The 288,358-nt window shown below is 47.7% G+C and overlaps 1 protein-coding gene across 4 annotated transcripts; it reads right to left on the bottom strand.

Moving 5' to 3' along the window:
- Positions 1-74,371: 74,371 nt before the first annotated feature.
- Positions 74,372-214,253, bottom strand: LOC146813813 (beta-1,3-galactosyltransferase 2-like). 4 transcript variants are annotated; one of them, XM_085610268.1, is made up of 3 exons: positions 214,169-214,226; positions 164,491-164,554; positions 74,372-79,688 (listed from the first exon to the last, which is right to left on the bottom strand). In XM_085610268.1, the coding sequence occupies exons 2-3, from the start codon at positions 164,492-164,494 to the stop codon at positions 78,541-78,543; spliced, it is 1,152 nt and encodes a 383-aa protein (XP_085466394.1). In that variant the 5' UTR covers positions 164,495-164,554; positions 214,169-214,226; the 3' UTR covers positions 74,372-78,540. The 4 variants fall into 4 exon arrangements, 3 of the variants coding, with proteins under 3 accessions (XP_085466394.1, XP_085466396.1, XP_085466397.1); XM_085610270.1 differs by lacking the exon at positions 164,491-164,554 and having other exon boundaries at positions 214,169-214,253; XM_085610271.1 differs by lacking the exons at positions 164,491-164,554; positions 214,169-214,226 and adding an exon at positions 146,878-146,938.
- Between the last annotated feature and the right edge of the window lie 74,105 nt (positions 214,254-288,358).

The following is a 288,358-nucleotide window of genomic DNA, read 5'->3' on the forward strand; positions in this document are numbered from 1 at the left end:
AATCCACCTTTTCAAAAGATCATTGCATATTACAGTCAGGCTAGGTGCTCTGCCGGTGAAGCAGTACACCGGCTCATGGAAAAAGGGTGGAAGCAATCAATCTACTTGTGGATGTGATTTTGGAGGGGCAGAGTCTGTAGTTCACTTTATGTTGCTTTGTACTTTTAGTTAAAAGCCAGAAGAGCTTTTCTCTGCCCTCTTTTGAATACTTATGTGACGAGAAATTGCAAGGATGCCTTGACAGTGTGTATGTGCACTGACTCTGATCAAATGCTGAGGGGTCATTAGATTGACACAATCTATTTTGAATTAGTTTGAAAATATTTCTGTGATTCTTCAACCAGATGCCCTTTCGATCAGATGTAACTAGTCTATTTTTATAGCTATCAGCACTTTAGAGCGGGTTGATGGCTACGCACGAGCACTTTTTTTTACAGTGCCAGGGCCACTCAAAGATGCACTTTTATCCTTTGAGTGCTCATGACGGAGCGGTTCCGTCATGAGCCACGGTGGGTATGTGCTCATGATGGAACCGCTCCGTAATGGCACCCACCCATGGGGGAAGCACTGGCGCTCCCCCCATGGGCATCCCATCTAGCCCCCACAAAGGGGGATGGTAGCGGAAGAGTTCCCGCTGCCACCCCCGGAAGCCATGAGCTTCTAGGCGTCCAGGAGGCGCGAGGTAAGTTTTCTTGCTCCGGTGGGGCGGGGTGAAGGAGTAATTTGGGATATATTGAGGCATCGGGGGAGAGGAAAGAGTTCTTCCTCTCCCCTGATGTCTCAATGCTAGGCATTCCTGCTGCACGATAGATCACAGCGTCGCGATCCTGAAGCAGGAATGAGCCACTAGGCACCAGGGATTCTTTATTTAGTTAAAGGAAGCGACCCCTTGGGCAAGGGTAGCTTCCTTATGGGGCCAATAATTTTTAGGGCTTTTCTGACCCCCCCTCCCCGGGGACAGATTGCCTGTATGTTTTGCCGTTTCTGGCCCGGGGGTGGGGGGGGGGGCAGAAAAACCCACTAGAGCCAGGTATATTAAAAAAAATAAAATGGAAGCGACCCCTTGGACAAGGGTTGCTTCCAGTGGGCATATTTTTTTAATGTCCATTCTGCCCCCCCCCCCGGGGGCAGATTGGCCCATTTATATGGCCCTTCTGTCCCCAGCAGAAAACCTCACTAGACACTAGGGAGTTTTTATTTTTATTTAAATGGAAGCGACCCCTTGGGCACAAGGGATTTTGTTTTGTGTGTAATGGAAGCGGCATGGTTGCTTCCAAGGGGGTAAAATGGGGTTAATGTTTTGTATGCCCCTCCTGGGGACAGATCTGCCCCTTTTTTGGCCTTTCTGTCCTAGGCGGGAGGGGGAGGCAGAAAACCTTACTAGCCACCAGGGATTTATTTCTTTTGCAAAGGAGGGGCACATTTCTTTCTACTGTTTTCTGCCCCACCTGGGAGAGAGATCGGCCTGGCAGACAACCTCACCCGATCCCTTGGGCAAGAGCAACCCCCATTTTTCCTATTTGAAGGCCCATCTGACAGATTGACCATTTGGGTAGTGACATAGCATGTTATAATGTTAATTGTTTTATTTCTTGTGAATTGCAATTGTAATGCTTTATTTCTCCCTTTTTGTTCTAGTTCAAGGCTTTTGCTCTTTAGACTGTTCCAAGTTGCGGTTTCGTTACTGGTGGTTCTGCTGTTTGTGTAGTTGCATGTGTTTGGTAAGAGACTTTTTTTTGTACGATGTACATGAGTTTCATTTCTCTGCATGAATGCGTTTTTTGCAATATGGTGTAAGAATAGCAGTATGTTTGGCTTCTGTTATTTGAGTGTCAAAAACTTTTTGCATCTGTGCTCAATGTCTATTTTGTTGTCTTGTGAGTAATTGGTTTTGGTTTTTTCTTGCTAGTGGGATATCGATGGTTTTTGCCGTGTCTCTGCAGAGTAGGTGCTGGTGAGTGTAGCTTTCTCTTGCAAGTGAATCGTATAGTTTTTGAGTATATAGATCTTTGTGATAAAGGCACACATATTTTTAACTTACTTATTTTGCACAGTGTTGGTTGCTGTTGACTTGTTTGTGCAGTCTCCTTTCTTAGTAAGGATAATGGCTAGCCGCAGGATTACTGCTCAGCAGGATGTTGGTATGCTTTTTGAGTCTTCCTCTGACCATGGTTTAGTGGCTGACTCTGCATCTGAGGCGGAGGAGGGAGTGGAAGATTCAGGCAGTGAGTTTTCTCTCCACATGGAATCATCAGATGATGAAGCTACGCTCAGTGCGGGTGAAGCTACTCTTAGTGCGGATGAAGTGCCTGTTTTAGAGGAGGACATTGATGTGCCAATAGTGCAGCAAGAGTCATCTGGGCTACATCCTGGGGCTGCAAGGCTTCCTGTTGGAAGTGATGACCTCTGGGTTGCCCCAGGCATGGTGCAGCCGGCATTTCCAGACTTTACTAGTGTTCCAGGGTGTAGAGTGAATACTGAAAACGTTTTGCAGAGAATTTCTTTTCAGTTGTTTATGGACGATGTATTTTTGGCAGAGGTTGTTGAGCAGACTAATTTGTATACCAAACAGTTTTTGAGGGACAACAGTGCCAGCCTAAGGCCTCACTCTAGAGCTACCCGGTGGACTCCCCCAAATCTGGAAGAGATGAAGAAGTTCTTGGGTTTAACTTTTTTGATGGGCTTGCTAATGAATCATTGTCTTCATATTGGTCCACTAGTCCCTTCATGGCAACGGCTATATTTCTGGCAGTCATGAGTCCTGATAGGTATTTGCTTCTGCTTCGGATGCTGCATTTTGTCGATAATTGTTTAGCGTTGCCACAAGATCACCCTGATTGTGACTGTCTTTTTCAGATTCGGCCTGTCATTGATCACTTTGTAGATCGATTTTCTAAGATCTATGCTCCAGGGAAAGAAATAGCAGTGGATGAGTCTTTGGTCTTGTTCAAGGGCCGCTTGGTTTTTAGGCAATACATTCCTAGTAAGAGTGCACGCTATGGAATAAAGCTGTATATGCTGTGTGACAGTAAGACTGGATATGTCTCTAATTTCAGGGTGTACATCGGTAAGGAATCCAGGATTAGCTCCCTGGTTGTCCATCCACTTTTGGAGTGACTGAGAAAATTGTGTGGGAACTTAGCAGAGGGCTTTTTAACAAAGGTCACCATTTATATGTAGATAACTTCTACACTGGTGTGCGGTTGTTCAGGGAATTGGCTAAAGTGGACACTGTTGCTTGTGGCACAATCCGCTCTAACCGTAAAGGTTTCCCAAAAAAACTTGTTTGTCAAAAGCTTGTGTGGGGACAGTGCTGTGGGTTGCATTGCGAGGAACTTCTTGCTGTGAAGTTTTCAGAGAGAGAGATGTCTATATGCTCACTACCATCCATGAGGAAAGCACTTCACCTGTGACTGTTTGGGGTCAGGTTTCTGAAGCGTACAAACCTGTGTGCATTTTAGACTTTAATAGGCACATAGGTGGTGTTGAAAGGGTAGATCAGAGGTTGGAACCTTAAACTGCTCTTCGTTAGGCTTACATTTGGTATAAGAAATTGGCTATCCATCTTTTCCACTTGGCAACCTTTAATGCTTTTGTTGTAGTCAAGGATTGTTGTGCTGAGTCAAAGATGACTTTTGCTAAGTTTCAGGAGTCTGTATTAGGCAGCCTTGTTGTAGTGGACAAGGCAAGTGTTCCTACAGTTGGAGTGGTGAAGGATATGGCTAGATTGAAAGATCGCCACTTTCCTGATCACTCCCACGCCCTCCAAACACTTTCCCAGTAGGAGAAGTAGAGTCTGTTGGCGAAGAGGTACACAGAAGGAGACTCGTATGTACTGCCCCGAGTGTCCTTCTAACCCTGCGCTGTGTGTGCCTGCTTGTTTTAGAATGTACCACACGCAAAATCATTTTTGGGAGCATCCATGAGTGGTAAAGTGAACTGTCTGGTCTCTATTGTTTTATATTTTTTGTTCAGTTTCAAGGTTGGCTTTTGTGCAATGTATTAAGTTTCAGATTTTGTGTTAGTAGATTTTTATCTATTTGCAATTTGTTTGTGATTTCCTTTTTGTATAAAAAAATCCTAAATGTGATGGCGGTGTGTGTAGGCTGACGCTTGGGTGGTGGTGTGCGTGGACTGGTGCTTGGCAGGTGGTATGCATGGACTGGCGCTTGGCTGGCGGTGTGCGTGGACTGGCGCTTGGCTGGCGGTGTGCATGGACTGGCGCTTGGCTGACGATGTGCGTGGACTGGCGTTTGGCTGCCTGTGTATGTGGACTGGTGCTTGGCTGGTGGTGTGCCTGGACTGGCGCTTGGCTGGCGTTGTGCATGGACTGGCACTTGACTGGTGGTGTGTGTGGATTGGCGCTCAACTGGTGGTGTGCGTAGACTGGCGCTTGGCTGGCAGTGTGTGAGTAGTGACTTGCTGCTGGTCACTACACACACTGCTAACCAAACGCCACCCCACGCAATCCGTGAGCTGGTGTGGTTGCTGTGTCAGGAATGTGGGCGTGTGAAAGTGATGGGCCCTTGAATGGCGCTGTCTGCTGGTGTGATTGTTGTAATGTGCTGGGTCCGCGGCTGGCGGTGGGAATGGTTTTGTATGTGTCACACGTCTGAAAGGTATATGAATGGCCTGTAAAGAGGTTGGTGCCTTGCCGTAGCTTTACAGCTCACGAGCTGTGTGTCAATGATTCAGTTTCTCGTCCTTTCAATTATTAACAGTGCATTTCATTTTTGTGAAATCTCTGGTTAATACAACTGTATATACTGAACCATCACTCACCCTCGTGCCAAATCCAACCGGTATGTATTTGTGCTTGAGGAATAGGTGGTTGTGCAAAAATATTTGTCTTTTCTGTCTTTCTCAAGCAGGGTGTACCTTTTTGTGAATGTTGTAATGTGTTGGTTTCATGCCTGGTGGTGTGAATGGTCTTGTGTGTATCACGTATGAAAGGTGTGTTAATGGCCTGTAAAGCGGTTGTGGCCTGTAAAGCGGTTGGGGCCTTGACATGGCTTTACAGCTCATGAGCTGCGAGTCACTGGTTCAGTTATTTGTCCTTTCAATTATAGACAGTGCATTTCATTTTTGTGAAATCTCTTGTCAATCAAATTTTATATACTGAACCATCACTCGCCCTCGTGCCAAATCCAACCAGTATGTGTGTGTTTGAGGAATAGATGGCTGTGCAGTAATCTTTGACTTTTTTGTCTCTCTGCCAAGGTGTACAGTCTGTCACGGGTACTTGACCCACCCACGCAAGTGAGGTACCATTTTTCTCGGAAGACTTTGGGGAATGCGGGGTGGGTGGAATGTTGTGGATCCACGCAGATTCCAGCACCTTCCACCACAAAAATGTGAGGAAATGTGGTTTTTTGGACAAATGTTTCGGTTTGCAAGGGATTCTGGGTAACAGAACCTGGTAAGAGCCAGTCAAGTCACCCCATCATGGATTCCCCTGGATGTCTAGTTTTCAAAAATGTATAGGTTTGCTAAGTTTCCCTACGGTGCCGGCAGAGCTAGGGTTAAAAAACTACAGCTAGGCACTTTGCAAAAAAAGGGTCAGTTTTCACTGTAAAAATAAAGTGTTTCCATGTTGCGTTTTGAGACGTTTCCTGTCGTGGGGCACTAGGCTTACTCACACAAGTGAATTACCATTTTCATTGGGAGACTTAGGGTAACACAGACTTTTTGAGCAACTGTTATTACCGATTGACTTTCGATCCATTTCTACCTTCCAAATGAAAGACAATGTGTAACAAGCATTTGCAATGCATTAGGTCTCGCATTTACGCGAGTTTGAGCTATTGACATTGCAAATAACAATGCCTATTGGCATTGTCATTTACAATGCCAATAGCTTTAACTCGTGTAACTGCGAGACCTATTGCATTGCAAATGCTTGTTAGTGTAAGTAGCATGCATAGCTGGAGACCAGAGCTGGACTGAATCAATGAATGAAAAGCCTAAACCAACGCTGTAAGGTGTTGGAAAAATACCACTTTAGTACCATCAAAGGGACCTATGGCAGATGGAGGCCAGTGCTAGCACGAGTTACGCAAGAAGTTACTTTATCAACACGTTGCATCACTCCCTTAAAGGGTACTCGAAAAAGCAAGTGAAGATGCCTGTCAAACAAGACAAGCAGGAAGTGGGATAAGGGAGGGGGTGGCAAATGGCGTGTACATTTCGCGGGCGCTTTGATGTTCGCAGTGGCCGCTCGGCTCACTGAGAACATCAAAGCGCCCGCGAAATGTACACGCAGGCTGCCAAATGGTGTGCGCGCCCAGAGCACATGCACTGTGTGAAAGTGATCGTGATCAAACATCAAAGCGGCCGTGCGGCCCACGAAAGTGAAAGCAAACGAGTGCTTTCAGGCCTCCAAATGGTGCGCGCGCCCGACCGGCGCACATGCACTGTATTTGGAGGCCTGAAAGCACTCGTTTGCACTTCCAGACCCCCCATTTACAAAAGCTCTCGCGAGAGCAGCGCTAAAGCGCTGTCTCAGGCGAGACCTAAAAAGGAAGTAATTTCGAAAAATGACCTATAATTCTCATGCTGGTATGGGTACTCCCAATTTTGTAAATGTGCAAATATACACTGTTTCTAAACCCTATATTTTGTTCCAATTTCAGAAATACTTAGGTGTCTTTCATACCGATTTTGCCATTCATATATTTTCCCAAATGAATATATATACCCGGTACATAATGAAAAACCATTGCAAGACAATGCTCAGTTATTGGTTCTGGGTTCGTCGGGTTCTTGGTGAACCCACAAGTCCTATATATCCCCACAACCAGAACGGTCCAGCAGTTGTAACGGTATATAGGTTTCAAACAGCTGTTACAATTAGAAGAAGTTACAGGTGAAAACGTTGGCACAAATGGCTGTTTTTTTAAACTAATTTTCAATTTTTCCTATATTTAACTTTTAGTTTCTATAAAGAAACCTTGAAGGATCTACACAAATAACCCCTTGCTAAATTCAGAATTTTGTCTACTTTTCTAAAATGTATAGCTTTCCAGTATCCATTATTGCTTTCATACCCATTTCTAACATTAACTGGAAGAAGGTTGAAAGCACAAAAAATAGCAAAAATAGGTAATATCCCAGTAAAATGCCAAAACTGTGTAAAAAATGTTGGTTTTCTGACAAAAGTCTGTCAGTCACTAAAAGCCGGGATATGGTGATTGCAGCCCCATAAACCCTTTGTTGATACCGTTTGCAGGGGAAAAAAACAGAGGCTTTCATTTGCAGCACTTTTTTCCCATTTTTCACAAAAAAACTAAAATTTAGCTGTATTTTGGCTAATTTGTGGGTCCCCTCCAGGGCAATCCACAAATCCTGGGTACCTTTAGAATCCCGATAATGTTGAAAGAAAAGGACGCAAATTTGGCGTGGATATCTTATGTGATCAGAAAGTTACAGGGGCCTAAGCACAAACTACCCCAAATAGCCAAAAAAAGGCTTAGCACGGGGAGAACAAGGTCTAGCAGCGAAGGGGTTAATACTGAGCAAGTTTGTTTTGGTTGGTCCTGAAATCATCTATGCAGCCCAGCAACTGATGTCTTTCTGGCCAGCTGTAATAGTGTGTCCTTATAAGAACCAATGTTCCAGAGCTGGTCATTGGCCAGGCACTAGCACTTTTATAGACACGGGCCATCTCGAAAAGCACTTTATTAGCGATTTAACCGAATTTGGTGATTTGTAATTATTTATGCAGCTCCACAATTTTTTTCACTTTGATTAGATAATTAATTTGTTAAAGTATTAGTATTTTTAGAGCAGTCTGTCTGCTATACATCAGTACGTGTTATTGTAAATGCTATGTTTTAATTATTGAAGTATGTTATTAAATCTTAGAAGTGTGTATGTTTTCTATGCATAATATATAGCCTGTCTATGGCAGACTGGCACAATAAATGCTGCTTGGGTTTGACCTAGTCTTGAGTGACTGCTTGTATAATCCAGGCAGCTCTAGTCACTACTGCTAAGGGGAGGTATTGGGTTCTCTTTTTGGAACTCTCGTGATAGCCGGTCTGTGGCTTTCCTGCTTTATAAAAAACAATTTCAAGCAAGCAGAATTCCTTGATTTTATAAATCCCTCTTTTTTAAGATCGCTCTACTTGAAGTTTAGGTAGTTTAGGTATGGCATTCTTCCCGTAGCCATCTTTACGTTATCCGGGCCACTCCCTGCTATTAAGTCTTAAAATGTGCCCTGAATGTTGTTGCTCTAAATAATCCAATGGACAATTGTTATTTTTTTATACAGCATACTGAAAGCTAGAGCCAGATGAATCGTGCCCTTATGTCACTCCATGGGGTTATTAAAATATTCTCAGAACCTTAGATGAAGGAGACTCCTGGCTACTAATCCTACTAGACTTATCGGCAGCATTTGACACAGTAGATCATCCAGCTTTACTTGAGACCATTAAGAATTGCACTGCTATTAATGACACAGTCTTGATATGGTTCTCGCCCTATCTGAAACATTGCTCTCCACAAATAAAAATAAACAGTAGCCTCTCTAAGCCTGCACCAGTTTCACAAGATGTACCTCAAAGCTCAATCCTCTCTCCAGCCCTATTTAATCTTTGCAAGGAACTCCTATCAGTGATACTGAACCAAGCAGGGGTTAAATATCAGCTATATGCCAACGACACACAAATCTTCTACAAAAACTTCACCCAGAGACATCTGGCATCTGAACGCCACACTAACCAATATACAAACCTGGTTAGGCACCAACCACCTAAAGCTGAACCCCAACTAGACTGAACTACTACTAATTTCCCCTAAAAATAAACCTTTACCAATTCAAGAATGGTTCAAGAATTTGGACGCACTAAACTGTTCTCTTTCACTTTCCAGCTCCGGAAGTCACTGGGTATCAATCTGGACAAAAGCTTGTCAATGAAGGAGCACATCAACAACTCAGCCAAAGGAGCACTCTACACACCAAAATATCGCGAGAAAATCAAGCCGTTTATTACCCCGACGATCTTAAGATTGTAGTGCAATCCAAACTTGACTAAGGTAACACATATATCACTGGAACTCGGAAAAGTCACCTTTCGCCCCTAAGAGCAACTCGCAATGCTGCTGCCAGACTTCTCACAGTAATTAAATGATTTGATCACATCTCACCTGCCCTCAAGAGCCTCAATTGGCAGGAAGACAGGAAGAGGCCGGGCACTGAGAAGCTCCAACTCACTCCTTCTCATACCACAAAATCTGAAGAAGAAATCAACTAAGGCGTGCTCTTTCTCAGAAAATGCTCCTAGGACTGGGAACTCACTCCCTAAGGAACTCCGCTGTAACCCCTCCTTTTCGTGCCTCAAATAGGACCTCGAATCTCTAATACTTAACAACTACTTCAACACACTTATAGAATGATACACATCTCCCAAAGATCCAACCCTCATCAACAGGATCCTCCGATGCAGTCGCCTGACTTGTTCAATCTTTGGACTGTGGCTAACAAAATTACCTTAAATGCTGTATTGCTCTATGCTTTTTTTGACTGCTATGACTCACATGAATTTGCATTATTCTATATCTGAAAAGTGCTCTGATGCCTTGGGTCTAGCTAGTGCTTTATAAAACTCAAAAATAAATAAAGAAATAAATTGTGTAAATTCACTCAATCTCTAAAACTGAGACTAGCACCCTCGTTCTTACGTGAAGCTTGGCTCATAAGACTCACAATCTTAAGTATGAGTAATGAGTAATGAAGTGAATCAGACCCAGAGTGATTTATTGTGCACTGATGCTGTGCAATAGTTACACATTGAGGGCCTGATTCACAAAGATAACTTGCAGTTTTTAGTACGTTTAATACTTTTCAGTGTTACAAACTGCACTTTTGTAGTAACTTACACTTTTGTAGAGAGTCCAGCATTACACATAACCAACCACTGGTCCTGCAACACCCTCCCATAGAAAATAATGAGGGTAAGGACGTATTGTGAGCAGTGTATGAGTGGCCATCAGGCAGATATCACAATATGGGAGGGAAGGTCAAGTACGAGATTTCAACAGACAGGGTGGAAGCCAAGGAAGAGAGGCTAACAGGCCAGCAGCAGACTGCAAAGGCCCCAGTGGCATGAATGCCCAGAGAGTGGTCCTCTGCATCCTGCAAGTGAGAAAAGCAAAGACACACTCAAAGACAGCAAAGTCTCAAGGCAGCTACCCCCCTTAACACATAAGAAAAGCTGGTGCCGAGCGCGTACCACCAGTGGCTGTCTAACTCCACCTCAAAGCAAGGACATTGCGACTCAAGCGCCCGATGGTGAACAGCCACGCTAAAAGAAAGTAACTGACACCCTGGAAGAAGGAACAAGAGCGCAACCAAAGAGCGCAACGCATGCAATCAGAAGATTGTCAGCACGGGCAAACGCCCAGGAGAGAGGGACATCTCCACAGAAAAGAAGCACGGCTTAAGGCAGCAAGAAGAGCCTCCACATCTCCACTGCTCCAGCGAAGCCCCGCAGTGAGCCAAAGACAGCACAGTGTCCTCCCTCACACTGCCTCAAGACGGAGTCGTCCGTGAACCAAGACAGGCAAGAAGAGAGTCGCACACTCCACGTGGCAAGTTGTCACCGCAACATGTGCCCCAAGGACATACAGCACATGGCCGGATGCAGCATCACACTGGAAGCAAGGAGCACATCACTTGAAGTGACCAAGCATGCCTGAAAGGAGGCAGGACCAGGATTGCGCTGCCTCGAGGTGCAAGCATGACGCCCTTGAGCAAAGAAGGTAACGGCCACCCTGACACTGCAAAAATCCAGGAAGAAGAAGAGAGGAGGGCAACTGGAAGTCTTGCCCGCATAGCCCAGAGACTGTCAAAGTTAATAGGGCCAGTTGGCCTGATTGGAAGAAGGTGCATGCGACTGCACCAAGGAGGAAGAACCGAAAAGAACAGTGACAATCCTGTCGCCATGAAGAACTGGACGAACACAGGTGCGCTGGAGAGAACTAGAAGAGAAGCACAAGGACCCGGACCACCGCAAGCCAAGAACGCACCTAGAGACACCAGACAGCCACCAAGGCGGACCGACGTTCCTGGAGACAGCCCCATGGGAGAACCAAACGTAAGCCGCAGCAAGCGCAAACCGCGTCTCTCCCCAACGCTTCCCGGTTTGACTGTCCATCCCTGAGCGTCGGCAGTCTAAGTGAGACGGCATCCCTGCTCCTGACCACAGATGCCATGGGTGAAGGAACGCCTCAGCAAGACAAAGACACATGGCTGCAAAGTCCCTCCACAAACCTCCTCTCCTAGAAGATCGTCAGGTCCAATGGCAACCACATCATCATTGCCATGTGCATGCAACACACTCAGCAGGAAATGTGACCGGAGGGTCTAGACGAAGAATCGGACAACCGACCCAGTTCCGGAGGGGAAGTCATGAGTGGCCGGCTGGATGCTGAAGAGAACCCGAGCTGCTAAAGGAGTGCATCCCGACACACCAACAGCAAGTGAAGAGGGTGACAACCAGAGAATGAACTGGCGACCGCCCAGCGGGAGCCCAAGAGTAAGCCGCAAGCCTGCGCATACAGAGTCTCACATTTCTTAGCGTGTCTATCACGCCACTGTCACCAACGTCCTAGTAGCCCAAGAAGTCCAAGTGCACGCATGTAACTGCCTCCCCAAAGGAAATGGAGGCACCTGACCACCCCCGCTCCAGGTGATTGACTCAAGACAGAAGGAATGCAACCATCAAGGCAAGTCATCACCAACCGTTGTCCAGATTCACCACACAGCTGGCAATACTATCATGCCAGTCCTCGTCAAACACGTCAAGTACTACCATCTCCAGAGTACCGATCGGTTGGAGTCCCACACTGTTGCCAAACAAGCCAACACGAAGACCCAGCGACTACCTGCTAACCTGGCTTACACTTGAACTGCGGCAGTGAGAACATGTCTTGACCAAGACTCATCCACCCCTGAGTTTTGTGCGAGCGATTGGGTACTGGCTCCTCGGTGGTCTTGCAGCTGCCCCCCCCGTTGGCACACACGCAGACCCAGCGAAACTCACATGCAGTCCCGTGGCAAACCCAACAAAAGGCCTCCCCAGCGGGAGAGTTGGACGAGACATGGCCCCACCGCCAGGTTACTGGATACAGCAAAATAGTCTAACAGAGACTTCAGTCGATCCAGCAACACTTTTGTGAACTTTCACCATGGACTCCAACCATGCTCTTGACGCACCATGTTTAATGAACTGTACCCACCACATAAAAACAGAACTACGAGAGGGAGGGTCTAAGGGAATTTTTAAAGACCAAGCGTGGACCTATTCCCCATCTATAACGTACATAACACCATAAAGGATCCACGGGTCTACAAGGCCCAGGGAGCCTCACACACATTCAATGCCGAGTAGTAATAATCTCATAGACCAATAGTTAGGAAGGAACTTGGAAAGTGTAAAAATACAAGGGAAATCCTAAAAGGAGGACGGATTCCCATCACTCACCTAGGTGACATGCTTCATCATCTGGGATCTCCTCCTGGTTACCCACTAAGGTAACCAAGGACTGTGACCTTCTATCTAATAGAAGGGAGCTCACAGATGTTTTTGTTCACACTTTGATGTAGGGAGCTAAACAGCACCTATCCAGAATGAAGAGCTAGAGTGGTAGAGTGACGGGCGCAGTGCAAAAATTAACAGAAAGTGATAAGTGCAGATTAAAATTGAATATCAAAAGAGAAAATATTTTTTATGGGTATCTTCTGATATCCAAACTAAAAACAATGCAAAAACAGTTTTAACAGAATAACTGCTGGAATTATCAGGTCTACATGTTTCGGCCAGTCGGATGTTAGATAGTCCAAGGCCTTCCTCAGGACCACTGCATGTACTATAGCTACTGCGTATGTGAACTAAAGTGAAATGTCAGAAAAATGGCCTCCATCAAGAGCTCAGTACCGGCTCGAGGTACCAACGGACAGAGCGGGGCCTCTTGTCCTGAGCTGTTGCCAGGTGAGGTGAGGTCCGGTCCTCGTGAATCACGGGTGCCAACAGCATCCGGTGATTTGTCGAGGATATCTACGCCTATAAATTCAGGTTACCTGGTTGTATTCATTCCAACCTTGGTTGTATATTTAATTTTCATTTTTCTGATATTTCACTTTAGTTCGCATACGCAGTAGCAAGACCAACACAGCATGTCATAAAACAATCAGAGTTGCTTTGAATTTCCCTGGGGTCAATTTTATGTCCCAATCCAGCATAGGGGAATTTTCATGACTACCTGATGCTAGCTTGTGCACTCAGAATGATATGTGTTTTACTAGAACAAGCAGGAGGCTTTTGATAGTGGAGAGAAGGGTTTTAGCAGGTCAGAATGGCAATTCTAGACTAATGTAATGTTCTGAACTCAATAGCTTTAGATTTGCAAAGTTTTGCCACTAACACGACAGGGAGGTCTTTGCTATTAAAGACGCTGGAAAAGGTAGTGACCATTCAACTGCAGGACCTCATACACCACAATGAAGTCCTAGGGCCAACTTTCAGAATTTCATCCTTTTATGGCCACAGGAAGTATTCTATTCGACACTCAGACCACCATATTTAATGTCTTTAACAAACAAGATTTGGCACCTCTTACGCTTCTAGGGGCATCAGCGTCATTTTCACAGCCTTAAGTACTCCATACTCTTGTAAATGGTTGGGATGAAGTTACACTAACTCTGAGGAGCTTCAACAATTAACACCAAAATTGATCCTTGGCAAAGTACTGATGTGTCCGAAACAGCTTTCAGAGAGTGAGGGAAATTACCTAGCACAGTCATTGATCGACAATCTCTTCGGGATTGCCAAAACCTGGCAAGCAGAAGGAGATGGGCCTTTGAAGATCCTGAAGACCTTGGTGGAGAATAGATGTTAAGGAATTTCTGTAGACTGGAAGGACTAGAATTGTGTATTGCTCTGTGAATAATATTTGAGACCACTTGTACAAAGGGTTTTTGTGTTTGCAAACAGGCCAAATCGGATAATCGGCCCGTTTGTGAACGCAGAAGGGCTTTTTGAAATGTGCAGATCCCTATTTGTGATTCTGTAACCTATTACCGAATCGCAAAGCGGGTTTGCGATTTGGTATTAGGAAGGGGCGTGTTTAGGGCGTCCCTTCTTAATGTTGAATCGCAGTTGTAATGCAGTAGCAAATCATTTGCATTTTACAACCTACTTCAAGTAGGTGGTAGCCCATTCACAAATTGGAAGGGATCCCAAGGGGTCCCGCCCCCTGGTGAATATTTGTAACAACATTTTTTATGAGTAGGCAGTGATGACTTTTGCGATTCCCAATGGGTCGTAAACCGAGACCTACCTCATTATTATTCACGAGGCAGGTCAATTTGCAGCCCACTGGGAATCGCAAAATTTGTAAACTACACATTTGTGCATGGGTCTTTGCTTTTACCAAATAGCGAATCGCAAAAATTAACAATTTGGTAATCACATACACTTACCTTTCTGCATGTGACCCCTAGAGTCTTAAACTGAATTCGTCTAGTGATCAGCAGCCAATGGAGAAATAGCCTTTACAACGTTGAAATTAGCACGCAGTACCTTTACCATGCATTTTTTACCATGCACATTTTTACAACGCATTTGCCTTTACCACGCATGCCTTTACCACCACACATATTAGGCAAGTATAAATGTTTGTGTGTGATTATGTAGTCATACTTAGGACCTGGTTTCCACAGGAAAAGCATTTTGTGACTTGCTTACAACTTTAGCGCTGTTTGAAAAATTTTCACAAAATTTCCCAAAACAAGTGGCACGGTTTATCTAGTTCTGCATGTAAACTTTCAGAGTGATTGATGAAGCGGGACCGAGAAAAAAAGGGGGGGGGGGCAAAAAATGTGTTTCCTATGCAATCTCTCATATGGATTTCGAAACATGACTACAGCCCTAACTGCTGTAAGGAATTACAGCAAATTTGGTAGACAGGTAACTGTTGGTTCAGAAAGAGCCCTTTTTGTGATCTGATGTAAGTCTGTCCAGTAATTGTAGAGTTATTATTAGAAAAACAAAATTGTATATCTAGGGACACAGAGGCTGAGCATAACCTGACCAGGAGGTTGCAGCAACCACTTTAAGTATCAGGGAATAGTCCTGAGGTCTTAAACGTAATCTTCAAAATGATTAAATGGGTCAGGTTAGAGGTCAGGTTAGAGGAGTGTCAAAGGGATCTATATTGGGCACAAAACTGAGTTTTTTCCACTTTGGAAATCCACGGATCCCATGCATGGCTCAGCACAATCCGCAACAGATCCCTGAATCTTGACGCACTTTGAAAAAATACTTTCAGACCTACTCAGGCACCCAGACAGGTACTCTCACGCCCATTTACAGACCCGCACAGGCTGTCACACACCCACTCACAGACCTCAACAGACTTTCACACACCCACTCACAGAGCCATGCAGGAACTCTCAAGTCCACACTCAGACCCACAGAGGCACTCACACACTGACTCACAGACCTATGCTGGCATTAGCACACCCACTCACAGACCCATGCAGGCACTTACAGACCCATTAACATACCCATGTAGGCACTCACACACCCACTCACAGACCCACACAGACACTCAGACACCCACTCACATAGCCAATCACAGACCCACAAAGACAGTCACACACTCACTCACACCCACATAGACACTCAGACACCCACTCACAGACTCATACAGCCACTCACACACTCATTACTGACCCATACAGCCACTCATACACACACAAAATCACTCCCACCTACAGACCCATACTGCTACTCACACCCACTCACTGACCTATACAGTCACTCGCATACCCACTCTCAGAGGCTCCAATTAGGGGGAAAAAATTGAAATACTTTCGAAATGCACTGAAAAATCAAAGGTTACAGGGACAGTATGGTTAGGCTCAGATTTCACACGCACAAAACCGTAGCAGATCGGCATTTATAGTTACCTGAGCTGACTATAACTTACGCCCACTCAATGCGCTGCTTACGATCTCACATATTACATCACTCATGACATGGTCAGGTACTGTGGAGAGGGCCCAGCCATTCACCCTGGAGGAGAATGAGGCGTTGCTGGCCTGCCTCCTCCCACAGTACACCAAGCTGTATGGGAGACCAGGGGAGCAGGTGAGTGCTGACTCCACTACCTTTGCCTATGCACCTGTTGTGTGACTGTCAATATTGTGTCCAGGTGGGACAAACATGCAATGTTGTTTAGAGTGGGTCCCGGGGGGGGGCATGCTGATGTCTCTCATGCAGAGCATGATGTAGTTCCTGTGTGCACTCCTCACTTGCATTGTGCTTACTGTGACTTTCACTGCATAGTGCATGATACATTCAGCCTGGCAAATCCTTGGTGGCTTTTTTCCTATTGCCTGAGGTGATTCAGTGGTCCCCCCGATGTGACAGGTGACTGTACCCACAGATGTGTATGAGTTGAGTGGACCTGTGGTGAGAGTGTCCAAATGATGTGTACGACCTCATGGACATTGATATGTGTGAATGTTCCTTGTCATGTGGGTGAGTGTCTATGTGAAGAAGTGTTGCACCACAGCTGAATGGAGGAGGCAACAGATCTACCCATCTGATGTGACAAGTAAGCCGTACTGTGTGTCTGACTTGCAGAGCTAGCACGACTCCTGTGACACCCCACTGGCAAGTGGCACATGTGCAGAGTGAGGGTTGTATCCGCTGTTGTCAATGACAGGCGAGTGATCTGTGCCTGGGTGTGTCTGTCTAGTCTGCTGAGGGTGCGTCAGTGAAGTGGGACATGTGACTGCTTGACACGTGCTGGCCATCAGCCTGCTGTTGCATGTGCTGCACAGTGTGTGCCATGATCAGTGAGTGTGTCGCACCCCTCATGCCACCTGTTGACTTTCAATGCCATGTAGTGCATTGGGGCTTTCACACAGGCCAATTTCTTATTGTGAATGATGCAATTCCTGTCAGCATCCTATGCCCTGTTCAACATTTAAAAGATGTTCAAATGTGTGTCTCTGGGACATGGAGCAGGTGTATTGATTTTGTGTCACTTTGTCATCCTGACAGGTAACTGCCTACAAGAAGGGGGAGATCTGGCGGGACATCGTCAGGGCCGTGAGATCTGCGGCGGAGCGTAGTGTAAGCCTGCCACAGGTCCGCAAAAGGTGGCGGGACATCCGGTGCTGGACCCGGCGGATCGCCCGGGTCCAGCTGGGGATCGCCCCTCCTCGCCCCCACGGCGGGTGCCGACGCCTGACCCCCCACATGACCCGTGTCCTGGCGGTGGTATTCCCTGACCTCGATAGGCAGTTACAGGAGAGACTGCAGCAACAAGGGGGTAGGTACATGGCTGTTTGTTGTGTTATGTGTCACCAGCTTTTGGATGTGCTCTGTAGCCTGGATACACTCCCAGAGTTTATATGTGCAGTGCATTTTCTGTTCCCCAATGTCACCTGGTGCTCTTTTTCATCCCTTCCCCTCCTTGACATGTGTCCCCTGGTCTGTGTGTAATCACATTTGCACATGGTCATCTAGGGTTCCAGTAAATCTAAGTGCACATTGCTTTCTGCATCATGTGGGAGGGTGGTCTGTGACTTGTGTTGGTACCTTGCCTGTACCATGACCTGTTCACTATGCTTGGGGTCCATATTTGTTGGCACTGATGATGATTCTCAACATAGGAGTGTGAGGTTTCAACTGAACACCCTTGCAGCATGCATGACCAATGTTGTGGCCTCAGACATGATGTGCATGAGTGGGAGATATGCATAGTGCCATGACGGTTGCTCATGGTACAGTCAGCTCATTCCAGGAACACGGAGCAGTGTGCCCACTACAGTCCCCTGATACACCCTGGCCTCCTAATCATGTGAGTCATCCAACACTGTGCACATTCTCTGTGGGTTCAGCATAGGTCTGCCTCTGTGGCATTGTTCCCTGGCCTAGTTTGTATTTTTCTAATGTGTGCTACATGTGTCCAATGGACAGAGATACACCATTTTGCTTGTGCATACTCACACTGGGCAGTGCCTGTGTGGCTATTCACAACAATCTGTTGCTGGTTGTTTGTCACAAATATGTGCTGCCAGCCCCAGGAGGTGATGTTGTGTAAATCTAGCAATTTTTGCTGCACAGTTTTTGTTACCCTGAATAAGAGGTGTCACTTCTTGATCTGTATCAATCACATTGACACAGGTATGGGTGGTTGTGCGGGAGAGGCCTACATGGGCACCCCTGATTTTTCCTTGCCAGGTCTGACCTGTGTGTGAGAATTGGCTGTACACAGAATCACCGTGCAGTGCCCCTGTGATGCTGGCCAGTGCTTAATGTTCGTGCTTTGCAGCCTGTGTCATTTTTTCAAAAACATGATTCCTGCTCATACATTTTTGGCACCTGAGTGTGGTTCAGATGCAACACAGTTTGGACTTTGTGTGCTGACATCTGTGTGGACATTCTGGCTTGCCATGAGGGTGTCTCCACAGTACAGCTATGCTTTTTAACAACCCAATTGCAGGCCCAGTAGCTTATACATTGTCCTGGGTGTGGACATTGGTGCCACTCCAGATGACAGGCAGTAGGTCATATGTGTAGCCAACTGTGTAATCAGGTGACGAATGGCCATGTGACAACTGACATAATTCAAGTTGTTACTCTAAAAAAATTGTACCTTGGCACTCACAGCACTTGTCAACAGTTCTTCATGTTTTAAATGTGGTAATTTGATGCTTTGTGCTAAGAACACTGATGTGCCTGCATGAAAGATGTCTCCCAAGGAAGTGCACACCAAACGACATTTCCACTTTCATGGAACACGCTGGCACCTTTGCAAAGAAGCCACTGTTAGAATTAAATGGTGTTGCAGATTCTCCATATACATGTTCCCACAGTGGTCTTGATTTTGTGAGACTCCTTTGTTGTTGGTGATACAAACTAACAAGTCTCAAGACATCAAGACCTCCGTGGGCCCATGTATATGTACTTTCTGCAACACCATTCATTTCTAACAGTGCTTCTTAGAAAAGGTGCCAGCTTCTTCAATGACAGTGTAAATGTAGTGTTGTGTGCACTGCCTTGTGAGACATATTTCATGCAGGCACATGAGTGTTCTTTTCACGAAATGGCGAATTGGCACATTCAAAACATGTCGATTGTGTAAAGTATTGTGAGTCCCAAGGTACCAAATTATTTTAGTTTTGTGTTCCAAAGTACTTACGGGTCTCTGAGTGTGGTGACACCTTGAGTATTGAGGTGTGTCAGTTTACGTTGGGTGCACCAATACTGTTTCTTTCAGGGTAAACAAGAGGTGGCATGACTTCATTGTATTGCTGTGCTCACCGGTTCACAGACACTAGCTTCTCAGTGTATTTCTCATTCAAGTAGTGGCCTGGTGTGTTCTTTTTTTCCTTGTGTCCAAGTGGCATAGTGGGTCTACCAACTGGGCAGTACAGGGCTTACATATGTGCGGAGTAATCTAGCTGTTACTCATGATGCATTGCCTGATATGCACTGTGACCAATTGTTTTTGTGCTCATGTGTCAGATGTATACAGGTGACTGATGCATTTCGGTTTCTTCTCCTTGCCCACTGCATCATCATCCGCAACGGAGGGAGACACCTGCACGGACCTGGAGGAGGGACCCAGCGACAGTGCCACCAGTGCTGTAGAGTCAGGAGGAGCCAGTGGCACGGAGGGCGAGGGGAGTCAGTCAGAGGACCTGTCTGGACACGATACCAGCTACGACGCCGACGGGTCCGACGCTGACCTCCTCGAGGAGGCGGAGGCTGCAACACCACCTGGCAGCATCCCCACATTTGTCCCCGCCTCCTCCATTACCATCTCTGCCCTCCCAGTTGCTCCCGTCCCTTCTGTCCGTGCAGAGGCCCAACATGTCTCCTTCGGCCCAGGCACCGCACCCCCTGCCCCTGTCACCCCTGCTGCCCTCAGTGAAGAGTCTGTGGACATACTGCGGCAGTTGCAGGTTAGGCAGGCATCGGTGCTGAATGTCCTCCATGGACACACTAAACTGCTCACACAGATCGTGTCGTTCATGGAGGGCATGTCAGCAACGATGTCTGACCAACGCAGGATTCTGCAGTCCATGGACTCTTCCCTGACGGCAGCAGTTACTCTCCTGCAGCGCTCCGTCCCCCCCACCCCAGACCCATCCACACTTCCCTCTCCGATGCCTGTCCAACGCACACCCAGACAGTCACAGGCACGCACCCCACCAGACACAGCCAGCACACCCCCAAGTAAGGCAAAGCGCACACCTCCTGGCACGCACACTCAGAGGGATGTAGGCACACCCACAGGGTCTGGGGATAGACGACATACATGCAGCCACAGTCGCAGTCCGCAGTCCTCACAACCCTGTTCCTCCAAAACCACTCCCCTTGGCTCCCCTGCCAAACGCTCACCCAAGAAGATCTTTATGGGTGAGCTGGATCTCGCCCCCACTGAGCGACCACCCCACAAGCGGGCGAGGAAGACCCCAGGCACAGGAGTTGAGTCCCCCACCATGTCGACCACCTCCCCCAAGAGCGCTGCCCCATCCCTCACCCACCACACCCTCTGTTGACCCTGGGGAATCCTCTGGTGCAGGGGTTAGGCTGGACGTCCTAGAAGCAGTGTGCAGCGCCACGCTCACCTCCACCTTCGGCGCTGCCCCACTCCCTGTGGTGGAGACATCAAACCCCTGCACCCGCCACACCTACCTTTCCCCCTCCTGTCCCTGCGGTGCCTGGTACTGCCACAGATTATGCCCCCCCCGGTCGACTAACTTTGAGGTTCCTTTGTGCAGGCAAGCTAGGGGTAGACGCGGTCCCCTACGTCCCCCCTTGGACTTGAACTATGGACTGGCCATTGGTACACAGTCTATTTTTCGTTGGTTTTTTTTGGTGCTGAATAAAGCCTTTATTTTTACTTTCAACACTATTACATTTCAGGTACTTGATGTTGGTGATGAGGAACCTGGAGTTGGTGTTCTGGTAATGTGGTAGGGTTCTAAGAAATGTTTTTGTATGATGGTCATGAGGTGGACCATGGTATCTGTGTGCCATCACAATGTCTCTGCAAAGAATCATTGGTAGTGTGTGTTAATTTTGTTTTGAAACATTGTCCCAAGGAGTGTTCCTTCCTCTGTGGCACCTGACATCTTCCCTGCAAACAGTTGCACAATTGTTGTGCTGGCCTGTGTCAACATTTCCTCTGTTGGTGACGGATCCCTTCAACAGTGGCCATGCCTGCTCACCGATGTCTCCTGCTGAATCGTCTGTGCCATCTTTGCTAGTCACTGTACTTGTGTTTTGAGCATGTCGGAATGCCTTCAGGGACAAATTCCACCTTTTCAGCACTATGCATGTGTGTAATCACGGCCTACCACACAAATGGTACTTGTTATGCAGGGTATTTGGGCACCTGACTGACAATTGTGGGCATTGTATCTAGGGGAATTCCACCCTATTCCTTCCATGAGAGACAACATCTTGGTGGCTGGACCAGAACCTGGACATTCCTATCAGTCCTGGGATGTGCGTGACAGTGTGTGTTCCCTTTGGCTATCTTAGTTTTGTAGGCAGTTACATGACTATACAGTCTTGTGGCATATCAGGGTGTGTATTGTGCTGCATCTGCCATGGGTGGGTATGCATGTGTTATATGCCCTCACACCCACATGTGGTGTGTCATGCAGTGTGTGAAATACATCTATCCTCCTGGGAGTGGGACACTACTGTCAGTGATGTGTTGTTATAGCACTATCATCATAGTCCAAAGTTAGGCGTGCGTCGAGACCACCATGTAGGTGTGGTCATCTGATAATGATGTACACCCCCCATATCTCTGTCCACTGCTGGGAGTCCTCTGCACCCACCCCCATGTCTCTGTCCACTGCTTGGAGTCCTCTGCACCCACCCCCATGTCTCTGTCCACTGCTGGGAGGCCTGTGCACCTACCCTCATATGTCTGGACACTGCTGGTATTCATCTGCACACACACACACCTCATATTGCAGGCCACTGCTGGGAGTCCTCTGCACCCACCCCCATGTCTCTGTCCACTGCTGGGAGTCCTCTACACCCACCCCCATGTCTCTGTCCACTGCTGGGAGTCCTCTGCACCCACCCCCATGTCTCTGTCCACTGCTGGGAGTCCTGTGCACCCACCCCCATATGTCTGGACACTGCTGGTATTCATCTGCACCCACCCCTCATATTGCAGGCCACTGCTGGGAGTCCTCTGCACCCACCCCCATATCTCTGTCCACTGCTGGGAGTCCTCTGCACCCACCCCCATGTCTGTGACCACTGCTGGGAGTCCTGTGCACCCACCCCATATGTCTGGACACTGCTGGTATTCATCTGCACACACACCTCATATTGCAGGCCACTGCTGGGAGTCCTCTGCACCCACCCCCATGTCTCTGTCCACTGCTGGAAGTCCTCTACACCCACCCCCATGTCTCTGTCCACTGCTGGGAGTCCTCTGCACCCACCCCCATGCCTCTGTTCACTGGTGGGAGTCCTCTGCACCCACCCCCATTTCTCTGTCCCCTGCTGGGAGTCCTCTGCACCCACCCCCATGTCTCTGTCCACTGCTGGGAGTCCTCTGCACCCACCCCCATGTCTCTGTCCACTGCTGGGAGTCCTCTGCACCCACCCCCATGTCTCTGTCCACTGCTGGGAGTCCTCTGCGCACACACACCTCATATTGCAGGCCACTGCTGGGAGTCCTCTGCACCCACCCCTATATCTCTGTCCACTGCTGGGAGTCCTCTGCACCCACCCCCATGTCTCTGTCCACTGCTGGGAGTCCTCTACACCCACCCCCATGTCTCTGTCCACTGCTGGGAGTCCTCTACACCCACCCCCATGTCTCTGTCCACTGCTGGGAGTCCTGTGCACCTACCCCCATGTCTCTGTCCACTGCTGGGAGTCCTGTGCACCTACCCCCATATGTCTGGACACTGCTGGTATTCATCTGGACACACACACCTCATATTGCAGGCAACTGCTGGGAGTCCTCTGCATCCACCCCCATATGTCTGGACACTGCTGGTATTCATCTGCACCCACCCCTCATATTGGAGGCCACTGCTGGGAGTCCTCTGCACCCACCCCCATATCTCTGTCCACTGCTGGGCGTCCTCTGCACCCACCCCAATGTCTCTGTCCACTGCTAGGAGTCCTGTGCACCCACCCCATATGTCTGGACACTGCTGGTATTCATCTGCACACACACCTCATATTGCAGGCCACTACTGGGAGTCCTCTGCACCCACCCCCATGTCTCTGTCCACTGCTGGGAGTCCTCTGCACCCACCCCCATGTCTCTGTCCACTGCTGGGAGTCCTCTGCACCCCCGCCCATGTCTCTGTTCACTGCTGGGAGTCCTGTGCACCCACCCCCATATGTCTGAACACTGCTGGTATTCATCTGCACACACACCTCATAGTGCAGGCCACTGCTGGGAGTCCTCTGCACCCACCCCCATATATCTGTCCACTGCTGGGAGTCCTCTGCACCCACCCCCCATGTCTCTGTCCACTGCTGAGAGTCCTCTGCACCCACCCCCATGTCTCTGTCCACTGCTGGGAGTCCTGTGCACCCAACCCTATATGTCTGAACACTGCTGGTATGCATCTGCACACACACCTCATAGTGCAGGCCACTGCTGGGAGTCCTCTGCACCCACCCCCATATCTCTGTCCACTGCTGGGAGTCCTCTGCACCCACCCCCCATGTCTTTGTCCACTGCTGAGAGTCCTCTGCACCCACCCCCATGTCTCTGTCCACTGCTGGGAGTCCTCTGCACCCACCCCCATGTCTCTGTCCACTGCTGGGAGTCCTGTGCACCCACCCCCATATGTCTGGACACTACTGGTATTCATCTGCACACACACCTCATATTGCAGGCCACTGGTGGGAATCCTGTGCACCCACCCCCATATGTCTGGACACTGCTGGTATTCATCTGCACACACACCTCATATTGCAGGCCACTGCTGGGAGTCCTCTGCACCCACCCACATGTCTCAGTCCACTGCTGGTATTCATCTGCACCCACCCTTATATGTGTGGCCACTGCTGGTATTGATCTGCAGCCACCCCCATATGGCTGGCCACTGCTGGGAGTCCTCTGCACCCACCCCCATGTCTCTGTCCACTGCTGGTATTGATCTGCAATCACCCCTATATGTGTGGCCACTGCTGGTATTGATCTGCAGCCACCCCCATATGGCTGGCCACTGCTGGGAATCCTCTGCACCCACCCCCTTGGAGCAGTACACTGCTGGCCTGGACCTACACACACACCAATATGAAGGTAACATGCAGGGCCAGTCCGCCATGTCTCTGTCCACTGCTGGGAGTCCTCTGCGCACACACACCTCATATTGCAGGCCACTGCTGGGAGTCCTCTGCACCCACCCCCATATCTCTGTCCACTGCTGGGAGTCCTCTGCACCCACCCCCATGTCTCTGACCACTGCTGGGAGTCCTGTGCACCCACCCCATATGTCTGGTCACTGCTGGTATTCATCTGCGCACACACACCTCATATTACAGGCCACTGTTGGGAGTCCTCTGCACCCACCCCTATATCTCTGTCCACTGCTGGGAGTCCTCTGCACCCACTCCCATGTCTCTGTCCACTGCTGGGAGTCCTCTGCACCCACCCCCATGTCTCTGTCCACTGCTGGGAGTCCTGTGCACCCACCCCCATATGTCTGGACACTGCTGGTATTCATCTGCACACACACACCTCATATTGCAGGCAACTGCTGGGAGTCCTCTGCATCCACCCCCATATGTCTGGACACTGCTGGTATTCATCTGCACCCACCCCTCATATTGGAGGCCACTGCTGAGAGTCCTCTGCACCCACCCCCATATCTCTGTCCACTGCTGGGAGTCCTCTGCACCCACCCCAATGTCTCTGTCCACTGCTGGGAGTCCTGTGCACCCACCCCCATATGTCTGGGCACTGCTGGTATTCATCTGCACACACACCTCATATTGCAGGCCACTGCTGGGAGTCCTCTGCACCCACCCCCATATCTCTGTCCACTGCTGGGAGTCCTCTGCACCCACCCCCATGTCTGTGACCACTGCTGGGAGTCCTGTGCACCCACCCCATATGTCTGGACACTGCTGGTATTCATCTGCACACAAACCTCATATTGCAGGCCACTGCTGGGAGTCCTCTGCACCCACCCCCATGTCTCTGTCCACTGCTGGAAGTCCTCTACACCCACCCCAATGTCTCTGTCCACTGCTGGGAGTCCTCTGCACCCACCCCCATGCCTCTGTTCACTGGTGGGAGTCCTCTGCACCCACCCCCATTTCTCTGTCCACTGCTGGGAGTCCTCTGCACCCACCCCCATGTCTCTGTCCACTGCTGGGAGTCCTCTGCACCCACCCCCATGTCTCTGTCCACTGCTGGGAGTCCTCTGCACCCACCCCCATGTCTCTGTCCACTGCTGGGAGTCCTCTGCGCACACACACCTCATATTGCAGGCCACTGCTGGGAGTCCTCTGCACCCACCCCTATATCTCTGTCCACTGCTGGGAGTCCTCTGCACCCACCCCCATGTCTCTGTCCACTGCTGGGAGTCCTCTGCACCCACCCCCATGTCTCTGTCCACTGCTGGGAGTCCTCTGCACCCACCCCCATGTCTCTGTCCACTGCTGGGAGTCCTGTGCACCTACCCCCATATGTCTGGACACTGCTGGTATTCATCTGGACACACACACCTCATATTGCAGGCAACTGCTGGGAGTCCTCTGCATCCACCCCCATATGTCTGGACACTGCTGGTATTCATCTGCACCCACCCCTCATAGTGGAGGCCACTGCTGGGAGTCCTCTGCACCCACCCCCATATCTCTGTCCAGTGCTGGGAGTCCTCTGCACCCACCCCAATGTCTCTGTCCACTGCTGGGAGTCCTGTGCACCCACCCCCATATGTCTGGACACTGCTGGTATTCATCTTCACACACACCTCATATTGCAGGCCACTACTGGGAGTCCTCTGCACCCACCCCCATGTCTCTGTCCACTGCTGGGAGTCCTCTGCACCCACCCCCATGTCTCTGTCCACTGCTGGGAGTCCTCTGCACCCCCCCCCATGTCTCTGTTCACTGCTGGGAGTCCTGTGCACCCACCCCCATATGTCTGAACACTGCTGGTATTCATCTGCACACACACCTCATAGTGCAGGCCACTGCTGGGAGTCCTCTGCACCCACCCCCATATATCTGTCCACTGCTGGGAGTCCTCTGCACCCACCCCCCATGTCTCTGTCCACTGCTGAGAGTCCTCTGCACCCACCCCCATGTCTCTGTCCACTGCTGGGAGTCCTGTGCACCCAACCCTATATGTCTGAACACTGCTGGTATGCATCTGCACACACACCTCATAGTGCAGGCCACTGCTGGGAGTCCTCTGCACCCACCCCCATATCTCTGTCCACTGCTGGGAGTCCTCTGCACCCACCCCCCATGTCTTTGTCCACTGCTGAGAGTCCTCTTGACCCCCCCATGTCTCTGTCCACTGCTGGGAGTCCTCTGCACCCACCCCCATGTCTCTGTCCACTGCTGGGAGTCCTGTGCACCCACCCCCATATGTCTGGACACTACTGGTATTCATCTGCACACACACCTCATATTGCAGGCCACTGCTGGGAGTCCTGTGCACCCACCCCCATATGTCTGGACACTGCTGGTATTCATCTGCACACACACCTCATATTGCAGGCCACTGCTGGGAGTCCTCTGCACCCACCCACATGTCTCAGTCCACTGCTGGTATTCATCTGCACCCACCCTTATTTGTGTGGCCACTGCTGGTATTGATCTGCAGCCACCCCCATATGGCTGGCCACTGCTGGGAGTCCTCTGCACCCATCCCCATGTCTCTGTCCACTGCTGGTATTGATCTGCAACCACCCCTATATGTGTGGCCACTGCTGGTATTGATCTGCAGCCACCCCCATATGGCTGGCCACTGCTGGGAATCCTCTGCACCCACCCCCTTGGAGCAGTACACTGCTGGCCTGGACCTACACACACACCAATATGAAGGTAACATGCAGGGCCAGTCCGCCATGTCTCTGTCCACTGCTGGGAGTCCTCTGCGCACACACACCTCATATTGCAGGCCACTGCTGGGAGTCCTCTGCACCCACCCCCATATCTCTGTCCACTGCTGGGAGTCCTCTGCACCCACCCCCATGTCTCTGACCACTGCTGGGAGTCCTGTGCACCCACCCCATATGTCTGGTCACTGCTGGTATTCATCTGCGCACACACACCTCATATTACAGGCCACTGTTGGGAGTCCTCTGCACCCACCCCTATATCTCTGTCCACTGCTGGGAGTCCTCTGCACCCACTCCCATGTCTCTGTCCACTGCTGGGAGTACTCTGCACCCACCCCCATGTCTCTGTCCACTGCTGGGAGTCCTCTGCACCCACCCCCATATGTCTGGACACTGCTGGTATTCATCTGCACACACACACCTCATATTGCAGGCAACTGCTGGGAGTCCTCTGCATCCACCCCCATATGTCTGGACACTGCTGGTATTCATCTGCACCCACCCCTCATATTGGAGGCCACTGCTGGGAGTCCTCTGCACCCACCCCCATATCTCTGTCCCCTGCTGGGAGTCCTCTGCACCCACCCCAATGTCTCTGTCCACTGCTGGGAGTCCTGTGCACCCACCCCCATATGTCTGGGCACTGCTGGTATTCATCTGCACACACACCTCATATTGCAGGCCACTGCTGGGAGTCCTCTGCACCCACCCCCATGTCTCTGTCCACTGCTGGGAGTCCTCTGCACCCACCCCCATGTCTCTGTCCACTGCTGGGAGTCCTGTGCACCCACCCCCATATGTCTGAACACTGCTGGTATTCATCTGCACACACACCTCATAGTGCAGGCCACTGCTGGGAGTCCTCTGCACCCACCCCCATATCTCTGTCCACTGCTGGGAGTCCTCTGCACCCACCCCCATGTCTCTGTCAACTGCTGAGAGTCCTCTGCACCCACCCCCATGTCTCTGTCCACTGCTGGGAGTCCTCTGCACCCACCCCCATGTCTCTGTCCAGGGGAACAACCTTTACAACGCAACTTTTACAACGCACTACACTTACAACGCATTTTTTACAACGCACAATCCATTACAACGCATGACATTACAACGCATGACACTACAACGCATTTTTAAAAACTACCTTTACAACGCATTCCATTACAACGCATACTACCATTACAACGCATACCATTACAACGCATAATATTACACTACACTATCCAACACTTACCCTACTGTTGCACCCCCTGGAGTTAGAATAGTAATTTTTACCCCTATACTATCCAACACTTACCCTACTGTTGCACCCCCTGGAGTTAGAATAGTAATTTTTATCCCTATACTATCCAACACTTTCCCTACTGTTGCACCCCCTGGAGTTAGAATAGTAATTTTTACCCCTATACTATCCAACACTTACCCTACTGTTGCACCCCCTGGAGTTAGAATAGTAATTTTTACCCCCATATGTCTGGACACTACTGGTATTCATCTGCACACACACCTCATATTGCAGGCCACTGCTGGGAGTCCTGTGCACCCACCCCCATATGTCTGGACACTGCTGGTATTCATCTGCACACACACCTCATATTGCAGGCCACTGCTGGGAGTCCTCTGCACCCACCCACATGTCTCTGTCCACTGCTGGTATTCATCTGCACCCACCCTTATATGTGTGGCCACTGCTGGTATTGATCTGCAGCCACCCCCATATAGCTGGCCACTGCTGGGAGTCCTCTGCACCCACCCCCATGTCTCTGTCCACTGCTGGTATTGATCTGCAGCCACCCCCATATGGCTGGCCACTGCTGGGAATCCTCTGCACCCACCCCCTTGGAGCAGTACACTGCTGGCCTGGACCTACACACACACCAATATGAAAGTAACATGCAGGGCCAGTCCATAAACCCACATTCCTGGTGTGTGTACGCCTTGTATCCCAAATGTACTGGTGCCGCAGGAGTACGTGTGCAACACACCATAGCAACGCATTCATTGTGTGTGTACGGTCCGTATCACTGTTCTACTGGTGCCGTAGGAGTACGTGTGCAACGCACCATACCCACGCATTCATTACGTGTGTACGGTCCGTATCACTGTTCTACTGGTGCCGTAGGGGTACGTGTGCAACGCACCGTACCCACGCATTCATTGCGTGTGTACGGTCCGTATCATTATTGTACTTGTGCCGTAGGGGTACGTGTGCAATGCACAGTACACGTCCACTTCCGTTGTTGCGGTACGCAGGGGTTGCTGGCCACGCCCCCCCCCCAAGTGACCAGACCCTGGTGGTAATGTATGGGCTCCATATTATAGGTTTGGCTTTGGGTATGGGGTATGTTTCCTGCCCCTCAACCCCCCCTGGCCCCTGGGTGTTGTTCTCACCTTCTGCGGCGTGTGCGTCTGGTCCAGTGCACCAGGTTGTAGGCTAGGAGGACAGGGATGACACGTATGATGGGGTTCATGGCATGTACGTCGCGTACCGGGGCTCCGTTGCGTAGCGGTTCGTGTCGGACTCTGCTTTTCCGGCGGTGTTTGGCTCCCGTAAAAAAAGAGCCGTACGGAGTGAGGTAGGGACGAATCGTACTTGCTGGACCGGAAACCGCTGCTTGAATGCGTCCGGACGTCGCGTACAAGCTGTTCCGGATCAGAATCGTTGTTTTTTTTGACCCGTACGTTCTTTTGTACGAAACGTACGGAAATAGGCTTTCTGTACGAATCATACTTCATAGGTTGTACGGAAAGTTTACCGGGTACGAGTCGTACGGAGAAAACGCTCCGTACAACGATTCGTACAGCCTTTTTCCAGGATTGGAATCGGCCCCTAGATCTTGCAAAGATGGTAGGGGGGTTTGCTTACTCATCTTATGTGTGTGAATTCTGGTGGTGCTAGGCATCCAGCCCCCTATGAGTGGGGATGGTAATCGTGATGGGCATCCAGCCTCCTATGGGTGGGGGCACTGGTGGTGATGGGCATTGTGCCCCCTATGAGTAGGGGGTACTGGTGGTGATGGGCATACAGCCCCCTATGGTTAGGGTATGCTAGTAGTGATAGGCATCCACCCCCCTATGGGATGGACAATGCTGGGAGTGATAGGCATCCGCCCCCCCATGGTGGGGTTTCCTTTTGTGTCATTTTGGTGTGTGGTAGGTGTCTGACTTACCTTCTGCGTTGTGCGCGTTGGTAACGGTAGGTATACAGTATAGGGAAGACATGCGCGACTGGATAAATGGCTGGCCCGTCTCGTCCCCGTTGATTGTGTTCTGGCGCAAATCGGAGCTTCAATACGCCTCATCCGAATGCTGTGACGTGCTGGAAGCGGTGCCCTGTACGATGCGTAGTAAAGACGCATCATACTTGCGTGTCCGGAAACTGGTTGGGAAAAGCCTCCGTACGACTCGATTTCCGTGTTTCCTGAGCCTGTTCGGTCGTGAAATAGAGCACGAATCGGAGCGGACGATACGGTCGGAAATTTGCCTGTAATACGCACGTCCTTGCTCGTTTGTAGAAAAAAGCTCCGGATACGAGTTGGTCGTAAGGTAAGCCTACGAATAGCATTGGGAAGGCATTTTTAGCGACATCGGAATCGGGCCTAAATGTATTACTTACAATTGTAAAAAATGTACAAATAATTCTAAATATTTTTTTTTAAGTTAGATGTATTATTTAATTTATTTGACATTATTTTTTATACATATAAAAAAAACGAAATTTGGTATTTTGATATTTTTAACAACGATATTGTTTCTCTTCATATTTTAGTACTTACCATTATGAAGCTAGGAGGTAAATATTTTTGACATCGATATTTATGTCCTGATATTTTGGTAACACAATATTTTTGTACTCAATATTCTGTCAGCGATCCAACACTGGCATTCACATCAGTAGAAAAACATTATCTTGGCCCTTATGGAAGCCAGCAGGCATTCAAACCCCCAGATCAAATTTTTTATAACTGCAATTTTAAACCATTTACACAATTAAGAGAAAAATTTGATCTTCCAATGCATCAATCCTTGAAATATATTCAGTTTCAATAATGCTTGAAAAAGCAACTCGGTTCGTCCACTAGGGGACTTCAAAACTCACTAATAGTATCATATTTAAATACGTGGGACAAATGTAAAGGAGTAATATCTGGTCTTTATAAAACTCATACATTGCACCTTTATTCTCAACCTCTCTCCCAGAAACTCCACTCCAAATGGCAGACTTGGCTTTCAATATCCTAAACTAAAGGGGAATTGGAGGAGCGGTGGAAGAATTAGACAAGGGAACTTGAGAAGCTAGATTAAAATCCTGCCTGTTCAAAATCCTGCATGACGGGTATTGGTCTCCGTTGAACCTGCAGAAAGCCGGGTTACTTTCCCATGCTAATTGCTGGAGATGCTCTAATACCAGTTGTGACACAACCTTATATTGTATGTGAAGGTCCAATGATACAGTTTTTCTGGATTTATGTGGGTAAAGTCTTACACTCCACAATGCCTTTACGTCTTCCACTAACTTCTGCTAATATTCTCCTCCACGACTTACGACTTTCTCCAAAGATCTCTAAACCACAACAATGTCTTTTCCATACAGCACTGGCAAAGGCAAAAATATGCATATTGCGACACTGGAACTCTTCATCCCCTCCTTCACAAGAAGAATGGCTGACGACGATACACACAGCACCACATGAGGGAGTAATTTATAATCTTCAAAATCAGACTGACATGTTTCTTCAGGTTTGGTCACCTTTCTTGAACACGAATAGTAATTTTGATAATAATATTTCCACAACAAATACTCCCATCCCTTAGTCTGACATTTTTTTCTGTAGTATTATTTATTTATCCCCATCCTCCCCACCCCCTGGCTCTATTCCCTTTAACGCCGTTTCATTCCACCTCATTATACTTTATAGTATCTCACCCTTTTGTATTCTATTCTATCTTACTTTACTCTGCTATAATATATAAGCTGTTTTATTCAAATGTATTCATTCAATAATTCAGATTCACTTTATTTTATTTCTCACTACAATGTAATTATCCAAGAATTATAAAGTGACTTATCAGATTACTGTTTGATTATAGTAGTAATGGTTTAATTCATGTAATTTTATATCATATTGTGATTTGTTTTTCACCTTTTTGCACTTGTTCCTCCCTTTCCTTTCTTTCCTATTCTTCTCATCTATTTAACTACTCAAATACTTAATTATTCAACTTTTTATCTATTTATATCTTTTATTTATTAGCAAGTAGTACTTGTTGCATGCATTTCTACTTTCCTCTTAATGTACTCATTTATCTATTATGAAATATTAGAGGTCATTGCTATTATTGTCCTTGTGATGAAATTTTGCAAAATGTTAATAAAACATTACAACACACAAAAAAACATATACAGTAGGCGGCGGCCGGCTTATGATAAAACTAGCCAGATAACTGAGATCAAAGCATTGTAACAAAACAATGGATTGAACAATATTCATCACAAGACAAGAACCATAAAGTAATAGTTAACTGACTGAGGCAACAGCAAAGAAAGAGGGTGAAAGATGGTGTTAGCCTTATTTGAAAAGAGTATTGCCTCGTGATTGGAGATATTATGATGTCCCATTCTCATGTTGGTGGGAAAAGTAGTTCTGTTTTACTGTTCGCTTACTGGCTGCTGTTGATTTACAGTAAAGAAACGAGTAGCATAATCTAAAGTTCTGGTCCTGCAATAAAATCACCATCTGTTAGTCTCATGGTGACTGGCCATGGCCTGAAGTAGAGGTAAGTCAGCAAATTAATGGAGAGAACCAAGCACAGCACGAGCTGAACTATAGAAAAAGTAAATGATACAGCAAACATCATGTATAATCAGGGTAGATACTTTTTCAGACTATAATAGGAGATTTTTTGAACTCCTAAAATTAATTTGTAAAATACAAAGTGCCAATGCTCAAACCGCTGTCCAGTAGTCGAGCTGTCACTACTGAGGGGCCAATTCCGATAGCCGGTCGGACAGCTGTCCGTAGCCGTGCGACCGACACGTACCCGGAGCCGGTCCGTCGTGTAGAGTAAGTACGATGCGCATAACTGCCAAAAACCCGACCGACACGTAGGCTGTGATTGAAGCTCCATTCTCCATCCGTAACTCCTAACGCTGAACCGAGTCGCCGGGAAGCAGTATCCATAGCAGTTACCGGCATGACAAGTACGATGCGTACTTCCTACGCGCCGGACGGCTCGGCACGTACGGGACGTCACAGCTTCCGGAAAACAAGCATATCAGCTACGATTCGCACCACAACTCAATCCACGGCAACGAGACGGACCAGCTTGCAGCGGTACGAGACGGAGCAACAAGCAGCGTGTACGACACGAACACATCATGAATCCCATCGCGCAGGTCACACCAGTACTCTACATCTATGACCGGCTCAGGAACTGACGCCGATGGCGCAGGCCGTAAGTCAGACACCTACCACATAAACAAACGACACGTACCCGCAAAATGGCACACACACACACAGGGGAACCACATCCTGGCCACAAACAACAGGCCACCCCCAGCCATAGGGGACCTGTTGCCCATCACTACTGCCACCCCCAGCCATAGGGCTTATGTTGCCCATCACCCCTGCCACCCACACCCATAGGGGACCTGTTGCCCATCACTACTGCCACCCCCAACCATAGGGGGTATGTTGCCCATCACTATTGCCACCCCTACCCATAGGGGTATGTTGCCTATCACTACTGCCACCCCCAACCATAGGGCTTATGTTGCCATTCACCCCTGCCACCCCGGCCATAGGATGGGTGATGCGCAACACATCCAGCATACTCCAACATCAGGTACGTCAGCAAAATACATCCCCCCTAACATCATGTCTACAGTGTGTAGTCTGTGGCAAATGCCCATAACAGTGATTATGACTACGAACATACAATGTAAGTAACAGCACATGTGTGACCAACACATGAGTGTGACATATACAAGGCAAGCATTACCATAGCACTGTGGCAATGTACAAAGAACACCCCCTCACTGTGTAGAACAGAAGTTAAGTGGGGGCTTCCAAAATGCAGCAGATGTTGAGCATTGTGGTGATGGGGACTAACCCCCCTCATCACAGTGACCAAAAGGCAAGTGTCATGTTGGACAGGCCTCACAGACGGCTTGCTCCCTCCCCGCTCGACAGGGCCCGAACTCCGGCCCACCTGGCATATCCCCACGACAAGCACCTGTACCCCGTCTCCCGACGAACCCTCTGCCCTCGGACCCCTACTCATCACGGGGTCCAGCCCCACCGGCTTTCCCGGCCGGGTCAAGCCGTCATCTGGGGCTCTGCACCACGCGGCCGCATGGCCTCCCCTCGACCCTAACCCCGGGCCTGGCCGGCCCCGACATCCCGGCACCACCATCCCCCCAGGAGGTGAGCGGACCACTTGGCAAGTCAACGGGAGAACGAACTGTCAAGGGCTCTCCCCCGCCAGGTGCCGATCGCCCCCAGCTCCCCCAGGCACTGGCTCCACCCCCTGCTGGGTGTCTGGACACCTTCATCCCGGACCCTCCGACCTCCAAGTGCGAGGGTCCAGACATCAAAGGGCACCAGCCCTATAACTAAGGCAGCTCCGGAGCAGGAAGGCAGTTGTATCCTGGAGTCGAGAGACACCGAGTGAACTCAACCGTGACGGTCTACTGGCGCTGCCGTAGCCGCTCGTGTGAACCATCGTCCTGCCTGCTGGCGCTGCCGCGGCCTTCTGCAACAGTCATCTTCCTGGGACCTGCTGGCGCTGCCGCGGCCCGTGTAACGACCATCCTCACCGGGACCTGCTGGCGCTGCCGCGGCCTTCTGCAACAGTCATCTTCCTGGGACCTGCTGGCGCTGCCGCGGCCCGTTGTAACGACCATCCTCACCGGGACCTGCTGGCGCTGCCGCGGACCGTATATCTTCCGGGGACCTGCTGGCGCTGCCGCGGCCCGTTGTATCGACCATCCGCACCGGGACCTGCTGGCGCTGCCGCGGCCCGTACCACCTAACCACCAAGCTCGAGGATTGTGAGCTCATCATCCTCTCATCAGGACTACCTAATTGGTAAATAGACTGCCCCGCTACCCCCTTCCCTACCTTGCGAGACTATAATCGAGGGGACCCCTGAGTCCAGACCTCCTTGTACCATTCCACCGTACCTTAAATAAGTGCTTATAAAGAACACTGAACCTTATCCTTGTGTGGCATCTGTCTGTGGGGGGGAAGTTACTTATCTGTACGATCGCTGGAGACGGCTCTCCCCGGAGACCTCTCCTCCTGACCCCGGCCGACCCTCCCGGTCCGTCTACCTTTTCTAACATTGGTGGCCAGCGGCGCGATCCGAATCAACGCGTAATCGTACAGAGAGTAGCTCACCCCACGACAAAGCACGATGTCGAGCAAAGATAGCAGCCCCACCGAGAAGTTCCAAATGGAGAAATTAGAAGAATACAACCACCGCGAACTGAGACAATTTTGCATAGAACTTGGCATTGCTACCACCGGCCTGAGTACCAAGGATGATCTAAAGCGCGCTCTTGAGTCATGGACAGAAACTGGGGTCGCAGGACCCCCCGACCAAAACAGCGTCACACCAGACCAAAACAGCATCACACCAGAGGGGAACGCCACGGCTCCCGAGGAGCGGGGAACGGGCCTCTCGCAGGAGGAGATACGAGAAAGAGACAGAGTCAGATTACACGAATTAGAGATGGCACGACTCAAGATGGATGGGGAACTCAAGTTAGCGGAACAGAAACTCAACCTCGAGCATATGCGGCTTCGAGAGGAACGAGAGGAAAAGCAGAGACAGAGAGAGCTGGAAGAGAAAAAGATAACACTCGAGCACGAGCGCCAACTGGCGGAAATAGAACTGCGCAAACAGAATAAGGAACTGGGGGTGCCTGAGCGACCACACACCCCAGGGCCAATTGAGAAAAAAGTTCACATCCCCAAGGATGTGGTCCGCGAGTATGTCCGAGAAGACGACATACAACAGTGGTTTAAAGCCTATGAGATCGCAATGACCTCCCACCGGATCGACCGGAGCGATTGGGGAGCCGGACTTTGGGGGAGATTTATCAATGAGGGTCGCGATGCCCTGCTACAGCTCCCCGATCACCAAATGTCGTCCTACGACCACATGAAGGCTGCCCTCCTCACCCGCTACGGCCTCACGCCCGAGATGTACCGCCAGAGGTTCAGAGATTGCACCCGGATCCCAGGTACAACTTGGGTAGAGTACGTCAACTATTTCAGCCGGGCCTTCGAGGGTTGGATCAAGGGAAGTCAGGTCACCACCTACGAACAACTCTTCAATCTTATGGTATGGGAGCACCTATCAAACAACTGTTTCGTCGAGCTCAGGCAGCACCTACTCGACAGTAAGCTGACTGACCCCCGGCAGCTCGCCGCCGAAGCTGACCGATGGGAAAGCACCCGAGTGGGCCGGAGGGGGCCACACGAACAGACCAGAAACAACCAAGGCCAGCACCGTCCTCGGGGAGGAGGAGGGGGCCAGGGGCGAGGGAGAGACGCCTTGCCCGCAACACCCGTAGCCAGCACCCCGCCTCCGGCCGGCCGGGGCAACCCCCCGTTGCGGCCTGGGTACCGAGCCAACGTCACGTGCCACCGATGCCAGCGACTAGGCCACTACGCCAATGATCCGAACTGCCCGCTAAACCAAACACCCAAGCCCCGCCAGGTAGCTGCCGCTGCCCTAGGGGAAGAGCAATCATCGGAGGGACCCGAAGAGTATGAGCCGGCCCAGCAAGGGTGGGAACCGGCCGCCATGGTCCTGGCATGCTTAGGGGGAAGAGACATGGTTCCGCGGGCCCCCCTACCCGCCAACACCAGAAAATACGGTCAGTGGGTGACCATTAATGGACAGAGAGCCGAGGCCTTGCGTGACACCGGCGCCAGCGTGACGGCCGTCCGCTGTCACCTGGTGAAGCCCGAGCAGATCCTACCGAACATTCTCTGCCCCGTCCGCTCGGCGGACAACTCTGAGAGCATGTGTAAGATGGCCTGCGTCCCGTTTGAATGGGGAGGGGTCTCCGGCCTACTGAAGGTGACGGTCCGGGACGATGCCCCCGTGGACTGCCTCCTGGGGAATGACCTCGAGAGTTCCCCGTGGGCCACCGTCGAGAGAAGGGAGCACCTGGGAATGCTGGGCCTCCCGGACTGGGCCTGCGTAACCACCCGATCCATGGCCGCCCGTGCCGCCCCCCGATCAGAAGAAACCGAATGGCCGGCACCTCCGCCCCCGGTTGCCCCCGTAGAGGACAACGGCGAGTCCGACCTCCCGGACCCGACTACCGAAGAAGACGCGCAACACCAGGACCTTCCGGATCTGGCTCAGTGGCGGCAAGAAGGGGGGCCCACCCAAGAACAGTTCCGCCAGGAACAAAAGACCTGTCCCTCCCTCGAGGGACTCCGCCAACAAGCCAGCACCCAAAACGCCGGGGACACCACCGGAACCCACTGGGTCTACTGGGATAACGACCTGCTCTACAGCGAGCAAAGAATCGCCGAGCTGGGGGCCGGTCGAGTTCTGGTGGTACCGCTCCGCTTCCGAGACTTTCTGCTCAACCTGGCCCACGATGTCCCCCTGGCTGGACACCTGGGCCAGGACAAAACGTACAGTCGCCTGGTGACCCACTTTTTCTGGCCGAAAATGAGGAATGACGTCCTGAACCACTGCCGATCTTGCCCCACATGCCAAGCCAGCGGGAAGAGTGGTCGGAAGCTGAAAGCCCCTCTGCAACCCTTCCCTGTGGTCACCACCCCGTTCGAAAGGGTGGGGATAGACATTGTGGGACCTCTGGACCCCCGCACGGCGCAAGGACACAGGTTCATCTTGGTACTAGTGGACCATGCCACCCGCTACCCCGAGGCGGTGCCCCTACGGACGGTGACCGCTCCGGTGGTTGGCCGGGCCCTGATGGGGATCTTCTCCCGGGTAGGCTTCCCCCGAGAAGTCGTCAGCGACCGAGGTACGAATTTCATATCCAAATACATGAAGTCCCTCTGGCAACAATGCGGGGTCACCTACAGATTCACAACCCCCTATCACCCCCAAGGGAACGGACTAGTGGAACGTTTTAACCGCACTCTCAAAGGGATGATTGGGGGATTGGAAGAGCCTCTCCGTCGCCAGTGGGATGTACTGCTCCCGTGCCTCCTCTTCGCCTACCGGGAAGTTCCCCAGAAGTCCCTCGGTTTTAGCCCCTTTGAACTCCTCTACGGGCACCCTGTGCGAGGGCCCCTCAGCCTAGTCAAGGAAGGTTGGGAGATGGCCCCCCTCACGACCCCTCCAGACGTCTTCAAATACATCCTGGCCTTACGAAACCAGACCCGGCGCTTCAGGGAGATGGCCAAGGCGAACCTCGAGGCCAGCCAGGAGGACATGAAGAGGTGGTATGATCACAATGCCTCCTCCGTTGAATTCGAGCCTGGGCAGCAAGTATGGGTGATGTCCCCCACCGAACCATGTGCCCTGCAGGATAAGTGGACGGGGCCCTTCAAAGTGGTCGAGCGCAAAAGCCCCGTCACTTACCTCATCGACATGGGGTCCTCCCGAAACCCCCTTCGGGTCCTCCACACCAACCGGCTCAAACCACACTTTGTGCGATCCGAACTAAGCCTCTTGATGGCTACAGACAGTGGCACGGAAGAAGACTCCGAGCCCCTCCCGGATCTCCTGAAGACTCAGGAGAAGGACGGCTCCGTGGACGGGGTCCGGCTCTCTGACGCCCTCACTTCGGAGCAACGCCAGGACTGCCGGGACCTCCTGCTGCAGTTCGCTGCCCTGTTCTCCCTCACCCCCGGGGTCACCCCCTGGTGTCTGCACGACGTAGACACCGGGGACAGTCCCCCTGTCCGGCACCGGGCCTACCGCGTACCAGATCGGGTACGGGCCTGCATACAGGAGGAAGTGGCCAAGATGCTCACGATCGGGGTCATCGAGCCCTCGGACAGTCCCTGGGCCAGCCCGGTCGTATTAGTTCCCAAGGCCGCTGCCCCCGGCTCCGCCCCTGAACTGAGATTCTGCGTCGACTACCGGGGCTTGAACGCTGTCACCCGGACCGACGCTCATCCCATCCCCCGAGCAGACGAGCTGATCGACCGGCTGGGTGCCGCCCGCTACCTTAGTATCTTCAACCTAACGGCGGGCTACTGGCAGATCGGCCTCACACCCAGGGCTCAGGAACGGTCAGCCTTCTCTACCCCCGATGGCCACTATCAATTTAAGGTCATGCCCTTTGGCATGAAGAATGCCCCCGCCACGTTCCAACGCCTTGTGAACCAGGTCTTGGCGGGACTTGAAGAGTTCAGCGCTGCCTACCTGGACGATATCGCTGTATACAGCCGCCACTGGTCCGACCACCTCCGTCACCTCCAGGAGGTCCTACACGCCCTCCAGCGGGCCGGCCTCACCATTAAGGCCGGCAAGTGCCAGATTGGCCAAGGGTCTGTGACCTACCTTGGGCACCAAGTGGGGAGCGGGCTGGTGGCCCCACTACAACTTAAGATTGCTGCCATCCAGTCCTGGCAGCCCCCCGTCACCCAGACCGAAGTCCGAGCCTTCCTGGGGCTCACCGGCTACTACCGGCGGTTCGTGAAGGACTACGGCAGCATCGTGGGGCCCCTCACGGGTCTCACATCCAAGAACCAACCGAAGCGGGTCAACTGGACTCCTGATTGTCAAGCGGCCTTCGAGGAGCTGAAGGCCGCCCTGTGCACCGCCCCGGTGCTCCAGGCCCCCGATTAAAGTCGGGAATTTGTGGTGCAGACCGACGCCTCCGACCACGGCATCGGAGCCGTCCTCTCTCAGTTGAACCCCGAAGGTCATGACCAGCCGGTGGCCTTCATCAGTCGACGTCTCCTGGCCCGAGAACAGCGTTGGAGCACCATCGAGAGGGAGGCATTTGCAGTAGTGTGGGCCCTCAAAAAGCTCCGACCCTATCTCTTCGGTACCCACTTCCGGGTACAAACCGACCATCGACCCCTGCAATGGCTGATGCAGATGCGGGGGGAAAACCCAAAACTCTTGCGCTGGTCCATTTCCCTGCAGGGAATGGACTTCACCGTGGAGCACCGACCAGGCCAAGACCACGCCAACGCGGATGGCCTGTCCCGGTTTTTCCGCCTCGACGAAGAGAGTCCCCAAGGAGATGGGTGACTCTCCCCGCCTTCAGCTGGGGGGGACGCATGTTGGACAGGCCTCACAGACGGCTTGCTCCCTCCCCGCTCGACAGGGCCCGAACTCCGGCCCACCTGGCATATCCCCACGACAAGCACCTGTACCCCGTCTCCCGACGAACCCTCTGCCCTCGGACCCCTACTCATCACGGGGTCCAGCCCCACCGGCTTTCCCGGCCGGGTCAAGCCGTCATCTGGGGCTCTGCACCACGCGGCCGCATGGCCTCCCCTCGACCCTAACCCCGGGCCTGGCCGGCCCCGACATCCCGGCACCACCATCCCCCCAGGAGGTGAGCGGACCACTTGGCAAGTCAACGGGAGAACGAACTGTCAAGGGCTCTCCCCCGCCAGGTGCCGATCGCCCCCAGCTCCCCCAGGCACTGGCTCCACCCCCTGCTGGGTGTCTGGACACCTTCATCCCGGACCCTCCGACCTCCAAGTGCGAGGGTCCGGACATCAAAGGGCACCAGCCCTATAACTAAGGCAGCTCCGGAGCAGGAAGGCAGTTGTATCCTGGAGTCGAGAGACACCGAGTGAACTCAACCGTGACGGTCTACTGGCGCTGCCGTAGCCGCTCGTGTGAACCATCGTCCTGCCTGCTGGCGCTGCCGCGGCCTTCTGCAACAGTCATCTTCCTGGGACCTGCTGGCGCTGCCGCGGCCCGTGTAACGACCATCCTCACCGGGACCTGCTGGCGCTGCCGCGGCCTTCTGCAACAGTCATCTTCCTGGGACCTGCTGGCGCTGCCGCGGCCCGTTGTAACGACCATCCTCACCGGGACCTGCTGGCGCTGCCGCGGATCGTATATCTTCCGGGGACCTGCTGGCGCTGCCGCGGCCCGTTGTATCGACCATCCGCACCGGGACCTGCTGGCGCTGCCGCGGCCCGTACCACCTAACCACCAAGCTCGAGGATTGTGAGCTCATCATCCTCTCATCAGGACTACCTAATTGGTAAATAGACTGCCCCGCTACCCCCTTCCCTACCTTGCGAGACTATAATCGAGGGGACCCCTGAGTCCAGACCTCCTTGTACCATTCCACCGTACCTTAAATAAGTGCTTATAAAGAACACTGAACCTTATCCTTGTGTGGCATCTGTCTGTGGGGGGGAAGTTACTTATCTGTACGATCGCTGGAGACGGCTCTCCCCGGAGACCTCTCCTCCTGACCCCGGCCGACCCTCCCGGTCCGTCTACCTTTTCTAACATGTCATCATGATCAAAGCTGCAAATAACAAACAGCATGTATGATCCCTGCTCCCAACACATTAAACACTTCTGGGGCAAACTAATGGTTCTGTCCCATACACACAGAGATGTGGTGAGGCCAACAGTGCTGTGAAAACATAACACACTCTCGGCCATGTGCAGACAAGCACCACACATGGGGGCTGACAATGCATACAGCGTACAATAACACAAGAGCAGAAGTGACCATCACCAAGCATGCACACATCTCAAAAATAGACATACCAATCAAAACAACATGTGTAGACTGTAGGTGTCAGCTCACAAACTCACATTCCATCCCAGCAATGGCACCTAACAACCAGGATGAATGTGCACAATGATGTGATATGACTCACAGGGACAGCAGGCAAAATCACAGAAACAGCATCCAAAGGCCCACAACAGCAATACCAATGCACTGGTGCAGAGGCACAAACCCAAAAAGGCAAACTCACACTGCACATCTGACACAGCATGTGTGTGTGTGTGTCACAGTATCCCCAGGCAACTACACAACACATGAGGGGGGCAGAACCACAGTGACAGATGTGGACACAGTGCCATACAAAAGTAAACCATCATTGGGATACCATCAGTGGGCAATCAGGCATTGGGAGATGAGAGTGAGCACAACAGACACATGTGACACAAGCTGGAATGTAAACCAACTAACACAGCAAGAGACTGACACACAACAGCACTACCCCGAGGGACCAGACATTGAGGTGACACAAGCATGCATGACACCTCCACTGTGATGACAAAGGCAGATGTCGTGCAAACTGGGAAACCCATACATGTGTCCTGTGCCACAAACGTACATCACACCTACACAAACACAAATCACTCAGCATGGCCCCTCATCCATGGACAAACGGGAGCTAGGGGACCATCCATGCAAACATTCACATCAGTCCACCCTCAACACAACACACCCTGAACTGCAACAATGTGTATCTGTGAAGCCCACATGGACAGGTGACATTGCACATGCACCAATGACAAACACAGGAATGCTGGGAGGAACTAAGGTGCACAGACACATCACACAAGGACAGTTTACAACCCTGGGGAATGACAGACATACTGTACAGTATGCGGTACATGGCCATGACTTCAAAGCTCACGTAACCTTCAGAATCCCTGCCACAGTCCCAGGACAATGCAGAAGCCAAGGAGAACCACAAGGCACACATGCTAACACCTGCCAGCATAGCAGCCATGAACCCGACAAGTGGGAGCAGTCACACGCACATACAAATGTCTCAATCACTGAAAGTTACCATCTAGGGACAACTATATGATTTAGCAAATAAACAGGTGCCTTGAGGAACCCTGACTGTGTCCCATATATGTCTGACAACATCATCAATACTCAGAACTGACAAATCCCAATGATAATACACCAATTAACAGTAGTGTGTCATGCACCCACACATCTGGTAGCCCATTGGAAAAGTAGTGGGATGAACCCAGTACTACTCAACAAGCATCAACAACAGGAACATATCAAGGGATAGACAAGGCAACTTTTATTACTGTTAATGCTTTTCATTGGGCGCTCTCACCTCTTCAATGCTTATGCGCTATTCTCTTACAATCGAATGTTTTTAAAAGATAACTTTCCTGTTTTATAACATTTCTTTGTCATTTGTGTTAGCTTTACCCCTGGTTTTAACCCACGCTCGCATACCTGCACTTTAAAATCTTCATAATCACCGTGGTTTCAGTGGATCTCCCTTGCGCGTTGCACCGGCTATCGCACGCCATCTTGGGGGTAGGAAGGGACGCTTTGCGGGCGCCATTCTGTTTAGCGCTCTAGTTGTTCCGCTGACCCGCCAGATATGTATTTAAGGGGTGAGAAGGTGTAGGGTCAGCCTTAGACAAGGCAACTTTTATTACGCTTAGCGCTTTTCATTGGGCGCTCTCACCTCTTCAATGCTTATGCGCTATTCTCTTACAATCAAATGTTTTTAAAAGATAACTTTCCTGTTTTATAACATTTCTTTGTCATTTGTGTTAGCTTTACCCCTGGTTTTAGCCCACGCTCGCATACCTGCACTTTAAAATCTTCATAATCACCGCCGTTTCAGCGGATCTCCCTTGCGCGTTGCACCGGCTATCGCACGCCATCTTGGGGGTAGGAAGGGACGCTTTGCGGGCGCCATTCTGTTTAGCGCTCTAGTTGTCCCGCTGACGCGCTAGACCCCTATATTAACCCACTATGCATACGCGCAGCGGGAGCGCCGTCATTGCGCCAGAGTCACGCCAGAGTCCAGCCCGTCTGCGCCCGTCCGCGCTAAGGACGTGCTAGGACCTGCGCAAGGTAATATGTCTTTAGGAGATTGGGGTGAAAGAGATGGTAGTTATAGATACTTCCATCTTGAGTTAGCTGCCCTTAGACCCCCATGGTAATCGTGTTATTTCTCATGTTCCCCTGAGGCTATCTCTGATGCCCCTTGTTTTTGCTGCTGTTTTAAAAGCTGTTCGCCACAGACCGAGTGTGCTTCTAATGCCTGCCCCCCATAGACTCTGCCCCCCCCTCTACTTTGGCAAGTGAAATCGGCTTTCTTATTAACGCTAGATCACTGGTGAAGAATAACTTCGCCTTTAGGGAGTTCGTCGCTGTAAGAAAGCCTTCTTGGGTTTTCATTACAGAAACTTGGGCCTCTGAGTCCTCTGGGCCCGATTTGGTGGATGCTATCCCGGAGGGTTATGCGCTGGCCAGGTCGGACCGAGTGGGACGCAGGGGAGGAGGTCTGGGGATCCTTTATAACAATTCTCATACCTGCCGTATTTCTATTCTATCAGTCCCCTTAGACACTCATCAGGCCCTGCACTGCTTGATAACTTCCCCCTCCGCTGCTCCCTTTGCCGGCATATTGATCTATAGGCCACCAGGACCGAGAGTGGATTTCTGCCATTCTTTGTTTAAGCTCCTAGAGCCCCATTTTGGCTGCGCCCAACTTACTGTTCTGAGAGACTTAAATTTCCACCTTGAAAACCTAGACTCCAGGGAAACTCTTTCCCTTGTGGAGTCACTGTCCGCCTGTGGTTTTCAGCAGCTGGTCACCAGCGCCACCCACCGGGCAGGCCACACCTTGGATTGGGTGTTTTCTAATGATTCGAGGCTGACGACAGATGTCCCCATACCATTGGCCTGGTATGAACACCTAGCGGTTCCTTTGAAGCTTTTGGCCTCCCCGGTATATACGAAGTTGAGGGGTCCCAGCAAAAGAGAACCTAGGCGTAATTATGGGAATATCTCTAATGACACTCTTGTTCCCCTAATCTCCAACTCAACAACTACCACACAAAAGGACGTCATCATAGAGGCGCTTGAATTGACTACTTCTATTGCCCAGGCGGTGAATTTGCTGGCTCCGGTCTCTTTTCGTTACACTGCTAGGAAGAGTCCTTCGGCCCCCTGGTTCTCTGAGTCTCTGAGATCTCTAAGACAAGGCTGTAGGAGGCAGGAAAGGCTGTGGAGGGCGAGCTGGGACTATCAGGAAAGGGAAAAACAGAAACTCCTTCTTAAGGGATATAAAGCGGAGGTCATCAAAGTAAAGCAGGAGTACTTTTCCAATCTGACTACGTCCCTTACATCCCCTAGAGAACTCTTTAAAATTGCAGATTCTCTGTGCACTCTGCAAGTACCCGACCCTATCCCCAGCTCCCACGATCTCTGCGATAAGATCGCCCAATTTTTCCACTCAAAAATAGCTGATATTTACTCGGCCCTTGAATTGCAAAGGGCTGCGTTGCCTCCCCTCCCTCTGGCCATACCTGATGTGGGCGATGGAAAGCATGGCCCCCCCTGTATGTCTGTCCAGTTTTCCACTGCTCTCCTTGCAACAGCTTGATCTGCTCCTCAGCAAGACTAGGTCAGGGTCCCCTCTGGATCCCTGTCCTCTTAAAGTTTTTAAGGATTGTCGGAAGACTATTTTGCCCCGGTTCCTGAGTTTCATGAACCGGGCATTACAGGAGGGCACTTTTCCCTCTTTGTGGAAAAGTGCTGTGGTTAAGCCTCTCCTAAAGAAGCCAACTCTGGACCCTGAAATCCTGAAAAATTTTCGGCCGATTTCACTGCTTCCTGCTCCGGCAAAGATGCTCGAAACACATCTTAATGAGCATCTGACGGCTTTTTTGGACCTCTCGGGCTGTCTGGATCACTCCCAGCATGGGTTCCGGAGACATCATAGTACGGAGTCGGCCCTGACGGAAGTGTTTAATAACATCCGTAAGGAGGTCGATCAGGGCCATACCGCCCTTCTGGTCTTGTTGGACTTGACAGCCGCCTTCGATACCCTATCTCCCTCGGTTCTAATATCTCGCCTTAGGGAGGTAGGGGTGGAAGGTTCGGCTTTGAGCCTTCTGGCCTCCTTCCTTGACCAGAGGGAACAGAGGGTTAAACTGGGTGAATACCTATCTCCATCCCTTCCTGTCCAATGTGGGGTCCCCCAGGGGTCGGCTTTAAGTCCTACCCTTTTTAACATCTATGTGGCCCCACTTGCTAAGTTAATAAGATCTTATGGGATGGAGGTGGTATCATATGCCGACGACACCCAGGTTATGGTGTCCCTTTCCCACTCAGGCAGTCCCTCCGCCCTCAGCTTCAGGAACTGCATGGAGGCAGTTTCTCAATGGATGATCTACAATTCACTAAAGCGGAACGGAGAAAAAACCGAGGTTCTTATTCTTGGTGGAAATAGGGACATCTGGTCCTCTGAGTGGTGGCCCCCCTCTCTTGGAGCGTGCCCTGGGCCCACGGACCTGGCTCGTAATCTGGGGGTTCTGATCGATCCTGCCCTCTCCATGTCGCAGCAGGTTAGTAGGACCGTTGCTACTTGTTGGGGTATTATTAGAATCTTGAGGAAAATCAGACATTATTTGGCCCCGCATGCCCGCAAACAGATTGTTGTCGCACTGGTCGCCTCGCGGCTTTATTACTGCAATGCTCTCTATGCCGGCATAAATAAGGGCCTTGTGGCGCTTCTGCAAACAGCTCAGAATGCGGCAGCCAAATTTGTGCTTAATGCTCCCAGGACTTCCTCAGCTACCGGTGCCAGGAAGAGTCTGCATTGGCTCCCGATCCAAGACAGGATCATTTTTAAAATCCTCTGCATGACCTATGGTGCTCTATCCGGCGTGGGAGCTGAGGGGGTGAAGGACCTGCTGGTACCTTATGTCCCGGGCAGAAACCTCCGCTCCTCGAGAAAGAATTTGCTCTCAGTTCCCCGTTTTTGAAGAGTTAAGTGGGGAGGGAGGGCCTTTTCGTCTTTAGCCCCAAAATTGTGGAATACCTGCCCCTTTGAAATTAAAACTCAACACACGATCGCTACATTTAGGAAGGCATTAAAGACATGGCTCTTTGCCAAGGCCTACCCGTAGTTCTGGTTCCTGGTCTGTTTGATCCTTTTTATGTTAGGCGCCTTGATGCCTTTTTGGCTTAGTTGCGCATTATAAATTTTCCTTCATTCATTCATTCATTCATTCATTCAAGGGAACACTGTCTGTGTATGAACAGGGATGTGGACACACACACATGCTCATACAACACACACCATGAGCCCAGGAATGTCACTGGACAACACACTGTGCCAAACATATTCACCGCAAGTCTCACTCATGTCTGCAGAACACTTGGTCAGTCAGCCATCAGTTACCACACAATGAAGGCTCTGGTCACAACAGCCTGGGTACGTGAGTCTCCCCTAAGTCTTCTGCACATACCCAAAACATATGTCTAGCAAGTTGCACAGAGGACCCAGTTGCTCCTATACCAATGATGCCCACACCTGTAGGTCCAGTGTTGATGAGCACAAAGTCTGTGGAAGTGAACAATTGGACAATGGGAAGCACATCATATGTGCCCGGGTGCAAGCCAGAGATGTGACCATGCAAATGAAATGCTCACAGAGAGATGTCCACAAATAGTTGATCCTGACACACCCAGTTAGCTGCAAAGGATGACATGGATACCCACCAGAATAGGATACATATCTCATGGACCACAGGGAGTACCTCACAGCAACACATCAGTATTCAACAGTGGAAACAAAGCCTCACAGGTGCAAGGGCATGTTAAACATCATCAACATAATGTACAGCTAAATCTAGTTCACAGGGATAAAGACAAAAGCTTTATTCAGCATATTAAAAGTTAAACGTCTGTTCAAACAAAAGGCTAATGGCCAGTCCATGTCCAAATGCCAAGGAGTGAAGTAGAGTGACAACTGTCAAACCTTGCTTGCCTGCGCTGCTAAGGACCGGCGTTATCCCCTTGGAGAGGTATACATGGAGGCAGGCCAGGCACCGCAGGGACAGGATCAGGGCGCAGCAGAAGGAGGCAGTGAAGAGGTGGTGGATGCAGGCGAGACACTTGCAGCTGCAGTGGACCTGACTGAAGTGGTGGGTGCTGTCACAACTGTGGGGCACAAGTCAGATGGGGTGGGTGCCGGCACAACTCCAGTGGGCAGGTCAGATGGAGTGGATTGGCTCACCACTGCAGTGCCCAAGTCAGTCGTGGACTCCAATACAGTGCCTACATCCATGGGAGCGGAATGGGGGGCAGGTGAGGTCAGCAGGGCGGGGGGGACACGGTCCCCACATTAGTGGCACTAACCGTCTGACCAGGTGTGGAGGAGCACGTGCTAGGGTGGGATGGCCTTAGCATTTTGGGGATGGTGTATCTGTGGGTGGGGGAACCCAGGGCAGGGAGTGGCGGGGGAACCTCTGGAGTGGTGGCCTGGGGAATGGAGGACGAAGACTTTGCCTTGGAGCTGCGTGGTGGTGGGGGGTCTTGCTCTTTTGGCGCCGGGGGGACTTGCGGGTGGGGGTCTCTGTCTGACTGCGCCTGGGGGAGGGTGTCCGGGTGTGAGGGGCACTCCCCTCTGTGTGTGGGGACTTCCTCTTCCCCTTGTAATCAGGATCTGCTGGGTCGGTGGGGAAGAGGCCAAGGTCACAGAGGAAGAGCTTCTGGGGAGATTGGGTTGCAGGTGATGCAAGGGATGGTGGCTGGGAGGGAGAGGTCTCAGAGGACTGCGGAGTGGTTGTGGATGACTATGTGTGTGTCTGCAAACCAGCCTCTGTGAGTGTGGTGTCAGTCCCCTGCGCTTGCTTGTGTGCACGTCTAGACCTTGGTTTGGGTCTTTCTGTGCTTGGGACAGGTAGGGTGCTAGGAATCGTGGGTGGTGCAGGGGTAGGAGGGGTGCGGGACTGTTGGAGGAGGGACACTGCTGCCGTCAGGGAGGAGGCCACGGACTGATTGATCCTCTGTAGGGCAGGCATGCCCGAGGAAATGCCCTCCATGAATGACACCAGTTGTGTCAACAGACCTGTGTGTGCATGGAGGACCTTCAGCATCAACGTCTGCCTAGCCTAAGTAAGTCCGCAGACTCCTCACTCAGGGCAGCAGGGGACACAGGGGCAGGGGGTGCGGTGCCTGGCACAAAGGAGACATGCTCACGAACACGTGAGCGCACAGGGACCTCTGGGATGGGAGCCGATGGGAGGGTGGTGGTGGTGGTGGTGGCGGTGGCGGGGACAGCCTCACTAGCTGGGGTTTGGTGGCTGCTGACACCCACCTCCACAAGGGAGTCATCCTCAGAGCTGCTGTGGCCCTCAGCTGGGGGGGATGGTGCTGACGACTCCTCTGTGTGGCTCCACTCGCCCTCCGTGCCACTGGGTCCACCCAACTCCTCTCCTTCTGTCCCTGTAAGGTTCTGTGGCTCCTCCTGGTCCGTGGAGCTGTCCCCTCCTGTGGCCGTGGATGTATCTGGATAAGAATAGGAAGTAAGAGAACAACATCAGTCACCTGCACCGACTGCACACACCATAGTGAGTACATCACATCACAGTGAAAGCCCTGGCATCATCAGCTGAACACAGCTCAAAGTGCCAACACTGTTTAGAATAAGACAATTATCATTCTCAACATCAACCATGGCACACATATCCCTCCTTGACTTTCACACATATGTCTGTTGCATGTTGGATGCTAACACCCCAATGTGCCAACAAGCACCACCCACACATTAGTTGTACATGCAAGTGAACATGTAGGAGTATGTCACTATACACACAGCACATCTCTTGCTACTGACTCAGTACAGGTGTCCGGATGAAGGGATGGGTAGAGACTCATTTCACATGCTTGTGATGCATGCCAGCAACACACACTATGATGTACTCATGTCCTGATGGGCAATGCCACAATGCAGGATCACTCATACCAAGTTAAATGCCATGGCACTGGCATACATGGAAAGTCAGTCAACACTGTCTCCTGTCACAGGGGCAGGGCATCCAGACAACAACAATATGCACTGACTCACAATCCTAGCTCAGGGGTAAAGCTAACTCTGCAGATGACCGGCGCACTTGCCCATCCCATGCAAACAACATATCCAGGACCAAGAAGACCCCACATCATGCAAATCATACATATGAGTCTCTGCAAACACAAATCCCTGTACATTAACACATCACAGTCTGCCATGCATGTAACCCAGCTGCATGAAGGACACAGCTGCATACACCATTGTGCGCTGTCAGATGATCACACACCTATGTCACACAGGTCTTGTCTCTCACAGTCACATCTCAGATGTCATGCTGACCCTCTGAATCATGGACACCCCAGTTGTACGTAACAACAAGCCACACCCTAATGACACAGAGGCAGACACCTGAGGGCACATGTCACTAAGCACAACCTGCAATTTCATACACAGGAGTGGGATTACATGACTGGCCGGGTCTACGTGAAACAGTGTTTGGCCCTGGACAGTAGTCGGGTGGCTAAGCAAGTGTGACATACTTGATATACATACTCCTGAGGCTCATAAATTGGAGTCCCCTGCTGCATGGGTTTGTTTGGAATACCCCAGCCACATGTTGCGAGTCAGACCAGCAATTAGTACACATCTCAAGGGCACACACAGATCACATGTCAGATCTCAGGCATTGTGTAAACAATTGACCCACCCATGAAACACACAACAGAGTCACGGAAACAGATGCTGACCGGCAGCTGAAGCATAGCTGACTGCAGGGACACAGTACACTAGTGACACAAGCAACAGACTGTAGGGGCCACACCTGTGGAACAGATGAGGAGGGTGCATCACACAATTGAGGGACCTGAGTATTGGACTACAAGACCTACGTAATGTGGAAGTGTGACCAGGCCAAAAGACTGCTATTAGCATGTCAGACATAGTACACAGATCAGGCATGGACTTACCTCCTTCCTGCTGCTGTCTGGCCTTCAGCTGCCTATCCAGATCCGGGAAGACCACCGCCAGGATACGGAGCATGTGGGGAGTCAGGGTCCGGTGTCCGCCCCTCCTGCGTGGAGGTGACAGCTTCAGCTGGACTCTAGCTATCCTCCGGGTCCAGCCCCGAGGGTCCTGCCACCTCTTCTGGCAGTTGCAGATCCGGCACTTCTAGACCCCCACAGAACGAACAGCCCGGGAGATGGTCAGCCAGATCTCCTGCTTCTGGTGGGCATCAACCTGTGAGGAGGACAAAGTGAAAGTACATTAACACACATGCCCCCGATTTGTGCAGCACACATTTGGATATACATGTCATCATCACAAAGGGAAATGAATTACACAGGTAGTGCAACCATGGGGAAGGAAAAATCACCTGCATGTCTGACATGTTAACAATGTCTGGATAGTTTAAGCTTGTAATAATGCACTTTAGCAGCAGGAAACCTATTCATTACATGTACCTACAAACTTTGGGGGATGAAAGTAGTCAGTAAGAATGCTTGCAACTGGTGCACACACTGCTAGTACTGCTAGTCAGAAAACATGCATAATTAGGAAGGCAGTGAACTGCACACTCACCTGCTCCCCTGGTTTCCCATAGAGCTTGCTGTACTGTGGAAGGAGCCCGTCCAGCAGGGCCTGGTTCTCCTCCTCAGTGGAGGCTGGGGCCCTCTCCAGAGTACGTGCCATGGCAGGAGCCAGAGGATGCAGACACAGCAGCAGTGGTAGCAGGGATGTGGTCCAGTAGCATGTAGTGCAGGCAAGTGAGCTCCCTGGGGGCCAGCCAGCCTTATATCTGTGCTGCAGAGGCAGAATCTGTGCCATGTGTCCCAAGTGATAGGTCAAACACGGTTGCATTCTATGAATCTGGCCAATCCATTTAAAAGTACGACTCGTACACGTCTTCTGCATCGTTCAAATCTTCACCTTCATGGAACACGTGAAATTGCAACATTGTTGTAGGCATCCAACTGAATTTCCAGTGCACAACTCGTACAAGTTTTGAATCTGCATCCGTCTCCATGACAGTCTGGAGCCAATGGGTGCGCCCGGCTCGTTCAACTGACTGTACAACGTGTATTTCGAATATACACATGCACCTGTCTCCATACGATTCAATGGCCAAGGCGTACGCCTGTATCGGACCATGCCTGCCCGACGTGTATGCATGATAGTCACCCGCGTCGGACCTCATTGCATTCAATAACAAAGCGTACGCACGGCTCGGACATGACCCGTGCAATGCGTACGCATTGTCACCCGCGTTGGACCTCATTGCATTCAATGACAAAGCGTACGCAAGGCTCGGACATGACCCATGCAATGCGTACGCATTGTAACCCGCGTCGGACCTCATTGCATTCAATGACAAAGCATACGCACGATTTGGACATGACCCGTGCAATGCGTACGCAGTATCACCCGTGTCGGACCTCATTAGTGTGACTATTATACGGATGCAACACACATATACTGGCCAGGGACACCTGTGCACACCTATCACACTACAGCATTGGCCACACAGTGTCCCATGGAATGTAAGGCTGCATTCCCTGGGTATTTGGGGGGGCCACATCTGGTTTTTTAGCTGGCACTTTGTGCAGCCACTCCCAGGCTGTGCACGTGTACATGGGGGCAGAATCCTTTGTGTGTTGTGCACATTACCACTGTGATGTGCAATTGTACAGTAATGGGCATGAGTCACGGACACAGTGTCAGGTTGGATATGTTTAGGACAGGTCACATACACCCTGAGTCCTGGGGGGGATGGCATGTACGTCACAGTGAAACCTGTAGTCACAATACTGATGTGCACCCACAGTCTGTGTGCATGTTGTGTCTCAGATGTGTCTTATCAAATGTGTCCAATGGGTGATAGTCTCCACATCCATGTGGTATATGCATCACCCTTGATGGTGTGTGTGTGTCTAAGAGACGTACATGTAGGGCCGGCAGGAACAACAGTGGCCACTACCTTTGGGACTTACGCTTGCCTTGTGATGTGTACGTGCTACGCCATGTCCATTGCTGTGTTGATGTGGCAATACAGGGACCCTGGCTTTCTGCATGGCAAAGATCTGTGATGCCTGGGAGACATGAGGCCTCACTTTTCACTATGGTGTGTGTTTGGAACGTTGCAGCAGCACATAAGTTGGGTGACACAGCCAGATGATTGGCCATTGCACTACATGAGACTCATGTGGACATGTGGAATTGAGATGTGAGGTGGTGGTCTTGTGTGTCCATGCCCAACAGCACACACCTCAGTACATTGTGTAATGTCATGATCTAGCATGTGATATTGATCGTGGTCATGGCCACATGGGTGGATGAACTGATAATCTTCCTTTGTGCATCTCTGTACTGCAGGGCACCAGCTGTCCATTGGCCGTTCCCAGACCTTGCAACCATGCAGAAACGCGACTGCATCAGACGGTACCGCTTCACCAGGCCACTGATTGCGGAGTTGGCGGAGCAGTTGGCGCCACATCTGCTACCTGGCCGGACATTCCCAACAGCACTGACCCCAGAGGTGAAGGTGATGGCAGCCCTGCACTTCTTTGCTACTGGTACCTTCCAGTACACTGTGGCTACTGCTAGTGGGATGTCGCAAACGATGTTTAGTCGGGTGCTACGCGTTGTCTTGGAGGGGATGTTGCAATTCCTAGACCTGTATATCAAGTTCCCGAGTCCAGATGAACTCCCTGAAATAAAGGATGCCTTTTATACACTGGGGAGGATGCCAAACGTCATCGGATCTATTGATGGGACACATGTTGCCCTGATACCACCACAGGCACATGAGCAGGCATACCGTAACAGGAAGCACTACCTTTCGATCAATGCTCTGGTGGTCTGTCTTGCTGACATGTCGATCACACATGTGTGTGCATGGTTCCCTGGTTCTGCGCACGATGCCTACATTATGAGGAGTAGTCGCATTGCAACGCTGATGTCACAGATGCCAGCTCAGCATGCCTGGCTTTTCGGTGTGTACTGACTGTTTCTCATTGTGTGTGTTTGTCAATCTTGTATTCCGCACTCCTACAAAACTCAGCTACTTGTTCATTTTTATGTGTGTAGGTGACTCCGGATACCCCAACATGCCATGGTTGCTGACACCCCTCAGGAACCCTGTGAAACCAGCGAGCTGCGCTACAATGAGGCACATGGTCGGAGCAGGAGGGTGATTGAGCGGACATTCGGCCTCCTGAAAACCTGCTTTCGCTGCCTGGACAAGACCGGAGGTGCCCTCCCATATGAGCCTGCAAAGGTGTGCAAAATAATCCTTGTCTGCTGCTGTTAGACCCGGCCCTCGTAACATAGCCAGACCCGACCCCTGCACCTCACACCAGCCCCCGAGCCCACGGCCTAGCCGATCCTTCCCACCAGAACACACACACACCCGACCCGGACTTCCCCGTCCGTGGCCTTCCTCCTTTCGGCCACACCGGGCCCGCGTGCCCACTTCATGCACCAAGATGGCCGCCCGGCCCCAGCGCAACCCTGGCCTAGAGGCGCCACTCCGGCTGGAGGACATCGCGCTCCCCTTGGGATAAGAAAGGGAGGAGCAGTTTCCATCACACCTCTGCGCTTCCCTGGGAAGGTGGGTTTCGATCGACCCGCCGGCCTCCCCGAGGGCTGGCTCCACGCCTGCTGGGTGTCTGGGACTCCTCCCGACCCGGCCCTGAAAGGATCAAAGGACAATGGCAGGAAACCCCAACAAGCGACCCCCAGGTGACAAGACCCCTGCCTGCACAGACTCCGGACATCAAAGAGGAGTCGCCCTATAACAAGGGGTGCTCTGGGACTGTCCGGCAGATTCGCCTTGGAAACACCTGAGCCCTGCTGAGTGACTCGCGGCTCCCTGAAGATCGTAAGACCTCCGAACTTGTGCTTGAGCCCTGCTGAGTGACTCGCGGCTCCCTGAAGATCGTAAGACCTCCGAACTGGTGCTTGAGCCCTGCTGAGTGACTCGCGGTTCCCTGAAGATCGTAAGACCTCCGAACTTGTACCTGAGCCCTGCTGAGTGACTCACGGCTCCCACAGACTCTTGGTCCCGCCGGACCCCACGACGACAAACGTATCCCCCAGCTCGAGGATTGTGAGCTGTGCGCCGGGTACGCTCCTGCGTCTGATCCATATCCCCAAAGACTGTCCCGCTACCTCCTACCCCCCTCCAAGACTTTGTGAGCCCGCGCTCCACTTATACATATTTGCCTTGCCGATCATAAAGATCCTACAACTCCGATCTGATAAAGATTTATTCTTAAGAACTCTCGGTGTGGTGTCTCTTTGTCGTGTGGTGCCGAGTGTACGATCCTAGATACGAGATTTCTCCCCCTGAGGAGTCTCCCGCCAGTGCCCGGCTACGATACCTTGAGGGTGGGTCTCAGGACACCCAGGGCCCCCTCCGGGCCCCTCTGAGGTCGCCTTCTAACAGCTGCATGCTACACAACATGGCGGTGCGGATGGAGGTGCCTCTCATCCAGGATGACGATGACCAACCTCCGGCACCTGTGGAGGATCCCGGCTTGGGCCAAGATGCCAGTGATGATGAAGATGATGGTGACGTCCGCTCACAGCTCATCAACAACTTCTTCACCTGAATGTGAGTTTCCAGGGTTGTTATGTTAATGTATGGAGGTAGCCTGGAATGTGTTGTGCCAGCTCTGTTGCTGTCTGAGTGTGTCAGTGTGCCACTTGACTGGATGCGTGCTCTGATATGTCCATTCAGGTGGTGTGTACTCTACAATAGGGTAGTACTGGTACCTAGTGTTTGTGTAGGTGTCTTGGAACAGGTTTTGTGCATGTGTATTGCATTTCTCACCTGTTCTTCTGTGCTTTTGACTGTATCTTGTCTGTCCTTCCCAGGGTACTTTGCCTGCTGTGTGGTCAACACTGACCCCCAACACCCAGAAGTCAACACCAGTGTGGAAGTTGACAATTCCCATCAACTGATGCACCACACATCCCTGGACTTCCATTCTCCAACACAATGAGAGTGTGTGTCCACTGTTACGTAGAATTACCGTGCAACTATTGTGGAATAAACGTGTTGCTGATGTGTAATGAACCTGTGCTACGCTTTGTTATGTGCATTGTCTGTCTTCCCACATCTGAGTCACATCTGCTTACCTCACCTGTGGACTTGTTACCACTGACTGGGGTTGGTGTTGTGTCTGTGCATGCCAATGTGTTTCAGGTCAACATCATTGTGTGTAATGAGTAACATGGCCATGGTGAGTATGTTTTGTGTTGCCATAGTGGTGTGTCTCCCTCACATGTGTCACATCACCATGACTCACCTTACTTTGGTCACATTGTTGCAGTATTTGGCATGCACTGTGTTGTGTAGCACATCGACATCTCCCTGAACATGACAAGTTGAAATCACAACAGATGCAAGTATGGTGTACTGGTGAGTTTATTAATAAACATGTGTGTGGGGAGTGCACAGGATGGTGGGTGCTGTACACTGGTTTGAGAATCCAAAGTTCACATTGGAGTTGGAAGTGCTGGTAGATGAGATGTCCAGAGTAAAGTCCACAGTCATCTTCTACATTGGCCCAACATGAACCCTCCATGTCATGTGGGCGAGTTGTGTGCGATTGGACAAGGTGAACGGGTTGCACACAAAGAACATTGTTCAGAACAGGTTTAGAGGTCCTGGGGGATGTGCTGGGACATCTGCCTCTCACATGTCCTTCTTCGGAAGACCCCTCTTCTTCCGGGGGGGGGGGATCCTCAGGTGCAGGCCTCTGCGGTGCAGGGGACTCTACGCCAGAGTCCTCCTCCCTCCCTGTGGTGCTGGCAGATGGTGTTGCATGGTGGCTCACACCGGAGGGGCCAGGTTGGTCGTCGTCATCCGAAGAGAGAGTCAGACTAGAGAGCTCAGTGTCCGCCAGAGTCTGGGACGGGGTATCCTCATCATTTGGTGGTGGATGCCCAGCACCACCTGTGTTTGGAAGAGACACACAATGTGAGTTATGTTTCTACATGCATCGATGGTTAACAAACATGACTTTTTCTACTTTTCGAACATATGCCTGCCTGTACACTGCTTTTTCCCAGCTTGTCATGGACAGAGTTTGATGGCCATTTCCCAGCATAGCCTTGTGCTCCCCACAACAGAGCCCAGTGTCAGACATCTTGTCAGTCCCTTCCCACTCCCTGTGAGGCAAGTATGGTTCAGTTTGATCTTGCTGGGCCATGTGGGTGGGTGTAGATTGTCTGTGACTGCGAGTCCCATCATACTCTTGGCTACACCCCCCTTCCCAGCATGCACATACTTCCTCCCTCTTGACTCTGCTTCCCTGTGAGGGGGTGCGACAGCAATGGCAAGATGGCTGACTGTGAAGTCCTGATGTTTGTTGTTGGCCATTTCCCAGCATGGCCTTGTACTCCCCACAACAGAGCCCAGTGTCAGACATCTTGTCAGTCCCTTCCCACTCCCTGTGAGGCGAGTATGGTTCAGTTTGATCTTGCTGGGCCATGTGGGTGGGTGTAGATTGTGACTGCGAGTCCCATCATACTCTTGGCTACACCCCCCTTCCCAGCATGCACATACATCCTCCCTCTTGACTCTGCTTCCCTGTGAGGGGGTGTGACAGCAATGGCAAGATGGCTTACTGTGAAGTCCTGATGTTTGTTGTTGGCCATTTCCCAGCATGGCCTTGTGCTCCCCACAACAGAGCCCAGTGTCAGACATCTTGTCAGTCCCTTCCCACTCCCTGTGAGGCGAGTATGGTTCAGTTTGATCTTGCTGGGCCATGTGGGTGGGTGTAGATTGTCTGTGACTGCGAGTCCCATCATACTCTTGGCTACACCCACTTTCCAGCATGCCCATCCTTCCTCCCTCTTGACTCTGCTTCCCTGTGAGGGGGTGTGACAGCAGTGGCAAGATGGCTGACTGTGAAATCCTGGTGTTTGTTTGGCTACAAGTCCAAAGTAAGCCCCTGTGCTTCACACAGCAGCACCCAGTACGGGGTGTCTTTTGCTGATATTTCAATGAGGTGTGTGTCAATGCATTGTACCCGGTGATTTGTGTGGAGTTTGTGTTGAGGGGGGGGTGTCTCCCCATGCTGGTAAGTATGGTCAGGGCTGTCAGTCCTCCTTCCCATTATGAAACGTGCTTCCATTGTAGGGCGTGCAAGTTTTCTTTCAGGATGTCAGTCAGTGGTGTCCTGCTTCTGATTTGCACACAACCCCAAGCAGGGTCTTGTGTTTCCCACAGCAGGACCCAGTGTCAGCCATGTTGTCAGTCATTTTCCACTCCCTGTGATGTGGACATGTTTCAGAGAGGTCTTGAAGGGCCAATCAGGAGGGGGAGCATTATCTGTGACTACAGGCTCCATCATGCTTTTGGCTACACTCACTTCACCTTCATCCCCACTATTCCTTCCTGACAGTCAGCTGCACCGTGAGGTGGTGTGTTTGTGGTGGCAAACTGTCTGGCAGGGTCTATTTGGCTTTGTGCCACTGGCTTGCTCTATTTGTTTGTAGGTTGGTGCATGTCATGACACAGTTTCCAGTCACTATGAGATGGCAGGTATTGTTTTTGTCTGACTGACATATACATCTTGGGCTGATTATCTATTGGTTAGTGTAGCTTTGCTTGCGGTGCATGGTTTCACTGTCCCCTTGACACACAATCTTGGTTATGTTGTTTGTGTACTCACCAGGCTCTGGGATGTCTGTTAGGCCATGGACGCTCTCTGGTGGTAGGATGTCCCACACCTTCTCCTCCCAGGTCCTGAAGTAGAGTGGTTTGGCAGGAGGGCCACCGCCCGGTGCACTGACTCAGGGCGTGATCTTTTTTGATGAGTTTCTTGACCCTCCTGCGCACGTCATACCACCTGTTCTGGATATCGTCCTTTGTGCACCTTGCTGGTGCTTGGGCGTTCACCTTGTCCACAATCCTCGCCCACATCTTGGTTTTCTGTGAGATGAGGGTCCTTTGAACCAATGTACCAAACAAATGTGGCTCTACTCTGATGATCTCGTCTACCAGCACTTCTAACTCACTATCTGTGAACTTTCGATTCTTCTTTGGGGGCATGGTGATGGGTAGTGGTGGTGAGGGATGTGTGTGTGAGGGTGCAAGTGAGGGTGGTTTGGTGTTGGTTTTGCTGGGTGTATGTGTGTGTGCTTTTGTATGAGGTGCTGATGGTGTGCGAGTTGTGTGATGGGGGAGTTGTGAGTGTGTCTGTGGTTGCTGTGTACTGGTGTTTGCTGCTGGCTGTTTCTCCTGTTTGCAAGGGATGATGGTAGTGATTGTAGTCCTTTATATAGTTGGAGTTGTGGGTGTGTTCTTTGGCTTTGTCATTGCTTGTTTGGTCCTTTTTTTGTCTTTTTTCCTTTGGGTTTTGTAGGCAGGAAGGAGATGTTCATGTGATGGAAACGGACGCTGCTGTTGTCTCGTGCAAGCTTCTCCCCCTCATTCACGCTGCCTATCTTCTGTGTTTGGTACGCGTCGGTCGCGGCGGTCTCTATTGCTTGTGTGCCGGGTTGTCTGTGCATGTCGGTCGTGCGGCTTGGTCTCCGTGCGAGCCGGTCTGGTTTTACACGCATTGCATCGTACTGCGCGAATCGTACATCACGGGTACGGGTCGGTCGGGCTCATTCCAGGTTCGTGTCGGTCGGTGATAATCGCGTCGGTTTTCCAGACGGATCACTATTTTCCCTACGACTCGGTCGTACGGCTTGTATTCCGTACGTGTCGGTTGTAATTCACACGCGTTGCATCGTACTGCACGGGTCATACGGTGCTGGTCCGTGTCGGTCGGTATTCGGTCCGGGTCCGTGGCGGTCGGTTCATTTTGCGGCCGGGATTGGAATCGGCGCCTGAATGTCCTAATACTGAATACCAAGACTGCTAAGCCCTAAATCCACCTCCAGCGTCTTTAAAGCACTGCCAGACACTGCCTGCCCCTTCATCTCACCCTAGCAGGTTCATTCTCTCTCCCTTGGTTATGATTTTTCTGTGTGGTTTCCTCTCTCTTGTTTTCAGGAAATGTCTGATGAGGAAAAATAAGTGGCAGTCCCTAAAAAGGAGTGCTGGTGGGCCTTACCAGTAACCACCAATTCTTTTTCAAACTTTATTTCGGTCATTAACCATAAAAGTTACATTAAAATACATTTCTCCATTTAAAACAATCGGAACAAAATAAAAACAGATTCAGATAAGCAATTAATCCATTGTTTAAAAAGAGCCAAAGTTTTAAAACTTAAGACCTATTTTTTTCCGTGCAATTGCAACTGCTAACAACATAAGGCAGTGTTTCTTACTGCAAAACTCTCAAAGCTTCCTGCTGCTTTCTATATCCTAACTTCTGACAGGGAGGGCAAATCCACTTTTTCCTAAAGAACAAAATATGTGCAAAACGTTCTACATATGCTAAAGAGCATAACGTGCAGAGGGATTCAGTATTTAGCCCATTATCCGTATTCCATTTTACTGTATAGGTTTTAATTTGAAGGATACTGTAGTGAATCAGCCACTTTTGTGGTCTGACACCCTATGATGACCCTCAACCACCACCATTCTGTACTGACTTAAGTGTGTTATGTTACCTTAGCCTTAATGTAGGATGGGTTTGCATATGCCTGCTTTTCTTCTGTCTTTTAGTGGAATAGTCTTTCCAAGAATAGAAGGTATGGGATGTTGAGGTGCAGTGCTGTGGGTGGTGGTGCACACATGTGCTCAATGTTGTATACTGAGGGATTAAGTGTATAATGTTATTTAGGTTAGGTGAATTATGACTTTGACCTATTGGCTTTGACGTGGTCTAATGTCATTCTGCCTTCTGACTTTACCTTGCTTAAAACTTTTCTGTGTGCACAGTGGTGCTTGTAAGTTGTGTGGATGAGAATTATAGGTGCTCCTTGCTTTTTTAATTCCATCTTGCTTTGGGCCTTTGTGTGCATGGCTTAACTAACTCTGAAGCCATTTTCTGTGAAGAAGAGGGCATGTTTTGCTTTCCTGCTGTTTTTCGCATTTTACTGACTAGAGAGAACTAGTTCTTATCAGAGGAATGTACATGGTTTGACTTTTAGTCATAACAGGGGCCTGATCAACCCTTGGTCTGACCTTGAAGCAGGCTGGTACTGGCTCTCATGAGAACTAGGGGGCGTGGCTTGCTAGAAGCTTCGCTGTGTTTTGAATGTGTATTAAAAAGGGGAGTCTACACTGGCTCGGTGGAAGTTCATCTGTGGAGCAGACGTGCTGTCATGGAAGAGTAGAGGCTGGTGTCACCTCTGAGCTTTCACCCGGTTCAAGCAATGGACTCCCCTTGAACAAAGTGGGGTGAAATGATGGAGCATTATGTGAGGTGTCTCTGCTACTAACTGTCTCTGAATTCTTTCCTTTCCTTCTTATTTTCTGATTCTTACATATATATATATATATATTTCTAAATATATATTTGTCTTGATTGAGTTTCAATCATACTATTGATATGTTAGAGTCTGCTATGTTAGGTGCATTTGGCTTACTGTGTGGTGCTATTTACTAATAAATACATCACAGATATACCAATTCGTCTTTTCCTTGTAGCAGGAGGTGTGGACTCTTCTTGGCCAAGTATTCTGTTGTAGAAGGATGGGTGAATTCCCTTCTAGCAGGTAATTGTGTTATAGGAAGTTGGTGCTACTCCTCACAAGTGATGCGCAAATTATTGTTTTCTTGCCTTGCCTTTGGGGGAGTGTTGAAAGTTTGCCCACCTTAGGAAGTGCTGTGTATATGTTATATTCCATAAGTTTGGAACTGATATTCTCTCCCTGGGAAAGTGACGGTACATTCCTTTGTCCAGGGGAGATCTAAGGTTTGTCATTACAGATACCATAACAAAACTTCAAATATACTGTCCTTGGCAGGGGAGGATAAACAGCGTCCAACTACTCCTCGAACCCTGGAAAAGGCTTAAATTCCCAAAACTGCTTGGTAAATCTGCCTAATCTTGGGTTACTATGCAGAATGTTCAGCTGCTACTCCCAATATATCTGCTTCAACTTTTTCTTGGAGTTCTGGGACAGTGTCTGTGGCTGGTCCCATTAATCACTTAAACCAAGCTTAACTAACCATGCTTTCACATAACGCAGCCAGAGGAGAGTTAGCAGTTCAGCTAAGGTTATTATTTCTCTAAGGCCTTCTCTAAAGTGATCCAACTTTGTATCATCCACAACCTCACCCAGAAGAGCAGTGGTCTCAAGTTTGCAATATGCTCCATCCGTTTAACATTAAGGTCATGGAAAAAGGGCGTTAATGGTGTAGCCACTGGTAGGCCTTATAGCCTCCTCATTAATTTATTTTCCTCAATGGAAAGCTTCCTCGAATTTTCTATGCCCCATAGGTCAGCCCCATACAATGCTGCAGCCTGGGCTGTATACTTGTATATCTCTAGAGGAGGAGTAACAGCTTTTATTGTAGACTTATGATATTTACCATAGACCACCCGTGCACAATGTGTAAGAATCATTCTTGTGTGATTTATTTGTGTGTTCCACGACACCCTAGAGTCTATAGTAATACCCAGATAATTAAAATGTGAGTCCATTTCAAGATTTTCTTTACCAAGATGGGTGTTTTTCCTAAAGGACCTATGAGGTTTCAAGGACATACATTTGGTCTTGCTTATGTTTAATTCCAATCCCTTTCCAGTGCAGTATTAATTGAACCCAAGATCGTAATCAGGCCCTTAGTATTGTCAGTGACACTGTATGTGTGGCATGCGGCCTGCTACTGTCAATTGCATGCAAGGAAGAAGCATTTATGGCTGCCTTTTCTTTAGATGTTGGACAAGAATGCTCTGGGAAAGAGGTGGTGCTGCATCTCTCAGCCCTCTTACAGAGTCATAAGATGCTCATCAAAATCTCTAATGCAGCAAGTGCTTATCACCAATTCACAGATTGCCTTTCTTGAGTATTAACAACCAAATGCAGCATCAAAACTGCTTCTGCCTCGTTGCCACTACAGCTCAGACTCTACTTGTAGGGTCAGAAAGGCCTTCTCTGTCATTGCAATGGCCTCCTTCTAAGTGCTCACTCCCACCACCATCTCAAACCGACCAGAGTTTGGAAGTTATCCATGAGGCCAATATGCCTACATGTCACAAAATTACCCATTTTGCCACCTGGGCATTCTTCAATCAACATTGACTTAATTACTGTTGCCCCAAATGATTGTTGTACTTTCCTTGGTGTATTCCACAATTGACTATTACACTGAAAGTCACAGGCCCTTCCTACTATGACTACGACCAAACACTGAAGTGTGCAAATTTATGACCCGAAGCACACTGTTTACATTACCTCTAGACTGATTTCTCACAGGGCCCTTCACCCCATGCGTTATTGGTTGACCTTTGAGATCCAAAGGTTTTCAGGGTCACCTTTTCCACATACAAGGGGGCATATTTACAAGCCCCTTGCGCCACTTTTGCGTCACTTTTAACATGGGAAAAGTGACGCAAAAGTGGCGCAAGGAGCTTGTAAATCTGCCCCAAGGTTCCTTGCTCTGGGATAAACTCAGTTATCGTTTTCATTCATTATTGTAGTCATTCATCTTAGTCATAGCCTCTCCCTCCCCATACTCACTACCTAATTTGGAAAACAACAAGTGCTGGAGCCCAGACTTTCTTTCACAGTCCTCCAGCGGGAGCTGACGAATGTCAGGATTGCCGAACACCAAGGTGGTGTGGTCTTGATTCCACCTCATGGCTCTTTCATCAACCACCCCTCCCTGTCCCTTTATCTCACTCTTACAGGTTCCTCCTTTGTCCTAAAAAATGGGAGGTTACACCTGCTTTTGATACATTTACAATTGTACAACTTTGTTATCATAATGAATTGTATAAGTACTTCTCTTCTGGGATCTGCAACTCTTGCATATTGGCTTGTGTTCACAATTGTGTAAACACACGCTCGGAAATGTACACTGTGTGAATTTATACATTTAAGACATCAGTGTATTTGGTGTGAATGACATTTTTTATGCACTATAGAAAAATATTTTCCTCTGCTGAGAAACTCATTTCCCTCCACCAATTTTCAGAGTGATTCCTTCACTTTTCCACTCTGAAAATATTCTTGTCATTGAGTAGATCTTTGAGCGTTTTCATATTGAGAAAGTACCGGAAAAAGGGTTGTGAATACCATGTAGCTACAAGTTTGTTGTTGGTATGACAACCATTATCATATTTCACTGAAATTTGAGTACCATAACTCTTGGGATGAGGAGATTTACTCATGTTGGTGTTAATGTATGGGTGAGTAAATCTGGTTACTAATACAAATTCACTAAAGAAAATAAAAATAAATTGATAGGCTCTATAAAATATAGGGTTATTTTGTACTTTCTATTTAAATTACAGAGTGCAATGACATTTAAATAGTGAAAAAACTTTGTCGTCAAAACAATTTGTTTTCTCAAAATACCATCTAAATTACCTTCCCTTTCTCATTAAATATATAACTTTGGAATACAGCACTTTGGATTCCACAGAATGTAAACACAATGCGCCTAAGAACAAAAATAAGTTTGAAACATATACTAAAAAGACATGGCTCAATCTAATAGGTCCTGCATTGAAAAGTCTGATAACATGTAAACAATATTATTATCAATCATAAAAGTACAGAAAACAGGTAACAACTTCACATTAGTTGTAAAAACCAATCAATTAACCTAGTGTTCTACATGATAAATAGAGGTGCCGATTCCGATCGGGTAAAAAATTTACCCGTACGACTCGTATCCGTATATTTTTACGTACAAATCGTACAAGTCCCGTACAACCGGTGAAGTACGATTCGTACGTGAAAAATACATACGAATCGCTTCGGGAAAAGGTGTACAAGAGGGAGCCGGACAGTTTTACGTACAAATCGTAAAACTGAAGTCCGAGCGCGCAAGTACGATCCGTACCGCCCTTCCGAATACACAAGCGCATGGAAAACACCCTGTACGGAGCGAACGCCGTACCACTCGTATCCGGGTAAACTTGTGCCCGGGATATGAGTCGTACAGCCCCCCTTCCTCCGCATATGTCAGCACCGTACCCCCGTATGTCAGCACCGTACCCCCCCATGTCCGCACTGTACCCCAGCCCTTTACGTGTACGCGCCGTACCCCACCACCGTACCCCAACCCCGTACTTGTACGCACCGTACCCCAACACCGTTCCCCAGCCCCGTACTTGTACACACCGTACCCCACCAGCCCCGTACTTGTACGCACCATACCCCACCACCGTACCCCAGCCCCGTACTTGTACGCACCGTACCCCAACACCGTACCCCAGCCCCGTACTTGTACGCACCGTACCCCACCAGCCCCGCCCCAGCCCCGTACTTGTACGCACCGTACCCCACCACCGTACCCCAGCCCCTTACTTTGATGCGCCGTACCCAAGCCCCGTACCCCAGCCCCATACTTGGACGCACCGTCCCAACACTGTACCCCAGCCCCGTACATGTACGCACTGTACCCCACCACCGTCCCCCAGCATCGCGTATGTACGAACCTTACAACAACATTGCATATGTGAGCATTGTACAACATCGCGTATGTACGCACCGTACACACGCTCTGAGAGCGTGTGTAGGGTCCGTACCACGCGTACTCCTACGGCTCCACTACAATCGTGATACGCACCGTACCCACGCTATGGATGTGTGAGTACAGTGTGTATCACTATTGTACTGTTGCCGTGGGTGTACGCGTACACGTCCACTTCCGTTGTTGTGGTACGCAGGGATTGGTGGACACGCCCCCCGAAGTGACCAGACCCTGGAGGTAATGTATGTCCTCATTATTGTAGGTTTTAATTTGGGTAGGGGATATGTTTCCTGCCCCTCACCCCCCCTTGACCCCTGGGTGTTGTTCTCACCTTCTGCGGCGTGTGCGTCGGGTTCGGTGCACCAGGTCGTAAGCTAAGAGGGCCGGGAAGACACGTAGGATGGGGTCCATGTCTGTCCGTCGCGTACCGGGCTCCTTTTTCGCGTCGGACTCAGGTTTCCGTTTTTTTTAGCTGCTGTAAAAAAATAGCTGTGCGGAATGACGTAGGGACGAATCGTACTTGGTGGTCCGTAAAACGCTGCCTGACTCCGTACGGACGTCGCCTACGCGCTGTCCAGGATCAGAATAGTAGGGATTTTTTAGCCGTACGGTGTTTTTTACGAATCGTACGGAAATGGTATTTCTGTACGAATCGTACTTGCTGGTTTGTACGGTGGATTTCCCGGGTACGAGTCGTACGGAGAATACACTCCGTACGACCATTCATACCCGGGTTTTACAGGATTGGAATCGGCACCACAGTGTCATTATTTTCCACAATATGGGTGCTCAGCATTCACTAGTGAAACTTGACTTATTTCTTCTGAACTAACTGTTCTTCCATCCAATTTATTATACATTTTAAACTTAATAATAATTTCTTAATGGTTTATCATGAACCATACAAGCTTTCAAATACACAGCACTTCTTTTAACTTTTTAGAGAGGATTCATTTAAATACCATGTCTTTATCTTGGGAATGAAATGACTTCCACAACAGACAAATATATAATGCAGTAGTAAGGTGATGTACTCAGTGCTTAATTTGTGCCGGTGCTTTCCGGTGCTTAGCACCGGAACGTTTTTAACAGGGCTGGGTCTAGATCCCACAAAGTGCGTGACAAAAAAATAAACACTCTTCACAACAAGTTCAGCATTCTCCCGAGTCCCCAGTGAAGAGCTGAGCGCGTGAGCGTAAAGCCGATAATAAAACGACGCCTTCAGTCAGTGCCAGTGAGCCGGCAACTGATCAGGCTGGAATTGGTCATGTGCAGCTGCACAGCGTGCATGCGTGCGAAACCTTTTTCAAATTCCTTGCCGCAGGCCTGCCTTATCATCTTAAAAGGCACACACGCATGACGCAGTAACGGCAGTCCGGCACTATCATCTGAAGTAGGTGAGTGTCCTGTGCACTTAGTGTGCAGCAGCAGGCCTAATGTAGGCATTTCTTCCATGTCTAAAATACTACTGCCTTTTTGAAATGCAGATTTTGTATGTTTTTTTCATCGGTGAACATATATTTCCTTAAGGAGACGCCCTTTCTCCTACATCCCCTTCGACTTTTGGGGGTGTTCTCTTCCCCATTAACACCTGGAAATGAGTGAAGGGTCAACTTTTTTTGGGCATATGATGCACACTTTAACAGGGAACTGGTTATTGAGATTTGACATCGGGCTGATGCATAAATTCTATTTTGGTGGATCTGCCCCGCTCACAATGAAGGAAACGCCAAACCAGTGGTCGAAGTGGGCTGGATCGGCAGGGCACGGCGTGCCCCTACTTCTTCAATTCTAAGGATTCCGTTCCCCTACTTTTTTCTTTTGAAAATGCGTCCCAGGACTCAAGAAATCACCATCGCCTATAAATAAAGCTCGGCGTTCCTGGCGTTTGTTGGAGGACGGGCGGCAGAGAAGTAACCGGACTCTGTCTTTTCCTTCTTGCCCAGAGAAGAAAAATACAGTGTCCACTTCTGCTCTGTCACTTCAGCTCCCCCCCCCACTCTTTCCTTCTTCCCTCTCTTTCTGTCTAGCAGTTCTTCTCTTACTGAAAACATTGACTTCAAGACGGGGACCACACTTTATTTCCTCTCCTTTCTTTAATTTGCTCCCCTGTGAAATGGATCCAAAAAAGAAAAACATTTTTGCTGGAAATGTCGTATTTTAATTCCAAAGAGCAGCATTTGGAATAAAAGGTTAACAATATGAAAAATAACTAAATAAAGTAAGACAGGGTGTTAGCAAACTGGCCAGATTGATTTTATTCACACCCAAACACATTAGCGCCACTTTTACAGAGTCTGCCAGTGAAGTGCTACTTTTGTTTTCTTGTCTTTGTTTTCCCCGGGCTTGCAACTAGTGCACCAATCCTGGAGGTACTGCAAAGTGTGGATTGGAAAACAAAATGTGTACTGCGGCTCTGCATCCAGGGATGTGGTCTCTTTACCATACTGCTTACGTTTTGTAAGGATATAAGAAATGGCCATTGAAATGGGTCCATTCAGGGCCCTGTAGTCATGTCCTTAACTTTTCAGGCAAAAGCACTCACTGATTTCTGAATAGTGAGTGTAAAAGTTTTAAGGTAACGATGTTGTTCCTGCTTACATTTCACATGGTTTGCTAAATTTTGCATTCCCTATGTGTGTTTGCTTTTTCCAGGATGTTGTTACTGTTTTTTTGTAGGCCGCATATTGCTCGTCTAGTGCGTCATTTAAATTGAGCCGCATCCAGGTGTTTATAGCCGGCAGCAATTGGGTTGTAGTTGAAGGCAGTGTGAGTTTTTCTCAGTGGGGGAGAGGATGTGGCACTTTGGCCAGAGCTGCTGAATTTGGAAATGAGGAACCAGGTTCAGCCTTAATAACCAGTCCACCAGACCACTCTCATGAGAGAGCACAATCCCATGCTAGACCTTAAAAGGCTTCGCAAGAGCTTAGAAGCCCTGGTGTCTTAGCACCAGCAGGTGGACCCTAGCAGTGGCATGTGTGGGTTAACCTTCAAGGTTTGTCCACCACAATCCATACTGAAGGTCACCTCCAGTCTTGCGGGCAGGCCTATGAAGCAGCACAGCCTAGAACAACAGAGTCACTCTCGAGAAGGGCCAGCTCTAGGGCAGTGCAACCGGTGTGACCGCACCGGGTGCTGACTTTGGGTGGAGGCATTATGTTTGCAAGTATATTACGGTTTTAAAAGCGCTTGCTGCCTCATTCCTGGCCTCCAGCAATTTTCGGCAACAATAAAAATGTCATGATGACTCCAGTGTTTAATTTTCTTCCTAGAGAGAAATCATTTTGTCTCGTGGACGTTTTGATTCATGGAAAGGTAGCTCAGAGGGTTAATGTGCCTGCTGCAAAGAACATGTACCATGCAGTTCACAAAGTGCACATAATTTTCAGAAAAATAATATACTAAAAAAGACAGAAAAATTACAAAAAGATATAAAGAACTACTCTAGAGAACGGACCTATCCATTTCTGAAAAAAGATTTTTTCCAACAGAATCCTAATCAATCTAATTGGGTACCTAAACACACAACGTTCTCTGATACTGGTTCTTCCAGTTCAGATGAGAATAATAGCCGTGGAGGCACTCCTAACTATAGATACGGCAGAGGACAAAACCAGACCACTTCATCGTCGTCTTTTTTAGGAAGAGGTACACACCCACAAAGAGGCAGAACACGCAATACCAGGAGAGGGTGGTTCAGGAACCAATACACTCCGGGATTTCGACAGACCAGGAACACATACTACGAATGGTAGTACCAAGGGTAACAGATAGTCCAACTATAATGAACGGACATAACCACCAGAACTTAGAGGTAGTTCCCATATTTAATCTATCGAAACACGAACTAGGCAGTAAAGAGATCGAGTTGCTTAGTCATGGGCTATCGTATGTGCCTACCAATAGAAATGACATGTTTGTAACACAAATTGAACTGTATAAATTGTTCAGAACCATTCGCTTGAAGTATATGTTCAGCAAAACTCCTTTGGTTACACAGAACAGTGTTACAGGTCTACGCTGTCCCTCAACTTTCTATCCACCAACTAATTTGATTCCCAAAGAATTAGTCACGTTTGAGAACATAGTATTGATGGAAATTGACCAAATGTTCAAAGACAGACAATATGTAAGATATAATTTTACAAAAGACGAACATCTTACATTGAAAACCCTTGCATGCAGGGATGATATTATTATCAAACCTGCTGACAAGGGCGGTAGCATTATTATACAAGATAAAATTGATTATGATGCTGAAATTTTGAGTCAACTAAATAACATCACCCATTACGTGAAACTAACAAGAGACCCCACAGACAGGATCAGAAAAGAGATCCTTGATCTGACAAAAAGTGGACGTGACAACCTTTGGTTGAGTCCCAAGGAATTCGATTACCTGAATAAAAATGATTTTTCAATACCAGCGTTTTATACGCTGCCTAAAATACATAAAGATGACAAAAAACCCCCGGGAAGACCTATTGTGGCTGGCTGCCAATCCATTTTACAACCTCTAGCCGAATATACAGATTTCTTCATCAAACCTTTTGTAGTGTTGACAAAATCTTACACAAGAGATAGTACACAAGTAATTGTGGACGTGGAAGGACAAGCTTTTGATAAATATCACAATATCCTCGTGACGATGGATATTGAAAGCTTGTACACTAACATACCCCAATGCGAGGCTCTAGAGGTGATTAACAGTGTATTAGAACAGAGAGCCCGCCCACACCAGGTTCCATCAGATTTCATCGTCAAATGTGCAAGAATTGCCTTGGAACAGAATTATTTCATTTTCAATGGCGATTTTTATGTCCAAGTGAAGGGAGTAGCTATGGGCGCAATTTTTGCTCCTGATATAGCGAATTTATATGTAGCCGCATTTGAAGAAAATGTGATCTATAATAACAACCCCTTTGAGAAAGAGATAAAGAAATATCTCCGTTACATTGATGACGTATTCTTAATATGGGAGGGTTCCGTTGACAGATTACATGAATTCCTGTCCTGGCTCAACCAACAGAATAATCACCTCAAATTTACTATGGACTATGATGTACAGGCAGTCAATTTCCTGGATTTACGAATCTGGAATGATGACGGCAACTTGTCTACCAGTTTGTTCACTAAACCGACAGCAAGGAATACATTGCTTAAGTATTCCAGTCATCACCCACGGAACTTACGAGATAACCTCCCGTTTGGCCAGTTCCTTCGCATCAAACGGAACTGTACCAAACGGGAGGATTATTTCAGAGAGGCCAAAGTCTTACAGTATAAGTTGGGGATGAGAGGCTACCCATACAGACTTGTCAAACGTTCTCTCAAAAGAGCGTGGTACTATGATCGACAAGCACTATTGGAAACAAAGAACAAATTGGTATCCGCACAAGATGTTATTACCTGTGTCACAACCTTTGGAACTGAGTCCAATTCTATCAAGAAGATAGTTACCAAAAATTGGCATCTGATTCAAAAGGTAGAACCCCAGCTGGCAACACCTCGTTTTGCATTCAAAAGAGGAAAGAATCTAAAAGATTCTCTTGTCAAGGCATACAAAGAATCAGCTCCCACCACTCTGACCAATCTATGGGGACTTCCCCCCATAATGGGCCACCACCCCTGTGGACATTGCGCAGCTTGTCCGACAACATCAGTGGTAAAATCCTGTGTTTTAAATGGAAAACAGTGGACATTACGACAGCATACAAACTGTCTTACCAAGAACGTGATCTACTGTATAGAATGCCCCTGTGCCCTTTATTATATAGGCAAAACCACACAGGAAGTGAAAAAACGGATAATCCAACATCAATCTCGGATTAGGTGCAAGATTACAACAGCACCCATGGTGGAACACTACATAGAAAAGGGACACTCCCCTGTCGATATGAAGTGGTTTGTGTTAGAAAATGTAAAAAACACGAAACGTAGACAAAATGTAGATCGTCTCCTTACATTGAAGGAAAACAGGTGGATCTGGTCGGCCAAAACTGTTGAGCGGGGATTGAACTCTTTTATTGAATGGCAAACTTTAGCCACTTTATAACTTTTCTGTTTTGATCTGGATTGGGAGCCAGTATTTCGAATCTTGACTACTATGTGTTTATGTGGTATTTTCAAGTCAATTACTAGATCAGGATAGAGTCTGTCAGCTTATATATATATTTATATATATGTATACGACCATGGCTTAAAAACATTCTCGCTCTAAGATTGGTTCCTAATTGTGGCATCGAGATCAGTGAATTGTGCAATTTAGAACACTTCATGTGCTCGACGACAAGGTCATGCCTTTTCGGTAGACCCTATCTATTAATGGCCGATCGCTTACTCTTTGTATTAGATCGACTCCTATAACGTGTTGCGAGTATAGAGTATAGCATATACGTTTAAGATTGCTACATAGAATGACGCTTCAAAATATCCTCATTACAACCACCCCTTCCTTCTGATGACATTTAACAGTTCTGGCATTAAGTTTTGGATGCGACTGTCACTATTTGTGTATACAGTTGGTTTGTTGATCATACCAAAACAGAGGAGTGTATGAAGCTATATAGTAAACGACTCCGTTCTAAGATGGCCGCCACAAGTAACATCTAGCTGAGGTGGCTCACGATGGCTGCTTACGCTTAAATAGCTCTCACATGTGGAGATCGTGGCTTCTCGGATTTGTTGGGCGAGCGGTACGAAGAGAGCTGACTCTGTGGAGATTAAGTAAGCGCTTATCTTGGGAGGGCTTTACAACCTCCATAGAAGAGTAGATGTTGATTTTTATGTGACTCGTTTTTGTCTGACTCGATTTAATCTGTTTCAAAATACATAAGCGCAGACGAAGGTTGTCGCTATATGTGAGTACTGGCAGTTAGCATGTTTACTTAATTTCTTGTAGAAATAGGTCCTTTGAAGTGACTTAGGATTTCGTTTCTGTTTCCGTTGTAGATTGAGCACTCTCATATAGAATTGGATTACGTGAGCCTTTGGCTTCACATGAAAGTTTAAGTAAGTGTACTTAGCTCTGATAAAGGGAGACTTTGTTGTTTTTTGTTAGACATTTCAGTGGTTGAAACTATACACTTTATAGTTGATTTATGGCACTTGTTTGGTGGTACTCAGTTGGCGTTTTTGGGTCACTAGGTGTACTGACACGTTTATTTAAGTTTATTTGATTTCATTGCATCTTGATTGGGTGGTCACAATGGGAGACATCTGCTTTCCTTCAGTGTAGTGACAATAATAATTGACAAGCTCAGATGATTGAAAATGTTAGTAATTTATGTATATTTCTATGATAGATACGAAGTGCAACTAGAGTCCTGATGATGGTCTCAGAAATTGAAGGTTAAGAGACCGAAACGTCGACGCTGTGACACTTCTTCAACAAAAATAATTTTCATGTGTTGTGTTACATACATTATAAATGTGGAAATTGGTTTAATGTCATATGACCAACTGTGCTAGGTTCATATGTGTGTAAAAGTGTCAATGACCACTGCCTAAATTGTCAAAGAAGACAGTGGATTAGGTTGCCAATGATGAAATTGAATGAAGTTTCTATACCTGATTAATGAAAAGTGTTGAAACATTACAAAAAAAGATTTATTTTTGATATAAAAAGAACACAAAATAATGAATTGTGGTCTTGTCTGAGTTCTTCTAAATAATGCTCACTTCTGTGACGATTTAATTGATAAAAATAAGTGAAATAAATCCTCAAGGTTTATTCTTGTGTCTACATAATGTAAATAGGTCAGTGGGCTACTGCTTTTGTCAGAGAGCTCCTTTTGTTACTTGCAGTTTATAAGTTAAAATCCTAACATAGATAGTGAGCTATTAACTTTCATCTAAGAGCTGCATACAAACTGCAAGGCATAAATTAGAGCGTTATGCTTTTTCCCCCAGTCTTTGATTATCCTAATGTTACAAAAAGTGTTCTTTTGGGCAGAAATCAATTCTGATTATTAAAGAGAACCCCCAACCATGGTATTACGTTTTAAATTCTGAGTTAGTGTTTCTCCAGACCAATCACTATTAAACTATATAGCCTACTAGTATGGTTGTCATGTGACTCCTACACCTTGTAGTCCTTAGACTTATGTAACATTTTCTATACAGTGATTTACACACATATTGATTGTCTCTGAGTAATGTGTGTGATGTAAAGTGCTCTGACACCCTACACTGGTATGAGTGGTGCTGTAAATCAAATTAAATGTATCTGAGAGTGTGGTTATGGAGACTTGAGGGGCACTGTTAAAGGGTGGTAGTGTGGGAATCCATGGCAGAGGTGGTCATTGGGGGGCAAAACCAAACATTAATGCACAGGGCACCACCAGTGCTAAAGCCGGCCCTGCCCTTGAGGCCAGTCTGCCTCACCCATAGGTACCTCCATTGGCCTTGTTTCAGAAGTAGTAGCTGCAACTCCCCAGGGATTGGCAATGCAGAATTTGCACGCACACCAAACTAAGTTCACAAACTTCACAATCTCTCTGCTTCATTCACAAGCACTTTTACCATGTGCTGCTTGCTGTGGGGCCACTGGAATTAATTATGCAGCAAAGGAGGACAAAAGTAGGCCGCAGTGTTGACTAAATTATGCTTTAAAAAATGGCTGCAGTACGTCTATCTTTTATGCCAATGTGATATGTTTGTGTCTTGGTCTTGCCTTTGAAGATGTATTCCTAAATGGTGCTGTGTTCTTTGTTGCAACCAAAAATCAATAAAAAATGGTTATCAAAACAAAAAATGGCTGCAGCGTAACGCAGTATATTTTCTGATATTTTATTATTTTGACATGTGTATACATGCTAAGAGTCTCTGGAAAGATTTTGCCTTAGTACCAGTGTAACATACAAATGCAACAGTGAGAAAGGTGACCAGTCAACCTTTGCAATAAGTCATCCACTCCGCAGCAAAACAAGTCAAATTTTTTATTAACTTTTGATACATCTGAGCTATAAACAATTTATTAGTTTAAATGGTCAGATCATGCAGCAGATCTTGCATTATGAGGCAAATATGGCAGAGCCATAATTACATAGAAAACATTTGCAAACTAGGATATTTTGCCATTCATGTGTGAGCTGCTGTTGTGGAAAAAGGGAGAAGTGCTGATGACAAACTCCATGGCTCGGCAACAAATGGCTTGTGCTTCCACATTTCATCGTATTTGGGACATTCTGTGATTAGAAGCAAATCCCACTTTGTGAATGTGTTTTAATGTCAATAACTCATTATAACCTTAAATAATCATGTGTATCCATTGGTTGATTAAACTGGGTAGTGAAATGCCAAACAAATAAAGAAAATTGGGATGTTTGCGCATTCTGGCCACACCTGTGGCTTCGCCCACTGATCCAATCCTTGGGTTATTCCCGCCCTCTGATTCTCCGTCCACAGTTCCCCTACTTTTTCTCCCCCACTTCGACCACTGCGCCAAACATCGCATATTCTAGAGTGTCCCCAGGAATGGATTGTTATAAATTAGAAATAAACAATGAATACCAAATAATGGGTCGGTCTGTTACCATCTAATTTAGTGATTGATTACAAGTGTGGAATGTTTTCACGTTACAGATATTTTTTTGATTCCTGTGTATTCACTGTCATTTATCAAGGTATCATTTGATACATCACGAGGTAATTTTTGTGCATTTGTGGTCTTCGGAGGTTTTCTGTTTATAGAGAATAGCACATTGATTTGAAGCACTTTCCCAATTCTTGCATGAGACATTTCATGGTCAGTCACTAACGATAATGATATTATTTGACATGATGATTCAGGGCACGTCATAATCTGTATTGTTATGAACAATGATTATAAATAATATTTGTGCTTTAATGGCTATTTACTTCTGTTAATTCATTGATAATATTGTATTGAAAAATTCTTTTTTTCAAATAGATATAAGATTTTGAAATATCAATGGTTGTCTGCTGATTAATCCATTTATATATATAAAGTGATATTAGGCACATATAAATTTTTATACTTGTGCACGCCTTGTCCCAGCTATACCCATCAGCTAGACCTTCAGTTTAGTTTATATTACGTGTCAGGCAGACACAGGAGGGCGCAGCACACTAAGCTTCATTAGAATTTAATTAATCTTTTGTGTAAATCTTGAATGAAGAGGGGTGCTCTCCAACACATCTTGAATACATAAATCAAGTGACTCTTTGAGTGGGTGTGCATCAGTGCAAAATCCATGCCTACATTTTAATTTGTTCTATGCCGTGCGTTATGGAGCATGATTGGGATGGCTCCATCATGCAGTTGGTGTCAGTGTTTACTGAATGGTTGCATGTGTGATGTTCTGTGTAATTTTTGGGTGATGTTTTGGAGAGGCTAAAGTAGTAAGCAGTCTGTGGTTCTTTGCCGTAGTTTGTGGCAGCTCGGATTGGGAATGGCATGAAGTCAGAATCGAGTCTCTGCTGTTGGATGTCCATGGAGGGTTCTGTTGGCTGGAAGTTTGTGTGGCGCTCGTTTGTTGAGATGGGCAGTGCTGGGAGTACTGGCCTATTTGAGCTATGTTGTTTGTAACAAAGGTGTTTTTCTCTTTGTTGGGGAGAGAAAATGCAATTTATCTCCTGCCTTTGGTACAATCACTGCGCTGTCTGGACAGTCTGGCTTTTTATGAAATACCCGGTGAAAATGGACACAGTGATAATAATAATAACCAGCATTTGTGAAGAGCACAGCTACCTCAGGAGAGGTGTCCCAGTGCTGAGGGCCGTCAGGAAGATTAAGTGAGCTATTGCCCAGAGTCACATGGTGCTGGGCTAACCTGCCGCCGGTGATCGAACCGTGAGCCCCCGTGTTCCGGGGTAAGCCACCCTGGCCGCTGCAACACACCTCTTCCCTACTGCTGTGTGCAGAGTGACTCAGGAATTTACTTCACTACCGACCTTTCTTCACACGGATGTCTCCTGATGGGGGTAAAATGAAGTACAATATTTGTGTCTGGTGAGGGTGAAAACCCAAGTTACAATGTGTTAAAATGGCACTGAGCGATAGGCATGCGTTTAAGACTTGCAATGCCTCAATTATTTGCGATTGCATTGGAAAAAGGGTCGAGAAAAAGGATGTTTACGTCATCTTTCTATTTTTGCAAAGAAACATATCATTGCTTGCAGGGCGCTCATGTGGTGAGGTGCAAAGCCCTGAAAAGTCACTGGATGGCCTTGTCCCTTGTAAAAACATTCTGACAGAGAAGTAGTAGCACAGCTAGTGTGCCATGGGCCACAGTGTAAAGAAGGAAATGGGCCCATGGTTGCATTATGAATTATAAAATATTGCAATCAGGTCTCTGGGTCCAGTGGCCATTGCCTCTGCTGCACCTATGGAAGCTACAGCCTGGGCCCTGCAGAGGACACTGGCTGTGGAGAGCAGCTACCACTTTGTGAATAAACCTCTCAGGATAAGGTAAAGAAGAAACAAATCCCTGCGGGGAAGTTGAATTTATCAGACTTTCTGAATGAAAATTATATGTCTGTCTGTGTCTCTAAATTCAAGGTCATTTGCAAGGATTCCCTCATTAACACTGAGGATAAGGGATTTTTAAAGTCCTAGGGACCAGTCTCTTTGCACCCTGCTGAAGTAATACATCGAGTATAGCACAAAGAACCAGACCGGTCACACTGCAGTGCCACCACAATGCTGCCTGCTAATAATACATTTGGTGCCTATTTCTGAAGACTGGGAAGGCGCTGTGGGCTTGAAGGTGATAGTTGTGCCAGAGGGCATTACACACCATTGGCCCTGCCTAGCTGAATAGCCGCATCTCCTTTCAGAAACCATCCAGACACTTGGCTGGACTCCTATTTGCAAACATCCTATATAAAAGTTGTGACTTTGAACTCATGAACCACAGTTAGACTGCTAAAAAATGACAACATAAAGCATCTTTGCACATACCTCAGTATTGTCCTTTCCCCACATCGGCACATAGAACACTGGAATGTTTCACATGTCCCTTTTCAATGCTTTAGCCATTTTAGCTAATTTATTCCTAAATTGTGCTTTAAATGCACTTTTGATTTCATCTTTTTCAAAAATTTTGCAGGGCAGGGGAACCTCCTAGCAAAACCTTACTTCATGAAGGCTCTCATGATGAAATTCAGATGGGGTATAACATCTGGCATTCAGCTGCACCAGTTGAGGATGTAGGTAGAGCCAATAGAATAAGTGGTTGGAGCCAGTGGAGGAAGTGGGTGGAGCTGGGAAAAGTGGATGTGGCCTCCGACAAACATTTGAGCACCTGGACTTCATATTTTACAAATTAAGCACTGGATGTACTGTAAGAGCCCAATATGTGTACATGGTTTGCAGTTATGGGGTTGGGGACATATATAAGTGTCTGCCCTTTCATAAATATTTCTATGACCATCATAGACTTTTGAACCATGTTTTTGGAGTTATCTTTTGCCTTATTTGGACGTACATAATAACCACAAATGGCCTTGCTGAATTGCTACACATATAAAATTAGAATAAAGCACATTTCATTTTTATGATTCTTACTTATTCCAAGAAACTGATTTACAGATTGCCAATTTTATATCTAATAAACCTTTAGAGAAAACAAACTTTATCAGAATCTGAAGTTAAGGATAAGTGAACAATTTACGGTAAACTTCAACAAAACGAAGTCTAACAGTGCAGAACAGTAAACAAGTACACGAGTGAAAGATTAAAGCTTCATTTTGAAGTAGAAGCAGAGTCTTTGGAACATCAGCAATACTTTCCAGGAGCCTTGACAGTCTTCAAGATAAGTGACAAACGAGCACTGCATGAAAGTCCCATTTGCCGTATAAAGGTACAACAGAATGACTTTGGATATTATGTATTGAACTTGAGAGAACATTTCAGAAAATTAAAAAGTATACAGCTTGGAAATGGTCAATCATAGCTTAAGATAAACTAATGGTAGCTACAGGACCCCAATAGTAGGCATATTTAAGTCATGATTCCTCTTGTTATGGTGAATATTGAGGCTCACAGATTTATTTGGTATCACAGGATTGAGTAACCTCCTGTCCAGCTTCCTTCCCCGAAAAACATAATTTTTGCCTGGATACAGGACGATCTTGAGTATCATAGTATACACACCCTCAGATTAATATCAGCATAAACCCTTGGATGCACAGTGGTCACTAGGCCTGGCTCCAGTTAACCTTGTTTTGTTTGCTATACACTCTGAGTCATTCCTGGATTGGAAGTCTGGCCATATTTCCAGCAGTCGCTGAGGGCTGTAGTGATGCACGGTGATGAGAGAAGAGAACTGGCATCTGTTGTACTCTATTTTGTGCCCATTGAACACATTGCTGGGGGGCTCCGTGAGATTGATTTTCAGCTCATCCATGCATATTCCGATGAAACAGTCCTCCATGTTGATTAGTTGGATGGTTTGAGCCACATCATAGACCTTCTTGGCCACGTCTCCGGAAAAAACGTATCCTGGTCCAGCGCAATATGGAGGATACGAGTCCTTTGGATAGACTTCTTTCGGGACGTACCATTTGCTTGCTTTGCTCCGGAGTGGCCCTGTATTTGAAACAATATTGCCAGACATATAGTTTGTCCTTACTGGTAGCTCAGGCCTCAGAAGTTTGTGGACTAAAAAGTCCACATTCAAGAACATGTCGCTGTCTATTTTCAGGACATAGCTGGCTCGAGGACAGTATTTGGTCACCCACTCCATCCCCATCATGGTTTTTAGGGTCAGGTTATTGTAGGTGTCCAGGAAGTCCTGTTCAATAATGTCTTTGAAAGTCGCACTCTCTTCCTGGAGCAGGTTCTGGGTGTCATTGGTCATTGTGGGAGATATCCCAGTCAGGAAAATCCTTGCAATTGACACGCCAGGGATGCTGCTTTCGTTACCCCAGGTGCTTCGAATGGCGTGCCTAGCGGCAATATCTTTGCTATCTACAATGATCATAATAATCAGAAAAGGTGCTTCCCTCTTGCACTTGTCTGGTTGATTGAGTATGAACTTGTAATTATAGGGATATGGCGGTATGAGTGGGTGCCGCGTGGGAGATGACATCTGACTTGTAGAACGCGCCGTATATTCCAAGATGGGGCTGGCACTGGGAGTAGGATGATGCAACACAGTCCATGGCACACGTATGTTTGCATTCATAAACACAGACACTGTGAAGATGCCACACATGAGGAGCAGGGGATTGCAATGGATGTACCGAAGTCGCTTTAATGGACTTGCCTTCATGATGTCAGACCTAAAGAATCCAAGCCGAACCTTGGAATGACCTTAAATAACAAACACAAATAAATGCAGTGTTAGCAGGTGCTAAGGAAGTTATATAGGCAAATATGAGCGTGTTAATGACAATGAGGCACTGAAAAGAGGTTATTATTTGATTCAGTTTTTTACCCAGAAAAAACATGGAGCCTCCCTGCTTCTCATAGCAACCTGGATCCAACCCAAGAAAAAGCACCTTCTCCCGCCCTCCCTGCTCGATATACATGATTTTAAATCATCTCTTACACCCCTAAATGTACAGTGTTGTAATGGGCCCAAGTCAGACATTATTGCACTATACAAGTACCAACTGATACAATGCTCATTTACACTGTATATTCTGAAAGCATACATTTAGTTGTTGATCTCCCAAACTCACTCACAAAGATTTGGAAGCAATCACATGACAAGTCATACTATATGGAAAAAAAACAAAATTATGTTATATATTTATTTATTTGTTCAATTTGTAGGGCGCAACAGCTACCCAAAAAGGCTTTCCCGGCGCCTGGACGGAACTGGATGCAGAAAACAGTACAGGAAAAGGATTATTGATTAAATAACCAAGTTTTTAAGGAACGACTAAACTGGGTGTAGATGGTTTCCTTGCGAATAGCAAGAGGGGGGGAGTTCCAAAGGGTAGGACCGAGAAACAAAAAAGATTTGCCACCTATTCTGGCAAGTTTGAACCTAGGCACTGAAAATTTTTCAAGAGTGGCAGAGCGGAGATGGCGAGTAGGTACATAGGGGCAGACAAGAGTGTGCAAATATTCAGGTGCTGAGCCCCACTTAATCTTGAACATGTAGCTCAGTGCTTTAAATTTTATCCGTTTTTCAACTCTGAGCCAGTGTAGATCTCGAAGGTGGCCAGAGATGGGAGAAGACCTGGGGACTCTACAAAGGAGTCTTGCTGCTGAGTTCTGCACCAATTGCAATCTACGGGTCACAGCCTTGTTAGCACCCAGAAAAAGGACATTTCCGTAGTCCAGCTGTGAGGTGGACTACGGCAATGGACTACTGTTTTCTGGGTGGCATTAGGTAACATCCAAAGGATCTTCCTAAGCCATTTCAGAATAGTAAAACAAGTGGCTGTGACCTTGACTACTTGATGGTGCATCGTCAGGGAATCGTTGATATAAAAGCCCAGGTTACAGACATGATCTACTGGCCGCGGAAGAACACCCATCTCATCAGGTCAGTGGAGCGAGCCCCAAAGGTCTTTCTTTTCACCCAGGATTAGGACCTCGGTTTTATTGCCATTTAGCTTCAGATAATTCTGGCTCATCCATATTGCAATTTGACGAAGACCCATCTGAAGACCAGAGGAAGAACATGAATCAGAATTGGAAAGTGAAAAGATGATCTGAGAGTCATCTGCATATGTAAAGAGGGTCAGACCGACTTGATCGGCAATATCTGCTAAAGGTCTGACGTATAAATTAAAAAGCAAAGGACTTAGTACAGAGCCTTGGGGTACCCCAAAGGGCGACGAGTGGACATTAGAGCCGTCTGCAGCAGAGAAATCCTGAAAGATATGATCATCCAAGGAGACAAACCAATCCAGGGCTGAGCCACAGATACCGAAAGACCTCAACGTGTTGATTAATATAGGATGGGAAATAGTATCAAACGCCGCTCTCAAATCTAACAGTATGAACGCGACTGTGTCTCCGGCATCCAGGTGAAAGCGTAGTCTCTCAGTGACCCCTAGTAGAGTGGTCTCCGTTGAGAAACCCGCTCTAAACCCAGATTGAGAAGGATGGAGGATTTTCCTAGTCTCAATAAACTCGGAGAGATGGGAATGCATGTGTCTTTCAAGAATTTTGGAAAAAACAGACAGAAGAGAGATTGGCCGATAGTTAGCAAGGACCGTAGAGTCAGCAGTGGTTTTTTTTAACAAAGGGACAACCATTGCATGTTTCCAAAAAGGAGGGACTTTGGACTCAAGTAAGGAAGAATTCAAAGTTTTCAGGATAACATGCATGTGGGAAGGGTCAAGTTGTTTTAGAATGGAGATTGGTAATGGGTCATTAGGAGAACCAGATTTAACTTTGTCAAGAATAGTAGCAAGGGAACCCAAATTGAGAAGGGGCCAGAAATCTAACAGGGGAGGGGTAATACGACGTTCCGTAGAAGCAATAGCCAAATTAGAAGACGGCAACAAACAGGCCGTGGTAGTCGGTTGTTGCTGTGAGGGTCGGCTCAAAGGAGAGTTGGTAATTTCCAGGTGAATTTTCTCAATTTTACGCGTGAAGAATAGGGCAAGATCTTCACACTGATTTTTATTTAAAGGCAAAGGATTTACTATGGTTTCAGATCCTGCAAGGTTTTTTACTAGGCCGAAAAGTGTTTTAGGGCAATTAGTGGCGTCAGTGATGGTTTTGGAAACATAGGTGGCTCTGGCAGTATTACATAAATTATGGTAAACTTTTTGGGATTTTTTGTAGGCTTCTTTAAGATCTGGCGCATAGTCTCTTCGCCATTTGCTTTCCAGCGCTTTACATTTAGATTTTTCTATTTTTAGGGTCTCGTTAAACCAAGGAGCTGGGGGACGATGGAGAATCATTTTTTTCTTAGTCAAAGGAAGACACAAATCGACAGCATCAGAAAGCCAGGTATGAATGTTTTTGGACATTACGTCAATCTGCGAGTCAGAAGTAGGTACATTAAAGCTTAGAAGATTATTCAAAGCAATTGAGTCGATTTTTTTCCAATATCTTTTAGACGTCATAAACGAGGGGAGTAAGGACGTAAAGGTAATGTTAATTGTACAGTATCTATAATCTACAGCTGTGCTGATACTGACATTGTATTGATGATAACCTTGACTTATTTTTGTGCAACATAGAAGACTATCACGTGGGTTACAGCAGTACTAACCATTAAACTAAAACACACAAACCATCAACATAACACATTAAACAGAACAAACATCCAACGGAACCCAGTTATGGCACATAGTTGTCTTTCACCATGCTCACAACAGCATGTGTACTGTGATTGTGAGAAGTTGGCCTGATATATGCTGTCCACTAGCTATAGTGGGCACCTTGTATCAGTCCAAACAACCCCTTATGGTGATAGGTTAAAGACAACCATTATTGAAAACTATCCTAGTGGTAGCTATGGAGAGCAGCCTTCATGCTAAGTCTTGAAGGAATGTAAAGCAGCTTGTTTTACCAGTCTATAATCTCTTGAATGACCAAATAAAAGGACAACCACACCAGGTATATATTTGAAATATATGTATTTAAGATAAAACACACCCCTCGAGTCTCTTTATGAGACTGGAGTTCGAAGTACTTAAGTTACAAGTCAGTATTCAACAGTAAAAGCACAAATACACGTTTGGGCTCTAGGGGCGTACCAAACCATATACCAATAAAGTGGTATAAGAGCCACAACTGAACTAGACACAAGGCCTAGAGCCTGTAGAAGCGCTTGGACCACAAGGAACCACCCAAGGTAGTGACAGAGGGGACCCACGGAGGACGTGTGCAGTGTGAGAACACAGCTGCGAATCGCCGTTGACTTCTATGGGGAAAGTCGCGGTTGGAAATCTAGAGTTTAAGGACACTTAGAGGATGACTACGAGCGAACCCTTTTGGACTTAGAGGTGTCTAGGGCTATCACCCACAGGAGCACCGGAGTACTCGAGTTACCTCACCCAGGGAAGCCGGGTGCATAGGTGTCAAATGGTGTTGCGTCGCTGTTTTCAATGGAAGCTGCTCAGGAAGTGCTGCTGCCGTGAAGAGGAGAAGTGTCAGGAGAGATCCAAGCCCGGATCTAGGATGGAAGGAACCTGAAAGCAGAGGGAACAGAGTCTGGGTCTCTTACCAGTGACCAAGGGCACGATAGTCCAATGCCCACAGATGTCGGGTGCTTCAGGTGAGTTGACGGGTGTCTTGACTCTTCAGCCACAAGATCCAAGAGGCGCCGATGACGACCAGGAGCTGGATTCGAGCTGTCCCACAAATTCTGTTGAGTGCTGCGGTGTTGGTGACCAGATTGGACCCAACAAGCCTTGGCAACGGTAAGTCACTTGGAAACAGAGAAAGGACGTCGGTGCAGACCAGCAAGGTCTGGGGGACTCACCCAGTGAGGGTAAGTCGGGGCACATCTGGAGCAACCAGGAAAGCCCAATCAGGCTAGCGATCGCGAAGGAGACTTGGGCGGTCGCACTGAAAACTGGCCCACAGGTCACTCGTGGAGTGGAGGCCAGAAATCTTCGGTGCAGGAGGTGCTCAAGGCTGGGGCTACTCGGAGCCCAAAGCACAACTTCCAGGAAGACCAGGAAGATGATGGAGCAGCAAAAGATCACGGTGTCCAGGGGTCACGGTTCCACGTCACCCACGGGCCTCAGCTTTGCTGTGGACTCAGGGTAGCCTCGGGGAAGTCTGGAAATCCACCTCTGGGGATGCAGAGACTTCGGCGTCCAGCGGGAGCTTTGGAATTGCAGACCGGTCAGTTGCTTCTTTGGTGCCTGCCAAGCAGGGGTGTCACTCCTTGACCCCAATGTAGATTTCTTCAGTCTTCTAGTTAAAGTAGAACGTCGAAGGGTCAGGATATATGTTGCAGAGTTTCGTCCAGGGTAATCTAAAGTCGCAGGGACTGGGTTCCCATACTTATACAAAGTTTGGGGGTTGGACATACTCTAGGGACCCACCTATGGGAGGGTTTGGAAAGAGGGGTGGTTACACCCATTTCCTTTGTCCAGTTTCGTGCCAGAGCAGGGGCAGGTAGCCCCTGCAACCGGTTTGAACTAGACCATGCACAGGGACACCAAGTGTGCCCCCAGTGCAGGACTTCAAAGCACTAGAGAGTGCTCCCACCCAGCCCCAATACACATCTGCCTGTCTGGGGAGGTGGTTACACCTCCCTGGGACAGGAAACCTATTGTCCAGGCCTCCCCTGCTGGAGTTTCGGTCAGCAGCAGGAGACCAGACCTGTGTCTGTGGCAGTGGCATCCATTTTGTGATGCCAGGGCTATAGAAAGTCTTTACCGGGTTAGACCAGTGTGAACATGTCTCTCCCTCTAGAAGGGTGGAATGCGACACCCGCCGCCAGAACTGGCGGGGTGGGGAGTAGTATTCCAAAGCATTTGACACCGAGCACAACATGTTTCCGTGCAGCCAGTCCAAAGTTAGCATTTACCGCGAAGTTATAATGCACTTAAGAGTATATGGTCAGGCTGCACCACAAACAACATCAGAGGAGGTACTCTGAAAGCTGCAGAGGGGCTCTGCTCATGCAGGGGCACCCTCTCACATAAAAACCAAGCACTCTGCCTTCAGGATTGTTAAGGCCTGCCATAAGAGTGACTTATAGGTTTTATATGTGTGTGCAATGGTAGTGATATAGGTAGCCTATACCACTGTAAGGGGTGCAAGCACCACCTTACCCAGGCTGCAGTAGCAGACCTGTGGTGTCATTTTGGAGTGCTTCCCAGGGGTGGCATAATACATGCTTCAGCCCCTGGTAGGCCTCTGAGGTATCTATGCCCTAGGTACATAGTATACCATATACTAGGGGCTTATAAGGCACTCCAGAATCCAATTAGAAATGTACCTAATGAACATGGAAAACATTTTAGAGAGGAAGCAGCTAGGCTGGGGTCCTGATTAGCAGGGCCACAGCCAGACTAAGGTCGGAAAACAGTTAAACACCAGCAAAAAGTAGGGGTACCCATGTGAAGCAGAACCTACTCTCCTACCGTCATACACTGCTGCACTAGAGAGGTACCATTTTTCTCGGAAGACATTGAGGAACGCGGGGTGGGTGGAAATTTGTGGATCAACGCAGATTCCAGAACTTTCCACCACAGAAATGTGGGGAAAATGTGTTTTGTTTGACAATTTTTCAGGTTTGCAAGGGATTCTGGGTAACAGAACCTGGTGGGAGGCAGCTAAGTCACCACATCCTGGATTCCCCTGGGTGTCTAGTTTTCAAAAATGTATAGGTTTGCTACGTTTCCCAAGGTGCCGGCAGAGCTAGGTTTCAAAAACTACAGCTAAGCACTTTGCCAAAAAAGGGTCATTTTTCACTGCGAAATTGAGGTGTGACCACGTTGCGTTTTACTCTGTTTCCTGTCGCGGGCACTAGGCCGACCCGCACAAGGTACCATTTTTCTAGGAAGACTTTGGGGAACGCGGGGTGGGTGGAAATTTGTGGATCAACGCAGATTCCAGAACTTTCCACCACAGAAATGTGGGGAAAATGTGTTTTGTTTGACAATTTTTTAGGTTTGCAAGGGATTCTGGGTAACAGAACCTGGTGGGAGGCAGCTAAGTCACCACATCCTGGATTCCCCTGGGTGTCTAGTTTTTAAAAATGTATAGGTTTGCTACGTTTCCCAAGGTGCCGGCAGAGCTAGGGTTAAAAAACTACAGCTAAGCACTTTGCCAAAAAAGGGTCATTTTTCACTGCGAAATTGAGGTGTGACCACGTTGCGTTTTACTCTGTTTCCTGTCGCGGGCACTAGGCCGACCCGCACAAGGTACCATTTTTCTAGGAAGACTTTGGGGAACGCGGGGTGGGTGGAAATTTGTGGATCCACGCAGATTCCAGAACTTTCCACCACAGAAATGTGGGGAAAATGTGTTTTTTTTGGACAATTTTTTAGGTTTGCGAGGGATTCTGGGTAACAGACCCTTGTGGGAGGCAGTCAAGTCACCCCATCTTGGATTCCCCTGGGTGTCTAGTTTTCAAAAATGTATAGGTTTGCTAGGTTTCCCAAGGTGCCGGCAGAGCTAGGGTTCAAAAACTACAGCTAGGCACTTTGCCAAAAAAGGGTCATTTTTCACTGCGAAATTGAGGTGAGACCATGTTGCGTTTTGCGCCGTTTCCTGTCGCGGACACTAGGCCGGCCCGCACAAGTGAGGTGCCATTTTTCTTGTAAGACTTTGGGGAACGCGGGGTGGGTGGAAATTTGTGGATCCACGCAGATTCTAAAACTTTCCACCACAGAAATGTGGGGAAATTGTGTTTTTTTGGACAAATTTTTGGTTTGGGAGGGATTCTGGGTAACAGACCCTGGTGCGAGGCAGTCAAGTCACCCCATCCTGGATTCCCCTGGGCGTCTAGTTTTCAAAAATGTATAGGTTTGCTAGGTTTCCTTAGGTGCCGGGAGAGCTAGGGTTCAAAAACTACAGCTAGGCACTTTTCCAAAAAAGGGTCATTTTTCACTGCGAAATTGAGGTGTGACCACGTTTCGTATTAAGCCCTTTCCTGTCGCGGGCACTAGGCCGACCCACACAAGTGAGGTACCATTTTTCTCGGAAGACTTTGGGGAACACGGGGTGGGTGGAAAATTGTGGATCCACGCAGATTCCGGAACTTTCCAAAACAGAAATGTGGGTAAAATGTGTTTTTTTTGGACAATTTTTTAGGTTTGCAAGGGATTCTGGGTAACAAAACCTGGTGGGAGGCAGTCAAGTCTCCCTATCCTGGATTCCCCTGAGTGTCTAGTTTTCAAGAATGTATAGGTTTGCTAGGTTTCCCTAGGTGCCGGCAGGGCTAAGGTTAAAAAACTACAGCTAGGCACTTTGCCAAAAAAGGGTCATGTTTCCCTGCGAAATTGAGGTGTGACCACGTTACATTTTGCACCGTTTCCTGTCGTGGGAACTAAGCCGACCCACACAAGTGAGGTACCATTTTTATCGGGAGATTTAGGGTAATTCAGATTTGTAAAGCAACAGTTATTACCTATTGATTTTTGATGCATTTCTGCCTTCCAAATGAAAGACATTGTGTAAAAAAGAAGTCATTTTGAAAAATGACCGATAATTCTCATGGTACAATGTGTTTTTTTGACAATTTTTTAGGTTTGCAAGGGATTCTAGGTAACAAAACCTGGTGGGAGGCAGTCAAGTCTCCCCATCCAGGATTCCTCTGCGTGTCTAGTTTTCAAGAATGTATAAGTTTGCTAGGTTTCCCCAGGTGCCGGCAAAGCTAGTGTTAAAAAACTAAAGCTAGACACTTCGCACAAAAAGGGTACATTTTCATTGTGAAAATGTGGTGTGTTCACGTTGGGTTTTGAGCCATTTCCTGTTGTGGGCACTATGCCTACCCACACACGTGAGGTACCATTTTTATCGGGAGACTTAGGGTAATTCAGATTTGTAAAGCAACTGTTATCACCTATTGATTTTTGATGCATTTCTGCCTTCCAAATGAAAGACATTGTGTAAAAAAGAAGTCATTTAAAAAAATGAACGATAATTCTCATGCTAGTATGAGTATTCCCAATTTCGAAAATGTGCAAATATGTACTGTTTCTAAACTCTATAGTTTGTTCCCATTTCAGAAATACATAGGTGTCTTTCATACCGATTTTTCCATGTATACATTTTCCCACAATAATTGCTATATACCCGGAACATAATAAAAAACCATTGCAAATTGCTTCTCAGTTTTTGACTCTGGGTTCATCGGGTTCTTGGTGAACCTACAAGTCCTATATATCCCCACAACCAGGAAGGTCCAGCGGATGTAACAGTAGATTGCTTTCAAAGAGCTGTCATAATTAGAAGAAGTTACAGGTGAAAACGTTGACACAAAAGGCTGTTTTTTTCAACTAATTTTCAATTTTTCCAATATTTAACTGTTAGTTTCTATAAAGAAACCTTGATGGATCTACACAAATGACCCCTTGCTGAATTCAAAATTTTATCTACTTTTCTAAAATGTATAGCTTTCCAGGATCCATTATTGTTTTCACACCCATTTCTACCATTAATTGGAAGGAGGTTGAAAGCACAAAAAAATAGCAAAAATAGGCTATGTCCCAGAAAAATGCCAAAACTGTAAAAAATGTTAGTTTTCTGACAAAAGTCTGTCATTCCCTAAAAGCTGGGAAAGTGGTGATTTCAGCCCCACAAACCCTTTTTTGATACCATTTGCAGAGAATAACCCAGACACTTTCATTTGCAGCCCGTTTTTCCCATTATTCCCCCAAAAAACAAAGTTTGCTGTATTTTGGCTAATTTCTGGGACCCCTCCAGGGAAATCCACAAACCCTGGGTACCGTTACAATTCCCATGATGTTGGAAGAAAAGGACGCACATTTGGCGTGGATACCTTATGTGGTCAAAAAGTTACAGGGGCCTAAGCGCGCACTACCCCAAATAGCTAAAAAAAGGCTTAGCACAGGGGGGGGGAAAGGCCTAGCAGCGAAGGGGTTAGGACAGATGATATACATGGGATAAAGCGCAACCTGACATATATTAAAATCATTTTGCACATCAAAGAAGAGTTCTGTGACTTTAAAGAGAAATGAGGCCAAAGGCTGAGTTCCTTTATAAGGTTGTGGAACTCTCAGGAGACTTACAATATCCTTATAATGTATGGCAGGGGTAATTTTATTGCTTATAATTAGGCTTTCCTGGTTTCAGTTTCTATTTTTGGTGAATTCTGGTGGTGTTTTTTCAGTGTTTTCCAGTGATTTCAATACCTAAAAAAAACAGTGCTTTTCAGTGGTTACTCATTTACGTGCCATAAAAAACAACTGAAACGGTGTTTTACCGGTGTTTATGGAACACTTTGCTTTTATTATTGCTTGCTTTCTTCATTGATGCATGGTATATAGACAGTGTACATACAGTGTATATGCGGTCCAGATACATTTTTACAAGTCAAAGGTTTCAAGATGGTTGGTAGAGTAGACTTGCCCTGATTTAGATTTATTTAAATGCCGGCTCTACTTGCCACTCCTTAGAAATTTCTGAACTTTTGGTTGATCTGTATTTGGAAAATGGGATTACTGAGAGCTGAGTTTGGGCCATTTCTGTTCCGTGATTAGAGATGAAATTTCACCTAGCTACAAAAATAATTCATGTTGAATTTATCATGGACACAATATGTGGAGGCATAGAGTTAGGGCAGAATTGTCCTCAAGCATGGCTCAGTAGTGCGTAACGCCGGTCCTGATTTACAGCATATTTTGGTATATTTTCAAGTTTTTTTATACCACATGTGCTCTCTGAGGAGAAGTGAAATGGTATGAGAGCCAGGGTAAGCTCAGTGGTCTTGATGTACACACTAAATATAGACAGTGGGGTAGCTAGACCTACTGCCACCCAGGGCAGCCCCTAAGTTTAGGTGCAGGTAAGAGCGTGCAACAGACAGCTTGTTCTCGGGGTGCGGGAGGGGTGGCAGCCAACTGATGACTTGTTCACAGGGGTGGGGTGGTGGTGTTAGTTGACAGACACAACTTGCTCACATCCGCTGCCCCCAAAAAGAGTGCCGCCCCATTTCTGAGATGAACACCAAGCTACATTGTTGGCCATCCCTTAACATGGGCTATGGTCAAGCAAAAAACAGCTCCAAAGGGAAGCCAACAAAGACAGACAGTCACCAGGGACAGACTTAATGGCCACAAACTGGAGATCGAAACGTCAAGAAAAACTGAAGTGGAAACCAAGAGGAGCCAGGCTCTGCACTAGGATGACAATGGAGAACCATATCCACGCACATGGAAAAGTAGAACCTGAGTGACGTTGAGTCTTACACTGTCCATTTCACACTGTGATATAAAACACATCCTATCTCCTAGGATAAGATATCTCAATGTCAGTGTTCAGGGAAAAAAACATACCACCAAGATGCCAGCATGTGGATTCAGGGCTTATGCACAGTGCCGTATTCAATACACGTGTGAGCTCCAAGTGGTGTGCAAACTTCAACAAAATGCATGCCTACTGCGCTTCCACAAGTAGTTACCCAAGGAATGTCACTACAGCAAACCCCTCACCTATACTCCGATGGACAATCATCCAGTGAAGGTGCATCACTGAAGAATCCATGGATGAGGAAGTAATAAACAGGGTGAGTCGATCATACACATTGCTCTGCTAGGCTACAGTCTTATGTAATCATGGAGGAACACTAACGATGAAGAGCGCCAGTTGGTGAGAAACACCAAATGTTCCTTTCATCAACCCATGTCACAAACACTTCTTGGGGACTACCCTATATGGTCAAAGTGCTGAGGAGAATTCAGAGAAAAAAAATTATTCACAGTTAGCGATGACCAAGTTTATGTCATATACGAAATAAAAAAAAAATATATATATATATATATTCTTTTTGCTATTACCCAATTTGCATTGCCATAGATTGTTCACCATATTACCCTTGTGAACTTAATATGCCAAGATTACCCAACAATGTCTACAGGGGACCTAGCTTCATTAGTGTATAGGGGGCACTGGCACCAGGGCTGAGGCAAGCTGAAGGGGTCCTGCATAAAATGTATGCCTGGCTTTTACTAGCCACCAAGGTGGCCTATGCCAGGCGCGCAACGCCCATTGGACTCAAAGGGCTTCAGCCCCCCCTCCCGTCGTGTTTGGCTGCCCGGGATGAGACAGCTTCCCGGGCACACACAAAGCACCCGAGCACTTCACAGGTCTTTAAAAGACCATTTGCATGTTAATAAGGCTTTGATGGTTGTCACCCCTGCTTAGAGCCCCTGCAGCTCCAGTCTGCCTTTTGCTTGAAGAATCAGCCCCCCCCGAAATATTTTCTTAGCCCCCCCCCCCGAAATTTGACTCTAGTTGCGCCTCTGGCCTACGCACCCTTAGTGCTTGACTGCGATGGCACCCTTCTCACACTGTTTATGCGGTTAGAATTACAAAGCCTCTTTTATAACCGATATTTAAATTGACTAACCTGCCGTGTGCTGTGCATATTACGTGAGGGTAACTGTATGCCCACGATGGAGTGAAACAAAAAAAATAAAAATCCACTTGATTTCAAACATTTCCAGATTTCTAGCCTTTCCCTCCACACTGAAACGTAAGCATCGCAGCGCTTCACATCTCTTCATTTCAGGAGAGTTGACTCCGCAGCGGAGCGCCATTAGCCGTCCGGAAAAAGAGTCCCAGCTGGGCGTCTCACCAGCCAGCTAGTGTGGAAGAATGTCACAGGTGTGCCACGAAATAACTAATTATTCCGCTTAGCAAAGGAACACGGCAGCACCACCGCGAAAATCAGCATAAACAGCTGAGCTGCAGCTCACACAAGCAGCCGGCTCTGAAAGGAGACAACACACGGATGTGAACGTAGAGCGCTGCGCAGCGGAGCCGGCTCCCGCCTTTACCGAAGCACATCACAAAACACGACACGAACAGCTCTACTGTCTTTTTGTGGCCTGTGAAGTACTCGGGTGCGGCCGCAGTCAGACAGGTGGCAGACCACAACAGCTCCTCTTCCCCGTCAACTATGAAAATCAGTGACACTCGGTTTAAACCGGGTCAGCTGATTTTCATCCGCGTACTGTCGGTCAGAGTCGGTTTAAACCGAATTCCGGACAGCCTTCTTATAATTCATAGTCATACCATCACCCTTCTTACAAACTGCTTAAATCCTTTGTGTTTTACTCTTTCGTGTTCCTTGCAGACAAGGATACTGAAAGCAAAATTTGTACTGCAAAATTGAACACACCAAAGAACAGTTACTTTTTTAAAGAAAGGATATTAGAATCAGTTTAATGTAAGTCAGTGTAATGAATGCTGTAGATGAAAGTGTATAAAAACATGGATAGAGATTCAATCTTTTCTGCAGTGACCTGAAGCATGGATATAAACATGTTGCCATACATATCTCTCTTCTGCTAATCACTTTTTCTTTTTAGAAACAGATATCAGATATCAGAAAAAGGAAAAGCTAGTTCCCGCTCTCCTTGTTTAAACTGTGCATGACTCACCTTTAACCCTATCTGCTGGCGCTTTGCAGCAGGCATCGAGATCTCAGAAGTTGACTGTAAAAACTAATTACAGTTGGTCAGCTCTGTCATGTCTTTATTACAGTTGACCAGACACCTCACAAGTGGTCTGTAATAAGGAATTGGAGACATACTTTTATACTCTGAAGCAAGTCTTATCAGGTATCGCCCCCAAAATATGGAATGCCATCTCACCTGCTATCAAAGCAGGGAACTTTGTTGTTTTTTAATGACCTTCCCAAATTTTCACTTAATTTTCACTTTGTTAGGCTAAAATCACTTCACTGGGACTCACCTTTTCACCTTTCCACCATATTGTGCTTGTAGCGTAATAATGAAATATAACTGTGTTAAGATCTATAACTACAGTACAAATGATAATTAAGAAATAAATTATATTTACTTCGGCTGAAGTAAATAATCTTTCTCCTGGGATTTTTGTGTATTAAATTACAGTTATCATATATGGTAATAAATTCTTGCCGTGATCTGATAGATTTAAGGTCCTATTTAAAATTGTTTGAACGTGTTTTTGACTCAACTAGCTGCAAGTAATTTTTGCTTGACAAATTGATAATGTTGTATGAAATGAGTTCCTTGTGAACATTGTTCCCTGCTTTCTTGCAAATACCCAGTTCACAAGGACATATGGGTTGCTCTTGTTTTTTGAAATATCTCACCTGCTATCAGCACCAATCACTCCCATGATTCCGTCAAAAAATAACGAAATATCCTTCTCTTTCAACAACATCTCCCATCTTAAGAAATGTTGTTCCTCATAAATAAGTAACATATGTTGACTTGCTCTGTATTCTCCGAAAGTCAGGTATAAACATGTTTGAGCATGCTCGCTCCTGAGGTCTACTGTTTTGTGGCATCCCATTCTACTCGTTAATTCAATGTCACTGCTAAGGTTTTTATTACTGACCTATGTAAAGCACCCTGAAACCTTTAGGTCCAACTACATAGGATTTCAAAAAACAATTAAAATAAATAAAAAATAAGCTGATTGCTGGCTGCCACATATACGGGATAAAATACAACCTTCTGTACAATATAAGAAAACTGCAAGTCACTGGAGTTCTGTGACCATATAAATGTATGTAGGCTGAGTTCCTTAATATGGTCATGGAAATCCAAGGTGGCTTGCAATATCCATAAATGTACATCAGAGAGTAACTTATTCCTTATAATTCGTGGTCATGTCATCACCCTTCTTAAAAGCCACTTAAATCAAGCCACGTAGGGCCACCCATCATATCCCTGCATGGCTTGGTAAATCTGGTGTAATGCAAGGCAGCGAAAGTCACTGCCTTGCATTACACTGCGTGGTGGAGGCATTACATGGGTGGAGCATGGGTCTTCCCACGCATCCACCCATGTATTCTGACACATTGCCACGTAGACCTGGGAATGTATCAGAATTTTACACCTTATCAGAGGCACATTGAGGAGAAATATCTTTATTTCTCCTCATTGTTTCCTCTTTCTAAGTGTGCTGTATTCTGCAGCACACTTAAAAAGAAAAAAATTGCCCTAAGGATTGTTTTTATGCAGGTGTGTGCCTGTGGTCATCTAGTCATGCAGAACACATAGACAGGAGTGGGAGGTGCTATAGTCTTTAATGGTCAAATCAACAAAAGGATGTCCAGGAGAGATAAAAGGTAGGACAGGGTAGAGGTTATGAGCAAAACAAAAGACGGGAGGGTTTCTTTAGATTCAGTTCAGTCACTGTGTCTGGAGGGTCCTTGTCAGCTTCTGGGCTCTGGGACCAGTGGTACAGTCATTTTTCCCTTCCTCGTCTTCTTAGCCAGGACCGCTGGAGGGAGGGAGCTGGGGGTGTATGGCCCTCGGAGAAAGAAACAAATAACAAGGGTCAGTTCTGCATCTGTGGGGCAGATTTACCATCACCTACACCCAGGGAAGTGCTAGTGCAGTGTTTCTTACTGGCTAGGGGTGAAGGGTCTCAGTGTATAGCCCACATGCGTTGCAGCTAATACCCCAGTCTCCACCACCCCACAGTGAGATAGGAGATGAGTGGTACTTGCCTGGAGCCACGGCTCTCCTGGATCGTGGCAGGGGAAGTCTCACCGCCCTCCTCTTGTCCAGGTCGGCAAGACTCTAGCACGTTGCCTCTAGGCGGTTCCGGCAGTCGCGTTGGGTCTGCTCGTCCTCCGCAGGCTTCTCCTCGATTCCCGGAGACCTGTAGCAGTCTTCCTTGCTCTGGTTCCTCTTCCGAGACGACTAGCGTGTCCTCTCCCTCCTCGGCGTTCTTTTCTGCCTCTGCTTGCTCCTCCTCTCTACGGCTGAACGTTGTGCTTGGGGCGGTGTCTAGAATGCTCACTTCGCGTTCCTGGTGGTTTTGCATGGGCGCCATGTTTAAATCCCCGCTCAGGAGAAGCGCGGGATTACAGTGCCCCTTTCTGCACAAAAACAATCCTGCCTGCAATGCAGGCAGCCTTGCACCATGACAACGCTGCCTGCGTTGGCACTAGGCTGCACTGAGTGCGCTAGTGCAAGGAGAGGACAGTAATGCACTATGTAAATATGGTGTATTCCTGCCCTCCCCTATTATGCAGCTCAGCAATTGTCTTGCTGTGTTGTGTTACGTGAAAAAATGATAAATTGGGCACTAGCGTGAAGTAAAACACATAAAAAAGCAGTTAATAATTTGCTCCAAAAATGTAATTGAATCAGTTTAAGGTAAGTTGGGGTAAAAAAAAGTGCAGAGGCTCAGAATGTGTAGATAAGCATTTGCTTTGTCAGTAGTCTCACTTTTACATACATGCGAGATGAATGGGCATTACAAGTGCTTGTTTTTAGCTTGCTTCAATGCCTGTAAAGACCGATGCAGCATCCACAATATTGCTAGAGTTTTTCTTTTCAGTGCCACGAGATGGCGTTTAAACAGGGTACTGATTTCTTAGATGCAATGCTGCGTTCACATCAGGACGAAATGACAAATCTACTGACAGCAGAACCAACAAGTTTGGATTTGAAGATGGAGGTGCTGTTTTAGGCTTTTGGGGGACAGTAGTTACAGTTTCAAGGCAAAGGGCTGCTTTGAAACGTGTCTGCAACACAGTATATGTGAGCCGTCACGTGATTTTTGAGGACTGAAAACAAAAACAAAAAATTTATTTATCGAAGCTAAAACAAAAAACGTTTCGGCTATGAAAAATAGTAAAAACAGAATTGGCAACCTACTGAGAAATAATAACAACCAAAGCAACTCTTACATATCACCTGAATATGCAATGATAAAACAATAACACGCACAGAAGAGTGGAAGGAAGTAAGTAACCTGCAATGTTATGAAAAGTTCAACCAAGGGACACATGCACACTCGGACCTGGGAGTACAGCAGTCATGTCACATGCAAGCTTAAAATACCACTAAACAAATGTTCTTACCTCAGCACGTACATGTGTGCTTGCATGCAGTGGTGTCTCTCTGCCGGTCCAGGAAGTGCACAGAAGTTCACTGGAAGAAAGGTGTTTTGTAATGTATCTGAACATGTCAAAAACCTTTCAGTAAGTGGGGTTAAATGTCACATGCCACATTTTCCATATATTCCCAGAGCTCTCTAAAGTAATTAAATCAGACACACCCTCTCCCCTTTTGACCACAAAATGGGCTAAAGCGTGCAGCTTCCCCTACAATGTGCACTGACTTCTGCGCAGAGCACCTTTCTCTGCTGGTCACCTTTGCCGCCAGTTCCTTAAATGCCCATTTTTGCTGCTTGTGCAAGTGGCTGCATGTGTGCATAATTTGTCCATCAAACACCCCTTTATTCCTACACACACAATTTCACGCATGCATGCATGCTTCATGGCGTATGCAACATTGTCTGCTTATCTATCTATATGCTTCTCAGCTTCTGTACACAACTCGTATGTGTGCACTGGCATTGAGTCTGTGCACATAGTTCTCCTCGCACACAGCCCCATTGTGTCTCAATGCACTCTTATACCACCTTTGGCATGGGAGACCACATGTACACTGCGATGCACAAGTGTCTTGGTCTGCATTTGGGGGAAAGGAACAATGAAAAGACAGGGAAATGAGATGGGTTTATGTGGAAGCGAGAGGTACATAGAAGACCACGGTGCTTCAGAGCAACATACAGCAGAGAGCGAGGAGAGAAGCATACAAAGGAGAATACTGGTTAACACTAACACTCTCATGGAGTGCTGTAGCCATCATGCTTATCCCTTACAAAGAAAGAAAAAACTGTTTTTCAAAGTCCACATATGCCAGTGGACAAAATAAATATCTATGCACTTTTGAAACATATTTTTTTATTTGCTTAAAACGCATAGCACTTGTACTTTTCAAGCAAATAGCTTTCCAAAGCCCAACGGCTCCCTTGACAATGAGAAATAGTTTGGTTACGCTTTGCCAACACGCACAACACCTTTAGGGTGCCACAAAACCTCGACGGACAAAACGAAAGAGAAACACACTGACTTTCTAAAATGCTTCGGAAACACGCTCAATGTAAAGAAATATGTATAATAATGAGATTCCGATTCCTCTAGGGTGCCACAAAAACTCACTTTGACAAACAAAATGAAAGATAAATACACTGACTTTCAAAAAAGCAGGAGGAACACAAAAAAATGCAAGTTTTGACAAAGGCGAGCAGGAAAGAAAGAAAGACAAACAAAGTGTAAAGGTACCAGTAGTTGGATGCAGCTCCGTGTGAGGAAACAAATGACAACAAAGAGGGACAAAGAGGAAAGTTTAACTTCTAACAATCAAGCTTTTTTGAAGGACAATCAAAGTCACACATAAAAAGCGATGGGCGGGCTGTAAGCACGCAAAGTGTATACAACATGTCTCAAGAGACAGGGCAAGTGCTGCCGTGGCTCGACCTAAAAAAAGCGACTGGAAGCTCCTAAAGTGAAGCGCAGCATCATATAGGCAAACAGGGATGGTTCAGAAAGCGAGCCATCCCTGTGGGTGGAAAAATCCATTAGCATCAAGCTCACCTTAGGGTGCCAAAGTCAAACTAGCACTTCAATAAATTGCCCTCCACTTCTAGTAGGGGTAGTCCTGCAGAGCCAGTGCTGATGGAAGTGACATTTGTCCCAGAAGCTTCTCGCATTGAGTTCAGCCAGGGCACAGGTTCATCACTGCTGGGCTTGAACAAGTGAAGCTGTTCAGCATGTACTAGAGTTTATATCACCAGGGGTTGTTACAGCCAAGCAAATATAGTAACAGATGCAGAATCAAGCACTGGCAAGGCCAATGAGGGAACACCAGTTTTAGCATTATCTGTTTTTACTGGGATGACAAAAAGGAACTATAATAATAGAAGCCAAATGTACATATTTAGAGTACAACAATAGTAATAACTCAGGGAAGCAGTGTTTTCGTCACAAATAATGCCTTTGGTTGTGTCTTGTCTCTGTTCTCTACAATATTTTACAGAGATGTAACGAAGTTAGAAGTCACAGATCTAGGAACCAAGATTTGCGTATATGCTTGGTGTTGAGGTTGTCATCCCCCAGATTATACATGCAAATCTAGAAACGTTTTTGATTTTAATGAGTACTCCTGCTGCTCTAAAGTCACTGTGTGGATTGTTGACACAGCGGATAATATACTCGCCTGGAGAAAACATACATTCACACATTCCAATTTACTTTTACTTTTGCTTGTGCTCGCATGGGAAATGGGGGCAATTTCCTTTGCCCAACCCAGAGAGAGGCTAACGCCTTCCCCCTGCAGTAGTACATTCTCAAGCAGTTCCAGGGTGGGAAAGCCATACCAAATGTCAGTGGCTGCCCATATTCCAACGAGTGTGTGCTTCTTTCATCCATTTTGCATGGCCATCCTCCTCTAATACACACTCTCTGGGACTCAACCCTGAATTTATCCAAATGTAAATCCGACTATAGTGACGGATTTTGCAACATGGTAAGTACAAATGACACTTTCTGAGTCAGGATGTGGAGTTGTCACCTCTTTTTGTGCATGTAGGTCACATTTATGATTAGAAAACACATTTCAGGGTGGTGGTTGGACTTCCCCATTACTAAGATTGGTCTTGTTTCTTCTTTCATCCAGTGCCTCTTTTTCTTTGAAGTTTGATGTACTTATTGGGAATATAGTAACTACGCACAAGAAACACATATGTAGCATGCTACTATGTGACAGTGGCTTCTGCTCGCTGGGCCACACAATGCCAAGCTGCCAGTGTTTTGATACCGCCTTGATTCCCCCCCTCCGAGATGTTGTCACCTGATTCATCCTGGTCTACGCACCACATGTTAAACTAATGACGTGCACAAAGTGAGTGCACAACGCTCTCCCAATCCCTGGTGACACAAGTCATACTGTGCGAACCGATACAATGCTGTGCAATGTCCCAGTGTTTGCAGTCTCCTCCAGGTGCTTAACTATCATACAGGACTGGTTTGCCTCTATGCATTAATAGAGCACCTTTGTTGCAAAGCAAATTCATACTTAGATCGGCGGGATAATTATAGATGCATCAAATGTACATACAGCACTGGGAAAGGGCCGTGCCACAGCTAGTTTACAAGCAAAACGGTGCTGAAGCAAAAAAGCTGTATTTTATTGCTATGAAGTCTGAAGTAGGGTGACCAACCATCCATAAATTTCATGGACCATCCGTAATTTGGACCTCACGTCCGTTGTCCGTGAGAATCCCTTTTACGGATGCCTTTTGTCCATAATTTTGGGCCTTGCCGCGAACAGAGCTGTTCCCCTGCGAGAGGTCTCAGCTCCCTGATGGGGCCATCTCGCACTCATCCTCGGAGCACATGAGCAGCCCCTCCCCACCCATTTTTATTCTGTATGCTGGCTGATGATCACATACAATATGACAATGGGTCAGTTTGAGCGGTTACAGCATGTGGTGTCTGTAGGAAGGTGGAATCTGACTGCATTGTTGCCCCCACTTTTTTCCTGGTGTTTTGCTGGTTTTCGACTGTCTGGCTGGGATCCTGCTATTCAGGACACCAGCCTTTCTGCTTTCTCACTTAAAATTGATTACAAGTACTTTAGGTACACTCCAGATTGGATTCTGGGGTACCCTTATAAATCCCTAGTATATGGTATACTATGTACCCAGAGCATAGGTACCCCAGAGGCCTACCAGGGGCTGCAGCATGTATTTTACCATCCCTGCGAAGCCTTCCAAAAGGACACAACAGGACTGCTACAGCAGCCTGTGTAAGGTGGTGCATGCACCCCTTACTGAGATATAGGGTCAATATATCTCTCCATATCACTGCACATATAAACCTATCAGTCACCCTTATAGCAGGCCTTATTAATCCTGAAGGCAGGGTGCTTGGTTTTATGTGAGAGGGAGCCCATGCATGAGCAGAGCCCATCTGCAGCCTTCGGAACCTTTATTCCGGGGTTGTTTGTGATGCAGCCAAACCATATATTCTTAAGTGCATTATAACCAAACGGTAAATGCTAACTTTGGGATGGCTGCACGGAAACATGTCATGTTTGGTGTCAAACACCTTGAAATCATACCCCCACACCAGTATCTGGTGTGGGAGTATGATCCCACCCTTCTAAAGGGAGAGACATGACAGCACCGGTATACCCGGTACCAGCTAACAGAGCCCTGGCATCACAAAATGGATGCTGCCAGCCATAGACATGAGTCTGCGCGCCAGCTGCTGGACGAAACTCCAGCAGGGGATGCCTGGACAATAGGTTTTCTGTCACAGGGAGGTGTCACTACCTCCCAGACAGGCTTTAGTGTATTGGGGCTGAGTGGGTGCACTCCAAGAGTGCTTTGAAGTCTGCACTGGGGACAATTTGGTGTCCCTGTGCATAGTCCAGCTCAAAACGGTTGCAGGGGCTACCAACCCCTGCTCTGGCGCGAAACTGGACAAAGGAAATGGGTGTAGCCACCCCTCTTTCCTAACCCTCCCATAGGTGGGTCCCTAGAGTTTGTCCCACCCCTTCCTTGGGTATAAGATAGGAACCCTTGGCAACAGGACTTTAGATTACACCTGGACGAAACTCTGATACTGAATCCTGGAACTTCGATGATCTACATTGAACTAGATGACTGAAGAATCTCCCTTGGAGTAAAGGAGTTACTCCCCTGCAAGGCATGCACCAAAGACGCATCTGACCGGTTTGCATCTCCGAAGATCCCGCAGGATTCCGAAGAATTTTGCAACACAGGAGGTGGGTTTCCGTGGACTTAGAGGCCGATAAGTGCCCACAGCAAGTCGGAGGACCGTATCCCTTGTGGCGACCGTGCAACCCGAACCCCTGAACACCGCGTCACTTTGCAGAAGCATCAGCTTTCCAACGACTCCTGCAGCTGAGCTTTGGGTTACTTGTAGCCCTGACCCCGAGCAGCATTTGCACTGAAGATTGCCCGCCTACACTCCACGAGTGTTCCGTGAGCTGCCCCTTTGTGTTTTCTCTCGAGGTCCCTTTGCGATCCCTAGTCTGTCGACTGGTGGGTCCCTGTGAAGGCAACTTTACTTCTAATTAAGCTTACCTGGTTGCTCCAGACGTGCCCTGACTCTCCATCGCTTGGGGAGTCACCAGTACCTTGCTGGTCCGCACCGAAGCATCTTTATTCTTCCTGTATGGGTTGCTGCTGCCAAGGCTTGTTGGGTCCAATCCGGGCACCGACACCGCAGCACTCGACATCCTTTGTGGGACAGCTCGAATCCAGCTCCTGGTTGTCGTCGACGCCTCCTGGTCCTCATGGCTGCAGAGTCAAGCTTCACCTCTTCGCACCTGAAACACCCGACATCTGTGGGAATTCGTCTATCATGCCTCTGGTCACTGGAAAGTGACCCAGACTCTGTCCCCTCTGCTTTCAGGTTCTTCTCATCTTTGATCCACGCTTGGATCACACTGGACACGTTTCTCCTTCCCGGCAGCAGCACTTTGCAGCACATCGCCATTGAAATCAACGACGATTCCCGACACCATTTGACACCTATGCACCCGGCTTCCCTGGGTGAGGTAACTCGAGTACTCCGGTGCTCCCGTGGGTGCTGGCCCTAGAACCCCCTAAGTCTAAAGGAGTTTGCTCAAAGTCCTCTCCTAAGTGCCCTTAACTTCTAAAATTCCAACCGCGACTTTACCATTGAATTGTACGGGGCTCGCGGCTGTGTTCTCACACTACAAACATCCCCCGTGGGTCTCCTGTGTCACTACCTTGGGTGGTTCCTTGGGATCCCAGCGAGTCTACGTGCTCTAGGCACTGTGTCTAGTCAAGTCGTGGTTCTTATACCACTTTCTTAATATATGGTTTGGTCCGCCCCAAGGGCCCATTTTATATTGTGCTATTTACTGTTGTTTTAGAACTGTATTATTGTGTATCTTGGACTCTAATCTCATAAAGAGATTAGGAGTGAGTGTTTAGAAATAAATACATATATTTGATATATACCTTGTGTGGTTCTCATTTCATTTAGTGATTCAAGAGGTTATAATCTGGTAAACCAAGCTGCTTTACACTCCTTCAAGACTTAGCCTGAAGGCTGCTCTCCTTAGCTACCACTAGGATAGCTTTCAATAAAGGTTGTCTTGAAACCTATCATCAATAAGGGTTGTTTGGACTGGTGCAAGGTGCCCACGATGAATAGTGGACAGCATATGCCAGGCCAACTTCTCACAGGGGCCGCCTTTTGTGTCTTGTCACGTTGTACTGAAGAAGACCAAGGAAAGCGTTAGAAAATTAGGCCACAGCCTGCTACTCCCATCCTCTCCCTCTTGATCATCCAGTGCCAAAATGGGCAAATGCATCTTGGGCACACCAACCAACGAGGCTGGGGCACGCAATAATCTATTAATGCAAATCTTAAACAAAGAAGTTACTAACACATTACCAAAGCTGAAATCAATTCAAAATCTTTCCAAAAAATCAAAGTTCAGAAGGAGCAGTGTTCATAAGAGTGTAGAACACCCCTTACCGTTGGAGTGAATTGTAAACACACAAGGGAGCGGATTGAAAGTAGATGCACTTAATTCATAGGAAGATATTGAAAAATGTAATAACCATAAAATAGGTTTTCAGACTTCCAAAACGAACTGCAAATCAAGGTACGCCCACACCAAAAAGCCATTAGCTCAATTAATTTCAGCTAATATGAGCAGATGTATTGTTTTAGGAGTAGAAAGTCATGTTCTGTTTTCACAAAACTAACTCACAGCCAGATGTGCTCACATGCACTGTCCAACCAGCATTATGTAACATTGGTGTGAGCAAGTCTTCTCACATGACTAGGGAGTGGACATTTGAGTGTGGGGATGTCTTGCAAAGTAGGTGAACTCCTGAAAACTCTTGACTTTGCGGATATTTACAAACATTTGCTGACAAGTTTCCACATGTAAAGATGTTCTGAAGTGAAATTGCACTATAGCAAGGTATTTAGGATAGGCAAATGTACACCAAGCTGCATCTACCAGACTGGTCCTAAGGTACTCTGCGATAAGTTACCCCCTACGTTCCGGCATGGCATCTCAGATCTGAAAAACAATGTTTATTTGAGGTCCCATACTGCATTCGGGTTCCAACAGGACCTCCAGCTGAGCTAGAGACAGGCTTCAGGATCGAGCCTGGTTTGAGCTTTCAGTGGCTCACCCACCTCTGCACACTAGCAACCACCTACAACTGGTGATTATTAGAATTATGCACGTGTTTGGCCTCCTCCTGCCACGGTCTAGGGCAGGGCATTCTGTTAGGATTAGATGGAAGAAATGTACAAAACAAATGTATAAAAATGCCCATGATGCTATGTGCCAGTTCATGAAAAGAAGCTGGTGAAAGAAGTTAAGAATAAGAGGTAATAGTTCTTACACAGTCTCATCATTTCAGAGCTGAAGCATATTTAATATTATATACAACAAAGCCATAGTTAATGCTTTTTCATTTTATTTTATGCAACTAAAATCCAGTGACAAAGCCAATAGTCATGGCTTGAAGTAGGTCTAATGTTACTGGATGCAATAATAGAAAGAGCAAAATACCAGTCGGGGAGCACATTATGCTCAGCACATATTTTTAGCTTAGGTATTTTAAGCCACACCCTTAATTACATCAGACACGCCCCTTGGAGAGACCCCCAGTTTTTTCATCCCACTTAAAGCCCTGGAAACAACACCATGTCACAGTCACCTCACGTCCTGGCACTGTGCATCATGCATGACTCACAACTTCCAAATTTTCAGATTGCCTATGTGCAGGGGCATAGTGAACCCTCCCCCACCCCACCCCTTGCTTTAGGAACTACAGCGAGGGTGAAGTTCTTTATGGGCATCTTCTGTTCATAACTCAATAGATAAAGGCTCAGCTCATAATTAATGTGAAAAGGTGGGTTAGTGAATAAGTTAAGGATTGGGTAAATGGCTGGATGGATTAGTGAGAGAAAGTATGGATGGATGCGTGAGTGGAAGGATGGATGAGGGTAGATGGATGGATGGGTGGAAGGGTAGATGGATGTGTAATAGGGTGGATGGATCAGTAAAAGCATGGATGGATGAGTGAAAGGGTGGACGATGGGTGAGTGAATGGGTTGATGATGGGCGAGTTAATGGGTGGATGGATGAGAGAAATGATGGATTGATGAACTGATAAGTGAAAGGGTGAATGAATGGATGGATGGATGAGTGAAAGGGTGGATGTAAGGATGGACAAGTGAGTGAAAGGGAGGGTAGATGGAGAAAAGGCTGGATAGATGAGTGAAAGGGTGGACTGATGAGAGAAAGGATGGATGGATGAGTACAAGGATGGATAAGTGATAGGGTCAATGGATGGATTCATGAGTGGATGAGTAAATACATTAGTGGGTGGATGGGTGAAGGGTGGATGGAAGGATGGGTGGCTAAGTGAAAGGGGAATGGAGAGAGAAAAGGAGGATGGATGAGTGAAATCATGGATGCATGATTGGCAGAATGGATGTGTGAATGGGTGCATGGATGAGTCAAAAGAAGAATGTAAAGATGGATGACCTCTGGTCTGAGACCTGCTCTCTCTCCAGCAGCTTCGCTGTCTCCGACGCCGCTGCTTAATTCGTCTTACCTCCTCCTGGTAGGTGTTCGAGGCACTGCTGCCCAGGTCCGTCATTGTGCCCGTCCTCCTGCTGCTTCTGTTTTTTACAGGTTGTGCTTGTGACTGTGCCTGCTTCTAGTTTGCTTATTGTGATTATTGTGCCTTGTTTTTTTCTTGTTTTGCTTTATTTTCCCTCCGTTTTTCCTCCCCGCTGCCCCTGCGGTCCCTCCTCCCTGCCGGTTCCCGCTCCCGCCTCCCAGCTGCATGTCCCTCCTCCTTCCCTATTTAATGGCAGCCGCTGTGCAGTCGTGCCGAAGGCGTGCCAAAGGCAAGCCCGTCTGCGCCCGTCCACGACCCGACCGCCAGAACCCTTGGATCTCCGACCACACACCACTACGAGCCTGCTGGCCTCCTCACACTCAATTCAGGGAGGAACAACAACTGCCAGATGTCCGCTCTGAACACTACCTACGGCCAGTTCTCCAGCCACTACTGACGTCAGACCTCCGCCTCCGACCATGCAATGATGGACACCACCCCCACGACGAACGCCAACACCTCTGGAGCCCTAAACTGCATACTCCTCAACATGCGCTCCCTGCACAGACACGCCGTAAAGATCTAGGACCTCCTTAACACCCTCTCACCAGACGTGACCTTCTTTACAGAAACCTGGACCAACGCCTCCTCCGCCTCCGACATCGCCACCACTATCCATGACGTATACAAGATTCAGAGAAAGGATCGCCCCAACCGCCCAGGAGGAGGATTCACCATCACACACAAGAGCTCCCGCTGACTCTCCACTTCTACCACGAACAACTCCTTCTCCACCACGAACACCTTCACTTCCAGATCCACACCAGCCCTAGAACCACACTTTGCCGCTCCCTTGCCTACAGACCCCCTGGACCCTGCGCTTCATTCGCCACCACCATTGCTGACCTCATCGCACCCCACGCCATCTCCTCCATGAACTACATACTCATCGGAGACCTAAACTTCCACCTCGACAACCCCAGCGACCCCCCAACTACACCACCCTCCTGGCAAACGTTGCCAACATCGGACTGAAACAGCTCATCACCGCGCCTACCCACAAGGCAGGAAACTCCCTCGACCCCATCTTCACAGGAGGTAATAACATCCATTTCAGCCACACAACGCACCCCCCATGGACAGACTACCACTGCGTACACTTTCACGTCGACAAGCTCATGCGGCCCAAACCTACACCAATCCCTCCACGAAGGAACTGGAGCAAAGTCACTGAGAAGCAGCTCAACTCCACCCTCAACCACAACGCCCCCACCACCTCGACCGACACCAACTTTGCAGCCAAAGAACTCCACAGATGGATCTCCAACTGCACAGACAAGCTCGCACCCCTACGCAACCCCAACTGATAGCACCCTAGGAATGCCACCTGATTCACCGCCGAACTCCAAGAGTCCAAACGCACCTGCAGACATCTCGAGAAGAAATAGAGAAACAGCAAAACGCCAAAAGACCGCACCACCTACAAGAACGCCAAATCGGAATACCACCAACACATCAGATCCACCAAAAGAGCCTTCATGCAAAACAAGATCAGCGCCAACTCCAGCAACTCCTAGGAACTCTTCAGCATCATCCAGGAATTCACCATGCCCGCCAGCGAAACCAAGGACATCACCCCTACCCAGAACCTCTGCAACAAACTCGGATCATAGGTCTGTCTGAAAATCAAAAGTCTCTACGACAACTTCAATGACCAGACGCCCGACGGTGATACCACTTCCTCTCCAGCAACGCCATCCAGCCCATCATCTCCTCCTGGACCCCAGTCATAACCGAAGACACCACCTCGATCATGAAAGGCATCCACTCAGGGGCCCCCACGAACCCCTGCCCGCTGCACATCTTCCATAGAGCCGCCACCACCACCGCTCCAGAACTACGACGCACCATCAACGCAACCTTCGAGACGGCATCTTTCCCGACGACTGGAAACGCACAGAAGTCAGACCCCTGTTCAAGAAACCATCAGCAGATCCCACGGACCTCAAGAACTACTGTCCAATCGCCCTCTTCCCTTTCGCGGCCAAAGTCACTGAAAAGACCGTCAACGCAAAACTAACAAAATTAATCGAAGAAAACTCCATCCTCGACCCCTCCCAATCCGAATTCTGAAGCAACCACAGCACCTAGACTGCTCTACTCACCGCCACTGACGACATCCACACCCGTCTCGACCAAGAACACACGCTGCAGCCCTGACCCTACTCGACCTATCGGCATCATTCGATGACGTCTCCCACCGCACACTCAACGCCAAACTCCACGACGCCGGCATACAGTGAACTGTCCTCGACTGGATTTCCTCGTTCCACACCGGCAGAACCCAGAGAATCAGACTACCACCCTTCCGCTTCGAACCCATGGAAATCAACTGCGGAGTACCCCAAGGATCATCGCTCAGCCCCACGCTCTTCAACACATACATGGCACCCCTCGCAGCCATCGTCAGACAGCACAGACTCAGCATAGTATCTTACGCCGAAGACACCCAGCTCATCCTCTTCCTCACCAAGGACCCCATCACCACCAGACTCAACTTCCAGAAAGGAATGAAGGACGTCGCATCCAGGATGAGCAGCTACTGCCTGAAGCTCAACTCAGAGAAGACAGAGGTCCTCGGACCCCCCCAGCTTGGGACAACACCTGGTGGCCCACCGCCCTCGGCAGCCCTCCCACCCCCACTGATGATGCCCGGGACCTCGGCATCGTACTCGACTCCTCCCTGTCCATGACTCGGCAAGTCAACACTGTTACCTCCAGCTGCTTCAACACCCTCCGAATCCCTGAAAGACTTTGAAATGGATCCCCCACGAATCAAGAAAGACTGTCACCCACGCACACATAACCAGAAGACTCCACTACGGAACGCCCTACATGCCGGGATCAGCAAGTCTCTGCTCAGCAAGCTCCAGGCCATACAGAAAACTGCAGCCAAACTTGTACTCTGCATCCCTCGACACAAGCACATCACCCACCACCTCTGGAACCTCCACTGGCTCCCCGTTGAGAAGAGAGTTACTTTCAAGATACTCACCCACGCCAACAAATGCCTACACAACACCAGACGCCAATTCCTCAACAAAAGAATCTCCTTCCATCTACCCAATAGAAACCTCCATTCTGCTGATCTCACCGAAACCCCATGCATCCGCAGGAGCCAGAACAAGTGGAAGAGCCTTCTCCTACATCGCGGCCAAAACCTGGAACGAGCTCCCGATCGACATCAGACGCGCCCCCTCACTGACCATCTTCAGGAAGACACTCAAGACCTGGCACTTCGACTGAACGGAGTTGCATCCCCCCCCCACCGCCTTGAGACCCTCATGGGTAAGTAGTGTGCTTTCAATTCCCCGATTGATTGATCAGTGAAAGAATGCATACATGAGTGAAAGGGAAGATGGAGAGCTGGAAGAAAGGATGGGTGGATGGATGAGTGAAAAGTTGAATGGGAGGACGGATGAGTGATTGAAATGATGGCTGGATGGGTGGAAGGGTAAACGGTTGGATGGATGAGTGTGATGGATGGGTGGAAGAGTGGATGGATGAGTGAAAGGGTGGATTGGGTGAAAGGGTGGATGGAGGGATGGATGAGTGAAATGATGGAAGGTTAGATGATGGATAGGTTCGTAAATGGTCAATTCCCCAAATGATTGATCAGTGAAAGAATGCATACATGAGTGAAAGAGAAGGTGGAGAGCTGGAAGAAAGGATGGATGGATGAATGAGTGAAAAGTTGAATGGGAGGACGGATGAGTAACTGGCAGGAAGGATGAGTAAGTGAAAGGATGGCTGGATGGGTGAAAGGGTAAATGGTTGGATGGATGAGTGAATGGATGGATGGGTGGAAGAGTGGATGGATGAGTGAAAGGATGGCTTGGGTGAAAGGGTAAAGGGTTGGCTGGATGAGTGAATTGATGGATGGGTGGAAGAGTGGATGGAGGGATTGATTAGTGAAATGATGGATGGATGGAAGGTTAGATGATGGATAGGCTCGTAAATGGTTAAATAGGTTTGGATATGGATGCGCACATAAATGGAAGGACAGAATGAATGGTGAAAGACTGAATGATGAATGAAAGAATTAATACATGATAGACTGTAAGTTTGAAACAGTAGATATCAGGGGTTTGATGGAAGGATGAATGGCTAGATCCTTCGACAAGAGAGCTCTTCTGGGGAGGGTTGTGATGACTTACTTTGCTTTCTTGGTGCCATAAGAGCTTTAGTTCAAAGTGGGAGGCATTTACATTTTCTGGCTACTCCCTGCCCATATGTTACTATTCTGTATTATCTGTGTGCCTATGTGTGGGATCTATTCATCATGCATATAACATTTTGAGTGACAGCCAACCGCTAACTGAATGTTACACTAGTAATTGTAAATATTTTGTTTTAGGTGTAAGTTTTAAGGGAGAGCCACATAATGCCACGAGCTGTATTTGAGATTTATAGTGTGTTTGTAGCAATAGGCAAGGCGTCAAAAATAAACTATGTAATAGTGTATGGACGGTGCCTTCTTTAAGAAAGCTGCAGTGAAAAGCACTTTTGTGACTTCCGTCAGCTAGTGCTACTCTCTGAGAAGCCCCATAAGCAAAGTCAGATTCCATATTTTAAGTTCCACTTGCTGAAACCCTCATAATGCGTTCCCTATAGTGGGTTCATCACAGCAATCCTCCCTTTAGTTCACCTATGCGTGCCGCTTTACATCTCACAATGGCACTCAGAAATGAGATGCTAGTAACAAAGTCTATCCAGGCAGATCTTCCTGACCACTTCTCTCATTAAACATGCCTGTTCAGAACCATGAGTTGTAAACAAAATATCAGACTGGACAACCCAGTGCAGTAACCATATAAATAGATTATTATCATATGAAATACCACAAAAAGACCTGCACAGTTGCTCAAAGCTGCACGCATACCCAAAAACCGTAAAGTGCACGATTGTCTCAACCTAATATAAACTTATTTTGACTCGTACTTGAGTGGTTGTCTAGTTACTTACTTATATACTGTCGCGCGACTTCCTCTGATGTGTCTATAAAATATACTTTCTGTCCTTAATTTTGACCCTTTGTCCTGAATCTTTACACCTACTGTCCTGAATTTGCACCCATACCAGTTGGTCACCCTAATCTGAAGTAATAAGTCTCGAGTGGCTGCTGCTGGCTGACCAGCACCTACACAGCGAGTCCAAGAGCCCTGCGCCGAAAGGGGGGGTTGCATCCAGCTCAGTTACACATTTGCATTTGCACGAGGCGCTGTTGTTGGATTAGCAGGAAAAAGAACGCACAAGAACGGTTAAATATGAGGTGGTTTTCTTAAGATACAACCCTTGCACTAACTAACTCCTAATGACAGACTGGTAAACCAAGAATAAAACATGTTAACGCGTGTCATCCTAGTTGGAGAGATTTCCAAGAAGTGTAATCGGAAGCAACAACAAGCACGTAAAATATTTTACTGGAATGAATTATTACAGTTGAGTAGCTTTGTTATTTCTTAATTACAGGTTACAAGAGACTTCATTGAGGAAATTAAAGTCTGGCTTGTATACAGGCCTTGCAGGCTGCCATATACTTATAAATGGGATACTCAGTCAGTCATAAGCTTTTATTCGATATGCAAGATATCTTGTAAGCACATAAGAAATACAATTATTACAATAAGCACATAAAAACACAAGCTACAAGAAGCCAGTAGGAAATTAATAAAAAGATAAAAGGACATAAATTGCCCATTAATAAATTAGCTAAAAAGAGAATTAAACAGCTACTGACAATCTCTTACAACGAATAAGCCAAGACCACTTTAAAAATTTTGCAATTCCACACACTAAGGGGGGGGAAGTGTCCGTAGTTAGGATACGTAGGGCTTCAAGGTAGCTGCGTGTGCCCATATTGCGACAAAGGGGTTTCAACCAGACACTCCTAGGCCTTGCATAATCAGGGCAAACAAACAAGACATGTACAATGGTCTCGGCCTTGCTTCGGCAACACGCACAGTTGGGAGAAATACGGGCCACAGGTGACCAACTTGATACCAGTGCGCCTAGGGGGAGGCATCCAACTCTAAATTTAAAGTAAAGGGCTCGATCAAAAGGGAGAGTTATCAAGTCCAGGTAGGGTTCAAAAGCCACAGTGTCTTTAATTTGCAAAAAGGCGACAGTCGACTTGCAATGATTAGAGTTAGTAATTAAACGCTCCGCACACCAGTTCCAATAAAGCGCCTTGACAACTTCTTTTGGAGGGGCTGAACGTGATGACCAACAGCTTCCTAGACCGATATTCTCCAAAAGCTTTTTAGTATCTCTTAGCCACTTTATCTTAGCCCAACCCCCCAAGCTCATTATTTCCCCCAGGGCATCAGCATAAGATTTTAGTTCTTCACCCCTCCAGATTCGTGTCCATAACAAAAGGGGGCGAAGCTGGGCCTGGTCTTTAATATTTTTACAGCCCATGTCCAGCCGAACAGGTACGGATGGAGTGCTCAGGGGCACGGAGATAAGGGATTTCAATAGCTTGCTCTCCGCTGACTCTAGGGCATTCAAGCAACAGTGGCCCCACAATTCTGCCCCATACAAGGCTGATGACACTACTTTAGCCTTGTAGATATCAACTACTGGGGTGAGTGATCTCCTTGGAGAGGCCCTGAACTCCCTCATTAGAGCACCTCCCACTCTCCTGTGGCTGAGGACCATTTTATCAATATGACTAGCCCAAGACATCCTATCCGTAATCCGAATACCGAGGTAATCGAATTCGGCTACTTTCTCTAGGGGGATCAAGTTAAGTGTCGGTGGGCGGCCCAGTTTCTTAGGAGGATTTAGGACTAGATATTTTGTTTTATCTACATTTATTGTTAATCCTCTTGCACCACAGAACTCCTGAAATCGCGTTAATAATTTCTGGAGACCTTGAGAGGTCTTCGAAATCAGGAGCGTGTCGTCCGCAAAAAGCAGGGTCGGGATACGGACTCCTCCGAGACAAGGGGCGTCGGCTGGTTCTTGTTGAAGATGTTTTACCACCCCATTCACATAAAGTGAAAATAGGGTGGGTACCAAGACACAGCCCTGTCTTACGCCCCTAGAGACTGGAATCTTCTCAGTAAGTTCACCGTTTTTACCCCAACGGACCTGAGCAAAGGTATGGGCGTGAAGGCTGATGAGAAGTGACAAGATATAAGGGGGTAAACCCAGCTCATAAAGTACCCTCCAAAGGTCTTCCCGGGGGACTAGGTCAAAGGCAGTCTTCAGGTCTATAAAGGCCAAATAAAGACTGCCCTTGCCCAGTTCCACCACCTTCCACCCCAATAATACCAACCTAAACACCTGCTCTATTGTCCCCATTCCAACCCGAAAACCTGCCTGAAAGTCTGAGAGAATTTTGTTCTCCTCCACCCAATGGAGAATCCTTCCAAGGATAGCTTTACCAGCTATCTTTTGGGTGGAGTCGATCAGACTTATGGGTCGGTAGTTCCCCGGTGTTTCCCTGCACCCTTTTTTATATATCGGGACCACCACCGCCCCTTTCCAGGATTCTGGTACTGCCCCTCCCATCATGATATCATTAAGTAGTGCTGATATAACCCGCGCCCATTGCGCTGGAAATGCCCTCATAAGGTCCCCCGGGAGGCCGTCGGGGCCCGCAGCCTTGCGTGGGGCTATCCACCCTATGACCCCCTCAATCTCTAGCGGAGTAAAGAGATCATAGGCATGAGGTTCAGTAATTCGAGTGAGGTCCATCCCCGCATTACAATCCCCATCTGGAGGGAGGTATAGGGACCCGAAATGCTTTACCCAGCTTTGAGGCGGGATGTTACAGGGTCTCACAAGTGCATCGGGGTTTTTCCGTGCACTTATAAGATGCCAAAATGCCCTTGAGTCCCTAATTTTACTGGCCTGGAGCAGGTCATCCCAATATTTGTCTTCCCACTCCCTCCTGGCTAGTTTAAGGGACTTGTTGTAGGCCTTCCTTGCTTCCTGTATCACAGGACGGGACTTAGCTTTAATCGCCTCAACTAGCTTAACCTTATAAACCCTACATAATTGGGTATACCAGCCGTCGGCGGGTTTTTTAGAGTGTTTATTACCCAATTTGTTATGGTGTAAAGTAAAGACATTAGTTAAGGCTTCTGTCAGGGAAACAAAGAGCCCGCTCACTCTACCCACACCTTCCGTGGATATTCCAAGGTTTAATACCGTGTGGTTTAGGTGAGATTGTATTTCTTCTAGCTTCCCCTCTGATAAAACCAATTTGGCCCATTTAATTCGCCTACCACAAGGGGAGACTTCCGAGACCTCCGGTGGTGCTGCTACCCGATTTATAGTATCCTTGCTTGAGTGTCGCCACCACTGGGCCATACTTAAAGAAAGCAGGTTGTGATCGCTTTCAGACGAGGGGACCACCTGCATGTCCTTTACATGGGGCCACAGACATACGTCCACTAAAAAATAATCTAGCCTAGAGGTATGTCCTGGCCTATTGTACGTGTGGACGCCCAACCTATCCGAGGGTGTCCTCCCATTAGCAGCCCTTAGATTGAATTCAAGGCTCAGGGAATATAACTGAAGCGCCACTTCTGACCACCTTCTAATCGGTGGGATTTCCAGAGCCGGAATCCCCCACCTGGTATCCTCCTCTTCTTGGTCGAGGGAAACGTCCGAGCCCAAGAGATATTACAGGAGACTTTCTCCCGCCCACGGTTCCCCGGGCATAAACATTATAAACATTTAAAACAACTCTCCCCCTTTGGTCTATTAGGGTGATGTTTTGTATGTCAGGAGAACCTGTGGGGAATTCCATAATTCTACAATCTAGAGATGCCGCGACCCAAATAAGGAGGCCACCCGCTGGGCGCCCCCTCCCTGAAGAACGCACAAGAACGGTTAAATATGAGGTGGTTTTCTTAAGATACAACCCTTGCACTAACTAACTCCTAATGACAGACTGGTAAACCAAGAATAAAACATGTTAACGCGTGTCATCCTAGTTGGAGAGATTTCCAAGAAGTGTAATCGGAAGCAACAACAAGCACGTAAAATATTTTACTGGAATGAATTATTACAGTTGAGTAGCTTTGTTATTTCTTAATTACAGGTTACAAGAGACTTCATTGAGGAAATTAAAGTCTGGCTTGTATACAGGCCTTGCAGGCTGCCATATACTTATAAATGGGATACTATTACAAGCAGTGGCGGCTGGTGACATTGGTGAGGTGTAAAAGATGGGGATGAATTGTACGTAGCAAACGAGTCCAGCCGACATGAGGACGTTCAGCCCATACATCATTCACACATTCATCCACCCATTAATTTATCCGTTTCAATCATCCTCTGCATTCATCTGTTCATGCATCTATTCATCCTTCTAGAGACTCTTACATTCACTCATCCACCCACCCATCCCCCGCCAAGCATCCTGCCATCAGACACTGAGCGCAACGAAGCAATAGGTCAGTAGAAGATTCTAGAAATGAGAACGCATCACTACAGGGGGGTAGAACGCAGGCGACGTCTTGCAGCCTGTCAGCCACTGTTCTTGTTTATGTCTGACCCCAGCACTGAGGACATATTCCCTGAAAGTGCTCTATCTGTACTGGCCCACTCCACAACAATGACGAGTGAACACAGGTTGAGGCTAATGAACTGTGACAAGTGACTGGAGGAAGCTAGGAACTAAAACAGCTGAGGAGTACACTTTCCCGGGTGAGGAGGTTCGGACTTAAGTACAGCGCCAGTTGTTTTTCACACAATACCGCTGCTCACTTGAAAGACTCTGGCCCCTTGAAAAGAGCAGGACAATCCCCCCCCCCCCCCTCTTTGCAGGCCGCAACGCCCACTACTTGAGCAGGCAGCTCACTTTAAACCACCACTGGTCCACACAACACGCAATGCTAATTGAGAACGAGGCCTTTTTTCCCAAAGTTCCTGAGTTGGTAAATGAAACTCCATCTCCCTTGTAATCCCGCCGTGTGTGGGGGGGAATGCCAGTCGCGGCAGGCATGACTCGCAGGTGGGTGGGGGGGTGGCACAGGGAGGGGGGGTTAAATGAATAAAAATACAAATTAAAATTTACCTTTGCCTCTGGTCCTGCGTCACTCTCATTCTCTCTCTGCTCAAAGGAACCAGAAGCAGGCTGCCTCCCTCTACACCCCTAAGCCAATCACAACGCTGCAATGGCAGCATTGTTACTGGCTGGGACGCCTCCGTACAGGCGTCTATGGGGAGGCCATTTCCTCCATGCAGCCTACATGGAGAAAACGGGAGAGTGCTCATAACTGGTTTGGTCGGCCCTGACGCGCTCAACTCCCCCTGGCACTTCCACATGCTCTCCCAATATTCCTTGTCATTGGCTGACCTTCTGTCATTGCCCCTTAGGAACCACTTCCACTGATGGTCACGTAACGTGCGGGCAACCTCCTGTAGGCACTGATCTTGCCGCGATGCCTTCTTAATGTCCTCTAATAACAAAGCCTGGGGGCAGGCCTCTTCTACCAGTTGTCACACGAACACCTCTGCCCCTTCGTCCACCTCCTGCCCAAGTGCACCACTCGGAGCCGGAGGGTGTCGCGACAGATAGTCAGTCAGGTTGCTCGCTCCCGTGCGGTACACCACCTCAAACCGGTATTGCTGACTCTGAACCGCCCATCTCTCGATTCGTGGAGGTCCATTCCGTGCTGTGCCCGCGAAGAGGGGCACCAGCGTCTTGTGGTCAGTTACCACTGTGAACGTGTGCCCACACAGGTATATGTTGAAATGTTGACACGCCCATCGTATCGCCAAGGTTTCCCTCTCAATCTCCGCATAGCGGGTTTCCACCGCTGTGAGTGCCCGGCTGGCGTATGCAATAGGCACCCACTCATCCTGGTCTAACCTCTGTAGTAGCACGGCTCCTAGCCCCACCGAACGAGCATCCACAATAAGCTCTGTGGCCGCTCCCAGCCAAAAGTATGCAACCGTTGCGCCTTTCAACAGAGCCTTCTTGACGTCGGCGAACGCTTGGGCTTCCTTGTCAGACCATTGCCACGTGACATCCTTTTTGGTGAGCTGCCGGAGAGGTTCCGAGATAGTGGCCAAATGGGGAATTTACTGTCCACAGTAGTTAGGCATCCCTAAGAAACTTCACACCTCGGAAGCTGTTTGAGGAATGGCTGCTGTCCTGATGGCCTCCACCTTAGACGGATCCACTTGCAATCCCCGGGCCGAAAACTGATACCCAAAGAATTCGACCTCTGTAGCATAGAAGTCACACTTTGTTTGATGCAGGGTTAGGCCTTGGTCTACCAGTCGCCGAAGAGTGGCTCTCAACCTCACATGGTGCTCCTCCAGTGATTTTGAATAGATCAGGATGTCATCGCTGACATTGATGACTCCCACAAGGCCGATAGTGCCTCTCGGACTGCCTCTTGAAACACTTCCGAGGATACCCCAAAGCTCAGTCTTTGAAACGGCGCAGCCCCACATGCGTGGAGAACGTAGTGATGTATCGGCTCTCCTCCGCAAGCATTAGTTGATGATACCCGGAGTTCAAGTCCACTTTCGAGAACCACTGTGCCCCATTGAGATCAGTTACAATTTCATCAATGGTCAGGGTGATGTGCCTCTCTTGGCGGATGGCCTTTTTTCGGCAGTCTCATGTCCACGCACAGCCTAATAGCCCCCGGCTGTTTCAGCTTGGGAGCTATTACCAGGGGCGACACCCAGGGCATTGGACCTGACACCTTCTCGATGACTCCATCATGTTCGAGACGGTCCAGCTCGGCTTCCACCAATGGTCTGAGATGGAACGGCACTCTTCGGTGGCGAAGCACCACCGGCTGGACAGACTCATCAATGTGCAACTGGACCTCCACTCCCTTCAAACAGCCCAACCCCCGGAACAGCTCCGGGAACTCGGCAAGGATCCGGTTCGCCTGCGACTTGTGTATACGTTTTGCGAACATGACCAACCCCAGATCCTCAGCCGTGTGGCAACTCAGCAATGATCCGGCCCAATCACATGTGACATAGAAGCGAGTGGCCATGGTCCTGTCCTTGTACTTGACTTCCGCATCAATGACTCCCTGCAGCGGAATCGGAGTGCTCCCTCCATAAGTGAGAATTCTGACTTCAGTCGGCATCAGTCGAGGCCTCGGGCTGAGGCTCCTATATTGGTCAGCATCCAGTATGTTCACGGACACCCCTGTGTCAATCAGCGCCCGCACACATGACTCCCCTATCCACACTAGGCACGTAGGTGGTGACCTCGTGGCAGTGTTGACCCCCCTGATGTGTGAGATGACAAATACATTGTCCTCATCGTCCTCAGTGACTGCCAGCTTCTGATATTGGCTGTCCAAGTCAACATCCTCCTGCACCACCTTCGTGAATTTTGGAAGTCCTTGTTTCGGAGTTCTTCCTCCACCCTGCTGTGTCCCACTCTGGCACACCTTTGCAAAGTGTCCATATTTGTTGCATTTGAGGCACTGTCTTCCTTGTGCTGGACATACCCTTGGTGCATGCGCCCCCATGCCACAGTTCCGGCACTCCCGCTTCTGGCACCTGTCCTCCCGCCTGGCGCCAGCTCCAGCCTCACGACCATTCGCTTTCTTGAGCACCTCGACCCTCTCCTCTTTTATGGGCGTCGGGAATAGCGGCTGCGCTCCCGCAGACTTTTTCGCCAATGCTACCTCCATCTCACCGGTCCTCACATCAGCCAGCTCATGGGACCTCCCCAAGACCAGAATCTCATCGCCAATGGAATGGTCCACCGGGACTCTGTAGCATATGGAGACCACAGAACAACCCTGGGACATGCAGTCGGGGCTTCATCTGACTTCTAGGGTGAGGGTGGCAAATGGCAGGCCTAACTACTAACGGCAGAGCTGCAATAAGGGACGTCTGATCAGATACTCCGTTTGTGCCGTCAGCCACGTGCGCTGACGTCACCCTTTATTATATACTCCCTGGTCCGCGCCCGGCCCAGGGAGTTGACTGCGCTACAAAATATTACAGTGGCCGTGTGGCTCACTACACCAGGCATACCCTCATTCTGCTTTCTCGCAGTGCGAGAAGCAGACAAATAAAATGGTATTTCCACCATTTTATGTTTCTTCTTTTCGCACTACGAGAAAGCAGTGGGGGCGACGCTCCTCCGCCCAAGTGGAGGAGCCGCCCCTGATTACAAGTCTGTGTGAGTCAGCAGAGAAAAGTAATAAAAATGCAAAATGAATACAATATCATCTAAACATATTTTATCACCCCGTACCATCAGTTACATGGATAGTGCATGAGTTCAATGCAGTTCATTGGAAAATATATCCCTATATTCATGTTATAAATTACTCACAGAGAATTCTACCTGTGCAGTAACACATGGGATTTTTAAACGTCATAATAGTCATTATTATTTTTAATCCTGGGGGATTATAGCAGGATACCAAGTTGACAATTTTCCCAAATAGCTCACACCACTAAAATGAATCGTCGATTAGCGCAGGAATAATGTATATTGCATTGTCTATGAGATTTTCCTGATCGTTTTACACATCGTTTTTTTATTATCGTGCAGTGCACCAATTGACCAGCAGGCGGGACCCAACACACACTGTTGAGGAGTTAATACACACATGGATGCTTTTTATTACAAAACCCAAGTGAATGCACAATCCAAAGTACTTCAGAGTAACCCAGAGTTCTTCATGTAATGCGAAACCAACAATAACAGGGACGTTAAGACTTATTTTTCACATACCAGAGAACTTGTGAATCAAGTGAAGAGACAGGCAAACACAGCCATGCAGTCCAGCACTGCTTGTGGTGCTGGGGCCACTGGTAAACAAACCCTGGATACCAGGAGTGGCACTGAGTGGGAAGTAACCATATCTGGCATATGCAGCGCTAAGAAATGGATACTAATGTGGTGGCAAACACTATATAATATATACATTGTTAATGTAACTTCATGCAGATTCCGGTTTCCATTTCCATTCTGTGATAAACCAGTTGCTGCTGCAAAGCTGGCAGAATCCACCGAGCGAGCACTGATTTTGCCACTCCACAGACCCTGGGGGAGCCTTGGGGTTCATGAGCAGGCCTTTTAAGTTCGGAAAATGCCTGTAGTCACAGTAGAGGGAGCACGAGCGGGCATGTGTGGGCAAGACAGGGCACGGCGGGGGGCACGTCTTGGAGTTATCCGAAGTGACGTCACCCTGCAGGCCCATAAAAAGAGAGACTCTGTCTGCAAAGCTGCCACCGACAGTGCTTAATTTGTAAAAAATATTATTGCCAGGGCCCTCGTCAGAAGGCTACCGCGCCACCAATCGCCACTGTCAGCGCAACCAATGACAGTACCGACATAACTATTACCCATAACACTGTTACAAGTGTAACAGTTCACACGGTTCGAGGCCACAGAAGCTATAAGAATGACTTGGGTGGCAGACATTACTTGTTTTTAATGTATATTGAATTAATAAACCACTGTTATTCTGTTCATGTTTAAATTACACATACAGTGCCACCATGTGGCAGCTCTCATAAGTGCCGGTGCCGAGCACCTGAAACCACCGGATCAAATTAAGCACTGGCCACCGTTGAACACACTGGCCAATGTACTGGATTCATCTGTCATGCAATACAACCAGCCAGCACCCTACTGCAAGCTTCCATAAACGCTGATGGGGAAGAGGCATGTCGCCAGCTGGGTGGCATGATGTCATTTGTGCCAATAAAGAGGAAATCCAGGGATGCTGTGGACGAATAAACATAAACGTGGAGCTGTTCATGGCTCAGGGTCATAACTGAAAATGTAGACTAAAGAAGAGGGGTAAAAGGTAAGTAGGGCACTGCTGATTGGTTGCCTAAACCTATACTCCTCTTTAAAGTTCAGGCCATGCGGACAACAGCAGAACTAATTGTAACCCAAAGTGGCCGGGCAGTCAGGACTCCTGTATTCGAAGACTATTTGGAAGGTGAGATTACGTCACATATGATATATTCCTCGGTTTTACTTCAGCCAGTGAGTTTAGGTGAGGTAAATGATCGTCTGTTCTGTGCCAGAGTAAATGAAGCTGCAAATAGATGGCTGCATATGGCCTATGCTTTCATCCACTGAACATCCTAGCACCAGACAGAGCAGGGGACAGAGCCTTTGACGTCATCCTGGAATGTTGGGCTGCCTGAAAGCAGAGAGTATCCGTCGTTTAGAACCGGAAGGGAGAGAAGCCAGGATCTGTTTCACGAGGGTTCTCGAAGAACCTTCTTCCCTGTAAAAATACAGGGTAGTTCTTGACTTATAGAAGAACTATCCAGAGCCCTCTCATGGCGGCATAGGAGGAGACCGAGCTTCTGGAAACCATTAACCAGCTCGGTTGAGACATCCTTTACGTCACTGTGGCGCTGAGGTGAGACGTGGAGCTTGTAGTCAGGTGAATCACGAGGATCCTGTGTGCGCACACTGGCTGAAAGTTACCATGACACACACAAAGATGGCGGCAGGTAGGACAGAACGTTGGTGATTGACTGCTAGGATGGGGAGCTGACTACCTTAGAAGGAGTAACCAAGAGTCTCCTATGGTCTCATTTTGATTCCTTCAATGGAGAAAGGCCAGTTAGCTATAGAGTGGATATTGTTAGTGGTTTTAGCAAAGAATAAAATCTTGTATTTCTACAAACACACCTCGGCCTGACAAATAGCAATGAACTAATATCACGTAAAGAGAGCTTCATAGATGCATAAGGGCTGCGAGCAAGAATCCAACAAATATGGCACGAAGAGAAAAGATCAAATCAGTGCACAAGAACTACAGGCGATGCCTTTATGTGAATAGACAGCATGCCTTGGATTCCCAAAAGGCTAGCAGGCTAACATTAATAAAATCAAGGGATTCTAAAAAAATTTGGTCGTATGGTCAATCAGGCAAGTGAGGATCAAAAACAGAGGAGCTGTGTAACATCCATGTAGCTAACTGGATGGCATATGTATGTATGTTATATGTTGATCAATCCGCAGTCCAGGAGGCTATTAAGCTGTCAAACTCGGATGGAATGCTCAGCCCTGCAGGTGGACTTTCAACTCAGATCACGGACGGAATGGCCGGGAGGCCTTTGCATCAATCTGCATGGCTGGTGCTCCTGATTCCAATGATCTTCCTGCAAGCACTTTTATGGTATCAATTGATAAAAGGACCACCTATTTGACTCCACTGTTTGACTGCTGCTTACAGAAAGCAATGGTGCCCGAGAGTTGCCGAGGATTCCCCCTGGGTGCAACACATAAGAAGGGTGAACGGGATAAGCCTGAAAACATCAGACTCATTGCCCTTTTAGATGTGGAGGGAAAATGTTACACGAAAATCCTCCACATGGAATTGAAGGATAGGGAAAAACATAATAAAATAATTCTTACCACACAGACTGGATTTCAGAAGGGGCAGGGTACGGAGATCAATCTACCATGTATGTCAATCCTAATCAACAATGCAACAAACAAGGGAGGCTTGGCAGCTCTACAGTGCATTTATTGATTTTGCAACAGCCTAAGACAAAGTAGATAAGATTCCGGCTGTGGGCCAATCTGGATGCATGGGGATTCCTCCATGTCTTCTGGTTACAATCAGGAATCTCAATACCAATAGAATGGCCAGCAAATGGGCCTTCTCATCCAAGATTTATACCAACTGGGGCCTTAAGCAAGGCTGCATGTTGGCGCCTTTTCTCTTTAATTTGTACCTTGTGGATCTGCATGACCACCTCAGCAGAGCGAACTGCTTTCCACCGAAACTCGAAGGGAAGAGGGTGGATGTGCTGCAATACGCTGATGATACAATACTTATGGATCAAACTGCAATTGGTCTTCAAAGGGTCTTAACATCTCTGGCCAAGTACTGCGAGATAAATAAACTCAGGATCAAAACATCGAAAACTAGAACTTAACCTCCAGCACCAAGAAAAACAAAACAGGACCTTGGTATATAAATGCCCATAAGACTGTAAGAGCACCTAGCATCAAGTACCTAGGAGTTTGGATTAATGAACGCGGCCTTACGACCCCGCATGTCAAAGCTCCTGACTCTTGCTTTCCAGCTCCTACTTTAAAATCTCTCTGGCCCGGATCTAACAGCAATCTGAAAAGTCATTGAAAGCAAATTAATACCCACACTAGCGTGTGGAGATTTTCTTTATTTAAATCGCATTACAAGCTGTCTTGACCGGGCTCAATGCCAATGCTATAGGCATATAAGTTGCTATAAGTTATAGGCATGTTCTGTAAAAGCACAGATCCGTTTGGAGTTTAACCTGGTTCGACAAAACAATGCACTTTTTATTATGCAGTTTTAGAGTGGTCCAAGCTTGCACTAGCTGAGCAGGGATTGCTATACAACTCTTGTGGGGCATTACAGAGGACCCTAAATCTGACACCTACAAGCTTATCCAGGTAGCCACAGACCATCTGGTTGCTAGAGAACTTTTGAAGACTGCTGAGCCCCAGAAAAGTCTGTCAAAATTACTGATGAAGCAAGCGAGGCTCTTATCAGCTCATGAGGACCTGGGTTCCATTAACACCAAGAGGCGCACTGACCTAAACATTGTTTGATACTAACCAGTAACTCTTGTTGTGTACTAGTCACTTCCTATAAACTTTACAGTAAAGTCTCAACTAATGCACCTGAGATGAGGCTTAATCCCACTCATAGCATCCAAGCATGCCCCCTGAATGGCACCTTCGACGTTTTATGTAGCGGCTGTGGTTTTTAGCAGGATGCCTGGAAAAAGGCATTGGTGCTGACACATTTGAAAAAAACTATTGGAGAATCCCTCAAAGTTCAGCAACTATACACCAATTTCTTTACTTCCTGCATGGGGTTAAATACTGGACACATTGGGAAGCTGTCAAATTGCCAGACATATTGAAAGGAACGATTTTCTTCACCCGACTGAATCTGGCTTTTGCTTGAGTTTCAGCACAGAGTCCGCTTTTCTGAAGGTTACAGAATTTATCAGATGAAATCTTATTCTTGGAAAGAAAACGGGTAGTCATCCTTCTTGACTTGTCCGCCGCTTTTTGATGTGGTCTATCATGACATCATATTGCAGAAACTGGATAAGGCAGGTATAGTGGATAAAGCTTGGAATCGGTAGAATCTTACCTCTCTGACATGATTCAAGCTGTTTTTCTATCTGCCGATACTTCACGTTATAAAGAAATGGGATGTAGGATCATGCAGGGGTCGGCACTCAGCCCTGCTTTGTTCAATATCTATTTAGTTCCGATGGCCCCAATGAATAATTCTGGAGTTTCAACATTGTGTCTTACGCTGTTGATATACAGCTGATGAGACAATGGTCAGCAACCTTCGGGGATGTCTCTCGACTGTAGCAAGCTGGGTGCACAGCAGTTGTCTAAAGCTGAAATCTGATGAACCTGAAAACCAAGCCTTTGGGTACTCCTCCCCTATAGACACCTGGAATCTATGGCCTACTGAGCAGGGTGAAGCCCCTCTTTCTACACCAGTAGCTAAGAATGTAGGGGTTCAACTTGCTGCAGCCCTGTCATTCAAAGCACAAGGGCAGACTATTGCGGCCTTTTGTTTCTCACTTCTTGAATCTTGAGTAATGAGACCATAAAATATCTCCTTGTGGAAAGACGCTACCCATTAAGGAGAAAATAAAGTATGAAGCGCTAACAATTCCCTATAGAGCTTTTAATTTAAAAGATCCCTCATACATTCAGGATAAAGTAAACAAATATATACATGCCCCCATACGGAACTCCACTTTTCTAATCAAAATCTCTTATGCATTCCCGGGGTGCATAAATTCAAAGTAGGGCTCAGATCCTTCTCCTTTTTGGTGTGTAGTCTGCAGAACTCTTTCCCCAAACAGCTTCAGGCAATCCCCAGGGAACCCGCCTTTAAAGTTAACCTGAAGACTCTTTTGTCCCGGGAGGTGTAAACAGGTTTATTAGGTCTCGCTTGAGACAGCGCTTTAGCGCTGCTCTCGCGAGAGCTTTTGTAAATGGGGGATCTGGAAGTGCAAACGAGTGCTTTCAGGCCTCCAAATACAGTGCATGTGCGCCGGGCGCGCGCACCATTTGGCAGCCTGAAAGCACTCGTTTGCACTTCCAGATCCCCCACCATTTGGCAGCCTGCACACCATTGGATTTCACGTACGCGGCCGCTTTGATGTTTGATCGCGATCGCGATCACTTCCAGTTTTGCGGCCGCTTGTTTTGTCTTCCTTACATTTTCCCCTGCGATCACTTCGCGGTTAACTTCCTTGTTTAGACATGTGTTGTGTCGAAGGCAACTTCCACGCCTCGGCTGCGCAGTACTGTGTGAAACTTCACATCCCTGTGTTGCACGAACAGTAAGGAACAGGAGACAATTCTGCAGCGCTATAAAAGACACGTCACTGATGTTTTCTGCAACACGTGAACAGTGCTCCCTTACTGGTAAGATGGGTCAGCTCTCTACCCCTCCCTGGCCCCACTGCAGCTCTAGTCTAACTTCTTGTTAGCACTAAAGAAACCCAGATTTACCCATAAGGTTTATCGACATGTCTCAAACAATTACGGACAAGGTCCTGTGTTACATGCTGGACAAACTAACTAATTCATGTTTACCACTGGCTCCTCCCACGCAGCTGCCAGGTATACTCGTGCCATGTGTGACACGCTTGTGCAGCCATTCCTGGTTTTAGGCTAGAAGCACTTTGCTTTCTGGGACATGTCGTTTTGTTTTTGCATGTGGAGGTATGGTCATGTAGTTACATGAACGCTGAGAACCATGGTATACCAAGTCCCAGGACTGTCTGGAAGAGACTTGTGTGACATGACGCCACGTGCAGCTCGGTTTCTACTTCTTGGCATTAGAATATATAATCTTGCAAATATAATAGGGCACAAAAGCGCCTCAGCTTCCGTTTATTTTCCCTACAGACTCCGTTATCTACAAGTTTAGGGCAACCTCGGTCTTTTTGCTCGATTTGACCTTAATTTTTAGTAAATGGTTGTTTTAAAAAATATATACATATTCTCACGCTTTATTCACTGTTGACACGCCCGTGTTCACTTCCATGGAAAAGCTTTTTCTTGCGTCAGTGAGGGGCTGTCCTTAAACAACAGATTCTAAAGTGTCTCCCCCTTTCTGCCTTGCATGACCTCTGGGTGTTGCAATTGTTACTACCCCTCCTGGAAAGACCTCCCTCTAGGCATCACATGTGAAGGATTTTGTTGAGTCTCTAAAATATATCTTGTGGGATTTTTGGCCCAAGAATTGTTAGCTGTGTTGCTCCCACTTCAACATTCATTATCGGGAGAAAGCCCCCCTCTCCCTTCCTTTCTATTACCACCCACCCCTACTTCGTCATTTAGCGTTGTTGGAACTTGTGACTGGGGGGCGGTGGCAGGGGGCTGTGCATGGGGCTGGTAGCTGTATTTCGGCTACTTAGATCTGTAGCGCGCCTCAGGGAGCATGGGGCTCGACAGCAATACCAGCTGGCTGTCCATGCCTGCTTCTTCCGTGCCATTTGCCTGCCGGCTTTCACTACCGTAGATCATCTTAGCTGAAAAGTAGTATTTGCATATTTTCTTGTAAAATGTTTGCACACTATGCACGCTTTTGGGGGATCTGTGGTGTACACTAACACAAGCTACGACCTACATACTCGCAGATAGGAAACGCAAAGGGCTTTAGTCTCTGCTGCTTAATATGTTCCGGATCTGCATGCTTTACCACCTGCCCCCTCCCCCCTGAAGCTTGAATGCTGCCAGAGATGTGAATTGCACTGCATCTGTGACTGACCCCCTCCCCGTCCCCCCCCGCCCCCACCCCCCGCTCCTGTGATATGCATTTCAAACAGTTTCAAAACCATATGTCCCCTCCACTGGTCAGCATTATTGAATATTTGGGTGGCTTAAATAGATGATTCCTTTAGTCTGTATAGCACATTCTGCCAAAAGTGCAACCGCAGTACAGATGGTGGATGTTTACCAATTTGCCCAAGATCAATCTTTGGTCGGGTAGGGCAAGCTAGGATTCGAACTCAAGCTCTGGACATTTAGCTTTAGACCACATCTCTTGATTATCACACCTAGTCCCTTTCTGCCTCCTAAGGGGACTATTTATAAAGCTCTTGCTGAACCAAGGACGCCAACCTTGCATGACGTGTCTCTCCTCACCCTCCACGTGTCTCTCCTCACCCTCCACGTGTCTCTCCTCACCCTCCACACGTGTCTCTCCTCACCCTCCACACGTGTCTCTCCTCACCATCCACACGTGTCTCTCCTCACCCTCCACACGTGTCTCTCCTCACCCTACACACGTGTCTCTCCTCACCCTCCACATGTGTCTCTCCTCACCATCCACACGTGTCTCTCCTCACCCTCCACATGTGTCTCTCCTCACCCTCCACACGTCTCTCCTCACCCTCCACACGTCTCTCCTCACCCTCCACACATCTCTCCTCACTCTCCACACGTCTCTCCTCACCCTCTACACGTCTCTCTCCTCACCCTCCACCTCAACCTCCACACGTCTCTCTCCTCACCCTCCACGTGTCTCTCCTCACCCTCCACGTGTCTCTCCTCACCCTCCACGTGTCTCTCCTCACCCTCCATGTGTCTCTCCTCACCCTCCACGTCTCTCCTCATCCTCCACGTGTCTCTGCTGCACGCCTCACACTGCTGCACGCCACACACTGCTGCACGCCTCACACTGCTGCACGCCTCACACTGCTGCACGTCACACACTGCTGCACGCCTCCCACTGCTGCACGCCACACACTGCCACACACTGCTGCACGCCGCACACTGCTGCACGCCACACACTGCTGCACGCCACACACTGCTACACGAAACATTGCTGCACGCCACACAGTGCTGCATGGCACACACTGATGCAACCGGCACACTGCTGCATGCCACACACTGCTGCACACTGCTGCATTACTCACTGCTGCATGCTGCACGACACTGCTGCACGCAGCCCACTGCTGCACGCCGCACACTGCTGCACGCCACAGTGCTGTATGCCTCACACTGCTGCACGAAACACTGCTGCATGCTGCACACTGCTGCACGCAGCACACTGCTGCACGCTGCTGCACGTCACAGTGCTGCATGCCTCACACTGCTACACGAAACACTGCTGCACGCCGCACACTGCTGCACGCCGCACACTGCTGCATGTCGCACACTGCTGCACGCCTCACACTGCTGCACGCCGCTCACTGCTGCACGTCGAACACTGCTGCACTCCACACACTGCTTTTATGCGAGTTTATGCTACTGACATTGTAAATGACAATGCCTTTTATTTGTTTTAAAACCAAAACATAAATAAAAGGCATTGTAATTTTACAATGCCAATAGCTCAAACTCTTATAAATGCGAGACCTATTGCATTGCAAATGCTTGTTTTTCTCTTTCTAACTCAGCGTAGAGCCGGGACACTTCCTTGCAAATGAGTTTCCATTCATTTTCATTCAAATATAGGCTGCCCAGTGGCGGCTGGCATCTACGGGGGGGGGGGGTTGGGAGAAAGTGGGTGCGCACGAAAATAAAATTAAAAAATGAAACCGAAACCACTTACCTTACACGTCCTCCTCGCCCCAGACCTCGGACCTCTTCTTCCGTGGGCCCGTTGACTGCAGAGCGAGCCCCAGCAAATTCTCTTTCCCAATCCTGGTGCTGCTGACATGCAGCATGGCATTATCGCCCTGGTTGTTGGGAGGAGCCTCTATCGGCACTCTGCAGTGCATTGGAGGCCTGCACTTGCTCTCAACCCAGCAGTTATTGTTGTAACAAATTAAATACACATCTAAATGGTGTGAACTGCAAATGTAGGCATGAGACACAGGCTCAGGACTTTGAGTGGGATGAAAAAACTGGGAGGTCTCTCGAAGGGGCATAGCCAGTGTAATTAAAGGAGAGAAGCTGAAACCTGTGCTCAGCGCAGTGTGCCGCCCGACTGGAATGTTGCTGCTTCTGTCATTGCATCCAGATATATAATACAACATATAACATTACACCTACAACAAGCCAGTACTAGTGGCTTTATCAATGGTTCTTGGTTGCCTAAGATACATAAGCAACAACTTTGGCTTCCCTGTTTATTATATTGAAAATGGTTCACTGCTTGTGGCGTGATGTTCAGGGCGGCTGACTTTGGAGCTAGGGGAAGCAGTTTCGAGTTGCTGCGTGGACTCATTATCCTGTGATTGTGGGTAAATCACTTATTCGCCCCATGACTACCAAAAATAATATGAACGTGTCTTTGTGTAATGTAACTGGTGCTCATGTAAAGTGCTCCAATACCTTGGGGTCGAGTTCGGGTTATAATGAACAACAAAAAAGAAGAAGTTGCATTAAAAGCAGTGAACTGCTGCAGTGATAAGATTTTTTTTCCACCCTGAGGGTGAGGGCAAAAATGAAGAGCCCTTTGGGGACCCATCTCAGCACTTGCTTTCTGCCGGTGAGCACCGGCAGGACCCGGCCCACTTAAACCCCTGCTTACACAGACGGATACAGTGATTTCGGTGCGTTCCATCCCACCTGTGGTCCTGTGATCTCCAAGGGACTGGAAATATGTCTGTGGGGGTGGGAGGTAGTCCTGAGCCTCGATGGACATGAGAAATGAATATAAATGTTCATTGTCGGGGTGCCTGTGGGGATCATGGCCGTGTAAATATGTACAGAGATATTTTGGAACGTATAATTATATATAGTTGAGTTGTGGCAGGGGACAGTTCACGTCCTTTCACTCTGCTGGATGAAAGTCGGAGGGGAGAGGCAGTGGCTGGTCCTTGTTCACAGATAAAGGGACTGCATTCCTTCCTTCATGACCAGGTGACGAGACATTCTAATGCGTCACACATGAAGGCTGGGAAAGACTGTGCCCATTCTCCTCAGTACAAATTAGGCAGAGGCAAGGAATAGGTCCTTAAATCCTTCTGAGATTCATGGCTTGTGAGATTTGGGTCGGTGCTACCTCAGTAGTTCCTTTTTTTTAATAAATGATTTTATTATTAATCCATGAACGTACAGCGAAGAGAAAAGAAAAAATTAAAACATAAGGAGAACACGCATATGACAAACAAAGGAAAAAATTTCCCAATTAATACACAGCAGTGGCATCAAAATTTACGAGACGAAACAAGAGACTTTTACACAAAGTTGAAATTTAAGGGCTCATATAAGTCACCACTGGTCCCCATATTTCCTGGCCAAGTTTCTTTTTCCGCATGCCTTTCAAAGCGTATAAGCTGTACTCAATGTTGAAGGATGCCAAAAATCTAGCCCGCCAGAGTTCAAAAGATGGTGCATCCCTCTGTAACCACATTGAGGCTATACATAATCCAATTACTGAAGTAGCCATGAATATCAGATACTTATATTTATACATCACTGAATCCCTCCTGTTTTCTTCATCTATTCCCAATAATACATGCGCATTGGACAGTCGTACCGTTCCACCCAATATCTCTTCCAAGAATTTCTCAATGTGGCCAAAGAAACTGTTTAAGTATGTGCACGAATAAAAAATATGCAGTATTTCAGCCTCATCAGACCCACAACGAAAATATTTCCCATCATTACCCCCCCCATTTAAGCATTTTAACTGGTGTATAATATAAATTAAAAAGTTTTGTAATGTTGTGCACATAAATTAGCGGCCATAAATAATCTTCCAGCCATTTCAATAGAGGTTTCGATCCGGGTCCCAACCCGACCCAGCCGACAGTCCCATTTTAAATTATGCATCTCTAAATCATTACCCGTGGTATTTACTAATAACGAATACAAATATCCAATACGAGAATTCTTCCCCACAGCTTCAATTACTGGATTTGGATCTGTATTCCAGTGATGTTTAAACAAATAATCCCGAATTTGAAGATATTTAAAGAAATCAGAACGACGAATTTGAAATTTCTGCACTAACATTTCAAAGGATATCAGATCCCCATTAGAGTATAAATCTCCAATTCTTTGAATACCTTTATCTCGCCACTTATCTACTATTCGATCCCCAAATATCAGCGGGAGAAGTTCTACAGCAGACAAGGGAGTGTATCCAGAAATCTTCCCCATATTGTAGTATTTTTTGACAGACCTCCATACCTTAAAAGCTGCTATCAACACCTTAAACCGAGTCCTCTTATAATAATTCATATCTACATTGAGAAATAGGCAATTATTAGCTTCACTACCCAATAACATTTGAAAAATAGATGGAGCTTCTGCTGGGCTACTCACTTCTATCCCTGTCAATAGAATATTCATGCGCTGTAAGGTACATACCAAATAGTAAAGAGTAAAATCAGGGACAGCCCAACCCCCTTGTTTGCGCGGTAAAATCATAAATCACAAAGCTCTCCGCGCTTTCCCCTGTGCCCATACAAATCTGAAACACAGAGATTGTAACTGCGCAATATTGGCCCGAGATATCGCCAATGGGACAGCTCTCAGGAAATAGAGCATTTTAGGTAGGATTAACATTTTAAGGACATTACAGCGTCCAACCATAGATAGATGTAAACATTCACATCTGTCTAGCTGTTTCTTTACTTCACTTAGAAGACATGACTAATTAGCCTCAACCAATGAATTTAGACAGGCGCGCAATTTAATCCCTAGATAAGTCACTTCATTCATTACCCTTTGATCCGTGCTTGTTGTTATATTAACACATAATATTTGAGTCTTGGCAGCGTTAAGTTTATAACCAGAGACTGCTCCGAATTGTGACGCCAAAAACTCTATTTCTGGCAAGGCAGTAGAAGGGTTAGGACTTACAATGGCCAAGTCATCTGCATAGGCCAGTACCCTATAATAATCTTGCTGTAATATCACCGGTTCAATCCTACTACTGGCTTCCAACATTTTTATAAATGGATCAATCTATAACGAGAACAACAAAGGGGAACAGGGACATCCCTGCCTTGTTCCGCGAGTGATATGCACCCAGTTAGATTCTAAACCCATAGTACAAATTCTTGCTATAGGTTGGGAATAAAGCGCTTGTATGGCTTGAATAAAGCTAGGCTGGAACCCCCGTCGTCGTAATAATGCCCACAAAAATCCCCATGCAACCCGGTCAAAAGCCTTTTCGGCATCAAGTAATATAAGACTGAAGGCATCTCCCGTGGTATTAACAATATCCATTAATGTCACCGCCCTGTTGATATGGTTAATCTTCCCTCTCTGAGGGATAAAACCATGTTGTCTGATAGATACCAACGGGATTATAACTTAAGCTAACCGGTTTGCGAGGATTTTCGAGTAGATCTTACTGTCGGTATTTAATAAAGATATAGGGCGATATGAGGCCGGATTTTCCGCCAGTTTATCTTTTTTTTTTAAGACAATAATGCTCGCCTCATCCCATGACCGGGGGGGGGGGGGGTGGAGGGGGGGGGGTTGGGGGGGGGGGACCCATCTGTGCATGTCTGAGCGTAGCCAGCATATCATATTTCAAACAGTCGAAGAAAGTTTTATATATTTCCAGTGGGAGCTTATCCGGCCCAGCTGCCTTTCCCGCTGCCTAGCAGTTTCGAGGAGATCAGACTCTTGTTTATTTAAGTTATCACAAAAGCGCAGGGCCCAGCTTGTATATCATACACTTCACTTTTATATAAAGTCCCATAGAACTCGTGAAATACATCCAAAATCCCCGCCTCTGTTTCAACCAAATCACCACGTGCGTTTCTGATTGCATTGATCTGCTGGGCTGTCTCTCTAGATCTTAATTTCTGAGCAAGGCACCGTCCACTAGCCTCACCATACTCATAATTCATATGTCTTTTAGTCACATATTGTTTAGCCATTTCTGTGCTCCAATGCAAATTAATCTTAGCTTTACAGCAGGCTACTTCCGTCAAAGATTCAGTGATATCTGCACCCCGATGTATATCTGTGACAAGTTTTTCTTCAGCACACATTAACGCCGCATATAATCCCTGTAATAAAATGCGTCATTGCTTCTGCTTATATTAACCATAACTAAGCACTTCCCCCCTAAAAGCGGCTTTGAAAGTATCCCAGACACATCCTGTCCCAGCAGTATTCCGGTTAATTTAAAAAAAATGCCTGATCCAGATTTTAATCTTATTTACAAAAAGTGTATCACATAGCAGTTTCCTATCGAATGAAAAAGCGCGTGGTCTAATGCCAACCCTACCAACATTTAGACTTAATACAAGAGGGCCATGATCAGAGGTAACTCGTGGATACACCTGAATCCCAGCCCCAATCAGCGTTAAACGTGAAACCAAAAAATAATCCAACCTCACTAATTTTTGATGAGGGCAGGAATAAAAGGTGTATCTCGGTTCACCTCCTCTCAAAGTGTCCCAGGCATCCGCCAGACCATGATCTTCTACAAGTGATTGAAGTGCCTTGAAAACTTTCGGTTTCCTCCCATTATAGCGGCAATTATTATCCCTTAAACCCGCCGGCCCAAGATGTATATTTAAATCACCACAAATTAACAGTGGAGAGGGCCACTGGGCAAGCTCAACATTAAGCCTCTCTATTATTAACGCCTCGTCAAAATTTGACCCATAAATAGAGCAGACAGTGCACTTCTGTTTCATCTTCCCAATTATACATTCAGCAATAACCCATCTCCCTTGCTTGTCTGCTAATACCCTACCAGTCCCTTGAATGTGATTTCTAACTAAGATTGCAACACCTCTTATAGTGGTAGACTGCTGTGTACATATCAGAACTTTAAACCCAAGCTCCAAAAGCAGCTTTCTTTTAGCCCAAGTAATGTGGGTTTCCTGAAGACAAATCAGATCACACTGAAGCATTGCCAATTCCCTTGCCACCCGTTGCCTTTTATTGTAATTGTTCAACCCACTGACATTCAGTGAGCAACAGCGAATACCGTTAGCCAATCCATTACCCATCATCAATTTCCCCAAAATCTATGGTTTTACACGCTGTACTGAGCAGACAAACATCCTACACCGCTTTCCTGCATGACCATGGATTATTATTATTTTTTTTAACCCCTCCACCCCAGCCCTCCCCCACCCAACCCCAGCAACATCCCCCTCCCGCCACCATCCCACCCACCATCCATCCCACTAGAGGCGTAAGGACCATTTCCTCAGTGATGGAGAGTGATTGTGAGTGCGTCCCGCCGTGGCCCACCCAAAGACTGGCACAACCCCCTTCCACTGCCCTCTTAATATACACACCAATTGGTTACTGGGGCTCAGTCTTAAATGATCACAGCAAGTTCACAATAAAAAAAACAAAAAACAAAAAAAAACTGAAAGGAAAGAGAAGCCCTCCTAGACCTTGATTCTAAAAATAACCAACTTACAAGATCCTTCCCTGTGACTCACTTTTATCTAGGCATTGCTACCAGACCCACTTTTCACTGCCCTTTAGTATGAGCACCCCCTGTTTACAAAGAAAACACACAAAAAAAAAGAAGAAAGAGGGTTCTAAGAGCCCAGAACTCAGTCTTAGTTGACTATACACAGTTTTCAAATTGTGGCCAAAAACTCCTGCGCCTTAATCTCTGACAGGAAATAAAATGTCTTTCCTTTGTAAATCACTTTCAGCTTGGCATGGTTTAAAAGAAACGCTTGCCCCCCCTTGGCTTGAAAAGGTGCAATCAGCTGACGTAATCGCCACCTCTGTTGTACAGTCACGTAGCAAAAATCAGGGCGCACGAAGATATCACAACCCTTCCCTTTTCGTGGCCTATCTGGCCTAGCCAGATCGTATAATGCTTCACGCAGCAAATAATTGTTCAGACATATCAGAATTGCTCTAGGCTTTTCCACGGCGCCCCCTGGCTTCCGTTTCTGCACAAAAGGAAATCTGTGTGCCCTCATAATTTCAACATCCCAATTCCAGTCTTTTAAGTCCGGGAAGGCCTCAGTGAATAATTCAACCACAAATCGTCGCATATCTGTCCCCTCTTTACCTTCCGCAACCCCTAAAACACGGAGATTATTTCTTCGTGCTCGATTTTCCAAATCTGTCAACTTCCAGTCAATGTCTTCCTTTGTCCTCTGAAGTATAGTAATCGAAGATGTTTGCTGGACCAGTTGGTCCTCAACGACAGATATCCGCTCCTCTACTTCATGTACCCTAGTTGCTACCTCCGTGCAGGATTTAGCAATGCGACGCACAGAGTTTTGTAGCTTGCGCACCGCCCCCTGGGTCCGGAGCCCTTCAGCTTTAGTTTCTTCCCTATGGGCCATTATTACCTTATAGATAGTCGCTAAGGTAATCTCGTCCTCTGGCTCAGAATACACATTTCCACCAGGGGTTACTTGATCAGGTTGAAGACTGGGTGAGATATCCCATGAGGACTGGTTAGTAACACTCAATTTATCTTTTAATGGTAGATTCACAGACTCATACATTTTCTGGACAGTTTCATGCAATTCTTGATTCATCATAGAATCTGTACTAAGTACATCTTCTTCTGATTGCAAACTTCCATCATCAGCCCAGTCATCGATATTACTCCGTTTTTCACTGCCATTTGCATTCTTTGAAGTCATAGAAACATCAGACATAGAGTAGGACTGCCCCCCTGAGCCAGCGGACTCCCCATCATTCATTAAGTCTACTACTAACTCCATGTCGTGGTTTTCACCGTTCTGGGATAGCGATATATTTGGCCGTAGCCTCGGTCCAGGTGACGTTACATCCACTCCATCCAGCTCAACACACTCAGCTATATCCAAACAATGCTCAGAACTGTCAGTAAGTGGTATTGGAGAAACTGTTGCTGTACTTACAGTGGTTACATTGTTGCTTGTGGCAACAGACATAGTTTGCTTGGGAGGCTGCATATGAAATAAATCATCAGTATTAGAACGAGGCACAGCTTTTTTTTTTTATATTTCTGGTACTATACGTTCCTTAATACTGATTGCCTGTTGTTGGCGTCCTCGACTAGGCTGTACTCCTTCAGCCCCGTTTACCGGTGCTCCTGTGGGTTGTTAGAAGCAAGTTTGGCCACCGGTATTACCAGCAGTCACCTTCGGGGGTGCCTCCAGCACTCCTCCTCCTGCCCCCTCCATCCTCGTTGTAACCACTGCATTGGCCACATTGGCCGCACCTTTTGCCCTTGCACCCTTTCCTTTCGGGGCCATTAGACCACCCGACACAGCAGACTTTCAAGAACGATAAGAAAACTTCTTCGGCGTCTGCTCCCTCTGACAGCCTTGCCGCCTCACAAACGCAAGCAGTCAGCAGTGAACTACGAGCACTGAGCGAGACGCCCACAGCGGCACAGCAGTTACGGGTCTCGATGCCTGAGACGCTAACGCCAACGCCGGCACACAGCAGCCCCACTCCACTACTCCGGATGCTCACTCCTGTAGCTGCACGGAGCACCAATGCGAGTCCACATATAAACACCACTTCTGCGGTGTTATGCCATACGGAAAAAAAGCTGCCGCTAGATCCCAGCAGGTATGTCGATTGCTGATGCTTGGGCGGGTTCCAGCGGGAGCGTAACTCAGTCTCTCACTCGGCCAAACCGGCGGCCGCCATCTTGCCCCTCAGTAGTTCCAGCGGGGTCTCAGGATCCCTGTCCTCGGGAAGGGCCACCATTCTTGTAATCGTACAGATAAAGCACCCCAGTGTGCACATAGGAATCAATAACCAAGATGGACTCAGCGGCAAGGCGCACTAGTCATGCTAGTTACTTCACCTCTTCCCAACACTGTGTTACCTCTGCTGGCCATTGCTGTGCTCTTAGGGGTTGTAGACTTATGAGTTCAGAGGGCACAACGTGCATTGTTAATTCGACAAGTGATGTGTGGATTTCAAAATTGTTTATTTGATATATTCTATAATAAAGTATCAGAATAGCCTTATTTCCAATAGATAAATAATTGCCAATACATGTTTTGTAAACAATAGTGGCACTTCTCCATGGCTTTGATACAATTCAATAATGTACCAAAACATTTAGCTGCACCTTAATTCATACATTAATCCCTCCAATCACTATCATAAGAGTACTGTTTTTATGTGTCTTTCTTGTTTTTAGGTCTGGCCTTTGCGACTACTAAAAAGAAATAATACATAATATGCATACATTCAGGAGCTTTTGGTCATTGCGCTTAATTCAATGGTCTGATGAATTGCTATTTTCATTTTGCTTTCGCCCACCACAGCACACAACATGGGGCACTGGGTCTGCTCACTTCACCCATTGGCTCTCATCACTCTGAGTGACCCCACAAAGACTGTGCACACTGTTCACATCAGCTTACAAGCAGTTCCTTTTGCTTCTGTGACAAAGCTTTCAGTGGTATTTTAATATTATTTTTGTGTATTATCTTTCAAGCACGGCTATTATTTTGTTTAGACCTTAGATGCCCAGGTAGATGGTGATTTATTTCCTGTCTCCTTCTTAGGTTTTGCCTGCACAGCGCTTGTGCTGTGCTTGTGAAATCTCTTGTATTTAATATTTCTTAAAAGGGGGGTCTTAGCAGTTCCCATGGCTGAATTACTGTGTTATATATAATCAAGAGCGAACTAGCCTAATTTTATGTGACACAGGACTCAGGACTGTATGAAAAAGGAAAAGGAACCGTTTGGTTTCCTTATAAGCCCTCACCCACCAGCCTAGTTGGTGGCATGCCTCATCATCGGGCCCACCCAGTGACACTGAATGTGTCCCGGGTGTGCTTCAACGCCTGAGGTACAGCGGAGCAGGTATTTTACTGAGTGTGCAGTGAAGGTGATGTGAAAGATTAAAAGCTATTCAGTGGTCCCAGTACCCAGAGGGTTGTCTTTAATATCTGGGCATCTGATGGCAGTAAAAGCAAGGCAATGGATGTAGGTGGAGTAATAGTTAGGGACTCCTGCATCCGGTGGGTGGTCTACATGTTTCAGCCAGGCCTTTCTGTAATACTGGCTTAGTACAGGCACCCTGCTTATTCGTGTCTGCTCTCAGGCACACTGCTCATCTGACTGCACTCAAGCACGCTGCTGACTCCTCTCTGTACTCAGACACACTGCTCACCAGTCTCATCACTTGGGCACGTTGCTCATCCCTCTCAGCACTCAGGCAACTGCTTACCCCTTCTGCACTCAGGCACGCTGCTCACCCAGCTCTGAACTCAGGCGCACTGCTCATCTGACTGCACTCAAGCACGCTGCTGACTCCTCTCTGTACTCAGCACACTGCTCACCAGTCTCAGCACTTGGGCACGCTGCTCATCCCTCTCAGCACTCAGGCGCACTGCTCACGCATATCTGCACTCATGCGCATTGCTCTTCCGTCTCTACACTTAGGCACACTGCTCACCCTTCTCTGCACTCAGGAACACTGCCCACCGACTCTGCAATCAGGCTCATTGCTCACTTGATTTTGCACTCAGGCACACTGCTCACCCGACTCTGCACTCAGGTGCACTGCTCACCAATCTCTACACTCGGGTGCACTGCTCTCCCAACTATGCATTCAGGCGCACTTCTCACCTCCTAGACCAGAGTACAAGATGGAGGAGAGGATGGTTCTCCAGACAGCATATGTGTATTGCTGGCATCTCCTAGATGTGAGGGTGGCCTCCAACCACTACGGTGAGGAAAAAGAAGACAGGCTTTCCTCGTAAATGCCAACACACTTACTGATTCATTGGTCTGTAAATGACTCTAGGCCCGATTTAGAATTTGGCAGACAGGTTACTCTGTCACAAACTTGACGGATATCCCTTACACCTTATTACAAGTGCCATAGGTTAATGCACCTGTAATACGGCAGACAGGATATTTCATGTTTCTGACTGAATAAATCAGGCCTTCTGAATGCAGTTTGCCAGCAGGCATGGTGCACAGGGTGAGGCCTGCAGTATTTGTTGTTAGGGAAAAGGAGTCCTTTGAAGGGCAACAGTGAGCCTCTTATCTCTCTTCCTGATGTCTGTGAGGAGAGGTTGTAAATAGCTGGGTGCTGCCTGCTCTCACCTCTTTGTATTTCTGTGGTGGGTACTCCCCGTGGAGACTGTCCTGCTAGGCAGAGCACCCTTGCAGACAGAGGCAGTGCTGGAGTGTGGCCTGGCCAGCAGTGGCGGTGCGTCCATTGGGGGCGTTGCCCCCCTTCCCGCGCCCTGCGCCCGCAGCTTCCTCGGTGTCTCTGAACTTAAGAAAACTCTCAGTTTACTTAAGTTCAGAGACGCTGAGGGAGAACTGTCAGTCAGTATGACGTTGGACCGCCCACCCCCTTCAGAGTCTGAAGGGGGTGGGCGGTCTGGCATCATGTTGACTGACAGGCATTGTCTGGGGCAACAGGCAGCAGCACACAAGTGCGCATGAGTGGGGACGGAGGGCGATTTTTGCACCGTGCCCAGTCATGCGCACTAGTGTTTCCAAAGGCTGGCGCATGCCCATTAAGAGTGCGAGGGTTGAGCCAAGGCTCAAACCTTGATCTCCTAATGGGTAGGCGGGCGGAGCGTAAGCCTGCTCTAAGCCAATCCTGGTGCTGCTCCAGCACCAGGATTGGCTGAGAGGGGTCTTGCCAGCAGTGATGGCGGGCTGTTCCAGTGAATGTAGGCGTCAGAACGGACCGAGGCGGCGCGGACCCGGACCTGCTCACTCAGGTAGGATTTTATTTTTAAAAAGCCACCCCCGCGCGACACCCCCCCCACACAACACGAGCCGCGACTGTTTAGGAGCCTCTAACCCTCATTAGGCGACTCCCTCTATAAAAGCCTCTCTCCTTTCTCTGTCAAAGTTTCTCTCCATCTCTAGGTGTTTCACTATTTCTTTAGGTGTCTCTTTCTCTCTGTTGATCTTGCAATGTTCTCTCTTTATTGATTGTCTTTATGCAACCTATCTCCTCTCCGTGGCGTCTCTGTAGGAGTGTCCCCATCCTGTGGTTATATCTGCTTCTCACCAGCCATCTCCGACTTTCATCCTGTCTCTCTCCAGCCTAATATTTGCCTCTACCACTGTAGAGTGACTTCTCTTTCCGGGTGTATCTTGCCCCGGTATGCATACCTGGTCTCTCTCGGATGCGTCTTGTTTTTTCCAGGTGTCACTGCCCCTTTGAAAACATCTCCCCCTTCTTGAGTAGCTTCCCCTCGGCGGAAGTCCATTCCCTGTGTTGGCATCGCTGCCTCAGTGTCCGTGTCTCTTCACGTCTACTGCTGTGTGTTCTTCTCTGTAAAGCGTCCCGTCTATATGTGCAACGTCTGTTGTGGTGGGCGTCTTTTTCCCGTTCTTAACGGGAAACTGCGGCTTACCTCCCTGGGTGCCCCTCACTATGCCGTTACCTTTGGCTATGCTTAACCTGTTCTTATCACCTGCAACGGGTAGAGGCCACAGCCCTTTTTTGGGCCCAAATAAAGAGAGCAGAGCACATTCACCTAGCCGTATTCAACTCTGGACTGAGAACAGCTCAGTCCATTATTAATGTCCACATCTCATGCGTCTCCAGTCCAAGCCTGGATCAGACACAGGAGTGCAGTTTCCTCCATGCAGAAGGATGCAAGGAAGGGCCCTGCATGGCTGGCAGAGAGCCATACTCTAGAATCAGGAGAGCACCACTTGCACGTTATATTATGTTTTATGGGCATGCTCGCTTAAACAAGCGGCAATTAAATAATAGAATTGTAAAGCCCTGCGAATTTTGCCTCAGTTTGCAGCGTTGCACTTGACTTGGCAAAAAGAAAGTGATAGCCCACTGGTAAATGAATGACGCAGCATGGCATAGTTTGAAGGCCACGGTGACGGTGTTGCTTGCATGATTGGGCGTGGCAGTGACAGGAATCACGTGAATGTAGAAAGATTGTGGTATTATGGCAGTCCTAGTAATTATTATAGATATAATGTCTGGCAATGTGCTTAGCTATGCTTTGATAGTGTGAGATTCTACGAAATCCAATCTACACGGACAGTATGCCTGGGCTACTTCTGCCGCATCGGAACACAAATGCAAAACATCAGCACGGCCTTTACTTTGAGCTCAGAGACCGATTGAAAAAATGCTGTTTCTGTATCCAAAAATAGCAATAAGATAGGATGTGTTTCACTGTTTCTGTCATGCTTCAATTCATTCGGAGCTTAATACTGTTCACTACATAGTTTTTCTCTTTTCCACGGCCCGCATAGCCATGTGTTCTGTTGTCACGGTGTTAGTGTTTAAAATAAACGTGTAATTGGGAACAGCGACCAGTGTGAGCATCCAGCATTGATATACCCGCTCCTTCATAAGTCCACGCACGCCATCTTTTTTGTTCTAATTCCTTGTCACATATTTACTCACTTTATTTTAAGTTTTCCTACCATCTTTAGGAAAAGGAAAGACCTGTTCAGTTTTAGATATATGATTCTAAATACTCGGCTGTTGCAGCTACATCATTAACATATTACATGTCTTTACTGATGTCATAACTAAATTGCATGAAGAAAATGTCAGACGGGTTCTTATAAAGCCAATGTAAAATAATATATATATACTAGTGGCATAGTTAAGTGCAACATGTTTAAATAGATAAAGTCCTCACTATCATTGTGCTTCATAAACCTTGCTTTCTCAAATTTGCTTTAAAATACACTATTTGCTCACTATTTTTTCAAAATTCTCCAGGGGGAGCACCCTCGAACCCTCCTTATGATGGTCGGGCTTTCGCGCCTTGCGCGCTTTCTGTGAAACTTTCATCCCTAACTTTTACGCTCACCACTTTCAAATGTCACCAGCCGCCACTGCTGGCCAGGACACATGAAAGAGGAACTGACACAAACTGGTTCCAAGGAAGCAGTCAAGAAATGCGCATCCTCCATTGGTGAAAGTGGTATAAAAATGGGAGCTCAAGACCCATCGCTGTTGTGGCCTCTTATATCGAGGAGAGTGTACTGTGCAGAGTATTTAGGGAATACTATTAAGTAAATGTTGGTGTTGCGCTGACAGCCAACTGCCCAGAGACTAGGGAACATCTCCTGGAGTTCGAGCTGGTGGAGGAACTACCGAACTCTCCTTGGTACCAAGATATCCTATCTGTGAGTGAGGGAAGGAAGCACCAACTCTGCATGTGGAGCGGATCATGGAAGGGACTGGTGTAATTGACCCTGGGGTAGAGTCTGTCTTACAGCGCCTCACTAAGCAAGTCTTCATTTATCTCCATCCTAGACACCAGGCACCTGGAGTGGTGTGCTCATGCAGTAGGCCCGACGTAAGTCAGGTAAGGAACGCGTTACTTAGCTGTAACTGCGGTTATCCAGTATTGGTATCTTTCATAGATTCACATGCCTGAATCATTCCCCGTCGTCGGGATGGGAGTCACCGGTAAATAACAAAGCAATGTCTAGAAGACATAGAGTAACAGGCCCCAAAGGGCCTTAGCTTAGCAAGCTATCCACGTCCTTATGTAAAAAGGACCAAAGTTTGGCCAGTAGCCAATCAGCTAGCACCACCCTCTAGAACCCTTCTGGAAGGAGCTCTAGTCCCTCAGATTTTCGTAAGCACAGTGCTAAGTAGTTGTATCACTGAGTGATCCAAGAGAGCCCTTCCAGGGGAGGTGGGTGGGTTGCATGTGAATCTATGAAAGATACCAATACTGGATAACCGCAGTTACAGGTAAGTAACGCGTTCCTTATCCAGTATTAGGGTATCTTTCATAGATTCACATGCCTGAATCAGAATAGTAAGCAATACAAAGCACATTTCGGCAGGTACAGTAAATATACAGTCACTAGATAATAACATATCCATGTGAAAGATGAAGTATCAGAGAACCATGACTCAGGTAATGTAAACATAACAGTGCAAAATGTGTGTAAAGAGACCAGGATGGCGGGATGAAAAAAGGAAAGGGCTCACCTTTATTGAAATAGATGACGGAATACCGCTTGTCCCACTGCAGCATCCTTCATGATCTCCATGTCCAGGCAGTAATGCCTAGTGAATGTATGCGGCGTCTTCCATGTGGCCGCTCTACAAATGTCCACAATGGGCACTCCTGCAAACAGTGCCATGAACGTAGACATCGCCCTTGTGGAATGGGCACGAACTGCTGATTGCAGTGGACGTCCTGCCTGTTGGTGACAGAAGGTGATGCGGAGGGTGGCGAGAAGGTGGAGACCGGCCGTAGTTGGAAGTCATTGCAGTCGGGCGGTTCCCTTTTGGCGTCCACCTTTACCACGAAAGGAGGACTTTGTGTATGCGGATTGTTGTGGCTGTTGATATTGCGGATGGTGTTGCTGGGAGGAGGAAAATGAAGAGCGTTGGTGGAATTCTCCCCTACCAGAGGATTGACCTCTTCCCCTGGAACCCCGAAAGGAAGGGTTCCGGAATTGTAAGGTACCCAATGCCCTGGCAGTATCCGTATCTTTTTTAATCCCCTGTAATGCCTCATCAATGTGGGTGCCAAAAAGAAGTTGGCCATCGTACGGCATGTCCAACACCTTGGTCTGAACCTCCGGTCTGAAGGAGGTTGCCTTTAGCCAATCCTGGCGTCGGAGAACTGCTGCGCCCGCTAGTTGTCGGAAACCAGTGGATGCAATATCCATTGCACAGCCTATTATTTCAGAGGCAGATCTTTCTCCCTCGAGCAAGATCTTTTTTGCATCTTCTTTGGATTCCTCTGGCAGGTCTGCCATGTATGGTGCAATGTCTGCCCACATTTGACGATTATAATGCCCCAAAAGTGCCAGGGCGTTAGAGGCCCGCACTGTTAAGGCCGACATTGAAGAAAAACGTTTGCCTATGGTGTCTAAGCGCCTGCCCTCTTTATCAGGTGGAGCTGTCAATAGAGCAGCCGGGTTGCTCGACCTCCTCTGTGCGGCCTGCGTAATGACCGAATCCGGCTTCGGATGGCCCGTGAAACAAGCCGGAGCTGTGTCTGGCGCTTTAAATTTTTTGTCCAGGCGTGGTAACACTGGAGGAACAGAGGAAGGATGTTGCATAATTTTAATTCCTTGTTCCCAAATTTAGTCTATAAGTGGAATTGGCCGTACGGACTTCTTAAAGGGTTCCTTAAAATCATAAAGGAAACAGTCTTGTTGATGCGAGGGCATTGGAATTTGAAAGCGCTGGGCCGCTTTCTCTATAATGTTATGGAAGCCGTCAATATCCTCTGGAGGCGAGTCGGCCGTGGTAGGGGCAGGAGAAGTCGGGCAGGGAAGGATGTAATCATCCCATTCGTCATGATGAGAATGGACCTCCTGAAGTTCTCCCTCTTCAGGCTCTTCCTCATCTTCCTCATCTGTTGTGGGAGGAAGTGGCGTTGGAGTAGGCTCTGATTGTAGTACCAATGGCGCCAGTCTTGGCCTTGGTGTTGGCGGCGCAACTGGCGTCGGAGGAGGCGCCGGTGTCGGAAACCGCTGTTTGTAGTCCGTGATCAGGAATTGGAGATCCGTGACCAGTGATGCAGGCAGGCAAACCATGGAAGGTGGTGGCTGCACGTATTGTGGAGGTGGAACCTGTTGATAATCCTGGTCCATGTCCTCAGTCTGAGGTATCTTGGTAGTTCACATGTAGCTGTGAAGGGCTTGTCGCAGCTGGGAACATACTGTCGTCCTCTGAATCTTCCTCCTCAAAAAGTTGAGCAGGCGGCAAGGTGGAGACCCTACTGGGCGATGTAAGGGCCGGAGTTAGTGCTCGTTTGGTGATTTTGAGGTGCACATATGTATTGAGCGTCTCAGAGTCAATATCCGTCGACGGGCCCGTCGACGGTAGAATGGTAGGCGGTGTAATAGGCATGTGAGACAGCGTCGACGAAGTCATCGACGGCGGCGGCGTCATCAGCGAGGAAGATGAGAATTGTTTCTTCGTCGATGACGGCGTTGACGACGGCGTCGACGACGATGGTCTCGTCGACGGTGTACTTGTCGTTGACGGCAAAGGTCTCGTCGACGATGTTTTCTTCGACGATGAGGCGGGCGTCGACGATGGAGCTGACGACGACGATCCTGCTGTCGACGATGTCGTCGGCGGCTTAGCTGTCGACGACGATTTTCTGATCTTCAGCGTCGACGAGATCATTTTACCTGCCGTCGACGATGGTGTCGTCGTCGTTGACGTGGTCATTGAATGGGACGTGACAGTAGATATCGTCGTCGTCGACGAGGTTACACAGACTGCCGTCGATGGAGGTCTTTTCGTCAATGGAGCCACCGTCGACGAGGTTGTCGTCGGCGACGGGGCAGAAACTGGCTTTTTAAAAGTAACCTGGACATCTGGAGGAGAGGAAATTCCTGGCAGAGGCGAGGCCAGAACCTCTGAAGACTTTTTGTGTGTCTTCTTAAGAGGTGGCTGCGACGAAGGGCCCGGAGATGACGCCCTTGGTCGTTTGCGTGAGGAGTGAGAAGAAATAATAGAACTCTCACTCTCCTCAGAGGACACCACAGAGTCCTTGTCCTTCAGCCTTTGCAGCCAGATTAAAAGGCGCCCTTCTCTATCCTTCAGGGTCTTAGTTGAAAAGGTACGACATACCTTGCAGTCTTTGGCGCTGTGGCTGGGGTACAGACAATAAAGACAGTCCTTATGCTGATCATCCACGTGAAGCCGTTTCTTCCCACAGGAAGCACAGGATCTAAAGAGTCCTTTCTTAGGAGCATCAGCCATGACAAATCAAGAAAGTTTTGAGTAGAAAGCACTGGAAATCCAGAAGCAATGAGCAGAGCTCAGTGGAGACTCCCTTAGCACGACGTGCGGTAGAAAATCTGAGGGACTAGAGCTCCTTCCAGAAGGGTTCTAGAGGGTGGTGCTAGCTGATTGGCTACTGGCCAAACTTTGGTCCTTTTTACATAAGGACGTGGATAGCTTGCTAAGCTAAGGCCCTTTGGGGCCTGTTACTCTATGTCTTCTAGACATTGCTTTGTTATTTACCGGTGACTCCCATCCCGACGACGGGGAATGATTCAGGCATGTGAATCTATGAAAGATACCCTAATACTGGATAAGCACCTGATGACTGTCTCTGTGCCTCCCAAGTGTGCCGTTGGGTCAGCACCAGTCCTAAAGATTATGTGGCCCCGATAAGTGCCCTGGGAGGGGCTTGTGAAGATTCGAGGTGGTCACCTAGAGCACCCTGTGCCGCAGATAGCTCCCCTGCATCCACTGCGCCAAAGAATCATCATCTGAGGCTGTGTGGTTGTCGGCTTCATGAAGAACCTGCAAGCACTCACTGGAGTGTTGGTGCGAGACCTGCTGTGAATCAAGTCACCACCAGAGTGCTGGAGTGAGCCTCAATCTCAGGCCACCACCTGGAAGAGGTCGCCCAGCAGAAGTCTCCACTGCTGCCATGACGCAACGAGCCACGCGGCCCCTGAGGAAACTGATGTGCGCCGCCTGGGAGCTCCTGCGGCCGGTGAGATCCTGATGCCGCTGAAGGGCTGAATGTGGCCCGGTACTGCTTCTAAGCACCCAGTGAGAGAGTGAATCGAATGACCAGCGTTTGACAAAGAAGAACAGGGCCTGTGTTAGTGACCTTGTGTGAGGTCATGCTTTTCAGTCTCCAACCTGGAGCACCCACAACATAAGCACAATGAAGCACGAGATGTTGTAAGTGGCTGTAGTGTAGTACTCTTGTAGCAGCAATGAGACACACAAAGAATAGGACCTGCCCAGAGGTTCCCCCACCTCAGTAACAGAAGCTGCAGTCTCGCCCATCCACCAAAACGGCAGTGTTCCGAAAACAGAGGTATTCAGCAAGCAACCCCTCTCTGAAATGTGTGCAGTCGAGCTTAACCTGCCTCGAGAACACAAAAACAATGACTTTCAAAGTGACTGCTAGATACTGTACTAACAGCCAAAGAATATACCTAGTCAAGCAGGTACAAACACTAATACAACCATCCGTCCCACCGACTGCAAATCCATATAATGAAAAGGAAACCAGTATTTCGCTTCATGTGATTTTCATAGATTTGCTTCTAGAAAATATGCGAATGGGTACTGTGTGAGGTAAAACGCTCTCACACGTGGAACACGCAGGTTTAGCACAGACCCGCCCCAGACCTGAGTGAACACAGGGCTCCTTGCCATCTGTATTTTCAGGATTAAGCATTTGTCAAAGTTCCCCCTCTCGCCGCTACTTCAATACAGGAGTTCCACAGAACAAAGTATGAAGACATGTTGCAGGAACATTTTGGCCATATCGGACCATTTTTAATTTGTGCAAGGGTGCGCATCTTTCACATTCTTGAGGGGCACTGATGTCAGACTGGCAGCAAACACAGTGCAAGAGGGAAACCAGCGTTGTGCACGCAGCCAAACTGAGTGTCCCCTGCAATGGCCCTTGATTGTGAGAATCCCGCAGACGGTGGTTGAAAAAAACGAACTGAACGCCACCCATGTACCATGCAGAGCTGCTCCTACAGGTGGGAAGGCCAACAAATTAACAAGGAGAGCCGAGCCAGAGGTGAGCCAAGGGCATGGCTCGGCTCTTAGAGCCAGTACACAAGCCAAACCCTGAAAACATCACGTAAAATATGATACAGGCTCCTCAGAATTCAAATAGTGTATTTATTTAACATGTGAAAGCTTATATGTCACATTATAGCACAAGCACTGAGAAGTGGTTATTAAGTGATAGTTTTTAAACACGAACCACCAGTGAACTAAGAGCCTGTTAAACCCTTACGTGTCCCAGAATATTATAGAGCAACATTATAGTCTATTAAATCAAACACAATAGATTTTTGTACAGCTGGTATTCTGAACTCACATATTTTAAGTGCTCTCATTCACGATAACGAAAAAAATACGGTTTTGTGAAATAAAATATTTGCCTACACAGCTCTTGGATGTTCGCGGTGCTTCGTTGAAAAGCCAGGTCACAAGATCACACAATTTATGCAGGGAAGCCGCAATTTATCCAGATTATTTCACTCTACAAATCAGCCAGCAAATGGGTATCTATTTGTCTCTCCTTATGTTAAGGCTTTGATTTTACCTGTTTTCATTTTTCTGCAGTTTTTAGGTCAGCCTAGACAGAAATTGAGCTGTCTGGAAGATTTGTTGTACGTACTTTGTAGGCTTTAGGGCATTGCCCCAGGACTTCTCTACTTCTGCTTTTTTAGGTCTCGCCTAGCTATTGCGATAGCAATCGCTATGCGAGACTCTAGTAAGGGGCTCCCAAAAGCGGATTGCATGGCGAGCACGCGCACAATCACGTGCATCGTGCCGCCATGCAATCCACTTTTGGGAAGCGCTTCAGCCCACTGGCGTGTGCACCTACTTCAAGGGTCCGCTCCCCCACCTGGAATGCGCTCCCCTGCCCCTTGCCGCATCAAAGCCCGTATTTAGCGAGATTAAAGTGACACTTCAATCTGGCGCACGGGGAGCTCGAGCCCAACACGCTACTTTTGTCTTCCTTGTTTTGATTTGCCACCTTTGTTACTAGTTGTCCCACTTGTACGGCTTTCAAACCTGCGTCTGCTTTAACATTTTTTTCTCTTATGTTCCAGCTTTTCAACACTTACCAGCCCATAAGTCTTGTTATATAGCGGGAGAGGCATAGAGCTCCACGGAGGCATAGAGTAGTAAACAGGAATGTGACTAGTCTCCCATTGAGGGCTCGATACCCCCCTCACCCCCGGCACTCTGTCACTTGCTTCCTGTCAGTCCTCGTTTCCTTCTTAACAAATCAGAGCCGTGTAGCCAGAGCCTCAGGAAGTGGCAGAAGCAATTAAAGGCTTCATTCAGTCTCTGCGCATGCTGCGTGGTTACCATAGTATCCGCGGCCTCGGTCTGCGTCGGTGATGTCAGTTGTCGTACATAGGTTACTGGGAGCGCGCTCCGTGAAGATGCGTCACGCCTTGTTAAAGATCATAAGCTCCTCTCCACACGCAGAACCCGCCGCTCTGCTTCCAGAGATTCCGATACCTGCGAGCTATGGGGCTCGTTCACTTGGCGTTTCAGATGTCCTTGGGCTGTAATAAGAAAGAACCATTTCAGTGCATCAAATGCTATTGTGTTTGCAGTTCATACCCGTTAAAGCATATCTCTGCTTACCTTTCAAACTCCGAGCGTTTGGAAATGTGACAATTAACATAACTGAAAGAAACATTGGTAACGTTAATAGGTCTCATTTAGAAGGCAATGCAGATCTACCGGCCTCGCCAATGCTTTTTTTACCGACGGTGTTCGACTAAGCAAAAAAACAAAAAAAACAATAGTTACTGCATGAGGCAGCCGCCATTTTTTAAAATGTTACCTCCTAGATGATCGACACCTGTCATGGAGCAGTAAATAGAACAAAATGAATACACTTTGTGCAAACGTGCCCAGTTAAAAAGGAGCAGACCAGCAAACTGGCAGGCCGTCCAATGAAAAGACTGCAAAAAAAAGTGTGATGGATAGGGGTGGGAAAAGCAAAAGATAGGGTGATCACGTGTCCTTGAAATGCCGGGACAGTCTCAGTTTTTCACCATCTTGTAGGCAGATTTCAGTACATTTAGAACATGTCTTGGTTGGAGGAGAGAGAATCATTTAACACGGATGAAAGTACGTTTTGATGCGTTGTAGTGCAGGATAAGTTAGCATCCTTTATGAGGAAGCAATTTATTTAACACCGATGATGCTCTTGTTAACATTTCTGACCAAGTCAATCTTCGTTATGCTCCTTTGTGTTCCATGTGTGGGTCCAAATGTATGAACACATTCTCTCATAGACACAGAATGGGTAAAAAAAACAACATTAATATATCTGGCCCTAAGTCATTTATTCTTACCTACTCTTGTGAAGCTAATGTAAGTAATTACATGACGACATGGTCTGGTACCTGCATAATCAATGAAAAAGCATAATTTAATTGTAATGTTAGCACTCAAAAGTAATAAAAGAAAATACTTTGATTGTTAAACCCCATATAATTTAATTAGCAGGCCAATGTTTACTGTCAGTGTAAGGAGGAAATTCGGGGGTGGGCTTAGAAGAATGACCGAAAAATGATGTCAGATGGAATTGGAAAGCAGGAAAAAATACAATGGGTGAGCAAATACTTTGTGCAGTATTCATTAATTCATAGAAAACACAAAGGTTAAAGTGAAGTTATAGTTAAATGAGAACTAATGTTTAAAGACTGAAAGTCCCCCTGAAATTCACCGGTTATAGTCTAGTGGGCTAACTACACCTTGTGTCCATGTCATGCACTGCTTATGACCTCACATATTACATCACTCATGGTGTGTTAAATGACATCATTAGTAACATCACTGATGAAACCTTTAATTGTGTGCATTGGAGATTGGCCACAGGGCCTGGGCCCAATGGCTGCCCACAACTATGGTTCCAAATGAGAAAGATAAACCTCTACTATAGGCAGCTCTTTAGAGTAAAACAGGAAGTTTATTACTATAAATCACTTTCTACAGATGTTCAGCATTCTTGCCAACATATTTACTGGAATTAGACAAGCCTGTTCAAATGCATGTTTGTTTTGAAAAACATATGAAAGCAATGAAGCACTTTACAAAAATCATGTCAACAAACACTCTAAGCAGCCAGCGAGAACTTCATGTCACACCCCCTGGTTTACCTTCCCAGACTCTGGGAACTTCTCTGTGCAACACCTAACTCACACACCATACCAAATGGGTGTTTGTTCCACCCTCGGGGACCTCCATGAAGCCCTCAACGTAGGGCGACACTGACAAGTGGACAAGAGCAGGGCTATAACCCTGTGCAGATATAGTTTTAACATGTAAAGACTGCAGCCTTCCCATTACTTCCTCTACATACACACAGGCTAAATGCATTCTCCACTGCTGCACTGCATGTGGATATATGCTTGTGGTATTTCTATTGTCCATACCTAGCTTAAAGGCAGCAGAGCGCTGTGCAGTGTCTTTTGGTTATTACATTTATTGTTTTTGTAGTGCCACCAAAAATACTAGCAAGCAAATCAGTAACACAAACGAGGAAGTGCTTGCTGCATAAGGGCATAACAAAGCAAAACAAACAAGCATTTGCAATGCAATAGGTCTCGCATTTATGTGACTTTAAGCTATTCGCATTGTAAATGACAATGCGTTTTATTTTTTTTTCGAAAACGGAAATATAAATATAAGGCATTGTCATTTACAATGCCAAGAGCGCAAACTCACGTAAATGCGAGACCTGTTGCATTGCAAATGCTTGTACTTTCTGCTTGGGGACTTCTGTTTTTAACTCAGTGTTCTTTTTTTACTGCCTTCCCTGCTGCTACCGGGCCCGTTCAGCATCTCTTCTTCCACCTGCCACCTTCGTGCTCCTCCGGTTTCGTTTCTCTTCTCCCTCACGCGGTACTGGTTTCCAAGCTAGAAGGTGTACAGGCGGGCGCTGAATGCACTGGGCACCGACAATTCACAAGGGGAAATTACTGGTGTCTTTTTCCTGGTGTCTGTTAGAAACCCGGTTGCGTGCCACCCTCTTTTATGCCTCCTCTTTCTTTTCTCTTTTAGAAACACAAACACATGCTGCACTAAGAGAAATATGTAAGCATGCAGCTGTAAAAGGCAACTGAACACTTAAGAGAGAATGCCGATCTGTCGTTACAAGTGACATTGTGGTGAGAGGTGAGACGATGCTGGAACATACCTATCCTATACTTGCAGGAGAGTTGCCAGGTGTCCCCGTTATAATGGACAGTGTGATATCTTTTTGGCCAGTGTTTGGTACCCCTTTTCCCACTCACTTGTCTTTTTTAGGTCGAGCATTCAAGACCTCTTGTATATACATTAGTATATACTTCTTTGTGGGCTTCAGCCCAGCCCACTGCTTTTAATTTGATCCTTTCAGTGTACCTTAAAAACTTTTGCTTCTTATTTGTTATTTTGCTATTTGTCCCTCCTTTTTCTGGGTCGTTCACTCCGTCGGGAGCAGTGCTTTATTACTTGTGCCCTTCCCCTTGTCCCATTTAGCAAATGGAAAAGGGACTACGTTTCCCTTCGTATAAGAACACTCCACAGGAGCGCTAGATGTTTCCAGTTGATCCGACTGCCAGTACAGGGCTGTACATCTTGTCACCTTTATTAGGTCTCGCCTGAGCTAGCGCTTTCGCTGCTCTGCTGCGAGACATTTTGTAAGTGGGATTTTCAAAGTGCTACCCACAGTCTTTTGGCTGGCCTAAAGCTTGAATGCACGATCACATGCACGTGCACAGCTGGCATCTGATGGCTCCCACTCCCCCCTCCCTTCTCTATAGCTTTGGCTCCTTTGTTTGTATTACACCCTCCCTTCTCTCCCCACTCTTTTCGCACTCCCCCCTCCCCTTCTATTCAGCTTCCTTGAGGCTCCTGCACAGCTGGCATCTAATGGCTCCTCGGCTCCCACTCCCCCCTCCCTTCTCCCTTCTCTATAGCTTTGGCTCCTTTGTTTGTATTACACCCTCCCTTCTCTCCCCGCTCTTTTCGCACACCCCCCTACCTTCTAGTCAGCTTCCTTGAGGCTCCTCGGATTGCACTTCCCCCTTCCGTCTCTCCCCGCCTCATCGCAGAGACGGAGGAAGCCGTGGAGTCTTTTTTGAAGAATGTTTTGTTGATAATTAGTTTGCCTTTGCAGCAGGGAAAGACGGATGCTATTTCTTATTACAAACCGAGTCTGCATAGGCGCCTCTGCTAGCAGACGGACTGTTTTACAGCGCTTCTGTTTTATTTTTGTTTTATTTTAGAAATGGGTTGTTTTAAATCTGTTTGCTATAGCTAAAGCGTCAGATATTGCATTAGATGTCCCTTAATCAGCAATAAAGTAATTTCAAACTTTCAATAAATTGTTATTATAGCTTACACATTCTGCGATTGTGACACTGTGTAAATTAACTGCATAAAAGTAACTTTGACAGCATAACTTAAAATTTACATTGACGGCTGACCTCCCTTGCTGCATTCATTAATTTATATGTAGTGCGTTATACCGCACTTCTGAATCTACTATACACAGAAAATATTTGAGAAATCCATCACCCACACTGCCATTTTCTTTTAAATACAAATGATGCAGCTTAGGCGCCATGGAAAGTCACATCGCTTATAGCAGGAGCACACCGACAGTGGAGTTTCTTTTTTTTTTTTTTACAGGTATGATTATCTTCGTAGCTCACTTCCTTTTGAACTGTGTTGTCCTTACATTTTCAATTATTTGTTGATGGGGAAAGCCGACCAGGCTGCTTACCAGACACAGCCTTTGATTAGTGACACCCCTCACAAGAATTCCGACTCCAGCCTGTAGCGCCCACTACTCATGCACAAAGAGGAGTGAGCGCTTTGCAATTAAGTGTGCTCAGGGTAGCCAGAAGGCTTTGTGTCACTCAGGGCTCCACTTCTGCCTGCAGCTCAACTCCTCCTCTCCCATTGCATCTACAAAATGCCAGGTTTCCAGGAAGTGTAATCAGCAGCTGCATTAAAACACACGTGTTGATTGTATTTGCAAAGGGGGCAGTTTCACACTCCCGAGAGACATACCAGTGGTTTCATCTCCCGCCCCCCAGCCATTTAAATACATGCAATTCAGTTTCACTGTCTGCAGATTTGTTCTAACTTCAATTTGGTGTGCATTCAAACAAGACGCATTTCATTGGATCCGACACTGCTTTGTAATTGGACTTCCGTTCCCGGTATATGCCTGGTCGATTTGTGCACAGCTTGTTGGCGATTTTGAATATGGATGTTAATAATGGCTCAACTGGTTCAGGTCTGAAAATGTAGAAGCTATTTGCCAGACACTTCATACTAAGCCACCCTGTGTGATCCTGGGAGCATCTCTGTTTTCCCCAGTGTCCCGTTTGTTTTACAACTGTTAAAAAACAGATACAATTTATGTAGGCTTCTCAGACTAACAAAAACATATAATGCAATATACAGGTCCTATCACTCAGTCACCCATATTATACATAAAAATATATTTCAGTAATCTGCAATTGGCATAGCCAATAGGTCCCGCTTTTGGGACCTTATAAGTATTCAGTTATGCAGCACAATATCCTTGGTGCAACAACATCAACTGTTGCATGGCTAAACACTTATAAGGTCCCAAAGGGGAGCCCTATTGACTATGCCAATGCTTGTGATTCAATCCCTTTGCTGTCTGTGCATGTGATCCCTCACATATGGTTCTGAACTCATCTCTGCTGCTGCATAGGTTTTCCGGGGTCTGGTCTACAAGCGTTTCTCCCAGCGGAATTTTCCCGCTGCTGAATTCTTTCACATCGCACATTTTATTTTGGTGGTCTACAGGTGCCTGGAGTCACTCTTTACGCTCGGGCAGCCTGTCTCTAATGTTGTTTACTCGCGGCGCCCAATCAACATTGGGGCCTCCAAACATCTGTTGACTTTCAGGTGGCAAGAGTTTCTACACGCTTTTTTCTCTGTAAGATGAGCGCAGAATGTATTATCTTTATTATCTAATGTATTACCTCCCGCTTCTCTCCCGACTCCTCCATGCATACAAGCGCCCCAGGTACCCTATCAACACTCACCCATCTCTGCCGGGGTTCTTTTCTTTCCCCGGTCGGTTCCCTGCGTCCTGCGGACAATATGTCGGAAAGAGATGGCAACCCAGAGGAACCATACGAAGCCAATGCGCAAACTTCTCCGAAGTAAGCCGAACGTTTCTGATATATTTGGCATCTCATTCAGTTCGGGATATCCGTTAATCTATTTCCTTCACCCGCGACTCCCCGCTCTCTTTTCTTTTCTTCTCGCCCCCTCTTCCCCACCTTGACACCCCCCTTAATCTGCCTTCCTTTCTATGGTTCTACATAAAGGTAACCATTTCCTTCTTCTAAGGCTATATTCCGATTTTACTCACTCTCCTTTTCCCTTTCGTGCTCCCGGTTTGTCACACTCCATCGCTTTTCTTCTCTTTTCTTTCTATCTTCTTTTCCTTACTTTCCCTCTACTCATTTATGCACCCATTCTGTGTTCTTATCTATCGCTCCATCTCTGTCCCTTCATCTGTCTTCTTTCGATGCGCTCTTTTTCTCTCCCCTCTCCTGCAATTCGCCCTTCGCATCTCTCAGGATTTTTTCACTCGTTCTATTTCCCATTTTCTCACACTCTTCTCTCGAACTTTCTCTATTTTCCTAGATATATCTTGTATCAATCTCTTGCTTTCTGTAGCCCCCTCTCAGCCTTCATGTCTCTATTTGTTCATTTTGGGATGTGAATTGGCGTGGCCCAAGTGTTCATCAAAGTGCTAAGCCATATCAGTAATAAACAGCTGTGAAAGAAAACTTAAAGAAACGTTGCTACTAAGAGGTATTTTAGGTTAATATAAGATAGAAAAGTTACGTTTTTCAGGATTCAGGATGAAATTACAACCGCTTTCAGCTTCCTTCCTCTGAGTGTGGCCCGGGCTGCAGTGGGAGCGGATACCGCCTCCCTGTTTATCTTCCCAATCTCTCTTTCTCCGTACGTCCAAGTGCTGTTCTAGGTAGCAGTGTGTGCTAGACTTATAACCTCATGCAGGGTGCAATTAACAACAAACAAGCATTGGCATAGCCAATAGGTCACGCCTTTGGGACCTTATACGTATTTAGCCATGCAACAGTTGTTGTTGCACCAAGGATATTGTGCTGCATAACTAAATACTTAGAAGGTCCCAAAAGCGAGACTTGTTGACTATGCCAATGCTTGTTTTATTAGCTGTGGGGTGCCCGCTGTCATGCTTCAATATTGCGTGCCTCTTTTTTGTTATCAGCACAGTGTGAAATTAAGATCGGGGCATCGTGAATGAGATCATGATTTGCAAAGCGTTTGCCTGATTTTAACATGGCTGCTTGTCAGGGCTTACGCCCTGCATAACCGGGCGTATGCCGGCCGATTGTTTCTTGTTATAAATCAGCCCATAACTTCTCTAGATGTGCTTCGCTGAAGACGTCTGGACTAAAAAACAAACAGCTGCGCTTGTCAGTTCTGGTGGTGTTTTGTTGTTCCAACTTGTCAGTTCCGGGGAGGGCTCAGGTGTGGGAGGGGGTTTGGCGTGTGTTTTAACATTTGCGGAGGACAACATGCTGTCAAAGAGTAACTCCACGCTGCTGCTGTATGTGTGCGGGATGCTTTTCAGACTATGGACATAGAGCAATCCCTGCCCTGCAAGAGGGTCATCCCAGAGTGGAGTCCCCTTGGAGGCATAACTTTACATCTAGTCTGAATGGCCCCCTCACAGCTATCACAGTTTGTTATCCATAATGCAGCCCTTATCATCACAGCGTCCCTTCCAGAACTGTACCGCTTTAGACACAAGAACCGGGTTGAACATTGCAGAGATCTTGCAGTCCAGTAAGAGTTCGACAGCCAATCCTCAAAACGAATGCTCTTGTGTTCATAAACCAGCCTATCCGCTGATGTGTGGACGTGACCTAGGCTGTGCTAGCTATCTGCGGCTGCCCCCGGCCCCCATAGGGGGCCTCCCTAAAAGGGCGGCCCCTTTCGTGCCATTTGGGCACTTCCCCACCCCCACTACTAATGCGGGACTCTAGGAGGAGTTCCCTTACCAGGCGCGCCAGGCGCGTGACTTCCGGTGCGCCGAGGAGGTGCGGAGGTATTTATGCCACCCCCGGCCATCTTGGCGTCCTCTTTACACCGGACACGCTGTCTGGACACGCTGTCCAGACCTGCCGGGATGTTGACATTGCGGGCGTCGAAGTAGGCGGTGAGTGCAGGCCAGGAGGGGCCTTTGACTGGGCCGACCAGCCTCCTGGGTTCCCTGGTCCATTTGAGTGCGGTGGCTTCGGCCAACGGAGTGCCGCCTGTTTTCCCATTTTGTGGGGCAAGAGAATCAGCTGTTTGTTGGGGGCCCGCGGACTGGTCGGGCCCGATGAGTTTGCTGGAGGCCTGAGCTGCCTGCCGAGCCGACGGCCAGCCGGTGCCCGGGGAGGGGCAGAGGGTATGCGGCCAATGGGAGGAGGATTGTACTGGGGGTGTCCACAGTGCTTTGTGGACATGCTAACCTCTCGGCACCGCATTGCACCCTTGCGGCTGTAGGCAGCATTGGTGTTGTAGGCGGTGAGTCCGCGGCCCTTTGGGACAATTTCTTTAGCCTTCTAGTGGTCTTCGGTCGTATCTCCTTTTGCCGGGCCGAAGTTGTGGGACTGCGAGAAAATTTGCGGTGAGTGGCCTGTACCCATACTGCCCTCACCCCCCCCGATTGTTCCCTGTTGGCTGGATGGGTCTTGCCACCCAGCCACAGATGCCGCGGTTGCACAGGGCCGCCAGGGAGCTTCGCGATGGCGCGAGGTTAGGGTGGAGACAGCGGCGGTGGTCACCTCCTTTCCGCGCTCCCTAAGCAACTGAGCAACTGGGGAGGCTAGATTGCCATGTGGCAGGGGCTGTGTATGGGATGTCGTCTCTTGTCCCCCGCCGGACACGATGTCAGCTGGCTGGCTCGTTGTCGCGTTCCGTCTGATCTTGTTGTATGGCAATGAGTTTTGTGCGCCTCGGTGGCATGATGGTTAGTACGAGCTGAAGGTGTGCGGTTGGTTATCGTCCACTTCAAGAACTCTGGTTCTGCTCCCTGTAGATTACTCTGGTGCTGGATCGCCTAGAAAGCAACATTTTGGGTGTAGCGTTTGCTTTCCCAGGGAGTGTCCTAAAGGGGAACAATTGAGCACGAGTCGGTTGCCTGCAGTCTGTTGGGTGCGCAGGCCCTCCATGGTTCACGTGTTGGACAGATGCCGATGGACAGGGGAAAGAACTGCTGTCCCAGGCAGCCTGGTTAGTAGTAATCAACGCCGCTGCCTGGGGTATATCAGTTTGGGGTTGATTATTGGTGCGTTAAACCAATTTGTACTACCAGGGTGTCATAAAGTGGGAAGGCCACTTGGGGCATTGTTTCTCTCGGTGGCCGAATATGAATGAATAATGCCTTCATTCACGAATACCGATAATGGGCATTGCTCCATCCTTCTCAGCAAGGTAGACCAAAGCAGTTTGATATGTCCTTTGAATATGATGAGTGAGTCATTCAATGCTTTTCTTTCAAAGAACTATTTTCACCAAATTTTAATTCAGTAGTTTGGATGGCGCCTATGTCTCAAATCCATCGATATTTCTTTGACGATCTGGTGACTCGCATTTGAGGGGATGTCCATGGTTCTTTGCATGGCTAATTAATGTTTCCAGTACACAAAGACACCCGTTGCTTAAGGCCTCATGCTCCCATTGCTTCAGCCTTGGTTTGGTCATACCATAATGGGGCCCAGTCACTTACGTATAAACCGTCGGTTGACTATAGCTGAGAATTCGGAGGAGAACAGGACAGACCACTGCCTCCAGTGGGGTGGCTGCCCACTGTAGCAATAGGTGGATAGGGCATGGGTGCATGTGGCACATTTGTTAATGGTGCAGGATCATTATTGTTTTACTCTAGGAAACTGGGATCTCATGCCCAGGTTCTGTCTTTTTTGGCCGTCGGTTACCAGCCCAATGGTGGGAAAGTACAATTTTACATTTACTCTGTGCTGTGTTATGCTAAGTACAGTTCCTACCAGCGGCTACGGGTTGTGCTAACTGAGCTGTAGTACGGTGGCCCGATTGACCTAGTGAGTTATGTAATCCCTGTGATGTCATGATGAGGTTTGGTAGCACAGGGTAATAGGGGCAGATGGAACTAAATCTCTCTTGTATGGACGATACGAAGGGTAATTAAAATAACCTGGTAGGGAGTCTCTTCTGTAGTGTGCCACTGTGGGAGTGCGGTTGGCACATTAAATTTACACTGCCTCTGGGATAAGCCAAAATCTCTGCCTAGCTACCTACGGGGTGGGCAGGTGTCAACCTAAGTGTGTACCCCCTTCTCCTGACTAGAGAGCTGGGTTCGGCCAGGCTTAGGTGCATACCCTAGCCAACCAGAAACTCCATTTGCAACATTGGTAGAGAATGCCTAGGAGTTGTTTGCAGTCCACTCGCAACCGCCCCACAGGGCGAATGTTTTAGGCTACAAGGTTTGTGGAGGGCTCTTGTGTGGGAGCCTGGTGAAGAGCTTCGGTCAGGCTAGGATGTCTCGCGCTTTCGCAGCACTGGCGGACCGGATAACTGTTGCTTCTGTCTGCACTGGCACATCTTGTCAGGAGTGATTGTCTAAGGGATTGCACTTCAACCAGATAATGTTAGTACCCATCCACACAAAGCCGATTGTTTAAGGTCACCCTGGGCCGCATTTACACAGCCCAGTATTAGGCACTTGTGGGTCAGTGCCATGAATTACTAAATGAACAGGAGGCGTGACTGTGAGTTACACTAGCAGAAGTTTGGGGATAGCTAGACTCCACCTATGGTCAAGGTGTAATTTTAAGTAGTTCGAGTTGGTACTCTTATTTGACCAGGGTTCAATGCTACACGAGGGCATTGCCGCGTTGCGGCCAGAGTATGGGCATTGTGTGTTTCCCAGGGTGCAGCAAGTGAAGGCAAGGCTCTTTCAAAATCTGGTGACAGAACACAAGGTAGCCAGGGCCAACTTGTCTGGTGGGTGACTTGTGTAGGCATCTGTGTAGTTGTCACTCCACGAAGGGGTGAGTTGTCTCCAATAGTGGGCACAATACATATATTGCGGTTGTCAGCGCCATGAGTTACTAAATGACAACTGTACAGTGGGCGTACTTGCTGACCGGGCAGTATTGCTACGGCCTCCAAGGGCAGATTAGTCAGACACCAGTAGTGGTGAGTGTGGCTTGCCCTCTGCGCAGTTGTTAGGAGAATTTAAATTCCATGTACAGGTTATACTGGACTTACTACCAGAGGGTCTTGTGTGTGAGCGGGTTAACTGCTTTGAAAAAGGCATAAAATGAGTATGGCATAACACATGGACTACTAGGAATTAAATCAGGGACCAGCTACCTTTACACATGAATTTCGGTGGAGCGCAATTAAGTCCGGGGTAACCAAGTGTACCGTGTCTAGTGCTTTGCATCTTTGGTAAAAGTAGGTTGGCCCACAGGGAGTGTCTAGGATCATCCAGGCCCACTCTGCAGTGTAGAATACAAAAGAACTGCAAGTTGCCACTATGTGAGTGTGACAGGTACAACAATTTGATACCTGCCAAAGTAAACCAAGGTTCTTATGGTCAGATGCACAACATACAACTGTTCACTCCAGCTTCACTGAAGGTAGTCTGTTAGCAGAGGTATAGAACGGGACGTCATGTCCCCAGGGTGCGGACATTGCACAGGCGACACAGCAGATAGTCTGCTGTCAGACGAGGGTGCTTGCGGGCTCGGTGGCCAGGCTATGTAGCAGAACCAATTCTAAGGACCCCTGTCTCCAACCGGACTGCCCGAGAATGTGAGTGCAGTGGGATTTGCAATGTTAAAGGGTATATACAGGCCCATACAGGGGCAGAAGGGTACATTGCAGGTAGCTGCATAAATAGAGTAGGGGCAAGACCTATAGACGATGTGCACCAGTAGCCGCAAGAGGGTGGTGTTAAGATCAAAATCTCGCAGCGGCAAGTTAGCCAGGTGGCATGCGTCAGTTAATTAGGCCAGAATGTGTGCAGTGGATCCAATAGTGGCTTGAAATGTGTTTGGAGCACCATTGCTGACAATTCCAGAGCACACACTGCACCTCAGCCCAGTAGCTGAAGGCCATATGCTCATGTGCAGCTTGATCTTGTGGGGGGCAATATTCCTTGGAATAACAAAGTACTAGGTCATTAGCTGGGTTGAGCATCAAGGGTCACAGCCGGTTAGCAGGAATGTGTGTATCTGTGATCGAACTTTAGTTAAGCAAGCCTGATAGGTGGTGTAAGTTGTCACTCCAAATGGTTGCTGTGACTGCAATACTGTGCGCTATGCGAACCGTCTTATTCGCCAGGGTTTTAGAATTGCAAAGGTCTGTGCACATGTCTGGTCAACTTCAACAAAGTAGGTGCACTCTGCTCCCAGTCCAGGTTATGGGTTGCTTCTATGATGCATGAAATGCCCCGTCCGCATAGCCTGAGTATATAGGCTGGTTGTGGAAGCGGTCTTCTAAGCAAGTGTGCTGCTGTTCCATAAATTGGGAAAACAGGTGTTAGGAAGCACAAAATGCTACAAGGACTGCAACTACAGGTTGCAGGAGGTGGGAGCCACATCGGCTTGAAAGGTAATATAGCGATGTTTAAGAGTAGAGTTCCCTCCTGGGAGGCCATCACATTCTTGCAGGTCATGCGGGGCACTGGTACATTCCCAGAGGAGGATAAACCGCTCCATGCGCAAGTTCGCAGAGCAAGGGGCTTTGGCTTCATCAGGCATGGGCTATGCCGGGCGAACACCAAATGTAGTTTTGACAAAAGTTGGGGTGCACTTGGCACAGGTGGGTTTGGATCTGTTACAACTGGACATGAATGAGGCCCGGGAAATTGCAGGTTGCAGTGAGAAAGGAACTGTTTTGGTGGGGGGGCTCTTTAGGCAACGGGGGCTGCCTCCAGAGCTTTGGCGGAGTTACAGAGTGATGTTGAAGCATATGGGTAAAGAAGGGTACCTATGCGTGGGCACAATAGGGGTGCCAGAGCCAAATCCCAGGAGCCTCATGGGAGGGTCCTGGAACAATTACGTCAGCGCCCCGTTAGTCCTTTGGGCGGTTGTGGGCCTGAACAACGGGGGGCTTGCATTGCTACGCTCCGCCCTGAAAGGAGCATGAGTAATAAGGGACTAATGTGTCACGTGATCCAGTAATGGGATCACCCCCATAAGAGTAGCACTGATTGGATTCTCCACAGTGCTTGGCTCATCAGGCGGGCAGAGCAGCATAGGTTGGTACAGCTGCCTGCCCTTGGATCGCCCGTAAGATAATCCACAATATTGCATACTTTTGTATGGAAAAAACCTGCAGCAATATTTTCTCCAAACAAAAGTTGTGTTGTGTATTTATTTATGCATGCCCACTCTGTTGTGATGTGGGTGTGGGCCACCCTAAAAGGGCGGCCCCTTTAGTGCCATTTGGGCACTTCCCCACCCCCACTACTAATGCAGGACTCTAGGAGGAATCCCCTTACCAGGTGCGCCAGGCGCATCACTTCCGGCGCTCCGAGGAGGTGGGGAGGAATTTATGCCTCCTCCTGCCATCTTGGTGTCCTCTTTGCGCCGGACACGCTGTCTCCCACACTACTGCTTACCCGGCGTGGGGTTGGCAGGCGAAGTACATAGAACGTTGTAATGTTCTCTTTTGCCATTGCAGGCGGAGTTACAGGGCGATCTGGAAGCATATGGGTACAGAAGTGTACCTCTGCGTGGGCACAATAGGGGTGCCAGAGCCAAATCCCAGGAGCCTCATGGGAGGGTCCTGGAACAATTACTTCTGCATCCTGTTAGTCCTTCAGGCGGTTGTGGGCCTAAACAACCGGGAGCTTGCCTTGCTATGCTCCGCCCTGAAAGGGGCGTGAGTAATAAGGGACCAATGTGTCACGTGGTAAGTAATGGGATCACCCCCATAAGGGTAGCTCTGATTGGATTCTCCACAGTGCTTGGCTCATCAGGTGGGCAGGGCAGCATAGGTTGGTACAGCTGCCTGCCCTTGGATCGCCGTAAGATAACCCACCATATTGCATACTTTTGTATGGAATAAACCTGCAGCAATATTTTCTCCAAACAAAAGTTGTGTTGTGTATTTATTTATGCATGCCTCCTCTGTTGTGGTGTGAGTGGGGTGTGTTGCCAATAATGGGACTATCCTCACATACAGCCTCCCAAACCCATTTGGGCATCATGACGTCGCCCCAGACTCCCAATTTAAGCAGTATCCCCAGATATGGGGCACTCTGCCCCATATCATGTTGCCAGTACACAGAGCTGATCATCACTGCCGACCCATACAAAAACACACGCAGCCATGTGAATCCCATATAAGAGCTCACCCAGACATAATCCTCTTAACAAATCACCTTTTCGAACACATTTGTGTATCGTTGAAACTCCAGACTCCATTATTTAGCCATAAATCAGCATGAGATAGGACTACGAAGTTAGCCACCCCACAAAACAGGCCCTTCTATACACAGCAACTGAGACCAAAAACCTGGCAAATACCACAAGCCCCTTCCAGCAGCAGGGTTACCTTGAGAGAACTGTGAGCATCCGATGCTACTTTCTACAGGCCTGTGCTCAGTTGTGCATATCACAGCAAATGTAGGCAGAGTCGCACTCCTTTAAATCAGAAGGTAACATATAGGTATGATTTTAAAGTTCTGTTATTGCCCTTAACTAGCTCAACATATAAGGTGCTTTACTCACATAGCCAACCTCGTATACACCTGGCCTCTTGATGAGAGAATGATTTAATTTAAAATGCAAACACAGGCACACTCGCTCCTAATAGCGAAAATAGGAGACACATGTAGCTGCTTAATCGTCTAAATGTATGTAGATTTGCTATCCCAGATAAGACTTTTTTGTAATGAATGAAGGAAGTAGCCTTAGAACCTGTTAAGGTGCTAAATTGGTGCACATGCAGGTAATTGTTTGGACATGATGGTCCCTCTTCCTGAATTGAGTTCATTTGGTTGTTTTTCTTTCTGCCTAATCACTCTAGGCACCTATATGCCACCTCTTGTTGGGTTTGGGTGTTATTAAATACCTCTCCAAATAATTGCTCTACTGAGTAGTATGTAGTTTAGCACAAATAAACTAACTAGTAGCTCCTGTTGGGGAATAGCTATATAAACAGGCACACACACACACATATATATATATATACGAGGAGAGGTGGCTGGAACAAGCAACAGCAGCGCCTCACCGCGAGTGACCCGGAGCAAACGGGTGACCAGACGATAACCCCACAAACGCTTACAATTGTTAATCTGACATCAAGAGTATTGAATGCAGTTGAAACTGAAGTGTTACAACTTGGATCAAGCTTTTGTCCATTGAAAAAATCAGAATATACACAAACCAAGATTGACCTGTTCAAATGTTCAAGAAAAATGAAACTGTTTAAATATTTTAAAGGCAAAAAACAGACAAATCATGGGAAAAGTAAGATCACAGACATAGATATGGATAGCCTCACGGCTTGTGACTTGGAAACATTGGCGGTGCTGGAAGAACTTCAAAATGAAGGTGATCCAAGAGAATTAATTCCAAGCAATGTGAGAACCAAGGACCAATTTGGGACAGCACAATTGAATCCAGGCAGTCCCTTCAAACCTATATCTAGATTTGTTCCCCTGATGCCGATGGACTCCATTGATGTTTTCACAGAAGAAGTGACCAAGGAACTGGTCAAACTACGCAAGATGAATAACATAAAAAGATTAAGTGGAAATATCACGGAGATACAAAGAAGGGTGATCAAGGATTTGCAGGAAGATAAGACCATTGTCTGTAAACCATCAGACAAAGATGGGAATATCGTGTTGATGACAATGGACTACTACAAAGATGAAGCCTTAAAACAGCTCAGCAATGAGTCGAGTTACATGAAGGTAACACGAAAGGAGTTTGAGAACAGCATCACATCTTATCGGATGCTCCTTAATAAATGGTACCATAAAGGCTTATTGTCCAAGGAGGAATATGGCTTCTTGGAGTGCAAATACCCACGACTACCTACATTCTATCATCTTCCTAAATTGTATAAGGATGCTACATGCCCTCCTGGTCGCCCCATAGTTTCATCCTTGGAAAGTTTGATGGAGCATATGTCCAGGTTTGTGGATTTTTTCTTGTTTGAATTCGTGACTTAATTGGTTTCTTATATCAAAGACACTAAAGATTTTTTAAACCGGGTGGAGAACTTGACCTGGGAGGATGATCTAGTAATGATGACACTTGACATTACAAGTCTGTACACCAGCATTGCTCACATGCAAGGAATTGAAGCAATTAAGTACTTTTTGGGAAATTGTCCGATGAACCTGGCAGAACACAACAACATGCTGATTGACTATGTGAAATTTTGCCTGTGCAACAACATTTATTTGTTTCAAGACCTTTTATTTAGACAGATACGAGGTACTGCGATGGGAACCTGCTTTGCCCCCAGCTACGCAAATTTATTCGTTGGCTAGAGGAAGAAGCAGGTGGCCTGGGCAGAGACTAACAGAAATTGGACCGAAAAGGTCATGAGTTGGAACAGATACATAGACGATTTGTTCATCGTTTTCAGAGGTACAGAACAACTAGCATGAGAATATTTGAGAGTGTTGAACAAGAATGATCTCAATCTCAAGTTCACAGGAGAAATAAGTAAAAAATCGGTGAACTTTTTGGATCTTACGATATTTCCTGCAGAGGGCAGACTATGCACGTCCCTGCATAGAAAACCCACCGCGGGCAATTCCGTGCTGCATGCAAGAAGTTGCCATCCAGGAAAAACTATAACAAGTATTCCGTATGGTGAACTTCTTAGAATAAAGAGGAACTGCACAAGCGACTGGGATTATCAAGTTGCACCTTAGAAGTAATGCAATAAAGCAGCAAAGGAAAAGATACAAGAGGAAAAAAGAAGAGCAATAGAAGTGTCTCTTGAATAGAAATCTAATAGGGGAAGAAATCCCTTTTAGGACGAATGCCCTCACTCACCAAAGGTGACATGCTTCATCATTTGGGCTTTCTCCTCCCAGTGGGAAATCCTAGTCCCACTGAGGGCTACAACCTCCTCTCTGAGAGGAGGGAGCTCTGGGATGTTTTAATGTTCAAGCCTCAAAAATGGATGCTAAAATCCCAAATGTGAGCGAAAGATGGTGATGTGTGGGTGCAGCGCAACAAATCAAAAATAGAAAAAGTGTGAATCTAAAACTGCCTAGTGCAGATGAAAAGAAAACTTTATTTGCTCATCTGTGCTGGCAGATTTAAAACGCAGTGTTCAGCAGTGTATATTTAAACTGCTAGGATAGAAAAGAGGGTCGACATGTTTCAGCCACTTAACATCTAACAAGTAAGTGTTGGCTTTCTTCAGGACCAATAACAACGCTGCTGCAAAAAGTGAAAAAACAATATAAAATGTATGCTTAGTACAGAAACAGTGATCCAAGTCCAGAATCGGTATCACTGGTACTTGTCTAAACAAAAAGAGACACAGAAAGGACAATTACTCTTCAATCAACGAGTACTTAGAAACTTTTCCTTTACTTCAAGAGGATGACACACTCATCAATCCTCAAATGCAAATCCATTCAGGTACGCAAACATATATTTACTCACCCATATAGTAGGACAAGTAAGCCTACCTCTACCTGGTCACAAACTCAGGAAGGGGAGCCCCGCTCTGTAAGTTCAAACAGAAAAACCAAATTGTGGTAAATCAGCCATGCTGAGTTCTAAAGAAATAATGTGGGTAAGGCCGTCTAAAACCAAATTACTAGAGTGAGAATCACTGAGACGTGATACATAAGTAACCTCTTATCTTTATTTAGCAAGGAACCAATAGTGACACTCCTATTCGAATCCATTTGTACAACATATGTTTTAGGCCGTGTCATCTATAGGCTAAACAAATAGCATCTATCTCATATCGTTCCCCAATGAAGCGCACTGGTGTTTACAACTTCCTGGTATATGTTGATGTCCCAGTCTCAGTATTCACAATCATATGATTGAGCTAATTCACTAGATCGAGACAAACATTGTTTCTATAGCGACATGTGTATCGCTTTGTCTTAATACGAAGCCATAGTGTATTTAATGCCTAGTCCCCAAGGTTTAGACTCTCGTTAAACTCCCAGAGTGCTCGTCTAAATCGGGCGCCGTACAGACAAACAAAAGGGAGCCCCAAACGGAATCTTGTGGATAGACCTATCTAATTTAGTGGATGTCATTCTCCACCAAAGTGTAATCATATACCCGTATTAGAGAAACTCTACTCCGTTGCGGAATGAATTTGCGACCAGAGGTACCGACGGGAGCAGCTCAGTGTCTTAAATAACCGCATCGTTTTCATTCAGGCAGTTGCGGAGGACCCAAAGGGTATCCATTGGGAATGCCTGTTCGATTAACACGCATGCGCTGCAGATCGGTGTTTGGGTGCAGCGCATGCTCTTTTGATGTTAAAAAAGATGCGAAATAGAACTTTAATAGGCTAACCAATGCTTTAAAAAGGCCAAAGTTGTAAGAATGCTTTTTAGAAATCATGAGCAAAAATTTCTATTAGGTGAACACGCAATGTATAATTCTAAATACCATTGTTACCAGACCTGTGAAATAACCAATTATATCAAGTATTAGTGTTCCTACCAGCATAAAGATCCTAATCTCTTATTAAATAGAGATGAATGAAACTGCTGGATAATTATAGGGCAAAAATGTAAGATATATCTATTTTTGTCAAAATTGTTGTGCAAGGGAACTGAAGTGTAACCTCCTAAAGATTAAATATGTTGTACTTCTTTGACTGCAATACTCATAACGATAACCAGGGAATGTCTTCATTTAATCCTATGGTATCGCTCTTGATGCGGAATACCCAACGCTGTTCTCTTCTAAACAAAAATTTAGAGATGTCCGTGACATGTTGGGGTATTGTAGGTTGTTCAAGTATAGTCCATATGAGTTTGTCAGCTTGATGGTTAGAATCCAGAAAATGATTTGTCATCTTTGTAGATCTTCTCTTGCACCGAATGGTGCTTTTGTGTTCCAAAATTCGCATTTTTGCCTTGCGTGTGGTCATACCCACATACCGCAATTCGCATGGGCATGTGATCAGGTAGATAACCTTTTCACTATTGCAGTTCGTATGTTTATTCAGCAACCATGGTTTTGTGGTACCAATGTCTACCTCCGTCATGTGAGTAGTCTGAGGACAAGCCGCACAAGAGCCACAAGGGTAGTGCCCCACCACTGGTGGTAAGCCCCATAAGGATGTTTGTTTTTTCTTAATTTTGTTGGAGTAGCTGCAAAAAGTGTTGACACATGTCAGCCTATCCAGTTCTTCTTTAGGGCCAGCTACTTCAATCAAGGATCCCTGTTATTATTGGCAGCTCTTTTACGTGACCTCTGGATCAAATTACATGGATAGTTCTTCTCTTTCAACTGGTCACTCAAAATTTTGGCATGCTCATTATACTTGTCTATAGTGGAGCAGTTCCTCCCTATCCTGAGGAACTGCCCGAAGGGCAGATTCTCTCATAAGGACTTCGGATGGAAGCTTCCAAAAGACAATAGTGAATTACAAGCAGTGGGCTTCTTATAGAGTTCTGTGCCTAGACCTCCTCTTTCTGGAAAGATGCGGATATCCGAAAAGGATAAACCCATATTTGAATATTCCAATGTAAATTTCAGAAAGTTGTTTTTGGAGTTCAACCAAGCATGGAAGGATTGGATGGTTTCTGGAGTACCCCTCCAGATGACGAAAACATCATCGATGTATCTCTTCCAAGCCAGTATATGACCTATATACGGATTGTCCTCATGTAACACAATAGACTGTTCAAAGGCATGTACGTACAGATTGGACAGACTAGGGGCAAAAATACTGCTCATTGATGTACCGGATGTCTGTAAGTAAATGTCATCCTCAAATTTAAAGAAGTTCTCTTTCATGGCTAATCGAGCACACTTCATTATGAAATGAACTGGAGTTATACTTTCTAATGATTTAGATACCAGTAAAGACTCTATGGTGGCAAGTGTCTCATCCTGTGGTATAGAAGTATAAAGTGACTCCACATCTAAAGAGACCAAGTAGTCTTGTTCTAGGTCAAAATTGATATCATTTAAGAGACGCAGTAAGTGCTTAGTGTCTTGAAGATATGTGGGCATTTCCAACACCAAAGGTTGTAGGAAATGGTCAACAAAAGTAGATAAAGGCTCCAACAATGAGCCAATCCCAGATATTATGGGTCTCCCTGGAGGTGGTAATTGTCCCTTGTGTACTTTGGGAAGCACATAAAAATATGGAACCACCGGGTGGGATGCTAGCAAAAATGCCTCTTCATGATCTGTAATCCACCCTTGTTCTTTGGCTTCGACCACCATCGTTTTAATATCTTTGGTCAGACGTTTAGTAGGGTCCATTTTCAGCAATCTGTTTGCAACCCTATTGTTTAGCTGTCTTTGACATTCAGCTCTGTAGGTGGTGCTATCGAGGATCACAATAGCACCCCCCCTTATCTGCAGCCTTTATAACAATAGTTTCATTGTTGGCCAGTTGTCGCAATGCCCATTGTTCTTGTTTAGGTAAATTATGGTATTGTCTAGTGTCTTGTTTAAACAAGTGATCCACATCTTGTAGAACCGCTTTTTCAAATGTTGTAACCTCAGTAGGTACCATATGTGATGGAGGATTGAAGGTGGAACGTGGTCTCAGACCTGTGTTCTTCATATCTGCGGACTGATCTATAGCATCTTTGCCTTCAAAAAAAGCTCTCAGGCATATTTCTCGAAAAAAAACGGCCAACTCTTGTCTGATTAAAAAAGCATCACCAGTGCAAGTTGGAACAAAGCCTAAACCTTTCTCTAATGCAGATGTCTCAGTTGGAGTGAGGTGGTGTTGGCTAAGATTCATAATTAGGTTGCATCTTGACTGGTCCCTGGTTGCACTGGTGGTTGAACCATGCTGCGTAATATCCTGGGTGCTACTGGTGTGTCCCAGTGTACTGAGGCCTGGTTTCTTCTGCGTCCCCTTGATCTTCTCGGGCCAAACCCTAAAAAAGGCTGTGGAGGTATCATATTGTTAAAAGGCTGAAAAGGGTGCATAGGTAGTGGGAATGGTGGTTGAGAAGAACCAAAGGGGCCCGGATGCCACCATTGTGGCTGTCCTGGCTGTATTGCCCACCACCCCTTTGCCCTCTATTCTTTCCCTGATTACCTCTTGGTCTACGGTCTCCAAAGGAGGCCGAGTCTGAATCTGTAGACAAATCATCACTTGATGAAGTGGAATAATTGGAGCCATATCTTCTACCCCTCTGATTGAACTGCGGGGGCACAAAGGAATCACTCGTATATGGATATACCTTTTCAAAAGCAAACTTATCAAGATCCTTTTTGAATTTGGATATCTTGATAGCCAATATAGATTCCTTAAAATCTTTGTTGTTTTTATTGGTTTCATCTGCCTGTTTTTTGTAGACAGAGGTCACCAAAATTGACTTTATCTGTGTCTCTAGCGTTTGTATTTCTACCAATATGGTGTCAGCAATGCGTTTAGCAGTGCTGATTATTAAGATAAGCCAATCTCTGGGACAGCGCCATGCGATCAAAGACCAATCCTTAAGAAACTGCTTGTCCTCTAAGAACAAACGTGGCGTGTTAGTTACTATGAGGCCAGTTGGTGCACAGTTGGCTCTCAAATATTCTGTCATGATCGCACCATGTATGTATGTTCGTGAGTGCGAGCGTTTCAGCACCAAGAGTTTGGCCCAATCGTCGGTAGATGTAGAGTTGACATTGGCTGGAATCTCTAAAATACTGGGTGTGAGTAGAATATCTCGTACTACTGCCTCATCAAAGGCTAAGCCCAAGAGTTCAGCCATTGCTCGGAAGTAGTAATGTGCTTTTCAAAAGGTTACCACTCTATTAGTAAAAGGTAAGACAGCCAAACCCAATCTTATGAATAAGAAATTATTTTGTGAAAAATAGTGCACCTGTGTGGTGGACTATGACAACAGGACCCGCGGCCGAGGCCGTGCAAAAACTCAGAACACATCAAATACTTGAAAAGAAGGGGGTCCAAGGGTATGTATATTTTTATAGACCTACAAGAAATAATACCCCTAAAGCAATATATTATCAACACAATGAATTTCTTAGGTCTGATACATCTTAGACGTAATGCAATAAAGCAGCAAAAGAAAAGATACAAGAGGAAAAAAGAAGAGCAATAGAAGTGTCTCTTGAATAGAAATCTAATAGGGGAAAAAATCCCTTTTAGGACGAATGCCCTCACTGCACCAAAGGTGACATGCTTCATCATTTGGGCTTTCTCCTCCCAGTGGGAAATCCTAGTCCCACTGAGGGCTACAACCTCCTCTCTGAGAGGAGGGAGCTCTGGGATGTTTTAATGTTCAAGCCTCAAAAATGGATGCTAAAATCCCAAATGTGAGCGAAAGATGGTGATGTGTGGGTGCAGCGCAACAAATCAAAAATAGAAAAAGTGTGAATCTAAAACTGCCTAGTGCAGATGAAAAGAAAACTTTATTTGCTCATCTGTGCTGGCAGATTTAAAACGCAGTGTTCAGCAGTGTATATTTAAACTGCTAGGATAGAAAAGTGGGTCGACATGTGTCAGCCACTTAACATCTAACAAGTAAGTGTTGGCTTTCTTCAGGACCAATAACAACGCTGCTGCAAAAAGTGAAAAAACAATATAAAATGTATACTTAGTACACTAATAGGGAAAGACCTACCAAAAGCACCACCTATGATATTAAGGAGAGCAAGAACACTGTGTGACAATCTAGTTCAGAGTCATTGCAGCCAGGAAAATAGACCATCTGCTTTTGGTAGAATTGCAGGTTTCTATCCATGTCTTAAATGTAGGGCATGTAGGAACAGCAAGAAGGTTTTGAACTACACTGTGCCTGGCTTAGATCATCCAAGAAGAATCATTAAACTAATGAACTGCAATACTTGTACACGATGTATTGTTTGATTTGTCCATGTGGTTTGCGCTACATAGGAAGCACTATACACCCCACCAAAGGGCGTATCTTAGAACATCAGAGAGCCATCAACAACAAAGATGTAACCTATCCGGTGGCACGGCACATTGAGGCATTCCATCAGAGCAACAGGGATCTGTTGAAATTTTTCTGTATGGATCAGGTACCATCAAATGTGAGAGGGGGTGATAGACAGCTGCAACTCAGAAGATTAGAGTCGAGACATATTATCAATAATCAGACGAGGAAGCCATTTGGTTTAAATAGCAGGAGGAAATGGCTGTTCACCTGTAGTTTGGGAATCTACTTGTTATGAACAAAGTATAGCAATTGGAAAGCTATAATGTATATAGGAAGTACATTATTTTGTGCAACATTTACCCATTCAGGGTTAGATATTCAGCAACAGCGCCCTACATGCAATTCTGATAATCCAGATATTAAGTAATATGCATTATGTTAAGATACAATTATTGTGGGAAGATCGCCTATTCAGGGCTGGATATGAATATCTGGTATAAAAAAATACAAAACATTTAAATAGGAATTTGAGGAGGATTTCGCATGTTTAATAATGGCTGCCATTGGAGGAATGGAGTAAGTCCTATGTTGATGTTGCTTGTAGTGTATTTATGTTTACCTCAAGTCGGTGCCGACCACAATTGAAAAAGGCGGCAGCCGAAACACGTTTTGTCGTGTGTTTGTCCTAATAAAGATCAAGGACAACTGTTCCCGCGAGTGCTGGTATCTTTACTTTACCGCGAGCCTGTTTGTTATACGCGGTGTCCGTCACTAAAGCACCTGACCGCGAGTGAAGTGAAAAAGACGGAAACCGGAGCGCGAGATATATATATATATATACACATTAGAAACTGAGCAATAAACAAATTACTATTGTCATAAAAAAATGATTTTTTAATAATCTTCTGGCCTGGAAAAGCACAGGACTGCTGAATCAGGAAGTATGTAGATTATTAGAGGATAACTATCCAACTATGCCTGTTATCTATTTTATCCCTAAGGTGTACAAAGACATTGTATACCCTCCAGGAAGACCGATAATTTCGGCAAAACAAAGTCTGCTGGAGAATATTTCCATATACATTGATTTCTTCCTACAGGAACATGTTCGAGCTCCACCATCGTTCATACAAGATACAACTGACTTTTTAAGACATATCTACAATTGTCAGTGGAAAGATGACTATCTTTTAATGACATTAGGTGTCTCTAACTTATACACTAGTATAAATCATAAAGGCGGGGTTAGAGCCATGGAACACTTTTTGGGCACCAGAGCTATTGGAGTTTACCAACATAACAAAATGCTCATTAGTATGACCAAATGTTGCCTAGAAAACAACTTTTTCATGTTCCAACAGCAAGTTTACCAGCAGATAAGAGGGGTGGCAATGGGGGCAAGCTTTTCTCCAAGCTATGCTTGCCGCCATATGGAATGGTGGGAAGAAATGATTCTGAACACTAACTATGACAAAACTCTGGAAGAACAGGTAGTAAAATGGATAAGGTACATAGATGACCTTTTCGTGATTTGGCAAGTAAGTAGACAAAGTGCAATAGAGTTTGTTACTAACATCATCAACAACAACATCAATTTGCGCTTCACTCACAATATCAGTGAAACTTCAGTATGTTTTCTAGATGTGGAAGTCTTCATTGCCAACAACCAATTAGAGACTAAATTACATTGCAAACCCACAGCAGACAATATTATCTTGCATGCGTCCAGCTTCCACCCCAAGCATACCATACACAGTATCCTGTATGGGGAAAATGCTTAGGGTGTGAAGAATATGCAGCAGAGATATTGATTTGATCAATGTACAGGCAGAATGCAAGGCACGGTTCCTAGCCAGAGGTTACTCTGAAAAAAACATCAATACAGCCATCCTAAAAGCAAAGGATCAGTGCAGAAATGACTTATTATTCAAACCATCAGATAGTAAGCATAAAACAAAACACTGACACAAAGCCGGAAACCACAAATCCAAGGTTAAGTCTGACATGTAATAAACAGAAGAAAAACTTATGCAGGATTATCAAGAGAAACTGGCACTTAGTGCTGAATGTTCCAATAGTGGGGGCTAAATTTCCTAAAAAGCCAACAATAACGTTTAGGAAGGCCCTGTCCACGAGCGACTTCCTGGTCAGTAGTAGTCCGGAAGTGAGTCCTGGCTCCAATTGACTGTCAAAAGGGAAAGGTTTCATCAGATGTTCATCGTGCCTGGTGTGCAAGTTTGGTGTAAATAGAATGTCCTACTCAATGCCATTCAAAGATAAGCCCACAAAAATCCAGAAACTTCTCACATGTAGAACTGAATTTGCCATCTATGTGCTGGAGTGCTCTTGTGGACTGTACGTGGGCAGCACAAAACTGCAGGGTCACAAGAGAATTCTCCAACACTTACGTGCCATCACAAATTCGGATTCTACATACCCAGTGGCCCACCACTATAGGGAAGTCCACTGCAACAATTTAGCACAGTTAAAATATTTTGTTGTGGACTCGGTCCCATGCATGATATGTGGTGGTGACAGGGAGGCAGTCCTTAGAAGGTTGGAAGGTTGGAGACTAGGTACATCCTTGAGCTGGATAGCTAAAGCACACAGGGGTTGAACACAACCGAGGTTTTCTACACATGGCTATAAACAGCATACATCACATGAGTTTAGTATAGGGTTACACGTGACGATCCCGTAACATTATGCATATACATGAGCACAATAAAAAAAAAAATATCAAACAAATGCACTCCACATCCCCTGTATATAACCTCCTTTTGCTGTTTTTACAATAACATATTTATGTTTTTTTAGGAAATAGCAATGCACATTTGCACTTTTTATGAAATTTTGCACTTCAGGGTAACGCCAGGAGCTGATGTCCTGCACTTTATCACTTTTTGCACTTTCAAAACATGTACTTTACATATTTAGCAGAGGGACTATGCCCACTGGGGCAGTAATATTTAGACATTTGCAACTCTGACATCCATTTCAGGAGTAATTAACTAAGGAAATAACTATGTACAAAAGCACAGGAATCGTTATACAACAAGATGGGCAAACTGCATGTACTTACGGCAATTGTTTAGTATCCGGGTTTTCACGTGTTTTAATATGTTTCCAATGTGTTTTTAATGAATTGTATTTATACTGACAGTATACGTATATTTAATTTGCTCATTCGATTGAACGTTTTCCAGATTGTTAAATGCAAAAATGCTGCTATATGTAATCTGATGCAGAAACAAGACGATAGTCTGTTTTCTATTGTTATGCACTTGTCACTTTAAAAAAGAGGGGGGTTTGTAGATGCGTCATGTGATCAAGGCCTGCAAAGGACGAAATGCGTCATGGCGGCAAACTGAATCTGAAAAAATAAATCAATTTGCACAAAAGAAGTGGAGACCGCCCCTGTTTGTTCCATGCGATTAAGGAACTTTAAACAAGATTGCGAGTAATATATATATATATATATATATATATATCTATATATATATATATATCCAGACGAAATTGCACCCAAAGAGCGAAGAGCCACACAGGTAGGTTTCTATTCCTTTATTATGTTTGGGGTTGCAATCCACACAGGCAGGTACCAGACAACCAAAGGTTGTTTCGCCAACGCGTTTCAGGATACCCTTTCCCTTCTTCATGGCAATAGTGTGGTATTGTAGCGAGACTGTCTGTTTTCAAATGTTTTATATATATACATATATAACAGCTCTTACCCCTATCTATTCACCATGCCACATAATTCCACTACACAAATACACTACACACCACTCACTACCACCCCACATATTTCCACAACTAAAATTTCAGTTCAACCCACATAATTCCACTCCACACCACATACATCCACAACACTCCAAACAAAACACATAGGTACAAGACATTTACAACGCCAAAAGCTCTAACTCTCGCAAATGTGAGACCTCTTGCATTACAAATGCTTGGCTTTTTTTATAATCCAAACACACAGATCTGGAGCTTAGCTCCTACCTATTTGTTTTTTTCATCACCAAAAAGGCAAAGCTATCCACACAGTTCCACGCCACACAATTCAACTCCACACATTTCCATTTCACACAACATAATTCAACACCAAACTACATAATTTAACTTGACAACACACATACACAACACACCACATACATCCAATCCATACCACAAAATTCCACATCATGCGACAAAATTCAACAGCACACCATATAATTGAACACGAATCCACAACAATATACCATTCCACATAATTACACGCCATAACACACAATCCCCCTCAAAATAATTCCAGTACACTCAATAAATCATAATTACTATCCACATATTTCCACTGCACACCATGCCACATAATTCCACTACACAAATCAACTCCACGCCACACTATTCCACAACTAACAATTCCGTCCAACCCACATAATTCCAATACACACTACATACATACACTCTTAACACATGAGTAAAAGACATTTTCTTTTACAACGCCAATAGTTCTAACGCAAGTAAATGCGAGACCAATTTGCATTGCATAGGCTTGTTACATCTGGCATCACTGAGCGCCTCCCAGGTGGCCTTGTTCACGACTCCAGTAAACAGAAATAACCCAGTACCAGGTTTCGTTTTACGTTCCCTCTGGTGCCCCTAATACAGCAGCATCAGGAGCAGAAACACCGCTCTGCCTCAGGCTGCCTTTCACAAGAGGCCCACAGCCGAGATAAGATGGACCCTGGGCTCACCTGCAGTGCTGGGGCTGCGCTCACTGTCTCACGGAACCTGCAGCAAGCTCGCCAGTCAGTCGCACTGGGCACAGCGTGCTCCGAGCTCACTACAGTTGCCGAGTTGAAGATGCTCCGACGCGGCCTCACCTGCCGCGCACAGGGCGCGCATGCGCAGGAGACGGGTGCATGCGGGACGTACCCTTCTGTCACGCTCTCACTGTGTGCACCAAAGGAAGTGTGGAGACGGGCAGTTGGTATTTCCATTATTAATGCCTAACGTTAGCAGAATGTGTGAACTTTAGGTAGGGGCCTAAAAATGTAACTGCGTTCTGAAAACAGTGAGGGAAGCCATGGGGTCGCAACCGGTGTCTACCCCGACGTCAGTGTAGCGCTGCTCAACGTTCTGTTTAAGCGCTCTTGAATGGCCGCACTCACCGTACCAAGGCTGGGTAGCTTCGAACCGCCTGCCTCTTTAACCACTATCAGGCACTCCGTGCCCCTTTATCTCACTCGTACAGGTCCCTGGCTGCTTTACTTCTTTGGCACGGTTTCCCCCCCAGTCTTTCTCTTCCTGCTTTGCCCTTGTGTGTTTCTCTGTACCTTTATCTCTGTACATGTTTGTAGATGAAGATAAGCGCCGTCTACAAAACTGAGTACCTGAGCCTCCACCAGCCCAAATTAAGCACTGCTTGCCAGATTTTTCGTGACAGGAGCGGAGCAGGGCGATAATTCAGTATTTTTACGTGGCGCCGTGGCATTGTGAAGTGCAGGCGCTTAATTCCATTTTAAAGTACTTATTTCCCTTCTTGGTATAAAAACTGCCATTGTGCTTTCCATGAACTCAACAACATGGCGGAAATGCTGCTGTTGTTGCGCAGCGCGCTAGAGTGCCAGGAGAATGCGGCTTTTTCGAAGAACCTAGCCGATATTTTTTTGGGCCTGTAGAAGGTTCGCCCTGTGAACAATGTACCATCAAGGGTGTAAAATGTTCAATAGCGGTTGAGTTAAAAAAAAATTGCTTCCTGTACAGTGCAGATTACTGATCTAAACAACGCAATCGTCATTCGAGCCGGCCCATTAAATAGGTAATCTCACCCCCCCCGCCAAGACAGAAGTGGTTTGTCTTGGATATAATCTCTTTGTGAGTTTTTCACGAAGGCACCGAAGCAGCATTCCTATGAAGTGACACTCTTGGTTGTCTGGTTCCTGCCCGTGTGGATTGCAACCCCAAACATAATAAAGGAATAGAAACCTACCTGTGTGGCTCTTCACTCTTTGGGTGCAATTTTGTTTGGATTTATAAGTGGCTGGCGCCCCAGCCGCTAGAGAGCCCTGCCGCACAACAGCGGATTCAAGGAGAAGGGAGTCGTGGTCTCCAGTAATTGGAAGGTAGTCCGTGCTTGGGGTATTCATTGGACATCTGCAGGAGCAGGACTGTACACCTAACCCACTGTGGTTCTTTTAATTTGAATTTAAGAAATTTGACGAGACACGCTCTGTCCAGCGCAAAAAATTGACTCCCTGAACCAGAATGCCTCACAGGCGACGCCCATAAAGGCGGGAACAATTAATATAAGACATTAGAAAACAGACAGTCTTGCTACAATACCACACTATCGCCATGAAGAAGGGAAAGTGTATCCTGAAACGCGTCGGCGAAACAACTCTTGGTTGTCTGGTTCCTGCCAGTGTGGATTGCAGCCCGAAACACAATAAAGGAATAGAAACCTATCTGTATGGCTCTTCGCTCTTTGGGTGTAATTTCGCCACACAATTCAACTCCACACATTTCCATTTGACAATATAATTCAACACCAAACCACATAATTTAACTCGACAACACACATACACAACACACCACATACATCCAATCCATACCACAAAATTCCACATCATGAGACAAAATTCAACAGCACACCATATAATTAAACACGATTCCACAACAAGATACCATTCCACATAATTACACGCCATAACACACAATCCCACTCAACATTAATTCCAGTACACTCAATAAAACATAATTACTATCCACATTTTCCACTGCACACCATGCCACATAATTCCACTACACAAATCAACTCCACGCCACACTATTCCACAACTAACAATTACGTCCAACCCACATAATTCCAATACACACTACATACATACACTCTTAACACATGAGTAAAAGACATTTTCTTTTACAATGCCAATAGTTCTAACGCAAGCAAATGCGAGACCAATTTGCATTGCAAATGCTTGTTACATCTGGCATCACTGAGCGCCTCCCAGGTGGCCTTGTTCGCGACTCCAGTAAACAGAAATAACCCAGTACCAGGTTTCGTTTTACGTTCCCTCTGGTTCCCCTAATACGGCAGCATCAGGAGCAAAAACACCGCCCTGCCTCAGGCTGCCTTTCACAAGAGGCCCGCAGCCGCGTTAAGATGGACCCTGTGGATTGCAGCCCCAAACATAATAAAGGAATAGAAACCAACCTGTGTGACTCTTCGCTATTTGGGTGCAATTTTGTTTGGATTTATAAGCGGCTGGCGACCCAGCCGCTGTAGAGCACCGCCGCACAACAGCTGATTCAAGGACGGGAATCGTGGTCTCCAGTAATTGGAAGTTAGTCCGTGCTTGGGGTATTCACTGGCCATCTGCAGGAGCAGGACTGTACACCTAACCCACTGTGTTTTTTTTAATTTTAATTTAAGAAATTTGACAAGACACGCTCAGTGCAGCGCAAAAAATGGACTCTCTGAACCAGAATGCCTCACAGGCAACGCCCATAAAGGTGGGAACAATTAATATAAAACATTTGAAAACAGACAGTCTCGCTACAATACCACACTATCGCCAAGAAGAAGGGAAAGTGTATCCTGAAACGCGTCGGCGAAACAACTCTTGGTTGTCTGGTTCCTGTTGTGCAGTTCGGGTTCTTCAATTTTCCCCTACTACCACGGACAGAGAGATCTCGCAGTCACACACACACATACACATCATACGCTGGTGGGGCCCATAACACCAACATTCATTCCATCAATCTATCCGCACCTACTCAGAAGGGGAAAACACTTGGTTCCGAACCACACTGCTTCCCTTGATGGGAACTTCATCACTTTCCCTCTACTATCAAAACCCTCGCTTCTCTTCCCATCAAGGAAATATAGGTCAATGAATCATTTAGTTGGAATTAGCTTAATGACTCCTTAATTCTCTGAAATTATTCAATAATACATTTCAAATAAAGAACAACCCGACACATGAGTTCAATTAATATTTCTTTATCTAAACCAAATGCAGGTTAAATCCTAGTTAATACCTTTCATCTGTTGTCATATTTACCTATTCTGGCTAATTGTCGTTTTCTAAGTCAGAATCTGGTCCTCAGTCAAATCGTCAAAGTTCTGTTCTATCATGCAGAGTCACCGTCCTCTCTGTCTGCATAACATCAGGATACTGGAAATGATGAAGTCACGACGAACACCCACCTCTCTAGTCTACTATTATTTATACTAAAATTTACATTCCAAATGTTGCCATTGACATTTTCAGTGATTCTCATTGGTCAACTGAAATACATTCTAATGCATCAGGAAACATTCGATGTCGTTCCCACATATTAAAAGTTCCAAAACGAATGTATGGGAATATTAGCAATCCATAGTTCAGGTTGCAACAATTTCTGTTGAAGGGTTGGCCTTTCGCCCAGAGCAGCCTTGATGGGCACAGCGATGACAGTTCACCGGCAGGTCGCAGCTGCTGAAGTTTGTGCAGGCGCAATTCTCGCATTTCTCCTTTCCCTTCATCGGTATTACTTCATAAATGTCTGATTCAGTCGGCGGCCATTTTATAGCAGACCCAAATGGTTAACTTAAGCAAAGAAACACAAAAATCTTAATTAATACATTGAAATGGTTAAACAGTGTTATTTCCCTTGCTTGCTAATACCCATATGTGTGTGCATTTATCTAGCCATATGCAACGTTCAAAGCCATTAATACTTGTTTATTTAAGCATAATTCATGATAACATCACATAAGCAACGTTTATCCTATTAATAGGCATACAAACTTAGTTTACATATTATTTTAGCCATGCACAGCGATCCCACATGTATTCTCTCCGTTAATGAGGTTGATTAGTTTCCATTCAACAAACTGGTAATCATTATGATTAATTATTAATCGTTTTAATACAAACATACATAAATGGATTGGGTATATAAAAGGAAATCATTTTACCCGCTCCATCAATCCCCCCTTTGGTGATTTTATCACCATAAAACCCACAAATGTAATTTATTTTCCCCTTTTACAGAAATTCAAATGTTTTCTTGCTCAATTATAATTCTGTTTCCCCTTCATCTTCTCTTTTTGTTTTGTCATACATACTCTCCTTCCATTCTTCCAATTCTATTTCTTCAAAATCTCTTTCTTGTTTCTTTTCCTTCTTTTTAATAATTTCTCATCTAATTTTCTTTTTATTTCTTTTATGTCTGCAACACATACATCCTAGTCTAAGTATTAATAATATGAAAATTACACACGTTAATGGAAATAATATTTTCCCTAATATGGTACTACCTAATTTACCTAAGAAAGTCTTAATAGCAGCCATCTTATTACTAATTTTAGTCCAGATACTTTCAACCTCCAGTGGTACTATTTCATCATGCAATTCTGTAATATTGTTGATATAAACCTTTAGATCTTTGCTTTCATCAGGAATGTAAGTATAACAATGTTGAACTTTCAGCATTCCACAGACTCCACCATCTTTTGCCAATAAGATATCAAGGGCAAGTCGATTTTGCATTATCATAGCATGCATAGCAACCATTTCGGTGTTTACCAAAAGAAATCCTCCAGCGGTGCTTGTTGACAAGCGATCCACTATTGTTGACAATTTCCAAATATTATTTGCATTCAAAGATATTCCCACTGCTGGTATCAAGGCTCCAAAAATGTCACCTACAATTTCTAGCCAAGTTTCTCTTCTATTACGCATTAATAGGTTATTTTGTCCATTATTTTCTACTCTATCCATGTGAAAGATCTTTGGAAAGACAAGGCCAACATAACATGTGCCATACCAATGGTCAGGCAACCTGTAATAAGCCTTGTTCCCACAAATGTAGTACAATCCAGGAAAAACTGGATCCTCTCAGCCTCTAAATCCCCAGCCAGGTGCAATAAAATAGGTATCATGGCACTCACTAGTCCCGATATAATAATAATCATATTGGGATCTTTCCCTCATAATACATAATTTGCCTTTCTGTGGTGCATCTATAGCTATTGTTGGACTAGCTTCACTTTTCAGCTCCTCTTTTCCGTCTATGTCCCAAGCATTTTTCCTTGATTCATGTCCTTCTGCCTTTTTATGCATTCTTGATCTCCTTTCTTCAACCATATCTAAAAATGATTTTTCTTCTTTCTTCAAACTGCAAGTTAAATTGTTTCTAAAAATATATTCTAAGGTTAGTTCTTTAGTTTCTATAAAAATATCACCTAATACAGTAGCAGTTTTAGCAGGATTCAATTCATTATTCATGGGCAATTGTCCAAGAATGTTATCTATATTTGACAGATTATATTCTAATTTCCCTACTTGATAAAATATACTTGTTAAAACACTACATGTTATTCCATAAGTTGCTGGGAGGTGATGATAAGTCACTCCTTCTGAAACAGAGGCAGGCAACTGCATACATACGTAGCAATCCCTTACATCCATTGTTTTTACATATTCATACAACAATTTTTAAAACACATTGCTAGAAAAATCAGTTATAGACCTATCCTTGTGTATATGTTCAGTGCTTGTTTTAAATGGAACTACCTTTTGTGAACTCTTCACTATGTTAGTCATATTCTCTGTATGCCCTTCTAGAGTATCTAAAGTTACCTTGAAAGAGATCAATAGAGCGAGTACGCTCCAAAGAAGCATTAATAATCCTGTACAACAACAACACATTTTACACCATCTTCTCATAAAGGTGCATCTACTCTTGTTATCATCTATGTTAGCCATCTTGTTAAATTGACCGTGTCTTTTGACTTCTACTCCGCTCCTTGTTCTTTCACCTGAAAGAGCTAAGCACTTATCAGGTTAATCTTAGTCCTTCGATTTCTTATTCAATTTTTTATATTTTCTACCAAGACCTTCTTGAAATTACTCAGTTTGGCATCTCATCGTTTTTCCCTTCCTTCTCATCATCCACATACAGAAATTCCTGAATTTCCGCTTCTTCTCCAATATCGGATAGGATAACTCTCAGGATTTCCGCTGTTTCTTCTTCCTCCACCACTTTCAGTAAAGTCTCCTCTGGATTTCCTTGACTATCTACCTCTTCTCCTTGTTCAGGTAGTGCCACATACGTCCATTCAGGTGACTTATACTTCTGGTTTGGTTTTCTTGATCGTTTGTTTTCAGACACCTCTGTCTCTCCCTCTTTTTCTTTGAGCTGACTTGTCACTTCGTTCAGTTGTTCAGCTTTTGAGGGTTTAACTCGTGTCAATCGATATCTCAGTCTCTTTATTTTGTTTGGCCAAAGGTCTCCTTTAGCATTTCTTCTTAGTTTGCCTTCTTTATTGTTTCTTTCCTCGATCCAAGTTCTCTTTCTCAGAACTCGACCCTCTGGTATTTCGTTTTCACTGTCTTCAGATTATGTCTCGTTTGGCTTTTCTTTTTCAACAGTTTCTTTTTCCACCTCTTGTGTTTGCCCTACTTCTGTCCCTCCTCGAGTCTCCGACACGCAATCTTCCTGCTTGCTGCTTGTCCCTTCACCTGACTCAGTGTTGGATGTCCCTACACCTCCTCGGGGGTTTTCCGCAGAAATCTGTCCCTCTCTCTCTCTGTCCCTTCTTCCCCTTCAAGAATTTTCTCAGGTGGAACTTCTCTTACTCTTTCATCTGGTGTGAATGTCACTTCTGTTGAAATGTTCTTTTCTTTTCTCTTCTTTTTGTGTTCGCCACTGGCGTTTTGCTCGTCTCCAGAATCTGAACTTGTATCTGAAATCTGCAATCTTTTCCTCAGAATTTCTTCTCTTGGAGTCGGAGCTAGTCTTGGCTCCTTCTCCCCCCTTTCGGGATTTTCTTTTGTCTTTGAATTCTCGTTGTCTGAATCAGCACTCGATTCTGAATCATCAAAATATTCTTTTCCAATGCTGTCTGCTGGATTTGGAACTCTCAAAGTGTGACTTGCATGTATCCAATTTTTCAGTCCAGCACACTTCACAGCAGTTGTTGTGGTCAGGACAACTTGCCTTGGCCTTCCCCACCTTGGAACCAAGCAATTCCTTCTTCTGTGGACTTTTATTCTAACCCAGTCCCCTGGGCTCAGGTCATGGGCTGGTTTTCTTTCAAGGGTAGTGGCATCCGCTCCAACCTGGTGAAACACAGAATGGACTGCGTCAGCCAGGCCTTTACAGTAATCCAAAGCCATGTCATCAGTTATTGTCATCAATTTGTTGACTGGAACAAACACGTGTCTCATGGCCCGTCCCATGATAATTTCGTGGGGACTGAAACCTGTAGTTCTGTCTGGAGTAGATCTGATTGTCATCAAAACTAGAGGCAAGACATCAGGCCATTTCATTCCTGTGGCTAAACACATTTTCCCTATTCTGTTTTTGATCGTACCATTCATTTGTTCAACCACACCAGAAGCCTCTGGTCGATAGGCACAATGTAGTTTTTGTTGTACACTCAATGCTTCACAAATCAATCTCATGATTTAATTGTAAAAGTGTCCTCCTCTGTCTGATTCAATGGTCACTGGGAACCCGAACCTTGGGACGAATTCTCTTAACAATAGCTTTGCCACTGTTATTCCATCCTTTCTTCTTGTTGGGAATGCCTCCACCCACCTGGAGAACAGACAGACTATCACCAGAACATACCTCAACCTGTTACAAGGGGGCATCTCAATGAAATCTATTTGCATTCTGGTGAAAGGTCCTCCCTCTCGGCCTATTGTGCCTAGGTTCACTACTGTTTTCCTTCCAGGATTGTACTGCTGACATATCAGGCATCTTTGACAGAGACTCTCTGCTATCAACCTGAATTTTGCATTGTACCGGGTCTGCTTAAAGGCCCTTATCATGGCATCTCTCCCTAGATGTCCTTGGCCATGATACATCCGTGCCATGGTTGACATCAGGCATTACTGGTCTTCCATCCCGATAGACCCACACATGATCCTTTTACCTTGGTGCACAACCTGCTTTTACCCACTGTTTCATTTCTTCATCTCCTGCTTTATCCTGTAATTGTCTCACTTCTTCCCATGTTCCCACAACGTTAGTAAACATTAAGGAGCAAGAAAACATTCCCTTTTCCTTGGCCCTATTGATTGAATACTGGTTTCGGGCACAATACTGAGCCATGTCATTTGCATATCGATTCCCGGTAGCGATATAATCACTACCTTGACTATGAGCAGCACATTTTACGACCGCCAGTTCTTTGGGCAACTGTATTGCTTCAAGCAATTTTCCAACCACTTCTGCATTCTTTATAGGAGTTCCACTTGAGGTCAGGAAACCTCTCTGCAGCCAAAGTCATAGACAACTCCAAAGCCATACTGGCTGTCAGTTATCACAGTCACTCTCACATTCTTCCCAATTTTGCATGCCTTCGTCAATGCCACTAGTTCTGCTACTTGAGCGGATTTAACTCCTTTCAAGTGTGATGCTTCTACAACTGCTGCAACTGTGCATATTGCATATGCTGCACTCAACAATCCTTCATCCGTTCTCAAACAAGATCCATCCACAAACATCACATAATCACTTTCTGGCAATGGTAAATCTCTTATGTCTGGTCTGGGTTTCGTGCAAAAGTCAAGCACATCCAAGCAATCATGATCAACATCATCTCTTACCTCCACTCTCTCTCCATCTGGCAATAGTGTGGCTGGATTCACATTCACACATCTTTCCAGACTCACATTGGCTGCACCTAGAATGACCTTCTCATACTTAGTCAGCCGACTATGTGACATGAACTGTGTTCGGCTCCTTGTTAAAAGGATCGCCACATCATGAGGTACAAACACTCTCACTGGATATCCCATCACAATTCCTTCACTTTGCTCTAGGCTTCGGCATGTAGCAGCTACTGCTTTCAGACATCCGGGAAAACCTACAGCCACTGGATCTAGCATTGACGAGAAATATGCAACTGGTCTCCTCAAACTTCCATGTTTCTGTATTAACACTGAGAGTGCACATCCATTTCTCTCACTGCAGTACAACTCAAACTCTTTCTCATAGTCTGGCATACTCAAAGCTGGGGCTTCACAAAGGCTGTCCTGTAATTGTCTAAATGCTGCCAATTCTTCTTTGTTCAATTCAAGGGGGTCTTTAACCTCACTCTTTGTCAGCTTTACCAATGGTTTGGCAATCAGGGAAAAGTTACTTATCCACTGACGACAATAGCCAACCATCCCTAGGAACATTCTCACTTCTCTTTGTGTCATTGGGGCTCTCATTCCTCTGATAATTCTGATTCTGTCTATTGTTACTTTTCTCAGCCCTTTTTCAATGTTATGTCCTAGGTATTGTACTTCCTTTTTGCAGAATTGCAATTTTGTCGGAGATACTTTTAGTCCTCCATCTGCCAAACGGTTCAGCAAAGCTATCGTGTCTGTCTCACAAACCTCACGCGTCTTTGATGCCACCAGTAGGTCATCGATGTATTGGACCAAAACTGAATTTTCAGGCATTATTAGACTTTCCAGAGATTTCTTCAGCAACTGATTGAATTTTGAGGGGCTCTCTGTGTACCCCTGTGGGATTCGGCACCAGGCCAAAATACGCTCTCCAAACCAGAAAGCAAAAATCGGCTGGCTGTCATGATACAACGGAATGGAAAAGATAGCATGACACAAATCAATTACTGTGTACCATTCTGCATCATGGGGAATCTGATACAAAATCACTGATGGATTTGGAACAATGGGACAACATGACACAACAATTTTGATAATCTTTCTCAAATCCTGCACAATTCTGAACTTTCCATTAGGCTTCTTCCGTCCCATTATAGGTGAGTTACATGGACTGCTCATTATTTCCCTCAAAACTCCTTGCTGAATCATTTTCTCAATTAAAGGTATCACTCCTTATTTCAGGTGTCAGTCTGTATTGTGGAATGTTTGGATAAACTACTCCTTCTTTTAATGTAATTTTTACTGGATTTATATTTCTCATAAGGCCTACATCTTCTCTAGTAAAATCCCAGACTCCTGCTTTCACAGACTGTTTCAATTCTTTGGGCAATTCATCTGGATTAAATACTGCATATGTTCCAATAGTTTCACATTCTCTGTTAGCTATCGTCATTTTGTACAATACATCCTCATCTGGTGTTTCAAAGGCTAGTCCATCTGGAGTACAAAATATAGTGCAGTTCATCTTGCACAGTAGGTCCCTACCTAGCAAATTTACAGGACTGGTGTCACACACCACAAATCGGTGCATGTCAGAAAATTTCCCTATTTTAACCTTTACTGGTTCTGTAAGGTATGTCCTAATCTGGGTGTTTGACACCCCAACTACTTGGATTGTTTCATCCGAAAGAGGAAGATTCTTTACATCTGCTGACCTGACAGTTGATCGCGTAGCTCCGGTGTCTACTAGAAAAGTAATGTTTTCATCATTAACTTTCCCATCCACAAATGGTCCTGTCTGATCTATTTCTAGAGTTGCGCCAAGCACGCACTCTTCTCCTCTCTTCGGCACCGTCAATAATTCTCCTCTGAATCACTCTCGTCATTTCGCAGCCAATATTGTGAAACAGCGCTTGCGCGTTGCGGTTTGTTTACCTGTTCTTTATTGTAGAATCCCACTTCTTTGCTATATTTCTGGGTATTTCTGCTTTGCGGTAATGGCGGTTTTGGCACCTGATTCTGTGGATTAACAGCCTTCTGCTGCTGCTGCAGTTGGCCACTCACCTCACACTGCACCTGTGGATTCAATGATGGATTTTCATTATTAGTACTTGGTGGATATTTACACTCGGATTTCCAATGCCCTAACCTACCGCAATTGTGGCATGGAAACTTCTTTTTAGCTTCTTCTATATTACCTTTCCCCTTTCCTGGGCCAAATCTCGGTTTGTTTCCTGGGTTATTGGCTTGTTCGACTAACTGAGCTTCCTGTCTTTCAGCAACTTTCACTTGTGCCCACATTGCCTTTTCCTTTAGTTTTCGCTGCTTTGCCTCAATCTCATCACTAAAGTATTTGGCATGTCTCAGGATTTCGTCAATTTTCTTGTTTTGCCAATCGACTGTGTGCTGCTTTATCATTTCACTAATTTCGGGACGTAAACCATACACAAATCTGTACACAAAATAACTCAGATCCTTTTCACCAAGATTCTCATCTCCACTAAACTGCTTGAAGGCTAGTATTAGTCTTTCATAGTAAGCATGAACTGATTCTTTCACTTCCTGATGTGTTCGATCTATTTTTACCCAATCTGTTTCTTTGGGAGGCACTTTGTTTTTCAAAAATACCATAACTTGTTCATATTTCTTCATTACCTCGGAGTCTGGTGCTCCTGTTTTGGGATCTCTTGGGTATTCTTTAGCTGGCCAATCTATGACTATTTTGCATTCTGCCCATAAGTCTGCTGGCACTATTATATCAAATAGGCTATTTAGATCAATCCACAGTACCTTTGACAGCTTAACAAACCTGTCCACCTGTCTGTACCACTCGACGGTCTTTTCTCGCAATCGAGGGAAGTCATTTGTAAATGACAAAATGTCCTGTCTTGTCCATGGGACATGCACATATCCCCCTCCTGGAATCTCTCTCATGGGAAACTCTGTCACTACCTTCCCCTTTTCTCTCACAGGAAATGCTGGGAAAGTTCTGTCTGAGGTATCATCTCGCTTTCTATACCATCTACTTTTCCATTTGTCCACATCTCCCCATTTTCTTAACAATGTGATTATGTCCTTAACCTGCCCTATTCGTCCTGTAGTGTTCAGGTTTTCAATATCTTTGTCCGGTAAGGCTTTTGTAAAGCTTTCACCTTTTCCATGTCAATTCCCATTTCACTTGCTATTTCTTCTAACCTGTCATGTAAATTCTTTGCTCTCCAAGTGACAATCTTATATAAGAACAACAGCTCCTCATCCTGGTAATTTTTCAGTTTTTCTGTGGAGATTGTCCCTACTATTAATTCTTCTAACACCATGCGTAATTTCGCCACATCAATTGTTTGGGATTCCTTTTCTTTCCCTTGCAAGCCCTTCAGCCATTCGCTCAATTCGTCTGTAGTTATACCTACTGATTTTTCTACATTCCCTTGTTCTGTCATTCTTTGTGGTTCTAATATTGGTCCCCCTACTATTCTGTTTCTTTCTACAGAATCAGGACTATAAAACGGGTTATTTGACACATTTGGTTCACCTTCACTCATTGTGTGTCTCCAAGAATTCTCCCTTGCTCTCATTAGGGTTTGTTCCGCTTGTCTATTGCTTACATACGGAACTGTTAGACCATGCTACTTTCTTTCTGTTTTTCAAAAATGGGCATAACCGGACCTATGGTTACAGGGACTGTAACTGCTTCTAAATTTTTGGTCAATTCTCTTATTTTCTCTGTTAGTTCTAACGTGGTTTTTGCTAATTCCCTGGAATTTTCACTTTCAGCCGTATTTTCCATCTCTTCCTCTCTTTCCCTAAGAGAATTTCTTCTCTTCACCTCTGGAGTCGTAACCTCTGTTTTGATGATTCGCAGAGTTTCCTTCACTGGAGTACCTGAGGTTAGTATCTATGATTCCTGTCTGTACGGCGGTGGGTTTTTGTAAAACATATCATCTAGGACATCATCCTCTGATTCATTTGCTCCATACCTTCTAGGTTCTATATTATGTCTTTTTTCTATACATTTCCTTCCTTCATTTTCTCCTGCAGCTCTTACGGGAATCAGTCCTTCAGTCATACTTGCGTCTCGCCACCTTCTCATTCGATCACAATGAGATTCACGATCATTTGGCCGTCCAAACATATATCTATATCTACTGCCATTTCTCTGTTTTTCTCGCTCATGCATCTCATCTTCCCACTCAGTCAAAGCCTCAAACTGTGTCGGTCTAGGCCGTGGATCTAAGCTCATCATTCTCTCCCTCAGGTTCCTTAAAATTGCCAAATTAAACGACCCATTTTCTGGGAATGCTAAAACTCCGTCTTCCCTTGTGTACTTCGCCCAATTGTCTAACCAAATGCAAGTATGGTATCCATATTTCGCAACCATGAAGGATGCGGGGGGTTTTGTCAGAGGAAGTAACTGTCCTTCCCTTTTCACAATCTCTTTGTCTTTCACAAACCATCCTTTTATTTTACTAAACAAGGATTTTTTCTTCTTCTCTGCTGAATGATAATACATTTTCCTTTTTCCCGTGAAACCTTAGTCTTTTTCTTCAACTGTACGATCTTTAGTCCAATAGCAGCGTGACTCTCACTAACGCACCAATCCTGGAGCGTCGACGTCACTGTCACAATCCTCAAATCCCAGCGCGACTCTCACTAACGCACCAATCCTGGAGCGTCTACGTCACCCTGTACTTCTCCAATCCTAGCGCGGCTTTACACTAACGTACCAATCCAGAGCGTTTTACACTTCTGACTAGCTGTCCAATCCCAGCGCGGTCTTTCTGACGTCACCAGTCGCTGCGGCAGCTCCTACTCCTAACTCCTGTCTCCAGTCTTCCCCTCCTTTACAAGACTACTCGGTAGTCTTTGTTTCAATTTTTACAAAACCGTTAGTTACAACATATAAACATCTCCATTGTCTGCTTCGCTAACCACAGTATAGCAATAGACCTTTCTCACGAGAATCCTGTTTTTCCCGAGAGCAGCGCTTACCTCTGCCCTACTATAGAATCGTTACTTCCGTTGATAAAGTAGCACATCCCTCTACTTCACCCTTCTATCAAGCATCAATTAACTGTTTCTCCAGAATTAAGACACATAGTTGGAAACGCAATGCTCCTGAGAAATAAAACCAGAGTTTCACAATTAACCCGAATGCTATTTCATTCACGCACTTTCACACAAGAATATGTAGTACATTCACACAGAATTCTGTCTTTCACGAGAACAGCGAACAGACTGTCCTACCACAGAATTATGACATACGTTAACAAAGCAGCGCTTACCTCAACTTTGTCCTTCTAACAAGCTCAGAGAACACCTGCTACCTTTCCAGTGATAAGCGTTATCGGTATGCCAATTGGTTTCCTGGTACTTAAAGACCAAAATTTCACAGGTACCCTTCGCTATCATACACACTCTTTTCACACAGACATGTCTCTAACGGCAACATACGACGATGTCACCAAATCGAACCCAAACAATGTGACGCGCAACTTCAATTGTTACACGCTTTTCCCTGTGTACCTACAGGGCCAAAAATTCTGTCTTTCCCGAGAGCAGCGTTTTCTTTTCTCTGCCCTACTACGGAACTGTTACCGACTTCCTACATCCCAGAAGTCGTACAAACTACATAAAACTCAATACGACTTCAACATATAGCGTTAGTACATATATCAATACCAATCAATAATCGATAAGCTATAAACATGCCAAAATCATTAAACCAAAACAATAACAAGCATTGGCATAGCCAATAGGTCTCGCCTTTGGGACCTTATAAGTATTTAAATATGCAGCACAATATCCTTAGTGCAACATCAACTGTTGAAAGCTAAACACTTATAAGGTCCCAAAGGCGAGACCTTTTGGCTATGCCAATGCTTGTTCTGATGTTGGATGCACTGGGCATAAAGCCTGTCATCCGCACATGCCTTTGCGGCATAAAGAAGGTAAATCAAGCAATGTGACTGACGCTCTTTATTTCTGTCAGCCTACTTTGTTGTGCCACTGTGCAGATTCCGTGATCACAAATCCTGCCCGTGCCTGTCAACGGGCGGCTGGGACATATGGAGTGCACGTAATGCCTTAATAAAATATTTCCCAAACCTACCTTCAGGTCGAGTTTGCGCTATATAAAATTAGTAAGAGCAATTTACATATGCATTAAGTAGATGTAACGGATAATTTCCGGTAAATACATTTATTTAAGGTATTCATTTGAAAAATGTAGTCTGCTTTTGTTTTGAACGTTGTGGCACCGGGACCAACAAAGCCCCGGAATAACTGTGTGATCGCTGGCAGGAGTGCTAAGTTATGCCACACACATAGTGAAGGTAAGGGGCTAGCGGCACGGCATACTTCCTTCGTACACCCAGTGCAGGCAGGGCCATCAATACTGCACACTTTGCACAGTTGTGCTGAAAGGGCACAAATACATTTGTTTTCGCCTGCCTCCAATGGAAAGCTGGACATGGAAGAAGCCCGGCATTGTTAGCACCACTTCTTCTGTGCGAGGAGGAGACACGGCCGTGCAGAGCTCATTAGAACATATTTTTTAAAACATGTACATGGGAATTATGCCCTGCTTTTTCTGATGTTGGCTGCGCTAGGCAGAAAGCCTGTCATCAGCACATGCCTTGGCGACATAAAGAAGGTAAATAAAGCCATCTGACTGACGCTCTTTATTTCTGTCAGCCTACTTTGTTGTGCCACTGTGCATATTTCGTGATCACAAATCCTGCCCGTGCCTGTCAGCGGGTGGCTGGGACATATGGACTGCACGTAATGCCAAACCTACCTTCAGGTCGTGTTTGCGCTATATAAAATTAGTAAGAGCAATTTCCATGTGCATTAAGTTGGTGTAACAGGTAATTTCCTGCCAAAACATTTATTTGTGGTATTCATTCAAAAAATGTAGTCTGCATTTGTTGGGAACGTTATGACACCGGTACAAACAAAGCCCCGGAATATCTGTGTGATCGCTGGCAGTTGCGCTAAGTTAGGCCACACACATAGGGAAGGAAAACAAATGATCACAAATCATGCCCATGCCAGTCAGCGGGAGGCTGGGACACGTGGCTGCAGGCGAGGGAAAGCCACCGACAGTTGATCCTGTGAATTGTTTCGGTCTTTCATCCACTTAAATATGTAAATGTAGGCGGCGCCAGTTTGTATTAAAGGAATGGCTCTGCAGGATATCGCGACCTGTGTTTAAGATAAGGTGTGCTGTTTGAGGGGTTGGAGGGGGGTCGCTAAAGGAAGAGGCAGCTGAACATTTTTGTTTTATTTCACCGCCATTAAAGTTAACCAAGCGCGCACGCAAAGAACTGTGAGAGATGAAGACAATTTGGGTGTCATTAAAGAAAACAAACACGCGCGCAATTTTTTTTTAAAGCAGTTCGAGTTTGTTTCACCACCATCTAAAGCGCATTGTTATCATAAAGTGCTTTGTGAACGTTGTTGTCTGCCTACAAGTAATAAGCAAAGAACTGTGAAAGCTGAACACAGTTCTGGTATATTTCACCGGCATTAAATAAAACCAAGTGCGCACGCAAACAACTGTGAAAGATGAAGATAATTCGGGCGCCATTAAAGAAAACAAACATGCGCATAAAACTATGTTAAAGCAGTAAGCAGTTCGGGTTTGTTTCACCACCGCGCAAAAAAATGTTAAAGCAGTAAGCAATTCGGGTTTGTTTCACTGCCACCGAAAAAAAATGTTAAAACGAAAGTAATAGCGATCGCGATCAAAGCGAAAGTGATCGCGATCGCTTGGACGGGAGCGCTGTGTGGCAAGCACGTGAGCGGTGCGCGCGCAGCAGTGATTGGCGGCTGCGCGCGTGCACGATCACGTGCACTGAAGCTTTAGGCCACAGGCAGCACTACAAAATGTCTCTCCGAGCCAGCGCATGCGCTTGCCTCAGCGAGACCTAAAAACCATCTCTAGCTTCCAGAAAAACTGGTGCAGTTCAGGTTCTTCAATTTTTCCCTACTACCACGGACAGAGAGATCTCGCAGTCACACACACACACACACACACACACATCATACGCTGGTGGGGCCCTTAACACCAACATTCATTCCATCAATCTATCCGCACCTACTCAGAAGGGAAAAACATTTGGTTCCGAACCACACTGCTTCCCTTGATGGGAACTTTATCACTTTCCCTCTACTATCAAAACCCTCGCTTCTCTTCCCATCAAGGAAATATAGGTCAATAAATCATTTAGTTGGAAATAGCTTAATGACTCCTTAATTCTCTAAAATTATTCAATAATACATTTCAAATAAAGAACAACCCGACACATGAGTTCAATTAATATTTCTTTATCTAAATCAAATGCAGGTTAAATCCTAGTTAATAACTTTAATCTGTTGTCATATTTACCTATTCTGGCTAATTGTCGTTTTCTAAGTCAGAATCTGGTCCTCAGTCAAATCGTCAAAGTTCTGTTCTATCATGCAGAGTCACCGTCCTCTCTGTCTGCATAACATCAGGATACTGGAAATGATGAAGTCACGACGAACACCCACCTCTCTAGTCTACTATTATTTATAATAAAATTTACATTCCAAATGTTGCCATTGACATTTTCAGTGATTCTCATTGGTCAACTGAAATACATTCTAATGCATCAGGAAACATTAGTTGTCGTTCCTACATATTAAAAGTTCCAAAACGAATGTATGGGAATATTAGCAATCCATAGTTCAGGTTGCAACAATTTCTGTTGAAGGGTTGGCCTTTCGCCCGGAGCAGCCTTGATGGGCACAGCGATGACAGTTCACCGGCAGGTCGCAACTGCTGAAGTTTGCGCAGGCGCATTTCTCGCATTTCTCCTTTCCCTTCATCGGTATTACTTCATAAATGCCTGATTCAGTCGGTGGCCATTTTATAGCAGGCCCAAATGGTTAACTTAAGCAAAGAAACATAAAAAACTTAATTAATACATTGAAATGGTTAAACAGTGTTATTTCCCTTGCTAATACCCATACGTGTGTGCATTTACCTAGCTATATGCAACGTTCAAAGCCATTAATACTTGTTTATTTAAGCATAATTCACGATAACATCACATAAGCAACGTTTATCCTATTAATATGCATACAAACTTAGTTTACATATTATTTTAGCCATGCACAGCAATCCCACATGTATTCTCTCGGTTAATAAGGTTGATTAGTTTCCATTCAACAAACTTAATTATTATGATTACTTATTAATCGTTTTAATACAAACATACATAAATGGATTGGGTATATAAAAGGAAAACATTTTACCCGCTCCATCACCTGCCCGTGTGGATTGCATCCCGAAACATAATATAGGAATAGAAACCTACCTGTGTGGCTCCTTGGGTGCAATTTCGTTTGGAGATTATATATATATATATATATAACCTACTGGCAGTCGCCAGTAGGTAGTTATAGTTAGGACTTATTTTCCATAGGAAATCCGCAACATTCTATTTGGAATAATGTTGGTGCCGAATGACGAATCTTCGCAAAATTTTCCAAACTTTTGGCCAGCTCCGGTCCGCTCCTATCCTGAATATTTCACGGTGATTCGTCAAGCGGGGGCCGAGAAAAAAGGGGGGTCCCAAAACGCATTTTCCCCATAGGACCTGTTGACGCAGCTACAGCCCCAACTGCTGAACGGAATTACACCAGATTTGGCAAAGAGGTAGTCCTCAGTTCAGACTTGTGCCTTTTGCTTAAATGGTGTAAATCCGTTCAGTAGTTCCTGAGAAAATTAGAGTTAAAAAGATAGATATATCTGGGCAGAGCCTAACCACACATCTCATCGTGAGATCTGATTGGCTGTCAGTACTTCATCCAAGAAGTGTTGGCAGCCATCTTGGGACCAATATACATGATAGCACCTCATTAAAAAGCATTGCAGTTAATATAAGGTTTTAAGACTTTAGTTACATTATAAATAATTTGTTGATGGTACCATACTCATTTTAGGACTTGTGGTGTGTTCTAAGGTATTTTTACCATGTGAAAAAGCCTTCTGCTGTGATATCATGAATCATGTTTGAGAGAAAACTATTTTCTCATGCTTTTCCCACAGAGGTTTGGAAGGTGATCTATAAGCTAAACTGAGAGCATATTTTCTGTAAATTCGCATTATCTTTCTCAGTCATGTGAGAATGAAGTCTGACATTCTCAGTAAAACATGTACATCCAACAAGGGCAGAGACTGTCAGTTGATTCCTTTGTGTTCTACTGCAGCTTCCCAGAGTGTTCTAAAGAACAACTAGAGCACTAACAGTCCTACTTATGACAAACGTATTGCACACCTGAAGCCATCTTGATTGGAATAAAGTGGTAAATCTTAAAACATTTAATATAAAAAGGAACAAAATGAGGGCGTTCATTTTGCCATAGAAAGTATGATTAGTGCTGCAGAAAGAAAAATTAGGGCACATTTTAAGTGACTTCTTAAATCCTCTTCTATTTCATTAAAAACTTCTGACATGCAGACTGAAACATGCACTTTCAATACCAGCAGCAGACTTCCCTGGTGAGCAGTAGCTTTACTATACAGTGATCTAATAAGCAACTAGAGTGCTAACATTCTGAATTTATGGCAAATGTGTGACACATCTGAATGCCTTCTTGATGGAATCAAAGTAAAAAACTGAAAGTATTTCCTACTGAGGAGACTGTAGTAAATGAGGAAATTAGGAAACTTCATAACAAATAAGTCTCCCAAAATGGCCACCAGAGACAAAAGAGCCCAAATGTAGCCCAAATATCACCCAGATGTAACCCAAGTATAGCCCAATGACAGAATGTCCCAGAGTGTTCTAACGAACAACTAGAGCGCTAACAGTCTTACTTATGACAAAAGTATGGCACACCTGAAGCCATCTTGATTGGAATAAAGTGGTAACACTTCAAAACATTTAATTTACAAAGGAACAAAATGAGGGGGTTCATTTTGCCATAGAAATTATGATTAGTGCTGCCGAAAGAAAAATTAGGGCACATTTTGACTTCTCAATTCCTCTTCTATTTCATAAACAAAATTCTGACATGCAGACTGAAACATGCACTTTGAATACCAGCAGCAGACTTCCCTGGTGAGCAGTAGCTTTACTACAGTGATCTAATGAGCAACTAGAGTGCTAACATTCAGAATTTATGGCAAATGTGTGACACATCTGAATGCCTTCTTGATGTAATCAAAGTAAAAAACTGAAAGTATTTCCTACTGAGGAGACTGCAGTAAATGAGGGAATTAGGAAACATCATAACAAATAAATCTCCCAAGATGGCCACCAGAGACAAAAGAGCCCAAATGTAGCCCAAATATCACCCAGATGTAGCCCAAGTATAGCCCAATGACAGAATGTCCCAGAATGTTCTTAAGAACAACTAGAGCTCTTACTGTCTTACTTATGACAAAAGAATGGCACACCTGAAGCCATCTTGATTGGAATAAACTGGTAACACTTAAAACATTTAATTTAAAAAAGAACACAACGAGGTGGTTCATTTTGCCATATAAATTATGATTAGTGCTGAAGAAAGAAAAATTAGGGCACATTTTGAGTGACTTCTCAAATCCTCTTCTATTTCATTAAAAAATTCTGATATGCAGACTGAAACATGCACTTTTAATACCAGCAGCAGACTTCCATGGTGAGCAGTAGCTTTACTACAGTGATCTAATGAGCAACTAGAGTGCTAACGTTCAGAATTTATGGCAAATGTGTGACATATCTGAATACCTTCTTGATGGAATCAAAGTAAAAAACTGAAAGCATTTCCTACTGAGGAGACGGCAGTAAATGAGGAAATTAGGAAACTTCATAACAAATAAATCTCCCAAGATGCCCACCAGAGACAAAAGAGCCCAAATGCAGCACAAATATCACCCAGATGTAGCCCAATGACAGAAGTGTGCAAAACACTTATTTTTGTGTATTTGCAGTTTTATATAGTGCAGACTTGTCAAGTATTGGAGTGCTTTACATGAGCATTGGTTACATCACACAAGATCAAATTCGTTTTGGTTGTAGACGTGGGGAGATTAAGTGATTTGACCAGAATCACAGAATGTTGAGCTGAAGCAGAAACTCCAATCTGGTTCCCCAGTTGCAAAGTCTGCAGCTCCGGAAGTAACACCACATCCTCTCCCCTAGATGCAACATTTAATCAAGTGGTCAACTGGATAAAAAAACAAAGATTACAAATAATTTAAAAGTTCTTTGTCGATATTTGAAAACTCAGAAAATATGTCCTAATTTTAGTTTTTTAGAGCGCTAACCATAATTTTGATGCAAATAAGACCCTCTCAGATATGTAATTTCTAAAGGAAATGCTCTAGGTATTACAGTTTTGATTACATCAAGATGACGTCAGGCGTTCCACACTTTTGTAATAAATATAGAATGTTAGCAATCTAGTTGTTCATTGGGATACTGTTGAGAGGCAGAGGCCAGGTGCACGGACTCTGAAAATTGAAGGCAGGTAGGACAGTGCAGAGGCAACAATTTGACCACACTGGGCAGGCAGGACGGGCAGTGGCAGCACAACAGACTATGGAGGGCAGTGGAAAGGGGGGCAGGGGCAACAAACCAACAATACAGGACTGGCAAGAGAGGCTGTGGCAATATAATAGACCATTGTGGGCAAAAGGAAGAGGCAGTGGTAGTACAACCATACATGCCAACAGACCAGTTTCAGCCAAGAAACGTCCAATGTTTTTAAGCTCAAATGGGCTTTATTTGATCTGTCTCCTATCTGCAAGTTCAAAATGTTCGCAAGTATGGTACATTGGATCATGGTAGGCAGGAGGAATTGGGGTAGGGACATGGACTCGGATAACAGAGGACAAGAGGGACATGGAGAGGTGCACCAAACTGACCCTACAGGGCAGGCATCAGGGTTTGCAGCAGCACAATACACCACACAGGGCATGCGGGACGGGAGTGAAGCACAACAATCCATAGAAAGCAAAAGGGAGGGGACAGGACCATGCACATGGACAACAGAGAACAGAGGGGAAAGAGGCAATGGTAGCTAGCTGACCATAATGGACAGACAGGAGAGAAAGCTGCAGCATAACAGACCATAAAGGGCAGGAGGGACGGGTCAGGGGCATTACAATGGAACAGACAAGCCAGGAGGGAGGGAATAGGAGTCCGCACATGGAAACAGAGGGCTGGGGGCAAGGGGGCAGGGCTGGAGCAGCAAGATGACCATAGAGGCACTAGAAACAAGACACACCATGTAGAGCAACAGTGAGACTATGATGGCATACACACAGACCATGGAGGGAAGGTGGGAGCGGGTCAGGGGCAGCTAGCTGACCACACAGGGAAGGTGGGAGGGGCCATGGCAGCACAGAAGACCATGCATAGCAATCAGGAGGGTTAGTGGCAGCACAATGGCTATGATGGGCAAGAAGGAGGGTGCAGGGACATGCACAAAGGACCATGGAGGATAGAAGGGAGGGTCAGGACCTGGGCACAGACAAGAGAGTTCAGGGGAAGGGGCCTCACAACAGACCGCGCGGGGCAGGCAGGAGGAGCAGTTGCAGCACAACAGACCAGGGAGGGCAGAAGGGTGTGGCAGTAAAATGGACCATGGAGGGCAGGAGGAAGGGGATAGGGGCATGGCATGTGGACAGGCAGGGTGGAGGTGGCAGGGACAGGTTACAGTCATCTGACAATGCTAGGCAGGTGGGAGGGGAGTGGCAGCTCAACAGAACACTCAGAGTAGATAGGAGTGGCAGGTCCATGGAACATGGTGGGCAAAAAGGATGGAGCAGGGGCATGCACAAAGACATCGGAGGGCAGGGGGAAGGAGAATAGGGGCAGCAAGCTAAGCACAGAGGCTAAGCAGGAAGTCAATGATGGGCCATAGATTTGGGCAATGGAGGGCAGGAGGAGTGGACTGGTACATCATGCTAAATGGAGGGCAGTGGCAGCACATCAGACCATGCATGGCAGGAGGGAGGAGGCTAGTCCATGGATTCAGACAACAGAGGATAGGGAGGAGGTGGATGGGGCAGCAAGCTAACTGTTCAGAGAAGGTGGTATTAGGAACTTTATTGTTTTTAAAATGTGTGTCTGTGCGAACTACTTAAAATATGAACAAGTATGCAGCATAATCTCACTTTTATTCAGGAAGAAGAGGACGTTTGTGACTGTGACTCTGGGCTCACTTGGCAGAAACACCCCTGACCCTCCACCCCCATCGCAAAATGTAATGCCCGTGAAAAGGGTAGGTGGACGCAGTGTTATATAGAACATAGTCCTGAGAGCACGACTGAAAATGAAAACTAGATATAGTATATGGTATAAACTATGCACCAAAAAGTGTGATATAAGATGAACCAGGGCGTGAAATATAATATGCAATACATTGTGCGCAATGACAGATTCATTGGAGAGCGCGAGATAGCACAGGCACTAGCGCGTGCTATGCGATATGCGCCTTGGAGTGTAATATGCACAGGGCAGTGTTGTGTAACCTAACTAGTCTCTAAAGTTGTAATATAAAATATGTGCTGGGGAGTGTAATGTTGCATATGCACTGTGACAAAGATATGGATCCAAGATTGTAATATGTATGGCATAGCGCTGTGCGTTATAACATAGGCATCGAGGAAGGCACGTTAGATGGGGCAAAATTACCCGTGCGAAGGCAAGTGTGGCATGACATATTCACGGGGTGGTGTTACAGTGCACATGGGCTAGAGAGTGTGATAGCATACATACTAGCTGGTGGAATACAACACAGAGGTGTGTGGCACTCGGCGGGCACTGGTGGGTGTAACACAGCATTGGGCTCAGCCAAGAGCACGCGGTGACTCTCAAGTAAGGTTCGTCTCCTTTCCAGAGAGTAAAATAAAAAGTATTACACATCCGGCGGTGGATGTGTGTTTTATTAACCGTGAGGGGGGTTTCTTGCATAGTTTGGTCGAATTTTTGTCGAATCCCCTTTGAATGGCTTGGTGTGCGTGTGTATTAACCCCTTCGATGCTCATGATGGAATGGTTCCGTCATGAGCATCGGTGCCCCTGTGCTCATGACGGAACCATTCCGTCATGAGGCCAGGGGCACGAAATCCCTCTGCTACAGACAGCAGAGGGATTTCTATTTAATCCCTTTGACCTTGGGAGCTGGGGAAGAGCTTCCCCAGCTCCCGAGGCCCCCTCCCTGGTTTCTGTGCAATGAAGATCAGCGCGCACGTCGCGCTGTCTTCATTGCACAGAAACCGAAACTGAAATAAACCATCTGAAAGAAACACGTTAGTTAGATTCCTCACCTTAGAATATCCCCAGGCGTCAGACTGGATCCGGAAGATTTTTCGTCAGCAATACCCCTTGCGCGTCGCTAGGCGTCGTCTGCGGCTCCGCGTCCGTCGTCGGCGTCGTGCGCCGGAATGACGTCGTCGGAGTACTTAGACGCCGCCCTCGCGCGCTGACGTCAGTTCTTCTTTTTTCCGCGCCAGTAAGCGCAGATCCGGGAGAGCTACCCCTTTTAGTCTTTTTTGACTAAATCTTTTTGATCACTTTTGATCCTTGTCTGTCGACATCTGGTGCCGGTAGGATGCCTGGGTTCAAGGCTTGCGAGGATTGCCATCGACTGATGTCGGTGACCGATCACCACCGCCGGTGCCTCTACTGTTTAGGCCCCGACCACGACGCGGAGTCGTGCTCCGATTGCCAGGCCCTGACTTCGAAGGCTCGGCGGGAGCGGTCCCGCAAGCTTCTCGAGCTCCGCCACTCGGCTCCGCGTCGTGCGCGATCCCGGTCCAGGAGGAGGTCCAAGGATCGCTCGCGGAGCCCTAGCCGACGCCACCATCGATCGTCGGGCTCCAAGTCGTCGGGTAAGTCCAAACGCTCTAAGAAGTCCAAGAGGCGACATCGCTCTTCGGACTCCCCTCGCCGGTCGCGCGACTCGGCCGAGGGTCCGGGTGGTTTCACCCCCGCGGCTCCGGCGGAGCCGCAGGCGCCGCGCCCGTCCCCATACCTTCCGGTCCCTGGGACTAACGCGACGCCGGCGGAGGTCAGTGCCTTCCTCTCGGCCATGAGGAGCCTGGCCCCGCCGTCGACGCCCGCTGGCGCGCCTTCGGGCCCCGCGGACTCGACTGGGCGACCTTGCCTGCCGGCGGCTTCGGCCCCGGCGCCGTCGACGACTCCGGTCTCGACGCCGCAGGTCCCCGCGGGGCCCATGCCTGGGCCCCCGTCGACGCCGGTTGACCTAACCACTCCTCCACCGGCGCCGGCGAATGAACCACCGACGCCGCCACCGGCGCAGACGCCTACACCTCCGGTGCCGCCGACGCCTTCGGTGCCGACTCCGGACGGCGTCCAACCCCAGTTTAGCCCTATTCTGGACCCGGCGCCGCAACGGCGTCGACCGACGCCGCGTCCGGCGCCGCTTGAGACCTATCATCTCTACAGTCCGGCTCCGATCATTCCTCCTGTTTATCAGGAATCGGAAGACGGGGGCGACTGGGAGGGGTTCGAGGACCCTATGGCTGTTCAGTCGCAGCTTTCACAGGACTGGGCAGATGAACTGGGGGAGGCCAGTGGTCTGGATACCTCGCCAGACACTGGATTCACTTCTCCTCCGACTGTGGCTTCGGAGGAGGGTGCAGCATTTTCTGTGGTGCTGCGCAAGGCGGCCGCAGCCCTTGGGCTCGAGCTGCCTGCCGTGGCTGTGAGGACTAACATCCTCACTGAGGTGCTTCAAACCGCAGCAAGCTCCACTGAGCCTCTGCTGCCGTTCAATGAGGCCCTCACTGACGTTCTGCAGGGCACCTGGTCCAAGCCCTCCACAGTTCCTCCTGTGGATAGGAACGTTGCCAAGCGCCACCGCCCTGCTCCGGGCGGCCCCAGTTTCCTGTCCCAACACCCCACCCCCGAGAGTCTGGTTATCCAGGCCTCTACCTCCCAATCCTCCTTCCCGACCGCTCCGCCGGACCGGGATTCCAAGAGACTCGAGCAGTTTGGCAAGAAACTGTTCTCGTCCCTTAGTTTGGGCCTGCGGTCTTTGAACACCGCCTGTCTCTTTGACCGTTATTCCCATTCTCTGTGGGATACGGTGGAGGACGTGCTGCCCCTGTGTCCGGAGGAGGTCCGGACACGTCTTACCCAGGCTTTGGCCGATGGGAGGGATGCAGCGCGGCACGCCATACGATGTGGGCTTGACACCACGGACTCGCTGGGTCGGGCGATTTCCACCACGGTGGCGCTCCGCCGCCACGCCTGGATGCGGTCCACGTCATTTTCCGGAGATGTCCAGAACACCCTCATGGACATGCCCTTTGATGGCACTCGCCTGTTTGGCGAGAAGGCGGACAGTGCGCTGAACCGCTTTAAGGACTCCCGGGCTACGGCCAAGTCCTTGGGCCTCTCGGCTCCGCGGGCGCACACCTCCGCTTTTCGCCCCTTTCGTGGCCAAGGAAGGGGCGCCTCCTCACGTCCGCCCAGCCACCAGCCGCAGAACCAACCTGCGCGCGGTCGCGGACGTGGTTTCCGCCGTGGCGGATCTGGAGGACGACGTGGTCAGCCCACATCCACCCCGGCAGCATCCGCCTCAAAGCCTTCCTAGTCCGAGCTTTTAGGCCCATTCCACGCCAGTGGGCGGCAGAGTTCGCCATCACCTGCTCCACTGGCGGTCCATTACATCGGACAGGTGGGTGCTGCAAATCGTCCGAAGGGGCTACTCCCTCCCCTTCGAGACGACCCCTCAAGCCATGCCACCGCAGCACCACCGTATCTCGGGGGATCATTTGAATCTTCTCCGCGAGGAAGTTTCGGCCCTCTTGGCCAAGGGGGCCGTCGAGCGCGTTCCGAGTCCAGAAGTAGGTCGTGGTTGTTATTCCCACTACTTTCTGGTTCCCAAGAAGGGCAAAGGGGGCTTGCGCCCCATCTTGGACCTCCGGAACGTCAATGCCTTCCTCCGAAAGGAACGGTTCAAGATGTTAACCTTGGCTCAGGTTCTAGCTGCCCTAGACCCCGGAGACTGGATGGTAGCGTTGGACTTGCAGGACGCATACTTCCATATCCCCGTCCAGTCGGCCCACCGGCGTTACGTGCGGTTCACGGTGGGCCAAGAGCATTTTCAGTTTACCGTGCTCCCCTTCGGCCTCACCACTGCCCCTCGGGTGTTCACGAAAGTGATGGCGGTGGTCGCAGCTCATCTGCGCAGATCAGGGGTTCCAGTCTTCCCCTATCTCGACGACTGGTTGTTGAAGGCGGGCTCGCCCCAGGCAGTCGTCTCCCACCTCCAGACTACGGCGGATCTCCTGCATTTGCTGGGATTTTCCATCAACGTGCCGAAGTCACACCTGAGTCTCTCTCAGAAGCTCCTCTTCATCGGAGCGGTTCTCGATTCGGCGCAGTTCCGGGTCTATCCACCGGAACAGCGGGTCCGGGATATACAGGCCCTGATTCCCATCTTTCGGCCTCTATCCTGGGTTTCGGTCAGGCTAGTGTTGCGGCTTCTGGGGCTGATGGCCTCCTGCATCCTACTAGTGCATCACGCCAGGCGGCGCATGCGGGCTCTGCAGTGGGACCTGAAGTTTCAGTGGGCCCAGCATCACGGCAACCTGTCCGACCATGTCTTGATCTCGGAGGGCACTGCACAACAGTTGCAGTGGTGGCTCACGGACTGCGATTGGGTCATGGGCAGGAGCCTCTCCCTTCCCCAACCGGAGCATGTCGTAGTGACGGATGCGTCCCTCCTGGGCTGGGGTGGCCATATGGGAGAGGCGGAGATCAGAGGCCTCTGGTCTCCGGCGGAGTCTCGTCTCCACATCAACCTGTTGGAGTTGAGAGCGATCCGACTTGCACTGAAAGCCTTCCTTCCCTCTGTCAGGGGCAGTGTCGTGCAGGTGTTCACGGACAACACCACCGCCATGTGGTATTGCAACAAACAGGGCGGGGTGGTGTCGTGGACCCTTTGTCAGGAGGCTCTGCGCCTCTGGACGTGGCTGGAACACCAGGGCGTCACCCTAGTGGTTCAACATCTGGCGGGCTCTCTGAACGCCAGAGCGGACGAACTCAGCCGCCGGTGCATGATGGATCACGAATGGCGTCTGAACTCCGAAGTGGCGCAAGGTCTCTTTCAGCAGTGGGGAGAGCCTTGGTTAGATCTATTCGCCACCGAAGAGAACGCGCAATGTCAGCAGTTCTGCGCGTTGGAATTTCCAAGGCGGCACTCGCTCGGCGACGCTTTTCGTCACGAGTGGAGTTGCGGTCTGTTGTACGCCTTTCCGCCTATACCACTTCTGCCCAGAGTGCTGAAGAAGATCAGGCACGACCGGGCCCAAGTCATCTTGGTGGCTCCGGATTGGGCACGAAGATACTGGTATCCCGAGCTACTCAGTATGTTGACCGATCCCCCGATACGTCTGCCCCTTCGGAAGGATCTTCTGTCGCAGCAGCAGGGGACGGTCCTCCACCCGAACCTGTCCAGCCTCCACCTCCATGCGTGGAGATTGAGCGGCGGCAGTTGATGCCATTTGACTTGCCTCCTGAAGTCTGTGATATCATTCTGGCAGCCAGGCGTCCCTCCACAAAGACGGTATACGCCTGCCGGTGGAACAAATTTGTGGCATGGTGCACAGCAAAGGCTGTGGATCCCCTTTCCGCCCCTCTTTCTGAGGTTCTCCTCTTTCTTCTTTCTTTGGCCCGGCAGGGCTCTGCCCTGGGCACCCTGAAAGGTTATCTTGCTGCCATCTCCGCCTTCTTGCGGCTTCCGGATCAGCCTTCTCTTTTCAAGATCCCTGTGGTTACACGCTTTCTAAAAGGTATTACTCACACGTTCCCTCCTGTCCCTTTTGTAATGCCTCAGTGGGACTTGAATCTGGTCTTGACATTCCTGATGTGCGCTCCCTTCGAGCCTCTTCACAATTGTCCTCTTCGTCTTCTGACTCTTAAGACTGCTTTTCTGGTAGCCATCACCTCGGCTAGATGGGTGAGTGAGCTCCAGGCTTTATCTTCAAAGCCTCCTTTTCTCTCTGTTCATCCGGACAAGGTTGTCCTTCGGCCTCGTCCTTCCTTTCTTCCGAAAGTGGTGACTCCATTTCATCTTGGGCAGTCTGTCACCTTGCCCACCTTCTTTCCGCCTCCGCATCCTTCCAAAGAGGAAGAGAGGCTCCACCGTCTGGACCCAAAACGTGCGCTCTCCTTTTATCTGGACCGCACAAAACAGTTCCGGGTGGACGACCAGCTTTTTGTTGGGTACGTGGGCGCTAAGAAGGGGAAAGCTGTGCACAAACGGACCATCTCTCGTGGGTCGTTTTGTGTATCAAAATTTGCTATTCTTTGGCAAAAAAGGACCCTCCTGTTGGGCTGCGCGCCCATTCTACTTGGGCCACAGCGGCTACTACTGCTTTGGGACGGGGAGTCCCTTTGCAGGACATCTGTCAGGCGGCGACGTGGGCTTCGTTACACACGTTTGCCAGGCATTATTGCCTTGACAGCCAAGTCCGGAGGGATGGCTTCTTTGGCCGTTCTGTCCTCCAGGACTTTCTGGTGTGATCTTGGTTCGCAGACCCACCACCGGGGATGGTATTGCTTGGGTATCTATTCTAAGGTGAGGAATCTAACTAACGTGTTTCTTTCAGATGAACAAGTTACTTACCTTCGGTAACGATGTATCTGTAAGAAACATTAGTTAGTTAGATTCCTCACCGACCCACCCATCCTCCCCGTTCTGCGAACTGACATCTAGGGTTAAGGTTATCCTTTTCAGGCCCCTAGATTTTATTTTTGGCACCAGTGTCGGTCTTTGCATGGCTCTGCGTTCCTGGCGCGGAAGGCTATGTACAAGAACTGACGTCAGCGCGCGAGGGCGGCGTCTAAGTACTCCGACGACGTCATTCCGGCGCACGACGCCGACGACGGACGCGGAGCCGCAGACGACGCCTAGCGACGCGCAAGGGGTATTGCTGACGAAAAATCTTCCGGATCCAGTCTGACGCCTGGGGATATTCTAAGGTGAGGAATCTAACTAACTAATGTTTCTTACAGATACATCGTTACCGAAGGTAAGTAACTTGTTCTTTAGGCTCATTTCAGTTTCACTTTGTATGTGCTCAGGGGGCTATCTCAGCCCCCCGGGCACATAGGAAGACGGGAGAGGTATCATTGGAAAGGGGAGACTCTCCCCTTTCCAAAGGTATCCCTCCTCAGTGGATCCCTGCTTGGGGATCGCCCCAGGAGGGCGATCCCCAAGCAGGGATCCACCCACTAGACACCAGGGAGGGGGGAGCGGCCCCTTAGGCAAGGGCATTTGCTCCCCCGAAATATTTGGAGTGTCATTTAGTCTTTTTTCCCCCCCCCTGGGGGGCAGAAGCCCCCAATCTGCCCCCCGGGGGGGGCAAAAAGCCCACTAGACGCCAGGGATATTTACTTGGCACACATAATTTATTAGGGTGGGGGCTGCCCATGAAGGGCATGTCCATGCCCCCACCCCGCATAATGTACAGCCTTTCTGCCCCCCTGGGGGGCAGTTCAGTAGCCCCTAATCTGCCCCCCCAGGGGGCAGAAAGCCCACTATACGCCAGGGATTTATTTTTTCTTGTAATTTGTGGTGGGGGCTGCCCAATATGGGCATGCCCATGCCCCCACCTACCCTCCGCAAAAATGACAGCCTTTCTGCCCCCCCTGGGGGGCAGATGGGGGCATTAGCCCCAAATCTGCCCTCCCCTGGGGGGCAAAAAGCCCAGTAGACACCAGGGATTTTTAGGCAAATTTTAATTAGGGTGGGGGCATTGGCCTGCCCGTTTTGGGCAGCTCCCACCCTAATTAAAACTCCCTGGCGTCTTGTGGACTTTCTGCCCCCCCTGGCGGGCAGATGGGGGCATTAGCCCCCAATCTGCCCCGCCGGGGGGGGCAAAAAGCCCACAAGACACCAGGGATTTTTTGGGGGCATATTTGAATTAGGGTCGGGGCTCCCAAAACCGGCATGCCCATGCCCCCACCTGCAAAAATAACAGCCTTCCTGCGCCCCTTGGAGGGCAGATGGGGCAGTAGCCCCCAATCTGCCCTCCTCGGAGGAGCAAAAAGCCCACTAGCCGCAAGGGATTTTTTGGGCATATTTTAATTAGGATGGAAGCATTGGCATGCCGGTTTTGGGCAGCCCCCACCCTAATTAAAATTTGTCCACAAAACTCCCTGGCGTCTAGTTGACTTTCTGCCCCCCTGGGGGGCAGATGGGGCCATTAGCCGCCAATCTGCCCTGCCGGGGGGGGGGGGAACAAACAGCCCACTAGATGCCAGGGTTTTTTTGGGGGGGAAATTTGAATTATGGTGGGGGCTCCCAAAGCGGACATGCCCATGCCCCCACCCCCTCCTCCGCAAAAATAACAGCCTTCCTACCCCCTGGGGGGCAGATGAGGCAGTAACCCCCAATCTGCTCCCCTGCGGGCAGATTTTTTGGCAAATTTTAATTAGGGTGGGGGCATTGGCATGCCCGTTTTGGGCAGCCCCCAACCTAATTAAAATTTGCCCCAAAAACTCACTGGCGTCTAGTGGACTTTCTGCCTCCCCTGGGGGGCAGATGGGGGCCTCAGCCACCAATCTGCCCTGCCAGGGGGGCAACAAGCCCACTAGACGCCAGGGATTATTTTGGGGCAAATTTGAATTAGGGTGGGGGTTGCCTAAAACGGACATGCTCACGCCCCCACCCCCTCCCTGCAAAAAATACAGCCTTCCTGCCCCAGTGGCTCATGTGAGAGGGGTGCTGACTTTGACGGGGAGAGTATCCAGAATTGCCTTGGGGCTGTGTTCGCATGGTTCCAACTGCACAGCCTCAAGTGCAATTCCGATAAATCGGAGGTACTCTTCTTCGGGTGCGATTCGGAGCCCTGCTGGCAGGCCTGGTGGCCCATCGACATGTTCCCTCCGTCCGGCTCTTCTCCCATGGCTAAAAACCTGGGGGTTAAGATGGACAAGGGGCTGACGATGAAAGCCCAGATTCTGGGGGTAACCGGCACCTGTTTCGGCCTGCTAAAAATGTTGCGGAAGTTTCTGCCTCTCTTGTCCGAGGAGCACAGGAGGTTGACGGTGCAGGCCCTGATAGGCTCCAGGTTGGATTATGCCAACAGCCTGTACCTGGGCCTGCCAGAGTATTTGCTGCAGAGGCTTCAAGTGGCACAGAACGCGGCGGCCAGGGCCGTCTTTGGCCTAAGTAGACGCTTCAGCGCCTCTGGGTTGTTGGTGACGCTACACTGGCTACCCATCCGCAAACGGATTGCTTTTAAGGCTCTGACCTTGGCCTATAAAGCTCTCCATGCGGTGGGAGCTAAACATCTTCAAAAGAGACTCACTTTTTACCATCCCACTCGCGCGTTGAGGTCGGAATCTTTACTTCTTGCGGCTGTTCCACGTGTGAAGAGGGCTCGCCTCGGGGGCCGCTCCTTCAGTCTGCTGGCCCCACAGATGTGGAATTCCTTACCGCTCCCTTTGCGGGGGGCGACTACTCTTTTTGATTTTAGGAAAGGCCTCAAAACCTGGCTGTTCTCTCAATAGGTTTGCTTGTAGCCCCGGTTCTTTTGTGGACTTTTGAACTGTTTTCTCTGTGTTGTGTTATTTTGTAACCTGTTCACCTTACCTAAAGCGCCGGGATTCTCTTTTTGAGTAACCGTTGCGCTATACAAAAAAATAAATAACATAACATAACATAACATAACAGTGGGGACAGATGGGGCAGTAGCTCCCAATCTGCCCCCCCTGGGGGCAAAAAGCCCACTAGATGCCAGGAATTTTTCGGGGCAAATTTTAATTAGGGTGGGGGCATTGGCATGCCCGTTTTGGGCAACCCCCACCCTAATTAAAATTTACCCAAAAAACTCTCTGCCGCCTAGTGGACTTTCTGCCTCCCCTGGGGGGCAGATGGGGGCATTAGCCCCCAATCTGCCCCACTGGGGTGGCAAAAAGCCCACTAGACGCCAGGGAGTGTTTTGGGGGAAATTTGAATTAGGGTGGGGGTTGCCCAAGACGGGCATGCCCATGCCCCCACCCCGAAAAAATTACAGCCTTCCTGCCCCCCCGGGGGACAGATGGGGCAGTAGTCCCCAATCTGCCCCTCCGGGGGGCAAAAAGGCCACTAGACACCAGGGATTTCTTTAGGCAAATTTTAATTAGGGTGGGGGCATTGGCATGCCCGTTTTGAACAGCCCCCACCCTAATTAAAATTTGCCCAAAAAAATCCCTGGCATCTAGTGGACATTCTGCCCCCCTGGGGGGGCAGATAGGGGCAGTAGCCCTCAATCTGCCCCCCTTGGGGGGCAAAAAGCCCACTAGACGCCAACGATTACGCTGGCTTTTTTATGTGTGGGGGTGGGGGCTGCCCAGAATGGGCATACCAATGCCCCCACCCCACAAAAAATAGCCACAGTGTTTCTGCCCCCCTTGGGGGCATATCGGGGCAACCCCCTCCCCCCCGATGCCCCCCCGGGTGGCAGAAACCCAACTAGGCACACAGTTGTTTTTAGCAATATGCCTACCTGTGGATTTTGGGCCCTAGCGCAGCCGGCACATAGGAAAACCTACCAAACCCACACATTTCTGAAAACTAGACACCCGGGGGCTTCCAGGGAGGTATGGCTTGCGTGGATCCCCCAACGTTTCCATACCCAGAATCCCCTGCAAACCTCCATTTTTGCTGAAAAAAACACCTTTTTCACATATTTTTGTGTGGGAACGTTGTGGCATCAATGAGCTCACACAAATTTCCCACCACCCAGTGTTCCCCTAGGTCTAGCGGTAAAAATGGTGCCTCACTTGTATGGGAGGCCCAAGTACCAACGACAGGCAAGGGCCCAAAACGTAGTGAGGCGGCATCAAAATTGCCTCTCTAAAAACCACCTGGTTTTGCAAGGGGGGGTCACCTGGGTTTTTGGTCTGTGCTCGGCGGCCATCTAGGGAAACCTACCAAACCCACACATTTCTGAAAACTAGACACCCGGGGACTTCCAGGGAGGTATGGCTTGCATGGATCCCCCAACGTTTCCTTACACAGAATCCCCTGCAAACCTCAATTTTAGCTGAAAAAATCACTCTTTTCACACATTTTTGTGTGGGAAAGTTGTGGCATCACCTGGCTCACACAGATTTCCCACCACCCAGCGTTCCCCCAGGTCTCCTGATAAAAATGGTGCCTCACTCGTGTGGGAGGCCCTAGTAACCGCGACAGGCAAGGGCCCAAAACGTAGTGAGGTGACATCAAAATGGCCTATCGCAAAACCACCTGGTTTTGCAAGGGGGGTCACTTGGGTTTTTGGCCCGGTGCTCGGCGACCATCTAGGGAAACCTACCAAACCCATACATTTCTGAATACTAGACACCCGGCGGCTTCCAGGGAGGTATGGCTTGCGTGGATCCCCCAACGTTTCCTTACCCAGAATCCCCTGCAAACCTCAATTTTAGCTGAAAAAAATCACTTTTTTCACACATTTTTGTGTGGGAAAGTTGTGGCATCACCGGGCTCACACAAATTTTCCACCACCCAGCGTTCCCCCAGGTCTGCCGGTACAAATGGTGCTTTACTTGTGTGGGAGGCCCGCACAAGTGAGGTACCATTTTTCTCGTAGGACTTTGGGGAACGCGGGGTGGGTGGAAATGTGTGGATCCACGCAGATTCCAGAACTTTCCATCACAGAAATGTGGGGAAAATGTGGTTTTTTTGTCAATTTTTTATGTTTGCAGGGGATTCTGGGTAACAGACCCTGGTGGGAGTCACTCAAGTCACCCTATCCTGGATTCCCCTGGGTGTCTAGTTTTCAAAAATATATAGGTTTGCTAGGTTTCCCTAGGTGCCGGCAGAGCTAGGGTTCAAAACTACAGCTAGGCACTTTGTCAAAAAAGGGTCATTTTTCACTGCAAAATTGAGGTGTGACCACGTTGCGTTTTGCGCCGTTTCCTGTCGCGGGCACTAGGCCGACCCGCACAAGTGAGGTACCATTTTTCTCATAGGACTTTGGGGAACGCGGGGTGGGTGGAAATTTGTGGATCCACGCAGATTCCAGCACTTTCCATCACAGAAATGTGGGGAAAATGTGTTTTTTTTGTCAATTGTTTACGTTTGCAAGGGATTCTAGGTAACAGACCCTGGTGGGAGGCACTCAAGTCACCACATCCTGGATTCCCCTGGGTGTCTAGTTTTCAAAAATATATAGGTTTGCTAGGTTTCACAAGGTGCCGGCAGAGCTAGGGTTCAAAAACTACAGCTAGGCACTTTGCCAAAAAAGGGTCATTTTTCACTGCGAAATTGAGGTGTGACCACATTGCATTTTGTGCAATTTCCTGTCGCGGGCAGTAGGCCAACCTGCACAAGTGAGGTACCATTTTTCTCGTAAGACTTTGGGGAACACAGGGTGGGTGGAAATTTATGGATCCACGCAGATTCCAGAACTTTCCACCACAGAAATGTGGGGAAAATTTGTTTTTTTTGTCAAATGTTTAGGTTTGCAAGGGATTCTGGGTAACAGATCATGGTGGGAGGCAGTCAAGTCACCCCATCCTGGATTCCCCTGGGTGTCTAGTTTTCAAAAATGTATAGGTTTGCTAGGTTTCCCTAGGTGCCGGCAGAGCTAGGGTTCAAAAACTACAGCTAGACTCTTCGCAAAAAATGTGTACATTTTCATTGTGAAAATGTGGTGTGTTCACGTTAGGTTTTGAGCCACTTCCTGTCGTGGGCACTATGCCTACCCACACAATTGAGGTACCATTTTTATTGAGAGACCTAGGGTAGTTCAGATTTGTAAAGCAACTGTTATTACCTATTGATTTTTGATGCATTTCTCCCTTCCAAATGAAAGACATTGTGTAAAAAACAAAGTCATTTTGAAAAATGACCAATAATTCTCATGCTAGTATGAGTATTCCCAATTTCGAAAATGTGCAAATATGCACTGTTTCTAAACTCTGTAATTTGTTCCCATTTCAGAAATACATAGGTGTCTTTCATACCGATTTTTCCATGTATACATTTTCCCACAATAATTGCTATATACCCGGAACATAATAAAAAACCATTGCAAAATGCTGCTCAGTTTTTTATTCTGGGTTCGTTGGGCTCTTGGTGAACCTACAAGTCCTATATATCCCCACAACCAGGAAGGTCCAGCGGATGTAACGGTACATTGCTTTCAAAGAGAAGTCATAATTAGAAGAAGTTACAGGTGAAAACGTTGACACAAAAGGCTACTTTTTTCAACTAATTTTTAATTTTTCCTATATTTAACTGGTAGTTTCTATAAAGAAACCTTGATGGATCTACACAAATGACCCCTTGCTGAATTCAGAATTTTGTCTACTTTTCAAAAGTGTATAGCTTTCCAGGATGCATTATTGCTTTTGTACCCATTTCTACCATTAACTGGAAGGAGGTTGAAAGCACAAAAAATAGCAAAAATAGGGTATGTCCCAGAAAAATGCCAAAACTGTGTAAAAAATGTTGGTTTTCTGACAAAATTCTGTCATTCCCTAAAAGCTGAAGAAATGGTGATTTCAGCCCCACAAACCCTTTTTTGATACCATTTGCAGAGAAAAACCCAGACGCTTTCATTTGCAGCCCGTTTATCCCATTTTTCACAAAAAAAATCAAATTTTTGCTGCATTTTGGCTAATTTCTGGGACCCTTCCAGGGGAATCCACAAACCCTGGGTACCTTTAGAATCCCCATGATGTTGGAAGAAAAGGACGCAAATTTGGTGTGGATACCTTATGTGGTCAAAAAGTTACAGGGGCCTAAGCGCGCACTACCCCAAATAGCCCAAAAAAGGCTTAGCACAGGGGGGGGGGGAAAGGCCTAGCAGCGAAGGGGTTAAATGTGCCCGTCAATAGCTACCCATGTTTGTATAAATAAACAACAAGGGTGTCTACTTGGAGAGTACCCACCGGCGGGGGCGCCGGGATTAGGCACGGTAGGGCGTCAGACACATGAGAGCTTCACTAGCGGTGTAAATACATTCCACGTGGATTCATTGTATGCATAGTCGCCTTTTAATGAATATCATGCAAATCGTCATGGTGATAGGTACATACGGTTTGTCCAGCATGTCCTAGGTGTTTCATTAAATATATATTTTTTTTAAATAATAAAAAACAAACGCTGGCCCCGTGGGATGTGGTCCCCGGGGCCATAAGTGGCCTGAGGAGGGGGGCAACGCAGCCCCCCTCCTGAAGAATTTTTTTTTTAAAAGGCCATGACCCGGGGGTCGGGGTCCCCGGGGCCGATTAAGGCCTTGGGAGGGCCAAATTAATTTTTTTCAACAAAAAAAATTAGGGTGCAGGCCCTGGGGGATGGGGTCCCCAGGGCCAATAAATTAGAAAAAGAAGGGGGGGGGGCACACAGCCCTCCTTCTTAAAAAAATAAAATAAATAAAAGACCGGCATCGCACCGGAGGCCACACCCCTCCTTGCAGCACTCTGCAAACGCGCCCCCTGGCCAGTTGTAAGTTGGGGAATTAATTCCCCTTCAATACTGAGGGTCCCTGAGGACCAACTAGCCCAACAGGTATCTCCAGTATGCGCCAGGGAGCTGCGTTGCAGACAGGTGTTCTGAGGCCACGCCCCTTTTTACACCTCTATGCAACGCAGCTCTGTGGCGCTTACTGGAGGTACCTAGTGGGCTAGTCTGACCCTAGGGGCCCTTAGGATTCAAGGGGACTTAATCTCTCAATTTAGAACGGCCAAAGGGCACGTTTACACAGTGGTGAAGGGAGGGGACGGGGCCTAAGGTGACGTGTGCAAATACGCCCTGTGGCGCGTTTTAAGTTGGGGAAATAATTCCCTTTCAATCCTGCTGGACCCTGGGAGCCAACTAGCCCACCAGGTGCTTCCAGTAGGCGCCACTGCTCTGCGTTGCAGAGAGGTAGTGCAGGCCGTGCCCCTTTTTACACCTCTCTGCAATGGCGCTTACTGGACGTACCTAGTGGGCTATTTTGCCCCTAGGGACCCTCAGGATTCAAGGGGACTTAATCTCCCAACTTAAAACGGCCACAGGGCGTGTTTACACAGTGGGGAAGGGAGGGGACGGGGCCTGAGGTGGCGTGTGCAAACACGCCCTGTGGCGCGTTTTAAGAGGTATTTTTAATCCCCTGCCCTATTATCCCTATTATATACTAGGGGCTTACAGAGGAGGTCATGCTAATCACAGGGGGACCCCAACGCATAGTGGTCCCTAGTGTATTTGTCACTGGTTCCGCATGTTTTGATACACATCATGCTGTACACCCCCCTGCGCATCTTCATTAACATCTTCATTTTCAATTATAAAATCAGGAATTTTTGCTGATCCATTGTGCTTTGCACGCGTGGGTTCGGATCTCAACCTCGTTGCCAAATGTTAAGAAAACGCCTCCACACAGATTGAAGAGAAGAAGGACGTTTATTCAGTCCTCACGCACCAACCGACAAGTGAAGTCACCAACATTCTAAGGTGAGCTTCACACCAATGCTCTACTAGAATGGAATGTACTACTGGGAGGAGGGGGGAGCAGGAGAGGAAAGAGGGAAGGAACGAACTGAGAGGAGAGGTACAGGCAAGGGGAAAGGCACTAGTTACAACACATTACCATTTACAACGCCAAAAGCTCTAACTCTCGCAAATGCTAGACCTATTGCATTGCAAATGCTTGGTTTTTTTTTTATAATCCAAAGACACAGATCTGGAGCTTAGCTCCTACCTATTTGTTTTTTTCATCACCAAAAAGGCAAAGCTATCCACACAGTTCCACGCCACACAATTCAACTCCACACATTTCCATTCGACACAACATAATTCAACACCAAACCACATGATTTAACTCAACAACACACATACACAACACACCACATACATCCAATCCATACCACAAAATTCCACGTCTTGCGACAAAATTCAACAGCGCACCACATAATTAAACACGATTCTACAACAAGATACCATTCCAGATAATTACATGCCATATCACAACCCCACTCAACATAATTCCAGTACACAGGGCCCGGCTGGCAGTAGCGGGCACAGGGCAATCCCCCGGTGGGCCATCCCCCGCTGGGCCGCAGGGGTGGGGGCCGGTTTTGGGCCCCTGGGGGCCGTTTTTGTTACAGGGCCGTTTTTGCAGCAGCTGCAAAATCGGCCCTGTAACAAAATCGGCCGAAAACCAGCCCTGGCAAAGAGCTCGGCGGCAACCCCAACTCCCCGGGGGGGCCTGCCGAGCACTTTGCCAGGGCCAATTTTGGTTCCCAGTACACTCAATAAAACATAATTACTATCCACATATTTCCACTGCACACCATGCCACATAATTCTACTACACAAATCCACTCCACGCTACACTATTCCACAACTAACAATTCCGTCCAACCCACATAATTCCAATACACACCACATACATACAGTCAACACATGAGTAAAAGACATTATCTTTTACACCAATAGTTCTAACGCAAGCAAATACGAGACCAATTTGCATTGCAAATGCTTGTTACATCTGGCATCACCGAGCGCCTCCCAGGTCCTTGTTCCCGACTCCAGTAAACAGAAATAACTCTGTATTAGGTTTCGTTTTACGCTCCCTCTCGTGCCCCTAAAAACGGCAACATCAGTTGCACAAACACCGCCCTGCCTCAGGCTACCTTTCACAAGAGCCCCACAGCCGAGATAAGATGGACCCCGGACTCACCTGCTGTGCAGGGGCTGCGCTCACTGTCTCACGGAACCTGCAGCAAGCTCGCCAGTCAGTCGCACTGGGCTCAGCGCGCTCCGACTCCGAGCTCACTACAGCGCGCGAGCTGAAGATGCCCCAACGTGGTCACACCTGCCGCGCCCAGGCACGCGCATGCGCAGGAGACCCTTCTGTCACGCCCTGACTGTGTGCACCAAAGGAAGTGTGGAGACGGGCAGTTGGTATTTCCATTACTAATGCGTAACCTTTACAGAATGTGTGGACTTAAGATAGGGGCCTAAAAATGTAACTGCGTTCTGAAAACAGCGAGGGAAGCCAGGGGTCGCAAATAAAGTGGCAACGGTCGCAACCAGTGTCGACCTATGACGTCAGTGTAGCGCTGCTCAACGTTCTGTTTAAGCGCTCTTGAATGGCGGCGCTCACGTACCAAGGCTGGGTAGCGTTGAACCTCCTCCCTCGTTAACTCACTATCAGGCACTCCGTGCCCCTTTATCTCACTCGTACAGGTCCCTGGCTGCTTTACTTTTTTGGCAAGGTTTTTTCCCGTCTTTCTCTTTCTGCTTCGCTTTTGTGTGTTTCTCTGTACGCAGTACCTGAAATGGAAAAATAGAAGTGCAGGTACTCTGTAACAGAGTACCTGCTTGTTTCTGAGAAGTGCTGGTACTCTCCAATCAAAAGTATACCATTTCTCTTGAGAAGTGCCGGTACTCCCCTCTCAAAATCGAAAAGTGCTGGTACTCCGTACCGGGCAGTACCGGCCCATTTAAAGCACTTATGTACCTTTATCTGTGTACATGTTTGAAGATGAAGATAAGCGTCGTCTACAAAAATGAGTACCTGTGCCTCCACCAGCACAAATTAACGGGGTGTCTACTAAATGGTGAGAGTACTGTACGTTTGTGTCTTGTCTCTCTCCACTCTCTTTACACACACCGCATCTGTTGACTATTCATCTGGTGCTGCTAGAAACCGTTGTGTATTGACTGCATCTCGGTGCACTTTCGGACAGTTTCCTCATTCCACATGAACCCTACAAAATGTATTAGATTTCCCTCGAATTGGCAAGAATAGGTAAATACGTTAAAGCTGTAGGGCGGGGCCGTCCAGCCTGGAGCGACTGGTAGCCCGTCTCTCCGAGCTCCGTTGAACATCAGGGCCCACGGTGCTTGGCGGGTTGAGCAGTGGGGGGTGCTGCGACATTTGCCCCGGAATCGCTGCATCTCTCGCTCGGGTCTAGTTGTTCGGACACTGCGATGCGCAGTGTTTTATTGATGGTACACATGAGCCGTTCTACTTCTCCATTGGCTTGTGGCCACTGAGGGGTGATTCGCCGATGGCGGATGCCGTGTGATCTCAGAAACTCTTCGAATTCGTGCCCTTGGAATGGGGGTCCATTGTCACTTCGCAGTTCCTCTGGGCACCCGAACATTCCAAACACTTTCTCCAGGGCTGGGCCTACGTGCGTGAAGGCGGTAGATTGTAGCGCTTCGGCTATCGGGTACTTCGAGTAGCTGTCGATGATCACTAGCGTGACTCGCCCGTCGGGCAGGCTCCCGAAGTCCACGCTGATCTTCTCCCACGGGCATCGGCCATGTTCCTCGGTTATGATGGGGGCTGGCGGCTGGGCTCCACTGGTTATCTGACACGGCTGGCAGCTGCGAACCGCGTTGTCTACGAACTCATCCATGCTCGGGAACCAGACTTTCTCCCTCATTCGAGCTTTCATCTTTTCCATCCCTTGATGTCCTTTGTGTGCCAGCTGCGTTGCTCTTGTCCTGAGGGTGGCCGGAATGACGATTCTGGAGCCCCGTAGGATGAGTCCTCCTCTGGTCACACTCAGCTTATGTCGTATCCTCCACATGTGTTGGAGGTCATTTCTCTCTTCGCTGGTCCATGAGTTGGCTGTTTGTAAGAATTGCTGCCAGGTTCCTTCTAGGATTGTGTTTTTGACCTTGACCATCACTGGGTCTTGTTCGGCTGCTTCCAAGACTTCCTCTAGCGTCAATGCCTGGGGTCTCTAAAGTGTGACCTGAAAGTTGCACACAGTGCTGTTTCTGCAATGTGCTTCACACTGTACCCATCAGCTGTTTCATGAGTAAAGAGCACAGTCATTGCTCAGCATTATCGCCATTTGAAAGTTCAGTTAATAGCAATATGCTGATGAGCTGGTAGGCTAAGTTAAAACTGAATTACGTAACTTAACGTTAATTAAATTGCAAAGTGCAGTGTGACTCCGCTGGGACCTGTTGCCACGTGTCTCCAGAAATACAACTGGCATTTGCATACATGCCAACATTTCAGAAGAGCAAAGTGGGAGATGTTTTCGAAAAAATCGGGAGAATGGGTCCTTGAATCGGGTTACTGTCATGTATGGGCTTTGGAAATGCGCTGCTGCAGGATCGGACATTTGAAACGCAAATGCACGTTTTTCTTACCTTTCAGTAGCATGGAGCGCGATGGCAGGCAGAGAGAGTTATGCAAGTGTTGTGCACTGGCCTGGCAGGTTGCTTGCTGGCAGTGCATACACCAAACCGCCCGCCTCCTCATCCCCCCCCTGCGTGGCAGCCCGGGCTGGGCACACACACAGCCCCACCTGAGTACTTCACAGGTCTTTAAAAGACCATTGGCTTGTTAATGAGGCTTTGTTGGTTTTTCACCCCTTCTAGAGACCCTGCATCGCCACTCTGACTATTGCTGGAAGAATTAGCACGTTACACAATACGCTGAAACCCCAAGGAATCGGGTTTCTGGATGCTTGAATCGGAAGGCGGGAGACTAGCCTTGAAATCGGTAGTCTCCCGCCTGAATCGGGAGGGTTGCATGTCTGCATTTGGGAACGTTGGCAGGCCCTTGGCATGGAGATATGCTCCAAGGCTTGGCAGTCAGAGAGTGACTGCGAATACACCCTTGCCGGTGGCATGGAAGATGAAGGGGGCGCCGTGGGCTCCACGGGGTCCGACGAAGGATCGCCCTGGGCCCCAACGGTGAAAGATATTGAGCAGCTGCTGGCCACGGGGAGGCGGGCGTGTAACCACATCGACGAAGTTTGGCCACGTCTATTCCTTGGTGACTTGTAAGTAAAGATGACCTTTGAACCTAGGATCACAGCCATTTTATGTGTCAGAGGCGGACTTGGTTAGCCAGCTCCGTAGTTTACTAGGCCCATGAACGAGTTGCACCTTCTGTCCAAATCTCTTTTCTGGGACTTGCGGTCTTCTCGTGTCATTTTAAATAAAGGAGTTCAAGTCCTACATTGACTATCTGCCAGCAGCCAGACAATTATGTGAGTGACACTGGCTACGATTTGTACGAGACTCCACGAGACTGAGTTTGGCTCCTCCCCCCCTCGAGGTTGATGATGGTGGAGCTTGGTTGGCTTTTACCTTGTGGATTTCTCGGATTTCTATCTGCCGAATCTAAAAACGGCTGATAGCGGAGGCAAGTGAGGGACAAAGAGCGTGAATTCCCCCCCTGGGATGCTGTTTGTTTGTATCTGGAGGCACCTCTGAGGCCAAATATATCATTGCTACACTTGAAATTGAGGCGAGGCGAGGTGAGCCTGAGGAGTGTTTACACTGCAGCTGCTGGAACTTATTCCAGGACTTACCTTGAGCTGGAGGCGCCCGACTGGTCCCTGGTGCGTTCGTTCTACGAAGCGTGAGTTGAGATGCCGGGGAGACGACGGCTGTGACAGGGAGAGAGATACCTTACCCATAGAGTGAGTCGGTGCGTGTTTTATTTTGGCAAAAGCTGAGCAGTGCTTTACCTGCTGTGACTCCTCTCTTCAGATACGAACTTGTTTAAGCCTGTGGTATCCTGCGAGACACGCTCTAGTGTCCCGCAGGAAGTTAGCCTTGCTAAAACTTTGGGGGCATAGCGCTGTAAAGTACAGCTGACCTGCTGGTGTGCGGTGTCCTTTGAAGCTTGCCTGGGTCCCCCTCGCCGCCGCAGCATCCTCGAGTGCGGCCGCAGTGGAGGGGTAGAAACTACACTACCCAGGATCCTCGGCTTGAGGAAAGCCGCCCGGGGGCACGTCCACAACGCGATTAGTGGCGCTCATAAGGCCGCGAATATCCCGGTGGAGCGGGGAGCCTTGCTAAAACTTTGGGGGCATAGCGCTGTAAAGTACAGCTGACCTGTTGGTGCCTGGTGTCCTTTGAAGCTTACCTGGGTCCCCCTCGCCGCCGCAGCATCCTCGAGTGCGGCCGCAGTGGAGGGGCAGAAACTACACTACCCAGGATCCTCGGCTTGAGGGAGTACGCGGGAGCACCGGGAGAAGCCTGGGACAAGGGTGGGTTCATCCGTGCCCATCAGTGACTGAAGAGGCTGGGCTAGATCACCCCCCTTGCATCTACGATAAAGGTATTCGAGAAAAGAGACACAAACTGTGAGCTGTATGGACATTCTTCCCCCAGGGAGTGGATTGCTCCTTCCAAACACCAATAATAGCCTGTTGGTAAGGACTACTGAATACACTGAGTTGGGGGGAAGCCACCCATTCACACACACGGTAGGGATATAAAGTAGGCCATCTGACCAATTGCTGGAACAACTAGGGCATTAGGGAGCTCATGGTGCTATAGTTCCTTTTAAACTGACTTTGTTGAAATTTTGGGTATGTCTAACAAAACTAAAACACGATCTGCCCCAAGTAAAACCCAGTCATCTCGGTCTGATAATCCCCCAGGTGCGGCACTAAATGGGGTGTTACAAACCACTGCAATTGATTTGATGCTGCAAAAAGTAAACAGGGAGATAGAACGAACCGAAAGAAGCTTGTCCACCCCAAACACACCGATACAACCCATTGCACCGGAAATTCTAGAAATTTCGGGAAATGAGTCATTGGAAAATTCTACAGACATAATCCCTTGCGCCCAAGTGGTAAACGAAATAGTGATGGAAAATAACAGGAAACCCAAACCAGGGGCTAGCAGGAAGAGTAGAGTTAACAAAAAGAAGCAAAACAGGGGAATAGGGGGGACGAAAAGCAGGGGGGAGACAGTGATTGAAGAGTTTAGAGGTACAATAGCAGGGCAGCAACTCCCACCAGGTTGGTTGGAAGAAGTGATGGGCGATTTCCAAAACCGTATGGAAACATTTATAGTGAACCAACTAAAACCAATTATAAGCAGGCTAGACAAAGCAATCAACGAAATAGCAAAGCAGAGGAAAAGTAAGGGAACATCTGACACCAATCAAAAAGTAAGTCACCCCGCAGTAGGAATCAGGACAGGGGAACATGCACGAGGTAGAAACAACTGTGTGAGTAACGAGGACTGTGGCATAGTGCTACTACATGACACACCCTCGGCAATGGCTCAAGGAGACAGGGGTAACCCTAACCTAGGGGGGATAACCGTACGCGAAAATACCCCACAGAGCACAATTCCTACACTCCCACAAGAAGGGACTGTAAAAAGTCAGTGCTGTGTAGAGAAATCTCAAACTGGGTGCAGTCCCCCAGATATCCCCACTGACTATGTACCAACATGTATCAATTTACCACCTGAAGCTGCCGCTTATGTGGTGGTTTTTACGGGAGTACCTGGTCTTAGGGCAGGGGAGAGAGAGTCACATGCAGAGTTAAAAATGAAAATAATTAAGTGGCTAAATATACACAGGCCCCTGAGAGGAGGAGAATGTGGGGAGATCCTGTTAGTAAGAAGAACAAACTGGGTAGGCAGCAGGAGGAAAGATGCTGCAGGAGACTGCATCGTGGCAAACTTTAGGGACACGGAGTTAGTAAAATATATACTAGGAGGCTACAATAGAAATCACACTAGCGCATTATGCCCCCTACCACTAAGATACTTTTACCCCAGGAGATGTGCCCCAAATCCCCTACACCATGTCCAGGATAGACCAAGAAACATAGCGGCTAGTAATTGGCCAAGAGAGGAGGGACAGAGAGGGCAGGATCACACACAGTGGGCAAACAGATTCAGTCCTTTGCAATCCTTAGAAGAACTAGACTGACTATCCCAATCACCCCAGGAAAGGGCCTCTAAATGGATGGTAAAGGAGTATGGGGAAGGGAGGGATCTAGATAGCATCCCAAAGAAGGGGACAGTTATCACCCAAACACATACAGGCAAAGGGGGTCAGGGAGGGACCAAGAGTAGGGCAGCAGATCCCATAACATCAACACAGGGTGAAGAAGGGGAGAGTGAACTACCAAGGGAAGGCCTAAAAATACTGTCCTGGAATATTGCTGGTTTGGCGGGGAAATTTGACAATGTGGACTGGATAAGTAATCTCCAGGGGTACCATGTCATAGCCTTGCAGGAGACATGGGCACTAGACCCATCCGCCTACCAACTAGAAGGCTTTAAATGTTTTTCTGTCCCTGCAAGGGGCGGAAGATCGGGCAGAGCAAAGGGTGGGCTAGCCCTGTATGTTAATCTAGAGCTGGAAGGCACATGGTCAGAACCCTCATGGTCGTCACACCTAATCCAGGCAGTCGAATTTCAGGGGCAGGGATTAAGGTTACTGATATTTAACATCTACAACTCAGTCTCAGGGGAAGGAAATGAATCAATAACTCAGGAACTAGAAAATAGGTTAAAGCATGAGACCAAACAACAGAGAAGGGGCGGGGAACCAGCAGTTTTGATCATGGGTGACTTTAACTGCCACCTTTGCCCCAAACTGATTCCCGCAAATGCAGACTGGTCATCCTGTCCGGTAGAAAATGGGCCTCACTTCGAGCATAACAGGGAGGGAAACAGCCTCATGAAAACTCTGGACACCTTCGCCATGACCCACACTATAGATCTGATAACCCCAGGGAGGGATGGCTTCCTCACTCCAACATTTAAGGGCAGAGGTTGTTATTCAATTATAGATTTTATGATGATATCCTCTGCCATAAAGGACAGGGTGAAGGAAGTGAGAATAGACTGGAACCCCTTTAGCGACCATAACCCGCTGATAATGGTCCTAGAATACAGCGACGGACGTAGTAGAACTCAACAGGCCGCCTCTACACTGATCCCAACAGACCAGGGGAGGCGACTAAGATGGGCTAAGATCAATGCAGAGGAGTTTTATAAATCCCTGGTGATAAAAGGCAAACACCAAATTGAAGACTGTCTTGATCCCCTAGTAGAAGGTGGGTGTTTGGTTTCTGCCCTTGAGGTACTAACCACCATGATAGGGGAACTCCTGAAAGCAAAAGGCCCAGTAAAAATTGTAACACAGCCACGCTGGTTTAATCCCGAATGCGCGAGAGCACTTAGGGAATTGAAACTATGTCTCAAAATCTACCCTAGGGACAAACAGGCAGTAGCCCTATGTAGAAAGGCATATAAGACAAAGGTCAAGCAGAGGAAGATTACGCTCCAAGCAGAAGTGTGGGCGGACCTGAGGGAAGCGGGGGAACATAGAGACTTCAGCGAATTTTGGAGGATTATCAATAGGCCCTGCTTCCAAGAGAAAAACTCCCCGGGGATCAGTAACAACATTCTTCCTGACCAGTGGGTGGCACATTTTAAGAGTCTGTATAATCATGAAAGTGATACTGTGACTACAGCGGGATGGGAGGAATGCCGATCGGGCAAGGTCGAATTCTCACTCCAAGAAATTAACCAAGCAATCAGAGGGCTAACTCGCAACAAAGCACCCGGGCCTGATGGGACGCCACCTGACCTTTACCTGAGTAACCCTGATCTCTGGGCTCCCATTATGACGAGGGTCCTAAATGCAGCAATTGCCACGGGTCTGCCACGGTCTTGGTCTACGGCACTGATTGTCCCTATTTTTAAGAAGGGGTGTAGGGACATTCCACAGTGCTACAGACCAATATCGTTGATAGACGTATCGGCCAAACTATTGGGCAGGGCAATTTTGAGTCGCTTGATGTCATGGACAGAAGAACACAACATTATAGCAGACACTCAATACGGCTTTAGGCCAGGCAAGTCTACCAGTGACCAATGTTTGAATTTGTACCTATTAATAACTAAATACACAAAGGCTGGTAAAGGCACACTATTCATGTGCTTCATGGACCTGGCGGCAGCCTTCGATAATGTCAACAGGAGCAAACTTTGGGATTTGAGCCTGGACTCATTGACATCTTAAAAGAATTGCACTGGAACACCACTGCCAGGGTCCGCTGCACAACGGGAGGGGGGGTGCACGGATCCCTTCCCCTGCACGAGCGGAGTGAGGCAGGGGTGTGTCCTTGCCCCATTTTTGTTCTCTCTCTACATTAACGATTTGGAGAGAAGGTTGGTTGCCTTAAATGTGGATTGTCCTATCATCAGTGATACTTGTAAAGCGCGCTACATACCCGTAGGGTCTCAAGGCGCTGGGGGGGGGGGATGGTGCCGCTACTGCTCGAACAGCCAGGTCTTCAGCTTCTTCCTGAAGGAGAGGTGGTCTTGGGTCAGGCGCAGGTCGGGAGGGAGGGAGTTCCAGGTCTTGGCGGCCAGGTAGGAGAAGGACCTTCCTCCTGTAGTCGCTCTTCGGATGTGGGGGACGGCGGCGAGGGCGTGGTTGGCTGATCGGAGGTGGCGTTTGGGAGCGTAGAAGTTGACTCGGCTGTTGAGGTAGCTCGGGCCTTGGTCGTGTAGGGCCTTGTGTGCGTGGGTGAGGAGGCGGAAGGTGATTCTTTTGTTGACGGGGAGCCAGTGAAGGTCTCTCAGATGTCCGGAGATGTGGCTGGTTCGTGGGATGTCGAGGATGAGTCTGGCTGAGGCGTTCTGGATCCGCTGGAGTCTCTTCTGGAGCTTGGCGGTGGTACCGGCGTAGAGGGCGTTGCCGTAGTCCAGTCGGCTGGTGACGAGGGCCTGGGTGACGGTCTTCCTGGTCTCGGTGGGGATCCACCAGAAGATCTTCCGTAGCATGCGTAGGATGTTGAAGCACGCCGAGGAGACGTTGTTGACTTGCCTGGTCATGGAGAGGGAGGAGTCCAGGATGAAGCCCAGGTTTCGTGCATGGTCTGTCGGTTTGGGTGCGGTGCCCAGGGCGGGAGGCCACCAGGAGTCGTCCCAGGCGGAGGGTGAGGAGCCCAGGATGAGGACCTCCGTCTTGTCCGAGTTCAGTTTCAGGCGGCTGGTTGTCATCCACTCGGCTACCTCTTTCATCCCTTCGTGCAGGTTGGCTCTGGCGGCGGCGGGGTCGTTGGTCAGGGAGAGGATCAGCTGGGTGTCGTCGGCGTAGGAGATTATGCTGAGGTTGTGTTTGCGTACGATGGCCGCGAGGGGGCTCATGTAGACGTTGAAGAGGGTGGGGCTCAGAGATGATCCTTGGGGGACGCCGCAGATGACTTCGGAGGCCTCTGACTTGTGCGGTGGAAGGCGGACTCTCTGTGTTCTTCCGTCGAGGAAGGAGATGATCCATTCCAGCGCCTTGTCCTGGATGCCGATGTTGCTGAGGCGCCGTACTAGGGTGCGGTGGCAGACCGTGTCGAATGCCGCGGAGAGGTCTAGGAGGATGAGGGCCGCTGTTTCTCCCTTGTCCAACAGGGCTCGGATGTCATCGGTGGCGGCGATGAGGGCGGTCTCGGTGCTGTGGTTGGCTCGGAAGCCGGACTGTGAGGGGTCGAGGGATCTGTTCGTCTCGAGGAAGGCGGCCATCTGCTTGTTGACGGTCTTCTCGATGACTTTGGCTGGAAACGGGAGGAGCGAGATGGGGCGGTAGTTCTTGAGTTCGGTGGGGTCCGCTGTGGGTTTCTTGAGTAGAGCGCTGAGTTCGGCGTGCTTCCAGCTCTCAGGGAAGGTGGCGGTGTCGAAGGATGTGTTGATGATGTCTCGCAGGTGGGGTGCGATGACAGCGTCGGCCTTGTTGAAGACGTGGTGAGGGCAGGGGTCGGTCGGTGATCCGGAGTGGATGGAGTTCATCGTGCGGATGGTGTCTTCGGTGCTGATCGGGGTGCAGGCGTGGAGGGTGGTGGTGGGGGGCGGTTGTTCGGTCATGGTGTGCGTTGGTTGGTTGTTGAAGCTGCTGTGTATGTCCGCGATCTTGTTGTGGAAGTATGAAGCGAGGGAGTTGCAGAGGTCTTGCGATGGGGTGATGTCGTTGTTTCCTGCGCTGGGGTTGGAAAGCTCTTTCACGATGTTGAAGAGTTCCTTGCAGTTGTGTGCGTTGTTGTCCAGCCGGTCCTTGAATGCTGTTTTCTTGGCGGCGCGGATCAGCTGGTGGTGTTTCTGGGTGGCGAGTTTGAAGGAGGTCCTGTTGTCCGGTGTTGGTTCCCTTCTCCAGACTTTCTCGAGGGCTCGGCAGTTCTTCTTGGAGCTCTTGAGTTCGTCGGTGAACCATGGGGCCTTCTTGCTGCCGGGTCTGCTAGGCGGGGTCCTCAGTGGGGCGAGTTCGTCCGCGCAGTTGCTGATCCACTTCGTGAGGTTGTCAGCGGCTTGGCTGGGGTTCGCTGAGCTGGCAGGAGGGTGCTGGCTCAGGGAGGTGGCGAGTTGGTCTGCTGAGATCTTGTTCCAGCTTCTGCGGGCGGCCTGTTGCTGGTGGTGGTGGGTCGTCGTTCTCTTAAAGGTGAAGTGGACGCAGCTGTGGTCCGTCCATTGAAGCTCAGTGGCGTGGCTGAAGTCGATGTCTGTGCTGGAAGAGAAGACTGCGTCGAGTGTGTGTCCGGCGAGGTGGGTGGGGGTGGACACCAGTTGCTTGAGTCCCAGGTTGGCGAGGTTGTCGAGCAGGGTGCTGGTGTTGCGGTCGTTGTTGTTCTCCAGGTGGAAGTTGAGGTCCCCCAGGAGGATGTAGTCAGCGGAGGGGAGGGCATGCGGGCTGACGAAGTCGGCGATGTCCTCGCTGAATTGTGTGCGTGGTCCAGGGGGTCGGTAGATCAGGGTGCCTCTGAGGGTGGTCTTCGGGTTGGTGTGGATCTGGAAATGCAGGTGTTCGGTGCTGGTCAGGGTGTTGTCGGTGCTGGTCGTGAGACGGATGGTGCTTCTGTGGACGATGGCGATGCCTCCTCCCATCTGGTTGGCGTTTCGGTCCCTCCGGGCGATCTTGTAGCCCTCTGGGATAGCGATGGCGATGTCGGGAGCTGAAGAGGCGTTCATCCAGGTCTCTGTGAGGAAGGCAACGTCTGGGGCTGTGGCGTCTAGGAGGTTCCAGAGTTCGATGGCGTGTCTGTGGACGGAGCGGGTGTTGAGCAGGATGCACTTGAGGTGGGTGATGCTGGTGTTTGACTTGGCGGGTGTTGGTGCGAGGCAGGTCCGGATGCAGGAGAACTTGCAGGCGTGGCAGCTGAAGGGTCCGTGGGTGTGACGTGGTGTGGCTTGGTGGCACTCTGGGCGTCGGCCGGTGTTGAGTGCGTTGAGGGTGGCGGCTGAGTACGTCCTAAAGCTGGAAATCGTCACATACCGGTTCTACTGTATGCTGACGATGCCATCCTGCTTGCCAGGACGGCCGTGAGCCTACAACAATTGGTCAATGGATTTGTGGAGTTTATGGACGAATTAGATTTGTCCGTAAATTTGAGCAAATCGTATGTCATGATAGCTGGCAAGAAACCAAGCAGGAAATTTGCTTTTAAAATAGGGTCGCACAAATTGGAAACAGTGAGCTCTTTTTCTTATCTGGGTCTACTGTTTGACAGGGACACAAAGTTTGATCTGTTAATGGAGGATAGATGCAGAAAGCTGGTATCGGCAAATGGGGCTATTCATAACTTTGCTCGTAGACTGGGGAGGTGGTCGCCGGAACAGGTGAGGAATCTGTATGTGGCGGTTAGCACTGCAAAAGCCATTTACGGAGCGGAGGTCTGGGGATTTAGAGATGTAAGGCCCCTGCAACTGGAGGAAGATAAATTTTTTAGGAGGATATTGAAGCTACCACAGGGTACCCCAGCAGGAATAACACACACAGAACTGGGGTTACCTTATATCACCGACTGGGTAAAGGTGAGACCCATTATGCTATGGCTCAGGTTATGGGTGAATCCCGCAGCGGAACTAAGCAGGCAAATTGCTCGGGACTGCTTGCAAATGGACAACCACCTACGTATCCCATGGTTGAGGTACATAAAAGAGACATTGGATTCAATCGACCACCTATCTCTTTTCAGTGATCCTACCTCCATTACCCCCACATGTAGAAACCAGATTAAAAGAGAGCTACTGGATAAATTTGAAGCACAAAGAGCAAGCACTGACTCCTTAAAGAAATCAGTTATAGCACACCACCGAGTGAGCAATGGAGCAGGAATGGAACCCTATTTATATCTAATGCAAAATCACCAGGACAGATTTTTAATGTGCCGTTTTAGGCTCAACCTGTTACACCACATTTTAGGTTATCCTCCAGGTTTCACAGTAACGGTTGAGCAGAAGGGTGCCTGCGGCTGCGACAATAGGTCTCCGCAGGACACCCTTCATTTTGTACTTCTGTGTTCTTTTTATCAAATCCCCCGTCGCAAATTTCTTGTTTATATCCTAAAGGAGGCTAAAATACGTTATGTTATGTTATGTTAAGTTGATTTATTATGCGCACAGCTACTCCAGCCAAGGAGCGTCCCGGCGCAAAGACAAGGAGGAACACAACACAGCAAAACAAAGACGCCCAAGATAGCCAGCTAAAACAGAAAAGGCTTAAACGTGAAGCCAAGAGTGCCCTGAATTTCTTACAAATGGCCGTGGACACCCGCACTTTGTGCTCGATTGTAAATTTCTTGAGAGTGTCGGTAAGATTGAGGAATACCCGTGATTGAATAATGATGAATTAATAATGTAATGTGCCCTTTGTAAAGTGCCTTTTTAAAGTTTCGTTTTTAACCTGTTTTTAATGTCCGTCGGCTCAGATCTAATGTAAATATACTGTACACTGTATATTGTATTTGTACTTTTTATGTTGAATTTTAATCAGCGAAATAAAGATTTACTGAACTGAACTGAACTATTTGCCCGCTTATGGAGCTGGGAAACTTCAGATCTCTGACACTACTGAAAACGGGCAGACGGGGGCCCTTGAAAGGCTCATCGGACTGGTGCAGCTACTCACAAGTCCTTAATTGCCTAGCACATTAGTGTCTCTGTCTGGCCCTGCCAGGCTTCCTCATTAGAATGGGGCAAGAGGCGTGGCCGATGTCATTAAAGGCGTGGCTTAAAAACACTTAAGGTAAAAATCTGTGCTTAGCATAGTGTGCCGCCCGACTGGTATTTTGCTGCTTCTGTCATTGCATCCAGATATATAATGCAACAAGTAACATAACACCTACAACACACAAGTAGTATTCTCTTTGCCAATGGTTGATAGTTGTATAAGATGACAAGCTAGAAAAAAGTGTACCCCTGAATACGCTGGACACTTCTGCCCCTAACCAAGGCAGTGTGAGAGCACAAAGATTTCTGCATTTGTAGCATAACGACTGTGCGTTTTGATCTATACTTAAACCAGGCCTTGGTTTTTTTATTCTCTTTTTATTTCCCTCCCCTTTTCCCTTAGGTCTTTCACCTTGGGATCACTCAACCTGGGGGCATTTAACTGCTTCTGGTCATCAGTTAAGAACCACTGAACCAGGTTTGCGGTAGTGCTAAAATACTCTTCATCATTCTTTTGATCCTGATGAAGTGCCACCAGACCCGCTAGGGGCTAACCCGGCATGAAACATGTCGACCCTATTCACCACACTAACCCTATAGGACCATTATATCCAGTTGGGGCTCATTACTTTTAACTAGGCTAGTGCCCCCTGGTAATAAACTCATTTAGTTAGGACGGCCCTAGACCTATTTTAACCCACTCACTCACCGCACTACCTCGTCCACACACCCGCACTCACCCTACGGCTTCATCTATAAAAAGACCTCCGCCAAAGAGTCCCTTCGTGGGTGCCCGTTGGGCATTGCAGCGCCGGCCCGACGAGGAGCAAGGCCCAATGATGAAGCATGACATCCTTCGGGGTGTGTGAGGGCACTTTTTAGAAAAGACCTTTCTTCCCCTACCCTTAGGAACTGCCACCAGGCCCATAGGAATGCATTGGAGATTGCGGGAGCAATTTGCGAGTACCAGTATGTACTGCTCCCGTAATTTCTAGGGTGCAAGGGTGTCAAAATGACACCCTATTGCACCCATGTATTTGAACTCTGCACACATGTTGCATACACACATGCTCTAAGGGCATGTGTGTGCGCAACATGAAACTTAGAAAAATGCAAATAAGTGCATTTTTCTAAGTTTTAGCAAATTACCATGAAGTCCAGCTTCATGGTAATTTGCTCCCGCTAGTAGCGAAATCGCTATTTTTTAAACTTTAATGCATTGCATTTAAGGAATCTCAATTAGGGATTCCTTAAATGTAATCGCTATTTAAGGAATCGCTATTTTGAGATTCCTTAAATTGCGATTTTTGCATTTGGGATGATGCATCCCAAATGCAAAAATACCGGTCGCAAAGGGGCAGATTCTGAGAATCTGCCCGTTTGCGACCGGTTTTGTGGTTGATGCATGTGCCTGATTGTTTGGTGCATGCCAGAAGTCAGGCTTTAAAGATGCTGAAGACACATCATCTCTGGGAAGCAAATATACCCACAATGCTTTTAACCTTACAATGTAAAAACAAATAAAATTACTGTCGTGGGCAAACGACACGGAACGCTTTAAAAAGTGTAAGCACTCGTGGTCATGTATAAATGCATACAAATCACTGATTCCACACGGCTACCTGTTTGAAACAAATAAACCCTTACATAAATCTAGGTTTTTAGCGCTGAGGCTCAGTCTATCACCAATAAGCGACGCACTCCCAGCGTGGCCCCAAAACCTGGCTCAATGCTATGCAGACTGTGCCTGGGGCCAAGAGAAACTCCCTTACACATATTGTGCATATGCCCTGCCTTGCAATTTGCATGCAGAAAGCTCCTATGTAAGATCTTTAACACTCGTGGAATAAGGACATGTCGTCACACCCTTCTTTTCTGTCTGCCAGGCTTGAGTGCCCTGGCAATAGTCTGCCTGGTACAGTTTATCACCATTGCTGAGAAACTCCTTAAAGCTGGGTGCACAACGACTGTGAGAAGGGCACTGGCTTATGGCCGCCTTGAGTAAAAATCAAGATGAACCTCAAAAGCCCAATGGAATACCGTAGTCGATCGAAAAATTGGTGAAAGAGGCAACAAAAACGGAATCTTTAACTATGCAACGTTTGTCCCACAGTCTGAGCTGGAGAAAGTGTTGTAAAGGAATGTCTCGCTGCGGGCAAATGAACAAACACCGTGATGCCACTTGATCGCACTCATTTGGTCAAAGAACTATAGCAGCGGCACTTACGTATGTTTTGCTGAACACTCCAAGCACCAGCACTTTAACTTCATGTGTCATTTCAATGTCTTGCTGTGGGGAAACAAATAACTGCTCTAATGTAACCTGAGTGCACTTTATGATTGAACTGGGAGTCAGAACAGTGTCCATTATGCAAGCTTTATTGCACTTTCACTCACTGCCACTTTAACCATGCACGTTATTGAGCTACCATGGACAGTGCTAACTAGACCAATGCACTGGTGTCTCCTATCTGTGTGAACAATCAGCTGGCATAGCTTACACAACAGTGGTCGTTTTACATGTTTCAATGCACTTTCCAAGCACTGCCACATTAGCCACGCGTGTCATTCCACTATAATGGACAATGCTCATTAGACCAATAGCACTGGTGTCCACTATCTGTCGACCATGGATCTGGGGAACCAGGTTCAAGTCTCGGCATCGGCTCAACATCCTTTGATTCTGGGCAAATCTCTTAATCTGCCAGTTCCTACCAAAAAATGTATGTGCAATGTAACATATGCTCATGAAAATTGCTCCAATACCTTCGGGTCTAGTTTGCGCTATATAAAACTGGAAAAAAAGGGAACATGCTTTTGTTGGCATGCCTGGGCAGGGGTAACCATATAACAAAGGCCCTTTTCAATTTGATTCTGTGATTGGTTTTTTTCTGGTGACATGTGTTTTTATCCTAAAAATTAATCATTAGTAATTCTACTTCAACTGCACCTCTTCCACGTGTAATTTTATTTTGTTGTTCTCTCTCTGTGTATCGTCAAGCTAGTAGTTAATCTGTGGTGTTGGTCTGTGAAGAACAACACTGTCAACTAGAGTGTGGGAGGAAATAAGCAACATGGACAAGGAAGGATAGGAGGGAATAAGCAACATCAACAGTGGGAGGGTCAAGCAACATTGACAGTTAGATGGTGAGAGGGTCAAGCTACACAGACAGTGGGAGAGTGAAAGGTCAAGCAACTAGGACAGCGGGAGGGTGGAGGTGGCAGAAGTAAGAAGCAAAAGGTACGGTAGGAGGGTGGGAGGGGGAAAAGCAACACGAGTGAGAAGGGGGGAAAAAAAACAAATAGTACCTTACTCACAACAGCAGCAGCTGAAGGACCCTAATCGAGATAAAGCAAACAGTACTTGGCCCATGCTCCAGATGAAAGAAGAGGAAGTAAATCCAGCACATGATAGCCAATTGTGAAGCAGCAAATTGGAGTGACAGCCAACAAATGGTAAGTAGTAGGTGGGCTGCAAACCTCATATAAAACACAATATCTCTCAAAAGCGCAGGCGAGACATAAAAATACTGCTTACTGGTGAGGAGGACTCATGAAGATATAGAAAAGTACCAGGGCATTGCAAAGATGTCGTGGACTGGAGGTGACCCCCTTTCTTTCCCCAAAGGCTCCCATTCAGAGGCACAGATCCCCTCCTCTACCTCCTGTCAAATGGCATCCTTGGCTTGGCTCTGTCCCTGTTAATTTGTTGGCTCAACCATCTCTAAACACCAGCCTGCCTGGACTGATGTGATTGCGTGAGCTCTTGTGGCCTTTCAGAGACACAATCGTGCCCAGTCTGACATGACTGTCTCTGCCCTGAGGCCTTTCAAAGACACCAGCCTATCCGGACTGACATGTAACCGACTCTGCCCCTGTTGCCTTTCACAGGCACCAGCCTGCCTGAACTGACAAATGGCTGACTCTGCCCCCAGCTGTTGTGTTAGGATCTAGGTTGTGTTTGTGATCAACCATCTCTCTGTCATCGTTCCATTTCACGAGGTTTAGAATGTTTTATGTGGGGTAGAACGATGAGGGTTTGTACGATTGATAGCGATTCGGGACAACGGCAGAGAAGGACGCAGTTGTGGTTTTGCCTGCCCTGTGTGCTGATGCCATCGTATTGAATGTCAATAAACGTCTTGGAAGAAAACGTGAATTTGTCAGTAGTTATTGACTTAAAAATGTTGACGACGAACTTCACTCAAGACGTCTGAGTCATGTCAATCCAGTTTTGAATGTATTAAGAAGGACATTTGTTCAGCTCCTGCTCTCCAGGGGTTCGATCCTCAGTGTAAAAGCTTTGTCACAACAGAGTCTAGAGGAAAAGGTCTAGGGGCAGTCCTATCACAACTACAGGAGGCTGGAGAAGTACTCTGTGATCGAAAGAGAAACTTTGGCATGTGTCTGGGGGCTCAAGCACTACAGGTAGTTTTTTTGGGGCACCCAAGTAACAGTGAGGAGTGATCATAAGATGCTAACCAAAGTGCTCCCGTCTCAAGGGTTAAGCAATGTTTCTCCCAGAATCAGTAGGTTATCCATGCAGTTATTGGACTTTGTGTATGAGGTAGAGTATGTTTCTGGTGCACGCAACACAATTGCTGATTTTTTAAGTCGATTACCTCTTCCTAACATTGGTGAGGATGGTAACGATTCGGACGATTATTGTGTAGCCTTAGTGGCTGAGGAAGAATTACAGAGAATTTGTCAAGAAGAGTGGGTATCCTCACTTTTACAAGATAAATACTTAAGTGACATCATAGAATTTGTCATAAGTGGGTGGCCAGAAAAACAGTGGTTACAAAAGGATTGGATTCCTTTTTGGGAAGTGAGAGTAGAATTGTCTGTGGAGCAGGATTTTTTGCTGAAAGGAGGTAAACTAGTTCCTCATTTGTCTTGGAGGGAAGTAGTGATAAAATTGTGTTAGGAATGGCATCTCAGTATAAAGCAATGGGGTGACCCAGTTATGTGCAGAACTTGGGGATTAGTACATTAAGCGAACAGTGGTTCTGCCGCCTATCAGCTTATAAAAAGCGTCCAACTTAGTTACTCAATTGGTCCTTCTTCTCAGATGAGACTAACATTTAATGCAAGAACTCAAAATAACGCCCAAAAAAACACACGTACTTCTGAATTATTATGTGGTTTTATAACAAATTTGGTGAAAACTTTGCACTCAAAGCATTGAGCACAGGACATATATATGCACACACAGACATATGATGTGTATTTACACTTATTGGAACATGAAGTGAAGTGGCAATAAACCTATTTACATATCACAACACAATATATACATAACAAATGAACATATATTCAAGACAAAACATTTAGACACAGTGTGAGAAAAAATTAAAATCTGATTCAACCAGACTTGTAATCGATCTGGTTATTCTCGATTGTTGTGGGTGATCAATGGCACTTGAAAGTATGCATCGACATTTCAACCTCAGATAATTTTGCGATAAATTGATCGTCAAAAGGGGGTCTTCCTCAGGACTATATGTAGAGTCTGTGTTGCCTTGAATAAAGATTCCACCTGGATATCAGATTATAGTTACTGTCAGCACCGCAGCTTGAACAGACTGTATATGATTGACCTGAATCAAAAAAACTCTCCTTATCAGCTGGTTGTATTTAGGTTCAATGGCACAGCGTGCCTGCAACTCTCCGGCGTCTGGCGCTCGGGGTCTTATTCAATGCTTCTCAAATGGGCACACATTGCCGGGGCCGATCACCTCCAGGCAAAGCTTTCATGACGGACTCCAGGCTAATTAATGCCTACGAGTTCTCTTTCCCTTCGTGTCACTAGAAATTAATCTCAGGAAGCTGCCTTTTCACTTCACGTATTGTTTCAATAAGTGTAAATACACGTCATATGTCTGTGTGTGCATATATATGTCCTGTTCTCAATGCTTTGAGTGCAAAGTTTTCAAAAATTTGTTATAAAACCACATAATAATTCAGAAGTACATGTGTTTTTTTGGGCGGTATTTTGATTTCTTGCATTAAATGTTAGTCTCATCTGAGAAGAGGGACCAATTGAGTAAATAAGTTGGATGCTTTTTATAAGCTGATAGGTGGCATGAATGGCATCTCGGCATTGTGAAAACTAAAAGTTGTGTCAAACAATTGTATTGGTGGCCTGGTGTAGATAAAGAGATTGAGAAAGTGCAAAGGGATTGCATGAGTTGCATTAATTCAGATAAATCCATTGGGACATTCAAGCCACCTTTACACCCCATTGTAGTGCCAGATTTGCCATGGGAAAGAGTTGGCGTAGATATATTTGGTCCTGTGCGGAACTGTGAGGGAGTGTATAAGTTAATATTGGTGTTGGAGGACCACTTTTCTAAGTGGCCTGAGTTTGAGGTGTTGTCCAAAGCAAGTTCCGAAACTGTTGTAGAATTTCCTAAGGAGGTGTTTTGTCGAGAAGGATTACCCAAAATGATAGTTTCAGATAATGGGAGTAATTTTGTGTCTGATGCATTCAAAAGATGTGTGAGACAAAAAGGAGCAACACACAAGACTACGGGCCCGATTCACAGAACTAACTTAAGACAAAATCCTAAATTTACTACCATTTTGGTATTCACAGAAGGCACTTACTCATTTTGGTATTCACAGAAGGCACTTACTCTTTTCGGTATTCACAGAAGTTAGGAGTCCTAATTTTAGGACTCCTAAATGCCTTCTGTGAATACCGAAAGTCTTAAAATTAGGATTTTTCTCAGTTTAGTAGTAGTATATTTATGACTCCTAACTTTAGGACTCCTAAATGCCTTCTGTGAATACCGAAAGTCTTAAAATTAGGATTTTTCTCAATTGAGTAGTCCTAAGTCTAAACTTAGGACTACTAAATTGAGAAAAATCCTAATTTTAAGACATTCGGTATTCACAGAAGGCATTTAGGAGTCCTAAAGTTAGGAGTCCTAACTATACTACTACTAAACTGAGAAAAATCCTAATTTTAAGGCTTTCGGTATTCACAGAAGGCATTTAGGAGTCCTAAAGTTAGGAGTCCTAAACTTAGGACTACTAAATTGAGAAAAATCCTAATTTTAAGACTTTCGGTATTCACAGAAGGCATTTAGGAGTCCTAAAGTTAGGAGTCCTAACTATACTACTACTAAACTGAGAAAAATCCTAATTTTAAGACTTTCGGTATTCACAGAAGGCATTTAGGAGTCCTAAAGTTAGGACTCCTAACTTCTGTGAATACCGAAATGAGTAAGTGCCTTCTGTGAATACCAAAATGAGTAAGTGCCTTCTGTGAATACCAAAATGGTAGTAAGTTTAGGATTTTGTCTTAAGTTAGTTCTGTGAATCGGGCCCTACATCTTTATATCACCCTGAGGGAAATGGTAATGTTGAGCGTTTCAACAGGGTCATTAAGGCGCTACTGAATTATCAAATAGTAGTGGTATGGACTGGGAGCATGAGGTGAGAAAGACTGTAGGAGCATTTAGAGTGGCAAGCTGTGCTTCCACGGGAATATGACTCATTACAACGCGTAGTAATACAACACGTGCCATTATAACGCTGGTATTACTATGCGTTGTCATAACAACGACATGCCATTACATCTCATACTTTTACCACATATATTCCTTTACAACGCATGCCATTACAATGCAAAGGCATGCGTGGTAAAGGTATGCTCATGGTAAAAGTATGCAAGGTAAGTAACACTACCCTGCCCTACCCTAAAACCTATTTTAGTATCCCTGCACGACACTCCCCCCGACCCCCATTCCTAACACTAGCCTGCACGACCCCCGACACTACCCTAAACACTAAAACACTACCCTACACTGCACAAACACCACAACACTACCCTAAACCCTAAAACACTGCCCCCAGCACGACCCTCCCCCGAACACCAGTCCGGTCCCTACACTCATACACTGCCCTGCACGACCCCCCGACACTACCCTAAACCCGAAAAACACTACCCTACACTACACAAACACCACAACACTACCCTAAACCCTAAAACACTACCCTGAGCACGACCCTCCCCTTCCCCCAGTTCGATCCCTACACTCAAACACTCCTCTGCACGATCCCCCAACACTACCCTAACCCCTAAAACACTCACCCTACACTACACAAACACCACAACACTACACAAAACCCTAAACCACTACCCCCTGCACGACCCTCCCCCTTCCCCGAGTCCGGTCTCTACACTCAAACACTACTTTGCAGGACCCCCCGACGTTACCCTAAATCCTAAGAATTACCCTACTCTACACAAACATCACATCACAACACTACCCTAAACCCTAAAACACTACCCTACACTACACAAACACCCCAACACTACCCCGACACTACCTTAAACCGTAAAAAAGTGAACCCCACTCCGGTCCCAATGCCCTACCCTGCACAAACCCCTGACACTACCCTAAATCCTAAAACACTACCCTACATTACACAAACACCTCAACACTACCCCAACACTACACTAAACCCTAAAAAAGTAACCCCCACCCCTGTCTCAATCCCCCTTGCCTCTCACTCCTCGTGGTTCCTCTCTCCTGGTTCCTGCGTCTGAGGGACGGTGCATGGTTCACGTTGTTGTGAGGAAACAGAAGAGCCTCAGTTTTCTCACAACGATGTGGATCGCCATTGCATTGCATGCGTTGTAAAAGCGCATGCGATGTAATGGCATGCGTAGTAATGGCTACGTGTTGTAACATTGCATGCGTTGTAACGCATGAGATGTAACAACATGCGGGGAAACAGCCGCATTGTAAAGGCTGTTTCCCCTTCCACGGGGTACACCCCATTCGAGTTGATGAGGGATAGGTCACCTCACACTAAGGACAACATGGGTTGATTACGAAACACCAGGAAGGTTGATTGGTCTCCCAAAGCAGTAAGGAAATGCATGGAACTGGGACAGTATAAATACAAACAAACTTACGATTCCACTCATGGGTAAAAAAAAGTGGACCTTAAAGTAGGGGATGTTGTAAAAGTGAAAAAAGGAAGTTTGGTTTGCAAGGGAGAGAGTAAATTCTCAAGACCTTTAGAGGTTGTCAAAATATTGTGCAACTCGGCCTTACTGAGTGATGGCAAAGTATGGCATGCGAAAAGGTTGGCGTTGATCAAGGGTGAGACTAATAACATCAACTCAAAGGGAAGCCAGAGTCATAGATCATATGATGATTGGGTGGATGATCTTGGTGATAGTAGTCCTAGCACAACTGGGCAACACTGTTTGGACGAAGACCCTAGGCACCTTGGAGGTGGGAGTAAGTGTGTCCCTGTTTCTGACAAAGAGTGGATAGTGCCTCAGAAAAGTTGTGTGGACATTCTATCGTCACCTGATATAGCATTGGGAGGTGATAATTATGTACTTCAATAAAGAGTTTCTAAATTCGGCAGAGTGTGTGTGAAATCTAAACACCTTGAGCATTTTGTGTGTGACTAGTAGTAGGATTATCTGCTGCCCATTTGTATAAGAGTTTTGTACTATTACATTTTTGTTTAATTTATTGAAGAACGAACAAAATATAGATCCATTCTGTATTACTTTTTTATTTTATTGTGTTCATTTTTAGTGGAAGAAAACCTTGTGGTCGTTTCATTACGCATTTGGTATTGCGAGTTAAGTTGTGTTTTGTTCATTATACTGTAAGGATATCTTTAATTTAGATGGGGGGTGTTGTGCTAGGATCTAGGTTGTGTGTGTGATCAACCATGTCTCTTTCATTGTTCCGTCCCACGAGGTTTAGAATGTTTTATGTGGGGTAGAATGATGACGGTTTGGACGGTTGATAGCGATTCGGGACAACGGTCGAGAAGGAGGTAGTTGTGATTTTGCCTGCCCTATGTGCCGATGCCATTGTCTTATGTGTCAATGAACGTCTTGGAAGAAAACGTGAATTTTTCAGCAGTTATTAAAATGCTCTATGCTTGCAGTAGACGTGGACCAAAGCGAAGCAGCTTTCTTCACACTTGAGGCAGCTGAGAACCTTACAGTCAACGGGTTTTTGATATCTCAACCGCCAGGGGCATCATCGAGATTTATCTCCAAATTGGTAGAATTAATGGTTCAACCTGCACGACGACATAGTAATTTTATGATTTTGGGAGACCTAAACTTGCATTTTGACAACCAGTCATGTGGCGAAGCCCAGCTTCTACGGCAAGAACTTGCTGGGCTCCAGCTAACACTTATATCCATGCACCCGACGCACCAACTAGGGCACTTACTTGACCCTTGTTAGAAGGCTACCTCAGGGGAGCCCGGAAGGGGCCCTGACTGTCCTGAGACCCACCCTCAAGGTATCGTAGCCGGGCACTGGCGGGAGATTCCGCAGGGGAGGAATCTCGTACCTAGGATCGTACACTTGGCACCACACGACAAAGAGACACCACACCGAGGGTTCTTAGGATTCAAGCTTTATCAAATCGACGTGGTAGGATCTTTATGATCAGCAAGGCAGATATTTACAAGCAGAGCGTGGGCTCACAGAGTCTTGGCGGGGGTAGGAGGTAGCGGGACAGTCTTTGGGGGGGATCGGATCAAATGCAGGAGCGTACCCGGCGCACAGCTCACAATCCTCGAGCTGGGGGATACGCTTGTCGTCGTGGGGTCCGGCGGGACCAAAGAGAGTCAGGGGGAGCCGCGAGTCACTCAGCAGGCTCAAGCACCAGTTCGGAGGTCTTACGATCTTCAGGGAGCCGCGAGTCACTCAGCAGGCTCAAGCACCAGTTCGGAGGTCTTACGATCTTCAGGGAGCCGCGAGTCACTCAGCAGGGCTCAAGCACAAGTTCGGGGGTCTTACGTTCTTCGGGGAGCCGCGAGTCACTCAGCAGGGCTTAAGCACAAGTTCGGAGGTCTTACGATCTTCAGGGAGCCGCGAGTCACTCAGCAGGGCTCAAGCATAGGTTCGGAGGTCTTACGTTCTTCGGGGAGCCGCGAGTCACTCAGCAGGGCTCAGATGTTCCAAGGCGAATCTGCCGAACAGTCCCAGAGCACCCCTTGTTATAGGTCGACCCCTCTTTGATGTCCGGAGTCTGTGCAGGCAGGGGTCTTGTCACCTGGGGGTCGCTTGTCGAGGTTTCCTGCTATTGTCTTTTGATCCTTTCAGGGCCGGGTCGGGAGGAGTCCCAGACACCCAGCAGGCGTGGAGCCAGCCCTCAGGGAGGCCGGAGGGCCGATCGAAACCCATCGTCCCAGGGGGGTTCAGAGGTGCGATAGAAACTGCTCCTCCCTCTCTCATCCCCGGGAAGCGTGATGTCCTCCAGCCGGAGTGGCGCCTCTAGGCCCGGGTTGTGCTGGGGCCGGGCGGCCATCTTTGTGCACGAAGTGGGCACGCGTGCCCGGGGTGGCCGAAAGGAGAGAGGCCATGGACGGGGAGGCCCGGGCTGCGTGTGTGTGTTCTGGTGGGAAGGATCGGCTGGGCCGTGTGCTTGGGGTCCCTGGTACCAGGTTAGGTAGTGCGAGGACAGGAAGAGCCATGCTACGAGGCCGGGTCTAACACGCGTCCCCCCCAGCTGAAAGCCGGAGAGAACTACCCATCATCTTGGGGGGTTCTCTTCGCTGAGGCAGAAGAACCGGGAGAGGCCGTCCACGTTGGCGTGGTCCGTACCAGGGCGATGTTCTACGGTGAAATCCATCCCCTGGAGGGAGATTGACCACCGCAGTAGCTTGGGGTTTTCTCCTCGCATCTGCATGAGCCATCGCAAGGGCCGATGGTCGGTTTGTACTTTGAAATGGGTGCCAAACAGGTAAGGGCGCAGCTTTTTGAGGGCCCAGACTACGGCAAATGCTTCGCGCTCAATGGTGTTCCACCTCTGTTCTCTGGGCAACAGCCGCCGGCTGAGGAAGGCGATGGGCTGGTCTAGGCCTTGGTCATTCACCTGGGACAGGACGGCCCCAATGCCATGCTCGGAGGCATCGGTCTGGACTACAAACTCCTTGGAGTAGTCGGGAGCCTGGAGGACGGGGGCCGTGCACATGGCCTTCTTTAGGGCATCGAACGCTTCCTGGCAGGCAGTCGTCCACTGCACCCTCTTGGGCTGTTTTTTTTTATGTGAGTTCGGTGAGGGGGCCAACCAGGCTGCCATACCCCCGGATGAATCTTCGGTAGTAGCCAGTGAGGCCCAGGAAGGCCCGGACCTCCGTTTGGGTGGTGGGTGGTTCCCAGGCTAGGATGGCGTCGATCTTTGGCTGTAGAGGGGCGACCTGACCGCTCCCGACCTGGTGCCCCAGGTAGACTACTGATCCTTGCCCAATCTGGCACTTGCTGGCTTTTACTGTGAGGCCTGCCTGGCGCAGGGCGGTTAGCACTCTCCGGAGGTGCTGGAGGTGCTCACTCCATCCGGAACTGAAAACAGCGATGTCGTCTAGATAGGCCGCACTGAACTGTTCCATCCCGGCCAGGACCCTATTCACCAGTCGCTGGAAGGTGGCCGGGGCATTTTTCATTCCGAAGGGCATTACGCGGAAGCGATAATGCCCATCTGGGGTGGAGAAGGCGGACCGCTCCTTGGCTTCCTCTGTGAGCGCAATCTGCCAGTATCCGCAGGTGAGGTCGAAGGTGCTGAGGAACCGGGCCGCCCCGAGTCGGTCAATGAGCTCGTCGGCTCGGGGTATGGGGGGGGCATCGGCCCGGGTGACGTCATTGAGCCCCCGGTAGTCCACGCAGAATCGGAGCTCGGGGGCGACACCGGGGGCCGCTGCCTTCGGAACTAGGACCACGGGACTGGCCCAGGGACTATCGGATGGCTCGATCACCCCCAGGGTCAACATCTTCGAGACTTCAGCTTGAATGCAGGACCGGACTCGGTCAGGGACTCGGTAGGCTCGGTGTCTTACTGGCGGGCTGTCCCCGGTGTCCACGTCATGGACACACCAGTCGGTGACTCGGGGGATCAGGGAGAAGAGGTCGGAGAATTGTCCTAGGAGCTGGCGGCAGTCCGCTTGTTGCTGGTCAGTGAGGGATGGGGAGAGGTTCACTCCCTCTACAGAGCCATCCTTCTCCTTGACACACAGGAGGTCCGGGAGGGGATCGGACTCATCTTCGGCCCCGTCATCGGTGGCCAGTAGGAGGCTCAGTTCTGTCCGTACGAAGTGAGGCTTGAGGCGGTTCACGTGTAGGACCCGCAGGGGATCCAGGGGCGACTGGACGTCCACCAAGTACGTGACTGGACTCTTCCGCTCAATCACTTTGAAGGGCCCGGTCCACTTGTCCTGGAGGGCGCCAGGCTTCACGGGGGCCATGACCCATACCTGCTGGCCCGGCTGGAACTCGACCAGAGTGGCATTCTGGTCATACCAGCGCTTCATTTCTTCTTGGCTGGCCTCCAGGTTGGCCTCGGCCAGCTTTCGGAACTTCCTGGTCTGGTTCCGGAGGACCAGAACGTATTGGAACACATCTCGTGCGGGGGTCTGGGGTGCTGCCTCCCACCCTTCCTTAACCAAACTGAGGGGACCTCGGACGGGGTGCGCATATAGTAATTCAAACGGGCTGAACCCCAAGGACTTCTGTGGGACTTCCCGGTAAGCGAACAGGAGGCAGGGGAGCAGGACGTCCCACTTACGCCGGAGGGGTTCTTCTAGGCCGTGGATCATCCCCTTCAGAGTCCGGTTAAACCTTTCTACTAGGCCGTTCCCTTGGGGATGGTACGGGGTGGTGAACTTATAGGACACCCCACATTGTTGCCACAGGGACGTCATGTATTTCGAGATAAAATTAGTGCCGCGATCGCTCACGACCACGCGGGGAAAACCCACCCGGGAAAAGATCCCCATCAGGGCTCGGCCCACCACGGGAGCTGTGACGGTGCGTAGGGGGATCGCCTCAGGGTATCGGGTGGCGTGATCCACTAGGACCAGAATGAAACGGTGACCTTGGGAGGTGGGGGGATCCAGGGGCCCCACGATGTCGATTCCGACTCTTTCGAATGGGGTACTGACGACCGGGAAGGGTTGGAGGGGAGCCTTGAGCTTCCCCCCACTCTTCCCACTAGCCTGGCACGTGGGACAGGACTTGCAGTGGGCTTCTACAGCTACTCTCATCCTAGGCCAGTAAAAGTGAGTCACGAGACGGCTGTAGGTTTTGTCTTGACCCAGGTGGCCGGCGAGGGGGACGTCGTGGGCCAAGCCCAGGAGGAAGTCTCGGAAGCGTAGGGGTACCACCAGCACCTGGCCGGATCCTAGCTCCACCGACTTCTGCTCACTGTACAAGAGGTTATTCTCCCAATAAACTCGGTGTGTTCCGGTCTGGTCGCCTGCGGCTTGGCCCTCGGCCTGGTGCCGTAGTCCGACCAGGGAAGGACAGGTGGCTTGCTCCCGGCAGAACTACTCCCGGGTGGGCCCGCCCTCGTGGCGCCACGGGGCCAATTCGGCCAGATCGCTTAACTCGGGGACCGGGGTGGTGTCGGAGGGTTCGTCGCTGGCGACTGACCCTCCCGATGGGGGGACGGGAGGACCCTCGGCGGGGACTGCTCTGACTCCCTCGGTCGGGGGGTCCTCGACTTCCCCCAGGGGGGTGAGTCGGGCGGACATAGATCGGGTGGTGGCGCACACCCACTCGGGGAGTCCCATCATCTCTAGATGGGCCTTGCGCTCGACGTACTTCCAGGGAGAACTCTCCAGGTCGTTCCCTAAGAGGCAGTCGACCGGCTGGGAGGTTCTTACGGCAACCCTCAGTTTACCTATCACCCCTCCCCACTCAAACGGCACCAGGGCTACCTGACACATACTCTCTCTATTATCTGCGGAAATTACGGGGCAAAAGACGTTGGGTAGGATCTGCTCCTCGGGGACTAAGTGCCTGAGGACACCGGTGATGCTGGCCCCGGTGTCTCGCAGGGCTTCTATCTGGTGGCCATTGATTTTGACGAGCTGCCCGTACTTCTTCGTGTTGGAGGGCAGGAGGCTACCAGGGACCATCTCTCTGTCTCCCAGGGACACTAGGGCCATAGCTGCGGGTTCCCACTCCCCGGTGTCCTCAACCTCCTCCCCCAGGGCTACGTTGGCTATCTGTCTAGCAGGGTTTGCAGCAGGGGGAACCTGGGGGGCCATGGGGCACTCCGGGTCATTGGCGTAGTGCCTGGGCCTTTGACAACGGAAACAAGTGATGGTTACCCGGTGCCCCCGTCTCCCGGGGGGTCCGGAGACTGGTGGGGGGGGCGCCGGGAAAGGTGGAGGTTGGGCCTTCGGGGGACTCGACTGGGACTCTCTCTGCCCTCCCTGGTTCCCTCCCCCTCTCTGGCGGGGTGGTCCCTGACTGGCTCGGGGGTATTCTCCTACTCTGCTCCGGGGGACCCGGGTGTTGGTCCAGCGGTCTGCTTCCACAGCCAGCTTCCGGGGATCGGTGAGTTTGCTGTCGAGCAGATGCTGGCGTAGTTCCACAAAGCAGTTCGCCGCCAGGTGTTCCCACAACATGAGGTCGGTGAGTTCCTCGAGGGTGGTGACCTTGCTGCCCTTGATCCACCCATCGAAGGCCCGACTGAAAAAGTTTACATACTCCACCCAGGTGGTGCCCGGGATCTTCCTGCAGTCCCGGAATCGCTGACGGTACATCTCTGGGGTGAGGCCGTACCTAGTGAGGAGAGCCTCTTTCATGTGGCTGTAGGAGGTCTGCAGGGAGAGGGGTAGGTCGAGCAGGGTGTCCCTTCCTTCGCTCAGAAACCGTCCCCACAGCCCTGCCCCCCAGTCCTTCTGCGGGACCCGATGAGAGGTCATGGCGACCTCGTAGGCCCTGAACCATTGTTGAATGTCATCATTTTTATAATATTCTTTGACCACGTCCTTGGGGATGTGGACCTTCTGTTCCGCCGGGGAGGTCGCCTCTCGGTTCCCCGGGGGCCTCCCTTCCTCGTTTCTGGCTTTGAGCTCGATCTCCTTCAAGCTGCGTTCGTGCTCTAGTTGAAGCTTCCTTCCTTCGTGCTCCCGTTGGAGCTTCTTCTCCTCCAATTCGCCTTGTACGCGCATTTGTTCTACTGCTAGCTTTTTTTCTGCTAATTTCAATTCGCCTTTGATTTTGAGTTTGGCTAACTCGAGTTCGTGATTGCGACTTCTCTCTCTGTCTGCGAGCTCTTCCGGGGAAAGGCCCCCGTCTGGCATGAAGCCTCGCACCTGATTGCTGCTGCTTTCGCCTTGGGTGGGTTCTGCTTCGTCGTGTCGCTCCCCCATGCCTTCTGGGCGGGAGGCCCCGGCATCCACCCAAGCTTTCAGTGCTTTCTGCAAATCTTCTTTGGTGTTGAGACCGGTGGTAGCGATTTTAAGTTCTTTGCAGAATTGCTTCAGTTCTTTGTGCGTGTATTCTTCTAGTTGTTCCACCTGGAACACCCTGTTGGTGTTGGTTTCTGCGGGGCTCATGGCGCTTCCTTCTGCCATCTTTGTCGGTAGTGTCAGTCGTTCACGGTACGATCTCTAGGTTATGGGCCCGAATCCCGTCGCTTGCCACCAATGTTAGAAGGCGACCTCAGGGGAGCCCGGAGGGGGCCCTGACTGTCCTGAGACCCACCCTCAAGGTATCGTAGCCGGGCACTGGCGGGAGATTCCGCAGGGGAGGAATCTCGTACCTAGGATCGTACACTTGGCACCACACGACAAAGAGACACCACACCGAGGGTTCTTAGGATTCAAGCTTTATCAAATCGAAGTGGTAGGATCTTTATGATCAGCAAGGCAGATATTTACAAGCAGAGCGTGGGCTCACAGAGTCTTGGCGGGGGTAGGAGGTAGCGGGACAGTCTTTGGGGGGGATCGGATCAAATGCAGGAGCGTACCCGGCGCACAGCTCACAATCCTCGAGCTGGGGGATACGCTTGTCGTCGTGGGGTCTGGCGGGACCAAAGAGAGTCAGGGGGAGCCGCGAGTCACTCAGCAGGCTCAAGCACCAGTTCGGAGGTCTTACGATCTTCAGGGAGCCGCGAGTCACTCAGCAGGCTCAAGCACCAGTTCGGAGGTCTTACGATCTTCAGGGAGCCGCGAGTCACTCAGCAGGGCTCAAGCACAAGTTCGGGGGTCTTACGTTCTTCGGGGAGCCGCGAGTCACTCAGCAGGGCTCAAGCACAAGTTCGGAGGTCTTACGATCTTCAGGGAGCCGCGAGTCACTCAGCAGGGCTCAAGCATAGGTTCGGAGGTCTTACGTTCTTCGGGGAGCCGCGAGTCACTCAGCAGGGCTCAGATGTTCCAAGGCGAATCTGCCGAACAGTCCCAGAGCACCCCTTGTTATAGGTCGACCCCTCTTTGATGTCCGGAGTCTGTGCAGGCAGGGGTCTTGTCACCTGGGGGTCGCTTGTCGAGGTTTCCTGCTATTGTCTTTTGATCCTTTCAGGGCCGGGTCGGGAGGAGTCCCAGACACCCAGCAGGCGTGGAGCCAGCCCTCAGGGAGGCCGGAGGGCCGATCGAAACCCATCGTCCCAGGGGGGTTCAGAGGTGCGATAGAAACTGCTCCTCCCTCTCTCATCCCCGGGAAGCGTGATGTCCTCCAGCCGGAGTGGCGCCTCTAGGCCCGGGTTGTGCTGGGGCCGGGCGGCCATCTTGGTGCATGAAGTGGGCACGCGTGCCCGGGGTGGCCGAAAGGAGAGAGGCCATGGACGGGGAGGCCCGGGCTGCGTGTGTGTGTTCTGGTGGGAAGGATCGGCTGGGCCGTGTGCTTGGGGTCCCTGGTACCAGGTTAGGTAGTGCGAGGACAGGAAGAGCCATGCTACGAGGCCGGGTCTAACAACCCTATATTTTTCTAACTGCTCGGATCTGGTTGTTGACCCACCGACTGCTGTCCCCTGGTCTGACCATCACCTTGTGACCTTCTATGTCCCCCTCTCCAAACCACTCCCACAAGTCAGACCAGTACCTATGGTCACTCACAGGAAATGGTCCAAATGTAATGCTGAAAGCTTTACTCAGGCTCTACAACTGAATCAACCTTCCCTAGATATGGACATCAATCAGGCAAGTAGAGTAGTTGATAAATGGATTACTGAGGCACTGGATGTGGTTGCCCCATGGACATCGAGGACCCCTTGCAGACGTATGAAATCTGTACCTTGGTTTAATCACACCTTAAGGTTGGCTAAGCAATCTTGAAAATGCTTAGAAGACAAATGGAGGACAGACTTTTCGGAGATAAACAAGGCAGCATATAAGAGGGATTTGGGACAGAATCACTCTCTGATCAAAAAGACACGGGCTGCATTTTACAATGATAGGATTGAGCAAGCAGATAATTCCACCAGATAACTTTTTTCTATTTTGAAGGACCTGTCATCCCTAGAGAGAACAGTGGCCCCAGCCTCCAGTTTGCAAGAGTCATGTAATGAAATTTGCAGTCTTTTTTGCCGCGAAGGTATCAAAAATCTATGATGCCTTCCCGGCACTGACTACCTAGCCGCACTGAGCCCAGAGTGGGGGGAGAATTGTCTGTCTGAATTTTACCTCTCCTCCCTCGAAGATCTGGGAAAGATAGCTCTAAGCCTTAGATCAGGCTCCCCGACAGACCCAACCACGCCTAAAGTCATCAGCGTAGGGTTAGAGAGCATAATTCCCGGTGTGCAGCAGCTTTTAGAAACCTCCTTTCAAACTGGGAAGGTACCCGACATGTGGAAGCAAGCTACTGTTCTCCCCCTTAAAACAAAAAACCTTAGTAGACATGAACTTACGGGAGAACCTGAGACTGGGGTCACTGCTCCCTTATTTTTCAAAAATAGCAGAAAAGATGGTTAATAAACTGCTGGTGTCACACATCAACCAACATAACCTTTTCCAACCATCACAATCAGGTTTTAGAGCATCCCACTCGACGGAGTCTGCCTTACTCTTTGCTACAGAGACAGTACGTATGAGGGTGGAAGAAGGCCAGACGGCTGCACTGATCTTATTAGACCTTAGTGCAGCATTTGACACGGTGTCCCACACAATCCTCCTACACCGTCTCAAACTAGGAGGTCTGGGCGGCACTACACTGAAGTGGATGACCTCCTATTTACAGGACCGCAGCTCCCAGGTTACTCAACCTCCATACACCTCCAAAAACATTGCTCTATCTCAAGGGGTGCCCCAGGGATCAATTTTGAGCCCCACTCTCTTCAATCTTTAAGTCTCCCCCTTAGCGAAGATTTTGGAGAACCATGGGGTCACCATCGTATCGTATGCCGACGATACTCAACTAGTGGTCACCCTCTCTCCTAACTCAGCAAAGGCAGCTAACAATTTTGCAGACTGCCTAAAGGACCTGACGTCCTGGATGACAAGCAACTGCCTGAAATTGAGTGGCAACAAAACCGAGATATTGATAGTAGGGAAATCCCCATCAATCTGGTCTTCAGCCTGGTGGCCAACACCTCTAGGGCCCATCCTTAGCCCCAAAACATAAGTGAAAAATCTCTACTCCCTTGTTTGAAACTCAGACCAGGAAAGTTACAGGCAAATGTTTTGGTACCCTGAAAATGCTGAGGAAAACCTTGGACATTTTGCCTCATTCTGCTAGGAAAACTCTAGTCCATGCCTCAACTGTATTATGGGAATGTGCTTTACCTAGGCGCAACAAGTAAATGTCTGCATAGGCTGCAGTGCATACAGAACGCAGCAGCATGCCTAGTCCTGAACCTACCAAGGAGAGGTTCCTCTAAGAAAGCGCTAGAGTCCTTACACTGGCTACCCATAGAAAAGAGGATTCTTTTTAAGGCATTGTGTGTCTGCCACCGCACCCTACAGAAGAAAGGCCCGTTCTTCCTGCGGGACCTCCTTATTGCTTAGAGCCCAGGCCGACATCTCAGATCTGCCGGGTCCCACCTGGTAAGAGTTCCTAAGATTAGGAAAGCCCGGATGGGCGCACGTTCTTTCAGCTTCTTGGCAGCTAACATTTGGAGTACGCTTCATTTGACTCTCCGCGCGGAACAGTCAGAGAACCTCTTCCAGAAATTTTTTAAAACGTGGCTATTTCAATTATAAGCTGGCTATGTTTTTTCGCTATTACTCCTGGTTTGCTTGACCTCTCAGCTCGCCGTTACCCATGGTTCTGTATGTTAGCAGCCTTAGCATGGGGACACACCAGCTGGTGTAACCAGGCACTTTATAAATGTCAAATTATTATTATTTATTACTATTGACTTAGTACCAGCCTGCCTGGACTGACATATGGTTGACTCTGCCCTCAGCCTGCCCGCACTGACGTGAGTCTGACTTTGCCCCCGGCCTGCCTGGACTGCCATGTGGCTGACTATGCCCTCCTTACCTCTAAGAGGCCCCACCTTCTTATTCCTGACCTGAAATATGGTTGACTTTTCCAGGGCACGAGTCTGGGGTACACACGGGTGGACAATGTCCATCCACTTATTTCACAGGGTGGACGATGTCCATCCTGCCAAGAAATTGGGCCCCACTGAAAAAGATACTGAATTCGTCCCAGTGTAATTTCCAAACACCGAGACACTTTCAGCAGCGCCTGCACCGTGTCTGCTTTTAACAACGTGTAGGCGGGGACAGGCCGGGGCTCTCTTATTTCTGACTCCTGCTGGGCCCATAACAAAGACCGAATCAGAGGGGTCATCAGGCCTCCTTTTGTTCGAGTCTCCTGGCAGCAGTCAGGAGCCTCACACCTAGAAGCAAATGCAGCAGAGCGGAAATAAAGGCTCACATCTTGTTTGCACTTCACATATACTTGAGAGGCAGCTTTTCACTTTGTTCAGGCTCTGTTTAGGAGATATGCATGCACTGTAAGAACATCAGATATGTTGATCTTTCCCAGTATTTGCACAAAATAAATAGCATTTATATAGCGCTTACTACCCCTGAGGAGGCGCTGTAATAATTTAATTATCACTATTTTTTCTTTTAAAGCACTATGGCTAGAGGAAGCTTTACGCTGACGAAAGGCAACATTGTTTTATGTGTAGCGTACAAGGGTGAATCTTCTGCCTAAATCAGGAGGGTTGCACTCGAAATGTGCTTAAATGTAATCATGATACACCTGCTAAACATATATGTGAGGGCTTAAGATCTAATGTCAGTTCTTGTGACGCCACTTCCTGTGATGTCACGCGCCGTGATGTCACGCGCCGCGATGTCACACGCCGCGATGTCACGCACTGTGATGTCACGTGCTCTGATGCCACTTGAATACTGATTAACTAGGTTAGTCCCCCACTTCTTTTTTTAGGACTTGGGCCCTGGACTTTCTCCAGCCCCGATGGCAGTAAGAGTGCCTTACGCGTCACCTGCAGCCTCACCTTCCTGGCACCTGACTGTCTGGGCGACCAGGGGCATTGCCCTTCCTGCCTGCCCCTGCCCCCAGGCTGATTGTCCATCCTGGACATGTCTACGGAGGCCGAGCAGCCCCTAGTTAGACTGGTGTTTTACTGCTTGGCAGCAGCGAGGTGATCTATGCGTTTCCGGTGTGATCTGGAGGTCATTTTAGCTTGTACCTGGGGGTCTGTCTAATCCCAGCTCACCCTCTCGACGTGCTGAATCATTTTTAGCAGAGGCTGCCTCCGAAGGGGGCCTCAAGGGCCAGCGCCATAACAGCCGCCAGAGCCCACAAGGAACGGAACCGGTTTGCGCTGATTAACTCCGCTGGGAATGCCACGCGGCGAAAAGCGCCCAAGGCCATCTCCTCCCCCTTCCCAAGGACAAAGGGAAGAGAGAAAGGGGGAGGGGGGATATAAGGCGATGCTCCCCTTGGGCAGCTCCCTACATCAGGGAGCTGGGGGAGCGGCGCAAATGGATTTCGAGTTCCACCCACCCACACCTACAACAGCATCGTTGCAGTGCTGACAGGGACGAAAAGGCCTAATGGTGAAACGATTGGCGATGGAGACACACCGGGCGGTGTGTGGGAGCAAGGCCACTCACTTTGGGATGCCTCACAGCTGAGAGAAGTAGTCTAACAAAGGGGGTAGCAAACGGAGACGGCACTTGCTGCCCAGCCCCAGCCAGACGGCAGGGCACAAAGGAGTCCAACATGGTAGCGAGCTGGGTCCTAATTCCGGGAAGAAGCTACCCCCATGCGATGAGAGTGCAAAGAGAGTGCAAATCCAAACAAGAAGGGGCAGAAACACAAGGTGTATTGGTTTGGTTATGGAAACACACCGACAGGGCGGTGTGTAGAAGGAGGGCCACTCACTCTGGGATGCCTCACGGCTGGGTGAGTACGCCTGAAAAAAAATCAGGGTAGCAAATGGAGACAGCACTCGCAGCCCTGCCCCGCCAGACGGCAGGGTGCAGGAGAGACTAGTAAGGTAGCGAGTTGAGGCCTGGCTCAGGGGAAAGGCTACCCCCCACACGCAAACGGGCGTGGAAAACAACAAAGAACAATCTACGAGCTGTCAGGGTGATTTAAAACCCCTGGGATATGCAAACGAGCAAAAGACAAATCAGTGATTTATGGCCAGCCGATGATTTATGGCTGATGATTTATGATGCCCATGCAGAATGATTTATGATAACAAAATGATGACAGATTTGTGACAGAATGAGTTACGATGTCCCGATGATTTATGACTGTTGGAAATGGTCCTTTTTGCAGGGTTATCCCCAAACATTTTGCTTATTCCTCCTTTATTTTTTCTGACCCGTGGTTGTTGGCAATAGGACTCTGGGCACTTTACCACTGCTGATCAGTGCTAAAGTGCATATGCTCTCTGTATAAATTGTTATATTGATTGGTTATCCATGATTGGTGCATTTGTTTCACCTGTTAGCCCCTAGTAAAGTGCACTGAGTGTGCCAGGGCTGGTGATTCAAATGCTACTAGTGGGCCTGCAGCACTGATTGTGCCACCCACAGGAGTAGCTCTAAAATGGTGTCACAGGCCTGCCACCGCAGTGCCTGGGTGCAGTTGCTAACTGCCATGCTGACTGGGCAAGTGCACCCACTTGCCAGTCCCTAAACCTTCCCTTTTCTGCATATTAGTCACCCCTATGGTAGGCCCAAGGGCAGGGTGCATTGTAAGTATTAGGTAGGACAAGCCCTGATGTGTGTGGCATGTCCTAATAGTGAATTACAGCCATTTCCGTTTTTCACTATTGCAAGGCTACCTGTTCTCCATAGGCCAGAATGGGCAGTTTGATTATTGCATCTTATAATCCTAAACTGACTCAGGGAACATGGTAGAAATTCGGGTTTCGTATGCCTGAACTCAGAATGATAAAATTCATCTTTTAGTGAAGTTGGTTTTAACATTCTGTGTTTGAAAATACCACTTTTAGAAAGTAGGTATTTTCTTGTCTAACCATCCAAACCTGCCTTTGCTAAGATGTGTATTCCTTGTCTGGAGTTTTGAGTGACAGGGGCTGGGGAATTCCAGGGGGCTCGGGAGTTCCCGGAGACAGGGTGAGTCAGCACAGGACTGAATAGAGAGATCTGCTTCTAGATGGGAGGGAGGAGTTGGACCTGGGACCTGAATAGGACAGTGTCTGCCCCCCACAGTGCTGGCTCCACCTCCTGTGGTGCGTCTGATGTCTCTGCCCTGCACTGTGAAAGGAGAGAGGAATAATGTCAACAAAGTGCTCCAGGGCTGTGCTTTCCCTCCACAATGCTGGCTCCACCTCCTGTGGGGCGTCTGATGTTTCTGCCCTGCACTGTGAAAGGAAAGAAGGAGTCATGTAAACAGAGTGCTCCAGAACTGGTTTGGACTGGGCAAAGGCCCCTCTGCCCTCAGAGGACAAAGGATTTTGGGGTATAAATATTGGGACCCTGATCCCAAGAAATTAGATCATCCTGGAATCAAGAAGGAAACTCTGCCAAGGAGAAAGCTGGAAGACTGAAGAGGAAGGACTGTCCTGCTGTGTGTTTGTGGGCTGACCTGCAGTTGCTTTGCTGCCAAGGAGAGGGGAAGGACTTTTGCAGTTGCTGTGTCCCCTTGCTTGAAGAGATCGCCAAGGGCCTGAGAAGAGCTGGCCTCCTGTTAAGAAGTCCCAGGAACAAAAGGACTTCACCCCCAGCTTTCCCCTGAACTCTGCTGAGTGAGTTCTGCCCTTCCTAGAGTGCTTGATCCAATTGTGGGGCCTCTGGAAGTTGTGCCTGCTGTTGGAAAGCTGACCAAGAAGAAAGAAGCAAAGGATCTACACTTTTTCACGCACAGCCTGCTTAGCGAGAAAATTTCCATCGCTCTGCTTGTTAGCGGGCAGAATTTTATCGCTGCGAACATCGTCGCAGAGCCTGCTGCCGCTGAGCCGGATCATCGCTGTGTAGAAGTGAACCTCAGCTAGGCCTACCAGTGCAAGGGGTTCGCCCTTCTCTGCACAGAGTCCTCAGACCAATAGGAAGAAGTTGGCACAGAAACTGGAATAGAAAATACAAAGTTTAATAAACCTCATGAGGTGGAACTACATTCACACAGCACCCTTCGGTATTGAATGAAGTAGCACACCAAACAGAAGGAGCATGGTCCTTTTATACCCACACAGGGGCTTGAAAGAGGGCGGTACAAGTACAGAAGAAGATTTTATGTACATATAAGGTCATATAGAAATGCACAGGCGACAAGTAGGAGGAGTTAACAGTTTGCCAATGCTAGTAAACACATCCTGACAGTTACATACTACTAACAGCTGCAAGGACAGTTGAAAACTCACTGGGCATGTGCAAAGGTGGAAGATGCTAAATATAGTTCGTTTCTAGGCAGATTACAAGAGCAGTCAACACTGAGGGAGGACAAAGCACATGGTGAGCACATGGCAAACAAAATGGCTGTCGGAAATACAAAATGGATTCCGCAAAATGGACAAGATAGCCTCTAAATACAAGATGGATTCCGCTAATGCTAAGCCAATCGCTGCCAATTTACAACAGACGACCCTTTTAGCATTAGCTGAAGACATCTGTTCCTCTGGGGTAATCTAAATATGCATCCCGTACATCTATTAGCATTATTTCGGCCACCTCTTTATTCAACATTTGTTGGGCTTCTGTTTCTGCAACATTCCTTTTGACAGGTATACAGGCAGAGATGCAAATGGAGCAAAGCATTGGACCACATCGGATACATACACAGCATGTAAAAAGTATCGTAATCATTACACACAGGATAGTCAGTAGCTTCCAGCCCCAAGCAGAAACAAGAGTCCAAAACCATCCAGCAAAAGTTCAAGTACCAGTCGCTGGATGAATTTCTGCAGCAATCTTATGCAGTTTTGATATTGCGTCGTATACTGAAGGTGAGTGATCCGGTATGAATACGCAACAGCTGCTACCGATGATGCGACATGCACCACCTTGATCAGCCAGAACCACATCTAGAACCATTCGGTTCTGGAGAGCTACAATCCTTGCAATTTGCAGCTCCTCCGTAATGTTCCCAAGTGCCATAGCTGTCTGATTGGTAACAGCTACCACAACTCTAGTTAATCGTATTACTTTCCTACTGTTTAATGCAGCACCCACAAAGAAGAACAAACCTAAATTAAAATCGACATATTGTTGCAGAGTGGTATCAGTTTGGTCTACTTCGTCAGTACTTATTATCCTCTTGTATCTATTTCTAGAGATATCGTTAAATAATTTAAGGTCCCGGTGATATGATGCAGGTGCCAGAAACACAGGGGGCAATAGAAAGGACACATTGCACACACCTGACCACCCAGCAGGTAGTTGATAATATCCGTGGCTACCACAGACAAAATAGGTATTATGTGAGGCTATAAAACTGCTATTATTTATACCTTCAATAGTCAGAATTACAGTACATTCGCTTTTCCCCACTGGAATTCTCCCAATACTGCTTACACATAGATCTGCTTTAGCTCTAGTAACAGAAATCACAAATTGTTCATTACTGGTAAAAGTTCTCATATTTGTGAAGACATATGGTGTTGAAATATTGTCCGGTTCATACTCTTCCCATTCCCATTTGGTCCCTTTGGCTTGAGGATAACCATCTTTATCTTGGTAGCATACTTTATTAAGGCGAAAAAGAAGCCCGCCTACTGTGCGTCTTCCAGATGCAAACAAAAGCGCATACCAAGCTTGACAAGAACCATTATGAGAAAAGGGAAGAGGAATAAAAGGTGTTCCTCTTTTCTTTTGATGTTCAGGAATCATCCCACACACCCAACAGTTGGTAATATTTGTGGCATTATGAGTATGATGCAACATCTGGATAAAGGTATTATTTACATAAGATTGTCGATGCTTCTGCTCATGGTAGGGAAGCGTAAAGTAGTGGTGTTCAACTGATACTGGAGTAGTGGCGATCAAAAGCTCTCGAGCAGGAGCCACTTTCTCAACGAACCAGGTTATTACTGCTACAGCCACCATAGCAACAACAAACCCTATAGCACAAATGATCTTACTCTTAGCAACAGTTGATTTAATTGTGGACATGATCAGCTTGTCGTTGAAAACAATCGTTGGAGCTCTTATCCCTGGGCAGCCGTTGGTTTCTTCACCGAGGGTCAAGATGGGTGTCGCTACACTATACAAGACTGATCCTCCCCCCTTGCCACATCAGCATTCCGTTTCACTAACCCAGGGCGGTTGCTCAACCAGTCTATTTCGACGATGCGGGCTCTTTCCGTTGTCTCAGTTGGTATCGGGATACTCCAGGAATCCTGTGGTCCGGGAAGACTCCCTCAAGTTCGTCAGGTGATATGGCTTGGCCTTTCTCTGTATCCAGGATGTCCCGATGGTCGATTAAGGCAGCAGGATCCACCAAGGTAGACGGCACTTTCTTGCAATGGGTTGAGTGCACCCAGTTCCTCCTGTTCGTCACTCGGACCGCAGTTCTCGTTGAAAGGAGCACCTGCTCTGGGCCGCGCCACCTCGGTTCCAAGCTGCTCGACCTCTGGAATGATCGGATCATCACCTGGTCTCCAGGTCGAAGTCCATGGCCTTCACCTGCAGACCTATCAGGAAGAGCTTCTCGAACCTGTTGATGAATAGAAACCAAACTGTCAGTCAATTGTGATAGGTAGTCACTCATCAACACACATGGTACATCATGTATGGGGCGTGGTTTAGGAATTCCCCAAATGTTCATAGGCCTTCTAAACACCACCTCATATGGTGTAAGACCAGATCGCGAATGTGGCACTGATCTAATGGACAACAGTGCCAAAGGTAATGCGTCTGGCCAATTCAAGGATGTGGAAGCCAGTTGTCACGGGGACAGCAGGGACGACGACTGCAAAGGGGGTGACTGGTGGTCTCCTCAAGATCTGAACGATCATGTGCTTTCTATCTCTCAGGATCAGTGGACCACCGAGGATTCAGACACCTCGAAAACGGGACTCTGTGCCTTTAACTGGGACGCCTTCCATGACAGTCCCGCCCTCTATTCTAACGTGGAGGAACAACCGCCAATAAGAGGACGGGAGAAGAGAACCAGGATGTGTGACGACACCGGAGGGAGAATGGAGAAGGAGCACAACGGTGAATCGGAGGAGGAAGACGGGATCGAGAGAGAGGAACAGTAGAGGAGAAGTAGCGACTGCAAGGAGGACTGGAGACCGGAGGCAGGAGACCTCGGACCTCACGCTCCGCCGAGCCACGCCCCAGGAGGAGAGGCGTGGCTTTCCCAGGTACGGGAACGCTTCGCGGGTTGGGTCGGGAGGCGGGAGAAGGGTGCTCGCCACTGACCGCTAAACGCTCACCGCCTCAAAGACCGCTAGACTTTCCCCCCCCTCTCACTCACTCCTTTGAGTCACGAATGCCTGACGAGAGCACTGCAGCACCTGTGTGTTTCCCTCACCCCCGTCCCTCAAGTAGAAAGTTACGGAAGAGCCGTGTCCTAACCCTAGCATCTCTCTCTTTGTCTCGCATGGCCCGGAGGGAGACCTCGACCCAAGAGCCCGACGCCTAAGGGGAGCGAAGTTCATCAAGTCCCAGACGAAGAACCGGAGGGCCAAGACCCGAGATACTGACACCGAGGGGATCGGAGACGACCCGTAACAGTGTGAACTCTCAATAAACAACCCCAGCAAACACTTCAGCGTCAGTGTCCTCATTGCAACCCGCTTACAGTGGTGGAGAATGCAGGCATAGAGGACCCATCTGTAACTCCGAAGATGGACGCATTAATCCAACATATGATTAAAGGGCAAGAGAAGCTGGAATGGGCCGTGGAACGTCAAATGGCCTCCGCCAGCGCGGACCGCGAAGTCTTTAAGGATACGATAGCCGCGCAGCTAGAGGGACTCCAAAAAGCTGTAACCGACCCCCTTAGCAGCTCAGGACGAGAGATACGCAGCCCTAGTCACCCCACACCAGCCGGGATCTCTTTACAGAAGTACTTGTCGGGGGAGGACCCGGACGCCTTCCTCACAAATTTTGAGAGGGTCGCCAGGGCATGTAGCTGGCCTTTGGAGAAGTGGCCCTTCTTTCTGGCCCCTCTCCTGACCGGAGAAGCACAAGCAGCTTATCAGGTGGCTAACGCTACCGGAGATGCCCCGTATGGGTCCATCAAGGCGCTTATCTTAGACCATCTGGGCCTTGATGCGGAGGCCTACTGGGTAAGATTCAGAAGAGAGAAGGGGGCGCCCGGGGAAAACCCAAAGACCCTGTATTTCCGATTAAAAATGGCTGCAGATAAGTGGCTGAGCCCAGGTACCAGCACAAAGGAGGAGATCATGGAAAAGATTTACCTAGAACAATACCTGGAAGCCTTACCCTACCACACCCAGAGATGGTTGAGGCAGCATACGCACCTAACCGCGGAACAGGCCGTGGAGATGGCCACCACGTTTTCCAGGGCCCAGCCGAAAGGCTACGTAGGGGACGTGGAGAAAATGCGGAACAACCCCTTCCGGACAGAGAAAAAGCCGAAACTACAGGAACCGCCAAAGGCCCGACCCCAGAGATATGAAGTCCCCATCATGAAGGGCCCTCAGTGCTTCGACTGTGGGGAATGGGGTCATATAGCCCGAGCCTGCCCCAAGAAACGGACAATGGAGGAACCAATGGAAGTGGGCTATGTGCCCAAATCAATCCTCTACACCGCCGAGATGGGGTCAGCCTATCATGTACAGGTACAGGTGAATGGTACTTCCCTCCAGGCACTCCTAGATTCAGGATGTAGGCAATCCGTTGTTCAAAGCATATGGGTATCACCGGAGCAGTTGGTACCGGAGTCCTCGGTACACATCCGGTGTGTTCACGGAGACGTTAAGCCTTATCCCGTGGCCGACATCCCTGTAGTCCATCCCTCAGGGGCCCAGGGTCTGGTAAGAGTAGGGGTCCTGGATAACCTCCCAGAAGACCTCATCATCGGAACCGATAACCCGGAGTTCCAAGATATGTTTCGCCTAGTTCTAGGGGGTCTACAGGGAGGGAAGAAGGAGCAGGGCACCAGAGAGAACCCAACGGTAAAGGCCCTGATCACCCCTGAACCCTGGCTGTTGGACCGCAGTTTTAGATTCGCACAGGCCAACGATGCCACTCTCCTCAATGCCTGGTAACAAGCCCATAGGACTCAAGACACTGACACACGTATATATCCCCGCTTTCTTATTAAAAACGATTTGCTTTATCGCCAGGGAGGCCCCTCAGAACCACATCAGCTTCTGGTTCCCCAGTCCTTCAGAGAGCAGATTCTGTTCTTTGCACACACCCACCTCACGGCCGGTCACTCAGGCTCTGAGAAAACCACGCAAAACATACTAAGACACTTCTACTGGCCAGGCATATATAAGGATACCAAAGCCCACTGTCAGACCTGTACGGTCTGTCAGAAAAGAAACACCCGTACACCTCCAGCAGTACCCCTACAACCGCTCCCCGTGATAGGAACACCATACGAAAGAGTAGGGATGGACCTCATAGGACCACTGCCCCGGACAAAAAAAGGCCACATGTATGTCCTAGTAGTGGTGGACTACGCCACGAGGTTCCCCGAAGCATTTCCACTAGGAGCCCCCACAACCCGCAACATCGCCGACCGCTTTGTGGAGCTATTTTCTAGAGTCGGTTTTCCGAAAGAAATACTCACGGACCAAGGCACACCGTTTGTGTCTCGCCTGATGAAGGAAGTGTGCCGGCTACTTGACGTTCGACAAATCAAAACCTCCGTGTATCACCCGCAAACAGACGGGTTGGTGGAACGCTACAATGGCACCCTCAAAACCACACTCAAGAAGATGCTCAACGTAGAAGGAAGAGAGTGGGACCAGCTACTACCATTGGCATTGTATGTCATAAGGAGCCAAGTGCAAAGCAGCCTAGGTTGTTCATCTTTTGAACTCCTGTACGGTCGCCAGCCACGAAGTCTGATGGACATGACGAAAGAGGCCTGGGAAAAAGAAGAGAGCCAGGAGTCCCGAGAGATGCTGGAATACACCCAGGGCCTACAATCAAAGCTGGGGAAACTCCGAGACCTGGCGTACTCCAACCTGGAGAAACAGCAAGAAAAACAAGCATTCTTCTACAATCGAGGGAAGAAATGGAGAACCCTAAACGTGGGCGACTGGGCCTTAGTACTGTTGCCGACCTCCGCCCCGAAGTTCCAGAAAGAGTGGAAAGGTCCTTACAAAGTGGTAGAAACCATCGGGAAAACTACCTACAAGTTGCAGATTACACCACGGCGGACCCAAGTATGCCATATCAACATATTAAAGAAATGGATAGGACCACCCCCCAAACCAACCAGCCTAACGGTGCCCACACAACAGAAGGATCAGGCAACGCTTCACCACCTGGTCATCAACCCCGAGATAAGCCCAGACGAGGCCAGAGACCTGAGCGAGGTTTTGAAGTCCCATGCCTCACTCTTCTCCAACATCCCGGGGAGGACCCATCTCGCGGAACATCAAATTGAAACCGACCCAGGGAAGATCATCAAACTAAGGCCGTATCGAGTTCCTGCAGCCCGCAGAGAAGCGATTCGACAGGAAGTCCGGGACATGTTACAACTAGGCGTCATACGGCCATCCCGAAGTGACTGGTCGTCGCCAATAGTGATGGTACCGAAGCCGGATGGAAGCGTACGTTTCTGTATGGACTTCCGTGCTCTCAACAACATCTCCTCCTTCGACGCCTATCCCATGCCCCGTATTGACGAGCTGATCGAGAAACTGGGAGAGGCCGTGTATATCAGCACACTTGATCTTACCAAGGGCTACTGGCAGGTGCCCCTAAGAGAAGAAGACCGCAAGAAGACCGCCTTTTCTACACCAGACGGCCTATACGAATTTACGGTCCTCCCCTTCGGCCTCCATAGAGCCCCAGCCACCTTCCAGAGGCTGATGAATGCCATCTTGAGGGAACATCAGAACTTTTCGTCAGCATATCTAGACGATATCGTGGTGTTTAGCCCTGATTGGAAAACGCATCTCCAACATCTACAGACCATATTTCTCGCCCTGCATAACGCTGGCCTTCATATAAATGCAAAAAAATCAAGGGTAGCTTTTCAGAAGGTGAATTACCTGGGATATGTCCTGGGTCATGGTCTCATCGCCCCCCAGACGGAGAAGGTAAAAGCAATCAATGATACCCCTTTCCCGTCCACAAAAAAAGAGATGAGGGCGTTTCTGGGTCTGATCGGCTACTATAGGCGATTCATCCCTAACTTTTCAGAACAGGCTTCCCCCTTAACAGACACCCTTCTGAAGCAAGTAAAACCACACATCTTCCAGAATCCCACACCAGAAATGAGATACGCGTTCAGGGCCTTAAAACACATAATCCCTTCCAGCCCGGTGTTAGCCTCCCCAGATTTCTCCCGACCATTCATCCTGCACACGGATGCATCGAACCATGGCCTGGGGGCAGTCCTATCGCAAGTGACAGCAGACGGTATAGAACATCCCCTGTTGTACATTAGTAGGAAGCTGTTCCCAAGGGAGATGAGATACCCCACAATCGAAAGGGAGTGCCTCGCGATCAGGTGGGCCGTTGACAAGCTCCGATATTATCTGGAGGGGAGGCACTTTACCCTATATACTGATCACGCCCCTCTTCAATGGATGAGCCATAATATCTCCAACAACCCCCGGGTGCAACGGTGGTTCCTCGCTCTCCAGCCCTTTTCCTTCACCGTGAGGCATAGGAAGGGATCTGAAAACGGCAGGGCCGATTATCTCTCACGGACATCCCCTCTCCCCGAGCGGGAGAATCCAGGGGTGGAGGAGTGTCACGGGGACAGCAGGGACGACGACTGCAAAGGGGGTGACTGGTGGTCTCCTCAAGATCTGAACGATCATGTGCTTTCTATCTCCCAGGATCAGTGGACCACCGAGGATTCAGACACCTCGAAAACGGGACTCTGTGCCTTTAACTGGGACGCCTTCCATGACAGTCCCGCCCTCTATTCTAACGTGGAGGAACAACCGCCAATAAGAGGACGGGAGAAGAGAACCAGGATGTGTGACGACACCGGAGGGAGAACGGAGAAGGAGCATGACGGTGAATCGGAGGAGGAAGACGGGATCGAGAGAGAGGAACAGCAGAGGAGAAGTAGCGACCGCAAGGAGGACTGGAGACCGGAGGCAGGAGACCTCGGACCTCACGCTCCGCCGAGCCACGCCCCAGGAGGAGGTGCGTGGCTTTCCCAGGTACGGGAACGCTTCGCGGGTTGGGTCGGGAGGCGGGAGAAGGGTGCTCGCCACTGACCGCTAAACGCTCACAGCCTCAAAGACCGCTAGACTTCCCCCCCCCCTCACTCACTCCTTTGAGTCACGAATGCCTGACGAGAGCACTGCAGCACCTGTGTGTTTCCCTCACCCCCGTCCCTCAAGTAGAAAGTTACGGAAGAGCCGTGTCCTAACCCTAGCATCTCTCTCTTTGTCTCGCATGGCCCGGAGGGAGACCTCGACCCAAGAGCCCGACGCCTAAGGGGAGCGAAGTTCATCAAGTCCCAGACGAAGAACCGGAGGGCCAAGATTCGAGATACTGACACCGAGGGGATCGGAGACGACCCGTAACAGTGTGAACTCTCAATAAACAACCCCAGCAAACACTTCAGCGTCAGTGTCCTCATTGCAACCCGCTTACACCAGTATTTTCGCCAGTTTCAATTTAAGTGTGGCGTTATACCTTTCCACTAGCCCTGCTGATTGTGGATGGAAAGCAGCGTGAAACTTGTGCTTAATTCCTAATCCCTTCAGGACATAGTCGACAACTTGGCCAACAAAATGGGGTCCGTTATCACTCCATAAAAGCTTACAGACACCAAATCTAGGGAAGAAATCCTTCAAAAGTACCTTTGCTGTAGTGAGAGCTGTATTGTCCTTCGTAGGGTATGCCTCTATCCATTTACTGAAGGCACATACCACTACCAAAACATACTTTAAGTTATTACAGCGCTCAAGCTGGATGTAATCCATTTGCAAAACTTCAAAAGGTGCGGTTGGCGTAGCAAACCCTCCGGTAGGAGTTCGTGTCCCTTTACCAGGATTATGCTGAAGACAAATCAGACAAGACTGCACCATCTTTTTAGCTGTGCCGACAATTTCTGGATGCTCCCAAACTTGCGTGAGCAATTTTGTGATCGAGGAGGCTCCAACATGTGCCGGCCCATGTGCCATATGAATCATAGGTTGTAAATAGGCTGTAGGCAGTCTCCACTTGCTCATCTCTTTATTCCTTCAACAGCCCTCATCGTCCAATGTTCCCTCCTTAGACCATTGCTCAATTTCTTCTGCAGAAGCAGATCTCTGCATATCTAGCACTTCCTGTCTGGTATCATGCCAACGTTCAGCCTGTGACTTCACTACGTACATAGACGTGGTGCTTCGCTGCATGGCAGTTTCACGGGCTGTTTGGTCTGCAAAAGCATTGCCTTGTCCTATCTTATCAATTATTTTCTTATGTGCGCTACATTTAACAATTGCTATTCTCTTCGGGTATGTTAAAGCAGTCAAGAGATTATGTACTAATTCTCCATGCATTATTTGCATCCCGTGGGATGTAAGAAAGCCCCTCTCCTTCCAGAGTAGCCCAAAATCATGAGCCACTCCGAAAGCATAGCGGCTATCTGTATAAATGTTCACAGATAAGTCAGTACTAAGTTCACATGCTCGTGTTAAAGCTATTAGCTCAGCTGCCTGAGCTGACTTCTGTGGAATACGAGCTGTCTCAACTACCGTCTGAAGTGTTGTAATTGCATATGCAGCTGACGTTGTACCATCTGGTAACTTCAAACAGGACCAATCAACCCATAGTTCCCCATCAACACTTGAAAGGGGCGTGTCTTGCAAATCGACACGACCCTTTGTCTGTTCCTCAGTAAGGAATATACAATCATGAGACTCCTGTGACTGAGACTGAGTCACCGGGTATGGCAACAAAGTGGCTGGGTTTAGTATCGCACATCTCTTTAGTGTAATGTGAGGTGCCAACAATGTCAATTCGTATCCTGTCAGACGAGCACTAGTTAAATGCTGCGTCTTCGTCTGATTTAAACCGCATGGGGTACTAACACCAACAGCTTATGTGACAAAACTATCCCTTCACTCTGACGTATTGACACAGCTGTTGCTGCAACTGAACGGAAGCATCCAGGTAACGCACGAGCAACAGGATCAAGTACTGCTGAAAAATATGCACAGGGACGCTGTTTGTCACCGCGTGTCTGCACTAAAACTGACAATGCGCATCCATCCTTCTCATGTACATAGAGTGTAAAAGGCTTCGTATAATCTGGAGTACCTAACACTGGTGCTGAACAAAGAGCTTGTCGTAACTGTCGGAAAGCAGTCTCACATTCATCTGTCCATGGGAGGGGCATTGGAGTATCTTTAGTCAAAAGTGCTAGCAAGGGTTTAACAATGTGTGAAAACCCTAATATCCATTGCCTACAAAAAGAAGTAAGACCAATGAATGCACGGACATCTTTCTGAGTAAGGAGCACTGGTTTGTCTAAAATAGCTTGAATGCGATCTGGTGTGAGTGCATGGCCCTCCTTAGACAGAAGGTGACCTAAGTAGGTTACCTTCGGTCTACAATATTGCAATTTCTTTCGTGACACTTTGTGATGATGGGAAGCAAGAAAAGATAGCAAGGACAAAGTACGTTTTTCACACTGTTCAGGGGTATTGGCTGCCAACAAGATGTCATTGACATATTGTATGAGAGCCACACCTTCAGGCAAAACAAAAGAATCAATTGTCTTTTTAATGCTTGACTGTAAATACTAGGACTCTCAGTATAGCCTTGAGGAACTCTACAAAATCAATACGATCGATTATTCAATGTGAAACCGAACAAATATCGGCTATCAGGATGAATAGGGATCGAAAAGAAAGCATTCTTCAAGTCTATCACAGAGAATGTAGTTGCTGTCGGAGGAACCAAAGTAAGAAGTGTCGTTATGTCAGAAACCACGGGGTATTGTGGTACTACAATCTTGTTAACTTCTCGCAAATCAATAATGAATCGGTAAATCCTAGTGTCAGTATCTTTTTTCAGAATAGGAAGAATCGGACTGTTACAAACATTGTAAGGAACTTCCTCAACAACCCCCACTTCAATGAGATCATGGACAATACGTATGAGTGCTTCTTCACCTTCCTGTGAAATTTTGTATTGAGGCAAACATGGCAGCACAGCGCCCTCCTTGACACTAATATGTACTGGTGGAATAACCATTTGCCCTACATCAGTGTCTGAAGTAGCCCACAAATTACTAGGGAGTGAAGCTAATGCAATATCCTCTTTAACAAGACAAGCTCTCTCCTTCACAGGATGGTTGTCATTCAAGATAACACGTACACCTTCTGGAGAACATCGTATCGTAGCCCTAAAATACTTGAGCATATCAAGTCCCACAATATTGTCCGGTGTATTCGGGGAAAGCAAAAATGGACACGGAGCAGTAAATGTATCCACATGGAATGCAAGTGGTTGTGACAATGGGCTAAGGGAAGGGGTTCCATCGAAACCTATCGATGTAATGGTTAAGCCAGACAGGGGAGCTCTTGGAACCAATTGTTTAGACAAGGTGCTACGAGTAGCTCCTGTATCAACCAGAAACTGATCAGTGGAACCCAAAACATTTGCTGTAACATAGGGACCCTCTGATCTACTGGAACTTCAACTGATTCCTTACCCCATCCTAGGCAATCCTATGCATAAGCAGAATCTTGAGAATCAGACGGCACATTGTCGGACATTTGATATTGGTTCCTTCTATCAAAAGTGTTAAACCCATTCTGCCCACGTATATTAGCATCAAACCTAGCACGATCACCTGTAGGCCCTGAATATCCTGAACGATTTCTCATTTGTCCCCGACCACGTGGACACTGCTGAGCACACAGTGCTGGACAATCGGAAGCCCAATGCCCAAATTTCTTACAGTACGCACACTGGTCAGCAGACAAATTCGAACGAGTATAAGAAGGGAAAGACGAACCATAAGATCCACGTCCACCTCTATCACTACCTCTAAAAGGCGGACCATAAGCCTGAACCAACATAACCTTCGTTTTAAATTCTTTTGTCTTCTTATCCTCATTACCCTTTGCTTCTAATTCCTGGCATTCATAATACTGAGCCATAGTCAAGAGAGAAACCGGAGAAGAGGTAGTCCATGAACTCTCACTGGCTTTTAAGCGACTAGCTATTCCTGGCAACAGGTTTGCGACATATTTATCGACAAACAGATGTCTGCCCGTGTCATCTGTCAATGACTGGCCACTAAAATCGTGGAATGCTTCTTCAAAGCGTGTAAAGAAATCAGAGACCGATTCATCTGCCTTTTGCTTACAAGACGCTACAACAATCCAATCTATCTTTTTAGGGGGAATAATCGTTTTTAACTTAACTAATATAGCTGCGGGAAGATCTAAAATTAACTGTCATGGCTTCTGTGCGGGTTCCCTTTCTACATCCATTTGTTCTAACTCTTTCCATAACGCCCCAAAAGCTGCACGATCATCAATTTTACGAACAGTTCTCCACATATCAGGCGGTAATATCAATCCAAAAAATAAATCAATATCAGGCAAAGTCATAGTACAAGAGCTAATAGCACCCTCAACTTCCTCATAAAAAGCGGCTGGATTTTTCCGCGGATCAGGCAATGCAGTTTTAAGTGCCATGACATCCGTCCTATTCCAAGGAGTGTAAACCCAATTATAAATAAAATAACCCTTTGCATCGATAGAGGCCTTATCATCACTTGTACCCTGTCCTTTAGGAGGAACATACAAAGGCGCGGCCTCCCGCATAGGTTTTGCATGAACTATCATAGTCTTATCTGTTCCGGAGATAGAAGCTTGTGCCATGCCGGTCTGAGATGTCTGTGCAGCTACGTCTGCAGCCTTTTTCTCCTCTCGCAAGCGGACTGCATCAACACGCAGTTTAACCAAACGCCTGATTGTATCATTCACCTGGGGGAAAACAAAAAGACCATCACGCATTTGCTTACAATTAACTGCTACATCGTCGGGCTCTAACTCCTCAGAATATTTCCTAAACAGCTCAAGAACCTCTGCGGCAAACACCTCAGTAAAATACAGCTGCTCCCTTTCCTGCCACCCTTTCATACTATCTAGAAGTTCAGAGGCGGGGGCAATGCTACGAACTGCTTTACGAGCAGCAGATCTAAGCTGGGTCGAACGCGCAGTGGTCAACATAGAACGAGTTTCTCGTGCCTTGTGTTCCTCCGAACTAGAGTCCTCATCTGACTCATGAGGGGCAGAAGGAACAGTATACGGAGGTGGAGGACGATCTAATAATAAGGAATCATCTTGTGGTTTATTAAGTATAAGATAAAGGGGCCGCCGAACAGCGTATTGGCCAGTTACCTGTAAATTGAGCTCCCTATCTTCTCTCTCTTTTAACTCTTTTATTTCTTTGTTCTTCAGCTCTAATGCTTTCACATAAATGTTCTTTCGCTGTTCTTTTTCAATCAAGGCTTGCTCACGCTTCATTCGTTCACGCACTTCTTTCTCCCACATTCGTACACAATCAAACATATCTTGCCTAGTCTTTCGCTTACACAGACATTGTTCCACATACTCAATCTTTCGTAAATCAAATGACCATACATAGGCCAACACAACTCAGGATCCTTACGAGTGTATTTATTCCATAATGTGCTGTACATTATAGAAGAAAGACCATGCTTAATATACATATCCCTATTAGGCGTCCCCTCCGGGGGGGCCGGTTGTGCTTCATCGAGTCTCAAATTGGTACCACTACAAAAGCAACACATCCTACGAAGTGTTCTAAAAACAGGCATGACAAAAATAGTGCAGAATATGCAGTATTATAATCAAAGTAGCACTTAAGGTACCTTTAGTACGATGTGCCGTTCAAATCAATTCAGATAGAGAAAATTCTCCTCATTACCTGCCTATATAAATTGCAATTTATATATGAATCACATAGAAATCTAAGTTGGCCAACACAAATTCCAAAATACAAAAGCCACAGTAAGTGTTACTAAACTACCTTACCAATCCCAGGCATAAAAACCAACAGCAAGCGCCGCAGAATGACACTTACCAAACAATTTGTGTCCAGGTTCCAACTGCCAAGTTCTAAAATCGACCTAATGGTCACTGCACGGCGAATCAACAGAAGAGATCTCAGTCGAGGACCGGCACCACCTGGATGGTCAGATCAGAAAGAAAGGAAAAACGCCGTGGTTGCCAAGACTCGGGTCTCATCGGGCAGCGAGCGCGTCCAGAGCGAGATTCCAATCCTTCGTCGTGACCAATCCTTTGGGCATCCGAGTCGCCGATGAGCCCCACTGGTTGGGCGCCAATTTGTAGAAGTGGACCTCAGCTAGGCCTACCAGTGCAAGGGGTCCAATTGTGGGGCCTCTGGAAGTTGTGCCTGCTGTTGGAAAGCTGACCAAGAAGAAAGAAGCAAAGGATCTACACTTTTTCACGCACAGCCTGCTTAGCGAGAAAATTTCCATCGCTCTGCTTGTTAGCGGGCAGAATTTTATCGCTGCGAACATCGTCGCAGAGCCTGCTGCCGCTGAGCCGGATCATTGCTGTGTAGAAGTGAACCTCAGCTAGGCCTACCAGTGCAAGGGGTTCACCCTTCTCTGCACAGAGTCCTCAGACCAATAGGAAGAAGTTGGCACAGAAACTGGAATAGAAAATACAAAGTTTAATAAACCTCATGAGGTGGAACTACATTCACACAGCACCCTTCGGTATTGAATGAAGTAGCACACCAAACAGAAGCAGCATGGTCCTTTTATACCCACACAGGGGCTTGAAAGAGGGCGGTACAAGTACAGAAGAAGATTTTATGTACATATAAGGTCATATAGAAATGCACAGTCGACAAATAGGAGGAGTTAACAGTTTGCCAATGCTAGTAAACACATCCTGACAGTTACATACTACTAACAGCTGCAAGGACAGTTGAAAACTCACTGGGCATGTGCAAAGGTGGAAGATGCTAAATATAGTTCGTTTCTAGGCAGATTACAAGAGCAGTCAACACTGAGGGAGGACAAAGCACATGGTGAGCACATGGCAAACAAAATGGCTGCCAGAAATACAAAATGGATTCCGCAAAATGGACAAGATAGCCTCTAAATACAAGATGGATTCCGCTAATGCTAAGCCAATCGCTGCCAATTTACAACAGCTGGTGAAATCGTCGCCCCGCTCCTTGGCGGGCCGAATTTTGTCGCTGCGAACATCGTCACTGCGAACATCGTCGCAGAGCCAGCCCAGATCCCCGCTCCGCTCGTTAGCGGGCAGAATTTTATCGCTGCGAACATCGTCGCAGAGCCTGCCAACGCATGTGTTGTAACAACGCTTGCGATGTAACAACTTGCGTTCTTATGGTAAGCGTTGTAACATCACAAGCGTAGTAACGCTTGCGAAGTAATGGTATGCGCACTAGCAGCCGCGCACTAAAGGCTGTTTACCCCTTTAGCATACTTATATTTGGCCACAATGAAGTGAAGGTTGAGGCACTGCTCAATAGTCCCAAGCCCCTTTCTGAACCCATACTGATATGGGGCAAGTATTCTATTTTTATTAGTCCAGTTGAGTAAGCGATCTAGGACTAATCTCCCAATAATTTTGGCTGTGGAGTCCAGGAGGGATATTGGGCTATAACATTTAACGTTGTGCACATTACCTTTTTTAAAGATAGGTACAATTATAGATGAACGCCAAGACCTGGGCACCCCTAAGCTACAAACAGAGTTGAATACAGAGCTGAGGACAGGACTCCAGAACTCCTGGTCCTCCCTAAACAGATCAAGCTGGACACCATCGGGTCATGGAGCCTTCTTACACCTACTATCAACAATTGCTTTCAGGACCTCGTCCTCATTAAACTCCAGGTTTAACACCAGTGGGACGGGTGACTGAAATACATCGTCGGCCCCACCGTCAGAGGAGTACATTTGAGAAAAATGCACCAGGCAAGCCTCCCCCGGGCTGTGAACCGTAACTTTATCTTGGTGTGATGGAGGAGATAAAACAGAATGCACAGCTTCCCAAAAGGCCTCTAAGTTCCTTTGTATTTTCCAGGCTGCCAAGTGTGAGTCTGGGAACATTCGCCAGAACAATAGCATAGGGGCAGAGGCGGGAGGTAAGTCAATTACAGGAAGCGTGTTCATGCTGGAATCACATGCTACTGGTGGCTGGACAGCTTGCTTATCCCTGATGAGGTGTGCTTAATTGTTCCTGGATCTTCTGATAAGAACCAGGCCAGTGTCAAAGTCAAGGACTTGCTTATCAGCTGCCCCTCCACCCCTAATATTGGAAGACTGATTTATATGGGGAATGGGGGTGCACTGAGTCTCCTGAGAACAAGTGAATGCCCTGAAGGCTGGTTGTGTTACTATTTTGGCTTCCAATTAGTCCAAGCGATCAATAATGGGGCACAGTTTCACATCCAATAGCTCGCCTATGTGACAAGTAAGCTGGGCCGAGATGTCCTCGGCGGCAGCAGATGCTGGCACAGGTACCTCCTCATTGCAGGGCCTATTATGGGGGGCCATTTTAACTTTAGCAGCGGGATATTAATTTTTGTAATTTTAACATATGTCCTTCTACGCTTAGGTTTTGGGCTGCTCTCTGGGTCAAACTCACAGTGTTGATCGCTATCCACCATGCCAGTAGGACTACGCTCAATTGCAATGGAGTCAACTCCCTTTCCTATTGCTGGAGGCACCCACCACCCCTCTCCGGGCAGGCCATCATAACGCTGGTAGACAGCCCTCTCTTCCCTGGTAGAACATCTCCAGGTAAGCCAGCAGGCGGGCTTGAAGCCGAAGTACTAGGTGTACTCAACCGGGCAAGTTCAGGTAGACTTTGAGTACTAGGCTGGAGCGGAGGTAACACTAGGGCAAGCTCCTCACTCAGGTGTAAGGGAGAGGTGTCGTTCTACCAGTCTTATTTCATTAGTGACCATATCCACAGCCCGAGTTAAATATTTGTCAATGTTTAGACCGAGTACAAGGTGGTGGCAGCGCACTAGTAGCACCGGGGGACCCTGTCTTTTTGCCCATGCTTGAATACAGCAAGTAACACAGTTCAAAATATAAGGAGCGACCAAGCAGAAGAAGATGGAAGGGCAAAAAGCTCAAAATGTGCCCTTGTTCATGCACCTGGGATATCCAAGGTCAAGTCTCGGGAGGGTGGCCCAGCCCAGCCTCACCCGGGCAAAGACAGGCCCGTCTTGGCCTCGTGTTCGCCCGGGCAGAGCGTGCGTGTTTTCCATGTAGCGGGAAGCCCAGATGTATTTTGTGGTGCTCCGGAGCCAAATCGGTGTTCCAGCACAGCGGGAAGCCGCAATGCTTTTTGTGGCGTTCTGCTGCAAATCCAGGTGTCATGGCCCCTCCTCCGGGGCTGAAGCTAGTGCGGCAGGTTAATTTAGGGTTTGCGTGTGACTTCACCTTGAGAAGAATTGTGGTTGCTGCTTGAGAAGGGATTCACCCCCCACTCATTCAGTAACTCAATTTCTTACAAGCTACTGCTAGGGTGCTCTTTAAGCAACAGGATGAAAAATCAATGGCATCAGAAGTGGGATTGAAAAAGATTTTTTTTAAGTGAATTTAAAGCTTGATCTGTCCTATGTTATTACTATCAGAATTTCATCCAGTTGACATTGAGACTCTAACCAAACTTATTTTGAGAATGAAATCTGGTCCTCTGCTAGACCTTTGCCCTTGCGCATTGAGAAAGCAAGTATGGTCAGCTGCCTAATGACTTCACTGAAGTCCTCTCTCAATCAAGGTATCTGTTGGACATGGCCCTCTTTGTAGGGTCACTCCCAAACCTTTTGCTTTATCCCTTATGTTTCCTTAATTTGTTTTTTTGTTGGCGTTAGGACTCCCAACTTTACTACTTCTATCCAGTGATAAAATGCTTGTGATTTCTCCATGAAACACCATTCATCTGATTGGTAAATTTAATTTATTTCTAAGTCCCCAGTATATGTACAGCCGGACAGTGAACGGAAACCGGTCCTGGCAAACAGCTTGGTCAGCCCCCCAGGGAGGGAGGCTTAGCTGTTTTCAAAGGCCGGTTTCGGTCACTTTTGTTACAGGGGGCTGATAATGCGAATCCAGCCCCCGATAACAAAAACGGCCTCCCAGGGGTCCAATACCGGCCCCCATCCTGGTGGCCCACTGGGGAAATGCCTTGTGCCCACTTTGGCCAGTCCAGCTCTGAGTATATGGTACTAGATACATGTATATTAAGGGGCATATTTATGAAAGGTTTTGCGTCATCCTAGAGCCACACAATGGGACACAGGATGAAGCAAAACCTACACTAAGATTTATGAAGCCATGCATGGTCAGCTTGGTGACCCTGAGTGACTTGGTAAATCTGGAATAAACCTCACAGTATTGTTTTTATGCAGGAAGATGTCCCCTCCTGCACAAAAACAATCTTGCTAGCTGGGCAGGCCCCTTTGCACAATGGTGCAAGAGTATCTGCATTTGTGCTAGGCAGCCACAAGTGCACCAGCGCAAGGAAAGAACAGGAATGCGCAATATAATGTTAAATATGATGCATTCCTGTCACGCAGCACTGCAAGGTGTCTTGCTCCACTGCGTTGCATAACATTTTGAGAAATCTATCCCAAGATGCTATTAGTGGGCCTGCAGCACTCCTTGTGCCACCCACTACAGTAGCACTTTAAAACATATATCTGGCCTGCCATTGCAGTTTTCAACTGCCAATCCGACCTGGAAAAGTACACGTTTTGCCAGGCCTAAACCTTCTTTTTTAAAACATATTGCCTTCCTTGTCTAGTCCCTAAAAAGCCCACAGTGCATTGTTAATAAAAAGTAGGGCATGTGTTTTTAAGTTTGCATGTCCTGGTAGGGACTACTATTAGGCCTGTCTCTCCTATTGGATAACATTGTTTGACTGTATTACATTACATTTACATGTTAACTTTCGATTGGGAACAGATAATGATGTCAAATTTGGACACAAACAAATTGTAACTTAACCTCCTCTTTAACCCCTTCGATGCTCATGACGGAATGGTTCCGTCATGGGCATCGGTGCCCCTGTGCTCATGACGGAACCATTCCATCATGAGGCCAGGGGCTCGAAATCCCTCTGCTGCAGACAGCAGAGGGATTTCTATTTAATCCCTTTGACCTTGGGAGCTCGGGCAGAGCTTCCCCACCTCCCTGGTTTATGTGCAATGAAGATCAGTGCGCACGTCACGCTGTCTTCATTGCACAGAAACCGAAACTGAAATAAACCTTTAGGCTCATTTCAGTTTCACTTTGTATGTGCTCAGGGGGCTATCTCAGCCCCCCGGGCACATAGAAAGACGGGAGAGGTATCATTGGAAAGGGGAGAATCTCCCCTTTCCAATGGTACCCCTCCTCAGTGGATCCCTGCTTGGGAATCGCCCCAGGAGGGCGATCCCCAAGCAGGGATCCACCCACTAGACACCAGGGAGGGGGGAGCAGCCCCTTAGGCAAGGGCTTTTGCTCCCCCGAAATATTTGGAGTGTCATTTAGTCTTTTTGACCCCCCTGGGGGGCAGATGGGGGCAGTGGCCCCCAATCTGACCCCCCGGGGGGGCAAAAAGCCCACTAGACACCAGGGATATTTACTTGGCACACATAATTTATTAGGGTGGGGGCTGCCCATGAAGGGCATGTCCATGCCCCCACCCCGCATAATGTACAGCCTTTCTGCTTCCCTAATCTGCCCCCCCCCCGGGGGGCAGAAAGCCCACTATACACCAGGGATTTATTTTTTCTTGTAACTTGTGGTGGGGGCTGCCCAATATGGGCATGCCCCACCCTGCGCAAAAATGACAGCCTTTCTGCCCCCCCTGGGGGGCAGATGGGGGCATTAGCCCCAAATCTGCCCCCCCGGGTGGGCAAAAAGCCCCGTAGACACCAGGGATTTTTAGGCAAAATTTTATTAAGATGGGGGCATTAGCCCCCAATCTGCCCCGCCGGGGGGGCAAAAAGCCCACAAGACACCAGGGATATTTGGGGGGCATATTTGAATTAGGGTGGGGGCTCCCAAAATGGGCATGCCCATGCCCCCACCCGCAAAAATAACAGCCTTCCTGCGCTCCTTGGAGGGCAGATGGGGCAGTAGCCCCCAATCTGCCCTCGGAGGAGCAAAAAGCCCACTAGCCGCCAGGGATTTTTTTGGCAAATTTTAATTAGGGTGGGGGCATTGGCTTGCCCGTTTTGGGCAGCCCCCACCCTAATTAAAATTTGTCCAAAAAAACTCCCTGGCGTCTAGTTGACTTTCTGCCCCCTTGGGGGGCAGACGGGGCCATTAGCCGCCAATCTGCCCTGCCGGGGGGGAACAAAATTCCCACTAGATGCCAGGGTTTTTTTTTTTGGGCAAATTTGAATTATGGTGGGGGGCTCCCAAAATGGGCATGCCCATGCCCCCACCCCCTCCTCCGCAAAAATAACAGCCTTCCTACCCCCTGGGGGGCAGATGAGGCAGTAACCCCCAATCTGCCCCGCTAGAGGCCAGGGATTTTTTTGGCAAATTTTAATTAGGGTGGGGGCATTGGCATGCCCGTTTTGGGCAGCCCCCAACCTAATTCAAATTTGCCCAAAAACTCCTTGGCGTCTAGTGGACTTTCTGCCCCCCCCCCCCCGGGGCAGAAGGGGGCTTTAGCCACCAATCTGCCCCACCGGGGGGGCAAAGAGCCCACTAGACGCCAGGGTTTTTTTGGGGCCAAATTTGAATTAGGGTGGAGGGTCCCAAAAAGGGCATGCCCATGCCCCCACCTCCAACCCCCGCAAAAATAACAGCCTTCCTGCGCCCCTGGGGGGCAGATGGGGCAGTAGCCCCCAATCTGCCCCACCAGGGGGGCAAAAAGCCCACTAGATGCCAGGGATTTTTTGGGCAAATTTTAATTAGGGTGGGGACATTGGCATGCCCGTTTTGGGCAGCCCCCACCCTAATTAAAATTTGCCCCAAAAACTCCTTGGCATCTAGTGGACTTTCTGCCTCCCCTGGGGGGCAGATGGGGGCGTCAGCCCCCAATCTGCCCTGCCAGGGGGGCAACAAGCCCACTAGACGCCAGGGATTATTTTGGGGCAAATTTGAATTAGGGTGGGGGTTGCCTAAAAGGGACATGCTCAGGCCCCCACCCCCTCCCTGCAAAAATTACAGCCTTTCTGCCCCCTGTGGGGGACAGATGAGCAGTAGCCCCCAATCTGCCCCACCGGGGGGCAAAAAGCCCATTAGATGCCAGGGATTTTTTTGGGCAAAATTTAATTAGGGTGGGGGCATTGGCATACCCGTTTTGGGCAGCTCCCACCCTAATTAAAATTTGCCCCAAAAACTCCCTGGCATCTAGTGGACTTTCTGCCTCCCCTGGGGGGCAGATGGGGGCGTCAGCCCCCAATCTGCCCTGCCAGGGGGGCAACAAGCCCACTAGACGCCAGGGATTATTTTGGGGCAAATTCGAATTAGAGTGGGGGTTGCCTAAAACGGACATGCTCAGGCCCCCACTCCCTCCCTGCAAAAATTACAGCCTTTCTGCCCCCTGTGGGGGACAGATGGGGCAGTAGCCCCCAATCTGCCCCCCCGGGGGGCAAAAAGCCCATTAGATGCCAGGGATTTTTTTGGGCAAAATTTAATTAGGGTGGGGGCATTGGCATGCCCGTTTTGGGCAGCCCCCACCCTAATTAAAATTTGCCCCAAAAACTCCCTGGCGTTTAGTGGATTTTCTACCTACCCTGGGGGGCAGATTGGGGCATCAGCCCCCAATCTGCCCTGTTGGGGGGCGTAAAAAGCCCACTAGACGCCAGGGAGTGTTTTGGGGGAAATTTGAATTAGGGTGGGGGTTGCCCAAAACAGGCATGTCCATGCCCCCACCCCCTCCCCGAAAAAATTACAGCCTTCCTGCCCCTCCGGGGGACAGATGGGGCAGTTTTGAGCCCTTGCCTGTCGCGGGTACTTAGGCCTCCCACACAAGTGAGGCACCATTTTTACCGGGAGACCTGGGGGAACGCTGGGTGGTGGTAAATTTGTGTGAGCCCAGTGATGCCACAACTTTCCCACACCAAAATGTGTGAAAAAAGTGATTTTTTCAGCTAAAATTGAGGTTTGCAGGGGATTCTGGGTAAGGAAACGTTGGGGGATCCACGCAAGCCATACCTCTCTGGAAGCCGCCGGGTGTCTAGTTTTCAGAAATGTATGGGTTTGGTAGGTTTCCCTAGATGGCCGCCGAGCACCGGGCCAAAAACCCAAGTGACCCCCCTTGCAAAACCAGGTGGTTTTGCGATAGGCCCTTTTGATGTCGCCTCACTACGTTTTGGGCCCTTGCCTGTCGTGGTTACTAGGGCCTCCCACACGAGCAGGGCACCATTTTTATCAGGAGACCTGGGGGAACACTGGGTGGTGGGAAATTTGTGTGAGCTCATTGATGCCACAACTTTCCCACACAAAAATATGTGAAAAAAGTGATTTTTCCAGCTAAAAGTGAGGTTTGCAGGGGATTCTGGGTAAGGAAACGTTGGGGGATCCATGCAAGCCATACCTCCCTGGAAGCCGCCGGGTGTCTAGTTTTCAGAAATGTATGGGTTTGGTAGGTTTCCCTAGATGGCCGCCGAGCACCGGGCCAAAAACCCAAGTGAGCCCCCCTTGCAAAACCAGGTGGTTTTGCGATAGGCCATTTTGATGTCGCCTCACTACGTTTTGGGCCCTTGCCTGCCACGGGTACTTGGGCCTCCCACACAAGTGAGGCACCATTTTTACCGGGAGACCTGGGGGAACGCTGGGTGGTGGTAAATTTGTGTGAGCCCGGTGATGCCACAACTTTCCCACACCAAAATGTGTGAAAAAAGTGATTTTTTCTGCTAAAATTGAGGTTTGCAGGGGATTCTGGGTAAGGAAACGTTGGGGGATCCACGCAAGCCATACCTCCCTGGAAGCCCCCAGGTGTCTAGTTTTCAGAAATGTATGGGTTTGGTAGGTTTCCCTATGGGCCGGCAGAACTAGGGTTCAAAAACTATAGCTAGTCACTTTGCCAAAAAAGGGTCATTTTTCACTGCAAAATTGAGGTGTGACCACGTTGCATTTTGCGCCGTTTCCTGTCGCGGGCACTAGGCCGACCCACACAAGTGAGGTACCATTTTTCTCGTAGGACTTTGGGGAATGCGGGGTGGGTGGAAATTTGTGGATCCACGCAGATTCCAGAACTTTCCATCACAGAAATGTGGGGAAAATGTGTTTTTTTGGTCACTTTTTTACGTTTGCAAGGGATTCTGGGTAACAGACCCTGGTGGGAGTCACTGAAGTCACCCAATCCTGGATTCCCCTGGGTGTCTAGTTTTCAAAAATATATAGGTTTGCTAGGTTTCCCTAGGTGCCGGCAGAGCTAGGGTTCAAAAACTACAGCTAGGCACTTTGCCAAAAAAGAGTCATTTTTCACTGCAAAATTGAGGTGTGACCACGTTGCGTTTTGCGCCGTTTCCTGTCGCGGGCACCAGGCCGTCTCGCACAAGTGAGGTACCATTTTTCTCGTAGGACTTTGGGGAATGCGGGGTGGGTGGAAATTTGTGGATCCACGCAGATTCCAGAACTTTCCATCACAGAAATGTGGGGAAAATGTGTTTTTTGTGTCAATTTTTTACGTTTGCAAGGGATTCTGGGTAACATACCCTGGTGGGAGGCACTCAAGTCACCACATCCTGGATTCCCCTGGGTGTCTAGTTTTCAAAAATATATAGGTTTGCTAGGTTTCCCTAGGTGCCGGCAGAGTTAGGGTTCAAAAACTACAGCTAGGCACTTTGCCAAAAAAGGGTCATTTTTCACTGCAAAATTGAGGTGTGACCACGTTGCGTTTTGCGCCGTTTCCTGTTGTGGGCACTAGGCCGACCCGCACAAGTGAGGTACCATTTTTCTCATAGGACTGTGGGGAACGCGGGGTGGGTGGAAATTCGTGGATCCACGCAGATTCCAGAACTTTCCATCACAGAAATGTGGGGAAAATGTGTTTTTTTTGTCAAGTTTTTTAAGTTTGCAAGGGATTCTGGGTAACAGACCCTGGTGGGAGGCACTCAAGTCACCCCATCCTTTATTCCCCTGGGTGTCTAGTTTTCAAAAATATATAGGTTCGCTAAGTTTCCCTAGGTGCCGGCAGAGCTAGGGTTAAAAAACTACAGCTAGGCACTTTGCCATAAAAGGGTCATTTTTCACTGCAAAATTGAGGTGTGACCACGTTGCGTTTTGCGCCGTTTCCTGTCGCGGGCACTAGGTCGACCCGCACAAGTGAGGTACCATTTTTCTTGTAGGACTTTGGGGAACGCGGGGTGGGTGGAAATGTGTGGATCCACGCAGATTCCAGAACTTTCCATCACAGAAATGTGGGGAAAATGTGTTTTTTTAAACAATTTTTTACGTTTGCAAGGGATTCTGGGTAACAGACCCTGGTGGGAGGCACTCAAGTCACCCCATCGTGGATTTCCCTAGTGTCTAGTTTTCAAAAATATATAGGTTTGCTAGGTTTCCCTAGGTGCCGGCAGAGCTAGGGTTCAAAAACTACAGCTAGGCACTTTGCCAAAAAATGGTCATTTTTCACTGCAAAATTGAGGTGTGACCACGTTGCGTTTTGCGCCGTTTCCTGTCGCGGGCACTAGGCCGACCCGCACAAGTGAGGTACAACTATTCTCGTAGGACTTTGGGGAACGCGGGGTGGGTGGAAATTTGTGGATCCACGCAGATTCCAGAACTTTCCACCACAGAAATGTGGGGAAAATGTGTTTTTTTTTGTCAATGTTTTAGGTTTGCAAGGGATTCTGGGTAACAGATCATGGTGGGATGCAGTCAAGTCACCCCATCCTGGATTCCCCTGGGTGTCTAGTTTTCAAAAATGTATAGGTTTGCTAGGTTTCCCTAGGTGCCGGCAGAGCTAGGGTTCAAAAACGACAGCTAGGCACTTTGCCAAAAAAGTGTCATTTTTCACTGCGAAATTGAGGTGTGACCACATTGCATTTTGTGCAATTTCCTGTCGCGGGCAGTCGGCCAACCTGCACAAGTGAGGTACCATTTTTCTCGTAAGACTTTGGGGAACACAGGGTGGGTGGAAATTTATTGATCCACACAGATTCCAGAACTTTCCACCACAGAAATGTGGGGAAAATGTGTTTTTTTGTCAATGTTTTAGGTTTGCAAGGGATTCTGGGTAACAGATCATGGTGGGAGGCAGTTAAGTCACCCCATCCTGGATTCCCCTGGATGTCTAGTTTTCAAAAATGTATAGGTTTGCTAGGTTTCCCTAGGTGCCGGCAGAGCTAGGGTTAAAAAACTACAGCTAGACTCTTCACAAAAAATGTGTAAATTTTCATTGTGAAAATGTGGTGTGTTCACGTTAGGTTTTGAGCCACTTCCTGTCGTGGGCACTATGCCTACCCACACAAGTTAGGGACCATTTTTATCGGGAGACTTAGGGTAGTTCAGATTTGTAAAGCAACTGTTATTACCTATTGATTTTTGATGCATTTCTCCCTTCCAAATGAAAGACATTGTGTAAAAAAAAAGTCATTTTGAAAAATGACCAATAACTCTCATGCTAGTATGAGTATTCCTAATTTCGAAAATGTGCAAATATGCACTGTTTCTAAACTCTGTAATTTGTTCCCATTTCAGAAATACATAGGTGTCTTTCATCCCGATTTTTCCATGTATACATTTTCCCACAATAATTGCTATATACCCGGAACGTAATAAAAAACCATTACAAAATGCTGCTCAGTTTTTTACTCTGGGTTCGTTGGGCTCTTGGTGAACCTACAAGTCCTATATATCCCCACAACCAGGAAGGTCCAGCGGATGTAACAGTACATTGCTTTCAAAGAGATGTCATAATTAGAAGAAGTTACAGGTGAAAACGTTGACACAAAAGGCTGCTTTTTTCAACTAATTTTTAATTTTTCCTATATTTAACTGGTAGTTTCTATAAAGAAACCTTGATGGATCTACACCAGGGGTACTCACAAACTTTCTCTTGGGGGCCAAATTTACAGTGTGGTTTGTGGCCGAGGGCCGCACCTTGGGGCGGGGTCATTGGGGGAGGGGGCGGGGCTAGAGCAACAAAAAAATACTGTGACCATGAGGTGGAACACAGGTCCCTGCAGCGGACGCCTTCGTCCACTGAGCCACCGGACCCGGCATACACATATCTCTCTCTCTCCCTCTCTCTATCTCCCTCCCTCTTCCTCCCTCCGTCTCCATCCCTCTCCCTCCCTCTCCCTCCGTCTCCCTCCCTCCTCCGTCTACCTCCCTCCTCCGTCTCCCTCCCTCCTCCGTCTCCCTCCCTCTCTCCTTCTATCCGTCTCTCTCCCTCTCAGTCTCTCTCCGTCTCCCTCCCCTCTGTCTCCCTCCCCCTCCCCCTCTGTCTCCCTCCCCCTCTGTCTCCCTCCCTCCCTGTCTCTCTCCCCCCTCTCTCTCCCTCTCTCTCTCTCCCCCTCTCTCTCTCTCCCTCTCTCTCTCTCTCCCTCTCTCTCTCCCTCCCTCCCTCCCTCTCTGTCTGTCTCCCTCCCTCTCTGTCTCCCCCCTCTCTGTCTCCCCCCTTTCTGTCTCCCCCCTCTCTGTCTCCCCCTCTCTGTCTCCCCCTCTCTGTCTCCCCCCTCTCTGTCTCCCCCCTCTGTCTCCCCCCTCTGTCTCCCTCCCTCCCTGTCTCCCTCCCTCTCTCTCTCCCTCTCTCCCCCTCTCTCTCTCTCTCCACCTCCCTCCCTCTCCGTCTCCCTCCCTCCCTCCCCCTCTCCCCCCCTCTCCGTCTCCCTCCCTCTCCCCGTCTCCCTCCCTCTCAGTCATGGTTACCTTTTTCCTTTTACACTCATTATTCTGAAATTAGTGAGTGCTTTTGCATGAAAAGGTAAGGCCATGACTACAGGGCCCGGAAGGGACCCGTTTCAGTGACCATTGCTTATATTCTTTCAAAACATAGGCAGTATGGTATAAAAAGACCACATTCGTAAACCCACAGTCGCTGTACACATTTTGTTTTCCAATTCACCCATCAAGCAGGTATTTCAGTACCTCCAGGCAAGGTGCACTTTCCCACACAGGGAAAACTATGTTGTTCAAAGAGAGAGGAGTAAACAAAAGTATCACTTCACTGGCAAACACTGTAAAGTGGCACTAATGTGTTTAGGTGTAAATAAATCAATCTGGACATCTTGCAACCACTCGGTCTTGCTTTAATTAGTTATTTATTTTCACATTTGGAATGTTTTATTTCTCTCCACCCGGAGGCTGCACTTGTGTCAGAGAAAGACAACATTTCCAGCAAAAATGTTATTCTTTCTTGGATCCATTTCACAGGGGAGCAAATAAACGAAAGGAGGAAAGAGAGGGTAATATCCGTTTCTTGAAGTCTCGGTTTTCATTAAGGAGCGAGACAGAATGAGAGGGAAGACTCGGAGGCTTAGATGCCGTCACCGTGGCGTGTGCGCGCACAGCTTAATTTATGGGGACTTGGGGAGGCTGAAGAGGATTGCTTCCAGGCACAGCCGTCTCCCTCGCTTAGAGTGAGGGGGCCCCTGGAGCGTGGCGGCCCCCGCACCACGGGGGCTGCGTTATGCCCCAGGCAGCTGAGGCAGCTTCCCTTCCAGGGCACACACACAGCCCCACCCGAGTACTTCACAGGTCTTTAAGAGACCATTTGCATGATAACGAGGCTTTGTTGCATTTCACCTCTTAGCGCCCCAGCAGCTCCACTCTGACTATCACTTGAATCCCCGGGCCCCACAGACTCTGTGTTTGCTGACACTGTTAAACAAACACTAGTACGATGTCTGCAAGGTCCGCGGGCCGCCAAGAAAGGCTTGCCGGGCCGCTGGTGGCCCGCGGTCGTACTATGAGTACCCCTGATCTACACAAATGACCCCTTGCTAAATTCAGAATTTTATCTACTTTTCAAAAGTGTATAGCTTTCCAAGATCCATTATTGCTTTTGTACCCATTTCTACCATTAACTGGAAGGAGGTTGAAAGCACAAAAAATAGCAAAAATAGGGTATGTCCCAGAAAAATGCAAAAACTGTGTAAAAAATGTTGGTTTTCTGACAAAATTCTGTCATTCCCTAAAAGCTGGAGAAATGGTGATTTCAGCCCCACAAACCCTTTTTTGATACCATTTGCAGAGAAAAACCCAGACGCTTTCATTTGCAGCCCATTTATCCCATTTTTCACAAAAAAATCAAATTTTTGCTGTATTTTGGCTAATTTCTGGGACCCTTCCAGGGGAATCCACAAACCCTGGGTACCTTTAGAATCCCCATGATGTTGGAAGAAAAGGACGCAAATTTGGCGTGAATACCTTATGTGGTCAAAAAGTTACAGGGGCCTAAGCGCGCACTACCCCAAATAGCCCAAAAAAGGCTTAGCACAGGGGGAAAAAAGGCCTAGCAGTGAAGGGGTTAATGGTAACGTTTGATTTTAAGTTAAAATTCAGACTGCCACTTTTTGAAAGATGACATTTTCTTGTCCTGACCATTTGGTGCCTTCTGTCAGTGTACTGGGTCACAAGAGTAGTTTAGCTGTTTAGCTTTGTATATTCCTCCGAGTGAGATAAAAAGGGATTAGGTGTTGGCAGGTTGTGCCTTGCTGCTGGGATTGCTGGGGGTCGAGCTGTTCCCTGCCCCACCTATACTTCAAAAGGACTGCCTCCAACATACACACAGAAATTGAACGAATAGTTTTTTCACACAAGACGTGCTTGGACTCTTATCTAAGAGGATGCAACTATAAGTGCCAGCCTCCCTTTGTTCGCTTCATATCTGCATATAATGACAAAAAAGTATTTGTACAGAAAAGGTCACTGACATTGTTAGTCACCTATCTTTGAATGGTTTGTTAATAGTAATGCGGTAACGGCCTTTGTTTTATGTGGGGAAAATTGACCTTTGGTAAGTAACCTACTTACTCATACGAATATTACTGGAGTTTTTCCTTTATGTTGTTTCTTTTGTTTTCATTTTATCCTTATTTTTTGGATAGGCCACGGCGTTGTGAATATCGTCTTGTTGATCCCTAATTCTCTTCTACCGGGTGGACCTAGTGGTGATATGGCGATAAGAGTCCAAGCACGTCTTGTGTGAAAAAACGATTCGTTCAATTTCCGGATCCAAAAGTATCTTTAAGAAGGCAAACACAGTAAAAAGGTTTGTAATTAATGTATTTGTGGTCGGTGGGCAGAAAGTTTAGTTGGGTTCTTTCTGTCCACACCAGTTTGTTTTGTGGTAAAGTAATTATGAGTAGTGAGACCATTGAAAACTTTTTAACAAATAACCTATACAGACAAGCAGTGTTTTGGTCCATATAGGACTCTGATTCCAGCATTATGACCTGAAATATTTTACCTCTTTTTAGTTTGTTTTCTCACTTATTTCTTTATATTTCTTCACGGGGAGGCTTTCTTCCAACACAATTAGAGCACCCTCTTTTAGTGGCACATTTGTAACTCTGACAGTATGTATATTCTTGAGTCAATTTTTTGGAGACAATTTAAGAATTCTCTCGTGGGTTGCAAACAACAACATTACCATTTATGTAAAGTTTATAAAATTAATATTCCATATTCTCTTTGCAGAAATCTTATCTCCCCATCCATGCCCGTTACCTAATCGATTAGTGACAGGTCTTGAAGAAGATGGCAACTAAAGGAGAATAAGCCATCGAAACGCGCGTCGACCAGTGTGTATGACACACCCCAGGACTCAGCACAGTAACAGAGGGTTGAGCAGCTCACCCCTGTTTTTGGTTTTTCTGTGCATGCTGTCTGGTTCTGGGGTGGGTAGGGTGTATGCTATGTATGAGAGTGATATGAATGAGGAGTGTGTAGAGGTGTAAATGGTGTGGGGATCTCTTCTTTTTTGAATTAATGCCGATAACCGTAGGCTTGTATAAGACAATATTCAATTGTATTTTACACCAACTTTGCTTTCCAAAAGTGTAATTATATAAAAAGCCTGCTATATAATTTGGTACATCGCAGATAGTTTCGTACATATAAAAATAGGAATAAATGTTTGTATGTTCTTTATGAAAATAAGAGATGAATTTTACCTGTACGTAAAAATAATGAACAAAAGAAATTAAATAAAAAAGATAAAAAAACAATACATGTAATAGGTTGTTGTGTTTTCTCTATGTGAACCCACGCTAATCAAAGCAATATAGGTCTTGAGGGATACTGCATATTATAGTTCGCTGTTCTCTTTCCCCCTGTTCCCTGACCTTAAATAATTTTTGTAGGGGGTTGCCTTTTTTTCGCTTTCTTGAACTCAGAATGATAAAATACATCTTTTAGTGAAGTTGGCTTTAACATTCTGTGTTTGAAAATTCCACTTTTAGAAAGTAGGTATTTTCTTGTCTAACCATTCAAATCTTCCTCTGCTAGACTGTGTATTCCCTGTCTGGAGTTTGAGTGACAGGGCGGGGGAATCCAGGAGACAGAGTGAGGTGGCCCAGTGGTGAATAGAGAGACCTGCATCTAGATGGGTGGGAGGAGTTGCACCTGGGACCTGAATAGGGCTGTGCCTTGCCTCCACAATGCTGGCTCCACCCCCTGTGGTGCATCTGATGTCTCTGTCCTGCACTCTAAAAGGAAAGAAAGAGGCAGGTAAACAAAGTGGTCCAGGACTGACCAGAACTGGTTTGAACAAGGCAAAGATCCCTCTGCCCACAGAGGACAAAGGATTTTGGGGTATAGGTATTGACACCCTGATCCCAAGAATTTAGATCACTTTGGGAAAACAAGAAGAAACCTCTGCTGAGGAGAGGAAACAAGAAGAAACTGAGGTGAGACTATCCCTGAAACTGGGGGATTGGCCTGCAGGGGTTGCCTACTGTCAAAGAGAGGAGAAAGGAACTTTGTGTGTACTTTTGCTCAACTTGTGAAGGATCTCCAAGGGCTTGGAAAAGAGCTTGCCTCCTGCTGAAGTCTCAGGGACAACAGACTTCAACCACCAGCTCTCCAGAGTTCTTTATGTTATGTTATGTTATGTTATGTTATATGTGGATTTATAACGCGCTCCGATAGTCAAGACTGTCCTGGCGCGGGGACGAAACTGAATCAGAGTGGTAAAAGGAGTCAGCTATTCATGGATTTGAAAGAGGTGAGTTTTAAGCAGTTTTTTTAAATTGATCAGATTGGGAGAGTGTCTGAGAGCGTCTGGCAGGGCGTTCCACATTTGAGCTCCCTTTACCGTCAGAGATTGTCCACCCAGGCGAACTCTTTTAAATCTGGGGACGACCACCTGCTTTCTGGAGGTAGATCGCAGCTGACGGGTCGGGAGGTAGAGAGTGAATCTTTTGGCTAGATAGGAAGGGCACGGTCCATTGAGGGCTTTATAAACGAGGACCAAAGTTTTAAAGCGCACTCTTTGGGCCACAGGAAGCCAGTGAAGCTCCTTCAACTGTTTGCAAACGCTGAGTCTCCTTGAGATGTTAAAAATGAGTCTCACCGTTGCATTCTGGACTACCTGTAGCCTTCTGATCAGGTAGTCAGGTGCCCCTATATAAAGGGCGTTTGAGTAGTCCAGACGGGAGAGCACCAGAGCTCTGGCTACCGTTTCTTTGGCCATTTGAGGAAGAAGGGGAAAGAATTTGCGAAGAGTGGTCAGGGTTCCAAAACACGTCCCCGCCAGTCGCGAGATCTGGTCGCGAAAACATAAGTCTGCTCCAAACCAGATACCCAGGTTCTTGGCTATCCCACTCTCTCCCGTTGGGCATGTTGATTCACTGGGCCAAATAGACTCCTTAAAGTCAGTGGGAAATTGGCCGTAGAGCAGAATTTCTGTTTTATCCTCGTTGCATTTGAGGCAAGCTCTAGCTAGCCAGGCAAATACAGAGGATAGACATTGGCGTACTCCAGAGGTGCACAAGTTCTCCTTTTTCCAGGTGAAGAGAAGCTGGGTGTGGTCGGCGTAAGCCATAATCTTAGCACCCCAGTTCTCTGCCAGCCGGATCAAAGGAGTTAAATAAATGTTAAATGAAAGGGGACTTAAGGTCGACCCTTGGGGTACTCCAGTTTCTACCCTTCGATTAGAGGAGTGATAGGGAGGTAACCAAATCTGTTGGGTCCGGTCAGATAGGAAAGATCTGATCCATTCCAATGCCGTGCCCGAGATGCCAATGTCCTCCAGCCTAGATAGAAGCTGGAGGTGGGGCACCGTGTCGAACGCGGCAGAGAGGTCCAAAAGAATAAGGGCCGCTCTGCCGCCTCCGTCAAGGCATTCCCTGATGGCCTCTGCCATCTCCACCAATGCAGTTTCAGTACTGAAAGAGGTGCGGAAGCCTGATTGGGCCGGATGTAGAGCCTCAGAAGATTCCACAAATCTCTCAAGTTGCCGGAATGCAGCCTTCTCGCAAACTTTAGCAAGGGCTGGCAGGAGGGATATAGGCCTATAGTTGGAGGTGATCGATGGATCTGCGGAGGGTTTTTTTATCAGAGGGAGAAGTTTGGCTTGTTTCCACTTGGAGGGCAAAATTCCTGAAGTTAGGGATTCATTGACCAGGGCAGTGACCATAGGGGTAATTACTTCGGCTACTCCATTTAGGACCCTCGCAGGGCAAGGATCTATAGGTGACCCTGACTTCAGAGTTTTTAATATGGTCATAACATCTATATTTTCGACCTGAGTACATTTGGTCATCTCTGCTTTAGCCTTAGTTACTTGGGAAAGTGAAGGAGGAGGTGGTTGGTAAATTAAGGCTAGATCAGATTGCGGGGCAAGTGGCTGGTCAGGGATATTCAGACTGTCTTGAATTTTTAGAATTTTCTCGATGAAAAAAGTGGATAGTTGCTCACACCAGTCTGTGGAGGGCGGAACTGAAGTCTTCTCTGCTACCGGGGCAGTAAAGCTTTTAACTATGGAGACAATTTCTCGACAGTTGTTTTTAGCTTTTTGAATTCTAGACGCGTAGAATTCCCCTTTAGCTGTTTTAATCGCTGCGTAGTAACTTTTTTGGGCTGCACGGAGATCCGATTTAGCAGTAGGACAATAGTTCTTTCTCCATATTCGCTCTAACGCCTTACATCCTATTTTTAAGATTTTTAATTGTTCAGTATACCAGGGGGAAGTGGGGGTGATCCTATGGTTGTTTTTTCCTTTGCTTTTTGGTAATGACCTAATGGAGGAGTCTATCCAGGATGAGAAGTTGTCTACAGCTTCATCCAAATTTTGTGCTTTCATTGGGGTGGAGCGGGTGAGGGCCTCCACTAGATCCGGAATATTAATTCTTCTAGGGCGTTCCCCAGGCTTGGGTGTGGATGACACACGGATGTTATTTATGAACCAGGAGAAGTGAACAGGAAAGTGGTCTGACCATGTAATGGGGTAGGGTGGATCAGCAGAGATGTTAAAGTTAGAGTATACCAAATCTAAACAATGACCCCCTTCATGAGTGGCAGATTGCACCTGTTGAGCCATCTGAGCCAAACTACAGATTTCTTTCAGCTCTTTAACTCCAGGGGCAAAGCTCGTGTCCATATGTAGGTTAAAATCTCCCAGCATTAGGAAGTGTGGGAATCTGAGTGCACGTTGGATGGCGATCTCCTCCAGGGATTTGATGAAATTGCCTAGAGGACCCGGTGGGCGATAGATCAATAGTCCCCCCAGAGTAAATTGGGGGGATAGTGCTAGGGAGAATTCCATAGCTTCTCCATCCTCAATCCTTCCTGTGCATTCTATCCTCAGAGTCCATTTCTCTTTGTAGATCACGGCTAAGCCTCCTCCCCTGCCTTTATTACGGTCCTGTCTGGTGATCTTAAACCCTTTGGGGACAGCCAGCTCAACTACTGGGGCGCAGCTCTCATTCAACCACGTCTCCGTGATGAATAGGATGTCGAGGTTCTTATCAATAACGAATTCATATACTTCCTCTGAGTGCTTTAATAGGGAGCGTGCATTGATAAGGGCAGCCTGAATAGGTGGGTCATCCGCTGTGTTAAGCTGGGGGAAGGAGGGATTAAGGGGGCTAAATTTGAAGAAGCAATTTGGACAGGTTCGTGAGGAGGAGTCTAAGACATTCCAGTGGGCGCCATTACATAAAAGGTTGTGATTAAAAGCTCTCAGTTCGTCTGAGTTGTATGTGATAGGGGGAATAGTCCCATGCAGTGTAGAATCAGCAGGGGTCCTGGCCCTGTGCGCTGCCGGGGCGCGGACGGGCGCAGACGGGCTTGCCTTAGGCGCTCCCGCTGCGCTCGTCCGCTGCGCTTCCTGCCTATGCACATGATAAGAGGTGAAGAGGGGGGTGTGGCCTCGAGGGGGCGTGGTTAGCGAGCACGCCGGCGATGGCGGCCGCTAAACAAACAATTACCGCTGCAGCGATCAATCGGCTGAGTGGTATGCGGGCAGTGGATTTCCGCCCTAAAAGAGTTCAGGAAGGCTTTGTGGTTTTAAAAGTGAACAGAATACAGCTAGTGAAACACACACAATTTTTAAAAACAATCTTAGCGTACCGCCAGCTCCCGGCTTCCGCCTCAGGACTGGGAATCAAGTTTCTGTAGACGCTAGTAATTTCAGCGCCTTTTAACAGGGCGGGGGTGTGGCCTCGAGGGGGCGTGGTCAGCGAGCACGCCTGCGATGGCGGCCGCTAAACAAACAATTACCGCTGCAGCGATCAATCGGCTGAGTGGTATGTGGGCAGTGGATTTCCGCCCTAAAAGAGTTCAGGTAGGCTTTGTGGTTTTAAAAGTGAACAGAATACAGCTAGTGAAACACACACAATTTTTAAAAACAATCTTAGCGTACCGCCAGCTCCCGGCTTCCGCCTCAGGACTGGGAATCAAGTTTCTGTAGACGCTAGTAATTTCAGCGCCTTTTAACAGGGCGGGGGGTGTGGCCTCGAGGGGGCGTGGTCAGCGAGCACGCCGGCGATGGCGGCCGCTAAACAAACAATTACCGCTGCAGCGATCAATCGGCTGAGTGGTATGTGGGCAGTGGATTTCCGCCCTAAAAGAGTTCAGGTAGGCTTTGTGGTTTTAAAAGTGAACAGAATACAGCTAGTGAAACACACACAATTTTTAAAAACAATCTTAGCGTACCGCCAGCTCCCGGTTTCCGCCTCAGGACTGGGAATCAAGTTTCTGTAGACGCTAGTAATTTCAGCGCCTTTTAACAGGGCGGGGGCGTGGCCTCGAGGGGGCATGGTCAGCGAGCACGCCGGCAATGGCGGCCGCTAAACAAACAATTACCGCTGCAGCGATCAATCGGCTGAGTGGTATGTGGGCAGTGGATTTCCGCCCTAAAAGAGTTCAGGTAGGCTTTGTGGTTTTAAAAGTGAACAGAATACAGCTAGTGAAACACACACAATTTTTAAAAACAATCTTAGCGTACCGCCAGCTCCCGGCTTCCGCCTCAGGACTGGGAATCAAGTTTTAGAAGTTTTAGAAGTGCCTGCTGCTGTTTTGGGGCCTTCTGAGGGACTGCGTATCGCAAGGAGCTGGAAGCGCGACTCAAGAAGGAGAAGCGTGCTGCCGTCGGAGCCGCTGTCGTCGCATCTTGTAAAGGGGTGTCGCCGCTGCAGTTGTCGCTTCGAGCGGAAGCGTCTCGCATCATCGCAGAAGTGTCTCGCAACGCCGAAGAAGCGTGTCGCCATCGCAGCCATCGTAGCTGACGCATTGCACCGCATCAAGAGAAGAGTCTCGCATCAAGGAAGAAGCGCGTCGCCATCGCAGCCATCGTAGCCATCGTAGCTGTCGCATTGCAGAAAAGCGCCTTGCATCCATGGAGAAGCATGCTGCCGTCGGAGCTGTTGTCGTCGCATCGCGTAAAGGGGTGTCGCCGCTACAGTATCGCATCGAGCGGAAGCGTCTAACATCAGAGAAGAGTGTTGCCGCCAAGGCCGCTGTCATCGCATCGCGTAAAGGGATGTCGCCGCTGTAGCTGACGCGTCGAGTCTTCTCGCAACATCGGAGAAGCGTGCCGCATCTGGATGATCTTCACGTCTTTATTTCTTTGCACCAAAATCTTCAACGCATCAACATCGTTGCAACACTTTCATTGCCCTGCGTGTCGCATCTAAAAGGTACATTGACTTAAAGTGTCGCATTTAAGAACTAAGGAGAACTAAAGCTAAATTCTACCATCTAAAGTAACAGTATTGTGTATTTTTTTCGTTTATGGTCTTGTGGTAAATCTATATAAAGAATAGTTATTTTTGATATAAAACCTGTGTGGTGTCCATCTGTAGTGTTGTCACTGGGTTACTGTATGTGTTCACAAATGCTTTACACACTGCCTCTGAGATAAGCCAGTCTGCTCGTGCCAAGCTACCAAGGGGGTGAGCAGGGGTTATTTTAGGAGTGTACCCCCTTACCCTGACTAGAGGCGAGGGTACCTATTTGTCACAAGTGCATACCTGTGCCAACTAGAGACCCCCAAGTATAACAGTATATTGCTAAAAAGGGATGTTAACCCCTTCCGTGCTCCCGTTGGCCAACGGCCGTCGCAAGCACTACCGGGCTAGTGCTGCTCATGTCCGTTGGCCGACGCGGCCCAGCCCAAATTTGCACCATGGTTAAGCGGTTAAATACTCCCAGTCCAACTTTAGAATGTATTTATTTATTTATTGAGTTTTGTACAGCACGAACCTGACCCAAAGGCATCTGAATGCTTTACAGAGTTAGCACAGCAGCAATTACGTGAGTTACATAAAAGGCAAATGAAAGCACATAGTAACTATATAAAATGTAGCATACGATAGACAGCAGGATATGTGAATGACATAGCAGCAATTACACAAGTTACATAAAAAGTAAATAACAGTACATAATAACATGATAACAGTATAAAAAGAGGTAGACAATACACAGTAAAATATGTGAATGATATAGCGGCAATTACCCGAGTTACATAAAAAGAGTAAGAAGTGCATAGTAAC

The sequence above is a fragment of the Triturus cristatus genome, chromosome 6 (genome assembly GCF_964204655.1).
Source record: "Triturus cristatus chromosome 6, aTriCri1.1, whole genome shotgun sequence".
Lineage (NCBI taxonomy): Eukaryota > Metazoa > Chordata > Amphibia > Caudata > Salamandridae > Triturus > Triturus cristatus.